The sequence below is a fragment of the Euprymna scolopes genome, chromosome 12, assembly GCF_053919585.1.
Source record: "Euprymna scolopes isolate OS-2025 chromosome 12, ASM5391958v1, whole genome shotgun sequence".
NCBI classification, from domain to species: Eukaryota; Metazoa; Mollusca; class Cephalopoda; order Sepiida; family Sepiolidae; genus Euprymna; species Euprymna scolopes.
Genome location: NC_136493.1, coordinates 26,137,681 through 26,377,680, shown reverse-complemented (window position 1 = coordinate 26,377,680; position 240,000 = coordinate 26,137,681). Strand labels below are relative to the sequence as shown.

Sequence of the window (240,000 nt, the reverse complement as noted above, 5' to 3'; positions counted from 1 at the left end):
TCTCTCTCTCTCTCTCTCTTTCTCTCTCTCTCTCTCTCTCTCTCTCTAACTCTTTCTTTCTCTTATCCGCTATTGAGTCGTTCCCTATGGACTCCAAAATGAAAATGATCGATTTTTTTAAATTTCACACAAATGTACTTCATGTATCTGGAAGTGTTCTTAGATATGTTCTGTATCGGAATGCCTCCGATAAGTATCAAAAATCAATAATCGAAAAAATCTGATTAAGGAAGAAATAGCAAAATTAATACTCTTATATTGCCGAACATCACAAGTACATTTGAGAAGCGTTATCACTGCACAAGCAGAAATGCCTAGCATATAAAATCAACAGTAGGTTTTTTTATAAGACAGGGGTGCGTTTGAAATGAATGTTTCTGTTTAGGGCACAACTGAACTATGATACTTGACATTTACATTTTAAACTTTAATTCAAACCATTATATAAATATAATTTTATAAAATCAATAGTAGGTTCTCTACAGTGCAATGTAGATTGCAATGTATTGTGGGTTAATTCAATGTGGGGAGGCATGTGAAGCTTCCTCCTCGTGCACCGCGATGGGTTCCCAACTAGAGCAAGCAATCAATCGATTTGATTTTTAAAAATAAGCGATTTCACTGATTGCAATGGCAAAAAAAAATTTATGGTAGTGTGAAACATTCGTTGACCGTCATTCAATCCCGGATTTCCTTGTTAGTCACATTTAAAATATAAATAAGTTTGTATCGCTATTACCAAAAGGTTAAGATTTATCTAAAAAGTTTGTTTCATATTTACAAGAAAGTTATTAATGAAATATTTATTATTTTGAATTAATGTTTCAAGTTGCGAACTTTGCATAGCAATAACGAACTGACAGGGCCATTTAGTTACTGTCATAAGAGCGAGTTTAAAACGTATTCGCCTAAATTGTGGGGAACATCTAAAGGGGCGGACAACTCTAGCTCTAGGGAGATAATCAGATAAACTATCGAAAGAATATCATTAAAAATGTCGTTGATCTGGCACTTATTTATTTTTCTTTTTTATTTCAGAATGTGTTCGACAGTGTCAATAAAAGCGCTGGTGATTCTTACATAACCCTTGATGAATGGCTTGACGCTCTGGACAAGAAATCCCTCAAGTACGGTTTCGCATTATTTCTACATCAGTTACTTAACTTTGAACAGAAAAGTGTTTCTATTTAATTTGTTCAAAATTAACTAATTCTGAGTACGTGCAAAATTAATGACCGGTGGCTCAAAATGTTTATACATTTTAAGCTCTTCCTTTTCTTAATAATTCACCAAAAATCAGAAAATTAACCAATTTTAATGAAATTTTCAGTATTTATCAAAGAATGATCACGAAATATAATGAATTCATTAGTTTTATTTGAATCTTAGTGAAAATGAATTATTTTGTTTAAATAAAAAACACCTTTACTAAAGTTAAAGTTTTCAGTAATAAAAAAATTTAATGAATTTATTTTTAGCTTTTTTTTATGAAAATAAAGCGTCGTAAACTGTAATAACTGTAAAAAAAAATAATGTTTTTCAGAAAAATTACGAAAAAGACGCTAAAGTCCGTATTAACAAAATCGATATAACTCGAAATAAAATTAATTTTTCGAACTAACGATATTACCATTGAATTAAGCATTGTTTAGTTGATATTTTTACACAAAAAAGTTTTGCAAAAATCTTTCTTCTATTTCTAGGTTTACATTTTTGGTGTAATTTTTATATGTAAGATTCTAATATTTTCATGGACGATCTTGTAATTATTAACGCAACATAATTTTTACTTAATCTTGAAAAACAAAATAAAATTGAAAAAAAATTAAAAACACGAACACACAAATATAATTGAATTAAAAAATGGTAAAAAGTATACAAACATTTACTATAGGTATGCATGGATACACTGCTCCGAAAAAAAAAAGAAAGAAAACCAGTCGTTTTTGTCCCTCCCCTTTTCTCCCTTCAATCGCTTCACGTCATTTTCAGATACGCCTGTGGAAGTTTTTATGTGCTTCCATATTGTTTTTGTGTGTGTTTTTTTTTTTTAAATTTTGCCACCATGTTTTATTTGTCATAAATAAACAAACCTCGTTGTTACAACCGGCACATTTTTGGATAATTATTACCTTTTTTTTTTTAGCAAAAGTTAAGTACATTTATTAACCGACACCTTGCTGCCCAAATCCCTACATAGTACCCCAGTAGTTGTTGCCCCTGATAGTAGCCCCCTACACCAAAGTGGCAATTTGCCTTGTTTGGGGTGAAAATGTAATAAAAAAAAAAAAAAAAAAAAAAAAAAGATTAACTTTAGGCTATAATCCTTCAAACACAATCAAAAAGTAATCGAAAATTTTAAAAATATTATAATCATCCAGCGTTCAAAACCATGTCTCCTACCGAGTCAGCTATTAAACTGCGCATACCTAATTAATTCTAATGAGCTAGAAAAACTTCCATCCCACAACAGGTGAAATTAATTCAGTTTTGCACCACTTTTATGCCACCTTATGACGATTAAAATCAATGTTTAATGTTAGTATACCTTATGTCTATAATCCTTGTTCCAATGTTGACCAAAATTCATTAGATGATTCGAATTCCTAAAAATATCTCAAATTTAAGGCTGAAGCTTAAGTGGTCTAAAGAAGAAATAGAAATTTAGGTAATCTTGCTTAATTAGTGTCTAATGACTACGGATCAAATTAAATGCAAATATGAGATGTTTGCATTTTCAAATGAGAGGTTTTGTCCATACTGTGCCCCATAAAACCCTTTAAAATAAGAAACCGGAATTTGAAGAAAATTCATTGATTGATGTCTGATACCTATAGCAGTCACAAACGAAATAAAGATCTATTTTCTCTTGCGAATGAATGGCCAATCAGTCAGTTTGCAGGGCGTAGTGAATCTAACAGTCCTCTACGGAACTTCTTTAACTACTTTGGGAATCACGGTCCGTCAGCAGAAAGAACAGGATAAACATAAAAAATGCACCCCCATTTTCTCTCTCTCTCTCTCTCTCTCTCTCTCTCTCTCTCTCTCTCTCTCTCTCTCTCTCTCTCTCTCTCTCTCACTCTCTCTCTCCTGTCTTTGACCACCGGACGGTCTAGTAGAGACGATCTTCGCTGAAGATAATTGACTGCCCCACGACACTCAAAGAACTTTCTACTCTTTCTTTTTATCACCTGAATACAGTCCAACTTTCTGCTGTAGAAATAAACATAACATCGTCAAAATGGATTGTGGTCTTGTAGTAAGACAGAGAGGCAATTCAAACAAACACTAAAAAGCAAATGGCTCAAATGAGTTGCGCTCTTTAATTCTCTGCTTTGTTTCGATTCACTCTCTCCGTCACTTCCTAAGGCAAGTAAGTTTTCACAGGGACTTGTTAAGTCAAAGTATTTTCAACCAACGGAAACCATTTCACACCCTCAAAATTAACGAGTTTATGTCAAAATAATGAGCCGATGCAAAGAAATAAGCAGCTAAAAAGTAAACTTCACCAGCTGGTCAAAGTAAAGCAATCCAAGAACATCTAATAACACGCACACACACACACACACACACACACACACACACACACACACACACACACCACGTTCCTTTGGCCAGGGGAGGCGAAAAAGACTCAATAACTTACATACAAGCCTTCTTCATCTCTGACATACATTCTCACACATTAACCAGAGTCAGGCGAACAGAAACGACTCGCTATTCACATCTCTACACACAGTAACAGTAATAAGGGCAAGGTAAACCAACACACATGCAGAGTGCCACACTACCAAATACTTACATACGTATATTACTTACATACAATTATCTCTCAAAGCACATCCTAAGATCATTCTTAGATATTTATGCTGACGACATTACCATCTATGGCAATACTTCAAAGGCTGTAAACGACCAAGTTCTCTTTCATTCTCTCTCCTCTGATCTTGAGCACATGGTGCAATGGAGAAAGAGGTGGCTGGTTAATTTTAATGCATCTAAAACCAAGCTCTTCTATCTTTACATCATCAACACTCTGATTCCCGTCTGGCATCAATTGAAATGAATGGCTCTCGTCTTCGGGAGGCTCCATGTTTTGAAAAGCTTCTGGGTCTGACCTTTTCTCCTGATCTGAAATGGAATACGTACATCAAATCCGTTGTCAAGACTTCTGGAAAAAATGGTGGGATCATTCTACCGCTCCAGTAAATATCTCACTGCTGATCCAATTCTCTACCTGTATAAGAGCCAAGTACATCCAAGGATGGAGTACGATTGTCACATCTGGCAGAATCTGCTACAAACATCTTATCCTGCCTTGACAGAGTTCAAAATAGATTTCGTAGCCTAGTGAGGGATGCTGTTTTCTCTTACCTGCAACTTCTTTCTCACAGAATAGACGTTGTGAGCCTGTCTCTGCTTTATCGCTATTTTCATAGCAAGTGCAAGTGCTCGTCTGAGCTCCAATATATACCCCCCCCTTGCCTGACTTTCATGAAAAACACCCATCTAGCTGAAACCACTATCAATAATTTCCCCCACTCTTTATATGACCAAACCTAAACGTAAATTCCATGAATAAAACTTATTTCTTAGAACTGCATGCCTGTGGAACTCTGTTCCGTTTTCCTGCTTTCCAACTGACTACAATATGGTCGTCACCAACACGTACAAGTTCTGGATGAGCCGTTCCCCTTAAGTAATCCAATTTACCAAATTTCCACTACTAACGATTACTATGATATTGTACCGTTGACTACGGTACACACATTAACCCTTATTCTCGAGTGGCCTCTGGGCCTTGATAAGTGGTCACTCCTTTGTAAAAAAAAAAAAATGTAAACATATTCAAACTATGAACACTTTGACTTGTGATTATTTACTCGACTCTCTTTACTCAAACCTAAGTTTGCATAACTTGGACGTTTCCAATATCGAAAGTAACTTTTATATTTTTATCTCTTGTGCAAAGACGTTTTGTGATAAAATTTCGTTTTTCTCAATTGCAATTGACAAAACTCTGTTTATGTTTTAGTTAGCACTTGCTGGGCACATAGGGCATAAGGACCCCAGCAGAACGGAGAAACAAAGCCACAGCTTTCGGTCAAAACATTAAGAATTGATCTTCTTATTTAAAAATTAAATACCTCCCCAAAAGTAATATAACTGTTAGATTGTTGGCTAATGGAAAACACCGGAAAGAATAATCGAAGATTGTTATGAAGTTATCAATTCATGATAATCGATGATTATTATTAATTCAGAATGTATTTCGTAAATGATATTCTGGGAATGTTGAATCTTGGTTGTTATTGTTATTGGAGTCGAAGTCAGGGATATTGTTCATAGCTAGAGTTGAGGTTAACAAAACAATTCTGTAAAGAATTCGGAAATCTATGGACCCAGTCAGCTGGTAACAGCGTGAATCGATATTCACACATTTGCGAGCGTGATGGGTGACGTCATAAGAATTAAGTTAATTTAATATAAAGTTAAGTTTTTGGGAAGTTGACATCGGAGGATCGAAGAGAGAGGCTGGAAGCGGAGTCAAGAGACATCTTCATAATGTGGTAACGTGGCATTTATGGTTCTGAAAAATACTCCGGTCGTGAATAATAAATGTATGTTTGTCTTTTAAACCTGGTCTTCATGTTTGTCTTTTAAACCTGGTCTTCGTGTTTGTCTTTTAAACCTGGTCTTCGTGTTTGTCTTTTAAACCTGGTCTTCGTGTTTGTCTTTTAAACCTGGTCTTCGTGTTTGTCTTTTAAACCTGGTCTTCGTGTTTGTCTTTTAAACCTGGTCTTCGTGTTTGTCTTTTAAACCTGGTCTTCGTGTTTGTCTTTTAAACCCAAGTATGTAACTTTGCCTTGTCATCATCAACACAAATGACACTGTCCTCCCCTCATATATGTGCTCCCCACAATAAACACCCATTCTTGAGGATATAATGTAATGGCACAAACAGCCTTTATCCAACATATACGCACATATTGGTCCTGTACGGTATCTTGATTTTTCCCTTCTCTACTCATCCTGCCACATAACATCTAGTCTCTTTTCTATAATCCACGTATACTATATATATATATATATATATATATATATATATATATATATATATATATATATATATATATTATACATTACATTACATATATAACCGTTTGGTGCCGTTTCAAAACCTCTATATATTATATATCCCCGTTTTGATACAACCAATAATCAACCCAGCTATGACAATGGAAAAAAATTATCCTTAGATTGTTTATTAAAAGGTTTTGTTTAAATAATTTTATTTAAAAGTGTTGTAAATTAAAAAAAAATATCTTGTTTCTTGTTGGGAAAACCAAATAACTCAGTCATATTGTGTTATTACATTTTATTACATTTTCACCCCAAACAAGGCAAATTGCCACTTTGGTGTAGGGGGCTACTATCAGGGGCAACAACTACTAGGGTACTATGTAGGGATTTGGGCAGCAAGATGTCAGTTCACGTTACACTTGAACTTCTGCATGTCAGTACAGTTGGGGAAGCAGGGACCTGGAATGGAATTCCAGAGTCTAGCGAAGTCTGGGGAAGAAACTACTGGAGTAGAAAGATCTTTTACGTCTAGGGATCTCTACTGTGTGGTGGTGGGATTTAACTGCCTGTCGGGTTTGTCGAGGGTGTCTACATCGTGGGGGCACAAGTGTCTGCAGTTCGCCAGAGCATTGTGTTTATATATAGAAGCTGTGTGCACAGGTAAAGATCAAGCAGTGTTGACCAAACGCTGTCTTTTTTCTTTCTCTGATCTATTGAAGTCTTTATACCTTATATACTTTGCACTTGTTAACTGGTGACCCTTCTATTCTCTCATGTTTTTTTCATATTATGCATACATGTATATATCCTTCATTTTCTTCCTTGAGTATAATATATCTTGGCACTTGTGCATTGCTGTTTCTTGGGTGTTTTTTGTTTGGTTTTGTTTTGTTTTTGCTTTTGTTTTTGTTATTTGTTTTGTTTTGATTTTTGCTTTCATTTTTTTTTTAAGAGCTCTGTTGAGGGGGAGACAATTCAAAAATACCCTATCTAAAAATGTCAAAGTTTTGTGTAACTTTTAGTCAAAAACAAAACTAAAGTCATACTATAACACAACCTAAAACATTAACTACCTAAACATTTATTGAATAAAAATAGAATTAAAGAAAATTCTAAAATGTACGAAAGTTGCTGTTGTATGTTTATGTATGACTTTTAAAATTTATAAATAGCTTTAAACAAACATAATTGCAATGCATGTCAATTTTTTGTTGAGAAAACAAATTTGTCCTAATTTCATTTTAAATTAATAAATGTTCAGATAATTAATGTTTCATTTTGTGTTATCAAAATTTTCTTATTTTAATTCAATGAATGTCCACATAACGATTTATCTTATGTTACTGTATTACTTTAGTGTATTTGTTTTATTTTTAACAAAAAGTTACGCTAAACTTTAACATTTCGGATATGGTCTTTTTGAATTGTTGTGAAGAATTAATTTCACAGAGGTAAAAGACTACTTGAAAACATGAAATTACCTTGTAGGATCTCTTGATTCAATCAGTGTTCCAGAAACGTTGCGTTTCAGTGTGTTTCCTGAGCTGATAGTGGTCTCCAAGGTAAATTTTCTTGACTGAAGGCCAAGGATCACAATCACCAAATAGATGCTATTCTCTATATGGTGGCTATTATTAACATATTGTTAAAACCATGATTTTAAGGGGTGTGCAGAGATTTTTTTTTTTTTTTTTTTGCGTAATTCAAGCATGAATAATGTAAAAGATTTTTATTATTATTATTATTATTATTGTTGTTGTTGTTGTTGTTGTTGTTGTTATTAATATTATTATTATTATTATTATTATTATTATTATTGTTATTATTATTATTAATATTATTAATATTATTATTATTATTATTATTGTTATTATTATTATTGTTGTTGTTATTGTTGTTATTATTATTATTATTATTATTATTATTATTATTATTATTATTATTATTATTATTATTATTATTATTATTACAGAGATGTCGGCAAGGACGATCTGAGGGATGTCTTTAAGAAAATAGACAAAAACCAGAATAACACCATCAACATAACGGAACTGAAGGCACTTCTGAAAAGCTTGAAATGCACGTACAGTGATGCCGAAGTCGCGCAGTTCTTTGACCGTGTTGACACCTCTGACGACAATGCTATAAATTTCGACGAATTTGCAAACGAGTTTTTTAAAAATGTTTAAAGCAAGAAAACAGAAATCCATAGCATCTCACAGCGTAAACTTTTGAAGCATAACTGAGATTGCAAGTGCGATACATTACGTGTCTTCTTTAAATTAAGAAAATTTTGAAGTATTTTTTACTGTTTATTTACCTCAAAACGATAATTTTATTCCCAACAATGGAATAGCTTTCATTTTGAAAACGATAAAAATTAAATATAAAACAATATGAACGAAAATAGTAGACAACAAGGGAGATAACTCTGAATTCATAATATTTTATACCATGGGAGATCACCCCTCATCATCTTAAAAAAATAAAATGTTTAAAGTTGGGTATTCTTATCCCTCTTGGTTATGTTATGCCTGTAGAGTTCTCTCCCTTGGTATTTTGTTTAATATTATTGTTGATTATATTGTTTCCTTTCTAAAATGATTGCATTTAATTTACCGGTTTGCATGTACGATTTAACTTTAGCTATAACTAACTTATTTAATTTTTTTACAATTAGAAAATTAGACAAAAAAATTTATTTTGCTGTTCCTTACATTTGTGACTTATTTGTGTTTAAAATTAATATTTTTAAAAAAGTTTAAAGCAACTTAATTAGTCATAAAAGAATGATGTAAGTAAGATAATCCGCGTTTAACCATTACTGGAAGTAAATAAATAATAAGGTCGTTTTACTTGCAGTTTCTATTTGCGGCAAATTTGCTTTCAACTTTTATAAAAAAAATAAATATCCCATTTTTTAACACAAATAGGTCACAAACAAGTTATTAAAACAATAATTTCTCAACTCTTTTTCCTTTAAAACAATAATTTTCCAACTCTTTTTTTCCTTTAAAATAACTCATGTCCGTAAGTAACGAATACCTTGTCTCTGTTTCTTTTTTGAGATAATCTATATCTGTATTAGTAATGGTTGACAAAATAAATTGTTTGGAAGTCATGTGGAAACACGTTTCACTGTAAATAATTTAAACTCTTTAAATTAGACGATTATCACAGTATGGAAACTATTGTGTATCGCGAGATATACAATTTTACTTACATGTTACGGTGTTCTTGTATCTATAAGTAATTCTTGCAAATCAGGCTCAGTATTATCATATTTTTATAGTAAGAAATTGAAAGGGAGTTCCTACAAAAAAAAAATTACTAATATTTGATGTATTAAATTTTTTTTAAGTTAATTGTGGAGTCTGAACTACGGGAGGTAACTCTATTTTACTTGAATGCTTTGTTTAAGAAAAAAAATGACACTATCGTCGTATTTTACATTTTTCTTGTTATTAATGTTATAAAACTCTGTTATAACAAATAAAGTAGTTGGACAAAAATCATTTAATTCTTAGTATAAGTGAGTTACCTCCCTTAATACAATGGATTAAGATTTAGCATTGCCTAGTTTGTTTTTTTGTTTGTTTGGGTTTTTGTTTGTTTGTTTGTTTTTAAGTCTTTGGATGAATATTTAGTTGTTCAGTTGCTTAAAATAAACTTTGTTTCACATTTTTTTCTTCTGATTACTATTCTCATCTTGTTTCTTATTTTCACAACGTTTCGACCCATGAAACCATCAACTTTCTTCACATAAATCTTATAAAAGTCAGGACTCTTTGTACATAATTTCAAACTGAAATGTTTATTCAATCCACAGAGATAGATTGTTTTTGTTTCATCAGCCATGCCAGGTGGTGTCGAGTAGTAATTAGTTCTAAGTAATAGTTTTCTTGGGGTTGAAAGTTCAATCCTCAGTACAAGCGATAATAACTAAGAATGCAATAAAAAATTACTTAACATAACCCGATAATGGCTGACAGAACGAGAACAACCTGCCCCCATGGATTGAATAAGGGTTTAGTTCAATATTTCGCATAAATCTCTCGTTTTTAACATAAAGAACCCAAGCTCAATGAGATGCATCTGAAGAAAGTCGGAGATTACATCGGTTGAAACGTCATGAAAAATAACACCCATAATGAGAGTAGTGTTCAGAATCATCCTAATTGAAATGAAATTGTAAGAGGTAAAAAAAATTGTTGGGATTTTTTTTTCTTGCCTTTGGTATACGTTTCAATGTTTATTTGATGTAAACATTAAGACAGTTTCTTCTTTTGAATAAACATTTGAAAAAAAAAAGAAATATTTTCTGTTTTACTTCATTCAAATAAAAATATAAAAATGCAGGTCAAAAACTTGAAACGAACTTTAAATTTCAGGATGTTTTCTGTTTTTTTTTTTGTTGTTTTTTTTTGTTTTGTTTTTTTTTTGTTTTTTGTTTTTGTTGTTTTTTGAATTTTGTTTTGTTGGGGTTTTTTGTGTGTGAAAAGCCAATCAAGAATGAGTTTTAATGGAATCGAATGATTGCTGGTGGGAATTAATTACAGGGTGGAATGATAAAAGTGTCGCCCTAAAGAAAACGACACTACAGATTGATTTTAAAACTTTTATTGAAAAAAAATCAATTCAGGTAATTTGATTATGTAGTAGAGCTCAATACGGGTCCGGAACTGGGAGCCTGCCTTTTCCACAAGTGCTGGCGAGAGCTCTGTGAATACTCAGCAGATGGCAGCAATCAGGCTGGCTTTGGTGTCGTGGGAGGTCATGTTGGTGATGTTCTCAATATATGACCAAACGAAGTAATCCAGCAGGTTCAGGTTGGGGAAGGACGGGGGGGGGCAATGAGAGAAGGGTAAAAAGTTATGGTACTCCTGAAACCAAGCCTGGGTCTCTTTGGACTTGTGGGCTGGTGCTGAGTCCTGCTGCCACACTCATAGTCTGCCAGCGGCCACCTGACTATACCAGGGGATCACCACATTTTTCAGCATATCCAGATACATATTAGTGTCGATTTTCAACTGACTTCAAAGATGTGAGGTGGCATGATGTGACCCTCACTTGAAACCACACCAAAGACCATAACCGTGGCTAGAAATTTTGTTTTCATCAGTCTGGTAAGCCTTCAAGTGTGAAACTGTTCGGATTTGCATTTTGAGGGTGCTGGCAATGGTCCTGTTATTATAATTTGGATCAGTAGAGAGCATGTGTTGTACAGTGGCGCATCTCTGATCTCGCTTGTTGAACATTGTGTCACTTTCAGACATGATAGAAGGCTCCTATCACTCTTGGGATTTGTACCCAACTTGTTAACTTGTAGATGGTCTGCAAAAAAAAAAAAAAAAAGAAAACTGGTTTTTCATCAAACGGAAATGGAATCATGTCGTCTTTTCTGGGGTGACAATTTTATCGTTCCACCCTGTAGTTTCTGAATCTTTTAGATGAGGATTGAAAATTCATATTATTTTGGATTATTCGGACCACCATTTTCATCTTGAGTTTTATTTTCACGACATTTCACTCATTGACCATCTACTGGTATATCTTGTTGGACCCAGGAATCTGCACAGAATTTTGAATGAAACTCTTTACTTAATCCATAGAGGTAGCATGCTCTAGTTCCACCAGCCGTGAATGAGTAGAAATTAATCAATGCAATAAACCAAGCTCAATTACTTGTAAGACGGTTTCCTAACAAGTGCTTGTTATTGCATTTGAAGACGACTACGCTGTAGTCTGCATGTTAAATGAAGTCTTTTGCGTCCTTCTATTTATTTATTATTTGTTCACTTTACTATTTTGTTTACTTCTAATTTGTTTACTTTTTACTCTTACTGTTCTGTTCAATTCTTTTTACTTTTAAGAGTCTGTGTTCTTACATATCTTACGTGCAGTTCACAGTTATGTGTGTGTGTGTGTGTGTGTGTGTGTGTGTGTGTGTGTGTGGGTGTGTGTGTGTGTGTGTGTGTGTGTGTGTGTGTGTGTGTGTGTGTGTGTGTGTGTGTGTTTTCTTATCCTTACACAGTTTCTTACCGTGGGCGGTTCCACGGCATGTATGTGCAAGTGTATAATCGTACATACCTGCTTGCCTTGGCCAGCCGATGATATCTTCTGGTCGCTGGTCTGCCATCTCGTGGAGAGTGGTACTTACTGCTGCAGTCAGATGCATTAAAGAACACAAGATGGGATTCGAAGCTTCAATTGTTTATTCAAGACAAGCCTATATCTGAAACGTGGGAGAGACCCTAATCTCCTGTCTGCTTCATCTGCAGCCCAAAACCAACTCTCAGCCCATGTGGTCATCAACCGGAAGCCTACGACCATAATTCCCATGTCACCCCTAATTTCCGGTGCATTCTATCTAGGTTGATACCTGTCAAACCTAACCTTTTGTGACCCTGCCAACTCCCTGATGGGAAATGAAATATGCTTATATAACTTTCTATTTCTAAAACTACCTATATAGCAATTAAGCTGGGATTCCCAATACTACATGCGGGGAAGTGGTCCTATGGTAATGTGTCCCACAGACAGTTGGCCATTACAAATAATCTCTGTCCATGGAAATTCCTCTTGATGCTAGGCACACGGAGGAAGAAAGGAATGTCTTTTTCTGTTGTGATAGCTAGACGAGTTCTTGCTGTGAATATCTTACAGGGAGGAAATAGAGTTTGGGGCATTAAAATAATGATAAAGTATAGAGAGACTAGCAACATCTCTTCTACAAGAAAGACGCCGTAGAGAAGGGAAAAGTTAATCCTCACTAGATTTCAAAGTCGCTTATTAAGTGTGTATGCAACTGAGAGTTCTCTGAGCAGCACCTCCTGGGATGAGGCAGCAGTCAGTCCTTCATCTTAGGACGCATAAAACCTATTGTTACATGATAAGTATTGCTTGCTGAGTGAAGGGAAAACATTTTTTTTTTATATTTCTTTCTGGACTCTTCTGTAACAAAGCCGCTGACGCTGGGTTAACAGCAGCAGCAGCCATGTGCAAATGACCAAGCCGACTGTGCGATGTGACGTCACAACAGAGATAAAAAGGACACACATGTTTAGAGAAGCACATATTTGAGATGTATTTAAGATACAAGAGGACAGAGATAGATGTGTTACATATGTCTCTTGTTCAAAAATCTTCTCGTATTCCACTGTGCTTAACAAAACTCTGCCATGTTGAACACATGGTATGCTGTCTTTGTCCGGCCATGTTTAGGACGCATCTTTTCCTGTCACTCTCAGACGACATATGTAACACATCTATCTCTGTCCTCTTGTATCTTGAATATGTCTCAAATCGTCTATGTTTCGAACACATCTCAAATGTGTGCTTCTCTAAACATGTGTGTCTTTTTTATTCTGGAAGTACCTGTAAATAAATGTCTGTTGTTTCAATTGAAAAAAAATAGGAGTCGAGTTCTTTTCTTGTCTTTGTTTCCTTGCAACTGTCTGCGTACAACGAGTGTTGACATGTAACGACTACATTACACTTCTGCTGTTATTGTTCTTGAGCAGCATTCATTCATATCATATGAATCAGATGGTCGTTATTGGCATTGTTTTCCCCGATATCTTTAGAGTTAGAATTCGTTCTAGAAAGACATCGAGTATTTACAGACATGACCATGGGAAAATTGCCAACATCCCTAAGTAAAATGTTTCTATGGAATGAACTGAAATCGAACTTGGCACACACAGGTTGTCAGTTAGTGTTGCTATCTACTTAACAAACATCTCTTTGTTGCTGTTGCTGTTATTGTTGTTATTGCATGAAATGCACTTCTGCCTAGAGCTCCTAACGATATTGCATCAGAATTGTATGGTCTGCATCTATTTTTGGCCGAGAACACACAAAGAAATAATGCTGAAGCAATGCTGTCACTTCATTGACTTGTGATTTCACAACTGACACGCCTTTGCTTGCCACACGCAGACGCCGAAACAATCAAAGGACAAAAAAAAATGAAAACGTCCAACACATGCCATCAAGTAAAACAGACGTTATAATGACGATGATGATTAATAATTGCTGCTGTTTTTATGATGATGATGATGATGATGATGATGATGATGATGATGACGATTATGATGATGACGATGATCTAATCTGCATAAAGTCCTTTTTATTGGTCGCAGCTATTCGTTAATCTGCATGATTGTAGGTTTTCCCCCTCACACTGAGAGCAGCAAAGTTCAGTATTTGCATACAAAGTTAGTGAAGGTCAGTCCGAAGAACATACAAAGAAATGACACAGAAGTAATATTGCCATCCTCACTCAATTGATTGCTATTGCTATTGTTGTTCTTGTGTTTTTGTTTCTTTTTACAAGGGAGTCACCGATTATCAAGGCCTAAAGGCCACTCGAGAATAAGGGATTAATGAATATAAGATGGTAGTGCAGCAATCATTAATGATGTAAGTTGGGTAGAATTTGATTATTTAAGAGTACGGTTTATTGTAGTCGGCCAGGAAGCAGACCAGGGGAACGTTGCTGCTGCTGCTGCTGCTGCTGCTGTTGCATAAAATGGACTTCTGCAGAAAGCTCACAAAGATTGAAGGCATTGCCAGGGCCGCTGCAAGAAAGGTGGGCTCTCTCTACCGTGCTAGAAAACTACTAACACCCGAAAGTATCCTGTACCTCTATAAGGCCACCATTCGCCCATGTAATGAGTATTGCTGCCACATCTGGGCTGGTGCATCTGCTACTAGTCTCTCGCTCCTTGACAAGGTTCAAAAGAGAGTCGCAAACCTGATAGGCCCTGAACTGGCATCTAAGCTTCAGCCTCTGTCCCATCGACGAAATGTTGCATCCCTCTGCCTTTTCTACAAGTATTTTAGTGGTGAATGCTCTGACGAACTGCAATCACTTGTGCCCCCACGACGTGTGCACCCTCGACAAACCCGACAGGCTGCTAAATCCCACCCCCACACTGTAGAGATCCCTAGATGTAAAAGATCTTTTTACTCCAATAGTTTCTTCCCCAGAACCGCTAGACTCTGGAATTCCATTCCAGGTCCCTGCTTCCCCAACAGTATTGACGTGCAGAAGTTCAAGTGTAACGTGAACCGACACCTTGCTGCCCAAATCCCTACATAGTACCCCAGTAGCTGTTGCCCCTGATAGTAGCCCCCTACACCAAAGTAACAATTTGCCTTGTTTGGGGTGAAAATGTAATAAAAAAAAATTAAAAAAAAAAGATTGTACCTCAAGGTTGTCTGGTCTGCATAAAATCTTTCTCATCATCAAAACTAGAAAATTACACATTTTTTTGTCCAACATCTAGTTCATGAATCCTCATGTGTCAAAATTGATTAATGAATGCATAGTTGTTGATTAATTTAGTAGTGCATATACAGCTCTACTCATTTTAAACTGGTCTGACTTCTTCCATAGTGTTATCAGTAATGACATTTTTGTACCGAATGGATGCTTGAGATGGTTTGTTTGTGACATCGTTGATTGAAAGTGTTTGTAGTCTTCCAAAGGTGATGTTGATGATTTGCTGAGACTGAGTTTTGTTTCTTTTTAATAAACAGTATTAAGTCAATAACTTGTTACTTTTGCCACTCATTATTGCCCGAGATGGAAGTTTTCGTGTTTTCAGTTTGGAAGACTTTCAGCGTTCGTTCAGCTTTTGATTCTTGCAACTCATTGTAATTCGCCAAGGCTTCAAAGACATCGAAAATAGCAGTAGTAGCCATAGTTCGAGAGGGAAATAAAAAGAGAAGTTGTTTTTTATATTATTTACTTTTCTTTTATTATGCGCACGTAATAGTCCATAGGATTTAAATGTTGGCGACTTTCTATGAATAATTCGGAATAGAAAAATATCAGGGAAACCAATGCCAACAATATAATCTTCGGCTAATGAACCCCCCCCACACACACACATACACTTGTTTTTACAAGAACTTTAAAAATATTCATGAACATTATATCTTTTCCTATTGCTGTAAACCTTACATTTTAAACATACACAAAATATCTCTTTTGTGAATATCTGTCTTCTTAACTCATTATTTTGTTTTGTTCACCGTATGACAATGTTTCCTTTTTCTCACAATTGATTATAAACTCTACAAACCTTTTCATTGAAAATATTTCTCTGAATTCCGTTCATCCCAAAAATATCTCCCTGCCTTACAAAACATATGATACTGATGACTCGGATATTCTGTGTATCTCATATAGGAATCAAGTGTTAGCCCCCGGGGTTGAGGCTAATTGATTTCTGAGAACTTGCTAAAGTAAAATGGGGGAAAAAAGTGAACATTTCTTTCTTAGGGAACACAATGAACATCCTGTGGTTGGTATAACATTTTCAGATGACATCTTTAATATGGCTCTGGTTCATGTTGAAGATACGACTTGTAAAATGAATGATAATGTAGCAGCCGATGTTAACGCATTGACGTACAAAATCAAAATGCGTTTGTATGCATATTGTCTATGCATACCCTATTCTGAATAAAAACAAATAATTATATTTTGAATCAATCAGAAAACTTTCTTAATTTTTTTGAAATGATCTTTGTGGGAACTACTTAAACCCTTAAAAATCCAGATTTTTCATCAATAAACCAGTGGAACCCTGTTGATCTGTATCAGTGTCGCTGGCACCCCACTATAGCCGCTCATCTCTGCAACATTTCATTCACTCATGTGCACAAACAAACATTAATGAAAACAGACACACCACAACTCATCGACATTATTGTCTGCCAATCTGTTAAACTTTATTTATTAAAATATTTACAAACTTTATCACTGAACTATTTTCTAATATGATAAACAAATTAACATTAATTCTTATAAACAACTTTCAATGAATTAGAATTTATTTGATTGAGCAGAGAAATTTGGATAACTATTTTCTTGACCCCTGAAACTCATGGCTCTTATTAATCGATCCAGACTTGCTCTATTGAATTTTTTGTTTTTTACAAGAAAAAAATATTCATGAACATTCTATGTTTTCCTATCGTTATAAACTTCCATTTTAAATATATATAAATTAACTCTTTTGTGAATATCTGCCTTATTAACTCCTTATTTTGTTTTGTTCGCCGTATGACAATGCTTCTCATGTTTCTCACAATTGATTATAAACTCTACAAACCTTTTCACTGAAAATATTTCTCTGAATCCGGCTCAACCCAAAAATATCTCCCGCCTTACAAAACACTCTAAAACAAAAACTTCCAAAACTGGCGTGAACAACATATCCCTAAAAACTAATGAACATCTCCCTAAAACTGGTGAATGAAATCCCATAACTGGTAATCTCCAACCAATAGTAGAATACTGACAAAGTCATGTCTTATCTATCTGATCGATCTAATACACTTCTGGTTATTATTATATGAACATGTAAATTGTGATTGTCTGGGGTGGTATTGCACAATTAAATAATGAGCAAATTCTTTTGGTGGAACAAGATGAAAAGGTTAACAACCGCTACCTTTTGGTTACAATTATTATTATTTATTTGTGTTGATAGCGAAAACAGTGCAAATATGGCATCTATACATTTTTTTACTTATGAATGAAGTTCACAGTTTGCAAATGTTCGAAATTCAGACTTTATTTAATTGTTAATTCCCTCGGCTCATACATTTATGACCTGTTGATCTTAAGCAAGGTGTCTGATGACAGCAGTGGCGAGATACCTAAAGTGTCGATCTGACAAGCCTGAGATTAAAAAAATTTGCAAGGAAATGAGTTTGGTGCCTCGCTTTCTGAATCAAATCTGTCAGGCAGGAGAAAGTTACACACACACACACACACACACACAAGCATTTGCAGCAGTTATTAGAAGACCTATGTGTAGAAGTGTAAGCCATTTTTAATCCTCTCATGGTTTGCTGTTACACACAAGTCCCGGTAGGTGACCTGTTTGTAGTAGACAGTTCCTCAGAACAAAATATTCTTACCGTGTCGAAACCCAGGAAAGAACATGTGAAATTGCACCAGAAAAGGTTTAATATTTATGAAGCAATTCTGGTTTCTGATTGGTTGGTAGCAGCACGTGAATTTATTTGATTCGTCAGTTCTTAGCAGCATCGTTTATAAATAGAATCGTCCGACTGTGTGGGATCATACCCCATCACTCTCCCAAAATATTCCAACATCCTCCCTATTTTTTACAATGGGGAAGTCCCTTGTGTTTGTTCTGCTCAAAAATAAATATATATTTTTATATTTACTTAGACATACCAAAAATTAGAAATCATTTGGATCTTAGAATTTTAGCATTTAAAAAGACGCCATTTTTAATTGTGTTCAAGCGTCAAAAAGGAAAATTACAAAGTTTTTTTTTTTTTTTTTTTAAGCAAAAGTATTAGTAGGTTAAAGTGTTAATACAAAATAAAATGGATACACTTTAACGTCTTGTCCAGGACTACTTTTTTTTTTTTTTTTTGATATATAGAAATCTATATACTCTGAGCATTACCCCTAGGGGTATCCACTGATATTCATGCAAAAAAGTAAGAGCCTTCTCATAACTGGAACTTCGCTGGTCTGTATTTTTAATATATAGAAATCTATATACATACAGGGCAGTGAAAGGAAAAAAAATTATTCAGTCGAATTCACCAACAAGTTTTGAGAGAAAACGTTGTAGCTTTATCCGTGTCGTCGGTTTCGTAAATACATCAGCGATATTTTGTTCTGATGATATGTAATTCAAAATAATGGATTCCTTTTTTATCTCGTTTTTTATGAAATGGTATTTTATATCTATATGCTTAGATCTTTGGTTGATTATCGCGTTCTGTGCTAAGACTATACTGGCTTGATTATCACAATTAATTACTACGGGGCTTGTAATCAATTCTGGCTCTAAAATAGTCTTCAGGATATTTTTAAGGTAGAGTGCTTCCTGGGTCGTGTGTGTGAGCGCGATAAATTCTGCTTCACACGTAGAGAGAGATACAATCTGTTGCTTTTTAGATTTCCATGAAATGATAGGCCCATTTTCTGAGAGTCTGAAACAATATCCAGATACACTCTTGCGATCCTCGTCGTTTGCCCAGTCTGAATCCGAAAAACCTTCTAATTTTAGGGGATTTCTTGATTTTCTAAATACTAACTTCTGTTCTTTGGTTCCTTTTAAATAACGTAGGACTTGTTTAGCTCTGTTTCTGTTTTCAGGTTGTGTTTCTAGTACTTTGTGTAGCTTCTGGATTCGTAGATATCCCAGAAATTTAACTTGCCACAATTCGAATTTTGATTCGGATCCATCGAAATAAAGATGCACGCTGGGCGCATAACCTCTAGAAGTGTAAGCCATTTTTAATCCTCTCATGGTTTGCTGTTACACACAAGTCCAGGTAGGTGACCTATTTGTAGTAGACAGTTCCTCAGAACAAAATATTCTTACCGTGTCGAAACCCGGGAAAGAATATGTGAAATTGCACCAGAAAAGGTTTAATATTTATGAAGCAATTCTGGTTTCTGATTGGTTGGTAGCAGCACGTGAATTTATTTGATTTGTCAGTTCTTAGCAGCATCGTTTATAAATAGAATCGTCCGACTGTGTGGGATCATACCCCATTACTCTCCCAAAATATTCCAACTAACTAAGGCTGACAACTCATCATATGGGCATTATTAACTGGATGTTACTAGCGGGTTGTGTCTAAGTGTGCAAGTTTCCGTTGATACCAGAACTTCACAAATCCTACACTTTTGGCAAACATTTCCTATTGTTCCACATGGAAGTCCAACTGATGAGCTCAATGCTCCAAATAAAATGATCATATTAGGTTGTCCGGAAAATAATGGCCAATTTTAGAGAAAAAGGATTTATTAATCAAATAGGTGACACTAGACATTGAAATTAGTCAAAGTATGATCCTTGAACAGCCATGCATTTTTGCCATCTATCAACTAGATCATTTATGAGATGCTAAGAAATCTTTGAAAAAAGATTCAACCTCTGCATTAGATCTGAAAGTTTTGTTGCTTAAAAAAGCGGCTAAATGCTTGAAAAAAATGGTAGTCCATGGGTGAAAGATCTGGAGAATAAGGAGGATGTGGTAAAGTTTCATATCCCAAGTCTGTGAGTTTCTGCAGTGTCATTCTCGCAACATGAGGCCACGCATTATCGTGGAACAGGATTGGACCACGCCTATTCACTAATGCAGGTCTCAGTTTTTGTAAATGATGATGCATTTCTTCGAGTTGATTGCAGTAAACCTCTGCCGTGATGCTCTGATTAGCATCCAGAAAGCTGTAATGAATAACACCAATTGCACACCACCAAACAGTCAGCATAATCTTCCGTTGGTGAAACTTTGGCTTTGGAAAATGTTTGGGTGGTTCATCACAATCAAGCCATTGACCTGATCGTTTCCGATTATCATAAAGGATCCACTTTTCGTCACAGGTGATTATTCGGTCAAGAAATGGATCATTAATGTTTCGCAAAAAGAGCATCGAACACACTTCAAAACGTCGAGCTTGTTGATTTTCATTGAGCTCATGTGGGACCCATTTGTCGAGCTTTTTCACCTTGCCAATTTGCTTCAGATGGTCCGACACTGTTGAACTGCTGACACCAAGTTCCCGAGACATTTCCCTGACACTTTGCCGTGGGTTTTGCTCAACAATGGCTCTCAAATTTTCATTGTCAAGATTAGATGGCCGTCCTCTACCTTCTTCATCTTTAAGGCTCTCATCACCATTACGAAATTTCTGAAACCACCTTCGTACTGTTCTATCACTTGTGATGCCTTCTCCCCATGCCCTATTGATATTTGCAGTTGTTTGAGAAGCATTGTTACCAAGCTTAAACTCATGCAGGAAAAGTAATCATAAGTCTTCTTTTCTCATATTCCAAATTATGGGCTCATTCGCCCATAAAACGTTTTCTGAAAGAAAAAAGTAAAAAATTATTAAAGAGCACATATAAATCAATAATCATGTTAATGTTTAACTGAAATATAATAAAAATCCTATGATAAAATCCAATTTCAAAACAGACTTCCTGAAATGGCCATTATTTTCCGGACAACCTAATATTTTTGGAGGTACATTGTAATATTGTAATATCATCTACAGACATGCATGTGCATCTCAACAGCGATTCCAATGGTCAGTGAGTTTGCCTTGCAACTTGTAAAAAGAGAGGCAAGATTGTTGTTGCTCTAAGTATTGCATCCATTATTTTCATCATTCACAGATTTAATAGTAAGTAGAACAATTCTAGTTCCTAAAAAACGATGTGGTACATGCCATTAATCAACAAATGCTTAATAAAATCAAAGCTGATAGGTTTGTTTGTTTTTTTTACATGGTAGTCACCACTTATCAAGGCCCAGAAGCCACTCGGGGATAAGGGTTATTGCGTGTACAGTAATCAAAGGGATAATATCGTAGTAATCATTAGTAATGGAGATTTGATAAAGTGTCTTACTTAAGGGGGCTGTTTATCAGGAATTTGTTTATGTTGGACTTGAAGACATCCAAGTTGTAGTCAGGTGGGAAACAGGCAAACGGTTCTGTTCAGGATCCTGTTTGCTATTTGCCAAAACTGGTGGGAACCAAGCCACTGCCCAGTGGAAACCCAATTATGTTATCTTTTAATCTTGATGCTCCAATCCTATACTTTTATAGATGCTGTTTTACGTTAACATTGTGGAGTCTGTCATTGAACTGGACAATCTTAAGCAGCAAATAAATCAATAGTTTAAGATTGAGCATGAAACTTTTTAATTAATCAACGTTCCCAAGTAACACACAAGGGCATTGGATGTGTGTGTGTGTGTGTGTGTGTGTGTGTGTGTGTGTGTGTGTGTGTGTGTGTGTGTGTGTGTGTGAATTAAAATGAAAATGTGGAAGACCTAAAACTCAACGTTTTGCCCTGTTTTTGAGTGGGCTTTATCAAGAGAGAAAAGGCTAAAACTGGCACAGAACAAGAAGATCACCTGTTAGCCCTCTCTCTGAGGTATTCTGGATAGTTACCATACAGGGGATAGATGGCGTTTCTCAGCTGTAATGAAGGCAGTCCATCTAAGAAAGGAAGCAACCTTAGTAGTAGATAGTGTCCCCAATGATGCAAAAGATAACGAAATACCAAGGTCTTATGTATGACATGAAAAGAAACTGGAATCTTAGGAAGATCACTATCATTTCAGTTATTATAGGAGCAACTGGACTCATGAAAACGAATTTCAAAAACTACCTGGCAAATATAACCATGTGCAAAAAAGATTAAGACAAATGCACTTAAAGAGACGGTCAGAATTTTAAAAAGATCTCTCGGTTGGAATATATAAGACAGTGGGTGAATGTTTGGTATCCAGTAGGACGCTCCATCCCTAGCTTGAACAAAATGATAAAAAACTAAAAAAAAAAAAAAGACTTTAACTAAAAATAGTAAAACATAATAAAAAGTTTATGTTTGCTGACATTTTTATTTTAACTAGAAAGCCACCACTTATCAATGCTGAAAAACCATTAGAGGATAAGAGTAAATGAGCGGCAAGTGGTTTATGAGACAATACTGTGATAATTGCTCATAGTGGATATCGGGCAGAATTTGATTATTTTACAGGTTTGTTTGTCAAGAACTTGTTTGCATTGGACTTGAAAATGATCATGTTATAGTTAGCTGGGAAAACTTATTCTTTGAGGAGAGTTCCTTGTGGAGAGATAAGCAATATCAATTCATGGAAAGTTGCCTTTGTACCTGTCCAATTCCTTGATTCTATATGATTCTCGATTGTTTTTTTTTTCTTTTTTTGTCTTTTTTTTTTTTTTTTTTTTACAAAGGATTCACCACTTATCAAGGCCTAGATGCCACTCGAGGATAAGGATTAAAGATCGTACAGTAGCCAATGGGTCAATATCATAGGAATCGTTAGAAACGCAAATTTGGTAAATTGGATTACTTAAGGGGAACGGCTCATCAAGAACTTGTTTACGTTGGACTTGAAGACGACCACATTGTAGTCAGCTGGAAAGAAGACAATCGGAAGACAGTTCCACAGGTGGGCAGTTCTAAGAGAGAAGCTTCGTTCATGAAATCTAAATTTAGGTTTAGGCATGGATAAAGAGTGGGGGAAATTATTGATAGTGGTTTCAGATAGATGAGTGTTTCTCGTGAAAGTTTGGTGAGGAAGGACCATAGATTGGAGCTCAGACAAGCACTTTCCATGAAAATAATGATAAAGCAGAGACAGGCTTGCAACGTCTCTTCAGTGAGAAAGAGGTTACAGGGAAGAAAAAAGGGCATCCCCCACTAGGCTATGAAGTTAATTTTGAACTCTGTCAAAGTAGGATAAGATCTTTCTAGCAGCTCCTACCCAGATGTGGCAACAGTACTCCATTCTTGGACGTACCTACCTGGCTTTCTGATGGATACCATCAACTGAAGATACTATAATAAATTTTGAAGCAATTTGTTCTTCCTGTGTCGGCCATGGTTAGGCTTAATGTTAGGATTAGGGTTTGTCGCGCAAGAGAAGATTTTCTGAATGAATACAACTTAAGTTTTGATCTTCTTGAAAATAAAAAAAATATTTCAGCTTTTTATGCTCTTTTTTAGTGTCAAAAAGTTATCATAGTATTATAATCATCGATATTATATTTCTTGCAGTCTGTTTGTTTGTCTGTTCGTTCCACTTTTCTCAGAAACTACTGATGTTGTATGGTGGGGTGAATATATATAACTACATATATAATGAGTCTGTTCGTTTTGTGATATGTGATTCGTCTAGTGTATATTTATAACACTACATATATCATTTATGATCATCTTAACCGTGTTGTGATCTGTGATTGTCTAGTGTTCTCTATTTTGTATCGATGTGTGTATACATGTATTAACAGTTTATCAACAGGGTTCAAACAAGAGACGAACATCATTGTCGGTGGGAACACCAGCAGATTACCTCAAATCTTCCTTTCATCCATCTTGAAATCCAAAGTGCTTTTCTCCAAGAAGTGAAAACATCAAGGCCGGAATTATATATGGATATTTCATTTATTCCTGCTGCGTTCTTTCCAGAGTTGGCACGCTTTGTATATGACTACATCTTGCTGTTGCCCCATTCTGATTTCTGCCAGCATCACTGTCCAAAACCTTAGAGCTCAAGATCCTTAGTCCATTCGCTAACAAGTTCCGTCTCAAACTCTCTTTCATAAATAAAATTCTGTGTCTCAAAATCTATCTTTTCCATGGCGTCATCATCTACATAATCAAAGATCCTTGTCTGTTTTTTGTCACATATTTTTGTTTATTATTATCGTTAGCTTAAATTCCATCTATCATCTTACCGTGTTCATCAGAGAATCGGGCGCCATTTTTAATTTTCCAATACATCGGTAACACTGTATGCTTTTCGAGCTGAATAAACATGTTAAATTAAATAAAAGCACTAAAAAATATTTAGTTAGGTAGAAAAGTAACTTATCTTGCCTCTGATAACATTTATTTGTTATATATTTGTTTTTTGACAACTTTTTCGAATCTATATGTATAGCAATCCAAATCCGAATCTTTCACTTAGTGATACAAGCAACAAGTGAAAGATTGTTTCAGCAATACATTGCGATAACAACTTTCACATGATGTTGTCGATCTGAGGGAGATAACTCTTCTCGATTCTGTTTTCTAAAAAAGAAAATAACAGATATACTAAGGGAGATAACAAAACATGACGAAAAACAAAAAATTTTATTTATTCATTAAAAAAAATATTTTATTTCATTAAAAAACATGATTGAACCTGGGAATAAAATAATAATCTATATATATAAAAGCGAAAATGTATGTATGTATGTATGTATGTATGTATGTATGTATGTATGTGTGTTCGCTTTTTCTGTGTCTACAAAAGGCTTTTTTCAGAGAAGCGGTCGCTCGCTTCACAACTTTTTAAAACTTTTTATATCACATATAAATCGTAATATCTCACAGTTAACAACGAAGCTCGCCTGTCTATTTAATTTGCTCTATTTCAGGAAGATAAATATTCAACATTTGTCGCTCGCTGCATGTGGGTTAGTCTTTTTCCAATAACATCTTAGGGGAAAAAAAAAAAAAGCGTTCAGCAGTAAATGAAATCCCGCAGTCAAACTTGAACTCATTAAAACGGGCTCCTGCTAAATCCAAGTAATTAAATAAATTCAAACGTGTTTCCGTTAGCATGTCGCGGTGGAGCGATGGTTAACTTCGCACTTTTTTTTTTCACACTTTAATTTACAAGTTTGCCTCAAGAGTTCGGGTTCGATCCTCATATTTACTTTTTTTTTACCCCCACCCCCACCCCCGGAGTTTCCACACACACCTCCAAACACCCGGGCAACGCCGGGTACCCCTCGCTAGTCTATGAATAAAGCAATATTTAAAAAAAATGTAAAAAAAACATTTGAACAAACCTATTGATCTTTAATGCAGATTGCGATGCACGAAAATATTTATTCCTTTCCTCTTTGCAGCAACCAAAATTCCATTAAATGTAGATGAAACATCTCCTCGTGAGTGCCTAATAATTTTCGTACCTTTCTTTTGGCATGCGACCATAAATCTTCATTTAAAAATCCAAAAGTTGCTTTTTTTTCATTGGAAATTCGTTTTCCTTTGCTTATATAAAAAAAAAAAAATTTAAAAAAAAACGTTTCCTTTAAAAAATTGTTTTCTTCTTTCAAATTTTAAAATAAAAAATTTCATTAAACAAATGTTTTCTCTCTTATTTAGTAACACTTTACTTCTATTTAAGGGTTTTAAAATTATTCCAACCAGTATTGCCAACAACCTGCTAACGTGGAACAAAAAATATATCTACAAAAAACACAATATTTCAAGTTTTCATACTTCATATAAAAATAGTGCAAATATATATATAACTACACATTGTGTCCATTAAAAATAAGTCAAATTTATAACCTGTTGACTTACAATGAGTGCTTTATGCCAAATTGATGGTTTTAATATTACTAAATTTGTGCTCATTTTTGCATACCTATAAATCTCTAACGAATGGATATCATAATACTTAGTTTGCTGCACCTTATCATAGCAAAGCCAGATCATCTCAGTGGAATTAACAGATAGACAGACAGACAAAAAGAACCATTATACATATTTGGAGAATTTGCAAAATATGTTCTTACTATGCGAAGACAGCGCCATTTTCTTTCTTTATGTTTTTTACAAAACCTTACCAGAAAAGGAATTTCAATTTTAAAAAACTTTATTTTAATTAAAAATTAAATTAGAAAATAAGAACGATTTCTTTTTTTGGCTGCATTGATGTGGTAAGGGTGTCGAGAGGTATAGCAATAAGCGGCCATAATTGATATGTTCCTGCTGCAGGGAAGCAGTGGCATGCAAACCTGGAACCCTTCAGATACAAGAAGAATAATGCAGTTATGCAAATTTAGGTGCTGTTGGGCGTCTGAGGTAGCAGAATAAAAACACAGTTTGGAGTCTTTTTGGTTTCTGGATGCTACATCGTTTATGTTATATTTTATTATTGGTTAGAGAGAAAAGAAAAGAAAAAATGGCTGCTGTTTAGATGAAATAATCGAACGCCTTCGTCATGGGAAAAGAAAGAACAAAATAATCCAATTCAAGTGTATGTTTTGTTTTCAACTCAAACAAATTTATGTGACTGAAATAGGAATTAATTTCCTAAGTACATTGTTTGGTTACAAATTATAAATAATTTTTAAGTAAAAAAAGGTTTTTCTGTTATATTAATTGGAATTATGGAAACAAGTTTGCATTGGCTGTTAGAATATATATATATGTGTGTGTGTGTGTGTGTGTGTGTGTGTGTGTGAATTTATTAGTCATTTTGGGGAAAGTCAAATTTGAAAACACCACATATTTTTTTTTACTTAGTAATAGTCACCACTTATCAAGGTCTGAAGGCCACTCGAGGAGAAGAGTTAATGAATGTAAGATGGTAGTGTAATAATTCTTAATGGTGTAATTTGGGTAGAATTTGAATATTTATGGAGACGGCTCAAGAAGAACTTGTTTACATTGGATTTGAAGGCTACCATGTTGTATTCAACTGGGAAGTAGGCCAGTGGAACAGTGTTCTACAGGTGAGCAGTTCTGAGAAAGAGCTTTAATCTATTATCCTCCCTAGCCAAACTTTCACAAGAAACACTCGTCTAGTTGAAAACACTATCAATAATTCCTCCCACTCTTTATCTATACCTAAACCTAAACGTAGATTCCATGAACACAGCTTCTTTCTTAGAAGTACACGCCTGTGGAATTGTCTTCCGTTTTCCTGCTTTCCAGTTGACTACAATATGGTTGTCTTCAAGTCCAACGTAAACAAGTTCTTGATGAGCCGTTCCACTTAAGTTAACAAATTTACCGAATTTCCATTACTGACGATTAATATATTGTTCAATTGACTACTGTACACTCTTAACCCTTATCCTCGAGTGATCTCTAGCCTTGATAAGTGGTTATGTTTATGTAAAACCAAAAAATCGTATATAGTGGTTGTCGCTAGTCGGGTGTTATTTGTGAAAGTTTGGCAAAGTGAGAACCATAGAATGGAGTTCAGATGAGCACTTGCCATGAAAATAACGCTGAAGCAGAGGCAGACTCGCAACGTCTCTTCTGTGGGAAAGATGTTGCAGGGAGAAGAAAAGAGCATCACCTACTAGATTGTAAAGTCGGTTTTGAACTCTATCAAGGCAAGATAGAGTGTGCTGAGCAGCTCCTGCTCAGATGTAGCAACAGTACTCCATTTTAGGGCGTACCTGACTCTTATACAAATAGAGGATTGCATCGGCAGTGAGATATCTACTGGAGTAGTAGAATGATTCAACCATTTTTCCAGCGATTTTGGCAACAGATGATCATTTTAGATCAGGAGTGAAGGTCAATTTGAAATCAAATTAAAAAAACATTTTTATTAAATTAGAAAAACAACAACTTTTTTTATATGTCCTGTGGTGGGTGGGCGTAAATAAAGTATATTCAAGAAAGGTATTCCACAAGGAAAATAAATGGATAAAGAGGTTCTGAAGTTAATAAAGAAATAGAGAAGTTTATTGAGAATATTTACAAAGACAGCATGTTACGATTTTTAAGTGTTCCCGCCTAGGGAAGCTCTCACAACCGGTGACCGGTGATAACATTCTTTCGATAAAAAATTCCGGCGGTGAATTGCTCATCTCGCCATAACACCTAAGACAATTTCTCCCAAGAGAATTTGGCTTAATATCGTTTGCTTTTTGGCTTGGGGCTCAGCCGGTTAACTTTTCTTTTCACCCTTGTACTTTTTCTCCTCAATATCGTTTGAGTGGGTGGAGTTGGTAGAGAAGCTGGAACACTTAAATCTGGAGTAAGTTCTGTTAAGGGTTGGGGAATATTGAAAGAATCATAAAAAACCTCTAGGGGCAGGTCATTTTCTTCTGCCTGTTTGTAGTCATCAGTGTGTCGATGTCTTAGCTGATTTATATGCCTGCGACAGTCGAATTTATTACTTCTTACAGAATATAGCATGTGTCCGATTCTTTTCATGATAATCCCCTCCTCCCAAAAATTTTTTCCACTCCTGTAATTCAGGAAGAATATTCTGTCACCAGGTTTGTAAAACCTTGTTGGAAAATTTTCTTTTGTTGTTGTTACTCTGGTTGCACTTGGTAAAATTCTGTCAAATACAGATCTGATTTTCCGTGCAAACATCAGTTCGGCTGGTGACGAACCGGTATCAGTGTTTGGGTTTGGAGTTATCCTGTACATCGATAAAAATTGTTCAAGACTCAGTGTCCATGCCTTGGTTTTTCTTCAAGGCTCTTTTGAATGTATCGACGAACCTCTCTGCTAGGCCATTTGACCTTGGGTGGTAGATTGCCGTTGTAAAATGTTCAATGGCTAGAGCCTTGCAGAATTCTTCAAATTCTTTGCTGGTAAATTGGGTGCCGTTGTCGCTGACAATAGTTTTAGGCACTCCAAAACAACTGAAGAGAACTCTTAGTGCATCTATTGTACTCATCGAAGTAGGGTGTTTGTATTTAAACACTTCTGGCCATTTTGTGAAACTGTCGACGACCACTAAGAAATAATGTCCATTTAAAGGACCTGCATAATCGATATGTAACCGAGTCCACGGTGTATCAGTCTTTGGCCACGGTTGTATCTGCACAGGTGGTGCCTTTGCTGCTAGCTGACACCCTTGACACTCTCTTACGAGTTTTTCAATGTCCTGGTCCATCCTAGGCCAATACGTATATCCACGCATTAAAGCTTTCATTCTCGACATGCCTGGATGGCTGCTATGAAATTCTTTTAAAATTCTTCTCTGAAGCGTAGTCGGTATGACGACTCTGTCTGCGTACATCAAGGTTTGAGCACAAATGGAAAATGGTAAAATTTTAGGGTCTTTCTTTGATTTTCCATTTAGTTGCACCAACTTTTTCATTTTCACAATATAATCATCCTTTTCTGCTGCCTTATTTATTTCGTCTAGAGTCACTGGTAACTCTCTGATTGTGTTGCACAGTAATCCGGAGAGTTCTTTTTCCTCTATCAATTATTACTGTGTCTTCCAAAGGTTCAGCACCCTTTTGGATGAGCCTGGACAGTCCATCTGCATGTCTGATATTTTTGGATGAAATGTACTTCATTTTAAAGTTATAATTTAGTAGAATTATGCTCCATCGTTGGAGTCTGTTCGCAGTGTGCATAGGTATGCCTTTTTTAGAGCCAAAAATAGTCAATAAGGGTTTGTGGTCGGTTTGCAAAGTAAACATCCTTCCATGAATAAATCTATGGAATTTTTTAATGGCATAAATAATCGCCAAGCTTTCTTTTTCAATTTGAGAATAGTTTCTTTCAGTCGGCAAAAGTGATCTGGATGCATGGGCTATTGGCTTTGTTGATCCATCTTCAAGTTTATGGAGAAGAACTGCTCCTACTCCGTAGTCACTTGCATCTGATGCAACAATCAATTCTTTCTGTGGATCAAAATGCGCTAGAGCTAAATCTGATAGCAGGCATTTCTTAATATCTTCAAACGCATTTTGGCATTCTTTTGACCAAATCCACTTTTGTCCTTTTTTTAACAAATCATTCAATGTTTATGCATGTTTAGAATATAAATAGCGTAATATTGAGCCAAACCCCCAAAAGATTGTAACTGGGCAACATTATTGGGTGCTGGCATCCTCTCGATTGCTTCTGTTCTCTGAGGGTCCGGTCTTCTGCCTTGGCTGTCGATAATTTAACCAAGATATTTTATCTGTTTTAAAAGAATTCACATTTTTCGGCACTTAACTTGAAACCAAATTCCTCAATTCTTTGGAAAACTGCTCTGATGTGTTCCTTATGTTCCTGTACATTTTTACTTTTGACAAGGATATCATCCAAATATGCGATTGCAACATCTAAATCAGCAAGCATCGTATCCATTATTTACTGAAATAGTGCTGGGGCCACTTTTAATCCAAAAGGAAGTCTTTTTAGTCGGAAAAGTCCTAGATGGGTATTGATACACAAATACTTAGAACATTCTTCACTGACTTTTACCTGAAGGTAAGCTTCCGATAAGTCGATTTTGGAGAAAATTCTACCTCCATTCAGCTTTGTAAAAATGTCTTCAGGAGATGGAAGTGGATAACTATGATCCATCAGACAGTCATTAAAGCCTGTAGAAAAATCGGCACATACCCGAATCTTCTTATTTTTCTTTTTAACATACATAGTGGGGCTCGCCCACTCAGAATAGTCAACTTTTTCGACTACACCATTCTTCTGTAGTCCTTTTAATTCAATTTCAATATCTTCTTTTGAAGAAAAAGGCACATTTCTTTTTGGTCTAAAAACAGGTTTCACATTCTGTTTTAATTCAAAATTTACTTCAATTTTGGTGCACACTCCTAATCCCTCTGAAAAAAACTTTGGGGAATTCACTTTTTAACACTGCCAGAAAATGTCTTCTTATAACAACCTATACTTTCTATTGTGTTTGCATTGAGCTTTTTTATTTGGTTGGAATTAATATATTAATATATAAATATTAATATTTATATTAGATTGAAGTTTACACTTGCTTGTATCAGGTAAACATTTCATTCCCATTGGCTTGTTATATATATATATATATATATATATATATATATATGAGGAAAATAAAAAGATAGACAAACAATAGTCCCAATATTCTTAAAGGGATCATCAGTTGTTTATAAAACACTATTTCGAGAATTAAATATATACTAGTCTGGGTGCCCAGCGTTGCTCGGGTGTTTGGAGGTGTGTGTTGAGCAAAAAAAAAAAAGAAGAAGAAAAAAGTGGTAATAGGCAGGCAGGCTCGAATCCGTATCGTGAAGGAGGAAAAGAATGTAAAAAAAAAAAATTGACGTGTTTGCCATTGTGTCCATCACCAAACCGGAAGTAACATAGGTTTAAATTAAGGCTAGACAATCGAAAAGAGGGGATGACTTCCAAAAATAGTGGCGAAAAAAGCGACCCCTCTCTGTAGAAAAGTGCCCAGTTGAGGGTAAAGGAATTAATGTTTTTGACCAATTTTTCAATATTTGTCATTCAAAGGGTCGAGCTTCAAAACGATACTGATCTTGTGAAAATCCGTTGCCTTAGTCGAAAGTTTTAGACAGACATACATGATGATTGCAACGTCTTGTCAGACGAGTGCCACTCCCTCAGACACTGAAAGTCCATGTGCCCGCAGATGACTTTTTAGTTCTGCCGTCAACTTGCACACCCTCAAACAGACATGACACTGAAAACGGTCATTGGTATACATACATATATGATGATTGCAACGTCTTGTCAGACGAGTGCCACTCCCTCAGACATTTAAAATTCATGAGCCCAAATGTCTGAGGGAGTATCTATACAAATATGATATTACAGAGTCTTAGCTTTGTATGACAGTTAAGTCTCTCTCTCGGTTCAAAATGTTGAGATCCAGCAACAAGCAAGAGCAAGATAGCCAGCAACAAATTAAACTGCAGACCAGCTTAATGCGGGTACTGGTCTTCCACTTTATGATTTTTTAAATCAGAGATTTGCTTCTCCTAGAAAGGTTGCCTTCACCAAGGCTTACGGAAGCCCTCTCTTCCCCAATACACACACACACACACACACACAAATATACACGGTGCTAGTTGGCCGTTGACCCAGAAAAAGAGTTCATTCGCCCTTTGAAAGGTCTTGTTTTTAATCCTTCAGGGAGACTAGCCACCCTCCTCACCAAACAAGTCTGGTGGGGGAACCAGTTTAGTCACCGGTGACCCGACCATGAGGCAGGTAGTACTGGGTTACATGGTACCAGTAGCATATGACATAACCTGACACATACATACATACATACATACATACATATAATAATGGCAAATCAGTTATTACATGCTTCCAGCCTTTCAGGCCTACACGTGTCACAACTTTTCCATCGCCACAGGACTCTTTTTTTCTTTTTTTCTTTTTAGACAAATGTCTGAGGGAGTATCTATACAAAGATGTTATTACAGAGTTTTAGCTTTGTATGACAGCTACTATCAGGGGCAGCAACTAATGGGGCACTATGTAGGAATTTGGGCAGCAAGATATCGGTTCACGTTACACTTGAACTTCTGCATGTCAGTACAGTTGGGGAAGCAGGGACCTGGAATGGAATTCCAGAGTCTAGCAGTTCTGGGGAAGAAACTACTGGAGTAAAAGGCTCTCTTGCATCTCGGGATCTCTACTGTGAAGGGATGGGATTTAGCTGCTTGTCGGGTTTGTCGGGGATATTTATGTCGTGGGGGCACAAGTGTCTGCAGTTCGTCAGAGCATTCACCATTAAAATACTTGTAGAACAACGATTGAATACCCCCCCTCAAAAAAACGAAAAATAAAAATGCTTTTGTAAATCGCTCGTAAAAACTTAATTTTTTAGATCAATTAAAAAAGCATTAAAAACTACGCAACACAGAAAAATGAACCACATTTTTTGGTTTCTGGAAACTTATTTCAAATGTCTGCTAAAAAATTATTCCGCGATGTGACAAGTCACCTTACTACGCGCGTCCATGTGCGAACGCATCATGTAAGAATAGCATAAACGATGGCGGTGAATTGGCACAAAATAGTTCGAGTGTTCAGGGGTTAATACCATGGAAACGGTAAATTTGCGACGGGTTTAAATAACAGATTCGTTGTCAGCGACCCCGAAAACCTATAAAAAAAAACAAATTTTATTGGTCGGTGTTCTGTTGTAGTTAAAGTAAACATTTACCTTTTTATTTATTTTTTTTTTTCTTGGAAAGAGCCGAAAGTTTCACATTGACCCTGAAAATATCGTAAAAATTTAACCAATAGGAAAATTTTGATAGATTTTTAAAGTTTAAAAATTGAAAAGAAATTGACTCGTAAAATTCAATTGATTTCATTAGGTAAAAAAATAAAACAATGGCTGCATGAAGGCGCGCCAGCACTTTGTAAACACTGTTTTTTAAAAAAAATAAATAATAATATTTCTATTATTTTTAACAACTTTAATAGTTTATTTTGGAAGTATATTCCACAAAGAAAATAAACAACCCACTTTGAAAAGGGAAATTACGAATTTTTTTATATTTTATTCGCAGTTTCGTGTTAGGGGTGTCAAAAATTTCCGCAAAAGTCTGATACAGCTAAAAAGCTACATACCCAGATAGAACCCCCCCCCCCAAAAAAAAATAAATAAAACAAAAAATATCTTTCGGAATAAACACCTCAACCTCCCATATTAAGGACGACTTTGCAAATTGGACAACCAGTGCACATTGACATCAACGCATTTTCACCGAAAAAAATAAATAAATTGAACAATTGTAAAGAAGTAACTTATTTTAAAACAAGAAATTACTCGAGATACCATCTGTACGTTCATTTATTGCAAAGTTTTGTTAAAAAAAAAAAAGAAAGAAAGAAAGCCTCCCCTCCATCCAGAAAAAAAACTCACCCTACATAAAAAAAAAAAAAAAAAAAATATGTATTCCCTCTACTTTTCTTTAAATCTTTCCTTAATATTTAAAATCAACGAATAAAACAAACAACTCGGGTTGTGTAATGCGTATGTTTGTTTACAAATGACACGTGCGTTGGCAGTTAACCGGTGTCAATTGAAAAGTGTCCCCTTTGAGGCACTCGGCTTTCAGGATCCTTATTCCATACTTCGTCCAATTTAGTTTGAGTTAAAACATTTGGGCGCTTCTACACTATTGGAACGAGATTTTGTAGTCGATAAATATTGCTTTAAGATAAAAAAACAAAAAAAAACAAAAAAAAACAATAGTTTCTACTGATTTTTTTTGTCAATTCTAATAATCTTCCAAAGTATGCAATCGAAATTACTTTATTAGGTACGGGCAAAAATGAGCGGGCAAAAATAGAGGGACTTAGTTTTGAAAGCCGATTTATCATAATTTTTGTGCAGGTTTCCGACTACTTTTTAATTGTATTTGAAAGATTAGAGACTAAAGTTAATTTCCTAAAGGAAAATAATATTTGTACACGTGAAAAAAAAAACAAAAGTTATGAAAATGTTTTCACGGCGAGTTAAATTTTGAAGTTCAAGAAATTCATTGTAAAAATCCTTTAAAAGATAAATATTAGTTTTCTGGGTCTATTTCAAAGATAATTAGTAAAGTAAAGTCCTAAGATATTGAATTAAAAATAAACCACCTTGTTTATATAAAATACAGCTTAATTAGCCCTCAAAAAGCAAGTAATTATGCCGTTCGACAAAATTTTTGTATCAATTTTTGGTAAATATTCAGATACGTTACAACAGAACACCGACCACTCAAGGCTAATATGCTTGCCAGCCGATTTGCCTCCAACTCCACACTGGACCCTTCCAACCACCCCCTGCCTGATTTTCCTTTGTGGACAGACGCCACGCTAAACGATCTAAAAATCACCCCTGCTCAGGTGCATGCTATCATAAAAAACTTTGACACCTCAAAAGCATGTGGACCTGATCTCATCCCAGCTGTGCTATTAAAAAAGTGCTCAGCCGAAGTAGCTTCAGTTCTCTCCAAACTCTACAACAAATGCCTTAATGAATCTTGCTTTCTAGGCTGTTGGAAAACTGCTTCTGTGGTACCAGTATTCAAGAATTCTGGTGAAAGAATTGACCCATCAAATTATCGTCCCTTTAGCCTCCTCCCACTTTTCGCCAAAATATTTGAGACCATAATTAACCATGTTCTAGTCCGTCACCTTATAGATGCTAAACTTCTGACTGACAAACAATATGGATTTAGACAAGCCCGTTCCACCAGACATCCTCACTGTAATCTCTGAACGTATATACAATTCACTGGACAAAGCGAAGGAGAACAGAGCGGTAGCTCTAGATATATCTAAGGCTTTTGACAGGGTATGGCATGAGGGTCTCTTCAGGAAAATTAGATCATACGGTATCACTAGTAGAATACTTAACATAATTAAATTCTTCTTAGATAAGAGAAAAATCCAGGTTGTCCTCGACTGTCGTACATCTAAACAATATGATATAAATGTGGGAGTGCCTCAGGGGTCTATCCTTGGGCCTCTATTGTTCCTAATATTTATTAATGACCTCCCTGACAAAACTGCCTCTGAGATGGGTATATATGCTGATGACACCACACTCTATAACAGGCATGACAGGAAAACAAATGAACACATAACTAAAGAAATGGCAAAAACACTAGAGGATGACCTCCGATCTGTAGTGAAATGGGGACAAAAATGGATGGTCACATTCAATGCTGCCAAGACTAAACTGGTTTCCTTCAATAATTACAAGAAACCTTCTCTGCCACCAATAGCAAGGGCCAGTGACTCCCTATCTGAGAGTACATTTTTCAAACTGCTTGGCCTAACATTCACAGGAAACATGAGTTGGGATAATTACATTGAAAACATTGCCAAGGCTGCTGCGAAGAAGGTAGGCTCTCTCTACCATGCTAGAAAACTACTGACATCTGAAAGTATCCTGTACCTCTATAAGGCCACCATTCGCCCATGTATGGAGTATTGCTGTCACATTTAAAAGCATTAAAAACTACGCAACACAGAAAAATGAACCACATTTTTTGGTTTCTGGAAACTTATTTCAAATGTCTGCTAAAAAATTATTCCGCGATGTGACAAGTCACCTTACTACGCGCGTCCATGTGCGAACGTATCATGTAAGAATAGCATAAATGATGGCGGTGAGTTGGCACAAAATAGTGCGAGGGTTCAGAGGTTAATACCATGGAAACAGTAAATTTGTGACGAGTTTGAATAACAGATCCGTTGTCAGCGACCCCGAAAACCTATAAAAAAAACAAATTTTATTGGTCGGTGTTCTGTTGTAGTTAAAGTAAACATTTACCAAAAAACCTTGGAAAATTAAGACATTTATAAGTTTTTGAGGATGTTGAAAACGAAAATAACGTTTAAAATTCCAGCAAACGAGTAGTTTCCAAGATATGAAGAAATGTTAGTTTAAAGAAAATGGGGTATAACTTTTCTATAATAATTTAATGTAAAATGATCACCCACTTTATCGACACCACTAGTGTAAAACTTGAATTTACGCCGCTGAAATACACATTTGCCGAATTTTTGTTGGAGGAGCGTCAACGTGTGTGTGCTCAATTTACGTAAAATTCTTCATATCTTGGAAACTACTCGTTTGCTGGAATTTTAAACGTTATTTTTGTTTTCAACATCCTCAAAAACTTATAAATGTCTTAATTTTCCAAGTTTTTTTTCTTTAGTGTGGAAACTAATTTGTCGATTATCTGCCCCCTTGCCGATCTTATATTCCCAACATTCCCAATAGATATCGCTAGCAGTGTATCATTCAAAAACAAGATGGTGGGAAGTTTTTCTTCGATAAAATGTCTCATTATATTTGATTTTCTTAAATAAAATAAAAAAACTACTCGATCGATTTACGTGATTTTTGGAATATGACATTTTCATGCAGTGACAAGTACGTACATTATAAAGATTTTTTTCAGATTTTTATAGTAAAAAAGATTATTAGTGGCCCATTTATAGACTTGCACGCCTTTTTTTTTTAAACCACGTTGACTTTTTTTTTTTTTTAATTGGAAGCCTATGTTCTGCTTCTATTGTCCAGTAAGTATTGGACGCTGAAGACAATTTTTTTCTATTTCATTCAATGTTTTCTTCTTTTTTTTTTTTTTTAGATATTTAAAAAAATAATTCACTCAATAAAGAATTATTTAAATATAATAAATCAAAATTTATGCATTTCTTTGAGAAAAGAAGAAAAAAAAATTCCATAGCTGTGTTTTTTTTTTAAAGGCAAAAACTTATAAGTAAAATTTGGCTATTTTTAACCTATAGGAACACATATTTCTTCACGCACAAGACTAGATGCCTAACACGAACGTGTGGTTTTTACTGCCTTCTGTCCATCCGTAGTTCTAAACAAAGACAAATCGATACATCCGGTTTTTCGATAAGAATGTAAAAATGTTTGCATCATGGTGCTTTTTTAAAATAATCATTTAAAAAATTCTTTTATTTAAAAATAAATGGAATTTAAAATATAAATATGGATAAATTCTGAACAATAAAGAATGAAACTACACATTCAGTAGTATTTTTATAGGTAAGTGATTTTTTTGGAATTTATATCGATTTTTTATAATCAAAGAAAGTAAAATTTCGTTGATTTTCTTCAAATCATTTTTTTAAAGAAGACCAGTTTAAAAAAACAAATATTGCATAATTTGCTATAAAACCTGTTATTTTTTTAAAATTTGGTCTTTGCTCCTTTCATTGAAAAAAATTAGGGTTTGAATTACATTTTTCAAGTAGTTATAAACTTGTAAAGATAGGGGGTCGAATTATTCAATTTTTTTTCACGCATTCTTAAGGTCGGTGGTGTGTGTTTCTTTTTTAACAAAACATTTGGTAAATGTTACCTTACACTACAACTGAACACGACCACTCTAATTTGGTTTTTTAGGGGTATTCAAGGTCGCTGAGAACGAATCTGATAATCAAACCCGCCGCAAATTTACTGTTTGCATGGTATGAACCCCTAAACTTTGGGACTATTTTGTGCCATTTCACCGCCTTCAGTAGCGTTTTTCTTAGATGATACGTTCGCGTGTGAACAGGCGTAGTGGGGTGTCTTATCAGATTGCAAAGGAATCTTGGCATACCAGAATCTTTAAGCGGTCATTCCAAATAAAGTTTTTTTAAAAAAAGCGATTTATTTATTTATTTTTTTTTTTCTTAGTTTTAATGCTTTTTAATTGATCTAAAAAAAAGTTTTCACGAGTGGTTTACAAAAAATAACCACGAAACATATTTTTATGTTTTTCGTTTGTTTTGTAGGTGGGGGTATTCAATTATAGAACTTGTGTCGTCTAACAGGTGCTTCTGCAGTTTAATTAACTGTTTTTCCGTAAGTAACGCGCCGACATCGCGTTACTTATGGAAAAACAGTTAATTAAACTGTAGAAGCACCTGTTAATGGAATACCCCCCCCCCCCTAAAAAAAAAACAACAAGCATAAAACTGTTTGGTACTTATGTTTTTGTTTTTGCGGTGCTTGTCTATAAATGGGCCGAAAAAAAACTTTTTACAAGAAAAATCAGAAAAAAATCTTTATATAGTGTACGTACTTGTCACTGCATGAAGATGACATATTCCAAAAATCACGTAAATCGATCAAATAGTTTTTTTTTATTTAAGAAAATCAAATATTAGCAAAGATTTGCTACACACCATCTTTTTTGAGAGCTTACGAGTATGACACTGGCGTAAATATGGGATCAATAAGGGAAGACAATCGATTTTTTTAATGTTTTCGACATTCTCTTTATTAAAAGAAGTCAATTTATTTATTTATTAAATAAGTTAATTTTTTATTTTGTATTTGTATTCTAAAAAAAAGTGTTTTCGACATTTAATAAAAAAAAAGTCGATTTGATTTTGCAAAGCACTCGTGAAAACTTCATTTTTTGATCAATTAAAAAAGCATTAAAAACTACGTTAGACGAAAAAAAAAACTGAACAACATTTTTTTTTTTAAACTTATTTAAAAGATTCCTACATGATGTGATAAGACACTTCACTACGCCCGTTCGCACATGAACGTATCATGTAAGAAAAACACTACTGAAGGTGGTGAAATGGCACAAAATAGTCCCAAGGTCTACGGGTTCATACCATGCAAACGGTAAATTTGCAGCGGGTTTGATTATCAGATTCGTTGTCAGCAACCTGAAATACCCCTAAAAAAACAAATTAGAGTGATCGGTGTTCAGTTGTAGTGTAAGGTAACATTTAGCAAATGTTTTAATAAACGAATGTAATGATGGGGATTTTTTTTTAATGAGAATATTGGATACTCCCATTTATTGTCTTCCGGTGCGTAAAGGAAAAACCCTTTAAGACATAAGCAATTTTTATATGCATCAAATATTAAATCGTTATTTTAATGTACTGTTGTGGGGGCCACTCGTCTGGGGACAATCGACCCAACAACTAACAAGGTAAACACAGGCAAAAAGTAAACAGCAAAAAGACAAAGAAGAATGACAGACACAGGTTATTTGGTTAAAGACGAGGGTTCGCCTTTTATTTGCAAAGGAAGCAAAAAATCGTATGATCTGGATGCTGGTTGTCCGTAAGGTCGCACGTCACTGGAGGCTAAGGTCTGGAGGTCTGGAACAGGTACTCTAGACGTAGCATGGTTCAGGGTTACTCGCTGGATCTGGAATGATAAGAATATGCAAGAATATCATAACTACCTGAATTTCAAATAATTCCATCTTTTATCTCAATATATAGATGAAGCTGGCCAGTACCAGACAGGTGACCATTTTGGGAATGCTAGGCACCGTATATGTTTGAGACAACATCTGCATCTAGTTGTCTCGCCTTCACCCTGTCTTACCATCAGGACCAAGTGTTTCTGGACTATAGAGTGTGGTAGATGCAAGTGCCCAAACTTTTAACTAAGTCAAGCACAAGTCATAGCATCAGCAGATAGTTGACAAACCAGTGATGTTCCTATTTACTTGCCTGGTCAGGAGGGCAGTGTTACACACTAGATCGGTTTTTGATGTGGGGAAAATCAAAAATGGAGCGATCTGGATGAGAACAAATATAAAAATTGCCTCAGTTTAGAAAGATTTCTCCTTTATTGAACGAGGGAAGGATAGGTTAAGTGTAGCATCAAAACAGATAGTACACTCTGATCATGGCCTCAAAATCAGTAATGTTTGTGGACTTCATCGACAACGATGGATGATATAACCCCCCCTTTTTCATTTGTGGTCACTATGGGTGTCGATGTTAGTGCCACGAACTCAAAATCTATAATATAAAGCTGAATGTGTGTGTGTGTGTGTGGTCACGAATAGGCTCCTATATGGTTGACTATTTTAAAAAACTGATTACATATAATGATAGAAGATTATCGAGACACAAAAATGGATATGTTTGATCTGGCAGAATGGTGGTTCATTAAAATTGTAGGGTCTGCGTTCGCGCCTGGTCCACAAAGTATGGAAATAACAAATTTAAAAATAAAAAAAAAATGTTTACAAGTGTTTTTGATATAGATGTACATAAGAATACTTTGATAAGTATGTTTTAACTTAAATAGGGATGGTATAATAAAATTATGGGGTCTGCGTTCGCGCCTGGCCTTCATAGAATGGAAATAGGCACAAACTTTAATAAAGACCTTTCATATCTATCTGCGTAAGTATACTTTGATAATTATGTTTCAGTTTGAATAAATATGGTATAAAATTATGGGGTGTTCGTTCACATCTGATCTCCATAGAATGGAAATATGTCACAAAGTTTAACAAGGTTTTTTAATATAGATCCACAGAATATTGTGATAAGTGTTTCAGTGTGAACAGGTATGGTATAATAAATTATGGGGTTTATCTATTTTATTTTTACTTTCATCATATTTTGCTTTGGTTTTGATACCCCAAATTCGAAGCTATCTCTTTACAACCCTTCCTTTTCATAACCTATCATACTTTCATAAATCAGAGTCCATTTTCTGAAGGCTGTTTTTGAACCGAGTCAACGACGGGTACTTTTACTAGTAATAAAAATAAAGTGTAAAATGGTGATGGCAATCAAACAAAGATGACTGAGGCGGAATGAATAAATTCAAGACAAATTTTTTTTTTTTTTTAAATTGTAAATGAAAGAAAAGGGAAGATAAGAAAGTTTCTTCTTAATTGAAAGTGTCTTCCTGCGACTGACGTAATTAAATGTTTTTGTTATGTAATGAAGAAAACAGTTCTTTTTCAGGAAAAATTAAACCACATAAAAGTCCCTCACTTACTTTAGCGGAGAGATAGAAAAGGGTAAAAAGTCCATTTGGGTAAAAAGTCCATTTGGGTAAAAAGTCCATTTGGGTAAAAAGTCCATCTCCATGTGGAGGATTAATTATTGAGCGTGCACACGTTAATGTTCACGTGGACGGAGATCGACGTTGATGTTATTTACAGCATACTGACTTGAAGTTGACTCATTCATTTGGGTGCAAAAATGCCCTTTTTATAGATCCAAACCAGCTCCATGAAGACCGTCAAAAAAAGATTTTTTTAAAATTTGTTTTCCTCATAATCCGATTGGATGAACAGAATAACATCTGTGTGACATAAGCTGCTTTCAACTACATCCGCGTGAACAGTTTGGTTTATATGCCTATAGAATCTGCGTGGCCGTAGAAAGACAATATGTGCGCAGCTAAGGTAATCGTTATACAGTTGTGCGTGCGCAACTGGGTTTTACAGTTGGAGCTACACGCCAGTATTCTGTTTGAGTAGTCTTGACATGATGGTGTCGAGCCTACGATATTACCCATAAAATATATTTTTAGTGTAATGATTTTTTAAAAATAATTTCGCAACTGTAATTTTTTTATAAAATAATTTTGTGCTTATGCACCTTGATTTACTCCAACGGTATTTTTTCCAAAAATAGTAATAAAAAAGTTATATTTTTTTAATATTCAAAAAACTACTTAATGCGGACAATTAAAATGCGGTATTCTTTTTTTAAACGCAAATAGGTCACTAATAATATAGATAAACGATTTTTTTAAAAAAAGTAATTGCACAACTGTAGTTTCTATGAAATAATTTTGTGTTTAAAATGCAAATAGGTCACAAATAACGTAGATAAACTAAAATTATTTTTTTTTAAAATAAATTTGCAACTGTATCTTCTATAAAATAACTTTCTGCTTATGCACTTAGATTACCCCCACAGTAATTTCTGTAAAAAATAGTCATATAAAAAATTATATTGCTTAATAATCGAAAAGCTACTTATTTGCAGACAATTGAAATGCGGTATTTGTTTTCAGCATATTTCCCGTTTGAAATCGTAAAATGTTCAGTATATAAAATTAAAAATACAAAAAAAGTTCTGTCCATATTGTTTGTAAGTGAAGGAAAGATTTATAATGTTTATAAATATAAAAAAAACTTCTATGTGCATTGTTTAAAAGTAAAGAAAATCTGTTTAAAATAAATAAAAAGTGTGTAGCATTTTTCAAAAAAGTTGTTTCCCTCTCTCCCCCCCCTCTCTCTCTCTCTCTCTCTCTCTCTCTCTCTCTCTCTCTCTCTCTCTCTCTCTCTCTGTATCAGTTTATTTGCCTCTTTCCCTATCTGTCTTTTTTACTCTGTGTGTGTATCTATCTGTCTCCGTGTGTATTTGTTTACAAAATCTGTTGCTTACTCGCTGTTATGGTAAACCTCGAATATTGTGTTTACATTTTTTTGTTTTCTTTTCAGAAAACAATAATGTCAATTAACAGTAGAAGAATTGAAGTAATATAGTTGGGAAAAGGAAAATAAAACAAAAAAGAAACAATTGGTTTGTTTTAGGTTATATCTATTGTAGCATGTATACAGAGCGGCCATGTTTTTAAACATCTAGTGTGTTTGTTTATTCAATAAGGTGTCTATTCTCAAATAAGTAAGTTGGGAGCTAGCAACCAATGAGAAGTGCTGGATCTGCGTAAGGGAGAAATTATTATTTTGTGTAACGGGAAATGGAAAGTTAATGGTTTGTATAGGAGTTTATGATCCACTAAAGAAAGGTGCCTGGAAAACATAGTTATAACATGTTTATATCTTCCAGGTGTAGACTTGAGGTGAGAAGAGTACTGTAGATAGAGAGGGAAAAATAAAAACTACTTCGTTTGTAGATGATGGTGATTGTGATGATGCCTCTCCTAGGATGAAATATAGGGTTTTATTATAATGGCATTCTAAAGTTATATAAGATGGTGGATAATAGCTTAGACATAATAAATTTGTATGTGGCATCTGTTCTTGCAAACCTAAGGTATTTTTCTTTTCAAGTAGACTATCCTAGGGACACACAAATACATAGTTTTCAACCAGATCACAGTATGGTGTATCCACTTCATGATTTCACATTTAGGTGTGAAATCACGAATATAATATAAACAACAGCTGATCAAATATAACAGAGTTCAGTTTTGACTCACTGAAGTTGCCACTACTTAAAGTCAACAACAACAAAGTACAATAGTTGTCAACATCAACCCCAAAGGAAACAAATTACTACTACTACTACTACTACTACTACTACTACTACTACTACTACTACTACCAACAACAAAGGTTAGTGCCAAACACACACACACACACACACACACACACACACACACACACACACACTCATCACTCATTACGTCTAGCCTTTGAATTAGACAAATATTAATTTTTTTCTTGGTTATCCCTTCAAAATGGCCAAGTGGAAAAATAGTTATGAAACTGGGCGTAAACGTAATAAAGCCTTGGAAAAGTCATATCCATGGCTCAAAAGTGCCGATGATTGTCAGCAAGCGTACTGTGTGTTGTGCAAAATTATGGTTTTACTTAAGCAAAGCAATATTGCAGCATATGAAAAAAACAAAAAAGGATTAAGATAAAACACCAAAAAGGAATATTTCTCAAAGTTCTCTTGATAATTTTATATTTAAAAAATCAAATAACCAAGAAAAGGAAGCAGAAATAAAACTTAGTTTAAGTATAACTTGTTATTCTTCAATCCGTTCAATTAACCATATTGGTGAGATTGTGAAAAAGTATGGTGAAAAAAGTGTTCTGAAGAATATAAGCGTGCATAGAACTAGGTACACTGCAATAATTAAAAATGTGATTTCGTCCAGATATTATTATCGAGTCGTGATTTCAAAAGTAAAAAAAAAAGTATTTGGGTGCCTTCAGCTGGAATCAAAACTATAGCATTCAACGTTGGTGACGTTACCACTGTACCAATGTAACACGCATATAAACCAATTAAAACTTAAAAATTAAAAATAAACTAAGATGAATCTATAAAATGTGTAACAATTTTTTCAATTTTGATCCCTTAAAGACCCATAAAAGAACGGTCCGTAAAAATTCAATCATTTGAGGCCTCTAGTGCAGCTCTGTGACTTTTAGTTTCTGAAGAGATAGAGTTTGAAAATATGGAGACAGACAGATAGATAGACCAACAGACAGACATATAGCCGTTTATATATTAGATTTAAACTTTTCCATCCTTGACGTAAATACTCCCATCAAAACCGAAAAAGCAGCAAAACCCCACCCCTACACAGTAGAGATCCCGAGATGCCAGAAATCCTTTTACTTTCATAGTTTCTTCCCAAGGATTGCTAGACTTTGGAATTCCCTTCCGGGTTCCGGCTTCCCAGACTGTACTGACATGCAGAAGTTCAAGTGTAACCTAAACAGACATCTTGCTGCTCGACTCCCTACATAGCATTGCTGAAAATTATGTTCTAGATAGTAGTCCCCTACATCAAAATGGCACTGTGTCTTGTTTTGGGGAGAAAATGCAATAATAAAATAAAAGAAACTTTTGCAGGTTAGTACAAGAGGTGGGATTTTGCTGCTTGTTAGGTTAATGAGAAGTATATATGTCGAAGGGGGCACAAGTGCTATGAATTCATCGGAGTAGATTAAATCAATTTGTAAGACATGCACAGGGATGTGATATTGTAGTGAAGGGACAGAGGCTGGAGCTTGGTCGATAGTGCGGGACCTATTAGATTTGAAACTCTTTTTGCGCCCTGTTTAAGAGTGAGAGACTAGTGGTAGATGCACCAGCCTAGATGTGGCAACAATATGTATGGACGAATTGTGAATTTTGCAGATTTTTCAAAGGTTCAGTCGAAATCAGTAATTCTTTTTTGGTATGCCAACTTGCGTAGAGTTCCTATCTGTCGCAGTTACCACCTGATGAAGGCCAGAGGAATAGTTGGCCGAAAAGTCATGAAACCACTAAGAAAAAGATGAGGATATAGTCCACAATAAATAAAAATTAATGAAAAAACATGTTTATTATTTTTAAAAAATCCAAATTATGCACTGGGGATGAAGTTGGCTTTTTTTTTCTTAATCGAAACTAACTTTGGTTTGATAAAATTGTGTTTGGCATACCGCTGAATTATTTTTACAAGAATGTTTAGACATTTACCTAGCGAATAAGCATGAAAATATATATGAAAAAACATGTTTACTATTTAAAAAAAATCAAAACACAATTTTATCAAACTAAAGTCAGTTTCGTTTAAGAAAAAAAAAAAGCCAACTTCATCCCCAGTGCATAATTTTGATTTTTTTAAAATAATTTTTTTCATATATAATCTTATGTTTATTCGCTAGATAAAAATGTAAAAATAAGTTGTTTTTTTTTTGTAGAAAGTTGTTTTTATGACAGAATGAAATTTGGCAAGTGGTGTACTTTTTGGCGTGCCAAAAAAGAATTACCCGTCGAAATTAATACACCATGGAGTTTGATTGGTGTGATCAAACCATCTCGTAGAAGCTGCTCTCTATAAGAAGAAAAAAATGTCAATCTGTGTGATTGTTACATTGTTTGTTCATTAAATTATTAACTAAATCAAATTATTATATAAAACAATTTTGTTTTAATCTTTAATAATAAAATTATTGGATTTAAATAATTTTCAAAACTTTCAATCTTTTAATACATGAGGATTTGCTGAAAATTTTAAAAGATTAGAAATTCATTTCTAATCTTCAAAATTTCTTTCAAATTATGAAGCTTTGCCCCCAACAACTGACAAAAAAAAATACTCCCATCTCAAAGAAAGAGGTAATTACTGCAAAGATGGCCTCCTAGAAGATAGACCTTATTTCCCCAAAATGGCGGTCAAATTTTATCAACCAGTTATGTCTGTTTTTCACAGTGGTGACAAAGCAAATGAATCCATCAGGCAAATATATAATATTAATTTGTTGTCTGAATTTTTGTGGATTTTTTTTTTTTTTTGTACTATGCAAATATTAATTTATTTCTTTATTTTTTGAAAATATTAATTTTATTTATCTATTTATTTATTTTTCTTTTTTTAAATATAAATTTATTTTTCCATTAAGTATGCAAAATATTACCAGACGAACATTTAGTGCTACGGTTAAGGGAGAGTATGTTTTGTTTTGTAATAAGCAATAAAATCAAATAATGTTTATTAAAAAAATAAAATCAAAATATATCAAAAATTAAACATGATAATAATGACACATCCAACATAGAATATTACTAAAGAAATTGCTTCTTGATACGTGTTTAGTTTCATCAAGACATTAAAAAATGAAAAACCTTTAAAAAAAAAAATTATATTGTACAAATCCGTTATGGAATTAAGTTCTAATAATAAAAAAAATCACTTAATTTGATCAAGTAGTTTTTTTTTTTAATAAAGGAAAATCAAATTGTAATAAAATCGATCGTATCCTGCCATCTTGCTTTTTTCGTGGACGAGGAATGGTGTGTTTTTTTTACAAGGTAGTCACCAATTATCAAGGCCTGGAAGCCACTTAGGGATAAAGGTTATTGCGTGTACAGTAATCAATATGAATAGTATCATAGTAATCGTTACTATTGGAGATTTGAAAAAGAGTCTTACTTAAGAGGCTAGTTCATCAGGAATTTGTTTATGTTGGACTTGAAGACATCCAGGTTGTAGTTAGGTGGGACACAGGCAAACAGAAGAGAGTTCCACAGGCGTGCACTTCTAAGAAAGAAGCCTTCGTTCATGGAATCTATGTTTTGGTTTTGGCACAGATAAAGAGTGGAGAAAATTTTTGACACTGGTTTCAGCTAGACGGATGTTTATCATGAAAGATTGGCGAGGGGGGGACCAGAGATTGGAGTTCAGACGAGCACTTGCCATGGAAGTAACGATAAAATAAAGACAGGCTCACAATGTCTCTCCTGTGGGAGAGAGGTTGCAGGGAAGAGAAAAGGGCATCCCCCACTAAGCCACAAAGCCTATTTTGTACTCTGTCAAGGCAGGAGAGGCTGTTTTTAGCAGCTTCTGCCCAGACGTGGCAGTAGTACTCCATCCTTGGACATACTTGGTTTTTATATAGATAGAGAATTGCATCAGCAGTGAGATATCTTCTGGAGCGGTAGAAGGATCCTACCATTTTTCCAGCAACCTTAGCAAATGACTTGATGTACGTGTTCCATTTCAGGTCAGAAGCTTATCAAAACATGGAGCCTCCCCTAGACGAGAGCCATCCATTTCAATTGATGCCAGATGGGGATCAGAGCGTTGATGATGTAAAGATAGGAGCTTGGTTTTAGATGCATTAAAAGTAACCAGCCACATCTTCCCCCACTGTACCACATGCTCTAGATCAGAGGAGGGAGAATCAGAGAGAACTTTGTTATTTACGGCCTTAGATGTGTTGCCATAGATGGTCGTGTCATCAGCATGGATGTCAACGAATGATTTAAGTATGTGTTTTGGGAGATCATTGATGTAGATCAAGAAAAGAGTTGGGCCCAGGATGGACCCCTGAGGGACTCCAGCATTAATACTGTGGGCCTCTGATTTCTGCCCATCAACCACTACTCTTATGAGTCTATCAGAGAGAAATGATTTAATGATCGAGAAAACATTTCTAGTTATACTGTAGCTAGAAATCTTGTGAAGTAGGCCCCTATGCCATACTTTATTGAACGTCTTTGATATGTCAAGAGCAATTGCCCTAGAAAGGAAGCTTTTGTCGAGAGATTCACTAATCCTATGAGATATAACCGTTAGCACATCTGCTGTAGATCTTGCAGAATGGAAACCATATTGCATGTCACTAAGAAGGTTATTTCTGCTGAGGCGGTTGACTACTACTCTATTTAATATGGATTCCAGTATCTTACTCATGACACATAGGAGACTGATTGGTCTGTACTGAGAGGGAGACAACTTATCACCTGAATTCTTAAATACAGGGCATACTAATGAGGTTTTCCAGAGTGTTGGAAAGCTCTTCTCCTTAAGGCAACGCTTAAATAGTTTCGTAAGTATGGGGGCTAATTCTGATTGAAGCTTTTTTAGCACTATAATTGGGCCAGTTGCTTTACTGGAATCCAAGTTCTTGATTAGCTTGGCGACCTCACGCACAGATATTTGTATGTTGCATAGTGTGTTGTCTGTTATAAGAGGAAATACGGGGAGTTGATGACCTTCGTCGCATAGGGTAGAATTAACTGCAAAGTTCTTGGCAAATAGTTTGGCCTTGTTTGATGCAGACGAGATGACCTCAGGTCCATTGATAATGGTTGGGATAGAACACACGCTTCTGTTCAGGATCCTGTTTGCTATTTGCCAAAACTGGTGGGAACCAAGCCGCTGCTCAGCTACTTTGGATTTAACAGACTGAGTATATAGCTCTCTTGCATTTTTTATTACTCTTTTACAGTGGTTGCTGGCAGTCCTGAAAGCAGCTTTAGTCTCAGTGCATCTATTACGTTGGTAGCTATGGAAAAAGTGATTTCTGTGCGCAATGGCAGCAGCACATTTTGGGGAGAACCATGGCTGGCTGTTAGGTTTTTGTTGGAAGTTTTTGGATGGTATGAATCTGTCTATGTCTACAATTAACTATTCGGTCAGGTCTGATACTATAGAGGACACATCCTTTTTAAACATGGAATGCAGGGGTAGATCAGATATAAATGTGCAGAAGCTATCCTAGTCAGCCATAGAGTATTAATATACAGTATGGTGGAGAGGTACGTCTGAAGACTTATTGCATTTCGTTTTTATCTTAACTGATACAACCGAGTGGTCGGAAGATCCCAGAGGAGACAGAACGGAACATGAACATAGCTCAGGGGAAGAAGGCTAGTGTACTGACCGGGAGTATCTGGTGGGTTCGTGAACAATCTGGATGAGGTCATAGGCAATGGCGAAATCATGACAGAACCTCCCCTCATCATCTGTCTTGTTCGAGTGGGTCAGCCATTCCACATTGTGGACATTGATGTCACCGCAAATGTGGATGTTAGCCGAAGGATGAGCAGATAGGATGTTGTCAATTTTCTCAGATATACTCTTAAAGATAGTAACCCCACTGTTTTGGGGGTGATAGAGGGCAAATATAAATGCAGTGGTGTATGCAAGTGCAACCCAGAAGCATATATAAGGTAAATTAGGGTCTTCACTGGAGATATCCCTACCACACGGAAAGTCATCTTTAATGTAGGCACATATACCATGCCCATGGCAATCTTTAAATGAAAAAGGAATTAACCAAGAACAAAAAAAAAAAGGAATTAACCAAGAACAAAATGAAAATGAGATTAAAAAGAAAGAAACTCGGTAAAATAAGTGAAAAAAAAAAAAAATATTTATCTAGGTAGTTTTTTTGGCCACGTTTCAAAATAGACTTAAAGCGGTGATTAGAGTTATCTCCCTTGGCGCCCCCTCCTCCGCAAAATAGGCAAGATGGCGGGATATGATCGACCTCATTAAAATTTGATTTTCCTCTGTTAAAAAAAGAAAAAGAAACTAGTTGATCAATAGGTATCTCCACGGTGATATGTAAAACGTCAGCATTGTACACATTAATAGTGACGTCATCATTTCGTGTGTGTATCAATTTCTATGGATGGGCATTCGCATTATAATTGTTAATGAAAGTAACTTTTTTTTTTTTTGCTATGGATAAAAACAATATAAGACTTACCTTTTGTAAAACAAATAGATTTTTTTAACGTACTACACAAACAAGAGTTAATAAAATAAAATTAATTTTAATGTCTTCTGTTGACACTTATGTATCTAAAGATAATGTTGCTTACAGGCATCTGTACTTTTTGAAAAAAGGTGCAAACCATAGGGATCAACCTCTATCAATTTAAATAACAAAATCAAAACGAATTTTTTTAGGACGATTTTGGATTTACAATTTTTATTATCTCAATAGTCTTATATTCTCTTATATGAATGTATTTTTTTTTTTATTATTGGAAACCCGTTATTAAAAAAATATGTTTAAACTTCATATTGTGAGAAATTAATCTGACAGATTCAATACTCCCTGGCAGATGCAGAATAAATCCACAAATTACAAAAGCCATACTTTTAAACTCAAAATGTATTCAGTTATAACAGCAAAGAAAAGTTATTGGTCCTGGTATAGTCCATTGCAAAACGGTGGGCCAGTTTTGCCTTCCAAATAGGGAGCCGGTAGTTTAATTCCTTTTGGTGGAGTGGTAGTTTGTATTCCTTTGAAAGGATCTATGGTAATTCATGGTGTTCTTGGTAAGAATTCTGGTGCCTTTAATTAGGCATAAATCGAGCCCCTTGGGACTCTAACTGAATTGAGGAAAGTTCAAATATTTACTTGATATAAATATAAAGAAAAACATGTTTGTAGAGATTCAAGTCCTTTATTTCACCAAACATTCAAGTGATATAACGTGAAGAAATTTTGGCGGCTCCATCTTCTATATATATAAAATCGAAAATGTATGTTCGCTTTTTGTGTATGTCCAAGAAAGGCTTTTTTCAGAGAAGCGGTCGGTCGCCTAACAACTTCTTAAAACTTTTTATATCACATATAAATCGTAATATCTCAGTTAACAACGAAACTCGCCTGTCTATTTAATTTGCTTGATTTCGGGAAGATAAATATTCAACATTTGTCACTCGCCGCATGCGGGTTAGTCTTTTTCCTATAATATCTTGGGAAAATAAAAAAAAAGTGTTCTGCAGTAAATGAAATACTATCCTGCAGTCAAACTTGACTTCATTAACTCATTAAAACGTGCACCTGCCAAATCCAAGTAATTAAATAAATTCAAACGTGTTTCCGTTAGCATCTCGCGGTGGGGCAATGGTTAACGTTGCACTTTTTTTTTTCACACTTTAATTTACAACTTTGCCTCAAGGGTTCGGGTTCGATCCTCATACTTACCTACCAAAACATTTTTTTAAACCCCCCCCACCTCTGGAGTTTCCACACACACCTCCAAACACCCAGGCAACGCCAGGTACCCCTCGCTAGTTCTTAATAAGGCATTCTTCTCGGAGCCATCCGTTTGGAATTTGTTTTGTACCAATAATGGTGCATCCCCTCTGTTTACATTTATTATTTTTTATTTGGTTCTTGTATTTGATTTTTTTGTATTTTGTATCTTTTTTGATTCTTAGTTTCATACATTTTGGGTTTGTGCGAAACTCCCTTTAATTGGGAGAAAAGGGAAATGCTAGCTCCGTGATGAGGTCACGAGCCCAGCACGAGATTCGCTCTCTTTTTTGGTTCCCGCGACATGGAGATTGGACATGTTCATTGCCCGCCAATGACAAGGAATTTTGGAGCCTCCTTCAAGGAAGAAAACCTGGCAAGAATACCCCGGGCATGCGATGAGGCATGCTTCTGAAAAATATCTACGTTGATACGTTTTGCACATAATTTGAAGGAGTGTAATTATTTAAAAAAAAAAGACCTTATTTTACGTGACAAGGAATTTTGAAACCTCCTACAAAGAAGAAAACCCAGCAAGAATACCCCAGACATGCGACGCGGCATGCTTCTGAAATCCATCTGTTTGTCTACGGTTTGCACACAAATATGGGAGGAGAGAAATTTCTAAAAGGACTTTAAATGAGAAAAAAAAAAGATAAAGGCACGTGCCTGACTAGCTTTCAATTTGTGAGTACGCTCTAAAATTTACTACATATCAGAGTGTGATTAGAAACTACTATTTTGAATCTTATTATTGTATTTGTTCATGGATACAACATCTTCATTATGAGAACCAGTGTTATTTTTTTCATTATATGTTACTTTGACGTTTTTTAAATTTAATGCCTGCAAAGGGAAAAATTTACAACTAATTTTATTGTGAATAAAATCTCTTCTTCGTTTCAAAGCAAGACCTTTATATTTTATTCTTTATACCCCCCTTTTTTATTCCATGCCGTTATTTTTTTTTTTTTTTCAGGTTAGTTACTTTAGCGTCGGATTTATCTGGAAGCAAGATAAATTTCCGACAGTCCTTGGTTAGTCCTTTCCTGCGGAGCATTTACCATGGACTGAAACAGAAAAGAAAGATAATAAAAAGGTGCCAAATAATTAACTTGGCTCATACAAACTAATGAATCACAGACTGCCTACTAGAATTGTGTAGGCGGCTTAAAACAAAGAACATGGTGGTGTAAAGGGAATTTCTCACAATATCGAATTTGAATTTAATATCATTTAAAGCTTTTTAGAAATAATTATTTTTTTAGAATTCTGTTTTGTTTTTGTTTTAATTCAAATAATTATATTACCGAGAAAAAAATTATCAAGAAAAAGTTGGGTTTTTTTTTTACATAATAATGTTGATTTTATGTCCAATTTTATTCATAACTTTAAGGTAAGTGAAATAAATAACAGGATTTCATATATATATAAAAGTAACTATTTTTTAATTATTTGATCTTTTCAGCTTTAAAAAACGTTGACATTTTTATTGACCTACATTTATTTTGTTTAGTTTTCAGATCATGAAATATACAGGCGGGGCGGGGGTGGGGGGTGAATAGAACACCTAAAAAATATTTCCTCTATTATATTTAACGAAACCTACTTTCCTTGTGTAAGTTTATTTAATAATGAATAAATATCGAAAATTTCAGGAAGATATGACTTATTTTACTTTTGCTAGATTTTTAAAACATGGGTGTGTCTACGGCTTCAAAAAATGCTACTATATACGAACGTTGTTTTAAAGTGTCGATAATGTAAACACGATTTTTGTCTCGCATTTTCATTATTTTTATATCCTGTAAAAATTAAAAATATATATATATTAGCAGTTTATTTGAAGCTTCTTCTTTTAAATGGTAAAAAAAAATAGGATGGTCATCTTGAATTAAATTACAATTACATCGTGTTACATATAGTGCGGGGGGGGGGTTAAAACTATGGTGCGCGTTGGAGGTACCTATTGATCAAATTGAGTGATTTTTTTTTTTAATGAGAACTTAATTCCATAACGAGTGCGTACAATATAATTTTTTTTTTTTTTTCAATATTTTCATTTTTTTTTAATGTTTTGCTTAAACTAAACAAGTACCGTTTTTTTTTTTTTTTTTTTTTTTTTTTAAATATACAACAAATTAATAACTGGGTTAATCATCGCTATCACCGTTTCTAAAAACAGGCAAAACTAATTGATACAATTTGGCAGTCATCTTGGCAGCAAAACGCTTCAATATACGCAAGAAAACTATACCATGGCTGTGGCTATACCGACGACGTCGAGATTTGAAGCCCTGGGCAATATTCTCGTTCTGATAATATTAGCGAGTACTTATGACAGTTTAATTTGTAAGGGATTTTTAACATCGGACTAAATTGCAGAGGGAACTTTTTGCATTGAACACCGGTATTTTGATAACCGCTGCTCATCATTTCATATCATGTTGTTTTTTTTCTGATGGAAAATTCCAAAATCAAAGCAAATCCCTGTAAGTTGTAAGTTTTTAATGTATCACGTTTTTAAATGAAAGTCTTGGAAACTTTTGATGGAACGGTTGTATTATCAAACTTTTTTTTTTTCGCTGAAAGTGCAAATATTTAATGTGTGTCATTTTCATAAAACCTAGTAATATTTATTTTGAACTTGGCACGAGACTGACGCTTGCGGCTTTTCTGGATATAATAACAGTATATAAAATTTTAAGCTTTTAAATATAGGATAATATAACTGACATCACTATTTGTTACGTAAATTTTTTTCTGCAGACATTTTTAATTCGCGAATAATGACGAATATAAAAACAGGAAAAGTTTTGCAAGAGTTCAATTATGCTATTTACGTTGTTCCATAGACAAAAATGTTAACGTTTTACTTTTTTTTTTTTTTCTAAGCAATTCCATTAAAAATTGTTTCCTAATTAACAGTTTTTATTTTTATTTTATAGCTTTCGCTTGATAAAATCAATTGTTTTCTGTGTGATTGAATTCTGAATTTCACTATCAGTTTGAACTTCCTCAGATTTCAAACCTGTTTGAAACCTCACGTGTCAAATTATTAAAAACAATGGCGCGAAATGTGGGTTCGAGTTCTGTCGACGATATATAATTTTATTATAGGCAACAAAATGAAAAAGTGGTAAAAACAAAAGCAGCAAATATATAAAAATATGGCATTTTTTTTTTCATTAGGTCCACGCCCACAATTTTCTTTAAAATGACGACTTTTATAGGTTTTCACTGCTAAAAAATCGGGTAAATATAGCGATACAGAACACCAACCACTTTAATTCAGTTTTTTAGGCGTAATCGAGGTCGCTGACAACGAATCTGATAATCAAACCCGTCGCAAATTTACCGTTTGCATGGTATTAACCACTGGACCCAGGGACTATTTTCCGCCACGCGCGAGCGCCGCGGCGGTAAAATAAACGACGGCAGTTGAGTGTGCCTTCACGTAGCAAACTGCCTTTCCACATGGCGTACGAATCTTTTGTGGAACATTTAAAGTTATATGAAAAAGAAGAAAAGCACTCCAAGTGAAGGGGGGGGGGATAATGTCGGACAGTTCAATTTTTTTTTTTTTTTTTCATTCATTGGCGGACAATTTAAAATTCGAAGAAAAAGTTGTCTAAAACAAAATTTAAAAAATAATACATTATAGTACTTTCTGTTTTTTTTTTTTTTGTCTTACGTAGTTTTTAATGCATTTTAAACAAAGTTTTCACGAGCGGTTTACAAAAACATAAGCACCAAAAATGTTTGTTTTTCGGTTTTTTTTTTGCGGGGGGGGGGTTCAATTATAGAACTTGTGTGGCTTAACAAGTTCTTCTCCTAAAAATGTTGAATGGTATTCTAATCGGTAAATGTTGGCGCGTTACTTACGTAAAAACGGTTAATTAAACTGCAAAAGCACCTGTAGTGTAAAGCGGTTCGACAGAAACACTCAGTGGTAGATCTTGTTTCTTGTCTAGGGCAATGAACGCCGTTTTCCCCACTCCCAATACATCCCACTCCTCAAAACTGGGCACTTGGGAGTGCTTAAGTACCACATATGCCTGTGCAATTACATTGGGTTCACTTTCCTTTGATTGGTTGAGGGTACCGGATTGACAGTTCCTGGCTGCTGTTTCCTACTGGTAGTACAGGGGCCCTAACTCTTTGGTAGCGCTTAAAGCGGCTGCTCCATCAACAGTTGTATAATATCGGGATGTTTGTAGTGCCATGTCGCGCATGGAAAGGGACCCTGCACTCATCCCCGGTGGGCTTTCCTGAGGCCACAATCCTAGTTGAAGAAAGGTCAGCTGATGGTCTACTTGTGTTGCATGTCTGATACTCTGCATAACCTCTTGTTCAGCTCCCCCTTACCTAAACTGAAACTCTTTAAAAAAAATATGATGGCAGTACAATCTAAAAATAAGCTTAAGCAAGGCTTGGGTCAAACAAATCCAACTTGCCTCCTCCCTTGAGGCTTGCATTCACAAACATCCGTGGGCTTAGAACCAATTTAGCTGATGTTGAAGCATTTCTCCTAACAAATACCCCAGATATCTTAGCACTAAGTGAGACTGACCTACACTCCTTCATCCCCTCTAACTACTTTAACATGCCTGGATATCTCCCACTCTGCTGTAAGGACTCTGACAGACATATGCATGGACTTGGAGTTTACATTCATAATACCTTTCCCTTGACTAGAGAAACAAACCTAGAATCGGACGATCAAGCCTTTATGTGCTTTAGACTAAACATGCAACATAACATTAGATACTGTTATTTTCTCTACCGCTCTCCCTCAACCCAGGACTGCACCATAATAAACAAAATCTCTGACAGCATAGACACAGCACTCTCCCTCAACACTAACGCACAAGTACATGTATTTGGTGACTTTAATGTCCACCACAAAAACTGGCTTGGATTCTCTACTTACACAGACGCAGCGAGCAGAACAACACATAGCTTCTCTATATCTCACTCCCTATCACAAATGGTTACGTTTCCAACTCGTTTCCCTGACCAGCAAGAACAACACGCATCACTTCTAGATCTGTTTTTGACCACAGTTCCTGATTGTATAACGAATGCCAACAGCCCACTTGGGAACGCTGATCATGTAGTTGTTGTGTTATCTCTAATAAGGGATTAGAAGAGATGACATATATTATATATTTGTTGTATCATAAAGCGGATCGTGTGTGATCGTCTAGCTGTTCTTTCTATTAAATATGTTCATATGCTTTTAAGTGTGAATGTGTGATACATGTATTTTTTTCACACATACCTTCTGCTTCTTGGATGTTGGTCCATCTGGAAATCATCTCTCGTCTTGGAGGAGAGACCTGGTACCTGCTATGGACGAACATTCAATCACTTTTGAATTGGTTTTATAGTTTATTTCACTTTCCAGATGTCTCGCAAAAGGATTGGAAAGTGAATCTCCCGCTTGTGTAGTTTGTCTTCTATGTCTTATTTCTACACACGTCAGCGTCCCCCCCCCATGAAGGGGAAGAGACAACGGTGAAACCATCTGTCCTCTTCTAAGCCCAAACCAAATCTCTATGATTCAGCTAACCTGATCACGTGACTCACACGCAATCCGATCAGCTGATCTTGACTTCCGGTCAACGTGTCTACGATATACTTTACACACCTCCCCCTTTCTCTCTCTCTTGATCCATTCTCTAACATAGTGATAATGGTTGAAATCGCCCGAAAAAACTAGAACCAAAACTGAAGAGCCAGTGCTCAAAATAACGAGATATTATAAAAAGGCTGACTGGGAAGCCATCAGAGATGCCCCATGGGGAAATATTTTTTCTCTTCCTGCTGAACAGTGCGCAAATGAGACCACTGAATGGTTCAAAACTGCCATTGAAGCACATGTTCCCATGCAGAAATTTTATAGCAAACCCCACTCTCCCCAATGGTTTACTTCTACTTGCACAACTGCCATTGCTCAAAGATTTAACCAACATAAGTCCAGTTCAAACAGACAGAAGTATATAGAAGTTAGAAGTAATGTTAAAGAAATAGCAACAGCTAAGAGGAAATTTACTGGAACCACTAAAAAAACGCATCGAGGCACAAAAATTAGGAACTCGTAACTTCTGGAAAATCTACAACAGTGTAGTAAATAATGGGCAATCAACAATTCCCCCACAAATTAACAATCACAAGGTTGTTTGCTCAGCAACCGAGAAGGCTAACATGCTTACCAGTCGGTTTGCCTCAAACTCCACATTGGACCCTTTCAACCACCTCCTACCTGACTTTCCTATGCAGACAGACGCCATGCTAGACGATCTGAAAATCACCCCTGCTCAGGTGCATGCTATCATAAAAACCCTTGACACTTCAAAAGCATGTGGACTCAATCTCATCCCAGCTGTGCTATTAAAAAAGTGCTCAGCCGAAGTAGCTCCAGTTCTCTACTTTACAACAAATGCCTTAATGAATCTTGTTTTCCAAGCTGTTGGAAAACTGCTTCTGTAGTACCAGTATTCAAGAATTCTGGCGAAAGAACTGACCCATTAAATTATCGCCCCATTAGCCTCCTCCCACTTTTTGCCAAAATATTTGAGATTTTAATTAACTATGCTCTAGTCCATCACCTTACAGATGCTAAACTTCTGATTGACCAAAAGTATGGATTTAGACAAGCCCGTTCCACAGCTGACATCCTAACTGTAATCTCTGAACGTATATACCATTTACTGGACAAAGCAGGGGAGGATAGAGCGGTAGCTCTAGATATATCTAAGGCTTTTGACAGGGTATGGCATGAGGGTCTCTTCAGGAAAATTAAATCATACGGTATCACTGGAAAAATACTTAACATAATTAAATCCTTCTTAGATAAGAGAAAAATCCAGGTTGTCCTCGGCGGTCGTACATCTAAACAGTATGATATAAATGCGGGAGTGCCCCAAAGGTCTATGCTTGGACCTCCATTATCCCTAATATTCATAAATGACTTCCCAGACAAAATTGCCTCTGAGATGGTATATATGCTGATGACATCACACTATACCAGGCACGACAGGAAAACAAATGAACACATATCTAAAGAAATGGCAGAAATACTAGAGGATGACCTCCAATCTGTAGTGGAATGGGGACAAAAATGGATGGTCACGTTCAATGCTGCCAAGACTAAACTAGTTTCCTTCAATAATTACAAGAAACCTTTTCTACCACCAATAGCAATGGACAACGACTCTTTATCTGAGAGTACATGTTTCAAACTCCTTGCCCTAATGTTTACAGGAGTTGGAGCAATTACATTGAAAGCATTGCCAGGGCCGCTGCGAAGAAGGTAGGCGCTCTCTACCGTACTAAAAACTACTAACACCGAAAGTATCCTGTGCTTCTATAAGGCCACCATTCGCCCATGTATGGAGTATTGTTGTCATATTTGGGCTGGTGCATCTGCTACTAGTCTCTCACTCCTTGACAAGGTTCAAAAGAGAGTCGCCAATCTGATAGGCCCTGACCTGGCATCTAAGCTTCAGCCTCTCTCATCGACGAAATGTTGCATCCCTCTGCCTGTTCAAGTATTTTAATGGTGAATGCTCTGATGAACTGCAAGCACTTGTGCCCCCCACGACGTAAACACCCTCGACAAACCCGACAGGCAGCTAAATCCCACCCCCACACAGTAGAGATCCTTAGATGTAAAAGATCTTTCTACTCCAGTAGTTTCTTCCCCAGAACCGCTAGACGTTGGAATCTCATTCCAGATCCCTGTTTCCCCAACTGTACTGACATGCAGAAGTTCAAGTGTAACGTGAACCGACATCTTGCTGCCCAAATCCCTACATAGTACCCCAGTAGTTGTTGCCCTGATAGTAGCCCTTTACGCCAAAAAGTGACAATGTGCCTTGTTTGTGGTGAAAATGTAATTTAAAAAAAACAAAAAACGAAAAACAATGTTTGGTGCTTATCTTTTTGTAAACCGCATTGACAACTACGTAAGACAAAAAAAAAAAAAATCCCCCAAAAAGTACTATAATGTATTTTTGTTTAAATTTTGTTTTAGACAATTTTTTTCTTCCAATTTTAAATTATCCGCCAATGAAAAAAAAAAAAATTGAAAATTCTATGTTCTGTACCCCCCCCACACACACACACTTGGAGTGCTTTTCTTCTTTTTCATATAATTTTAAATGTTCCACAAAAGATTCGTACACCATGTGAAAAGGCAGTTTCCTACATGAAGGTACATTCAACAGCCGTTGTGTATGTTACCACGCACTCGTGCGTGGCGGAAAATAGCCCTTGGATTCAGGGGTTAATACCATGCAAATGGTAAATTTGCGACGGGGTTGATTATCAGATTCGTTGTCAGCGGCCTCAATTACCCCTAAAAAATTTGAATTAGAGTGGTTGGTGTTCTGTTGTAGATTTATATTTACCAAAGCTCGGGTACTTCTACAGTTTATCAGCGAGAATTGAGACGCCATTTGCGGGAGGGGGGCACTTGTCATTAGAATGAGAGGGAGAAATCAGTATTTTAAACTATGGCCGAAGTAGGAAATAAATAACAAAAAAATTAAACTAGATATTAATTACTTCCGGAAAGAACTATAAAAAAATGTAAATAAAGAAAGGGAAAGAGAACATATATCCGTTAGGGACTGCCAAAATTCACCACAGAACTACCCCACCCTATATGTGACACAATGTAATTATAAATTAATATTATCAGTATAACTTTTGTACCATTTTAAAAGAAGGGCAAAATAAATCAGTAATAATTTAAAATTTTTTTTCATTGAACGAAAATAATGAAATTGCTAGTCGAAAATCGTGTTAACATAATTGGCGCTTTAAAATAACGTTCCCATGTAGTAGACATTCCGAACGTGAAAACATACCCGTATCTCATAAATCTAACAAAAATCAATTAATGGTCAGATTTTCGTGAAATTTTCGATACTTATCCATTTTAAAATGAAATCGGCAATCGTGAAGAAAGAGAGAGCCTGTTTCCTCGGTTTGACTATAGGTGGCGTTACTGTCTGTCCACCCCGTTACGGAAGCACAAAATGTATATAATGCTACCCTTGAAATAAAAATGAATGTTTTTGTTATATTTTAATTTTAAACATGTTTTTTTTTTTTTTTTTTTTTTTTTTTTTTGCAAATATATTTAAGTTTTATTTTTTTTTCAAACATTTACGTTTTGTTTTTGTTTTTGCAAACATATTTAAGTTTTATTTTTCCAAACATTTACGTTTTGATGCTTGTTTATTTTTAAACATTTACGTTTTTTTGTTTTTACTTTTTTTTTTTTTTTGCAAGCATAAACTAAATGTTTTTGCTATATTTTTCTTTTAAACATATTTATGGGTACAACCGTTTTTCCGCGAGTATTTTTTACGCTCTTATGATAAAAAAAAAAAAATCAACGTTTTTTTTTTTTAAATCTTTTATGGCCCCCCCCCCTTTTTTTTTTTTTTTTAATTTTTCTGCACTTATTTTACCTTTTCCGCGAGTATTTATATATATTTGAAAAAGGATATTGCAAAACCTGAATCTTACTTGAAACTACTATTAAAAAATAGCGCGGTACAATAAGTGCATAAGCAAACTTTTCAAAAAGAAAAATATTTAAAAAATATTTAGTTTATGCTTGCTTAAAAAAAAAACGTAAATGTTTGAAAATAAAGAAGCAACAAAACGTAAATGTTTGGAAAAATAAAACTTAAATATGTTTGCAAAAACAAACAAAAAAAAAACATGTTTAAAATTAAAATATAACAAAAACATTTATTTTTATTTCAAGAGTGGCATTATAAACATTTTGTGCTTCCGTAACTGGGTGGACAGACAGTAACGCCACCTATAGTCAAACGGAGGAAACAGGCTCTCTCTTTCTTCACGATTACCATGAAATCTATATATATAAAAGCGAAAATGTATGTATGTATGTATGTTCACTTTTCCTCGATGTCCACGAAAGGCTTCTTTCAGAGAAAGGCTTGCTCGGTTCACAACTTTTTAAAACTTTTTATATCATCTATAAATTGTAATATCTACGAATTACCCACGGAGCTCGCCTCTCTATTTAATTTTATTGACTTTCAAACGTTATTATTCCACATTTCCCGCATCGGCACGCGTTACATTCGGTTTTCGGTATTAAAAAAAAGCGAAACTCGACTCTAATCACAGGCCCAGAGCCAGTTTGTTCAATGTCGACTTCGTCATCAGGGAGCGGGTTTTTAAAAACAAACAAACCCATTTATTCAACTGTCCCGCACAAAATAACTGCTAAATACCTATCGCCGTCACGTCAATCAAAAACGCGCACCTGTTTTTTTTAAAACACTTTACTATTTTCCAACTGCGCGTCCTCAACGCTTTGGGTTTTTTTCACATACCCCGAAAAACACCCGGGCAATGCCGGGTACCCCTCGCTAGTTATATATAAAATGCAGTTTTCATAAAATATATGAGAGGAAATATTTTTTTAGTGCGTGTTCCCTCCCCCCTATTTATTTTTTCGAAATTTGAATAAAATATATTTAAATCTATCGAAATTTCTATTTATTATGAAACATAAGAGTTCAAATAAGTAAAAAATATTTATTTTTTTAAATTTAAATACACATATTGAACAAAAATTACCTTGAAGTTGCAATTAAAAAATTGATATAAACTTAATATTATGTTGTTTTTTTTTAAATAGTGGTTTTTTGAATTAATATTTACTTCAGTTGAATCAGTTGAATTGCCAAGAAAAAGAAACTTCGTAAACATTAATTAATTTTTAAAAGATTAAAACGATTAAAATTCCATTATTTCAAAATGTTCCATTACAACATAGATTTTTAATTGTGTTTAATTTTTTTTAAATATTAAGTTTTAATATAAACATGACTCTTGTCAGCTATTTTATCGCCAGATTAAAACAAATTTGAAAATATTATTGCACAAATATTAAGCATTTTGTAGGCCCCCCCCTCATATTTTGTTTCTCTTTTTTCTGAACAAAATATGGAACCCCATAGGTAACCAAATGAACATTCAGTAAAACCGTATTTCATATTTAATATACAAATGTTTATAATATTATTAATCATTAAACTGTGTAAATCTTAAAACCTAACAAAATTATAACAAAGATTAATTATTAATTGCAGTTTGAAGAAGATAAACAAAGGTTTTAAAAAATCATTAAGTCGCTTCTGCTTTTCCATAGTTCGTATAGTTAACACAAGCCTGACGTCACGGAAACATGCAGCTCATTTTTCACAATTGTTTGCCAGACCCTAATATCCGTAATTGTTTAATTGGAAATGTTTTGATTTAAGTAATGAAAACGGAAAAATATTTCATGAAATGTATATATATTTTTATTATTAAAAAAAGAAAATGAAAATGACATATTCATAATTATTTAAACTGGGTGAGTGCCATTTGATAACCAAAACATTTATTGTATAAAAATGTATCAAAATATAATTGTAAAGGCATTTATTGAAAAGTCTGCATAAAAAAATACAATTTTAATAAAGCAATTTTTTAATTTTTTGTTATTTATTTCCTACTTCGGTCATAGTTTATAATACTGATTTTAACAATAAGTGCCCGAAAAAATGTCTCCATTTTCGGCAATAAACTGTAGAAGTACCAAAAATCGTCCGCGTCCATCAAACTTAAACATTGAATCGGAAACTCAAAAACAAAATGAAACAAACTTTATTTTTATTATTACCAGAAAAGATGTACCCCCCCCCGTTAGTAATTCGTTATTACTAAAATAATATTTCGTTATCTTTCTTACTAAAATGAAATAAAATTATTAATCTTTTTTTTTTCATGTGTATTTGAATAAAATTCATTGAAAATGAAATAAATAAATGCTGAAATAAAAACAAAAACATAATAAATAATAAACAACTTTCAATCTTTTAATTAAATAAGAATTTTGGTATACCAGAATTTTAAAGCCATGACTTTTTATTCGACACTTTAAAGTTTTTATCTGTTTCGTTTATATTTTGTAAACAAAGCAATTTTGGTAAATGTGTAGTTTAGCGGCGTAAATTATTTGGCAGACAAAAAATTAAAAAAAAAAACTATTTCTTTTTATATAAAACACATTATTAGACCCAAAGGCTGAAATAAAACCCGAACAAATTTCATTTTTATAATTTTTCATCATTTTTTATTAGACTAAATGTACAACATTTGAGGCCGCCATATTGCTTTTAAATTTGGACTTTCTAAGATTGACAGATTGCCCTTTTTAAGCTCTTTTATGGAATCGTTTTTTTGTTTTGATGTCTTTTGTAAAACATACCTCAATTTTCTATACAAAAGCGACAGTTTCAGAACCAATTTTCAAAGTATACAAGTATGGCGACCGAGATATAGAAGGCCTGTTAACTGAAAAATGCCTGAAGGCAATGTAGGTAAGATTTGTCGAACTGTTACTGTCGATACTATGTGATAGCATATTTAAAAAGAGCATTAAAACATGTTAAAAAAGAAAAGAAAGGAACCCAATTCGATTAATAATGAAACTGGACTTATTCAATATAAAATATAAATATTATCTATGTAAAATTACGTAATTTAAAGCAATATACAATCTAATACTGATAAAACTGAATTATGAATTTAGGAAATAAAGAAACATAAAACACAAACAATTCTTGGCCTTCGGGACAAGATCACAGTGTAGTAGTATCTGTTCTGATGCTACAATTCACCTTTTCTGTCCTCGGTCGGCCGGTGGAGAAATCCTTCATGACTGAGACAATGTTTATTTTTGTTCCTATCCAGAGTGCCTCTTATTGGGGAGCTGGATTCCCCCCCCCCCCACAAGATTACATGTTGAAATATTTAAATAACTATTACTTTAAATATAGAAGTCATATTTAAAGTTTTGGTTTTCTGTTCTTCTATGTTTATTTTTCCCCCATGTTTTTCATCAAAACATGTAGCATATTTTCATCAGTTACATGGTTAGGAATCCTATACTCCACGATAGTCTTCATCTTCATATCAGTGCAGAATAGATGAATACGGAAATGAAGTTCACATAACTACTAAAAGACAACCATACTGTAATGTGAACATGGGTTAAAAACTAAGAAAATATAGTAAACATTTCTTTTTTTTTATTTTCTTAATTCAATTCATACTTTTATTTTGTACTTGTTTTTATTTTATTTTCATTTCATTTTAATTTATTTTTATTATTATATTTCCCACACTAAATATTTTTATTTTTTGGTACATTTATTTTTTCATACATATTCAAATAATGCTTTTGGCCATTTTTTTTATTTATTTTTTTTTTTATTTGCCTCAAATAGTACATTCAAAAAAGAGTTTGTGATTAAATCAACCAATGAAAACCTTTTGCGTATGCGCTTTTTAGGGAGCAACCATTAAATCAAAACCCGTTTATGCAGGGTCCATGTTCTTCATGAATTACCTTTATTTTTATTATTGTTGTTATTATAATAATAATAATAATAATAATAATAATAATAATAATAATAATGGTGCTTGTGCAGTGTATGCACCATGCTATATTTTAGATAGGATTTTCAAGTTAAATTTTATGGTATCATTTTTTTTTTTTTATCAAATTGTTAGGTGAAAGAGCAGAATAGTTAGAAAGCCTCTCCCTATTAAGAATGGCTTTCTAAATAACATTATTTCAGCATGGTAAGTCCACAGCACAAATACCAAACAATATTTATTTATAAGATAAACACAAGAAAATATGTTAACTAAAATTTAATGTACTCTTTATTTTTAGTTCATATCAAAACTTTAATTAAAACTGATTAGTTAATGAATTGTTAAGGTGAATTTGTTCGTATGATTAAAGCGTTCGAGAGAATAAAGAACTTAAGGAATAAAGTGAATGTGTTCGAGAGAATAGAAAATTTGCTATTTTATTTCCGCTCTCATCATGTAAATTATTTACAGATAAAATGTTATAAAACAAACAAAAAAAACTTTTAAGCTTTAAATATATTTAAAAGAAATGAATTAGGCAAAGAAAAACTTAAGTTTTGAATATATTTCAAAGAAATAAATTATGCCCGGTTCTAAAATATTGAAATCATCAATTATTTTAGTTTAAAAAAAAAACTGTTGTGAAAAATGCTTCTAACTTTAAAATATTTGGAAATACTTAATGAAAAGTTTTATTTATTATTAAAAGAATAGACTGAAAAACATTCTTATACTAGTGGGGCTACCCGGCATTGCTTGGGATCGTATAAACAATGAGGAAATTTAATTTGATTTTGAATATATTTGTTATTCTTAGAAGAGAGGAATTTTTAATGTTTATGATTCTCATTTTCAAGTACTCTTGCCTTGCCGGCCTCTTCTTTTTCTTCTTCTTCTTATTCCTATTTCCCATGCCTCCCCACGGGACAGAGTTAGACACCAGGGTCGTTTTTTAATGTGGAGAAAAGGAACAAAAAATAAATATCTCAGTTGTGAAGGATTTCTCCTATTCCATAATTGTATAATACTACCCTCCTCATGTTAAGAATTATTAAATTGCCTTATAATAAGAATTATTAAATTGTTAGTTGTAAGTACAGAAGATTTAAAAAAGATCCCCTCCCAATATTAAGAATGGCTTTCTAAATAGTAGCGTTTTTATTTCCACACTGTCCGTATTCCATAATAGTATAATGGTACTCATGTCAGAATAAGAATTATTAAATTGCCTTACAGTAAGAATTATTGAATTGCTAGTTGTAAGTCCAGAAGAATTAAGAAAGACCCCCCCCCCTCCCAATATTAATAATTGCTTTCAAAATAATTACGTTCATATTTTGGCACGGTACATATTCCATAATAGTTAAATACTATCCCCCCTCCCCATAATAAGAATTAAGATAACGATGTCATCATCTGAGTTGAACATGTCAGACGATCATCAGCCCCTACTCGAAAATAAGGAGTAGTTTATGTTTGGGATCTAATTAAAAACTCACCAAATCCATTCACATTTCGTATAATATTCAAATCTGTAAGTCTATATAGAAACAAATGTTGATTAACTCATATGATGCCTCTCCCATTTCCTCTGTAATGTATGTGTTTACGAATGGGACGTTAAGAGTTTCATATAGAAATGCATTGTTTACATTTGAAAATAGAGTAATTTCAATCTTCATCGGTAAATATTTTAAATTAGTTATAATTTGAATTGTTCCTAATCGATTTTCGTGTAAATGAGATATTTTACATTTCGAAATGCAATAATAATGATGGTATAATTATTTTGACCGGAAAATTAATAATTAACTGTTGGGCAAAAAAAAAAAAAAAAAAACAGTAACGATGTTAAACTTGGAAAAGAAATCTGTAAAATGGAAACGGGGAAAAATAACATCGAATGAAACGAAACGGAATGGAACGGAAATGATGTATTATATCTTTATGTATAAAAAAAAAAGAAAAAAATGGAAGAAGTCCTTTTTTTTATTATTGTAAAGAGAAACAGACGTTGATTAACTAATATGATGCATCCCCCCCCCTTTCCTCCGTAATGTTTGGGTTTACAAATTGTACATTTAGAGTGTCATATAGAAATGCATTGTTTACATTTTTAAATCGAGTAATTTCGATCTTCATCGGTAAATATTTTTAATCACTCATTAAATGATTTGTTCGCAATCGATGTACATGTAAATGAGATATTTTACGTTTTGAAATGCGATAATCACGATGGCATAATTATTTTGAGCAGAAAAATAACTGTGGCTATATAAAAAAAAAAAAAAAAAAAATAACAATGTCGAAATTCCCCCAAAAATCGGAAAAATGTAAACAGAAAAAAGAAACAGGAAATGAAACGAAATAAACCGGAAATTATGTATTATATGTTTATGGAAAAAAAGAAAAAATGGAAAGAATCAGTTTTTTATTTATTTTTCGTAGTGTAAAAATGTTTGGAAGTAAATGGTAATTAAACAACGTAAAAGTAGCGTGGTGCGTTTCTCCCAATAGGAAGCATTACAGTTTTGGTAAGCAACTACTAAACTCGAAATCAGTGTGTGTTCGTAACAGTCCCTCATGAACGATCAAGCAGTGGTGTAAATGGGGAGCGGGGAAAGGAGGAATTTAATAGAGAGAAAAGATTTTACAACTTCCATTGATTCTAACCGATTTTGGCAGTGAACTCTCACCAGAAAAAATATAGGAATGTATGATTATCAAGCAAGTGTAGAGGTAATTGATCTATAGCACACCTCAGATAATGTGCTGCAGTTTGTGCATATTACATTTGCATGAAATGTCTTGATTTTTAGCCTATTACGGTCAAAAGCAGAGGGAGAAAATGAGTTCATTTTATATATAGATAGAAAAAATTGTGTTTTGCAGTTTAAAAAAATAAATAAAATTAAATATTCGACTTCCTTCGATAGATATAAAAATTCAAGAACAACCCACTTACTGTTATATTTTGTTTGATTAAAATTATCCCAATGTGCAACTATTATAATAATTGAAATTATATAATTATCCAAATGGAGAATTGTTTTTTTTTTCTCTTTAGGAAAATAAAACATGCACAATCTAAGGCAACGAAAAATATTTTTTATGGCCACGTGGTTTAACACGAGGAAACTTTCTATACCTACATGTTGATCAGGAAATGACATCACGCTGTCATGTTTACTGGCCTACTCTCTCAGTAGCCGTGATACAAGTCGCTAGAAAATAATGCATTTGGTAGAAGTTATTTGTGGTAAAGTCAAACGAGTGTGTTTGTTATTGTAGCTAACAGAACAAGAAAAATAGTGAAAAAAATGCAACAAATAAATGTTACCAAAGGCAAGATGTTACTCTTCCACGTACATGGATAAGTTTATTGGCAATCCAGCATACATATCTTGAGACTTTTTATTCTTGTATTACTTTCCATGTTTTTTAGACGGTGATAACTGATTTGGCGTCCGTGACCAAATATCTTCCAACAGATATTTTAACTGAAGAAATTTACCACATTCTTAGACAAATTATTGGCCCCCTGATTTATCGGAGAGGGATCTATGTTTTCAATGGTGTCTGTACGTCTGTTATCCTGGACGATTGCTAGGTAACCGTCCATTAGTTTTTCCTGAAATGTTGCCACAAATTGTATTCCATTAAATAGATGTGCACAGTAAAAAAAATTTTTGCAAAAATTCCCGTTGCGTTCCCACGGGCTCTAAAGAGGTCAAAAATTCTCCAAAATGGCCAAAAATGACACGTTTTGCCCCATACCAAAATGTCGACCCCATTGTTCTTAATATAAATCCAGTATGGGTGACCCTGGCAAAATTCTGGTTCATGTCCTCGAGGACTTTTAATGCTAAAAATGTCCCTTTTTGTGGCTCTTTTTTCATATTTCTTAACAAAAACTTGATATTTCTGACTATATAGTGTTTTTTCACGGTGGTCAACTCAAATATACATGTGTTAAGGCCTGCACCGTTATCCATTTACACTTGGATTCGGTGTCCCCCCCAGGGACTCAAAAGAGGTAAAAAAATGTCCCAAAATGGCCAAAAACGGCACTTTTTGACCCATAGCGTTTGATCAATCCATTAGATTTTCCTAAAACTTGGTCAAAATGTGGACGCTATTGTTCTTAATATAAACAGGAATAAAAAAGCATTGGAAATGCAAAATGATATAGGGATGGTATGCCAAAAAGTATACAAACAAGATAGCTATGAATGGCTAGGCACATGGAAATAGAATTGCATCCAAAGTATAGCCCTATAGCTTTTCTCCAATCTTCATTCCGTGCCATCATTACGGTTGTAAAAAGCTATAGGGCTATACTTTGGATGCAATTCTATTTCCATGTGCCTAGCCATTCATAGCTATCTTGTTTGTATACTTTTTGGCATACCATCCCTATATCCTTTTGCATTTCCAATGCTTTTTTATTCTTGTTAATTAGTATTTTTACTTAGTCTTATTTTTAAACTTACATTCATGATAGTATCGTCTTTTTTAGGAGGCTGCTCATTGCCGCCTCCATTAGTAGCAGGTCGCTTCCTGCTGGGTTTTAGGTCTTTGGGTTTTGGGCCTTAGGAGTTGCCTCTTGGTCCTCCATTGGTTCTATATTACATAGAGAGTGCTACCGCCTCTCTGATAAAACAGTTAGAGTATTATAAAGTTCTAAAATGTTAATACCTTCACTATTAAATTTTTCTTGGTTCATTCTTTGGCATTTTGGCAAAGATTTGGCAGTTTTTGATATTTATATTTATAATAGTTTGTGCATGAGGCAGCTTTTTTCCCCTCGGGGTCCCTGTTATACTGTGCTTTTGAGTCAGCACGTGAGGCAGCCTTCTTTGCCTCAGGATTTGCATGATACTTAATTTTTATTATTTCAGCATTTTTCTGATAGTATTCTTTTTGCTCAGATAATACCTTGACTTTGTTTTTTTCATAGTCTATATTTCTCTGAGCTTTTTTACTACGTGCTGACTTTGGCATTTTTTATTAAATGTAAACATATAACACTTATGTGTATCTTACTATAATATCACTTATCTTATAGCAAGACCATTCTCGTAGAATTGAGATACTGCCCCGTCACCAATAGTTAAAGTGTGGAACGATATATACACCAATAGTGTAGTTGTTATCTTTATATGAAGTCCTAATCAGTGACAGTGTGAGGTTACTTGGTTAATTTATTGTAGTTTATTTTAGAAAACTTACTTGTTTTTATTAGTAGATTGTGTATAGTAGCCACAATATCTAGTTATTTTTGTGGCTAGGGCTTGGATTTTGATTCTTTTTGGTCAGCTTCCAGTGAGTTCTTAGAAGATGACTTTCTTGCAGTTTCTTTTGCGGTTAATTTAACTTATTTCCTTTGGTGTTTGGTGAGTTCTTAGAAGAACTGGTCTGATCTACTTTTCTTAGCGAGCGAAGAGATTCAGCTGCATTTAACAATGGCTGCTATAGTGTATTTTTGCGCATGCGTGAGAATTTCAAGTTTCCTCCTTATTTTTCAATAGTTTGACAGTAGTCATGTGTCTTTCTGCCAAGAGCGACAGACGTCAGTGTTAGCCGTGATCGTTTAGAGGTTAGGACCCCACATTGTGACCGTGCTAACCTAGGTTCGAATCCTGATCACAGCATTGACGTTTTGTACATATTTTACAGTCCAAAATCTGAAGAATTATTTGTTTTTATAACATTGTTTTTTGACGTCGTACTTGCTGATAGGTTACTCTTATAACAATTTTGATCAACTGAGATAAAGATTTCGTGGTTTCATTAACGCTGGTGGGTTACTGTTTAAAGAAAAACCTTAACGTTCACCTCAAATATTCAGCGTCCAAGAAATATAGGCCACTGGCAAACTGGAACGTCTGTGAGCATCCGGTGTATTATTTGGAGCTGTCCCTTTTGAGAGAAGTTCCGTGTTCGAAGTGGTCTGTCTACATTGGGTATATAGTGTTTAAAACTTGTTATTACACGTAATCTTATTTAATTATGGAGTTAGCTAAAAAGCGATGGGTCACTGCACTTCTCTGTGTAAAGAGCAGTCGATTGATCCTTGAACTGTTAGAGACCGTTCGTACACCGAGATACATCGTCTCAAAAGAAAGAAGAAAGAAGAACAATTGGCCATTTTTGTACCCTTTTTTTTTTTTGCTCTCTTTTGACATTTTAACCGACTTCTGACACTCGCTGGATTCGTAAGACGCTTCTCTGTAAGAATATGTGCTTTTTGAAACTTATAAGTTGATTTTAGTTGAGATTTGGATAGTTTTATTTTGTAGGCGTATATAGGCGTGTACGGGCCATCCCTATATAGAGAGTGCTACCGCCTCTCTGATTCAGTATGGGTGACCCTGGCAAAATTCTAGTTCGCATCCCTCTGAGACTTTCAGGGCTAAAAAAACATGCCTTTTTTGAGCTCTTTTTTCATATTACTCAAAAACTTGATATGTATGTCTATATAGTGGTTTTCCATAGTGCTGAATTTAAATGTACATGTTTTAAGGCGTGAAACTGCACCGTTTGTTCATTTTCATTGAGATTCAGTGTTTCCAGGAGCTCAAAAGGAGTCGCAAATCCCCCAAAATTGCATAATATGACACTTTTTGCCCTGTCCATTAGATTTTTCTGAAACATGGCGAAAATGTGAAGGCAACGTTGGCCCTTCACACTTCTCGCATTCATCATTTCTTCACTATTTTTTGTGGCGTCATTTCAGCACCAGAGGGAGACCACACACGCACAGCTTGTTATTAGTATTTGTAGTATTAGTCGTCATCATCATCATCATCATCATCATCATCATCAACTGGTTTACTGCCTGGTACAGGCATTGACAGCTATGGCTCTCCATCTCTCTCTCTCTTCCTCAGCATTCATGAATTCATTGTTGCTCATCATTTTTGATGTTGCTCAGGTGTTCAGACTCTCAACGTATGTTTCTCATTGTCGCCTTCTGTTTCTTCTACTCACCATCTTTAATATTTGTATTATTATAAGAAGTTTGGCATAGGAATGATACTTGGTGCTTATTCAATTTGTTTTACCGCGGCACCAGTTACAGACTAACTTTTCCTCAAACTCAGAACTAGGCTGGATTTACGGACCCCATCTTTTAGGACATGACCCAGAAAATTATCGTCCTTATACCAAATTTTTATAATAATACAAATACTAGTGAAAGTGCTCCGTTATGCCAAGTGAAGACACCTTAAAATTTTTCAATAAAATGACAACTTGTATAGGTTTTTGGGTATGCTGAAAACGAATATTCATAGGGAAAATGAGCTCAGATAAAGAGTTTCTGAGATCTAAATACCTGTATTATGCAATGCAATTTCAAGTAGTTTGAATTGGCCGCCATCTTTGTTGCTTCAATGAAATGGTTCAGTGAGCATGCGCACACAAACTGCGAAGTTAATTCTACAAAATACAAACGTTTTTCAACATCATTTCTGGCTAATTCCACCCAAAAAATTACTTTCAAGATTTCAAATTCAAGAAAATTCAGGCAATGTGCACTAATTGTCCAATCTGTTTATTCTGGAAGCCATTCTTAACATGCGGAGGTTAAAAATAAAATGCCTTTGTGAATAGACCTCCACAACCTCCCCATGTTTATAACGGCTTTCAGAATAAACACCCCCAACCTCCGCATGTTAAGAATGGTTTTCGGAATTGCGCTGAAAAAAAACTGAGGGTTTGCTGCTTTCGTATGGCTGCCAAAGATTTATATTGCAAAATACAGTTACTTATATCTCGAAAACTATTTGTTTGCACTAATTTTCCCTATGATATTCGTTTTCAGCATACCCAAAAACCTTCAAAAGTTGTCATTTTATTGAAAAATTGTAAGGCATCTTCAGCTGGCATAATGGAGCATTTTGACCCAAATACTAATACTACTAATAATTCATCTAATAATGTGATGAATTCCTTCAGTTAAAATATCTGTTGGAAGATGTTTCGCCGGGGACGCCAAATCAGCTATCACCGTCTAGAAAACAGAGGAGGTAATGCAAGAAGGAAATATCTCAAGATATATGTCAGAATGCCAGTTTATTTGTGTTTTAACTTATTTTAAAATGTTGTTTATTGTTAAAAAAAAAAACGATATCCAATATTCTGTTCAGAAAAACATGGCTTTTCATAAAACATGTACGAGGACCTGTGATAATCTATCGAAAATTAAACAAAATGCTGGTAGAATATTACATTTTCGTATGATTAATGACATTTATTGGGTGTGTTTCTATCAGTATTTTCTTTAATTTTCGATTTTTGAGTAATTATTAAGAGAACTTGTGCATAATTTATGAGCAGCTATGTTTTGTCCTAGTGCTTATGTACCACGCTATATATATATATATATATATATAAATAAATATAAAGTAGGTATGATATTATGACATGATGGAAAAAGGAAGAAAAATCTGTAGCTTTTTTAAGAAAATTTCATAAAAAGGCTACGGGTTTTTTTTTTTCCCATATCTATTTTATTATCAGCTTGCATTTTCCCTTGAATTTTAGTGGCATTAATAGTTTTATTAATAGTTTTATTAATAGTTTTATTAATAGTTTTATTAATTGTTTTATTAATTGTTTTATTTGTTTTATTAATAGTTTTAATTGTTTTATTAATAGTTTTAATTGTTTTATTAATTGTTTTATTAATTGTTTTGTTTTATTAATTGTTTTATTAATAGTTTTATTGTTTTATTAATTGTTTTATTAATAGTTTTATTGTTTTATTAATTGTTTTATTAATAGTTTTATTGTTTTATTTGTTTTATTAATAGTTTTAATTATTTTATTAATAATTTTAATTGTTTTATTAATTGTTTTATTAATAGTTTTATTAATAGTTTTGTTTTATTGTTTTATTGTTTTATTAATAGTGCAAATAAAGGCATATTTTTATTTGTATAATTTTGTTATTTTTATTGTATACTATTCAATAATGTCCTTTTTTATGTCTTATTTTGATAAAGCGCTTCAAAATGCAAACAATAGCAAAAAACAAAAAAAAAAAAACACACGAAGATACTGTTTTACTTCGTCACCAGTTCCGGTAGCGCCACGCAGAAAATTAGGGAAGGCGCTAGCTGACTATAACCTTTTTTTTTTTTAAATAATATTTTCAAGTTTTACTATATCTTTTATTATTATGGTTAGGTGAAAGTACAGAAGTTACAAAAACCTGAAAGTACTTCGTTCAAACTCCTCGGCTTAATGATCACAGGAAACATGAATTGGAATGGATACATTGAGGGCATTGCTAAGGCTGCTGCAAAGAAGGTGGGCTCTTCCTATGGTGCTATAAACTTTGTGAGATTTTATCTCACCTGTTTTTGCTCTCAGACAGTGGCAAAAAAATTAACGACAATTACAACAAATATTATTCTCTCTTCATTGCAAAAAAGGAAATGCCTAATTTGCCGCTGAAATAGAGCTGCTAACAACCTCGAAAAGTAATAGTTCATTATCTTCAGCAGGAACTAGTATTCGGGTACAACACTGTTCAAAGAGTGGATTAATTACAACAATTTGAAGGGGGTTGGTATGATGCCTTCTGATGAAAAGATTCAATTCTCGACTTGAGTCGACATTACAAAAGTTCATTTGAAGGAAAAGTCCTTAATGAAAGGTTGACAATTCAGGCCTTAAAAAAAGTCTCTGGGAGACACTTATAATAATAATTTAGTCTAATCATTTAAGCTTAAAATTAAAGTTTCAAGAAGACAAAGGATAGAGGTGGCCAAATGCCATAGAGAGTTAATTTCCGTGTCCTTCATCGGCTGCATGCCTGGAACTGAAGAAAAAGTATTCAACTTCCTGGCAAGCGCATCACTTGGAGGTTAAAACAAATAATTTGATTAAAGTAATGGTGGAGAAACAAGACGGGACGCCATTATGCATATATGGCAACGGGATCTCTATGGCCTCCGAAAGGTATTTCTACCTTGGAATTTAGTTTGAGAAAATTGTGGCCAAGTAAGATGTCTGCGCAAAGAGAATAAAGATCTGAAAGTTTGAAATGCAAGTACGTAAACCCTTTATATGCTAATACCACATGTGCTGCTTGACAAGTCTGTGGACGCCATTGATATCTTTCTGCAGTAAGTTTGCCTCGGCCAGCCATACTTATGGATAATGTTTGATAATATATAGCTTTCTGAGCTACTAGTATCCATGAGGGCCTCTAAGATTATTCCATTCATGGAAAGTTTGATTATAGCTTTTAATATGTAATCAGGTAATGCAGTGGTTACAATGAATGCGATTGATGGTTTGCAGCAGAGGTTACTTTCTTAGGGACACGACTTGATCAACAGACTAGCTGAAAATGTTGTAGCCGTTACAAACTGCATTACAGGCAGAACACTTAATACGTGGATGTCATTGATTACCACAGAAGAAGCACTTTTCCCCAGTTGTAGCAGAAACATTTTCCGAAGTAACAAAAACTTTGCGAAACATTGATGGCTAGGTGGTGACGCCACATAGTGTGAGGTTGATATAGGAATTTGGCTTGTTTCTAGGTCGGAGGCGGTTTTCAACGTGAATATTTTTTCTAAGAGTCTTTGCCGAATTGCATGAGAACGAATGCCTGTTATGGGGGCATCGTAAACTGCTTGGTCATGGTATTCTTCAGCCATTACTGCCTCAAAGTGACAATCGGCAGTTAGTGAGTCTAGTTTCTGTAAAAAGTCAATAGTTTTGCCGGGCTCCTGCTTAGAGGTTGTCAGAAGGCCTTATGAGGAGAGATTGAAGTTTAGCAATGGCTGCTTCGTATGAGTCCCAATTTACTATTAATTTGTGCACGCGATTAGAGATGTAGTTGATAAAGACATCCAGTTTGTCAGTTGGCTGACTTTAAAAAGTTGTTGAATGTGTGCAGCCAATGTGTCCAGTGATCTGCAGAATCAGGCACCGAAGGGCTACCATTGAAACGCTGCGGCTTCAAAAACTAGTCCATTTTGAGTTAGATTTTTTGATGAATAAATTGTAGAGATTCAAAACACAGAAGACGAATGCTAACCTGCGAATAAGGCTTTATTCATCAAGGAACACGGGTATATAGGCTGTAAAAGAAGGAAAGAGAATTGTAGAGTGTGCAAACAATAAACAATGTTAATAATATGACAACCCCCCCCCCCTCTCCCAACGTTTTAACAAACAGTTAAATACGGGGCGGATCTTCGTTGCTACCCCCAGACCTTCCTTAATAACAGGTCTGTGGTGGATCCAAATGTAATTCTTGTATGTTCCGGGTGGAACAGAGATGTATTCAATTATTCCGCAATCTTCATATTCTCTGAAAACTTGCAAACAGTCATCATACAGACCGTCATTATTTAAGGACTCTGCCACCCTCTGCATTATTTGCAGAGAGGGCACATAATTAGACTCTACTTTAGAAAGTTTCTCAAAGTTCCACGGCAGTTCAATATAATATTTTCCTTCCCTGAAGACGATAGATTCTTTAAATTTATTTATCTTCTCTTCATCACAAAAAGACAACTTCTTGTTCTCTTCAATTCCAATGGAATCTAGAGAGAAAAGCCTTGATTCCATGCTCTACTGAAGATTCATTAAAGAACGGTTGAATTGCATCCTCCTAAGTAACAGTAGTATTCAGCACAATAGCAATCAAGGTTCTGGATATGACCTTAAATTATATCCGATGGTGAGGCCCCGGCTTGCGGGCTTTGGGGAGTGTGGAGCTACCCCTTGATTGCCATTGCTCCCAGGTCCACTCTGACCCGGAGTGGTAGTACCTGCTAGGGTCCCTGTTAGTATCTGTTAGGGTCCCAACTATGGGTTAAATAGAAACCGACTTGAAAAAACATATTCTACTAAAATCTTTTCTTCAAAATCACTGGATTCGGCATTAAATAACCTGAAAAGGGTTGATATTCCGTAAAACAAAAACAACCAACCACTATCAATCAAATAAGAATTGCATGTAGGGAAAGCATTTAGCACTTTATCAAAGGCCAGTAATTCTTCCTTAACAGTTGAATGAAAATTCCAAAATTTGGATCCTTCACCAAAGTGAATTATGTATGTACTTGGAAATCTTCCACACAGTACTTCCCATACATTTGATTAAACGGAGGTTATTTATCCGTTGAATTAGATCCATACCTATTATTGCATAAATAACAGAGCCGAAGAAAACCTTCATTAGTCAATTTTGACGGGATTTTGTCAAACCTGGCCACGTTAAAATTCAGCTTCAGGTCGTTAGAAAATAGAGCAGAAAATAGAAAGGGTATTTGAAAACCCAATTTAAGGGAGACTTCAAGTTCTTAAAGTTTCAAAGACCTAGTGTTTACAAGCATATCAACCGTCTTGGAATTTAATTTTTCTCCAGGACTTAATTGGTTTAAAACTGCCTGTGAAAAGAATGACCTCTGACTTTCCATATCTAACAGGCAGTAAAAGTAAACAGAGTGGCCCTTTACCCTCATAAATATTTTAATTACAGGAAAAATACAGTTTTCCTGTCCCGTTTAAGAGATACATCCGACAAAGGATTTGGGACTTTTAGAGCACATAATAGAATAGTGGTTCTTTAGTCCAAAAACAACGCAAAGAATTGGAAATCCTTTAATGCCCTTGCAATTAATTTCAGGGTACCCACCAAGACACCTGGTATATAACTTAATTTCCTTAGGCCTTTGAAATTTAGCTTCAGAGTTCTTATATTTGGGACAGTTCTTAACAGAGTATTTTATTTTATTAGTTTATTAGTTTTGCCATTATTAGCGAGTGTTCTGAAGGTATTCATACTCTTTACATTAATGAGTTTTGAGTAAGAACCAGCCGCCATATTGGACCTTGATTCCAAACAAGAAGCCAACATTTTAGGTGGGCTATTTTCCCGCCTTGGCACATCCAATGGTGTTGCCATAAATTCTAAAATGTTGAAAGTATGTGACATTATAGAAGAAGGGAAACGTTCATTTGTCCTGTTCATAATTTCTCTACATACACTGTTAAGTGAATTTCGCAAACAAGATATGGGCCATCATAGCCCCAGATATTGAATCATTCAAAAGGAAGTATATACCAAATGACTTATCCATTTTGCCTAAGTCAAGTTTGACATGTTTGAGGTCCTTTAATAGTGTAATACGTTCAGGTTGAGGAATAATTTCCTCAAAAATTGGATTTTTAATTAAAGAAGGATTAAGGAATCTCTCCTTTGAACACACCAATGCTTGATTGTAATTATCAGGAGTTATGTCTAAGTTGGAAATAAGGTCGATCGCCTTGCCCATTAATTTTTATTTTAATAAACGCAGGTTATCCGCTTACCCCATGTTGATTGAACAGAACTCAAACTTCCTGAGGAAGCTACAAAATTTGAATTTATCCGATGAGGGGGACCCACTAAATTTAGGGCAGTCCAATTCCATTCTCATCGGGTAAATAACTGTTTTATTTATAAACAATGCAAGCAGAGCAGCAGAAGTGTAAAGAACATTTTTGAATAATGTTAATAAAATAAATTTAAAAAAATAAGTATTATTTTTACATTTCCTAATTATAAAATTCATGAATTTTACAATTAGGATTTTTTTTTTTTTTAATATCAAAGTATTCCTATATTTTTAAGATTAAAAAAATAATTTATTGATCAAAAATATATTTTTTAGTATGTCATAAATAAAATATAGATTTTACAAAACCGTTTTCGCAGAATTAAAGAAAAAGAATATTCCATTCTGAAGAATCTAGTCTGTAACCTTTTTCCTTTCTTTAATTTTTTTTAATCTACATTATTTAAAAATGTTCTTTAATAAAGTTCACAGTTCTGCTGCTCTGCTTGCATTGTTTATGAATAAAACAATTTTTTAAAAAGTTTATTTTATAAAGTTCTGTATTGTTTAAAAATAAAATATTTGTTAACTTCAGTAATCGTTTGTTAAAACGATTACTGAAGTTAATAAATATTTATATTTTTAAACAATACAGAACCTAAAAAAATTTTTTTTTTAAATAACTGTTAACATTAAGTGGTGGGGGGGGGGAAAGGAAATGAAATTCTTTAATCAATCTTATTAACGTCTTCATCTTGGTACCGGTTTGATGCTTTAAATGTCCCCTGCAGTTATGTAAGAGTTACAGCCTTTTGTCTCTGACTTTTTTTGCTTAACGTAAACATCTGTCGATTATCATATATTACAGATTTAAGTATCATATTACCAGAAAAAATTAAAAAAAAATAAATAAATTAATGACTTTCTGGTTATAACGTTCTAATCATGTAACAAGTTGGTAAAGAAATGGACAGAGAGTCAGGTAGCAATGAAATAGAACGTTATAACAAAAAAGTGAACCTTCTACTTAAGTCATTAATTTATTTATTTAAAAAAAATTTTTTTGCTAATATGATACTTAAGTCTGTAACCTATGGAAATTATCGAGGGGGGGGGGGTAAATACGCATTTTTAGTGGGTGGGCACTCTTATACATGTCCGCCTTTATTTTAAAAACATTTTTTATTTTGGGTGGTCACTAATTTCTGTCATAAAAGAATTTAAAAACAAAACAGATAGACTTACAGTACCACGAATCCTAAGTCCGTTGTAGTATCTAGTCTAATTATGATCTTTGTGTGTTTAAACATCATGAACTCTAGTTATTGCTAAGCGGGTTTGTCGGTGATATGTATGTTGAGGGGGTACAAGTGTAAAGAGTTCATCAGAGCACATTCCATTAAAATATTTGTAAAACAGAATCAGAGATGCAACATTGTGATGATAGAACAAGGGTTGGAGTTTAGTTGACAAAGTGGGACCAATTAGATTGGAAACTCTTTTTTGGACCCTATCCAAGAGTGAGAGACTAGTGGTAGATGCACCAGCCCAGATGTTGCATCAATACTTCATGCATGGGTGAATGGTGGCCTTGTAGAAGTACAGGATGCTCTCAGATGTGAATAGCTTTCTAGCTCAAAAAAGAGAACCCACCTTCTTTGCAGCAGCCTTTGCAATGTCCTCAATGTATTTGTTCCAGTTCATATTGCCTGTGAATGCTAGGCCAAGCAGTTTGGAGGAATTGTATGCGTTCAGAGATGACTTAAAATATCTGCAATAGAATATTGCCTAAATCCATACTGTTTGTCAGAGAGAAGATTTTCTTTTGCAAGGTGGACTAGTGCTTGATTAATTAAGCTCTCAAAGATTTTAGCAAAGATGGGGAGGAGACTGATAGTTAATGACTCTTTAGTCAATTTCAATTTTGTTCTCGGAATTGTTGTTTGGCGTTCCCAGAAATATAGAAAAACCCGGTGATGCAGAAGAATAGGCGACTCAAAGTTGGCAGCAAGCAGTGTCACTTAAAAAATTTGCATTATACTTAATTATATTTTGCATAAAATGAATAAAATGTTATCATTTTGAATTTGTTTTTAGTATTTAAAAAATATATTTTTGAAATATTTATTGTTTCTTATATATATTTAGAAAATAAGATAATTTTTTATCTGGCACTGTTTGCTGCGCATTTTGTGTCACCTATTCTTTTGCATCCCAAATAAACCAAAACAAACTGTAAGTTTGTTTGTTTTGGTTTATTTGTAATGTGTGAGTAGGGCAGGTCGATTTTGGAACCCCAGTGAGGCAATGGTGATGATAGTTGGGGTTTGACATAGAAAAGACCTACACAAAATATTTTTCTCAAAATCGTTATCTTTGCTTGAGGAAATGACCTTAAAAGTTGAAAAATTGAAGTGATTAAAAGTTTTTCGGTGAATTGTCAAGAACATCTCGTCATCAAAACAATCCGTACTGTTAAGAAAATAGAATCATTATTTAGAATAATTTTTAAACTACATTTTTAAATAAAATAAGTGAGGATAATGAATTAATAAAATAAATATTAAGTGTAAAGGCAAAATTATGTTTTTTAAATAATAACGACCAAAGTTCGCTTTTTCATTGCAGGAACATTTTTGGGGTGAAAACATTTTAGATTTCACTGTCGCAAAACATGCTCGTTATAGATATTAAAAAGTAACATTTGTTTATTATTTAATTTGAAAACATTACGATTTAAGCTTAATTATTTCGAAAGGAAAAACGAAAAAGACTTGTTTAAAATATGTTATATTTCAAGTGTCTGCAGTGAATTTAAACATATTTGTTTTATCTTTTTTTATTTGTTTTTCGATTAGGTTGATATAAAAACACTGTCATTTGTTGACATTCAAATGAACGTCAAAAGCATTATTTTTGCACCAACCTAATATTTCACATCAAATTCTATTTGAAATTTTTATTAAAATATGGTAATACTCCAGTTTTGTATTAAGAAAAAAAAAAAAAAAAAAAAAAATAGTCCATACAATTTTATTCTACACATTCTTTATGAAACGTAGCCACATAAATTTTCAAATTTTTCTACTTAATAAAAAATACTTTGCAGAAAATTAGTGTCAAATTTTAATTTCTTTTATTTTTAGGGAGTAATTATTTTTAAGCCTTGTTTTTCTTCTAAAATTATAGTTTTAAAATCAGGTAACCCACAAAGATTAATACAAGTAAATAAGGAAACTCCTTTAAAGGTTTTTCGTTATGTGTGCATTCTTGTGGTAAAATAACTTTGTTATTTAGAAAGCCATTCTTAATATGGGAAGGAGGTTGTATTGTAACTATTCTGTACTTTCACCTAACAATTTAATAAACAAAAATTTCATAAAAATTAAATTTAACTTGAAAATACTATTAAAAATAGCATAGTAACATAGATGCACAAGCACTGGTTTTCAAACTCTAAACACTGGCACAGCTACAGCAAGAATGAATCTCTTTATGGATAAATTCATGTTATCAAAGGTGGAGCTAAAATCTGCTAAAAATGTCTAAACTAAACACTACTATGCCTCTAATTTGGTTTGACCCTCTTTCTTCAATACATCTAATTCAACTCTACAAAGTTTTTCATTATTTCTAATAACTAGCACTTATTTCTTTAAGTATGAAACTGGAAGATAGCCTAATACAGTTTCCTTCAGTTATAATCCATTTATTTATTTTACTTTTCAGATTAGAATGTCAGTAAAAGCACGACGTTCAGTTTTAACCCGTGGTTCACAAAATTTGCTGGTCCACCTTGTCATTTGGATGAAACAGCACCCCCAACTTCACGACAAGTCATCCAGTTTAGTTATTTCCTCAAAAATAGTTATCCCCACTTAAAAAATAGTGAGATTTCTAAGTTGATTGCCAAGGAAATAATTAGTATTCGGCAAGCAGTCAATCCACAATTGCCCTTGTTAAGTTAACATTACATAGGACAGAAGGTCAATATATTTTGCTATAAGAGGACCAAACAGATTGACAGAAAATCTTTTGCAGCAATCAAAGTGAAAAGAATGAAGGAACAGCTAGACAGACTGTTTGATATATCTTGTTGTAGCTGTAAACGTTCTGTGATGATTTTGCAGTAAAGTGCAAGACAGAAAATTGTCAAAAGGGCACATAATCTGCACTTGTCCTCCTAACAAGGAGGTAAAATTAATTCTATAGATTCACCTGCAATTATGTTCCTTTTTTGTGGAAAATAAAATAATATATTGGTATTATTGGTATTATGTAATCTGGCTCTATTATTAAACATGCAAATTTTCCAATTTTCAGGTTCCACTAGAAGAACTGCCATTTACAGCAATTTTTAAATTAATTGATGGAACAACAAAAAGCCTAACAACATTTACTGGTCTTTTGGGGAAACTTTGTATCAATAATTATCAAGATTTGCCTCAAGTAGAATTCTAAAAAAATTAGTGTCCCTCCCGATCATCATTATCTGATAGCAGAAGAAACAAATAATTTAAATGTGAAGACTAGAGGCTACTTTTTGAGTATGCTGTTGGCATTTCTTGTGGAGAAGTTAACTTAGAAAATTGGGCCCTTGAATCAAGAAAGATGGCTAACATAAGCCACAAGATTAATGTCTTTATGGATTAGAGTTGTCTATCCTCAAACACTATGATGAATTAAACATTTTGGTCAAATTTATCATCCAAGTGTATGCAGTTAGTTGGTTTGAGATAAAAACTGACATTTTTTTTTTTAACCAACAACAGTATATTTTAATATGATTCAGAGAACAAAACAGTTAACTGAAATCCAAATTACTGTTTTAACAGTTCAAGATATAGTGCTTTTGCACTACTTCTGGAAAATATAATATCGATGATAAACTCAGATGAATTGGATGTGAGAGAAGAGGTCATTCAAACGATTTTGTCCATTAGGTAAATAAATATTTATCCATTAAATTTTATTAGTTTTCTTAATTTACCCAAACAATAGTTAGTTTTATTCATATTACATCGCAAAAATATTAAAAAATAAGTGTTTTCAAATAATTTTTTTTTTTTTTGGTGTTGTTTTTTCCAAAAATATTGAACAAAAATGAAAAATTACTGCTATCAATGTTGCAGCCACACACAGGTCAAATTTGATTGATTTTTCTCCAAAAGTTGTATATGGGCAGGAAGCAAGATATAGACACATTATTACAAAGTCATTGTGCGAGCAAATTAGACCTTCATTTTCCTCAAAAGGAAATTATGAAGAACAAATTAGTTCTTCTATAAGTTTATATTATTGCCTCTAATAAAAAATTAAAATATATGGTTCTGTAACTTGTATCAAGTTGTTATATTGTGTAATACATCTACACATATCTTTTTGAATTGTAAAATTTAAAAGACTTAGTTGCTAATTAGCATTTTTTACAATTTTTGTTTGCTAGTTGTTATTCATAATTAAAATTATAATTCATGTATTTATTTTTCTTTCAATCTATTTCATATAAATATATCAATTTTAATTGAATATTTTATAAAAAAAATAGTGAAATTTCAAAGTCAGTGTTTTGAAAAATGCTATGAAAATGAAGGATTTTTCAGCATTTTTCTACACGATTTTTAAAATTAAATGCTCAATTTTCTGTTCAAGATAGGAATCTAATTTTTGGTATATGTTATCATATCAAATCCCAACTATCATCACCAGTGCCATGTTGATTTTCTGAAAAAAGTTGCAAATCGACCTGCCCTAATGTGTGAGAGCTGTGTGACCAAACCAATTCTGTATGGCAAATTGACTTACCTCCCTTGATTTTAACAAGTGTCAGCAATGTTGAAACACATGTCAGAATTTTATTGTGGACGCTTTTTTGTTAAAAAATAAATTCTAGCACATCTACTGGGGCACTTTTTTTTTTTTTTAATTTTTTTTTTAATACTAACTTTCGACATGACACATAAGTCCATAATATTTCCATCTAAATTGCGTTGGTTTAAAGCATTACTAACCTGCACAAGCATCTTCACATTTTCAAAAATGTTTGAATAAAAAAAAATGTTAATTCAGCTTCTAAGTCTGTGCATCCGGAGCCCTCAGTCAAGTAGTAAACAGAGTAGGTCATTTCCTGATGTAAAATAAATCTCTGTATTTAATTATCAGAAGATTGTGTGCGCGCATGCATGTTTCTTGTAACTTTGATGAATATACATTATTGGGTCCTTCCTCCCCCTCCTCCTTCAACAAAGGAGAGATTGGACTTAGTAATTCACTCTCTTCGTCCGTTTCCACTTTTCTCAATAAGCATGCCTTGCATAAAATATTAGTCATGGTGGAAGTAAATTTTTGCCAGAATGGATTTTCCAGAATAACTCTGGGGCCATTATAGGAGTCAAATTACCCCCAAATTGTTTGTCCATTTGTTTTTTCACACTTTTCTCAATAACCCCTTCTTGAATTTTTAAAACAATTTTGTACAAACATTAGTCATGGTGAATTTTTCACTCGTAGAGGGGGACTTTGCATGCTCGGCTTGATCTTTATTTATTTACTATTGAACCTGGCATGGGCCAGGTAGTATCTGTTCTGAAGCTACACTCAAGTTGATTTGTCTTTAGTCCATGGAAAAGCAAATCCTTTTATATTAAGGCAATTCTAATTTTGCCTACTTCCAGAGTGCCCTTTTTTGGGGAGCTGGTTTTCCCTCGCATCAAAAACGACCTTGTGTCACATTTTGCTTTCGTGGGGAAGCAAATAAATACCTACTATTGATTAAGCACTTTGTTATTTACATCCACTTTTTTGGCATTTTCATTTATTTGGGGAGTTTCTTGTCCACAACATATTAGAAACAAAAATAAAGACAAATTTTTATTATTTACGTACGTACCCGTGACAGAAGGTAAATATTGTGTCTTCAAATTCATGTAATTCGATCAAGTTTTATTTTTTACAAAAATCTTGTAAACTTAATTATTTGTAGTTATCTCCCTTGTTCATTCAACCTTGTCAGATTGTCACTATCTTTTAGCCATAAAATTTGATTTATAACTACATCATGAATTTATGTATATATTTTTTTATTTTTTTTTTTTTTTGGTGTACACTATTCTCTTTCGATCACGCGTACATACATAATACAGATTTTGTTTTGTTTTTGGTCCCCCCCCCCCGACAAAGGAGGGATTGGACCTAATAATTCACTCCCGTTCATGAGTTTGTTGGCAATTTTCTCAATAATCAGGCCATAGATTTATTTTTGTTATTTTGCACAAACATTAGTCATGGTGAAAGTAAATTTTTGGAGAATGGATTTTCCATTTTCTGGTTGCACCCCTAGGGATCATTAGGAGTAAAATTGCCTCCAAATTGTTCATCTGTTCATTTGTTTGCACTCTTCTCAATAACCACGCCTTGATTTTTTTTGGAATTTCGCACAAACATTAGTCATGGTGAAAGTAAATTTTTTTACTCATAAAGGGGAATATAGAGGGAATACTGAACAAGCTCCGAATCTTGTTACTTTTTTTTTTTTTTTTACATATGTACATCTAACTATTCTGTTAAAGAATTCCATTTTATTTTATACTAGTGAGGGAGGGGTGGGGGTGTCTAGCTTTTCCTGGGCATAAAATATGCTTAAATATCATATTTTAATTTGTCCAGATTTTGTATATATTATTATATGATTGTGATTTAAAAAAAAAAAAGTATTTTGTTGCCATCAGCTAGAATCGAAACCAAAACTGTAGCATTGAAAGCTGGTGATGTTACCACTGTACCAACGTGACACACATATAAACTGATTAAAAGTAAATAAGATGAATGTATAAAATGTATAACAATTTTTTTTTTATTTTGACCAATTTTTGACCGCTTAAAAACTATTTTAACCGGCTAAAGACCCATGAAAGAACGGTCCATAAAAAATCCAATTTGCGACCCCTTAGCATCACTCTACGGCTTTTAGTTTTAGAGGAGATAAAATTTGAAAATATGGAGACAGATAGACAGACAGACCCACAGAAAGACCGACAGTCAGACAGACATATAGCCATTTATATATTAGATTTTGTGTTATTTATAATTTTATTATCCTATTTTCCTATACATATGCAATAATAGTTTTTTAATATTAGCCGTAATTAATAAAAGTGATTACAAAAAAATTAAAATCTTAATTTTCAAGGGACGTAATTGAAATGAAAACATTTTGTTATAATTTAAAAAAATATTATAACAGATTTATATTAAGTATGTAATGTGAATTATACATATAAAAAGAATACTTCAAGAATTAAATTAATAACTGGCAGATGGGGGTTTTTTTTTTGTTTTTTTTTTTGTTTTGATCACAAATAAAAAAAAATATAAATTGTCTTCTTAAGTCATAACCAGGGCTCTGGCAACAGCATATTCTTTTCATTGTTTTTATTCTCGAGTATATATTCGACACAGTTAATCAACCGAGAACCACATCACTCTATATAAAAGCATATAAGATATCAACAGATACACACTCGAGAGTCAAAACAATGAAAAGAATATGCTGTTATCCTACCTCTAGTCATGACGTGAGAAAAACATGTAAAGCTATCTTATAATCTCATAAAAATTTGAAATATAAACAATATAAGGTGCTTATTTAGAATGAAACCTTTTATTTTTTTTTTCAAAACAGAAGTACAGAAAAATCTTTAAAAACAACTTTGATGTATTTACCTAGCATTGAACAAAGATGTCTTATTCCAAAAATCATGTAAATTGATTAAGTAGATTTATTTGCTTTTTTTTAATTAAGAAAATCATTTTATGATAAAGTGAGACATTTTAATTCGCCATACTTTATAAATAGGGGGAGGCAACTCAATTCAAACTATCGAAAACAAAATTAGCCTTGTAATGGCTACAATTTCCTATTATAATCGCTAAAAGTCATTAAAAAAAAACTGATTTTCTACATATAAAGAACTACTTAATTAATTTACGTGATTTTTGGAATATGAGATCTTTGTTTTGTGATGGGTACACAAAGATTTTTCTGCATTTTTTTTTTTTTTAATAAGGTTGAATCTTAAATAAATACCAAATATAATATTTTCAATTCAATTTTAATTGCGGTGCTATTTTGTCTTAAAATGTATTTTCTGTTTTATCAACTACAAAATGACAATGTTTTAATTTTGATTTTCTATCATTTATTTTCATTCCCAATAAACGACATGAAGATTTTTTTTTTTTTACCATATCAATGATTTGTCTGTTATTTTATGGCTGTATCGAATCATTTTAATGAAAGTATTGCTGTTTCTGAATTTTTGAAATGAGGATTATTCGTATTATTCGAACTGCTGTTCTCATCTTGAGTGTTATTCTTACAATGTTTTTACAATTTTTTAAAAAATCAATTCGACTAGCCCCAGGAAAGTTGTATAGTAGTATACCTAATACTCATACAAAAAATTAGATCTCTTACTTGCACCGTTATTTGAAGAAATAACATTAAAGATCATCTACATAAACAAATTAAAAAATCTTTGTTTTTTTTATATATTTTCCCTATAAATTTGTTAGAAAAATTATTATTTTCAATATTTAAACCCAAAAATGTTATTTTGTTGCATTAAAATAAAATGAATAAGGTAAAACAGATAAAAGATAACTAGAATTAAAAAATCTACCCCCCCCCCCTCCGTTAGCTCTGACAGCTCCAACATTTGTTTTTTTAACTTCCTTAATGAAATTTGAAGTGATAATATTTTAAAAGATTGAAAGAACAGATAATTGTTTTTGTTATTAAAAAAAAAGAAAATAACGTGTATCGTCTTGATTAACATATTGCATTAAATTGCTGTATGTAAGATCCCTTAGAAGCGAATGCAGGCCTCATTTACCGACACAACACCTTTGCAATTATATGTCTGTGCCTTGCTTCAAACCCATACACTGATTCAGAAGCTTCGGTTGTTAATTTAACTGCCCTTTCAACACTTTGTGAATGTGAGGGCAAATCTGGCAACTTCAACTTAATTCCATTCATCAGTGAATTTAAAAGTTCATCTTCAGAAAATGTTTCTGTAAATGCCGGTTCACAAACTCCACTCTGTGAAAGGTCAATTAATTCAGACCAATGATTGGCATTAAAGTTGATTTGCGTTGTTTTTAAAAATCTTGTTTTGGCCGGCTCCTCTTTCCTGAAAAAATAGAAAAATTACTTTATTGAGCTAACTTAAAAGTCTAAGCTTATCTATTTTAATGTTTATAATGAAATGCAAACATAAATTTAAAATGACTTTATAAATCGACAAGACCAATTTAATCAATATTATATGCATGAATTGTTACTTACCGAATTGACATAAATTTTTTTTTGCTTCTTCTGTCACTTCGAGGTCATCTGATTTTACCATAGCATACAATATATTTTCAGGTAGCAAAGCAAAAGCATTATGCTGTAAATTTTTTAATGTAATGTGCTGAATTTCAGGTGGCTGTTTCTTGATCCTATTGATCATATACAGTTGCTGGTTATGGAACTTATCTCTTTCTATTTCAAACCAGCTAACTGCATATACTTCAACTATAAATTTAATAAGGCTGTGGAGTTTGCCAGACATTTCTTCAGGATAGGCCCCTCGTGTCCATAAACACATTAGTCTGATGGCCAAAATTAACCATCTTGCCTGATGTATAGGCCCAATTTTCCAGGCAGCAAATTTAGGGTCAACTTTTCCTCTAGAAATGCCAAGTGCATATTCGAATAAAAGTCTCTGGTCAGAGGTTAGTTCATTTATTTCCTCAGATATAAAACAAATATCCAGAGAACAACCAACCGGTGTAAATATTACTTGGGGTAAATGATTATAATCATTACTACATAATTTACCTAGAGGATCGCCTTAATTGTAGATTCACTGTTGTATTCTTTCAGAACAGCAACAACTTCCTCTGCAAGAACATTACTGTTTGCACCAATATTAGGAATAACTCTATTCACTTTTGTGTTCCATCTCTGCTGTGAAGGTCAAATGGCGTTCTGGTCCATTTGCTTTTTTAAATATTTTCTCTCCATTTGGACCCAAAATCTCTTTATACAACAATGTATTTTTATCATTTCTCCCATCAACCCCAATACAAACAAGGTTATTAACGATTTCACTGTGTCTTTGATGGCCATTTTCTTTCATTCTTTCCTTTTGTCTATCTATTTTGCATTTATCAACGATAATATCTTTTATATCGACATTAGATTTGAGAAGGCCCATGGCCTCTTAATCTAAAATCAACGCATTAGCAAGGCTGGCTCCAAGGTTGGATGAAATATCACCCCTGATTAATTCCATAGTATATCGAGGGATTTTGATAAGACTGTAAGGGCCTGTGTGATGTCTCTCTTGCTCAAAGTATTCAACTTCTGTTGAATCACTATTAGGACTGGAGTTGGAAAGGACAGCATCCTCATCATCAGATGTTGACACATCATTAGATGATGAACAGAATCTCTTTTGTTGTTCTAATCTTTCTGTTTTCCTTTTACATTTTTTTTATGTCAGCTTTGTCTATTGGACCCAGCTGGGAAGTACCCTTGGGTCCATTTTTAGCACTTTGCTGTTTTAAATATTCCCTCTCTTCCACTGGAACCTGAAATATAAAATGTTATATTTTGTACAAACACATTAATATCAAAATATTATTTCATATGAAAATGGTAATAATTGCTTTTTACAAATGTTTAAACATTAAATGCAAGCATGGAAATCCATTTAATTTAAATTTTACATGACTTTGTTAATCAAACATACTTTTAAAAAATAAAACAGAAAATAATCTTACCTTCTTTTCCAAAGGACAGGTACAAAGTATGTGCTTAGTCTGCCAATGTTCCTTGTTGCACTTAACATTTTTGTCATTACAGCTTAAAATGGGTAGTTTGCATGTACAAAAAGCAATGTCAAACAGTGTATCTAGCTTTCCTTGGAATGCAGATAAAGATTTTCTATTTATCTGTTTTGCTTTCTGGAAACATAAGATCTTCACTTTATTCACAATAGCCTTTTCATTTATTAGAGGTAAACGAGGGTTAACTGCATTCCAAATGCCAATTATATCCTTTGCTATTATTTTAGAAATATCTACCTCTGTTAAGTCTGGATATGTATTTGAAAGAAAATAGCTGTATTGGATGACTTGCCGGAAAATGGGTGGTTCCGTTTTATCTAATGGGGCAGGTGGACCTGAAAATTTCCTTGCATCTTTACTGCGAGTACAAATTGTTGTGCGTCTTTTTCCAACCATTTTTATTGAAAAGAAAATATATTGTAGTAGGTTATCAGATGTTATACACATTTACTCAATATTACTTAATTAAAATTGAAAACAATGAAGTAGCATAAAATCCAACCATCTTATTTATTTTTGAGCGATTCATGGCTTTGGTAAATGGTGACAAAATAGTAAAATAAATAAATAATTTATTAAAAATAATTAAGTATTTTTAGTAATGAAAACCACATTTTCTTTATACAGAATAAATCTAAAATTTTTACAATAGAGAAACAATAAATTTTGAATAAATATTTACAGCATCTAATTTTACTTACCCCCCTCCCTCACGGGGTTAAACTTAGACAAGGTCAGTTTTTCATATGGGGGAAAAAGCTGAAACACCATTGGAGAAAAAAAAATTTAAATTGCCTTACTCTAGAAGGATTTCTTTTTCATTGACCAACGTCAGAACTTTGAATTTTAAACAATGAAAACCAACTTTTAAATAAAAAATTACAACCTCTTTTTTTAAGTAATTAAGTCAGTAATATTAACTTATAATAAAATTACATTGTGTTGCATATAGGGGGATAATTTCGTGGTGGACTTTGGAGGTACCTACTTTAGGCTTGCCTTCCCACAAGGTTAAACAATTTTGTAAAACAATAACATGGAAAATATATGAAAAAAAAATTAAAGCAGAAATATTTTTTAATTTTCTTTAAAATAATTAAGTCTATTTAAATTTTAAAAAATACATGTAATTAGAATGTCATGCAACAGAAAACTGAATGAATCCACGTGGAAATCACTGTGAATGTAAACAACAATTAAAAAAGTGTCTTTATTTACTTACGTTTTCAGTAAAATGCCTTGAAAACCAAACGAAAACTCTCGATATTTTTTACTTGAAAACAACTGACAAATTTTTTATTAAATATGCATATAAAAATATTAATTTAAAAATGAAATGTATTGAAATGTTTTTACACGTGTTTGAACGACAATATTTAGACACTAATATAAACAATATCAAAGGGAGAGAATTTCACCGTTTTTTTTTATTGGAATTTGTATTTTAAACTATATATTTTATAGTATATCATTTTTTATGAACTATTTATTTTTAGAAGACGAGCATGAATATTTCTCATAAAAAATGTAGTTTTACATCTAAATATTGCATTTGTTTTAATGCCTAGTCTAAATTTTACCGGCGTACATCGTTTGATAACACCGTTATCGTAGTAGAATCATAAATTATTTCCTCATTTAAAGTCATTTCCTCAAATATAAACACAAATTAAGGGTAAAAGATATAATGTGGTCATGTTTTTCTGGTAAATTGCAACTTTCCCAACCCTAGGCCTGTTACCATTCTAAAATCGACCTACCCTAATACACATATAAAGTTATGAACAGTACATAGGGCCCGAGCAAAGCTGGGCTGAACTGCTTGTGTATATATATCTGGGTAGTTATTTTTGTGTGTATCCGTTAGAAGCGTTGAGTGAAATTTGAAGAATGAAACATGTATAAGTACTTTTGAAGCCAAAACTGCAACGCAAATTTTTTTAATAAAATAAACGTCATGTCGAGGAAGAAGAGAAAAAAAAAAAATTGATAAAGGAGTCTTACTCCGAAATATATTTCTTTAAAAATAAACACCCGTTTATTTTATTAAAAAAATTTGCGTTGCAGTTTTGGCTTCAAAGGTATTTATACATGTTTTATTCTTCAAATTTCACTCAACGTTTCGAACGGATATACACAAAAATAACTACCCAGATTTTCAAAATGCGCGACCATGCGTAGCCTATTCGGCTTCATAAAAACCCTGCAGTTAACATCACGTGGACTCTTCATCAAATTATCTTCCACTACATCATGTCGAGGAAGAAGAGGAAAAAAAAAAGATTGATAAAGGAGTCTTACTCCGAAATATATTTCTTTAAAAATAAACACCTGTTTATTTTATAAAAAAAATTTGTGTTGCAGTTTTGGCTTCAAATGTATTCATACATATTTTATTCTTCATATATATATATATATATATATATATAGAGAGAGAGAGAGAGAGAGAGACATCCACACACACAATTTATAGAAGGCTATCAAGAATGTGGAAATATGCTGGGGAGATAAAAGTGAAAACAAGTTTTTGTTTTTATCTTATTTTTTTTTAATAAATCTTCTTTGCTTTCCGTGTTAATTTGTTCACTTGAGATATATGTATAAAACCATACCTCATAATATCTGGGAGGAGGGACTCTTTTGCTCCAGTGTTACTGTTTCATTCAACTTAAATTTTATAACATACAACAATAGCAGCTATGATGGTAGAGTCTTTATTTCACTTTATCTTCATCTTGTTTTTAGTAATCTTAGCAGCCTGGCATATCTCTGCATTGTGGAATTTGTTTTTTGTAATTCACAAAAAGTGGAATTCCACTTTTTGTTTCTTTTTAATAAGAAAAGGTTAAATAAATAGAGCTTTATGTCCTTATTTTATTTATTTTTTTGTTTTGCCATTTGGATTGATTTTTATTTCTCTAGATCTCACTTTATCCTTCTTTCTCTTAGCCTGTTTTTTAATTTTCTTTATTCCTTTCTTCGTATCAGCTTGTCTTGTCTGGTTTCGCCTCTCTTTTGTCTCTCTCTGAAAATGTTAATTTTGTCATATGTAAAGCGATTCATGAGTAGAGTACTTTAGTTTCTGCAATAAAGCTGATTTTTGTGAGTGGTAAGACACAAATATGAAGAAATAAATTGGATGAAAACGATTCTGTGTAACTCAACAATAATTATGGAATTGTTTATTATATAAATATGACAAAAGAATCATTTTTTATAGGGATCCTTTCAGATGAGTTATTTGTATATTTATTTATTTATTTATTTGTGGTCTGTTATCCTCATCTTTATATTTGTTGTTTCACCACATTTCGACCAACTCATCCTCTGGCCTTCTTCACCTGAATTCTTTGGACAATTTTTTTTTTACAATTTTGCTGGCGCAAGCTTGACATTTGTTGACTGGTCATCACTTCTTCTGAAATAATGTTTTATTGTCTTTTTTTTCATTTTGGACGCAAGTGAAAAATATTGATGAAAATCTCATAATTTTAGCAAAATCTTGGATAAAAATACAAATGAAAAACATTTGAAGTTTGTTAGAAACAACAAAAATTATATCTACATTTAAAAATACTCTGTTCCCGAGAAATAGAAATTGTAACAGAGCATGGATGAGTGTATGCATATGCTTATGAAATGTGAAATGATGTCATTGTAAGGAAAGAGACTATAAAAAAAGGAGAGATCACGTTAGAGATATGGATGACGTTAAAGGGCATGTTCAAGAAGATTATCACATGAGAGATGTCACAGCCATAATGAGAAGTCACGCACACGGATGGCAGGAGATTAAAAAAATAAATGTTGTACAACAAAAAAAGCGAGTTGAAGTTCTTTTCTATTCTTTGGCTACTTTGTGACTGAGGCTACAACATGTTGGTTCTCAAACACCATTACAAAATGAGATTGAAGTATTTCTTATGGCAACTAACAGAAAAAAGTGAAGTTAGAATAAAAAAAATGCCTGTCTTAATAATCACTCAAAATCGAAATTTAAACAAAATTCTTGTAGAAACACTTCAAATAAATGTCAACAATCATGTGAAAATGTGATCGTCTATTAGTATTTAATTTTCGATTTTTGAGCGATTGTAATCGATTAATGGTAAAAAATAATTTTGAATGTCCATAAAAAGTTAGAATCAGCTGGAACTGATGGTCATTTTACGTTAAATTTATATACAAAACTAATTTTTTTACTTGAAATTCTAAAATATTTTTTCTTTCAGCAAGTAATCATTTAAAAATATATGTGGATATGACATAGGGGCTTACCGTAATTTGAACATTTTTTAAAAAGCATTAAATCTCCAATTAAACATCTAGAATTTTTAAAAAGAATTCGAATCAGTAATTGTATCGAAATCAGGAATTAAGAAAAGAATCGAAAAATTTTGGAATTGTCTCATCGCTAATGTATATCTATATAATTATAAAACTCAAATGACCTTGTAACAGGTGTTTTAATCCAACTTCAGTTTACGACTTTCGGTTGCGCATGCGTACATAAACAAATAATCAACATGACAATAAAACATATTGTTTTACTGTGTATGTTTTCAGCATCCCAATTGTTTCTTTTTTGTGTTTAAATTATCCAAATAAACAATTGTTAATACTTTCTGCATTTTTTTTACATCATTCATTTCCGTATTACGTTTAAGTTATTTTAACGCAATTTTCTTACAAGTAAATCTACTTTAACCCGTTGACAGCCATAAAAGCATTTTACAACAGCGATTTACCCACCGCCTTCATTTTTTTAAAAATTTATTCTCCTTTTTTAATACACCCATTTTAAAAAACATTCATACATTTTCTTCTACATTATCAACATAAATAAATAACACCGAAAATATTTTTTTAATTTGTGTTACAAATAATCAACACGACAATAAAATGTATTGTTTTACTGTGTACGTTTTCAGCATCCAAATTGTTTTTCGTTTTTGTGTTTAAATTAAAAGATATACCAGAATTTGAATTTTACTTATTATTAAGTATTATGGTATCTGTTCAGTGCACATTTACCTATAAGTATGTCAAACCACTTATAATTCAATGGCTGCAAGTTTTTTTTTTTTTAAATAAACAATTATAAACAGAACGACTTATAGAAATCTATCTATCTATCTATCTATATTATATTATTTTTTTCATGTTCATATACTTTCATAGAAATGTTTCTGTTATGTCACAAAAAACTATTTTCTTCACAAGTGTCACGCTCATGCATAATTTCCATAGCTAATATAACATACTGATCTAACGGGTCACAGGTAGTCTAGTCTAGTATATATATATATATATATATATATATATATATATATATATATATATATATATATATATATATTCCTTTGTCTATCTGTCTGTTCCACCTTTCTTTAAAAATTACTGGGCCAATCTATCTGAATTTTGTATGGACCTTTGTTATGACAAGGTGCAGTAAACTAAGTATTATGGTATCCATTCGATGCATAGTTACAGAGTAGTAGGGATTAGTGTTTAATGCCAAACTGAACACAAATTTAATATTAATATTTAATATATATATATATATTATACTACCTATCATTTTATTTTATTTTTTCATTTTATTTTTAAATGTCATTAAGCCAGTTTTTTTCTATATTTACATTTTACATAATTCTGATCTTTCCTCTCTTCTGATGATTAGCATTTAGCTTCAAAATGCCATGACCTAAAGAGTTTTTTGTTTTTTCTTAAATTACCCCTTAACTTTTCCTTGTTGTTCTGATGACATAATAAAGTTATATAACTTTTATTCCTCATCTTTCATTTAATATTATCTAAGTATATTTATTACATATAATGTTTTGAACAAACTGCATTAACTTCTATAAAAAATGTTTATTTTATTTTCATTTATTTTTATTTTTTATTTTTTTTCAGGCCTGAGAATTGATAGCAGGTAATGGCATTCTGGAAGAAATGTTCCAAAACAGAATCCATTTCTGAAGATGGTTTTCCAAACTGACACGAAAAACGTTGTCAGCTCTGTTATTGAATAATGGAGAAAATCTATGCGCGCCATAGTAATTTGTCATCAGATATCGAGGACACCAAAGACGGCAATAGTTTCTATCTTTTGTCACACTCTGCCCCTTCCTTGCAAATCGAATATTTGAGTCAGCAGAAAAAAACAGATCGCCCACTTCTGAATCGATCCAGATCATTGGAAGACTTTAGATATCTAAGCAAATTTCCGATTGATATCAAACAAGAAAACTCTGTCGTGTTACCACAATGTCCGGAGAAAAAAATCTCTCACCACTCCACCGACAATCCACATTATACTCGTGGGACAAGTCTTGGAGAATCCGTTTCCAATGATTCCGATTCAGAAGATACGTTGCCGGATCTGAGTGATGATTCTCCTTCAGGAAAGGATAATACGGCATCACCAAAATTGGTTGGAAATATTCGCCGCAAATCCCGTTTAGATTATTTGGAATCTAGTAAAGAAATTCCAAATAATGAACCAATTGAAATTAAATCCGAGATCGTTTCTGATGAGGATGACTGTTCTCTGCCGTTGTTCAGCTACTCCCAAGAAGATGAATTTATTCTGATTTCCGATTCTGATGATGAAGAAAATGCTAAGACTCAATTTGAAGATGGTAAAGATATCGGACAGATTTGTGATTTTGGTAATGTTAAATTAGAGGATGCCGACACGCAGCCGTGTCTTGATTTTAATGATGAGATCAAACTGGAACAGTGTCCGAGTCTGGACACTGGTGAGGTCATTCAGATTGAGAAGACGTTTACGGTCTGCACACCAATTAAACAGCAAGAGGTGTCAGATCTTAGTACGAGCCCAAAGTTTATGAAGAATAAATTGGCCCATCTAAATTCTGAATCTTTCGAAAACAATCCAATGTTGGTGATGGAGACAAAAAAGGAGCCCAAAAGTGATTCGGATGATTCTGATGATCTGTTCCAGGACGAAATGGAAAATCAGGCAATTCAAACCTACGAAGAAAGAGAATGGAAGGATTTTGGTATAAAGAGGGAAAATCCTGTTAGCGAACAGGATTCATGCAAAGGCACATATCCTGATCGTGCAAGACAGAAAAATGCTGATTTGCTAAAAATGAAAAGTGAAAATGATATGTACCGAATGTCGTTTGAGGAGGATGCGGATTGTAACGAAAGCCTTGCAGATGATGGCGATAGAGACATCAAAAACAAATTGAAAACGCCAGATTTGGATGATGATTTTTTATGTGCTACGCAGATCGACACACCGTTAGATGATGACGTGATAAAAACGAACCTGAAGATGAAACCGGTGAGGGATGGTGATACCGAACAAAATTCCAGAAAGCGGTGGAAAAATACCACTTACTATGATAACATCGACAGTGACGATGATCTCTTCTGGTGTGCTACGCAAGTAGATTCCAATGCCGATGATGAGAATCCACCAGTTTTAAACAAAGAAACTTTTGTGTTGACCAATTCCGATGAAGATAATGATGACATGTATATGATGGCCACTCAGGTTGATAAGGGGTTGCTATCATCTTGCAGAGTACCACAGAATAGCGGAGCCTTTAAACTTCCTACTTTATCGCAAGCAAAGGCATCGGCAAATGCGAATGGGGCGAAAAGTTATTGGCATTCCGAAATCAGCGCGTGGCCCGAGGCAGATTCGGATAGTGATGAAAGCTTGTTCTCTGTGGCAACTCAACTCGATCCGCAGCCTATGGATGCATATGATGACCAAATCTATACGACGCAGACGCAGGTAGATTTTTCTGACAAGCCGACTGAGACTACTAGCAGTGCTTTACAAAAGGCAACTGGGAATGCCAAAAAGAAGAGAAAACTGAAACACCATGCGACTTCTAAAACGTCCGCGTTTCTGAATGCTTTACATAGAAGGAATGCGTCTGATTCTGATAGTGATGACAGTGTTTTCTCGTTAGCAACACAAGTTGATAATGATGATGATGATGATATCCTCTTTATCAGAGCTACACAGGTAGATTCGCAACCTTTTAAAAGTTACAAAAAACACAAAACGAAATCTAAAACTCAACATCGGACACAAACATCTTTATTAACAATGAATGACGATTACGATAGTGATGACAGCGTTTACTCTGTTTCAACTCAGATTGATTTTGAACCCCCCCGGTATCGGAAGAGTTCTAAGTTATGTTTGAAGAATTTAAAATCCCAGAATAAAACTTCAAGGACTGTTAAGAATTTAGACGAGGAATATGATAGTGATAGCAGCGTTTTTTCCGTTGCGACTCAAGTCGATGCATCAACTTCCAAGAGAAAATGTGAAAGAATCAAAGATGATGATGAGGAAGAAGAGGATGATGCTGCATATTGTATGGCCACTCAAGTTGATGTAGACAAAAAAAGGACAACCCCTGCTGCATCTCAAAAGTCCGATATCTTTAAAGTACCATTTTTTCCAAAGAAAAGATTAAAAGTTACGCCTCCTGTTGAAAAGGACACGGAAGCTGTTACTCCTGGGCGCAAAGAAACTATTTCAAATTCTGCATCTGAAATCGATAGTCCATTTGGTAGTTTCTTGTTAGGAATTGCCGAAGGAGAAATGGAACAGGTTGTTATGAAAAGTTCTGAAAACGATGTGGAAGAAGCCGAAAAAAACAAAGATGCCAACAACAGCGAAGAAACGGAAAAGGGTTTTAGTAAGTTTTTATTGGACCTGAGCGATGTTCCACAATCAAAACCTGTCTCTCAGACGTGCCCGGTTGAACCGCTTCGGTTGAAAACCAGAAAGGAAATCCGTCAGTCTTTTAAAAATCAGTACGTGAAAGATGTCCCTAAAAGCCCAGAAGAAAAATGCCATCCAAAAGCAGTTGTGAAAGCGTCTTCAACTAACGACACATGGCTCTCTAAATCTAAGAAGCCTGTCCAGAAGAAGAAACTTCTGGAAGAGGCAGCAATTAGTCGGAAGATAAATGAAGCTCGTAACCAGTTGGAAGAACGGTACTTCTTATCACACCTTGATCCGAGCAAAGTTGGATGGAACAAGTCCTCTCACATACAATATGGTATATATTTCCATTTATTTTTTCTTTCTTTTCCTGTACTAAAATTGTATGAAACATTGATGTTATTGTTTCTTTTTTCTTTTTCTTTTGCAAAGTTCAATCGCATTCTGAAAAGTCAAAAACAAAAACAGTAATTTTCTTTTACAAAACAACCAAACCAAACACCAGAAATAAATATATAAAGAAAAAAACAACTTAAAGAATAAAAACTTTTTCCAGAATTACTGGATTCAACATTAAATAATCTGTGGCGTAAAACAAAACGGCCAAACCAACTTTCGTATTTGCCTTTTATTATAATACTAGTTGGTTTTGCCTGTTCCCTATCACGTTGCAACATTCGTATTTGAAACAAAAATTTTATTCATAACTTTGGGTGCTTGTTCAGAATACACCCTATATTAAAAAAACTAAAACTAAAATAAAAATCTGTACTCTATACATACCTGTAATAGAAAGAAAATATTATACACCAAAAATTACATATGTAACATAGTATTGACAGAGCTAGCTATATACAAATGTATATGAAATGACATCACCAAAAATAAAGACTTTAAAGAGGACATCACGTTAGTGTCGTTACTAAAAAAATAGCAAGTTGAAGTTTTTTTCTATTCTTTGTCTCCTTCACGACTGAGGCTACAATGTGTTGGTTCCCGGACAATGTTGCACATAAATTGATCAAGTAATTTTATTTTTAAATAAAATCAAATTTGATGACAAAACTCCAAGAGATGATCGCACAATGTTATCTTGAAAACAGTCCGGAGAAAGAAAAGAGATAACTCAAAATAATTCAAATTTGTGAGATTTTTAAAGTCATCCTTATCAGGTTGAGGGGTGGCATTAGAAAATTAGAAATTTGCTTAAAAATTGTTTTCTTTATAAAAAATAAAACGATTCGATCAATTTACGTGATTTTTTTTATTACAAAGTTTTCTTTCTGTTGTGGGTGCATACATTATACAGATTTTTATTTATTATTATTTTTTTTTAATATAGAGGGAATTCTGGACAAGGACCTAACTTTTTTCTAAACACAAAAATATTTTTCATTTATTCTTAATTTATTAGAAAACATTTACAAAACCAATTTCAGTGCCAAAAATTTACTTTTTTCAATAAATGAAAAATAAATTAAATGTTCAGTCAATACTTGACTATACTCAGTGAATTAGACATTTTTTTTTCTAGTTTATTGTCAATTGGTAACATAGATGATCACGAGTTCTCTTGTTGCAAATAGACTGCATTTGTGTCTATTCAAAGTGTAGATTCACGCTGGCATGTGTTTTAGTTAATAGATCAATTTCTGTATTTTAGAGACACTACAGCCAAGTTCAGTATAATATATATATATATATATATATATACATATTTTTTTTTATTTTTTATTACATTTTCACCCCAAACAAGGCACATTGCCACTTTGGTGTAGGGGGCTACTATCAGGGGCAGCAACTACTGGGACACTATGTTGGGATTTGGGCAGCAAGATGTCGGTTCACGTTACACTTGGAAATTCTGCATGTCAGTACAGTTGGGGAAGCAGGGACCTGGAATGGAATTTTAACATCTAGCGGTTCTGGGGAAGAAACTACTGGAGTAGAAAGATCTTTTACATCTAGGGATCTCTACTACATGGGGGTGGGATTTAGCTGCCTGTCGGGTTTGTCGAGGGTGTCTACGTCGTGGGGGCACAAGTACTTGCAGTTCGTCAGAGCATTCACCATTAAAATATTTGTAGAACAGGCAGAGGGATGCAACGTTTCGTCGGTGGGACAGAGGCTGAAGCTTATATGCCAGTTCAGGGCCTATCAGATTTGCAACTCTCTTTTGAACCTTGTCTAGGAGCGAGAGACTTGCAGCAGATGCACCAGCCCAAATGTGACAGCAATACTGCATACATGGGCGAATGGTGGCCTTATAGAGGTACAGGATACTTTCAGGTGTTGGTAGTTTTCTAGCACGGTAGAGAGAGCCTACCTTCTTCGCAGCGACCCTGGCAATGTTTTCAATGTAATTGTTCCAACTCATGTTTCCTGTGGACGTTAGGCCTAGCAGTTTGAAAGATGTACTCTCAGATAGGGAGTCACTGGCCATTGCTATTGGTGGCAGAGAAGGTTTCTTGTAATTGTTGAAGGAAACAAGTTTAGTCTTGGCAGCACTGAATGTGACCATCCATTTTTGTCCCCATTCCACTACTGATTGGAGGTCATCCTCTAGTGTTTTTGCCATTTCTTTAGTTATGTGTTCATTTGTTTTCCTGTCATGCCTGTTATAGAGTGTGGTATCATCAGCATATATACCCATCTCAGAGGCAGTTTTGTCGGGGAGGTCATTAATAAATATTAGGAACAATAGAGGTCCAAGGATAGACCCCTGAGGCACTCCCGCATTTATATCATATTGTTTAAATGTACGACCGACGAGGACAACCTGGATTTTTCTCTTATCTAAGAAGGATTTAATTATGTTAAGTATTCTACCAGTGATACCGTATGATTTGATTTTCCTGAGGAGACCCTCATGCTATACCCTGTCAAAAGCCTTAGATATATCTAGAGCTACCACTCTGTCCTCCCTCGCTTTGTCCAGTGAATGGTATATACGTTCAGAGATTACAGTGAGGATGTCTGCTGTGGAACGGGCTTGTATAAATCCATATTGTTTGTCAGTCAGAAGTTTAACATCTGTAAGGTGACGGACTAGAGCATGATTAATTATGGTCTCAAATATTTTGGAAAAGTGGGAGGAGGCTAATGGGGCGATAATTTAATGGATCAGTTCTTTCACCAGAATTCTTGAATACTGGTACCACAGAAGCAGTCTTCCAACAGCCTGAAAAGCATGATTCATTAAGGCATTTGTTGTAGAGTTTGGAGAGAACTGGAGCTACTTCGGCTGAGCACTTTTTTAATAGCACTGCTGGGATGAGATCAGGTCCACATGCTTTTGAAGTGTCAAAGTTTTTTATGATAGCATGCAAACAACCTTGTGATTTTTGGTTAGTGGGGGAATTGTTGATTGCCCATTATTTATTACATTGTTGTAGATTTTCCAGAAGTCACGAGTTCCTAATTTTTGTGCTTTGATGCGTTTTTTAGTGGTTTCAGTAAATTCTCTCTTAGCTGTCGCAATTTTTTTCTTAACATTACTTCTAGCTTCTATATACTTATGCCTGCTTGAACTGGACTTATGTCGGTTAAATCTGTGATATGCATGCTGCCTTTGAGCAATGGCAGTTGCGCAAGTAGAAGTAAACCATTGGGGAGAGTGGGGCTTGCTATAAAATTTCTGCATGGGAACATGTGCTTCAATTGCTGTTTTGAACCATTCAGTGGTCTCATTTGCACACTGTTCAGCAGGAAGAAAAAAATATTTCCCCATGGGGCATCTCTGATAAGATCTCTGATGGCTTCCCAGTCAGCCTTTTTATAATATCTTGTTGTTTTGAGCACTAGCTCTTCAGTTTTGGGTCTAGAGTTTAGGGCGATTGCGACCATTATCATTGCATGATAAGCATTCCCGAGTGGGCTGTCAGCATTTGTTATACAATCCTCGGGAACTGTGGTCAGAATCAGATCTAGAAGTGATGCGTGTTGTTCTTGCTGGTCAGGGAAACAGGTTGGAAACGTAACCATTTGTGATAGGGAGTGAGATATAGCGAAGCTATGTGTTGTGCTGCCCGCTGCATCTGTGTGAGTAGAGAATCCAAGCCAGTTTTTGTGGTGAACATTAAAGTCACCAAATACATGCACTTGTGCGCTAGTGTTGAGGGAGAGTGCTGTGTCTATGCTGTCAGAGACTTTATTATGGTGCAGTCCTGGGTCAAGGGAGAACGGTAGAGAAAATGAAAGTAGCTAATGTTATGTTGTATGTTTAGTCTAAAGCACATAAAGGCTTGATCGTCTGTTTCTAGGTTTGTTTCTCTAGTCAGGGGAGGGTGTTACGAATGTAGACTCCAAGTCCGTGCATATGTCTGTCAGAGTCCTTACGGCAGAGTGGAAGATAGCCAGGCATGTTAAAGTAGTTAGAGGGGATAGAAGAGTGTAGATTAGTCTCACTTAGTGCTAAGATATCTGGAGTGTTTGCTAGGAGAAATGCTTCAACATCAGCTAAATTAGTTCTAAGCCCTCGGATGTTAGTGAATGCAAGCCTCAAGGGAGGAGGCAAGTTGGATTTGTTTGTCCCTAGGCCTGGTTTAAGTTTATTTTTTTTATTGTACTGTCATCATGTTTTTAAAGAGTTTCAGTTAGGTAAGGGGGAGCTGAACAAGAGGTTGTGCAGGGTATCATATATGCAACACAAGTAGACCATTAGCTGACCTTTCTTCAACTAGGACTGTGGCCTCAGGAAAGCCCATCGGGGAAGAGTGCAGGGACCCTTTCAATGCGCGACATGGCACTACAAACATCCTGATATTATACAACTGTTGATGGAGCAGCCGCTCTAAGCGCTACCAAAGAGTTAGGGCCCCTGTACTACTAGTCGGAAACAGCAGCCAGGAACTGTCAATTCGGTACCCTCAACCCATCAGAAGAAGGTCACTCCAATCTAATTACACAGGCATGTGTGGTACTCAAGCACTCCCAAGTGCCCGGTTTTGAGGTGTGGGATGTGTCGGGAGTGGGTAAACGGCATTTACAAGAAACAAGATCTACCACTAAGTGTTTTGTCGATTCACTGTGTTAGTGTCTCTGCGCCTGAGTAATAGGCAAAGAAGGAATATGGAAGCCAGGCGATAGACAGAGCCTATCTACTCCTTAAGCAATTTAGGTTTGCAGACCGGTAATTTGTTTGAGTCACCAGTTCTAGGAAAGTTGTCATCCAAGACTGGAGAGGCCTCCCTCCCCTTTGGTTTAGTTTCAGTGTTTTCCTTCTCCTAGACGGGTGATCTGGGAAGATCTACTGAGTCCACCAGCCCTGAGAGGGTTTGCTCCGCGCCTGGGTCCTAATGCAGGTATTTCTGCGACCCCACGTGGTTAGTTAATGTTACAGGGTTAGTTTGTAGAGGTTATATATATATATATATATATATATATATATATATATATATATATATCTTTTTTAATAAATTAATATTTATTTTTTCATTTACTGAAAAATAAAAAAAATTGACACTACAATTGGCTTTTATAAATGTTTTTTTTTTTTAACTCTTCAGTGTCTATAAAATAGTGATGGCCAATACAAAGAGAAATTACCCAGTTACTGTTTGCTTTTTTTTAACTTTTTTAACTAATTAAAATGTATTAGTTTTTAATAACATTTTTTTTTCCAGAAAGATAAAACCATGAATTTTACCATATTAAAAGCAGAATAATATAATACATTTTCTGTAATTTTTAATAGAATTTTCAATTTTTCAAAAAAAAACACACTTGACCTATTTTTTTTTTTTTAATTTTTGCTGAAGACGAAAATAAAATTTAAATACTTTTTTAAAGGTTTTCGAATTGATTAAATTAATTTTTTTTTATATCTAAATAATATATAAGATGATTTGTTATGAGAATATAAAAAAAATATAATTATCTGAATTTCAAATAATCCCATTTTTTGCTACTAGTAGAAAATATCATAAACAATTGGATGACAGCGCCATGCCGGACTGTGAGATATTTCAAAATATGGAAGCACAGACATGCCTAAATATTTAAGTATTTTCTATGAATTTTAAAATTTTAGTGTAACAAAACAGGCAAATAACTTATTTTTTTTGTTTTTTTTTTTTAAATAATTGAATTAAATTATAATTCTAAATGCCACTTACTGTAAAATACTTTCAATATTATTTTCAACTAAAGAAGGATTATGTTAACACTTTTTTTTTTTTTTTTTCAACCAAAGGTGTCATCTTTACCTTTCTGTAGTTGGACATTGTTATGCAAACTCTGTTTAAATGCACTGGTAATTGACGTAACCTCTCTGAAGCTCATTGGCAGCATTTCTAAGTTAAAATAATGATAACTTGTTTTGAGGATTTGACTTTTTAAGTCGCCTGATATAACTAATTAACCATAACATTGTCATGATCATTTAGTGACATTAAAAAAAATGTTTATTTAAACATAAATCTGTCTGTGTGTATGTGTATATATATTGTACAGCTGTTCTACGGCAAGCTAGCGGCTGGCAAGTGCTCACAGCACAAGCCAAGGAAAAGATTCAAGGATTGTGTGAAAAACAATCTTAAGGAGCTTGACATATATGTTGAGAAATGGAAAGAAATAGCTGAGAATAAAAGTGAGTGGCGAAGAATTCTCTCAGCGAGTCGCAAGGTATTAAGGGCAAAGAACTTGGAACAGGCAGAGCTTAAGAGAAATCTGCGTAAAGGGTTTGTGAAGGAATTAGACACTTGTAAAGCTGGTTGGCAGTGTGAAATATGTGCTTGCTTTCTACTGTCCAAAGCTGGATATTTGAACCACATGAAGTCACACGAAAGACACCCGTATGTACCCTTATCTCCATGACCTGATGAGACAATCTGTATGGTGTGTGGCAGGAAGTGCAAGTCTGCTGCTGGTCTAAAGAGGGATATAGTTATGCATAGAAACACCATCCAACATAGTGGTCCAGTTAACCCAGTGCAGACACTAGACTTCATGTGTCATCTTTACTTAAGGCTATGTAAGTCGGCTGTTGGTTCGAAGAGCCACCTACATGGCCATGGGAAATGAGGGTGGAGGGTCTGATGGTAGCGATTTTGTTGGGCAGGATGGCGATTTTTTTTTTTTTTTTTTTTTTTTTTTTTTTTTTCCTCCTATTTATTTAAAAGGAAAATACCACTTTGTTATATATGGGTTGTGGAATTGCATTCACTAGCAAACGATCTAGATAATTTTCATATTCTTTTAAAAATTCATTTTAATTAATTCCCTATTAATTTTTTTTTTTTTTTTTTTTTTCCTATTTATTTAAAAGGAAAATACCACTTTGTTATATATGGGTTGTGGAATTGCATTCACTAGCAAACGATCTAGATGATTTGCATATTCTTTTAAACATTCATTTTAATTAATTCCCTATTAATTTTTTCATTTTATTTATGGGATGATCATCTTTGGTTAACTATTACATGTAATTATACTAATGCAGATATTCTACATAATTTATACTTGAGTAATATTTTTGTAAAAAGTTTATAGTAAACAAAAAACTCTTTCCATATATATTTATGTATACATATATATTTTTGTTTAAAAAATTTTGCCTACCAAACTCAAAGTATTTGAGCCCATGCAAAACTTTATATTTGGGTTTAGCCTGAGAAAATCGGTACAAAAGTGTAAAAATTAAAAAAAACAAAATGGAATTTGCCAGGTGAAGGTTGAACGCCGGCATTACGAATTTGCATGCATAACGTAGTAGCTATTGGTTTATGATTTAATTTCTCAGTCATTAATGACAGACGCAAAAATAAATTGTAAGCTAAACATTTTGGTTTCAATTCTCGGTGGTGGCGCACAAGTCATTTTTTTTTTTTTTTTTTAACTTTTTAATCATTACTATATATTGGGTCCAATATAATGTAATAATAAATACGAAATCTGCATTAATCAAAATATCATATTTAAGCATATTTTACGACTGGGCAATGCCGGGCGCCCTGCTAGTATATTATATATATATATATATATATATATATATATAATATGACACTAAGAACGTTTTGGATTTAAAATCACTGTTATATTACACAGTAATAGGGGGGGGGGCGAAACATTTTAATACGTTTTTTTTGTCTTGAGGGATATAAAAAAGAAACAACATGATGGCTTCCTACTTTTTGAAAATCACGGTTCTTGTAGCATATTGACATATTTCAAATGTGTTTTTCTTTTGATTACATTTGTAATCTAATTTATAAAACTCACTATGTCTGTCTGTCTCCGTATTTTCAAACTCTATCTCCTCTGAAACTAAAAGTCGCAGAGCAGCGCTAGGGGCCTCAAATGATTGGATTTTTTATGGACTGTTCTTTTATGGGTCTTTAGTTAGTTAAAATAGTTTTTAAGGCGTCAAAATTGAAAAAAAAATCATTAAATATTTTGTACATTCATCTTAGTTTATTTTGATCAGTTCATATGCATGTCATGGTGGTACAGTGTTAACGTCATCAGCTTTCAATGCTACAGTTTTTGCTTTCGATTCTAACTGAGAGTCCCCAAATACTTATTTCTTTACTTTTGAAATCACAACTCTATAATAATATATACAAAATCTGGACAAATTAAAATATATTTGAACATATTTTACGACCGTGCAAAGCCGGGCACCCACCCCTGTGCTAGTAATATCTATTATAATAAGGTCATATTCTTGTCTGTCTGTTTGTTCACAATTTGATTAATATGTACATAAGGTACACTGTTTCAAAATTTAATTTTTATACTGAAAACGGGCATGTGCACACTTTCATTTCAACATGATTTCTATTTATACAATTTATTGGTCCCCTGACAAAAGGAAGGTGGGCCTGTAAATTCACCCTTGTCCGTTCGTCTGTCTGCATTTTTTCAATAACTACACCTTGGAATTTTTAAAAAATTTTGTCCAAACATTTCTCCACGTTAAAAAATGACCCTGGTGTCTAACTCTGTCCGTGGCATTGTAAATAGAAACATTAAATATGAGTAAAAAGGTAACAGAATGGATTTTCTAGGAAAACTCCGGTTGCCTCCCTTAGGGGTGCCTTTCAGGTTAAAATGGCTAAAATTGACACTTTTGTGTGTATATAAAAAAAAAAATGGTGGCTTGGATTTTTATAAAACTTTCTGAAAAATTGTAACTAACTGATTTCTATATAATTTTGTTTGTCTATACTTTGCGATAACTCTTAGGTGTGCCCTAGGAGTTCTTTTAGGGTTAATAAAAGCACTCCAATTTTGGGACCATTTTAACATATTTGTCGAAAATTTTCTGTATATGTCTATTCATCAGTTTTGCATGGTGCTGAACTCAAATTTAAATATTTTAAGGCCTTGGGGACTTTTGGGGCTAAATGGGGGGGGCAAATGATGGACTTAGTCATTTCTTTTTTGCATGGTGCAGAACTCAAATTTACATACAGTAGCATCCAAAACTAAGGGACAAAATTTTAAAACCTAATATTTGTTAGAAATAACGACTGAAAAGCTGAAATTTTGGCAACTGGTAGTCGTTATATCCATAATAACATACTAAAATTTGAATCATTTGCAAAGGATAGAAAAAGAATTATAACATTTATTTATTTTCAACATAGGAATGTGCATAAGTAAGGGACAAAATTGAGAAAAACAATGTAAACAGTATGCTGTATTCAAATATTTTGATTTCCTCTAAAGAATAAGTCTTACTTAGTCATTTGTAAACGTTGCATCAGCCAGCACCATGGCAAAACACCAAAAACTTGATTACTCTCTGAGATAACCTATTGTGAAGCTACACAAGGAACAGTGCACCATTAGAGAGATTTCAGAGAAAGTGAAACGTTCCAAGAGTGTTGTAGGCAGGGTTGTTAAATCCTACAATGATATTGGCAAAATAGTTAGTGCTTTAAAACCGGCAGACCCAGCAAGAGAAGATCGAATAATGCAGCGTATGTCATTAAAGGACCATTTTAAGTCTTGCACAGAAATTAAAAGGGTTATGAATTGTACCTCATGTGTTAATGCGTCAAAGACAGACTGTTTCTAGACGACTGCAAGAAATAGGGCTGTTTAATCGAACCCCGGGGAAGAAATCGCTTGTTAGTTCGAAGAATAAGAAGAGGTTAGAGTTTGCAAACAGATATGTAAATTGGACAAAAGTATTTTTCAGTGATGAAAGCAAGTTTAATTTATTTGGAAATGATGAAAAAAAAACAATGTAAAGAGACATTGGTGAAAGATTAAGTGCAAAGTGTACTAAGAAAACTGTCAAGTTTGGGGAGGTGGAAGTGTCATGGTATTTGGAATGTTTTTTAGCCAAGGTACAACGCCTCTTGTCCGGCTACAAACTCGTGTAAATGCGCATATCTATAAAACATTGTTCAAGATCATGTTGCGCCAATCATACAGAATGCAGGTTTCTATAGGGCTACCATATGCAAGATAATGCCCCATGTCACAAGGCAAAAGTGGTAATGAGTTACCTTAGCGAGCAAGATTTCGAAATTATGGATTGGCCACTGCAAAGTCCTGACTTAAATCCAATAAAAAATCTTTGGAAGACCTTAGGAGTGAAAGTTATGGAAAGAAATCCCACTAACACTGAGCATTACTGGGTGAAGCTTCAAGAAGAATGGTCTAAAATTAGTATCGAGGATTGTCAAGAACTGATTTGTTCTTGTAGTCGAAGATGTGCAGCTGTCATTGAGAGCAAGGGCTCATTTACTAAATATTGATTGTACATGTATTTTTATTGTTTTTTGGCTGTTTACATTGTTTTTCTTAATTTTGTCCCTTAATTTTGGACATTCCTATTTTGAAAATAAATAATTTTTATAATTCTTTTTCTATCCTTTGCAAATGATTAAAATTTTAGTATGTTATTATGGACGATAACGACTACCAGTTGTGAAAATTTCAGCTTTTCACAGTTGTTATTTCTAACAAATATTAGGTTTTAAAATGCTGTCTCTTAGTTTTGGACGCTACTGTATGTTAAGGCCTAAAACTGCACCGTTTGTTTATTTTCACCAGGATTTGACATCCCCTGGGGACTTTCGAGGCTAAATGGAGGGGGGGGGCAATGTAGTCACTTTTTTATGCCTCGTTCACTGTGCACTCACGAGGGACCATCCATGCTTCACTTGTTCAAAGGAAATCCACCTTCAAGAAGTAACCTCATTTGCATATTACATAAAAAAAAATCTATTTTAATAATTAGATCCATGCTATTGTTTATGATAACTTTGCTCTAATTGTCTTGTTTAAAGTTCATTTATTAAATTTATTTTTAATTTATTTACAATCCTTATTACCAACGCCTTTAAAAGCAAAATTATGTTTGTTTATTTTAGCTATGAGAGGTATTTCCTGTTTGATTTTCGTAGATGAAAATGGATGTTTTATGCTTCCATAAACCCTACACAAAAATCGTAAGAATTTAATATATTTGGCGTAACTTAAATAGTATGTGACTAACCCTCTGCCTGCCAATGTGACATGACTGGATTTATACAGATAGTATGTGTGTGTGTGTGTATATATATATATATATATATATATATATATAATGTGCGTATGTATATATCAGCAAATTTTTTTTTTTAATATTGTTAGATACTTATAAACCTATAGACACATATTTGTAACTTATGTTCTGTTCAGTGTAGATTATTATTACTGTCGGGCAGGGGATTTATTTGAACCCAGTCACCTTTTGACAGAAAGATTCCTGAGTTCGACAAGATACACCTGAAGGAGGTCCGAGGTTATATCTGCTAAAACATTGTGAAAATAACACTAAGATGAGAGCAGTAATTCAGAAAATGTAAATAATCAATTGGCATTCCAACAACAACCAAGATGAGAATAGTAGTCCAAATAATACTAATTGATATGGTTTTCTGAAATTTTATTATCTTAATTTCTACTTCTCTGTTCCTTACTTTGTCTACTTGTGAAGGTTCGTCTTCAACCATTACCGATGTCCAGTTACCTGATGAGGATGAAATCCGAAAGAAGGGGCTACCTATCACTGAAAGCCTTCAAAGACGCAGACCTCTCCCAGACATTCCAACGGAGCATTTCCCTGAAGAAAAACGGCCTGACGTTCATGATCCAGCGGTTAATACTCCACTTAATACGATAGAGCAAACATCTCCCGTAAAAATCGCTCAAGTTTGTACCAATACCAGTCCTAGAAAATCTGGCCTTGTTGCTAGTACACAGTTTTACAAAAACAGTCGTCTCGACACATTTAAGATTCCAAAACTGCCACCTTTAAAAGCCAAGCAACCCTGTGATTCAGTGACTGCGTGGAAATTAAATCCATTACAAACAAGCTCGACTGAAAAACGTCCCACCAGACTTCCAAGTAAGTCTCTTGCACAGCCATTTGAATTGCGACAAAATATGAATGAAATGTTTAAGGCTACGCATACAAAGGCCGGATACTATGTGAAACAGCCAACAAAAAAGATATTCTCCAGCTGTGATAGTTCAAACTACGTTCAAAGCAAACAAAACAACGTAAGTATATTTTTTGTGTGACATTGTATAGCCTTGTACAATTCTACTTTTTAATTGTCATTATTGCATTTAAGTTGGTCAGTTCTTCAATCTTCTTTTGTAGCCATACGATGAACCAATTCTTCATCTCTGGTACATTATTTGGCTACAGGGATGTATGAATTTGAGTGTTTTAACAGAATTTCATTTGTTTTGATTGTATTTTTTCCTAATTTGTTGATATATATATTTAAAGTTTTGTATGTTTAAAATATGTATGAAATCTATATATATAAAAGGCAAAATGTGTGTGACCATTTTATGTATGTCTCGCAAAGGCTTTTCTCGGACACGCTCCGGGGTTCGTTAATATCGCTTACAACTGTTTATATAGGTCCTAGATAATAATATCTAGGATTTGGGAAAGCGCATCGCGTCTAAATTTATTTACATCGACTTTTACAAAATTATTGCTATTTTGGCTTCTTGCGTGTTGATTGGGCTTTTTCGTATAAAAAGCGAAACTAATTCGAACTTAACATCTTTCTCGGCATCGCGCCGGGAAACATCCAGAAGCAATCAACTTTGATCAATCTTGTATATCAGACAATTGCTATTCAATCTGGACAATTGGGAGCTGGTTTCCCCCTCCTCAACATCTGTTGGGGAAAAAAACAGTCAAATTTGGGTAAACAAACACAACCGCTGCCTCACAGCAAAAGTGAACTGTGTAACTTCTATTTGACCTTCTTAATTAGGTCAAATGGAAACTTTTATTGCGGACACCTGTTTTTAAGAGTTAAATAAATAAATTCAAACGTGTCTCCGTTGTATGTCGCGGTGGCCCAATGGTTAACGTCGCATGTTTTTTTTTTTTTTCACACTTCAATTTCCAACTTTGCCTCAAGGGTTCGGGTTCGATCCTCATACTCACCTACCAAAACATTGTTTTTTATTATTTTAACCCCCCCCCCCTCCGGAGTTTTGATTTACCTCAAAACACCTGGGTACCTCCCGCTAGTATATATATAAGCCAAATTACAATGCAACATCATGAAAATAAACAAATATTTGTTTGTTAAAAATAAATATTTCAGCGATATATGCCATCTTCAGAATTTTATACATTTTTTACATAATATAAAAGCGAAAATGTGTGTGTGTGTGTGTGCATTTTTTGTGTATGTCCAGTAAAGGCTTTTTTGGGGGGTGCGCTTTGTGGGGTCACTCATTCTTAATCGTTAAATTAAAACACTTTCATTCCCCTCCCTTTGTGCCTGAGCGGATAAGATACCAGTTTTTTTTCCCCCCCTTTCTTTTCCACTTTCGCATCAAGACTTTGGGTATGAGCCTACCTTCCTACCAAACTTTTTTTTTTTTTACACCTCCAAAACACCCGGGAAATGCCGGGTACCCCCGCTAGTCTGTAATATAAAAGCGAAAATGTGTGTTAGTGTGTGTGTGTGTGTGTGCATTTTTTGTGTATGTCCAGCAAAGGCTTTTTTGGGAGGCGTGTTCTGTGGGGTCACTCATTCTTAAAACTTTTTATATGCTCTGTGGATTATAATATCTAAGATTTACAAAACGAGCTCATATGTATCTTTAATTTCGGCCTACCTTCCTACCAAAACTTGCATGTATGTATGTATGTATGTATGTATGCCTAAAACTTTCGACAGACGTGATGGATTTGCATGAGATCAGTATCATTTTGAAGTTCGACCCTTCAGACGACAAATATAAAAAAATTGGCCAAAAACATTAATTCCTTTACCCTCAACTGGGCAATTTTCTACAGAGAGGGTCAATTTTTTCGCTGACATTTTTTGCAAGTCATTCAACCCTTGCGTTCATGACGTCGCTTAAAGGCATTATTTCAACCACCCATGTCACAACCATGGTAGGCACATCGGTAAGAAAGTGTTTTTTTTTTTTTCACCTCTTTTTCCTCTGCCGTGTTACGGGTTTGAGCCTGCTTACTACTCCTACTTTTTTGTTTTGCTCAGCAAACACCCTTACACATATCTTCACTTTCTTTTCCGCCTTCATGTCACGGGATCGAGCCTGCCAGCCTATTACAACTTTTTTTTTTACTCAACATACTCAACACAAACCTCAAAACACCCGGGCAATGCTGGGCACCCAGGCTAGTATTATATAAAATAGACAAATATTTATTTGATTAAACAATGGGGTGATCATCTTTAATTAACTATTACATGTAATTATATTTATGCAGATATTCTACATGATTTATATTTTCATAATATTAGAGTAAAAAGGTTATTGTAAACACAAACTCTTTCTATATATATTCATGTATGCATATATATTTGTTAAAAAAATTTTGCCTACCAAACTCCTCTGTCAGGTTTTGGTCCACAGACATGAAACTTAATATATAGGGTATTTGAACCCATGCAAAACTTTATACTTAGATTTTAGCCGGGGAAAATCTGTGCAAAAGTGAAATAAAAAAAAAAAATGAAATTTGCCAGGTGAAGGTCGAACAACAGTATTACAAATATGCATGCGTAACATAATAGCTATTAGTTCATGTATTAATGTTTAGCTTTGCAGCAAATATGCTTCATAGCTCAGGTATTAATATCAAAGAAAAAAGTAAATCGTAAGCTAAACATTTTAGTTTCGATTCTTGGTAGTGGCGCACAAGTCATTTTTTTTTTTTTTAACTTTTAAAAGCATTACTATACATTGGTCCTAATCTATATATATAAAAATGTAAATTTGGTTCGTTAAAAGCGAATAAAACCATATTTCTACGTTACCAATTTATTTGAAATTTTCAGACAACCCATCTTTAGAGCCGAGGTATGTTTTTATGTTATTAAAATAAATTTACCTCGCGAATTATTAAAATGTTAAATAAAATAAATATATTTTTTTTAACCGTTACTGCGAATCTGTTCTGTTGATAAAACTGAATTTCCGGTTCGATTCATTTCACAGCCATGAATTGACGAAAGATTTCATTTTCTGTTAACTCGATAAGTAAAAAAAAACAAAAAAAAAACATTCATTTGTTTATCTTCCAAATTTTTTAATTTACACATTTTTTCTTTATTATATAAGGCCAAAAAAAAGTTTGTCGCTTGCTTTTTGAGTTTTTTTTTTTTGTTTTTCGATATAAGATTTGTTGGTAAAGTACAGTTTTTTTTTTTGTCCGCGCTATTTTTTTAAATTGTATTTCCAGGTTTAATTAGTTTTATTATATGTTTTTTTATTCAATTGCAAGGTTAAAATACACCCTCCCCTTCCCATGTTAAGAATGGCTTTTTAAATATTAACGTTATTATTACAACACGGATCACTCTCTGCATGAGTACTGTACTTTCACCTAACAATTTAATAAACAAAACATGGTACTTATGCAGAGAAACAAAAAAGAAACAGAAATAAAAAAGGTTTTCATATGTTACAATTATGAAACGTTCTATTCATATATGTTCCGTGTTTTTTTTTTAATTGTACAATAAATAAATTTAAATTTGAAACAGAAATAATAAATTGCAAGAGATTACGCGCGTTTAATATTAATTTGTATCGTTTATAACTACTCGTGTGAATTAATAATAATCACGTGATTCAATTTTGAACTAAAAAATAAAGAAAATATTGTTTAAAGAAGCCTGATAATTTATTATTTCTATTTATGTATTGTTCATCATTAAAAAGGTATTCATTGAGTAGAGTAAAAAAAAAACAACACGGAACATACAAATTTTTAAATATGAATAGAACGTTTCATAATTGTAACCTACGAAAAACTTTTTTTATTTTAATTAAAAGCAATATAAACAAGTTTTTTTTTTTTGTTTTTTTTAAAGTTGTTTTCAAAAACAACTTCTGAAATACCTATATTATTCTTTATATATTATTGGCATAGTAACGTACCGGTGATTAGGGAAATTAGTTCCTTTTATGTGATAAAGGGTTCGAGATTATTTTTCCACCTAAACTACAGTCTTGCCGAGAAAGGGCAGAGAAAGTACCATAATAATAGAATAATAACGTTATTTAGAAAGCCATTCTTAACATGGGGAGGACGTTTTGTTACTATTCTATACTTTCACCTAACAATTTAATAAACAAAAGATCGTACTTATGCAGAGAAGGTACCGTGCTGAAATAACGCTATTAAGAAACCATTTTTAACATGGGAAAGGGAGAGTGTTCTGTAACTATTTTATATTTTCACCTAACAATTTAATAAACAAAAGATAGTACTTATGCAGAGAAGGTACAGTGCTGAAATAATACCGTTATTTAGAAAGCTATTCTTAACATGGGGAGGGAGTTTTGCATCTATTCTAAAATATGAATGCTTTTTCTTTATTAAAGAAATTGGGTACTCGTGCACTTATTGATCCGTGCTGAAATAATAATGTTATTATTTAAAAAGCCATTCTTAACATGGTGAGGAGAGGGTGTTTTGTAACTATTCTGGACTTTCACCTAACAATTTAATAAACAAAAATTAAACTTAATCAGACAAGGAACAGTACAGAAGCATTAACATTATTTAGAATACAATTGAATAAAAAAAAAACTTTAATTAAACTTGGAAATACGATTTAAAAAATAGTATGGATCGGTAAGTGCATTAGCACCATAAATTTGTCTAATTCTTAATTTCTTATGTTATTGGAAAAAAAAAAAAATGTAAATATGAGGAATTACTCCACCCTCGAAAATTCCTTTAAAATTACCACTCCTATAGGTTTTCGGGGTCGCTGAAAACGAAAATAACCTTTATAATTAAGGCAAACGAGTAGTTTCCAAGATATGAAGAAATGTTAGTTTAAAAAAGTGAAGGATCACTTTTCCATAATAATTTAACGTAAAATGATCACCCACTTTGTGGCCACGATTTTTGGGGTGGGGGCTTTCTTTCTACCCTTGGAAAATTTAAAATTACCTGCTTAAATTGGTTGGAGGGGCGGGGGGTCGGCCCCCCCCCCCCACACACACAGAAAAATGCCCTTCTCTCAGGTGGCCAGAAAGTGGGTGCTCATTCTAAGTAAAATTTAGATTGAAAAGTGATCACCCACTTTTCGAAAAAGTAATTTCTTCATATCATGAAAACTTTCTTTTTGCGACGGAAACGGTTTGCAGATTCGTTTTTAGTACACTGAAATCTACAATAAAATATTTTGTTATATACGAACATGAGACGGGCCTTAAAGTAAAATAATACCGGATTTTTGGGGCAGATTTGCCATTTAGTTGTATAATATCCTCAAACCAGGTAATCACTAAAAGGGATTCTTAAATGTCGTTACCTGTATTGATCAAAATGTAAAACCACTGATTATATGTCAGCCTACATCACAGTAACATATATTGAGTGAGTTCCTAACAGTATTTTGTATAGTTTTTTAGTGTAAACTCATTTTCCCAAAATTTCCCCAAACTTAACGTGTTTGATACAGTCTACCGCCATTTGTATTTTTCAAATATACCGATAAACACTGCATGTTTTTGAACTGATTAAACATTATACATTACATAAAAACACTACAATCTTATTCAGTTAGGTAGAACATTTACTTTTCTTGCCTTTGATAACATTTATTTGTTATATATTCATTTTTTGACAAGTTCTTCGTATCTGTTAATACAAACCCTTTTCATTTAATGTAACGTTTAGTCAGCTCGGAAAACAGTGTTTATCGGTGTATTTGAAAGATACAAATGGTGGCGGACACTGTTGATTATGTTAAGTTTGAGAAAGTGAGTTAAAACTAAAAAACTATACAAAATACTGTCACAAACCCACCGATTATGTCAGCCTATGTCATGGTAACATAGTCGGTGGGTTTTTGACACTGTATTGTATAGTTTTTAGTTTTAAACTTAATTTCCCAAACTTAACGTATTCAACAGTCTGCAACCATTTCTGTTTTTCCAGCCGATTAAACATTTTACCTTACATAAAAACACTAAACAATTATCCAGTTAGGTAGAAATGTAACTTACCTTACCTTTGCTTTCATTTGTTTTTGGACAACTTTTTCGAATCTGTGTATAGTAACCCCCCCCCCATCACTCAAATATTAATTACTATCTCACATTTTTGTATACAGAAAAAAAGAAAAAAAAAAATACATTTAGCGTTTCAACGTTAGCTTTATCCACTGATTGTTGGCCGAGCCCAAGCCATGATTGACGGTAATCCTGAGGATCAGGATCCAATTCTGCAAGAGTACCATTTTTTTCATTTTTTTTTTTAGAGTGGATTGCTTTACTAAGAATATAAGAAACATGCATTTTCTCTTTTTATTAGAATTTTCCATTACACCAAATTGAGCCATAGCAACGCGTGGCAGGGTACAGCTAATATAATAATAAATACAAAATCTGCATTAATCAATGTATCACATTTAAGCATAATTTACGACCGGGCAATGCCAGGCGGCCTGCTAGTAGTTAAATAAATTCAAATTAACCTAAAAAAAAACAAAAAAACTAATCATCGTACAAGAAAAAATTAACATCTTTAGAAAGAGGAAGGATTAAATTTTACATACAAGAGCGATGACAAAAGGAAAAGAATTGCTGTTTTCTTATTTAGAATCTATTTATCCAACACTTTGCTAGTTTTTTGATCTTAAAGTAATGTTTTTTTTTGTTTGGTTTTTTAGCTCTTTACATAAAGTAGCTTCATGACTTGTCTGGAGTTATTTCCATAAAAAGTATGTGCACATCATGCAGAGGCAATATCAATTGATGTATATGACAAGCAGTTATTTGCAGTATTTCGGCCAATAAATCCAATTTCTATCTTTTCACCACCAACGCTCTAATCCCTGCTTGGCTCCAATTGAAATGAATGGCTTCTATCTTTAGGAAGCACCTTGCTTTGACAAACTTTAACATTAGAGTATTGCTGTCATATTTGGGCTGGTGCATCTACTACTAGTCTCTCGCTCCTTAACAAGGTTCAAAAGAGAGTTGCAAATCTGATAGGCCCTGAACTGGCATCTAAGCTTCAACCTCTGTCCCACCGACGAAACGTTACATCCCTCTGCCTGTTCTACAAATATTTTAATGGTGAATGCTTTGACGAACTGCAAGCACTTGTGCCCCCACGATGTGAACACCCTTGACAAACCTGAGAGGCTGCTAAATCCCACCCCCACACTGTAGAGATCCCTAGATGTAAAAGATCTTTCTACTCCAGTAGTTTCTTCCCCAGAACCGCTAGACTTTGGAATTCCATTCCAGGTCCCTGCTTCCCCAACTGTACTGACGTGCAGAAGTTCAAGTGCAACGTGAACAGACATCTTGCTGCCCAAATCCCAACATAGTACCCCAGTAGTTGTTGCCCCTGATAGTAGCCCCCTACACCAAAGTGGCAATTTGCCTTGTTTGGGGTGAAAATGTAATTAAAAAAAACAAAAAACATCTTACATTATTTTTTTACTTGGGGGGTCAGTGCTTGGAGGCCAATCTAGGATAAGATATCATAATGTAATAACAACTTTCAATTTATCTTTTGTTACTGTATTTAATATTCACAAAGAACGCTCCAAAAGTAATGCCTCTTATTTTATTCCGCCTGAAAGGATCAGCAAAAGTAAGCAACAATGAGCCTGGCCAGTACCAGATGGGTGACTATTTGGGAAGGCTAAGCCTGTTATGTATCGCGTCGAGTCATAGATATTTCCAGATTGGTATCTGGGGGTGCATTTAACTCACAGAGAAGATAAACCCCCGAATCAAGACGGGAAGCAACGGAAACTATTGTCTTTACTTATCTTCCTAAGATTACCATGGCTCTACAATTTGGAGAACCGTGGTTGCTGACAATGTTATAATAGCAGGGCCGCTGCATGCATGCATGTAAAGATCAAAGGGGATTGCAAATTGCATTGTTATGATGACTGAACTTATGCATTTATGACCTGAAAGTTTTATCTATCTGTTGCAGATATTGACAGTGTGAGACTTTAAGAAAGCAACCCTTTTCATGGATGTACATTAGAATCAGAAATGCATCATTGAATTCCTGACAGTGGGAATCCTGGTGACTATGTAAAAAAAATAAATTCTGAAGCAAAAAAAGGTTGTTCATTTTCATGATACAACTCCCATCTTAAAAAAGAATAGGTTTTATTTTTGGAACGACCCTAATATTTTTCTTAATGAATTTTATTTGTATATTTTTTTATAAATAATTTTTTTTCTTCAAGTTTTGTTTTCAATGTAATAATAGGATTTATTTCTTGGTTTTTATTGTTGTATTAAAACAAAATATTATTTCTGATTTTAGCATTCATCCAAGACGTTTTGCTCTGATAACAAAAATCAATCTCTTCAGGATAGAAGGATCAATTCAAATAATACAAGGGATGAAATCTTTAAACATATATTGAAATGGAATCCTAAGTGGTTAAGTGAACAGAGTAAGTATTCAGAATTTTTAAGTTTAGCTTTCTTCATAAATATTTTTTTCACTTTTGAGATTAACTTTTTATTAGTTTTCAACAGAGTTATCTCCCCTTTGCTATAAGTGCTTCTCAGGCATTGGATTGTGGGAGATTGCTCAAAATGGCAGCGATGAACACACACTGGTAGCAATATATATATATATATATATATATATAGTGAATAAATGACAAACTATATTCCAAAATTCATGATGTTGACCATCTTATAATTTATTCCTTGAATTCAGTTGAAATTTACAATTCATTGTCAACTGAACTAAAGGAATAAATTATAAGATGATCAACATCATGAATTTTGGAATATAGTTTTTTGTCATTTATTCACTATATTGCTCTGTAATTATATTGAGCTTCTTAAATAAGGATTGGTATATATCATAAGAAAATATATTTCTACAGAAAAATATACATATGTGTGTATATATATATATATATATATATATATATATATATATATATATATATATATATATATATAATATCTCATAAGAAATATGTATTTGCATAAAATATATAAATTTACGTTTTTCATTGAATTAGGGCTAAGTCATGAAAAGTGTAGAGAAAATGGCTGTCGTTGGTCATCCTTGGTCTAAAATGATAAAAATAGCTATCATACTCTTAATTAGAATTATCTCAGTCACCAAAATACCACATTTACACTAGGGGTCACTCTACTTAATTTGTTGGGATTTTTTGTTATGAATATATTTAAATACAAAGATTTCATTGGAACGAAACTAAAAACATTTGCTGATTAAGATCCGATTTATTTTAAACTGAAAACAAGCAGGTTATGCTCCAAATGAGAGTTGGATCAAAGTGGAAGAGAAAAGAAAAAGAACTGGAGTTGGAGAATGGGTGGTGACCTATCAAGATAAATAAAATTTGGAGGAGGCCGAAGACAAAAAAAATTGAAAGTTGGAAGTGGATATCTTGCAGGATTTCTGTCACGGGGAGGTTTAACAGGGCTCTACATTGCGAATGAAACAGTCCCATTTGTGAGTGATTTTTCAAAGTGGTGACTAGAAATAATGAAATGCTTATCTTTTGGCGATTATATTTCTTTCAGTGACAATCTTTCAAAGCTCACTACTGAGTGAAAAATATCTTTTCAGCTTTTTTTTTTTAATAAAACGAACAAAGTTAAATTATTTAAACCATAAAAGTTTAATAGAATAATGTACTTTTTTATTTTAACGAAGGCTGTTTTAAAAAATATCGGAAGAAATTAGAATGTTTGTAGAAGTGTAAGCCACTTTGAGCTTCAGATGGTTCACTGTTACACACAAGTCCTGGTAGGTGACTTGTTTGTAGTAGGACAGTTCCACAGAACAAAATATTCTTACCGTGTCGAAACCCGGGAAAGAACATGTGAAATTGCACCAGAAAACGTTTTAATATTTATGAAGCAATTCTGGTTTCTGATTGGTTTGTAGCAGAACGTGAATTAATTTGATTCGTCAGTTCTTAGCAGCATCGTTTATAAATAGAATTGTCCGACTGTGTGGGATCATACCCCATTATAGTAACAAAATATTGCAACATCCTCCCTATTTTTTATAATGGGGAAGTCCCTTGTGTTTGTTCTGCTCAAAAATAAATATATATTTTTATATTTACTTAGACATAACAAAAATTAGAAATCATTTGGGTCTTAGAATTTTAGCATTTAAAAAGACGCCATTTTTAATTGTGTTCAAATGTCAAAAAGGAAAATTACAAAGATTTTTTTTTTTTTTCTTCTAAGCAAAAGTATTAGTAGGTTAAAGTGTTAATACAAAATAAAATGGATACAGTTTAACGTCTTGTCCAGGATTATTTTTCTTTTCTTTTTTTTTTATATATATAGAAATCTATATACTGAGCATTATCCCTAGAGTTTTCCGCTGATATTCATGCAAAAAAAGTAATAGCCTTCTCATAAGTGGAACTTTGCTGGTCTGTATTTTTAATATATAGAAATCTATATACATACAGGGCAGTGAAAAAAAAAAATTATTCAGTCGAATTCACAAACAAGTTTTGAGAAAAATGTTGTAGCTTTATCTCGTTTTCTATGAAATGGCATTTTATATCCATATGCCTAGATCTCTCGTTTTCTACGAAATGGCATTTTATATCCATATGCCTAGATCTTTGATTGATCATCCGTGCTCTGTGCTAAGACTATACTGGCTTGATTATCACAATTAATTACCACGGGGCTTGTAATCAATTCTGGCTCTAAAATAGTCTTTAGGATATTTTTAAGGTAGAGTGCTTCCTGGGTCGTGTGTGTGATCGCGATAAATTCTGCTTCACACGTAGAGAGAGATACAATCTGTTGCTTTTTAGATTTCCATGAAATAATAGGCCCATTTTCTGAGAGTTCGAAACAATATCCAGATACACTCTTGCGATCCTTGTCGCTTGCCCAGTCTGAATCCGAAAAACCTTCTAATTTTAGGGGATTTCTTGATTTTCTAAATACTAACTCCTGCTCCTTAGTTCCTTTTAAATAACGTAGGACTTGTTTAGCTCTGTCCAAATCCTTCATTGTCGGTCGTGATAATCTCTATGGCAGTTTCGTTACTGTATAGCACACGTCGGGCCTGGTTGCAGTCATCAAATATATAAGACTACCCATAATTTCGCGATATTGTGTGTCATTCATTATTTTAGACTGTGTGTATACTTTTTATTAATATCATTTTCGACCGGTGCAGAGCGTTTCTTGCACTCTCCCATTCCAAATTTTAATAGTATTTTGTCGATGTACCTCGATTGAGTCATCGTAACAAGTCCTTTGCTTTGAGTAAATTCTATCCCCAGAAACCAGGATATTTTGCCAAGATCGGTCATTTTGAATCTTTTACTCAATTTGTTCTTAACATCAGTCAACATTATGTCACAATTTGATGCGATTAAAATATCCTCGACCCACAAAACCAAAATCAGTAGTTTATCGTCTTTGTGTTGGGTATATAAACAGGGGTCTACAGCGCATTGTCTAAATTGTTGTTTAATAATATAATCATGGAACACTGTGTTCCAACACTGAGCACTCTGCTTTAGACCATATAATGACTTGTTAAGTCGCCACACGCTATTTTTATTTTTCATTATTATTCCCTCTGGATGGGTAATATAAATTTCACAGTCTATTGGGGCATTTTCCACTGAATAGCAATAGTCGATTTGATAATCTTTTATATTGTCGACCCCCAAAAAATCGGGTCGTCTTCTATTTCTTTTTGGGATATATCTCGACTTTATCATCATCATCATCATCATCATGGACACTCTCGTCTCCGTCATTTTTATTCTTTTCGTTTGTTCTAATTATTTGAGGTAATATAATTCCATCCTCTTCATATGACGGGTTTTCGTCTTTACAATTAAACGTGTCTGTTTTTTTTACACACCGGATTCTTTTTATTTTATTTTTTTCAGGAAAAAATATTAAATTGGCTGGACTGTTTTTATCGTATCCAAGAAATATACCTCTGTCAGCTTTAATATTCAATTTAATCTTTTTCTCTATATATGCGAAGCAAGTTGAACTAAATATATGCATTCTGCTTAAATTTTTTTTTTTTTTTTTTTTTACCGCAGAAAGATTCATATGGAGTTTTAGGTAGTGTTTTGTTAAAACACCTGTTGCGTATACAGGCTGTCGCCATAAGTGCATACGTCCAGAGGTTTTTAGGGAGTTTTGATTCAATGATTAGGCATCTTGCCATTTCAAAAAGTGTTCGCCACGCACGTTCAGCAGTCCCGTTTTGGTGTGGCAATCTAGGAGCTGACGTTTCATGCCTGATACGATGGTTAATTAATAAAAGTTTATAGTCTTTATAGGTGAATTCCGTACCGTTGTCAGAGCGAATACACTTGATTTCACCGTAGGGGGCCATGTCGGCTAGATATTTCTTAGTTGCTAGCAGGGTATCAGATTTATTCTTTAAAAAGTAAACCATTATTAAACCTGAATGGTCATCTACGAAATTCAACACATATCTATAATGTTCTCTGGCCATCGGTTCTACGGGACCGTTCAAGTCACAATGCACCATTTGATAGGATTTTTTTTCTGGTATCTTGTATTCATAGTTTGTCATCTTCCCCTGCATACAGACGTCGCAGTTGAAGGTTTTTGATGTTTGTATTCGCATTCCATCAACTACAGTCGGCAACTTTTTTGATATCAGGAATATTGCAGTGTCCAAGAATTTTATGCCATGTCTGTAGATCATGGCAGGCGGTTTTTGATGGGACTACGCTATTTAAATAATATAGTCTTCCATCCTCCCCCCAATGTCGAATACAGTTCCATTCGGGCACACCAGCCCTGTTTATTGGGGCCAAAGTTTATATCTGCACATTGTCCCATGGCAGCCTGCATAGAAAATATATTTTGTTTAAATTTTGGGACCAGAAGAGCGCGCTCCTGAATACCGAAACAGTTCACCCTTATTGTTCTTTAGCAAGATTTTCGCATTGGCTCTTTTCAAAAACGATATCATTGACTCGACTCCCGTCAGCCAGTTCTACAAAATGATTTTGTTGCCTAAAGTTGGGATCAAAATTGATAAAATCAGATTCCTTTGTAATCACATGTGTCGTGGCCCCACAACCGACAAGAAAATTATTATTGCTTGTTGACGCATCAAATGTACACGAAAATAAAAAAATGTATGTTCGCTAACAGAGCTCTCTACATTTTTAATGTAGTCACCATTTTGAGTCCTGTATCTACATTGGAAACTCTTGTGATTAGTTCGTCAACAATTATAACATAATTTTTGTACTTTTTGGCAAAGTTGCGTTTTTTTATTCCTGGCATGGGTATTTCTTTCTGGGTTATCACGGTGGTAAATGGCTTGAAATCACTCGGTAATCCCTTAAGGACCATGGAAATTAACAGACTGTCACTTATAACTTTGCCAGACATTTTTAAAGAATTTGCAGTTGTCTCGGCTCTTATAATATAATCAGTAACAGTTTCGGCTTCCATTCGTTTTAGAGAGGTCAGTTCAGTGTATAAAGAAATAATTTTGGGTTTTCCTTTCCATAAATAATGCTCTCTCAATATGTTTAATTCTTTGCAGCCGTCGTCTAGGCTTCTCTCATTACCAGTGATAGACTTCAGTCATCTAAACACTATATTAATTCCGCAAAGACAGTTGCGTTCTTTTCAATGAAGTCGGGGTCGTTTCTGTTTTCAGGTTGTGTTTCTAGTACTTTGTGTAGCTTTTGGATTCGTAGATATCCCAGAAATTTAACTTGCCACAATTCGAACTTTGATTCGGATCCATCGAAATAAAGACGCACGCTGGGCGCATAACCTGTAGAAGTGTAAGCCACTTTGAGCTTCAGATGGTTCACTGTTACACACAAGTCCTGGTAGGTGACTTGTTTGTAGTAGACAGTTCCACAGAACAAAATATTCTTACCGTGTCGAAACCCGGGAAAGAACATGTGAAATTGCTCCAGAAAAGGTTTAATATTTATAAAGCAATTCTAGTTTCTGATTGGTTAGCAGAACGTGAATTAATTTGATTCGTCAGTTCTTAGCAGCATTGTTTATAAATAGAATCGTCCGACTGTGTGGGATCATACCCCATTATAGTAACAAAATATTGCAACAATGTTTATACCTTCAAATATCAACATAAAATGTGTTGTATATTTAGAATTACACTTTAAAAAATACAGAAAAATCTTTATGATGTACATATTCATCACAGAACGAAGATGTCATATTCTAAAAATCATGTGGGTTTGGCTAGTAGCTTTCCTATTTGGCTAGTAAACAAAAATATTTAGTTGTCAAGGGTCAACTAAAGATAAATTTGTCCATAGAGCCCTGTTTAACCAATTCACTCGATTAGTTAAAAGGCTAAACTTCCCCAAAGGGCTGGGGTCTGACAAGACAAGAGCATACAGCATGCTCAGACCGGAAATGCATATTCATACTTGACTCTTTTTTTTTTTTTTTGTTACACACAAGCTTGCTATTTGTATCTACTTTTTTCAATGTATTTTTAGTAATTTTTTTAAATTCTTAGTCCAAAAAAGAGCAATCCAAACATTTTGAGTGGTTCAATATTGGCTTATTTTAGTAAATGTGATGACTGGTGATTATCAATCTGATCAGTAGAAAATGTGCAAATATTAATAGAAAATTAAAAAGCAGATAGAGCCGCAAAAGAATCATTTTACATGATATCTTCCAATACTAGGATTTCACAATGATAAGTGGCCCTTAGGCTATGAAAAGGCAAGAAGAAAAAATGACATGCACATATTACAAAACTTGATCAATTTATGTGATTTTTGGAATATGACAATTTGTTCTGTGACAGGTATCTGCATAATAAAGATTCTTCTGTATTTTTGTTTTTTAATTAGGTTAAACTAATTGTTGATTTTTTTTTTTGTTACGGTTTTATTTTATTATTTATCCAAAAGTGTAAATATTTTCATGCAATAATTTAAATAAGCGCATAAATTTAGGTCAGTGAGCAAAACAAAAATAGATATAAAGACTCTCAGACTTTTTTATTGAATGGAATTATTCAAACTGTTTTTTTTAATTGAACTATTCAAACTGTTTTTTTTTTAATTGAACTATTCAAACTGTTTTTTTTTTAATTGAACTATTCAAACTGTTTTTTTTTTAATTGAACTATTCAAACTGTTTTTTTTTTAATTGAACTATTCAAACTGTTTTTTTTTAATTGAACTATTCAAACTGTTTTTTTTTAATTGAACTATTCAAACTGTTTTTTTTTAATTGAACTATTCAAACTGTTTTTTTTTAATTGAATTATTCAAACTATTTTTTTTTAATTGAACTATTCAAACTTTTTTTTTAATTGAAATATTTAAACTGTTTTTAATTTAAATATTCAGACTTTTAATTGAAATATTTAGACTTTTTTTAATTGAACTATTCAAAATGTTTTTTTTTATTGAAATATTCAAACTGTTTTTTTTTTATTGTAGAAAATATAAAACAAACTCCTCCTATTGTGAAGATGGATGAGTTGTTACCATTGCTAAATTGTTACACATCCTTGGAGGATTACCAGTCGATATTTAAACCGTTGTTACTGCTTGAAATATGGGAGAGTGTAAGTACACAAATCTTAATTGATTATTGGGCATTTTCTTATATTCATACATAACAATCATATTGATTCCTGATTAGAGTATCTATCCATTTCTGTTTATTAGATAACTTAATGTCTGCCTTATCTCTTTTTTGTCACACTAAACAAGGCCTCTTACCACTTTGGCATGACTACTACTCTGAGTTATATCTACAGATGTGTTGGGGAGCAGCAACATGTCTATTTGCATTACATTTAAACTTCTGCATGTTAGTACACTCAAGGAAGCCAGTAACAAGGAGGGAATTCCAAACACTAGCACTCCAAGGAAAGAAACTTTTAGAGTATTAAGTTTTCCAACATCTAGGGACTTCAACAGTGAAGGGGTGGGATTTTGTTGCTTTTGGGTTAGTTAGGAGCATGTGTGTTGAGGGGGGGGGGGCACGAGTAAATTTTGTTGCAATATTTTTGATTCATAATGGGGTATGATCCCACACAGTCGGGCGATTCTATTTATAAACGATGCTGCTAGGACACGTTCTGCTACCAACCAATCAGAAACCAGAATTGCTCCATAAATATTAAACCTTTTCTGTAGCAATTTCACATGTTTTTTTTTCTGTCTCGACACTGTAAGAATATTTTGCTCTGTGGAACTGTCTACTGCAAACAAGTCACCTCTCAGGACTTGTGTGTAACAACGAACCATCGGAAACTGTTCTGTCTACTGCAAACCAGTCACCTCTCAAGACTTGTTTAGAACAACGAACCATCGGAAACTGTTCTGAAACTAAACATGGCTTACACTTCTAGAAATTTTATTGCATATCGTTCTTCTAAAGTGTCCTCATGTCCAGATAGCATTTTTGAAATTCACCAGCTGTGACAATCAGGCTTTAGTAAGGTGTATTCCAATTTCTGTTTTAGCTGTTCATTTGGACTTGCAATCTTAAAAATTGGACAGTCATCTAAGATGTATAGCAGTAACATACTGAATTTACTGAGTCTGCGACAATTTTAAATGCTTGTACAAAGAAAGTCTGGAAACTTATTTAAGGCATCTCGTATGTTGTTGACATAAATTGTGTAATCAGGTTAAAAATAGCAAATCATTTTAAAAATAAACTCAATGGGTTCAGAAATAACAGTAAAAATGAATTGACAAGGATGAAATAACTAAAAGAATAAGAATAACTTGGACCTAATAGCATTTAAGCTGTCAAAACATTGGTTCTGACTAGCCAGTTCTCTTTCTTTTTTTTTTTTTTTAAATTGTCGCACTATGTTTTTTGCATTATAATAATCTACTTTGCTACAGTATTTAAAAAATTTTGTAATCCCACTCTGGAAAACTGGTAATATGAACACATTTTTTCAGTTATGACCGAAAAATCAAAACCAGCAAGGGGACTAACTCATATTTTTTTAATTAGAGAATATAAAAATAGTCAACTCCTTTGATGTTTTTGAATGTTTGAGATGGTGATTGATTATTCATTTTGTTTGGATTTTTTGGACTATTGTCTTCTGTCTTCATCTTGAGTGGTATTTTCACAAAGTTTAGGTTGATGTAACCTCGGACCTTCTTCAGAACTTCGAACTGTACAGAACTTCAAACTGCTCTTGTTCCATCAGCTATAACTGGGTAGAAGTTGTAGTTTGCGATTGTATCTTGAGTGACGACCACACTAAGGATTGAACCTTCAACTACCAGAAGAGTGTAACTTGCAACTCAATTTTACCAAATCCACGGACTTGTTAAAATTCAGTTGCAAAGTTACAACTTTGAAAGTTTTATTCCTTATATGGGCGACACTCAAAATACAATTGCATGTTACCCCCATAAATTAAATAAATGGTTCCGTTCAAAATTCTGTGCCGATTCCCAAGTTCGACAAGATACACCTGAAGAAGATCTGAAGTTACATCGATTAAACCTGGAGATAACATTCAAGATGGGAACAGTAACAGCAGTCCGAAGAATCCAAATTACACCAATAAAAATTATAACCTCAGATGATTCGTATTATTTGGATTCTTTGGATTACTGTTCTATATGGTACAATCACGTTGACACACCGGTTCTCACCAGATTACTTAACGAAGTTAAGTAAGTTGAGCCTGGTCAGTACCAGATGGGTGACTATTTGGGAAGACTAGGCACTGTATGTTCTTTCTGGGAAGGTTGGGCACGGGGCCAGCACTCTCATCACAAATAAAAGAACTCCTTGCTACTAAAGCATCTACTAAGTAGTGGATGACCTATGCCCCTCAAGGGTCTCAAGGCTATAGTGGTAGTGGTGGTGGATTAATTACTGTTCTCATCTTAAGTGTCAGCCATGACTTGATAGAGATTCTAAGTAATTCACAATTGTATTTTTCGGTTGCCCATAGTGAGAATTGAAACTTCAACCTTCAGGAGAATATCATCTTTACAATTGATTTTTTTCTAAGTACTCTTACCACTGCACCACAGAGCGTAGACGGAACAAGCGCATACTACCCATGGAATAAATAAGAGTTCCATTCGAAATTCCGTCCAGATTCTCGAGTTCAACAGAAACATTCCTGAGTTCGACAAGCTACACCTGGTATATTTAAATTTTCGAAGTAAACATCCTTTCCAGAAAGAAGAAAAAAAAAAAAAATAACCACTCAATTATAGTATTTTTATTTTTCAAATTAATTTATAACACTATTTTGTTTTTTTTCTTCACCCCAAACAAGGCACAATGTCTCTTAGTGTAATCTGGGACCATATCTACAGAGACACTATGTAGGAAGTTCAGCAGCAAGATGTCTATTTACATTACACTCAAACTTCTGCATGTCAGTACCGTCAGGGAAGTAGATCAGGAGTGAATTTTAAAATCTAGCAGTTTAAGAAAAGAAACTATTAGAGTAGGAAGCTTTTCAGCATCTATGGTGAAGGAGTGGGAGTTTGCTGCTTCTTGGGTTAGTCTACGAATTCCAATTAATCACTTAAAAATAATTTTCTTAATAACAATAAAAACTACTTGAAATGAGGAATTCTGACCAAGAAAGACCAATTATGAAATGTGTCCATTTACCTTTGGAATAAATAGCTTCTTTAAATGCATCAGATTAAAAATAAATTGAAAGTCTCTTGAATGTTGATTGATTGGTGATCACATTCAAAATGGAAAGCAATGTTTTTTAGCATCTTCGCTCGACAGAAACATCTTTCAAAAAAGCATGCACAACAGATTTTTGCATCCAACCTGCCTAAATTGTCTTTAGAGTGGTCAAGGAAAATTGTCTTGAGTAATTGACTCTTTGGGTATTCAAGAGAGGTAGTTTATCATACAAAACAGAGGAGATAATTATGGAGAAGAAAACGGGATGCAATACTTATAATATACTTTTGCTGATTGTCATTGATTTTTAGATTTATTTTTAAAGCTGATTTAAAAATATTCTATTACAAAAAATATTTTGTTGTGTATTCGTTCCAATTGCAGATTTATAAAGATTTTGTGGAAAATTGTCACAAGAACAGAAAATGGCAGGTTGCTTTTTGTAATGTGCAGATTTTGACATCCTTAATGGATTACATTGTTTATGGTGAATATTCTTTGACTTTTTTTTACAAGAGTGTTTTTTACAATACATCAGTGATCAGGAATGTGTTTTGCTTTTTAGTAAAATTATGCTTTCTTTCTTTTTTTTTTCTTTTAAATCCAGTAAAATAACTTGGGGTCTTACCTGCTTATTTTTTTGTGTCACTATTTCGCTGGATTTTTATTTCTCTTTCTTTCCCTCTTCCTCTCTCATTTTGGTACATTGTATATTAGTATATAAATATCTGTGGAGATAAATTGATAGAGTTTTTAAAGTATCGGGCATCTGTATGCAGCGTAATGATGCATTGAACTTGGACAGTGAAGGTTGCAATACATGGAGAGAAATGATATGAGAATGATACAATAGACGTGTAATGAGTCTTAAAGATGGTCTTAGATCTGATGACCTCAGAGGAAGGTTAAATCTGGACAATATAGAGAAATGTGTGCAGAACAGGAAACTTTGATGGTATGGTCATGTTGAAAGAATGGATGAGAGTTCTTGGCATTCCCTAATAAGGCCATCTTTAGCAATTAGCAATAAACCAACCCTCTTTGTAAAGAGATGGTAAAGCCTGGGAGGATAGTCCTTCTAGGACTGAGCTGAACCATACCATAAAGTTTCTGTCAGACAGATTGTTCAGAACATATCCTTAACTGGTATGATCAAATTTATCAACTTGGGACCATACCATGCATGTTAAAGTCATACGGAGGACTCAAAATCTAAAAAAAAAAAATAATAAAAGTTATATACTTTTTTTAATACGGTTAATGATTTTTTTTACAAAGGAATCACCACTTATCAAGGCCCAGAGGTCACTCAAGGATAAGGGTTGGCACAATATCATAGTAATCATTAGAAGTGTAAATTTGGTAAATTGGGTTACTTAAAGGGAACAGATCATCAAGAATTTGTTTACATTAGACTTTAAGACAACCATATTGTAGTCAGCTGGAAAGCAGGCAAACAGAAGAGAGTTTCACTGGTGTGCAGTTCTAAGAAAGAAGCTTTGTTCATGGTTTAGATACATATAAAGAGTGTGGGAAATTATTGATAGTGTTTTCAGCTAGATGAATGTTTCTTGTGAATGTTTGACGAAGGGAGGGACGATAGATTGTAGCTCAGATGAGCACTTGCCATGAAAATAACGATAAGCAGAGACAGGTTGAGGAGAATATGATTTAAAACAAAGTCCTGTTTATTTTCAGGTGTTATATCAATAAAGGATTACAGCAGTAGGAAGCAGATGATGGAAGGTGATATTGTTAAGGTAAATTTACAAGTACAGGATCCTCAAGCTACCAACACAGGAAACGCCCATTCAAAGGTGCTGTACCCAGTCATGGGAATCGTGGTTTCAGTCAGATTTTATGATTCCCAGTTTTGTAGTGAAAAACTTGAACAATTTCCTCAACTTGGTAATTATAAAATTTACCATTTCTTTTTTATTATCTTTTTAATTTATTATTTTTATAATTTTTATAAAGTTTTTATGTTATGTTTAATTTTTTTTTTTTTTTAATGTCTAACATTCTCCAGAGGTGATATCTATTTTCTCTGATTTAAAATGATTCCTTTCTTTAATACTAGGTTTACACAGTGTTACCTGGGGACAGGGATAACAAAATAGAAGAGTTTAATACAAAACATGTGTGTAACCTATTTTGAAACCCTATTTTGCTTGCTATGTTGCTTTTATGCTCTCTGTTTCACATGTTCTCTCTCTCTCTCTCTCTATCTCTCTCTCTCTATCTCTCTCTCTCTCTCATTCGTGCGCAAATTTTGGCAATTGGTTTAAGATAATAACAAGAAGATGGCTTAGCATTTAGTAATAAGAATAAAAGTAATTTGGAGATAGGCTGACAAAACCAGTTTATTAATATTTCTTTCTTTTTATTTATATATATATATATATATATATATTTTTATTTATATAGACAAATATTACATAGTTGTTACACTGATCATGCTAATGTTTTGGAATGATTGGTTTATTAAAAAACGAAAGGCTCTTTGTCAGGCAACAGAAATAAAGTTTATCCGTTATTCATCATAGCTGATCCTATCATCGTTATTCATCATAGCTGATTTAAGGATCAGCTACGATGAATAGCGACTACGTAATATTTGTCTATATAAATAAAAATATTATATTTTGCTCTTTTTTATTTTAAAATTTTTATTTCTCTTAAGAACCTTGTTTTAATTCATGGGTTTTATCTTCTGAATACCTTTAACTTTGTGTGTGTGTGTGTGTGTATATATACATATATATATATATATATATATGAACAAATGATAAATAAAACATGTTAAAAAACATCTTGAAAAAGAGTTAAAAACATATTTAATTTTAAAAAGGAAGCACAAGATAAGTGGATAGTCCTTAATCCACAGAGTTTCTAAGAAATACTCTCCTTCTCATCAAATATATATATATATATATGAATATATGTATATACTTATACGTAATATACTGAGTTTGTGTAATTCAGTAAGTTTTCATATACCAATGAGTTTTAAGCCAAAAAGAGTTTACTTAAGGAGTAAACTACAAAATTATCATATTTCATAATTGAGCATTTATATACTGTGGAAGTAAAATCAAGACTTCAAAAAGGGTATTGATGGCAACAAAAACTGTATTTCATTTTACGTTACAATTGTTTCCATGTCCAGTCGAACAATTTCAAACATTATATCATTTGAAATTTTCCAAAACCAGCATTTCTTCAGACTTTATGAAAAACACACTTTTCACAATAGAGCATTTTTGAAGAGAAAGAAAAAAGAAAAATTCTCTTAACGGGAAAAGCATGTGAGAAACATTTACCTTTGCTGTAGTTATGGAAAAGCCCATTAAAAATAGCCAGGAAAACCTTAATCAGATATAATGGTGAATTGTGGACTAGAAAAGATAGAGAGGGCCATTTTGACATAACAATGGGTGCCCCAGATTCCTCGTAGGTTACTGACTTGGTTGGTCTTTACTTACTAAAGGAGATAGACAAGAAAATTCCAGGTTGAAATGGGGACTTTCAGGGATGACGCACTTTTCATAGTTAATTCTAGCGATCATATTACGGAAAAATCAAGAAAAAAACATCAGAAATTTTTTTAAGGAATTTGGATTAGAGATAACAATGGACAGCAATTACAAGATAGTTAACTTTCTGGACGTTACCCTCAACTTAAACAATAACACATACAAACCTTATCACAAACCTAACCAGAAAATATTCTACATAGATTACCGATCGAACCATCCAAAATGCATGAAGAAAGCGCTGATTCCCAACATTTCTAAGAGTTTCAGAATTTTCTAAAAATGAGTCTTTTTGAAAAAAACAAGGAATACTACAATGATGCCCTTAGGAGATCGGGATACAACGGAAAAATTGAATATAATAGTACCAGTAACAATAACTACAAACCTAGCTGCGTAATCTCGTATAACATGGCAATGAGAGCTAGAAAAAAAAAAAAAACAAAGATCAATAAGGGAAACGTTGAAAATGATCAAAAGAATAAGAACGGAAGGGGAAATAATAACAGCAGAACAGGTAAGGATGAGGGTGGTACCATTAATAAGAGAAATAGACGCAAGAGACAGGTTTGGTTCAATCCACCATTCAGCGAGCATATCAAAAATAATATACCTAAGGAATTCTATAGAATAATAGACCAAAACTTTCCCCCCAGATAATAAATTAAGCAAAATAATAAATAGAAACTCTGTAAAATTATCTTTCTCAACGTCCAGAAACTTAACTAACACTATAATTAGCTCCAACAATAGAAAAATCAGCAAAATAAGGAACAATAACGAACTAGCATCAAACGAAAGTATCCTAAACAGAAAATGTAATTGCAGAATACCTAGAAATTGTCCGTTGGATGGGAAATGTCTAACCTCGGAAATAGTGTATAAATGCGAGATAAAAACCGACAACACTAAGAAGATATATCTGGGAGCCACGGGAACAGTGTTTAAGCACAGATATAGAAACCACGTAGTATCATTTAAAAATGAACCTGAGATAGAAACTAATAGGGATGGCGTAAAAGATAGCAGGGGGGGGTGTACAAAAATCAGCATTAAAAGTAAAAACAAAAAGAGGAATACAACTGCATTAGGTGATTGGGTTAGGGAACTTGACAGAAATAATGAAAATTTTGAATTAAAATAGTCAGTAGTAGACGGGGGGAGGAAGTATAACCCTGGGAAATCAAAAAGGTGCAATCTATGTTTATTGGAAGCCTTCTACATAGTGAATCCCAAAGAGGAAATTTTGAATAAAAGACTTGATGTCATACAGAGATGTCTTCACAGGAATAGATTTCTGCTATCACGCCTTAAATATAACTGAGATATAACTTTTTACAACAATAAGGCTCATCGGATGCTAGGATTAAATTTTAATGTAGAATTAAATAGTTAGAATTGTTATAATCTAAATGAAGGATCCAAATCGAACATGTGAATATAGTTTCTATTATTCTAAACCGGGTAAGAAATATAAATAAAGTATATATATATATATATATATATATATATATAATAAATACATAAGAATGTAAATATACAAAGTACTAATCATAGTAGTAAAATGGATTAATCCTAATCTTATAAATACAACACTGGTAAATTAAAAAAAAATACATTCATTTTGAATTTGGAAACGGACGAATCACACAGGTAAGAAAGACATTTTTTATAACATGAATAGGTTAGCCAAATTAAACATGAGTAGGTAACTAGATCCAATATCTGTAACATTTTTTATTCTTGTGATTAAGGGAGGTGGTGTTTGATCAACACTGCTGGGGAGCCATGATTAATTATACTGTTTTGTTTTTAAATCCCCAAAACAGTGTTTCATGGTAAACAACTGATGATCCCTTAAATTAACATTAGGACTATTGTGAATTCGATAGAGCAAGTTGATGCATTGATTGCAGGTGATTAAATGACTTACTGACTAAATAGTTTACTAACGAATGATGAAAAATACAAAAATTAAATTAGTTTTTATACAGTTTAAAAGGCTAAAAAAACTTCAACAACTATTTTTATAAAATATGCTTATTCAATTATATTTCACTCAATCCTTTAATTTATGAAATGAAACTTAATGTAACTACAGAGTATATACAAAAAATTACAAATAGTCTATATTCCAAATTCCATGATGTTGTCCATCTTACTGTTTATTTCTTTCAACATGTTACAATGTCTGATTCTTGACAGCATCTATTTTGTAGCGGAGAACCATTCATATATGTATACCAATTTTTTTTATCTTTTCCGCCCTAACTCATGAGAAGAATAAGAACTCATTAACTTTAAAAGAAAATAAAAAATATATGTATAAAGTGATAACGTTCGTGTGTGTGTGTGTGTGTTCCTCTATGTACAACTCTCCTACAGCACACACATCACTGGACCGATTATGACCAAACCTGGTATGATGATGGTCTCCCATCTAGAGATGGTGCACATTATTTTCCAAGATCAAGATCATAGCCTATGTATATATACTAGCAATACACATGAAGAAATTGAAATGGCTTAACATATTTCAATGATGGCATATATGGAAAGAGCTTGATAAGCTAAGAAAGAATATTTTTAAAATTTAAAATCAAATTAAGGAAGTTACAACTATTTTTGTGCCTTGCCCGTTTGGATTTTTCTCTCTTTAAGACCATATGCGTTTTGTCACATTTTTACACTACTTTTCAGTAAAAATGTTATATCTTTGTTAAAACACAAGATTAAGCAATGGAATTTGTTATTTAAGTGTATTTTTATGCAAGGAATCAGAATATGCTACTGAAAATTTCCAGAAATTAATGGTTTCCAAATAATCTGCAGTAAATGCACATAAATATGCTGCAATTCCTTAAAAATGCCTTGTATCCATTAAAAGAAAAACATAGAAAACTCAAAGCTGAATTGTAATGCATTTTATGTACAAAAAACTGAAATCTAAATCTAGAACTATTTAAAAATGAATATATTGCAATATTTCTTTTGTATTATTGTAAATTAATACCTTCCATTACCCCTACCTATCTGACCACCTCTCCAAAATATGTGATTCTACTTTTATCGACAATTATGTGTGAACACCTTGAAAAACTTTAATGAAAACAAAAATTATTTTAGAATTTAATGTAAAATGATTTCCCATTTTGAGCCATTCCAACATTTTAGGGCAGTTGACTGATTTTTTTTTTCTATGGTAGATAAATCATGGGTGTTTTTTTTTTCTAAAAGGCGATTAAGTGTGGTTTTAAGAGGGTGTTTGTGCAATTATGTGGGGAAGATGGGGAGGTTGCCACTCTGACTTTGGGTTAATGATGGGACTAAGGGAAATTATGTGTGAACATCCTGAAGACTTGATAGAAACAAAAAAACAATTTTAAAATTTAGAGTGTGGGTTGGTTTCACATGAATGTAAAATAATTCACCATTTCGAGACCATTCTACCATTTTAGTACAGTTGAACAATTTAATTTTTTATGTGCACTTTTCTTTAGGGGAAAATCTTTTTCTTTTGCATTTATATGTAGCTTACCAAGGAATTTTGTTTAGGGGGAAGCTCTGCCACTCGGACTTAGCGTTATTGTTAGGGCTAAAGGTTTAAGGAGGCTTGCCAGTCGTACCTAGGGTTAGACATAGGATTAAGGGGTTTTTTTTTGTTTTTGTTTTTTAAGAGAGCATTTCACACCCTTTACAAGAATTACGACAAACAGGCAATAAATGTTATTTAAAATAAGTGACATTACTAACAGAAAACGCAACAAGTGACGTTACTAACAGAAAGACATTTCATGTCTTTTTCTACGGTTTTTATTTCTGAACTGACCACCTCCTACAAATATTTAAATATCGATTTTGTATTTTTTCTTTTTTTTTTTTTTTTTTTTTTTTTTTTTTTTTAATATAATTGGGTACATTAGTTTCCATTCAATAATAATCTCTTGAAAACATTGTAAAAAAGACGAAAATTAAAAAAAATATAGAGAGGGATTGACATGTGAACCCAAAAAATCATTGTCACATTTTTGGTTGTTCAAAGCAAAAAGCACAATATTTAAAAAATTTGACCACTGGTCAAATTTTTTAAATATTTATATGGTAAGTAAGAAAATATAAACATGTAAGAAAATTTTTTTTATAATCAGATTTTCAATTAAAAAAAATAATTTGATCTGGAATAAAAATCAACAACAACCAAAAAAAGTCTGTTTACAACGGCTGTGCTATTGCTACTACTGCTGTTTATGATGATATTACTAATACTACAGTCTACACTTAAAATCAAAACGTTTTTTTTTTTTTACGGATATCATGTGTTTAAATTGCTATTTACCACAAGAGAAAACAACATACAATTATTCTTTTAACAGATTAAAACAGTAAAAAGATTGTTTTATTTAACAGTGGGTGTCCGAATAGAACTTTTTTCTTTTTTTTTTTTTTTTTTCCCTTACTCGTCATGTTGAAATGTTTTTTTAACACAACAGAAAAACAAGTGCCCAAATATATTTCCGACATCTGAAACTATTAAAAGTGACATCTCTTCTGGTTAGTTTCCAAATCTCATGAAAAAATTCTTAATACAAACGCATTTAGAAATCAGTCGGGGTGGGGGGTCATTACAAAATCATACCAAAAATGCCATTTTATGATAAAATTTTTATCATTTTATTTACTTAAAACTTAAAATATATAATATACGCTATTATTTCTTAATTCGTTTGAAAGTACTTTCATTTTTTAACAAAGCGGTAGTATTTTGAAGACTTAAAGTGCTTTGGTTTGTAAAATATGACTATTTTAGCAAAAGCCCTTGAAATCTGATTATCCAAAGCGCTTTATCGTTCATGTGTATTGCTATATATACTCTCCTACAGCCACACCACTGGAGCAATCATGACCAAACATGACATGATGATGGTCTCCGACCTAGAGATGGTGTACACCATTTTTCAAGGTCAAAAGTTGAGACTTTGCTGCATGCTTGGGTACCTGCAAAGTGGGTACGCGAGCATACAACAAAACCCCGTGTGAAGCATGGGTATTTTTGCTAGTATATATAATATAGTTAAATCCTTGAATAAACTCTTTTGACTCTTAAAGAAATTCCTATAAATATAACTTCAACTTTAAAATGCTGCAAATCAATAAAGAATTATCTGAAACAACTTCGTAAAATTCCCAGAAAAATAAGGTAAAAAAGTAAGGTATAGTTAGAACTGGACGTCTCTGTCGGTCACATGAAGAAAATGTGAATCAGGATTAATCTTAGTGGACCCTACTCGTCACTTACTGGAATGAATAATAGGCAAACATGTTTATTGTTTTTGTTTTATGATAAAAAACAAAAGAAATGTTAATTTTTGTTGCGATATGACTAAGCAAGTTTAGGAAAAAAATGTTTTCAATGTAAATGATTGAGAGAGATATAAATAAACAGCCAAAGTCTTATGCTGATATTCCTATGAAGATGCTTTCAAATAGTAAAAAAATTGTACAAGAAAAGGAAAATATAATTGATTTAATGAAATGTGATTGAACCACGTACGTTATATTTTAGTTGTCAACGTTACAGCCAGAGTTGAAATTGGCTATCGGTCAGTGAGAATACATTTTATTGTTTACTTACGGATGTTACAGAATGATTTAATTTAATCAATATGGAAAATTATGTATTTACTGGAACTTGACTGTTTTATATTGTATGTGTTGAAGAAACTAATAAAACTATATTGTTTGCGGTAAGTAGGTTGGAAATCTGTGTCGTATTATGGTATGTGTCATAAAGTTTTCTATGTTTTTATCGAAGCGAATAAAGATAGACTCCATGTTGAATATTTATAAGATCGAGCAGCCAGTTCATGGAAGCAAAAACAAACAAATTGAAAGGGTGTGGTAATTATGTAAATACTGAATGAATATTAGATGACAAAACAAAATGATAAAATGAAATAGTTATGGATGCGTGTAATAATTGAACCCTATGAAATATTTGTAACAGTATAAAATGATAGAGGACATAATAATGACTAAGTATTCTCCAACCACATGTGAATATGACTTGTTTGAGAGTGACTTTTCTCAGAAATATTATAGGCATTTATGATAATGAATAAAATTGACTGATAATATCTGGAAAACATGCATTAGGTATTGGCAGATAGTGTGACCATATTGAATATATGTGTGCCATCTGGTTTTGTATTCCTATAATTTTTTTTCTAGGGGAGGAAAAATCATTTCTATTTTATTAATATAGTAATAAAATAAAATAAAGCTCCATAATAAATATAAATCCAGTTGATGATATCGGCAAAGGAATTTTTGTCTTTTTAAATCTGTGGCACTAAAGAAATTCCTGAAAGTGGCTGTTGAATTTATGAATATTCTTATTTATTATATTTAAAGACAATATAAAAATGAAACAAGCAGGAAATCGTGCACCGTAATTGGGCAGGAACGCCAAATTAACTAACCCCATCTATTTTCTTTGAAATATCACGACGTTGACAAGAAGCAATGGCTTGAATGTTAATATGCATGTTCTAAAAAAAAAAAAAAATGAAATAGGTAGATGGAAAGAAATATTCTAATAAGTGCAAAAAAAAAAAAAAGGATTCAACCAACTTTCCAATTACATAGAATCCCTTATTTTGTTTTCCTTGGCAGCTTCTCTTCCTGAAGTAAAGTCCAGGTTCAAAATCTATCGTGCTATTATCAAGGTTCGTTACCGAAAATTGATTCATGCATTTACCGACTTGATGGCAGTTGAGGTAAGCTTGTCCTTTTTTGTATTTTACTGTTTTCTTTATCTTTATTATATTATAGCCATTAATTTTTTTCTTGTTATAAACAAATTCATTGTATTATTCGGACTACATGGTTTTGACTGATTTAACCTGACCTTTTTCAGATACATTGTGTCAAACTCTAATGCCACCAGTAAGCTGTCTGAAGATACTGGCTCGCTGACTTAAAATGCATCAAACATTGATGTTATTATTTTTTCATTTCCCTTAGCAAAAATCCATGTTCTGCAAAGTTAAAAACAAAACCAACAATTTTTTATCTACAAATCGACCAAACCAAACACCATGAATATATATAGATTATTTAATTGGAATTCATTATTGAGATGAGTATTATTAATCAATTTATTTATTGCGGACTATTATCCTCATCTTTCTTAGTTGTTGTTTCATGACATTTTGGCCAACTATTCCTTTGATCTTTGTCAAGTTACCACCTGACGAAGGCCAGAGGAATAGTTGGCCGAAACGTCATGAAACAACAACTAAGAAAGATGAGGATAATAGTCCGCAATAAATAAATTAACCATGAATATATATTTGAAGTCATAAAATATCCAAACATTTTCCAAAATTATTGAATTCAGTATTTAATCTCAGAAAGGGTTGATATGCTCTAAAACAAAACAACAGAACCAAACACGATGAATACATATTTGAATATATAAAGAACTTGGAGCATAAAATCTTTGGTTATAGTCAACTAACATACTTCCTAACTTCCGACGGTGACAAGGCGAATCGGTTCCTTTGCATTTTTTCTCTCTCTTGCTTATATCTCTCCTGTGCATGTACTCTTTTTTTTATTACATTTTTTCGATTGTTCTTTTTTTATTTAATAATCACTGAAAAGTTTTTTCGGACTTATTTTAAGAATTTTTTTTAGAATTATTGAAAACACTTTTTAAAATCATTTTTAACTATTTTGGGAATATTATGTTTTTTTGTTTTTTTTTTTTTAAATTTTCTTCCTTTGAAGATTGTAACATTGGGTATGGGGCAGACAAACCAGCTGCTAACATTGCCCTGCTTTTTATTAAAACCAGCTGAGAGCTCTTTTTAGTATTGAATACGTTTTTTTATGATGTTTGAAATTTTGTTTATTTTAATTGCAATAATTTTATTTGTTCTTTTGTTTCATTTGTATACTTTCATAAACATATTTATTATATAAATTCAAATAACAAACTTATTTTTAAATAAAAAATTTTTTTTTATAAATTCATAAACATATTTCTTATACTTTCATAAACATATTTATTATATAAATTCAAATAACAAACTTATTTTTAAATAAAAAAATTTTTTTTATAAATTCATAAACATATTTATATAAATTCAAGTAACAAACGTATTTATAAATAAAATTTTTTTTTTATAAATTCATAAAAATATTTATATAAATTCAAATAACAAACTTATTTTTAAATAAAATTTTTTTATAAATTCATAAACATATTTATTATACTTTCATAAATATATTTATTATATAAATTCAAATAACAAACTTATTTATAAATAAAATTTTTTTTTAAATAATTAAACAATTTTCTTATACTTTCATAAACATATTTATTATATAAATTCAAATAACAAATTTATTTATAAATAAAAAAATTATAAATTCATAAACATATTTCTTATACTTTCATAAACATATTTATTATATAAATTCCAATAACAAACTTATTTATAAATAAATTTTTTTTTATAAATTCATAAACATATTTATTATATAAATTCAAATAACTTATTTTTAAAATAAAAATTTTTATTATAAATTCATAAACGTATTTATTATTTAAATTCAAATAACAAACTTATTTTTAAAATAAAAATGTTTTTTTATAAATTCATAAACATGTTTCTTATACTTTCATAAACATATTTATTATATAAATTCAAATAACAAACTTATTTATAAATTTTTTTTATTAATTCGTAAACATATTCCTTATAAATTCAAATAAAACTTATATTTGAATAAACATTTTTTTATAAATTCATAAACATTTATTATAAATTCATAAACATATTTATTATATAAATTCAAATAACAAACTTATTTTTGAAATAAATTTTTTTTTTATAAATTCATAAACATATTTCTTATAAAATTCCAAATAAAATCAAATCTTATTTTTCAATTTTGTTATTAAAATAAAAACTAATTATGTTATTTTTATCTTTTTATAATTTTGTTATTTTTTATTGTATACTTTTCAATGTCTTTTTCTTATATTTTATTTCAATAAATCGCTTCACAGTAAAAATACTGAAGAACAATAAAAGTGAAAGAACTGATTTGCCTTGGCACCATTTCTGGTAGCCGCTACACCAGAAGTTAGGAAGTACGTTAGCTTCCTATAACCAAATATTCTTCCAAAATTACTAGGTTTGGCATTAAATAATCCAGAAAGGGTTGATATGCTACAAATCAAAAACAACCAAACCGATCATAAATAAATAAATATTTTAAAATATAAATAACTTGAAGCAAAATTTTTTTTCCAAATTTACTGGATTTGCTATTAAATTAGCAATACACATGAAAAAATTGAAATAGCTTAAAATATTTCAATATTGGTATCTATAGAAAAAGCTTGACGAGCTTAGAAAGAATTTTTTTTAAACTTTTTAAATCCAATTAAAATTAAGGAAGTTATGACTATTTTTGTGCCTCACACATTTGGATATTTTTCCCTATTTAAGACCATATGCTTTTTTTTTCACATTTTTTACACTACTTTTTCAGCAAAAATGCTGTATTTTTGTTAAAACAGAAGATTAAGCAATTAAATTTACCATATAAATGTATTTTTGTGCTAAGAATTAGAATATGCTACTGAAAATCTCCAAATAATTTGCAGTAAATGCACATAAATATGCTGCAATTCCTTAAAAATGCCATGTATTCATAAAAAGAAAAGAAGTTAAACAACTCAACGCTGAATTGTAATACATTATATGTACAAATAACTGAACTCGAAATCTAGGACTGATTAAAAATGAATATATTGCAATATTTCTTTTGTATTATTGTAGATTAATACCTTCCGTTAACCCCCACCCCCACCCTATCTGACCACCTCTCCAAAATATGTGATTTTACCTTTGTAGGCAATTACATGTGAATACCTTAAAAAATTTTAATGAAAGATAAGCAAGTATTATTTTAGAATTTAATATAAAATGATTCCTTATTTTGAGCCATTCTAGCGTTTTAGGGCAGTTAACCATTTTTTTCCTGTCAGAGATAAATCCTGTGCACCTTTTTTTTTTTTTTTTTTCTAAAGACAATTGTGTGGTTTTAAGAGGGTCTTTGTGCAATTATGAGAGGGTGGGAGGTTGCCACTCTGACTTTGGGTTAATGATAAAGCTAAGGAAAATTATGTGTGAACATCCTGAAGACTTGATAGAAACAAAACAAAAAAATTTTAGAATTTAGAGTCGGGGTTAGTTTCACATAAATTTAATGTAAAATAATTCACCATTTCGAGACCATTGTAACGTTTTAGGACAGTTGACTAATTTATTTTTATGGGTGATAAATCATACACTTTTCTTTAAGAAAGGATTTTTTTTTAGACACTTATATGTAGCTTACAAAGGAACTTCGTTTGGTGAGGAGCTTGCCACTTACTTAGCATTATTGTTAGGGCTAAAAAAGGTTTTAAGAGGAGAAGGCTTGCCACTCGTACCTAGGGTTAGAAGTAGGATTAAGGTTTTTTTTTTGTTTTTTTTTAAGGCGTTTGACCCCCATATTTATGGTTAGTGGGCCATAATTATTGGCCTTTTGAAAATTCTATGCCTTAGATTTTGGACATCAAATTACTTTTAAATATGAAATTTATTTTTGTTTGTTGGAATTCTTAAAGGGGTGTGCAACTTAAGAATTGCGACAAATAGACAAAAATAAATTTCATTACAAACAAGTGATGTCACTCACAGAAAACGTGACGTTTGGAAAACTTATTAAGTATTTTTGCCCACTTATTTAAATATCAAAAAAATCTATCGCTAAAGTTAATAAATCATTCACAAATTTTAGATAAATTTACTTTTTATTTTCAATTACATTTCTTGTCCGAGTGACACATTATTTCGTTAAACTTTCCAGTTTAAGACGGTTTTTTTTTTTTTAATTTCTCTACCTGGACTTTGGGCCAATGCTACACTTCACCTTTTCTGTCGTCTGTCAGTGAAGGAGAAATCCTTCATGACTGAGACAATTTTTATGTTTTTCTCTCCAGATTGACCCTTTTTGGGAAGCTGGATTTTCCTCGCATTAAAACCTGACCTTGTGTCTAACTGTCCTCGTGGGAAAGCAAGTAAATAGGAACTTAACTAGAAACTGAGCACTTCCTACAAATATTTTGTATTTTTTATATATATATATATATATATATAAATAATTGGGTAGATTAGTGTCCATTCGATTATAATCCGCTGAGAAAAAAACAAAAAGAAGAAAAAAATATATTGGGAGTGTGTGGTGGTGGTGGGGGGGGGGGTACTGCTCGCACACATGAAGCAAAATAATATATCACATTATTTTTTTATTTTAATTTTTTTTTAAACAAAACACAGTTTAATTCACTGATAAAAACTAAGGTAATGGATAAAAGTGCACACGTTACATATTTGTTTTTTAATTATATTTTTAAAATTTGACCAAAAATAACGCTGGATTGCTTCAAAATTATATATTCTGATAACCGAACTCTAGTTAAGCTAATTATGTTCTAATAATATGAGCTCCAATTAAATATGTAAGAACATTTTTTTTATATATTCATATTTTCGTTTTTTTTTTTAAATTTTTAATTCATTCTGGAATAAAAAACAAAACAAGTTTGTTTACAATAAAGTAATATCAGTGATATTAAAGCTGCTGCTACTTCCACAGATCGTTTTTAGATACTTTTTAAAAATAGAACGATTTTTTTCCAGGTATCATGATTTTAAATTGCTCCATACCACAAGATGAAGCCAGTTTACATTTTTATTTTTAACAGATAAATGTAATAAAAAGATTGATTTACTTAACAGTGGGTGTCCGAAGAAATTTTTTCAAAATTTTCAAAACTCATCATATTGAAGTTTTCTTTTTAACACAACAAAAAAATGAACAAAATCTTACCGAAAACGCTGTTTTATGATGTTTACATTTTTATCACTTTATTTGCTTAAAACTCTTAAAATATATAATGTACATTATTATTTATCAATTTATTTGAAAGTATATTCATTTTCGAACAAAACGGTGGTATTTTGAGGACTTGAGGTGCTTTGGTTTTTAAAATATGATGATTTTAGCAGAACCCCTTTGAAATCCGTAATTATCCAAAGCATTTTTATCGTCCGTGTGTATTGCTAATAAAATAACCCAAAAAGAATTGATATGCTGTAAAAAACAAAAAACGATCAAATCTTGTCGAATATTGGAATCTATGAAATTTTGAACAATGGTGTTAAACTGCACTTATTCTATTAGTTATGATGTTATTTAGTAATTCTGTGATGTAATTTAGTAATTCTTAATTTTATTCTTGGTATTACTCATACTGGAGATTAAACTTTCAACCTACACAAGACTGTCACTTTAAACTGGTTTATTATTTAAGCATGTTTATCCATTGTGGCATGGGTTAATTTCTAAATAACTTTATTCTTGAGGTTGAAGGTTCAGTCCTCAGTATGGGTGATGCTTTTTTTTTTTTTTTTTTTTTTTTACACAGTGATCACCACTTATCAAGGCCCGGAAGCCACTCAGGGATAAGGGTTATTGCAAGTACATTAAGTTAGTGAGGAGATTTGCTGAAGTGTTTACTTAAGGGGGCGGTTCATTAGGAATTTGTTAACATTGGACTTGAAGACATCCAAGTTGTAGTCCGGAGGGAAGCAGGCAGACGGAACAGAGTTCCACAGGCGTGCAGTTCTTAGAAAGAAGCTTTGCTAAATGTAAATTATTCTTATTCTGTAATATGGGTCTGGTGTATAAAATTAACAGTAGATTCTTTAATAAGACAGAGGCGCATTCAAAATAAATGTTTCTGTTTAGAACACAATTTAGAACTACAGAAAATTTTTTTTTTTTTTTTTTTTAATATAAGCAGATGTTATCTGGGTGCAATTCCACTATTTATTATTGAAGCTGTAACAGTAATGAAAACATTAAAAAAGTTATCGTTGCAAAATATTAATTTATAAATAATCTTTAAATTAAAATTGTCACTTTGAAAGTCTGCTGTGTTTAAAACAGTTTTTAAATTATTTACAAAATAAATCGCTTTGTTTTGTAAAAGCCAAAGAAATCACGCACTAATTATATGCATTTAATTACAACGCACTTTTCCAATGATTCTTTTGTTTTTTTGTTTGTTTTTGTTTAACGTTTGTATTTTTGGTTACTGATACTAATGACAAAGTGATAAATATTTAATGGTCTTTAACTATTAGTAAAACTAGAATCTATAAACTTTCCACGCAAGTGTATTTTTTACGCTATGCACATACTACATACATATACGGCACAATTACGTTGACACACTGGTTCCCGCCAGATCACCAAAGTGAAGCAACGATAAGCTTGGCCAGTACCAGATGGACGACCATTTGTGAAGGCTAGATGCTGTATGTACTGCGTCGAGTCAAGAAATTTCCAGGTTGGTATCTGGAGACGCATTAATTCACTGGGAGAGATGCACCACTAGTCTTAGTTAAGACAAGCATCTAGGAGAAGGTAACTCTGATGACGTTGACAGCAGGACGTTGGATAGCCATGGAGGAGGATGAATATTTAGCAGATGAACGGTTCTATGGTATTAAGATTTACGTTATTTGACTGCAGCTATGAAGATGATCTCGCCAATCTTTTACGAAAAACACCCGTCTAGCTGAATCCACTGTGAAAAATTTCCCCCACTCTATATCTGTGCCTAAATCAAAACGCGGATTCCATGAACAAAGCTTCTTTCTTAGAACTGCACGCCTGTGGAACTCTGTTCCGTCTGCCTGCTTCCCTCCGGACTACAACTTGGATGTCTTCAAGTCTAATGTTAACAAATTCCTAATGAACCGCCCCCTTAAGTAAACACTCCATCAAATCTCCACACTAACGTAATGTACTTGCAATAACCCTTATCCCTGAGTGGCTTCCGGGCCTTGATAAGTGGTGATCACTGTGTAAAAAAAAAAAAAAAAAAAAAAAAAAGGACAACGAATAGGAGCAAACAGGCAAGTCAGATGCCACTGGGGAAGATAATGGCAACCCACTCATGTATTCTGCCAAGTTCAAATCATGATGTCTTCAGAGGAATTGGACCAACAATGAACCGAGGCCTGTAGAGAACACTAACGATGATTTCATCTATGGCATGGAAAAATGCCACGACACAAAAAAAGAAGAGACATATCACATAGGGTTTTTAGGGCAAATCTGAAAATTTAAAAACAATAGCTCTATAGCTAAATATTTAGAGGTTTTAAAATAATCGAAATTGGTAATAGTATAGGAATCAAACTTAGAACAGAATCGGAAATATTGGAATCGTCCCATTCTCTAATTGAAATTAAAAAAAAACAAAAATAATAAAGGCATCTATCAAACACAAGCTCTTTAAAAGCATTTCTTTTTTTTTTTTTTTTTTATATATATTTGTAATTATCGAGGTTCATCATTCAAAGATAACTCTTATCCTTGAGTAGCCTCCGGACCTTAATAAGTGGTGACTCCTTTGTAAAAAAAAAAAAGCTGTAGCCCATTGACTTAGAATGAGTGCTTTATACGAATTGAATATGGATTAATTTGAGCTAATTTTTTTACAATAAACACTAATACCTATTAATCCCTAATTGTGCGTCGAACAGATACCATAATACTTGGTTCACTGCATTTTATAACAAAGATTCAGCCAAAATTTCGGCCAGATCGACCCAGTGGTTTATGAGAAAAAGTGGACCGAATAGACTGACTAAGAAATATAATATAGATGTGTTTATGGATCCAAATTTATAAATTTTAATTCTGTTTTAATTTCGTAATGTTTTAGCGATTTTTTTTTTTTTTTTTTTTTTTTTTTTTTTTTTTTTTTTTTTTTTTTACATAAGTATCACCACTTATCAAGGCCCAGGGATCACTTGATGGATTTTTAAAGTATTTCAAGAATAACTTCTTTAGTAACAGATTTAAAAAATGTCTTAAACACACACTAACGTAATGTACTTGCAATAACCCTTATCCCTGAGTGGCTTCCGGGCCTTGATAAGTGGTGATCACTGTGTAAAAAAAAAAAAATGCTAATAATGACAATTATTTTACTTTTTTAATTTTTTTAGCTTATTTCCTCTTCCATACCTCATCTAAGACAGTTTGAAGCTTTGATGTGTTTGTCTTCGAATCTGCTTTATTCTCAAATACTCAATCCAAGCAAAGGAGAATTGGCTGAAAGCGGAATAAACATTCCTTCAACCGTAAGTTTTTATGTACATTTATTAAAATTAATGTTAATACCGGATTCATTGTTATGATAACAGATGTAAAAACAACTTCACAATAACCCTGAGTCGTGCTTGAAAACTATTCACAATTGACAGTATCCTATATCTCTACAAAGCCACCATTCGCACATCCATGGAGTATTGTTGTCATGTCTGGGCTGGTGCATCTACCACTAGTCTCTCGCTCTTAGACAGGGTCCCTAAAAGAGTCTCTAACCTAATAGTTCCCACACTGTCAACCAAACTCTAACCTCTGTCCCATCGCTGCAATTTTGCATCCCTGCACTTATTTTACAAGTATGTGTTCTGAACTCCTTACACTTGTACTTCTTTGACATACGTATCCCAGACAAACCAGTTCAGTAACAAAATCTCACCCCTTCATTGTAGAGTTCCTTAGATGCTGTAAAGCCGCCGCCTTTAATAACTTCTTTCCTCAGGCTGCTAGACTTTAAAATTCCCTTCCTGCTGCCCTAACTGTACTGACAAGCAGAAGTTTAAATTTAATATAAACCAACATCTCACTTTTCTCCTTACATAGTTTCCTGTATACATGGTCCTAAATAGTAACCCCTTGTGTCAAATTGCAATATGAATGCTGTTTATTTCTTAGTTCATTTACAAATGAACAAATAGATCTTGGACTTGTGTCAATTTTATCAGACTGTCACTCGCTCATTTTCCATGAGTCTGTCTGTCAAACTTTTCTCTTCCCAACACCAACAGTGAGCCTGTTAAATAATCTTTGTTTATATCGTTCGATGTTAGCTCTGTTGTAAATGTATATGACTTTATTTCTAATCCTCAGCTTTCTTTTGATAATATCAATCATTTTTGTTGATTGTGCTTTCGACCTACTGACATCATGGACAAGAAATGTTTTTGTTTGTCTCAGATTTTTCCCAAATAATTCTATATTCTTTGCATTTTATTATTATTTTGACTTTAAATCCATCTGTAGGCAACCTGATTTCAAAACTCGCCCTTTTCTAATATTATTATTATTCTCGTATTTTTTCTTTACATTTCTTAATGAATGAATTGGATCAAATGGCACATAAAGTTAAGAAAAATTAATATAACAAATAATTATTATATCTTTTTGAGATATGTGGAAAATATTTCCTCTTCTAAATGACGTCAGTAGAATACGTTACTAAGATAATCATCTGATGTTTTACTCAGGGCCATTGCTGTCCACGGTCGGCTTTCTTGCTCTGACTCTGACCCGTCTTCTGTCTAACTCCCCAGTCTTGACTAACTGATACATGTCTTTTAAGCTGTCTCGTTATGTCATTAGTATACGTTACTAAAATGATCACCTGATGTTTATACATGTCCTTTTTTCTAAGTTGACAACTAAATTGTTCTGATAACATTTTTAAGTTACATTCTTAAATTAATGTAAATAAATATTTATTCTAAATATTTTGATTATTCTAAAACATATTTTAGTTAATAAAACTTTTTGGTTTGAATAATCATAATAATCGTCGACCAGCACACTTTTGACGTTGCCCTGGCATGTTATGTAATCTACATCATGGTATCTTTAAAATTAAACAATTTGCTTGGCCTAACGTTCACAGGAAACATGAGCTGGAACAGTTATATTGAAAACATTGCCAGGGCCGCTGCGAAGAAGGTAGGCTCTCTCTACCGTGCTAGAAAACTACCAACACCTGAAAGTATCCTGTACCTCTATAAGGCCACCATTCGCCCATGTATGCAGTATTGCTGTCACATTTGGGCTGGTGCATCTGCTGCTAGTCTCTCGCTCCTAGACAAGGTTCAAAAGAGAGTTGCAAATCTGATAGGCCCTGAACTGGCATCTAAGCTTCAGCCTCTGTCCCACCGACGAAACGTTGCATCCCTCTGCCTGTTCTACAAATATTTTAATGGTGAATGCTCTGACGAACTGCAAGTACTTGTGCCCCCACGACGTAGACACCCTCGACAAACCCGACAGGCAGCTAAATCCCACCCCCATGTAGTAGAGATCCCTAGATGTAAAAGATCTTTCTACTCCAGTAGTTTCTTCCCCAGAACTGCTAGACGTTAAAATTCCATTCCAGGTCCCTGCTTCCCCAACTGTACTGACATGCAGAATTTCCAAGTGTAACGTGAACCGACATCTTGCTGCCCAAATCCCTACATAGTGCCCCAGTAGTTGATGCCCCTGATAGTAGCCCCTACACCAAAGTGGCAATGTGCCTTGTTTGGGGTGAAAATGTAATAAAAAAAAAAAAAAAAAAAAAAAAAAATTTATAAACCTCTGTAGTAGTAGTAGTAGTATCATTTAAAATCTTAAAACTGTGTTTATTTATTTATATTTTTTTTTGTAACTGATATCTCTGGTTTTAATGACGACACCAATATATTGAAATTCTTTAACATATTCAACTATTTCTCTGTTCAGATTAATAACCTGTTCAGATGGAAGAATATCTGCTGGGAGAATGAACGCCTCAAAACAATTGAGGCCAAATGAAACACAATTGATTTTAACACAAAAAAAAAAACACTTTCAAACTGGATGATATTTACAGTGGCTCTGTAATACAAAAGTTCCTTTTTTTCTTTAGTTTGCACCCTTTTTTTTTGTTTGTTCTTTATATAAATAAACAAATACCAAACAAATTCCTGTTACAAAAAAAAGATTTACTCCGAAAAACATGTACTAGACAAGATTCTGAGTTTCCACTTTAATACTCATAAGGTTAATCTTTTTGATTTTTGATCAAGTTTATACATGAATTTCATCAATTCTTTGCAATTTAATCCCTATTCGTTACTTGAAATCATCAAAACGGAACTAACTGATAAGAAAAAGAAGGCATAACTTTCTTTCTCTCTCTCGGTAAGAAAAGACAAAAACTAATCAGTAATAAGGCAAAACTAATCAGTAAGAGAAAAAAAAAACCCATTAAACTCTTTCTCTGTACTAGAAAGAAAAAAATAAAATCATATCTCTGTTAAAGAGGTATAATGTATTTTTTTTTTTTTTTTTTTTTTCAGTATTTTATAGAATACTAGACTACCTGTGACTCATTGGGTCAGTATTGTATATTAACTTAGGAATTAATGTATGAGCGTGACACTTGTGATGTAAAGAAAAACAGATTTTTGTGACGTAACAGAAACATTTCTATGAAAGTATATAATCAGAAAAAAAGAATATAAATAGATTTCTATGAGTCGTTCTGTTTATAATTCTTTATTTTTGAAAAAAAAAAACATACAGCCATTGAATTATAACTGGTTTGTCATAATTATAAGTAAATGTGCACTGAGCAGATACCATAATACTAGTTAAATTAAAATTTTGATATATTTAAATGCGAAAACAAAAACCATTTGGACGCTGAAAACGTATACAGAAAAAACAATATGTTTTATTGTCGTGTTGATTCTTTGCTTATGTACGCATGCGCAACCGGAAGTAGTAAACCGGATGTTGGGTTACAACACTCGTTACAAGGTCATTTGAGTTTTATATAGATATAAGCATGTTAAGTTACCGTAAATATTGGTTGTTAGTAAAGTAGAAAAGGAATTGAGCATCTTGGTCGTATAGTAATTCCACAGGGGACTCATTCATATGTAATATATTGATGTTGGCATTCTGTAGATGTTCAGTGTAAATGGAGATACTCTGATATTATTGTAGCTCTTTTGTTAAAACTACAAGAGTATTTATCTAAGCTAGCAGGGACATCCGACATAGCCTAATCGTAAAGTACACTTAAATATGAAATTTAATTCTTGCAAATTTCACATATATTATCATAGAATTAATGTTCTATTAATTTTTATATATTAAAAAGTTGCGATTTCAAAATTAAAAAATATATTCATATGACTTGGCTGTATTAGCTTGAATCGAAACTGTAACTTCAGTTCCTTCAGCCATAATTGAAACCGAAACGAAAACATTATATGGTGTCAGTGACTTCAATTTTTCCTAATCTTTATTTTTTTCTTTATTTTCTTAAACTGTTTCTAACATTCCTACGATTACTAGTGTTACTAATGCAGAAACTTCGTTTCATATTCCTTTCTTTAGTTTTTCTATCTTTTTGACCTTCACCTTATGAGTTTTTGTTGACTATCATCATATCCAGTCTTCTTGCTTGGATGCGTTGTTCATTGATGTGTTATTTTTATTCTGTTCATGGGGTTTAATTGCTAATAAGACTCACAACATAACAACCACCTATAAACGTTTTTCTCAGCTAAAAGGAAATAGCTACAGTTGACAACTTCACCTGCTTAGGAAGCTCTGTAAACAAGGAAGGTAGTATGGATTATGAGTTGCAGTGCAGGTTAGGTAAGCTCTCAGCAGCATTTAATCAGCTTTGCAAAATCTAGACAAACGAAACATTCATCTTCAGATTTGAATTAAGATTTTATGTTAGAAATTATTCGGAAGATTATTTCTAACTTGTAACACTTTTAACAACAATCATCTTTTTTTTGATAAATGTAGTGATAAACCAAACAAAGGTAATTATTGCGTTCAATCAAATATATATTACAATTCCAAATACAAGAAAAGCTTCTACAGAATTGGGACGAGATTTTGTAGTCGATAACTGGAGTTTTCAGATAAAAAAAAAATAACAATGGTTTCAACTAATTTTTTTGTCAATTCTAATAAGTTACAATAGTTGCTTCCAAATTATGCAGTCAAAATTACATGAATATTACTGAATTATTAAACAAAACAACTTTAATCGTGTTAGCAGGTGAAAATTTTCTACCATCTTGTTTTAAACCAAAATGGAAAATTACTTACCTTTTAAATTTGCTTGTGTTTTATGATCGTTTTCATCAAATTCTATTTTTTATTTTCTGTAATAAATAAATATTGATTTTCATAATTTTTGGATATCATCATCATAAAAAATATGAGAAATATGTAGATACTATTGTTTTCATGTGAAATTCAGTTTTACGATTTCCTAAATTTTGTCCCAATAGATTAGAAGCACCCAACAAAAAGATTTTAAAAAGTCGATTTCTTGTGTGATTTCTAAAAAAATGGTTGTTCTAGAAGGTGTTTTCCTTCTTTAAGAAAGTTAGTTTAGCAGAGGTGAGGTGCTCTTCCCGGTTTTTGTTTTTTTTTTGTTAATCAAAATTAACTTCCAATATTTAAGAATTTCTTCTGTTAAGTTATTTTGTGAGAGCTTATATAAAACTTCTCCTCTTAAGTAAAGTGTGCAAAAAGCAACATAAATTATAATAAACTCATTTATGCAAATTGTCAAACATTTCCAAGATTTATAAGTGAAACTTGGCATTTCAAAATCAGCCAAGAGAGGAAATGACATGCGTTTGATTCCAAGTACCTTAGAAGGATTTCAGGGATAAAACAGAGCGATCAAACTATCAACCAAGAAATCAGAGCCTGCACTAACCAACAGGTAGTATCATCAGTAATTTGCAAACGTCTAGGCTGATTCGGATATACCCTAAGATTGACTCCAGAGAGAATTTCTAACTAAATGAATCTCTGATGGAAAAAGAAAAGAAAGACCAAAAGTGAACTGAAAGCAGATAATCGATAGATTTGATTGCAATGGGAAGCTTAGAGGTTAACTATGTATCTGGCTTCAGATCAAAAACAATGGTATACTTTGAATGTCACAGGATGTAGAAATTTCTAAGTCTAAGATTTCATTGCATGTAGCCTTAGTACTAGTAATACTACTTAAAAAAAAACAAAAAAAAACCTTTTGCTTGTATTGTTGTGTATTTACTGTAACTCACCTGTGTTATCTATATGTTTAACTTGGATTAATTTATCGTTTACTCATAGTGTTATTTGTTGTAATTCTTCAGAGGCGCTATAACTCTTCCCAGCTGAAAGCTATTTCAGCAGCTGCATGCATAGTACAGAAACCGCCTGACCAGCCATCATACTGCCTCGTTCAAGGTCCGCCAGGCACAGGCAAATCTCACACTATCATTGGAATCATTAATAAAATCAAGGTAAGCATCTGTCAGGATCTTTTTTTTTTCTTTTTTTTTTTTTTTTTTTATGAAATTGGAATCAATTTCAAGATTTTTCATCATTTTCCTGTTTTTCAAGATGATCAAAAATGAATATCAGAATTAAAGGTTCACAACCTAAACAGATTGATTTTTTTTTTTTTTTAAAGAAATCAAATGTTTACTATTTTAATATTTTTTATTTTATTTATTTAAATTTTGTTTATTTTGATTTTGCTTATTTGAAAAATTAAATTAAAAATTTTTTTTTTGTGTTTTCAGGAAATCAACACAAAATGTAAAATTCTATTATGTGCCCCATCAAATGGAGCAATCGATGAACTTACTCGACGTCTCATTAAAGAGAGGCACAGAGCTAGCGGTTTGTTATTTTGAAATTCATTTTGATATTTTATCAATAAAAAAAATGTTTTTGGTGTTTATCCCAATATTTTACCACAATATTAAGAAAATGATAACTACAGAAAACTTTATGTACATATCTGTTGGCTTAAAAAAAGAAAAGAAAAAAAAAAGGCTGTACTCCAAAAATTATGCAAATTCATCCAGTATTTTTGTTTGTATAATATAAAATTTGATCGGTAAACGATTTCTATCTGCTATTATGATGACTATATTATATTGAATTATGTCTCTTAGCCGTTGACCTTAATCCATGCATAAAATGGTAAACAAGACATTTTACTGTTAAAATGATTTTTTTTTTTTTTTAAATACTGGATAAATTAGCATAATATTTGGTAAACTCTTTTTCAAACCTAACACAAAAGAACATAACATTTTTGTGTCATTTTCTTTTTATGAGCAGTTTTTAATATTTGAGTAAATTGGATAAGTGCCTTTTTCTCTTTTCTTTTTATTTCTTTTATTTTTTCCTCTTTTTCCTTCTTTTTCTTTTTCCTTTCTCTTTTTCCTTTCTTTCCCCTTTTCCTTCTTTCACCTCCTTTCTCTTTTTCTTTTTCTTCATTTTTTCTTTTTATTTCCTTTTTTTCTCTTTTCTTTTCATCTTTCTCTTTTTTGTATTTCTTTTTTTGTCTTTTGTTTTTCCTTTCTCTTTTCTGATTGGCCAGTTCTTATCACCTATGTTTATAAATAGAAATAATTCTTTGTAAGTATATTCTCATCTCACTAGATCCAAAATATTACAACACTATCTTTCTTTTTATTTAGGATATTTAATTTTCTATTCATTTTTTACATAATCAGCTGAATCCAGACAGGCATTGAAAGTTGTCCGAATTGGCAACCTTGATAACATTCACGATGATGTATCCAGTTACTCCATCTCTGAACTCATCAAAACGAATAATGCAAAAATAGGTAAATCGCTTGCCTTTTCACTTTTTTTTTAATTAGATTTCCAACTTTATCTCTATATTAATAAAATAATTTGATCACTTCTCAGCTTCGTGTATGCATGTTTCAGTGCAACTGCACTATAATAGCAAAATTCAAAATTTTTTATATTGAATTTCAAGGCAAACCAATGTTCTCTACTTAATTGTCATGTTACAGTAATCAATATACCCAAAAATTACAAAATAGTTAGCGAAAATAAAATGTTTTGCTAAAAAACACCAGACTTGCAAAGGGAGGTAAATTGCATGTAACCGTTGCCAATTTTTTTAATAAATCTGGCGAGCGTTTCTTATGATAAATATCAAAAACTTATGTCTTTTTTTCAAATAATGCAGTAATATTTAAATACTTCTGACATGTCAATTATATAGATATCATTGCTTTTAGTTGAAATTGACACAAAAAGTCAGTAGATACCATTGTTTGTTTTTTTTAATTGATTTTTTTTTCATGTCCTAAATTTTGCTATTATAGCGTAGTTGCACCTATGTTTCTCACCTCTATGTGACTTAGGTATTTTTTTTTTTTTTTTTTTTTACTACTAGTCTTTTTCTACCCAGCATTGCCCGAAGGAGATTTAGTACCAGTTAAGTGGCTTAGCGAAAAATAAAAAAAAAACATAAAATGTCACATTGTATTTCACAGCGCTTCAATTTCTTACTCTGCATGTATGTATATTTATGTATCTATCTATATATCTATAAAAGTGAAAATGTCTATGTGTGTCTCTGTGTATATTTCCCTACCAAATAACTCTGTTAATTTTCGGTCTAGATACTCGAGATTTGGCATAAGGATCATTGAGATTTGGGAAAATCTTTTTAATCGGTTTTCCGACAGAAATTTGGCTGTAAGGGGGTCAAAGATCAACGATTTGACCTTTAAAAACCCTCCCAAACTCCTCCACCAATTTTGGATCTAAACACTTGAAATTTTAAATGACATGGATCAAACTTTTTAATTAGATTTGAGCCCAAAAAAATAAATGTTATGGGGTCAAAATTGGGGTCAAAGTTAAAAAAAATTTGACCTCTGTGATCTCTACCAAAGTACTCAGCCAATTTCTGGTCTAAACAGTTGAAATTTTACATAAAGTGTATACAGAAATAGGGCAAGCTTTTTAATTGGTTTGGGTCGAAAATTTTTAGCTGCAAAAGGGTCAAAGATCAGAAGAGTTGACCTTTTCGATGTCTAGCCAACTCAGCCAATTTTGGGTCTAAACATTTGAAATTTATACATAAAAGGCATTCAGGCATGCGGCAAGCATTTTAATCAGTTTTGGGTCGAAAATTTCATTGCCAAAAGGTCAAAGTTAAAAGAGTTAACATTTGCAGACTCTACCAAATTCCTCCGCCAATTTTAGGTCTAAAGACTTTAAATTTTAGATGTAGGTAACTTGAAGATGGGTAAAAAATTTTATTTTGATTTGAGACCAAAATGATAAATGTTAAGGGGTCAAAATTGGTGTCAAAGTTGAAAATAAATTGACCTCTTCAGTATCTATGAAATTATTCAGACAAATTTGGGTCTAAACATTTGAAATCTTATAAAAAGTGTATTCACACATAGGGCAAGTTATGAACAGTACATAATGCCCGAGCAAAGCCGGACAGAACTGCTATATATATATAAGAGAAAGAAAATTAAAACTGTAAGTTGAAATTTACAATCAAAATTTATTGTTCGACTGAATACTCCAAAAACAATTTACAAAGTCCTTATTCCATGGAGTTTCAAAGAATGCTATTCTTTTCATATATATATATATATATATATTTCTTTGGAAATATTCTTTATTCACTTATATATACTAATCCTTATTTAAGAAGCTCAATGTAATTACAGAGCATTAAATGACAAAAGTCTATATTCTAAATTTCGTGGTGTTGACCATCTTACAATTTATTCCTTTGATCCAATTGACATAATTTTTGACAGTATCTGTTTCATAGCACAAAATCATTCACTTAATTATTATATCAATCAGTGAATCTATTTTGCCCTCAACTCATCAGAAGAAATAGCAACTATCAATCCACCAAAAAGAAATAAAATGCGTTTGGGTATGATTAAAAAAAAATCAAAAAATTGGAAAAAAAACTACAAATACCTTATAGTTTGCTTTACATTATGCCATTTTGAACTTCATTTTGTGCTATGAAACAGATACTGTCAAGAATAGTAAAATGGTCAACATCATGAAATTTGGAATATAGACTTTTGTCATTTATTCATTATGTGTGTGTGTGTATATATATATATATATATATATATATATATATATATATATATGTGTGTGTGTGTGTGTGTATTTAATTTTGTACAGTAGCTTCCCTGTCGAGTAGCCAACATCCATTTTTTCTGGACATGCTTATAATTTTGTTTATTTTATAAATTAAAAAAATTGACAGTGATACTAAAATAGAATAATCTATATATTTTCTGTGTGATGCTTACATCCGGGTCATTTAATTGTTATGTACTTTCATTTCTTGTAATAAATGATTTTACCAAGAAATTCTTAAGTTTTGGTTTCGGTTTTGATTATAGCTGATGGCACTCAAGTCATCTATTTTTTTTTATAAATAATTTTATCAAGAATTCTTCATAAGTTTTTGTCTAGGTTTCGATTATAGTTGAAGGAGCTCAAGTTTTATATATATACTAGCATTTCAGCCCGGCGTTGCCTGGATGTTTGGATGTGTATCTTGAGCAAAAAAAAAAAGTCGTAGTAGGAAGACAGAACCTTGATTCCAGTAAAGCAACTGACCCTGACGGCATCCCAATTATAGTGTTAAAAAAACTTCAACCAGAACTTGCTCCCATACTTACGAAACTCTTTAAGTGTTGCCTTAAGAAGTGCTTTCCAACACTCTGGAAAACCTCATCAGTATGCCCTGTATTTAAGAATTCAGGTGATAAGTCATCCCCCTCTCAGTACTGACCAATAAGTCTCCTGTGTGTCATGAGTAAGTTGCTGGAATCCATATTAAATAGAGAAATAGTGAACCACCTCAGCAGAAATAACCTTCTTAGTGACACGCAATATGGTTTCCGTTCTGCAAGATCTACCGCAGATGTGCTAACGGTTATATCTCATATGATTAGTGAATCTCTTGAAAAAGGCTTAATTTCTAGGGCAATTGCTCTTGACATATCAAAGGCCTTCGACAAGGTATGACATAAGGGCCTACTTCACAAGATTTCCAGCTACGGTATAACTGGAAATTTTTTTTCTATCATTAAATCATTTCTCTCTGATAGGCGCATAAAAGTAGTGGTAAATGGACAAAAATCAGAGGCCTGCAGTATTGATGCTGGAGTCCCTCAAGGGTCCATCCTGGGCTCAACTTTCTTCCTGATCTACGTCAATCATCTCTCTAAACACATACTTAAATCATTCGTTGACATCTATCCTGATGACATGACCATCTCCGGCAACACATCAAAGGCTGTAAATGACAAAGTTCTCTCTGATTCTCTCTCCTCTGATCTCGAGCGCGTAGTTAAGTGGGGGAAGACGTGGCTGGTTACCTTTAATGCATCTAAAACCAAGCTTCTATCTTTACATCATCAACGCTCTGATCCCCATCTGGCATCAATTGAAATGGATGGCTCTCATCTAGGAAAAGCCCCATGTTTTGACAAGCTTCTGGGCTTGACCTTTACTCCTGATCTGAAATGAAACACGTACATCAAGTCTGTTGCTAAGGTCGCTGGAAAGATGGTGAGATCCTTTTACTGCTCCAGAAGATATCTCACTACTGATGCAATTCTATATCTATATAAAAGCCAAGTACGTCCAAGGATAGAATACTGCTGCCATATCTGGGCAGGAGCTGCTAAAATAGCCTATCCTGCCTTGACAGAGTACAAAATAGACTTCATGGCTTAGTGGTGGATGCTCTTTTCTCTTCCCTACAACCTCTCTCCCACAGAAGAGACGTCGCAAGCCTATCTTTGTTTTATCGTTATTTCCATGGCAGACGCTTGTCTGAACTCCAATCTCTGGTCCCCCCTCGTCAATCTTTTACAAAAGACACTCGTCTAGCTGAATCCACTGTCAAAAATTTTTCCCACTCTTTATCTGTGCCTAAATCAAAACGTAGATTCCATGAACAAAGCTTCTTTCTTAGAACTGCACGCCTGTGGAACTCTGTTCCGTCTGCCTGCTTCCCACCTAACTACAACCTGGATGTCTTCAAGTCCAATGTAAACAAATTCCTGATTAACCGCCCCCTAGACACCTCATTAAATCTCCACACTAACGTACTGTACTTGCAATAACCCTTATCCCTGAGTGGCTTCCGGGCCTTGATAAGTGGTGACCACCGTGTAAAAAAAAAAAAAAAAAAACCTACCGCAAAGGAGGAAAAGAAGGGGGGACCTGACATTTTGCGGTTAGGACCACCGCCAAACCTGAAGTGACTTATGGTTAAATTAAGGCTAGACAATCGAAAGGAGAGGATAGCTTTCAAAAATATTGGCGAAAAAGCCCCCCCCCCCCCCCCCCCGTAGAAAAGTGCCTAGTTGAAGGTGAAGATGTTAAAGGTTTTTAGCCAATTTTCCGATATTTGTCATATGAAAGGTCGAACTTTAAAACTATACTGATCTTGTAAAAATACGTCTCCTCTGTCGAAAGTTTTAGGCAGACATGCGAACATATTTACATAAATTTATATATTGGTAACTAAAAATTTTCGACCCAAACCGATGAAAAAGTTTGCCCTATCTCTGAATACCCTTTATGTAAAATTTCAAATGTTTAGACCAGAAATTGTCTGAGTAATTTGGTAGAGACCGCAGAGGTCAATTTTTTTAAAACTTTGACCCCTATTATAACCCCCTTAAAATTTATTGTTTTGGGCTCAAATCAAGTTATTAAGTTAGATCCATGTCCAAGGAACCTATATCTAAAATTTCAAGTGTTTAGACCCAAAATTGTCGGAGGAGTTTGGTAGAGTTCTCTAAAGTCAAATCGTTGAACTTTGACCCTATAACAGCCAAATTTCTGGCCGAAAAACGGATCACAAAGATTTTCTCAATTCTCAGTACCCTGTATATCAAATTTCGAGTCTGTAAACTTAAAATTGACAAAGTTATTGTGTAGGGAAATGTACAGACACACAGACGCGTTCACTTTTATAGATATGAAGTATATATATATATATATATATATTCTTCATAAGTTTTAGTTTCGATTCAAGCTGATACACTCAAATCATAGATATATATATATTTTTTATTTTTTAAATCAAAACTTTATAATATGTAAGAATCGATAGAAAATTGACTCTATATGTGAAATCTGCATACATTAAAATATCATATTTAAGAATATTTTACGTTACGACCGCGCTACGTCGAGTGTTTGTTAGCTTAGATAAATACTTTTGCAGTTTTAACAAAAAAGCTACAATAATATAAGGGTGTCTCCATTTATGCTGAACATCCATAGAATGCCAACATCAATATATTACATGTGAAAGAGTCTGGTGTGGAATTTCCACAGGTCGTGCTAATTATACTAATTGTAATTAATGTTAGGCAGATTATAATTAATTTTTTTTTGGTCAGATTTGAGAGATAAATAAAGGCCTGGCCAAGAGATAAGTGATTTTGGAAGTCATTTTCTACAAAATGTCCAACATAATATCAGCATGTAAAATTGATGTTAAACCAAATATGATGATGATGATGATGATGCATATAACATTTTCTTTTTCCCTTTCTAATTTTGTGAACTTCCATAAATTTAAATACAGTTTATGATTCTTAAATTTCTTAGATTGACTACGAGTAACTAAATTCAAAGGATTTCTTATTTTTCTTTTGTTTCCCCACCAGGAAATCAAAAGTGTGAAAAAATGTATCCGGAGCTAAACAGGATTTGTATAAATGAAAAAAAAATTATCCTCAAATTGAGCAATCCGGCATTAAGAGAGAAAGATGATATAACTGAGGAACAGGTAAAATGGAACTTTATTTCATCAGGTTTTTTTTTTTGCTTGAAAGAAGTTGTAAGGTCAGAGATTGCATCAGTCGAAATGTTGTAAAACAATCAAGATAGAAATAAGTCAATAATCCAAATAATTGATCCTCATCTCAGAAATTTCAAACATAAACGGAAATATCATCTAAGTATTTTTAATAAATTATAATTGTAATCGTTACAAAAATATTTTAAAAGACTAGTGATGGGACAATTAATCCGAATCAAGAAAATCAGAATTTTTAGGGTATCGGAATCAGAAAAATTTAAGCTTAAATTTCAATTCCAAAAACAATTCTTTCGAGTTTTTTTTTTTTTTTTTTTTTTTTTTAAATTTATTTTGTGTTTTTTTTTATTTTTTTATTTAAAACTTTTTTATTGCTGGTACTGATAAAATGATAAATATTCATTGATTTTAAACTACCAGTGAAACATATTTTATAGATCATAATTGCAAATTTAGGTAAAATCGATACCAGAGCAAAACCAAAAGAAAAAAAAATGGTAAACATTGCAAGTGAAGGCGACTAGAAATAATGAAACGCTGATCTTGCGGCGATTGTATTTCTTTCACTGACAATCTTCCAAAGCTCACTAATGAGTGAGAAATATCTTTTCAACTTTTTATTTTTAATAAAACGAACAAATTTTAATTATTTAAACAAAAGTTTAATAGAACAATATACTCTTATTTTTAAATGAAGGTTGTTTAAAAAAACATCTGAAGGAATTGTAATGTTTATACCTTCAAGTGTCAACATAAAATTTGAAAATTTGTTGTATATTTAGAATCACACTTATTAAAAAAACATAGAAAAATCTTTATGATGTACGTACTCGTCACAGAATGAAGATGTCATATTCTAAAAATCATGTGGATTTTGCTAGTAACTTTTCTATTTGGCTAGTAAACGAAAATATTTAGTTGTCAAAGGTCAACTAAAGATAAATGTGTCGATAAAGACCTGGTAAAAATTGCACATGTCAAAATGGCATGAAAAATATAGATGAAAATAAGTTTATACAAATCTTAGATACAATATATGAATGTAAAACATAAAGAAGTTTATCAAATTAAAAAGAAAATTAAATATACATAAAAAGTTGGTAAGAACTTGCAACTAAATATCCACCATCAAAAATTAAAATTCTACATTTTTAGGTGATTTTACTATCAAAATTGGGAATTTATAACAGAATCAATAAGTGTTTCAGAATCAGTAGAAAAATATTGCAATCTTCTCATCACTAATAGAAACTGATATAACTTTGGTTTTGAATATTGACTTTAATGCTTTCAAATAAGTTTGTTTCCGGGATGATTATTAGTTTTTTCAAAAAAAAAAAAAAACATAAGTCTCTGTTTGTAAATTTTTTTTTAATTTCAGAAGCGAAAATTAGAAAAAGATCTGAGAAATTTGAAAGAAAAGAAGAAATTTCTCATGAAACAATGTGAGCTGAAACAAACGGTAAGTTTGATTTTGTTTTTTGTTTTTTTTATCATAAACTCGTTTGCTATCACTTTGCTACTTGAAACAATTTAAGATAAACATCTATTACATTTTTCTTACTCTGTGTCTCTGTCTGTTCCACTTTTTTTTAGAAACTACTGTTCCGATCTGGCTGAAATTTTGTATAAACCTCTTAAGGTGCAGTGAACTAAGTATTATGGTATCTGTTGATGGACAGAGATTAACAGGGATTAGTAGTTAATGCCAAAATGAACACAAATTTAACTGTATTCAACCATCAATTTGGCATAAAGCACTCATTCTAAGTCAATAGACTATAACTTTTGCCTGTTTTTAACAGGCTAAAAGTCTAGTTTCGTTCATAAAGTTGTTATAAGCATGGAACATTTATATAATTATAAAACTCTGTGGACCTTCCTTGCTTTCATCTTGTCTTCGACGATCGGGTGATTCCATCTTTAAAAAAGGGATGACTGGTGAACTTTATATGCGTGTATGGGTGTGTTTCAGAGGCTAAGGAATGAGAGTAGAGAGTTGTATGTTTTAATTATGGTTCTAACTGATGGTGCCTAAGTCTTATATTTTTTTTCTATAATAATAAATATGTGATCTACATGAATTATTATGTTGGCAACTAAGTTCTTTGCTGTTTTTTAAATCTCCATTTTTTAAAAAGTAAAATAAGAACTAACAATTATTTAATCGATGATGTATTTTCCATTCGTGTTCACAATTTTTTCCCAACATTCAACAAAATTCTCAATACTTTTTCTGTAGAAATCATCTGATTTTGATATGAAAAACAAAATATAACTTAGTTGCCAACCCAATAAAATATCACATTTAAGCATATCTTTCGACCAGGCAATGCTGGGTGGCTTGCTGGTGATTTATGAAGTTGTTATAAGGATGGAACAACAAAATCTTGTTTATTGATGTAAATGAATAAACATTACATTTTGATAATTTTGATACAAATTTTTTTTTACTTACTAGCAATCGTTGCCGACCTTGCCCGGTCGTAAAGTACACTTAGTATATTTTAATGCATCCAGTTTTTATTATTACAAATTCAATTCTCTGTAGAATATTAGGTGCTTCTACAGAATTGGGATGAGCTTTTGTAGTCGATAAATGGAGTTTTCAGGTAAAAAAAACATTAGTTTCAACTGATTTTTTTTTTTTGTCAATTCTAATAAATTACAATGGCAGCTTCCAAATTATGCAGCCGAAATTACCTGAATATTACTGAATTATTAAACAAAACAATTTTAATGGTGTTAGCAGGTGAAAAATTTCCACCATCTTGTTTAAATCAAAACCGGAAATTACCTCCCTTTTGAACTCTCCTGTGTCCTACGATCGTTTTCATCAAATTCTATTTTTTATTTTTAATAAATAATTTTCTACCTTTTCGATTTTCGTAATTTTTTGATATAATCATCTTAAAAATATGAGGAATACTTAGATACCATTGTTTTCATGTGAAATTCAGTTTTACGATTTCTGAATTTCATCCCAATAGTGTTGAAGTGTCGAATAGTACTGATTTTAAAGGTAATAAAAAAAATAACTTTGGTGCCATCAACTAGAATCGAAACCAAAGCAATTAGCTCTCCAATCGCGTTCCCTCATTTAAACTTCTAGCCTCGTTCGCTATCATTTGGGCTAAACCAACAGGCAGATAAAAAGTAAACTTATAAAATTAAACGACTTTTAGCTATGATTAGTTTCCGCATGTGCAAACTAATAGAAATGTGTGGTAAGTTGAAATGAACGTTTTGCATTTCAACTTGCCGACTTCTGTACGTGTTATTCATCCATTGAAACAAAAATTTTACTCATTATAAACCATCCTTGGTGTATGATCAGTATTTCCTGTTACTTTGAATGTTAGATGATCTTTTAAGAGTTTAGCTGTTAAATATTTACACACACATACGTCTACTGTTTTATTTATATAGATTTATTTACGGACTGTTATCCTCATCTTCATTGTTGTTGTTTCACCACGGTTCGGCCAACTCATCCTCTGGCCTTCTTCAAGTGGTTAACTGTGATGGGATAGAGTCGTTGAATCTCTATGATTCCAGGTGAGCATTGTCTGAAGATAGCGGTTTCAATCCTACTCAAAGCAGGCCAGAGATTTAGTTGGCCAAAACGTGGTGAGGCAACAACAACTATGGAAGGCGGTAGTTACTGGGAATACAGTTACAGGGCTCAGAATTCCTGTCTATTCACGTTTAATCACCTGAAGAAGGCCTGAGGATAAGTTGGCAGAAACATGGTTAAACAACAACTACGAAGATGAGGATAATAGTCTGCAAATAAAAAAAAAATATATAAATTTAAATAAGAAAATTTGAAAACCTGAAAATGTGAGATAAGATTATTTTATTTACTTTTTTGTTAAAGTCCGAATTTTCGCCAATAACCTGGAGATGTCAGTCCGATTAATTTTTTTTTTTTTTTTTTTTTTTTTGACATAAGAGAAGACATATTTTCTCTTCAGGAGGCTTTGACCTCTTATAACAGCATTGTGAAGAAGAAAAAAACTTAATGTAACCTCTTTATATTAAAACTTCCATCTCTCTACCTTTCTTAATCTGTCTTTCTCAAAAAAGTAGTGGTGGTGGGGGGATCAAAACAACAGTAGGCAGAGGTGTTATAAAAAAAAAGTGATAGTGGGCAGGTAGGCTCGAACCCGTAATGCGAAGAAGAAAAAAAAGTTTAAAAAAAAAACTTGACGTCTTAGCTGATTTCTCCATCGCCCGACCAGAAGTTCCGAATGCTGAAATTAAGCGTAGTCAATTCAATCAATATGATGACTTGCGAAAATGGCGACACAAGAACGACCCCTCCTTGTAGAAAACTGCCTAGTCGAGGGTGAAAGAATTAATGCTTTTGGCCAATTTTTTTATATTTGTCACCCGAAGGATCGAGCTTGAAAATGATACCAGACTGGTCAGGTTCTGACACGTCTGTCGAAAGTTTTTGGTAAACATACAAACGCACAAACAATTTTACACTGTTATGATACCCAGGGGAGATAATCAGTGAGTCTTAAGTCATTAACTAGGATAAAAATCTCTGATAATGGCTAAAAAAAATTGAAAGAATCGTTACTGACATTGGAAAGTAGGCACAAATTTTTCTGATTTTGATATGAAAAGTTCCCATTTTTCAGATTCCAACTAATCAACACAATGCTAAAATAAATGAAATAAAAAGGGTTAAATGCTACTTGTGATTGATTTACTCTTTATTTCTATAGACCAGAGAGTTCTTATTCAGAGAAGATATTCTTCAACAAGGGTGGCGGGGGTAACTGATATAATTCTTTTGGTCCATTCTTTACCAAGCACTGTATAAATTCCATGATGGCTTACGAGTAGTACATTTCATAAATAAGAATACAAATACTCTATTTTCTGTAATTTTTGGTGTACACTAGTAGTTTTTAATAGTAATTTATAAAGTTTTTCTGTATTTTTATTTTCAAATATATTTCAAAACTGGATTTTCATACACAAGCATCACTTTTGCTAATATTTTGCTATATAGTAGACACTTGAAGATAAGGTTTTAAAAAGATGGATGGATTGTTCATTGAAATGATGAAGAATATGATAGGGGGAAAAAAACGAATGTTCACGTATCCAAAACAATGGCTGAAACCTAAGAAAACAACCTTCAATCTGTAGTGAAATGGAGCTGTAAATGTATAGTAACATTTAATGCTACTAAGACTAAGCTTCTTTCCTTTAACAATTACAAGAAACCTTCTCTTGACCTTATTAACCCATTAAAACGGGCACCTGCCAAATCCAAGTAATTAAATAAATTCAAACGTGTTTCTGTTAGCATCTCGCGGTGGGGCAATGGTTAACGTCGCACATTTTTTTTTTTTTTTTCACACTTTAATTTACAACTTTGCCTCAAGGGTTCGTGTTCAATCCTCATACTTACCTACCAAAACATTTTTTTTAACCCAACCCCCACCCCCGGTGTTTCCACACACACCTCCAAACACCTGAGGAACGCCGGGTATCCTTCGCTAGTAATATATAAAAGTCGATAGTACAACAAGTCTATAATAATATATACAAAATCTGCAAGAATTAAAATATCATATTTAAGCGTTAATATGACCTGGCTACGCCAGGTGTCCTTGCTAGCTTGGATGAATACTTTTGCAGTTTTAACAAAATAGCTACAATAATATCATAGTGTCTCCATTTACCCTGAATATCTACAGAATACCAACATCAATATATTACATATGAATCAGTTCCCTGTAGAATTTTCACAGGTTCTGCTAGTGAATAATTATTTCTAAATTTTAGAATACTAGCTAATACTAGATATTATTATCTAAGGAAACACTGATCATGATTACACTATGTGGATATTTGTTTTGTAGTTATTTTTATTTTTAGCTGGACATAGAAGCACACACACAGATAACTGGTCTTTATATAATAGATAATGGATTCCATGGGTGACATTTCCGGTGGTGGAGTCACCATATAGTTGTTTTTTCTTTTTTTAATTGACAGAATTTAAAAAAAATTTTTATGTCATTCGGGTTTATGGAAAATTTGTACTTTTCTTTATATACTTTCATTCAATAAACCATAAAAAAATAATTCCTTATAAGCACTCATCCAGCTACAACCACTATCAACAATTTCTTGCACTATCTGTGCTTAAATCTAAATGCAAATTTCACAAACAAAGCTTCTTTCCTTCAACCAGGTATTTGTTTTGTAGTTTTTGATTTTTAGCTAGACATACAAACATGCATAAACACAGACAACTGCTCTTTAGATAATAGATTCCATGGGTGACATCTGTTCCACTAGCCTGCTTTCCAGCTGACTACAACGTGGTTGTCTTTAAGTCCAATGTAAACAAGTTCTTGTTGAGCTACCCCTCAAATAATCAAATTCTACCCAATTTCTTTCACTAACAATCACTACGCAGGGCTCTACATTGCGAGTGAAACAGTCGCATTTGCGAGTGATTTTTCAAAATGGCGACTAGAAATAATGAAACACTTATCTTTTGGTGATTGTATTTCTTTCACTGACAATCTTCTAAAGCTAACTACTGAGTGAAAAATATCTTTTTAACTTTTATTATGAAATGAACAAAGTCAAATTATTTAAATAATAAAAGTTTAATAGAACAATATACTCGTTTTTAAATGAAGGCTGTTTAAAAAATATCTGAAGAAACTAGAATGTTTATATCTTGAAGTATCAACATAAAATTTGTTGTATATTTAGAATTAGACTTATTAAAAAAAACACAGAAAAATCTTTATGATGTACATACTCGTCACAGAACTAAGATTTCATATTCTAAAAATCATGCGGGTTTGGCTAGTAACTTTTCTATTTGGCTAGTAAACGAAAATATTTAGTTTTCAAAGGTCAATTAAAGATAAGTTGGTCTGTAGAGCCCTGCTACATTGTTGTCTCTCAAACCACCTTACATTCATGAATCTTTATCTACAAGTGGCCTTGGGGCCTTGATATGTGGTGACTCCATTGTAAAAAAAAAAAAGATATTTTTCATTATAATTGAGTAAATGACTAATCCTTTGTATTATTTTATTTTTTGCAGGTGAATGAAGCCCCAGCTCTTAATTATAGACAGGAAACAGAACTTCGTCAATCTATCTTGCAGAAAGCAGATGTCATCTGTAGCACATTAAATACTTGTGGCAGTCTTATGTACCTCAATGATCTTGGTGTTCAGCGGTTTGATTGCATCATCATCGATGAAGTAAGATTTGTTTAAATGAAAACTTTCATTGCCTTATTTATTTTTCTTTAGGATTAGGATCAAAGTGTAGTATCTGTCCTCTGTAGGAGTAGGAGAGACAGTTTTTACTTCATTTCCCAATCCAATGTGCCTTTTTTTGGGGAGTTTGGATATCTGTGTTTAAACCCTAGTCTTATGTCTAACTTTATCGTAGGAAAGAGCTAATAAATGGAGACAATGCAAATTTTTGGATTTTTTTTTTTTTTACCTGTAATGTGATGGTCCCCATACTTTTTTCTCTCTCTCTTTCTTTTCCCCTACTCCTCTCTCTCTTTTCTCCTACTCCTCTCTCTCTCTTTCTTTTCCACTACTCCTCTCTCTCTCTTTCTTTTCCCCTACTCCTCTCTGTCTTTCTTTTCCCCTACTCCTCTCTGTCTTTCTTTTCCCCTACTCCTCTCTGTCTTTCTTTTCCCCTACTCCTCTCTGTCTTTCTTTTCCCCTACTCCTCTCTCTTTCTTTTCCCCTACTCCTCTCTCTCTTTCTTTTCCTTCTCCTCTCTCTCTTTCTTTTCCCCTACTCCTCTCTCTCTTTCTTTTCCCCTACTCCTCTCTCTCTTTCTTTTCCCCTACTCCTCTCTCTTTCTTTTCCCCTACTCCTCTCTCTCTTTCTTTTCCTTCTCCTCTCTCTCTTTCTTTTCCCCTACTCCTCTCTCTCTTTCTTTTCCCCTACTCCTCTCTCTCTTTCTTTTCCCCTACTCCTCTCTCTCTTTCTTTTCCCCTACTCCTCTCTCTCTTTCTTTTCCCCTACTCCTCTCTCTCTTTCTTTTCCCCTACTCCTCTCTCTCTTTCTTTTCCCCTACTCCTCTCTCTCTTTCTTTTCCCCTACTCCTCTCTCTCTTTCTTTTCCCCTTCTCCTCTCTCTCTTTCTTTTCCCCTTCTCCTCTCTCTCTTTCTTTTCCCCTTCTCCTCTCTCTCTTTCTTTTCCCCTTCTTCTCTCTCTCTTTCTTTTCCCCTTCTTCTCTCTCTCTTTCTTTTCCCCTACTCCTCTCTCTCTTTCTTTTCCCCTTCTCCTCTCTCTCTTTCTTTTCCCCTTCTCCTCTCTCTCTTTCTTTTCCCCTTCTCCTCTCTCTCTTTCTTTTCCCCTTCTCCTCTCTCTCTTTCTTTTCCCCTTCTCCTCTCTCTCTTTCTTTTCCCCTTCTCCTCTCTCTCTTTCTTTTCCCCTTCTCCTCTCTCTCTTTCTTTTCCCCTTCTCCTCTCTCTCTTTCTTTTCCCCTACTCCTCTCTCTCTTTCCTTTCCCCTACTCCTCTCTCTCTTTCCTTTCCCCTACTCCTCTCTCTCTTTCCTTTCCCCTACTCCTCTCTCTCTTTCTTTTCCCCTACTCTCTCTCTTTCTTTTCCCCTTCTCCTCTCTCTCTCTTTCTTTTCCCCTTCTCCTCTCTCTCTTTCTTTTCCCCTACTCCTCTCTCTCTCTTTCTTTTCCCCTACTCCTCTCTCTCTCTTTCTTTTCCCCTACTCCTCTCTCTCTCTTTCTTTTCCCCTACTCCTTTCTTTCTCTCTTTTTTCCCCCTACTCCTTTCTTTCTCTCTTTTTTCCCCCTACTCCTTTCTTTCTCTCTTTTTTCCCCCTACTCCTTTCTTTCTCTCTTTTTTCCCCCTACTCCTTTCTTTCTCTCTTTTTTCCCCCTACTCCTTTCTTTCTCTCTTTTTCCTCCTACTCTTCTCTCTCTCCCCTACCTCTCTCTTCTTTATACCTCTCTCACTCGTTGATTGGACAGAGGCTGAAGCTTAGATGACAGTTTAGGACCTATCAAGTTGGCGACTCTCTTTTGAACCCAGTCAAAGAGTTAGAGACAAGTAGCAGATGCACCAGCCCAAATATGACAACAATACTCCATACATGGGCGAATGGTGGCCTTATAGAGGTACAGGATATTTTCAGGCGTAAGTAGCTTTCTAGCACAATAGAGAGAGCCTATTTTCTTCGCAATGCTCTCAATGTATCTATTCCAGTTCATGCTCCTTGTAAACGTTAGGCCGAGAAGTTTAAAGGAAGTACTTTCGGGTGATGTGTTCTTAGCCATTACTATTAGTGGTAGTGAAGATTTCTTATAATTATTGAAGGAAACAAGCTTAGTCTTGGCAGCATTAAATGTGACCCTCCATTTTTGTCCCCATTCTACTACAGATTGGAGGTCATCCTCTGTTTTTTCTGCCATTTCCTTAGATATGTATTCATTTGTTTTCCCCTCGTGCCTGTTTTAGAGAGTGGTGTCATCAGCAAATAAACCCATCTCAGAAACAATTTTATCAGGAGGTCATTTATGAATATCAAGAATAATACGGGTCCGAGAATAGACTCCTGGATTTATATCATATCGTTTAGATGTACGACTGTCGAGGATAATTTAAGAAGGATTTAATTACATTATGTATTCTTTCAGTAATACCATATCATCTAATTTTCCTTAGAAGACCATCGTTCCATACCCTGTCAAAAGCCTTAGATATATCGAGGGCTACCACTCTACCCTCCTCTGTTTTGTCCAGTGAACGGTATATACATTCAGAGATTACAGTTAGGATATCTGCTGTGGAACAGGCTTGCCTAAATCCATATTGATTGTCAGTCAGGAGTTTTGCAGCTGTAAAGTGGTGGACTAGAGCTTGATTAATCAAGGACTCAAATATTTTGGCGAAAAGCGGAAGAAAGCTAATGGGTCGATAATTTAATGGGTCAGTTCTTTCGTCAGAATTCTTGAAAACTGGTACCACAGAAGCAGTTTTCCAGCAGTCAGTAAAGCAAGATTCGTTAAGGGATTTGTTGTAAAGTTTGGAGAGAGCTGGAGCTACCTCGGCAGAGGATTTTCTTTTTAATAGCACAGCCGGGATGAGATCAGGTTCACATGCTTTTGAGGTGTCTAGATTTTTTATGATACCATGTACATGGGAAGGGGTAATTTTCAAGTCATTTAGTGTGGCGTCTGTCCACAAAGGAAAGTCAGGAAAGGAGTGATGTGCTGCGTCCAGTGTGGAGTTTGAGGCAAACTGACAGGCGAGCAGGTTAGCCTTCTTAGTTGCCGTGCAAACAACCTTGTGATCATTTGGTAGTGGGGGAATCGTTGACTGCCCATTATTTACTACACTGTTGTAGATTTTCCAAAAATCATGGGTTCCTAATTTCTGTGCTTTGATGCGTTTTCTGGTGGTTTCAGTGTATTCTGTCTTAGCTGTCAGTATTTCTCTCTTACAATTACTTCTAGCTTTTATATACTTATGTCTTATTGAACTAGACTTAAGTCGGTTGTATCTCCGGTATGCATGCTGCCTTTGAGCAATAGCAGCTGCACAAGTAGAAGTAAACCATTGGGGAGAGTGGAGCTTGCTACAGAATTTCCGTGTGGGAACATATCCTTCACTTGCAGTTTTGAACCATTCAGTGGTCTCATTTGCACACTGTTCATCTGGAAGAAAAAAGATATTTCCCAATGGGGCATCTCTGATAAGATCCCTGATGGCTTCTCAGTTAGCCTTTTTATAATAGCTCGATGTTTTGAGCAGTGAATCTTCAGTTTTGGGTTGAGAATTAAGGACGATTTCTACCATTATCACAACGTGATCAGCATTCAGTGGGCTGTGGGCATTTATTATACAATCATCAGGAACTATGGTCAGAAATAGATTTAAAAGTGAGGCATGTTGATCTTGCTGGTCTGGGAAACATGTCGTAAATGTATTTCCCCCTTTGTCTCTCTCCCTTATTTCCCCCTCCGTCTCTCTCTCTCTCTCCCTTATTTCCCCCTCCGTCTCTCTCTCTCTCCCTTATTTCCCCCTCCGTCTCTCTCTCTCTCTCCCTTATTTCCCCCTCCGTCTCTCTCTCTCTCTCTCTCTCTCCCTTATTTCCCCCTCCATCTCTCTCTCTCTCCCTTATTTCCCCCTCCGTCTCTCTCTCTCTCTCTCCCTTATTTCCCCAGTCTCCTGGTGCTACCAGATCAGGCTGTCTACTGACTTCCTGAGATGAAACGCACCTACATAGATGTCTTTGTTTTTTATTCCCTTTTGCAAAACTTAGTCATGTTCTGCGAAAACAAAAACAAAAACAACATTCTCCTCCCCCTCCCCTCCCTCGTTTTCTTTTTCCTTCACCTCCTCACCTTTTTTTTTTTTTTTTGCCTAGTTGGTAGGGCGATAGAACATACCAACTGCCCCCCTGCAGAGGGTAAAAATCCTTCAATGGGACCACCAGTTGACCGTTGGTGGCAACCCGTAATGCATTAAGAACGGGATCCTGGTGGTTGAGTGGAACATGCCTAGGAAATAATAACATGATACTACAACACACCACTTTGGCCCTTACTAGGCTAGACGGGAGGTTGGATAGGCCCGATCCAATCAATCGGTTGGTCATGACAAGCACTAATTCAGACAATCCAAACAAAAACACACTAACACTCAACATAAACAATAAACTGAGTTAATAAGCGATGGCTGAAGGGTCAATCAAGCTGGGAAAAAGGTAACCATCAGGAATAATAAAAATACAGGGAAATCCCATACTTGGGTGGGCATAACCATATATTGTGAATGTTTGGAAACCTCCCCATGTTTGAGTATACCAGCTATGTAGCCCTGGAGAACCGAGGCGAATGGGATTTACCCCCTCATAGTTCTTCCCCATAAGGGGCTCCGAGGAGGGTGGGGAGCATGGCTGATGAATTTTTCAAAAATTATTATGAATACCAAAAAATCCAAGAGACCACACACAGAAATTGACTCTGACAGCGACAATGAAGATACAAACTTTCCAAGATTCATCGTGCTAGAAGCAACGTCTAATATACCGTTAACTAAAATGTCACCCTTCACTATCCAAAAGGTAATATCAAGCAAAATAACACCCAAAAATGTCAAAAAATTAAGGAATGGTACCATATTGGTAGAAGTACAAAATAAAAAACAGGCCAAAACTCTACTTCAACTACAAAAATTGCATGAAACGAACATCAAAGCTTATCCACACCAAACACTAAACTACTCCAAAGGAGTCATAAAAAACCAGGAAATCTCCGTCTGCACAACAGAAGAAATCAAAACAGAACTAAAAAACCAAGGGGTCACAGATGTAAAAAGAATCACATTTAAAAAAAAAGGAGAGGTAATATGTACAAACACTTATATACTAACATTCAATTATCCTCAAATACCAGAGACCATCAATATAGGTTATGAAAGAATGAAAATAGAACAATACATTCCAAAACCTTTACAATGCTACAACTGCCAAAAGTTTGGACATAATAAAGACCAATGTCTAAGATTCTTCACATGTGGAAACTGCAGTGAAAAAAACCCAGACCACGATGAAGAAGACTGTCCAAATAAAACCAAATGCACAAACTGTCAAGAAGAGCACCACTCTCACTCAAAACAGTGCAAAATATATAAGCAAGAGAAGGAAATAATAACAATCAAATATCAAAAAAACATAACCTTCCAAGAAGCCCGCAAAGAAGTCACAAATCGCACCAAAAACTCATATGCCACAATAACCCAACAAGCAAACAAAATGTACAACTACAATGAACTAAACCTTGCTCCAGAAATTGCAAACCTAGCAAAAGAACTAAAGAACATACTTGAAGAATTAAAATCCTTTTTATCAGAACTGAAAATAAATTTTAACAGCCAAATAAAAGTCAGAAACGAACAACCCAGTATAAAAGAAAACGAAACAAAGGAAATCAGAAAAACTTCCATCAATATTGAGGAATCAATCTCTAAAGAAATGAAACCTCCTCAATTATCAAAACGTGAAAGATCCAAGTCACTAACAAGGACAAAAACAGATGTTAAAAATAAACACACAACAACAGGAAAAATGGAAATAGAACAGAACAACAAAAAAACTACCCCCCAAAAACAAAATGACAAACAAAAAACAGAATTAGTATTAATTGAAAATGAAAATAAATTTGAACTAGTTGAAACTGATAGCCAAGAAAGACAGTCAAGGCAAAGTAAATCTAAAAGTCCCAGACCAAAACCCAAAAAAAGCCTCTCACCAGAAACAAGAAACAGACCATCCACTTCCAAAGCGATGGAAATTGATGTAGGATAAAAACCACTACAGAAATCAGACAGATTTAAAAAGAAAAGCAAAATTGAAAACCTATCTATGGAAAACCTCACAAAACACAACAAAACAACATTTCTACAATGGAATTGTAGAGGACTAAGATCTAACCATGAAGAAATGCTAGAGATCATCAAGAAACAAAACCCCTCGGCAATCTGTCTACAAGAAACGCTGCTCAAAGAAAACCACGGCTATAAATACAAAGAATATAATATGTATGACAAAACAAGCACATCAACAACAAATAGACCAATTGGAGGAGTATCTATACTAATTAAAAAAACTATACCTCACACAATCCTCCAATTAAATACCGAACTTCAAGCAATAGCAGTAACAGCTAATCTATACCGGAAAATAACAATATGCTCAATATACATTCCACCAAATCAGCAAATAAACAAAAAAGAAATAGATATACTGATCAAACAACTGCCACCCCCTTACATAATAATGGGAGATTTTAATGCACACAGCAATCATTGGGGAAATAAGCGAAATAATAATAAAGGTAATATAATAAACGAAATATTATCATTAACAAACTTATGCATATTAAATAATGGCAAGAATACCTACATGCACCCAGCCAATGGATCCATGTCTGCAATAGACCTATCAATTTGTACCCCATCCATCTATATGGACTTTCAATGGGATGTATTGGAAGATCAACATGGAAGTGATCACTACCCCATTCTACTAGAAAGTAATCAAAAAATACCAGAAGAAAAAACTCAAAAATGGAAATTACACAAAGCTGACTGGGAAACATTTGCCAACCTATGCAAAACAGAAATAAATGAAAACATCTTAAAAAAAGAAAAACCACTAAAACATTTTACACAAACATTAAACAATATTGCCATCAAAACAATACCTAAAACTTCAACACACTCCACCAAAAAAACAAATCCCTGGTTTAATGAAACATGCAAAAAAGCTGTCAAAGAAAGGAAAAACACACTTAAAAAGTTCAAACAAAACCCTACAGCAACTAACTTACAAAAATACAGAGAGATGCGCGCCAAAGCAAGATATACCATAAAACAGAGTAAAAAAACTTCCTGGAGAAACTACATTTCACAACTAAATAACCAAACACCAACTAAAAAAACATGGAATATAATAAGAAGAATTGCAGGAAAAGAAACACAGAACACCATAAACTACTTGACTAAAACTGATGGAACAAAATGCATAAACCAAAAAGAAATAACTAATTTATTAGCTGAAGAATTCTACAAAAATTCATCAAATAAACAGTATTCAGCATCATTTCAAATTTACAAAGAAACGTCAGAAAAAGAAAAACTTAATTTTACAACTAATAACAACGAAATATATAACATACCATTCAGCATAAAAGAATTGAAAAGAGCAATAAACAAAAGCAGAAATACGACTCCAGGCCCAGATGACATACATTACCAATTCTTAAAGAAATTACCAAAAACATCTCTCAAAATACTACTTAACATATATAATAAAATATGGGAAACTGGAGACATACCAGAATCCTGGTTTGAATCCACCATTATACCAATTGTCAAACCGAATAAAAACCCAGCTAACCCTACTAGTTACAGGCCTATAGCCCTTACCAGCTGTCTTTCCAAAACTATGGAAAGAATGATCAACTACCGCTTAATGTGGTACCTGGAAAAAAATAACCTTTTATCGAAATACCAGAGTGGATATCGACAAAAACAAAGTACGAATGATCAAATAGTACGACTGGAATCCTTCATTCGAGACGGTTTTGTGCGTGGACACCATGTGGTGGCTGTCTTTTTTGACATCCAAAAGGCATACGACACAGCATGGAGATATGGAATTTCAAAAGATATCCATAATATGGGGATAAGAGGAAATATGGCAAAGTTCATACATAACTTCTTATCTCACAGATATTATAAAGTGCGACAAGGAAATACACTATCAGACCAATATGAACAAGAAACAGGAGTACCACAGGGAAGTGTATTATCCATCACATTATTCCTAATAAAAATGAATGAAATAATACAAGCGGTCGACACAGGATTTGAAAAGTCACTATTTGTAGATGACTTTTCAATTGCCTATTCTGCTCAAAATATGTCTACAATAGAAAAAAAAATACAACATAGTTTGAACAAAATAGAAAAATGGACTGACAAAAATGGATTCAAGCTAGCCAAAGATAAAACTGTTTGTGTCCATTTCTGTAGAAAGAAAAAATATCATCCAGACCCACAACTCCAAATACAGGGAAATCCAATCCCAGTAGTACAACACACAAAATTTTTAGGTGTCATACTAGACAAGAAACTAAACTTTAATGCACATATCAATGATCTAAAGCAAAGATGCCTAAAAGCATTAAAAATCTTAAAAATAATATCTAAAACAAACTGGGGAGCAGATCAAGACACAATGCTAAAAATATATCATGCACATATTCGATCAAAATTAGATTATGGATGCATCATATACAGCTCTACCTGTAAATCTTATCTCCAAAAATTAAAAACTATACAAAACCAAGGATTAAGACTTAGTCTGGGAGCATACCGAACATCACCCATGGAAAGCCTATACATAGAAGCCAAAGAACCTCCTCTACATTTAAGATGGCAGAAATTAACACTACAATATGCAATAAAACTACAAAGTAATCCAAACAATCCAACATATGAAAAAACTTTCAACCTGCAATATACAAACTTCTATACCAGCAAACCAAAAAACATACCCTCCTTTGGACATCGTATCAAAAACACAATAACTCAAATTAATAAAGAACCTAATATCATAATCGCACACACAGTAAGTAACAAACCACCATGGACCTTAAAAAATCCAAAAACTGATCTAACCCTCACTAAATACAAGAAAAATAATACAAACAACTTAATAAATAGAAGCCACTTTGGTGAGCTTAGAGAAAAATATTTAGAATACAAAGAAATATACACAGATGGATCCAAAACAACAAAAGGAACAAGTGCAGCATGTACCGATGGACAGATCCATCTCCAAACAAGACTTCCCATTGATGCATCAATATATACAGCGGAACTACAGGCAATCAAAATGGCACTTGAACTTATAAAAAACAATAATGGGAAAAAGTTTATTATATACATTGACTCTTTGTCATGCATCTTAGCTCTAAAAGGAGAAGAACTCGAACACCCTTACATAATCGACATAATGAATGAATACAATGAAATTAGCGAAAAAGGGAAAAAGATTATCCTAGCCTGGATACCAAGCCATGTTGGTATACCAGGCAATGAAAAAGTTGATAAACTAGCCAAAGAAGCTATATATCAAAATATAAGAAACATCAAAATACCATACACAGATTTCAAAAAAAAAATAATAGAATACAACAAAATTAAGTGGCAAGCAGAATGGGATACATGCACCCAAAATAAATTGCATGAACACCAACCTACAATCAAAAAACAAAATAAAATAGTAATGAGAGGACGAAAAGAAAACATCGTTCTAAACAGAATACGAATTGAACACACCAAACTAACACATTCACACTTAATTGAAGCAACAGAAAAACCGAAATGCACATTCTGTAACCAACAAATGACAATAAAACATATATTAACAGAATGCCGGAAATACAAATCTACTAGAGACAAATATTATACAGCAAATGAAATCAAAGAACTGTTTCATAAGATAACACCACACCAGATCATCAAATATTTAAAAAAAATACAACTTTTCAAATTATTATAAATAATGCTGATAAAACTCTGAAAGCAACCAAAAGTTTAAAAACACAAAACAATATAATAATTAAAAATTTGTATAAACCAAAATTTAAAAAAAAAAAAAACTGTCTAAAATCAATCAATGGTTTGGCATTAAATGACCCACAGTGGTTGATATGCCGTAAAACACCAATAAACCAACCAACCAATTTCCCCAGTCTCCCTCCTTCCCCCTCTGTCATCCCCCCTCCCTCCCTTATTTCCCCCTCCGTCTCTCTCTTTTTTCCCCTACCTCCTTTTCTCTCTATTCACATTAACTTTGTCTATTCGTTCAAATTCTAATTTAAAAAAAAATCTTTTGAAAAACAAATTGAACCATAAGTGTTACTCAGTAATCTTGGTTGGAAATTTAAAAGCTGTAAAGAGAGTTAATATTTGAGACGAAATAGGAATTTATATTATTTTAATTGAAATTCATTATTGAGATGAGTATTATTTATATTAATTTATTTATTGCGGACTATTATTCTCATCTTTATTAGTTGTTGTTTCACGACGTTTCAGCCAATTATTACTCTGGCCTTTTGTTAGGTGGTAACCGCGATGGATAGGAACTTCGAATCTCCTAACTGCATTCTCAGCAATCACTGCCATCACTGTGAGAAGACAACAACTATGGATGGCAGTGATGGCTGAGAATGCAGTTAGGAGATTCGAAGTCCCTATCCGTCGCGGTTACCACCTGACGAAGGCCAGAGGAATAATTGGCTGAAACATGAAACAACAAAAGATGAGAATAATAGTCCGCAATAAATGAATTAATAGAAATAAAAATCATTTAAAAAAAAACGCCAAAAAAATGATGCAGATAGTTTGCAAAGTAACTTTTATTGGCTATCGTAACATTTATTTGTTGTGTATTTGATTTTTAATCATTTTTTTTTTTGAATAGCTGTGGATTGTAAAACAAATATTTTGTCTGGAGAAGGCATTGAAAATCTCTAAAAAGCCTTAGAAAGTCCTTGAAAATGGATAGTGAAAATCTGTATGAACCCTGATTGCAAAAATAGACACAGACCTGCTGCAGAGAGTGGATGCAAACTTTCATAAACGCATTTATACCTGCATCACCAAAAATAGACATCACATGAAAAATATCTTCGATATTTTATAAAATGGCAAACCTTTTTGAATAAATTGACAAAATAAAATTGTCTTATTTTCAATAAAATCTTATATTTCATGATTAAAAAAAAAAATACCTGTTATTTCTGCCCCACCCTCTATATAAACAAAATTCATAAGAAAACCTCAAAACCAAATTTCAAAGTTTTATAAGGATTTGTATTATGTAACGTTTCTAGAAAATGTTTTCAAACGTTCCTATTTCCCTTTTCCAGGCATCCCAGTGTACAGAGTTAGACTGCTTGATTCCACTGCAGTACAATTGCTGCAAACTCATTCTGTTTGGAGATACGGAACAACTTGCACCAACTGTTTTGTCACAGGTCAGTCAGTTGTGGATACTGTTACTTTAAAAATAGCAAGAGTATATTTTACTAGTTACCCTAAAATGTTATTTTAGTCTTTTTTTTTTTTTTTTTTTTTTTTTAATACAAAATGATCTTCACCTACCTCCCTGTCTGAAGACATTGGCTTCCTGAGACGAAATGCACCTAACATTGATGCTTTTTGTTTTTCTGCTTCTTTTTGCAAAACTTGATTATGTTCTGCAAAACTCATTTTTCTTTCTATTTCCCTCACTTCCTGACAGTACAAAAAATTAATACTGTAACCCTTTTCCCTCTACCATTTGCAAAACTCATTGCATGTTCTGCAGGGCAAGAAACAAAAACGATAAAATCCACTATAAAACAACCAAACAAAACCAAACACTACAAACTAGCGATTGAAGATACAAAAAGCTTGAAGAATTAAAACATTATACAAAATAACTGGATGCAACATGAATACTGTTTCTAAAATAATTGGATTCTGCCTTACATAACCTGAAAAGGATTGATATGCTGTAAAAAAAACAAAAACAACCAAACCAATTACCCCCCCCCCATACACACACACATACACACACGAAAAAAAAAATCTCACCCATGGATTTTTTAATAAATTTTACCTTTCTGCAATCTGCCCATATTTGGTACAAATAAACTTCACTGTATGACTGACTTGTCTACTAAACTTCAGGCATGAATGTCAAAGTCTCTGTTCACTGATATGTGGGGACACTTTGGTGATTATCTTTTCAGTAAAAGGTGTAATCCTGAATGTCCTTCATGCTCTCTAGACTTTTATGTATGATATTATCTCAAGCATAAGGTCCATCAAAACAATCTCCAAACTATTTTTGAACTGAAGATGGCCATTACAGGTCAAATCAGTTGTACTTTGGTGTGCTTACAATGCAGAAGTCCCCTGATGACGCAGAGCCTGTTACTCTAATAGTCTCTTTGTTTGAACTGCTAAACTTCAAAATTCTCTTTGTTTTCTGCTGCCTTGACTGTATTAACATTCAGAAATTTAAGTGTAATGTAAGCAGACCTCTTGCTGCTCAACTCCCTACTTAGTGTCCATGTAGGCATGGTCCCTAATTTACAGTAACCCCTTATGTCTCAGTGGCAGTGTACACTATTTTGGGTGAATCGGTGTTGGACATTTCGAGCATATTATTGAATCACAATAAAGCAAAGACTGTTGGATATTTGTGACTAAAACTTGGTGGACAAGTCTGGCATAAACTGAAGTTTATTTGAACGAAATATGGTTGAATTGTGTATTTTTATAATCATCATCATAGCATTTAACTCCATTTCGATATCCATCGTCAGGCATCCCCCAAGTCCGCATGAGAGTATGCCTCGCTTAGGCAAGAGTCTGTTAGGATGTGTGTCGTAGTCTGCATGTCAGCATCACAGAAACACTGAGCATCCTGTATATAGCCACATTTGTGTAGGTTGTTTTAGTAACTTTCACTCGTCCCCAGTTTAGTGTTACCCGCTCTTTCCAGAGGAATTCAAAGCCTGCTGATAGAGATCTTCTTTCAATGCTGAAGAACCTCATTGTTGTCTTCTTTGACTGATTCGTTTCACCAACACAGGCGGAAGGATGCCGGTGTTGTTCCACTGACGCCTATGACATTGGCAGAGCTGTACGGGATGGTAGTCACTGCAGCAGCTCTTGATGTCCATATAGGGGATAGCATTTGTCATTGATCTGTTTGTCACACTCTGCCTTCGCTATTGCCTCTCAACAAATCTGCCGTGGAGCGATTCTGGACATCCTGTAGACAGATGGCAGGTTGGTTGATTTCAGGTTGCCAGGAACTATGCCTTGTTGAGCTCAATGTCAACCATTGCAGCATAAAAGAAGTGAGCCCATGCTTCTGTGCAGTTTTCTACAGTCAAGTATCACAGTGCTAAAACTGACAGGTGTAGTGTCTGTGCCTCGGCTCTCCAAGAGCTGTTAGCCAGAATCGTGAGCAAGCTGTTACATGTCAGCTTCTTGCAGAGCTTTTAGATGTGCATTCTGTATGACATTGTCCTGCCTCGGCATTCTGTATTGCATGGTTTGATGGTGGAGTCACCTTGTAAATACCAAGGCTAATTTATCCATCTCTATTTATAATCAGTTTTTCACTGTTATGAAGGAAGGGAATATAGTAAAAAGCACAAACACTTTATAATCTATATATCTATAAAAGTAAGAATGTGTTTGTGAGGATGATTCTCAACCTATATACTCAACAAAGTTTTGATCTACAGACTTGAAATTGGTATATAAGTTATTCAGACATGTGAAACATTTCTTAAGCAGTTTTCCTCCGGAAAGAAGGGCTGCCAAGGGGTCAAAATTGAAAAATTGCTACTTAAGGGTCAACGGATTTTTATCTTCAAGGGTGTGAATTCCATATAGAAACGTTGATTTAATTTGAATAAAATAAAATATGCGTCAAGTGCACTTGAAAGCCAAATCACAACGTATTATTAGGAAAATAAACAAATATTTTACTTGTTTGAAATTTATAACATAAATATATTTCAGAGCTAAACTCCATCTTCAGTATGTTGATTCACTGTCTTTAGGTTTTGACTTCAATTGCCAGAAGTGAACTGTTTAGAAAAAACATAATACTCAAATGCACAAGTCTCAGTTTTTCTTTTTCCTTTTTTTATTTTTTATTTTTTTTACTTCATTTTTTAAAAGGAATTTAACATTACATTTAATACCGGGCAACACTGGGTACATCTGCTAATAATTATATATATATATTTTCATCATCAATTGGTAAAACTTATTACAAATCACATTTAAGGCATGCATGGCCAACCTTTGTTCATATGTGAAGCAAATTAAGGTTTCTTAATCTGGACATGAAACAAGCTCTAATTATAAACTATTCATATTTGCTATAAATATATTCAACTATTGGTTTTTATCCATTTGTGAATCTGTAATTAAAATAAAATTATTTATAAAAAAGTTATTCAAGAATTGGTCGTAAGAACAAAAACAAATTATGGATTATTTTACATTAGAATTATATGTGAAACTAATTCCCCATTTTAGATTCTAAAATAATTTTTTTCTTGCCAATTTTTCTGGGTGTTCACATGTAATTGCTCTTAAGGCCACCATTAACTTGAAATCCAAGTGACACCCCTTCCTCCTCCAACAAAGACTCTCTTGTAACCACATATAATCATCTAAATCAAACAAAAGCAGACTGTGCCTTCCCGAATAAAAAGAAAAACATGCAGGATTTATCGCCAATAGAAAAATAATTGTTAACTGCCCTGAAGTGCTAGAATAGCTCTGAAATTAGGATTATTTTAATAATTATAATAATTATTATATATATATATATAGACTTATATGTAATATACTGAGTTTGTGTAATTCAGTAAATTTTCATATACCAATAGGTTTTAAGCCAAAAAAGGTTGACTTAAGCATTAATCTACAAAATTATCATATTTCATAATTGAGCATTAATATACTGTGTGTGCAAAATCAAGACTTCAAAACAAGGTGTTGATGGCAACAAAAAGTGTATTTCATTTTACGTTACAATTGTTTCCATGTCTAATTCGATAATTTCAAGCATTATATCATTTGAAAATTTTCAAAAACCAGCATTTCTTCAGACTTTATGAATAAATACACTTTAGGCAATGTAGCATTTTCTGAATAGAAAGAAAAAAAGGCGGAGGGGGAATCCCTAATGGGAAAAGCATGCGAGAAACATTTACCTTGGTTGTGGTTACGGAAAAGCCCATGTTTCTCGCATGCTTTTCCTGTTAGGGATTCCCCCTCGCCTTTTTTTCTTTCTATTCAAAAAATGCTACATTGTTTAAAGACTGAAGAAATGCTGGTTTTTGAAAATTTTCAAACAATATAATGCTTGAAATTGTCGAACTAGACGTTGAAACAATTGTAACGTAAAATGAAATACACTTTTTGTTGCCATCAACACCTTGTCTTGATTTTGCACACACAGTATATATATATATATATATATATATATATATATATATATATATATATATAATAATTATAAAACTCTGTCGACCATCCTTATGTTCTTGCTTACTTGCATCTTGTATTATATTAAAACTCTTGCACCCAAGTCACATTTTTTTTAACGTTTGAAATTTCTACTATATATTGGGTACAATATCTGTTACTTTATTATTATATTATATATTTGTTGTTATAATTTGTCTGTCAGCGTCTCAAATTTTAACATTATGACATTATTTCTAGCAAACTTTTCAAACTTAATGACTAAGGTCGGAACACTTTGTTTTGGTTTCAATTCTAACTTATTGCACCTGAGTCATTGTTTTTTTAAAACTTTTGAAATCTCTACTATATATTGGGCACAATATAATAATCAATAGAGATATGTCTATAATGATAAATACAAAATCTGCATGAATTAAAATATATTTAAGCATATTTTATGACTGGGCCATGCCAGAGGGGGACACTACCTTATACTGGATACAATATAATAATTTGCCTGCTTTCTGGCTGACTATAATATGGTCGTCAACGTAAACAAGTTCTTGATGAGTTGTTCGCCTTAAGTAATCCAATTTACCAAATTTTCACTAGCAATATTGACCCATTGACCGCTGTACGCTTATTAACCCTTATCCTCGAGTTGCCTCTGGTCTTGATAAGTGGTGACTCTTTTGTAAAAAATATATATACATACACATATATAATAATCAATACAGAATTGGCTCTATATAAAACCTTAATACATTAAAATATATCTTACGACCGGGCGACACTGGCATCCTTCTAGTCTTAAATTAAATTCTAAAATAATTGTTTTCGTTTTTAGTTTTCTTTCTGCCAAGTTTTTCAAGGTGTTCACATATTTGCTTAAAAATGTTGATTCTCATATTTTGGGATGGTACTGAAGGAATTTAGCAGAGGGTGTTAATCTACAATAATACCAAAGAAATCTTGGAATATATTCAGTTTTAAAGAGTCTTAGTATTACTTGTACATAAAACACATTACAGTTCAACTTTGAGTTCCCTAACATGGTATTTTTAAAGTATTATAGCATATTTATGTGTATTTACTGCATGTTATTTTGGAAACTTTTAGAGTTTCAGAAGCATATTCTGATTCCTTGCATAAAAATATACTTCTACGGCAAATTTCATTGCTATATTTTGTTTCAACAAAGATATAACATTTTTATTGAAAAAGTAGTATTAAAAAATAGATACTTATTTAGAATTCATAATTATTTAGTAAAAAAAAAACAAAAATACAGAAAAATCTTTATGATGTACATACTTGTCACGAAGATGGCGTATTCCAAAAATTATGTAAATTGATCAAATAGTTTTCTAATTAAGGAAATAAAATTTTATGAAGAAGCAGGAAGGAGGCTAGACATTGCCATTTTTTTTATTCAAGGGCGATAATTTAATTTCGCTTCTGCTATTTTATTTGTATTTAAAATAATGAAAACTTTTTAATCGCTAACAATCGTAAAATTTGATTTTATTAATTTAAAAAAAATTACTTGATCAATTTACATGGTTTTTGGAGTATGATATGTTCATTCTGTGATGAATGCATACATCATAAAGATTTTTCTGGATTTTAGTCTAATTTGAAATAAGCACTAAAACATATGACAAAATGCATAGAGTCTTTAAGAGGGAAAAACATTCAAACATGAGTGACACAAAAATAACTTATTTTTAGTTAGGTTTAAAAAATTGTTTTTAAAATTTTTCTTAGATTATCAAGCTCTTTCTATGTTTGTCACTATGAAGATATTTTCAGCCATTTCAATCTCTTTGTATGTATTGCTACTAATAAAACTCTTCATTCTGCTAACAATATTATTTTTAGTTGGATTTAAAAACTTAAAAAAGATTCCTTAGATCATCAAACTCTTTCTATGTATGCCATTATTGAAATATTTTAGGCACTTTCAATTTCTTCATTTGCCATGCTAATAGAGCTGTTAATTTTACTAACCAGACTATATTATTAACTCTATTCATAATACTACTGCTAATTAAGATATTGTCCTTAACAGAACTCTGATACGAGTATACATTTTGTTCATTAGGATTGAGCCAGCCTCAGCTACACAGTGATCCACGAGGCGCAACTTTGTGTCGCACACACTTCAAATGTAACAATTTGCTGTGGCAAACATGTGCTTGACATGCAGATTCAGAAAGGCATCTTGCAGCAAGTTGCCGATACACCATTACGTGGAGTACCGCCTTGTCGTCTACCTGCAAGGCGAGTTTATTCGGAGTGCATCTCCCCAAGTTAATTAAAGGTGCCCCTAGATACTAACCTGGGAGTTTCTACAATTTGGCGCCGAATTAAGATATACATAATAATATAACTAGTAAAGTTAATAATAAAACAAGGGGGATAATTAAGATATACATAATAATATAACTAGTAAAGTTACTAATAAAACAAGGGGGATAATTAAGATATACATAATATAACTAGTAAAGTTATTAATAAAACAAGGGGGATAATTAAGATATACATAATAATATAACTAGTAAAGTTACTAATAAAACAAGGGGGATAATTAAGATATACATAATATAACTAGTAAAGTTATTAATAAAACAAGGGGGATAATTAAGATATACATAATAATATAACTAGTAAAGTTACTAATAAAACAAGGGGGATAATTAAGATATACATAATATAACTAGTAAAGTTATTAATAAAACAAGGGGGATAATTAAGATATACATAATAATATAACTAGTAAAGTTACTAATAAAACAAGGGGGATAATTAAGATATACATAATATAACTAGTAAAGTTATTAATAAAACAAGGGGGATAATTAAGATATACATAATAATATAACTAGTAAAGTTACTAATAAAACAAGGGGGATAATTAAGATATACATAATATAACTAGTAAAGTTATTAATAAAACAAGGGGGATAATTAAGATATACATAATAATATAACTAGTAAAGTTACTAATAAAACAAGGGGGATAATTAAGATATACATAATATAACTAGTAAAGTTATTAATAAAACAAGGGGGATAATTAAGATATACATAATATAACTAGTAAAGTTACTAATAAAGCAAGGGGGATAATTAAGATATACATAATAATATAACTAGTAAAGTTACTAATAAAACAAGGGGGATAATTAAGATATACATAATATAACTAGTAAAGTTACTAATAAAGCAAGGGGGATAATTCTACATTGACTTTTTTTTTTTTCATTAATTTTGTTGTTTTTCTTTACATAGCAAGCTGCAGATTATAACTATGGACTGTCATTGTTTGAACGACTCTGCAATTACTTCAAAGATCGGGAAGAGGTGATTTCAAATCCTGTGATTATGTTGAATTGTCAGTATCGAATGCACCCAGAAATCTGCAAATTTGCTAGCCGCTATATCTATGAAAATAAACTGCTCACCGATATGTGAGTAGATCGTCTTTAGTGACGTTTTTTTCTTTCCATTCCTTGATATTATTTCGAATCTTCACAAGCTTTTATTCCCACACACTTAGATGTGACAGACCAAAAACGACACTTAATAACGTCGTTTAGTTATGTCACTCTCAGGGTGCGAGCTGATTTTGCTGATGTTCAGAATTTCTTGTGAAAAAAAAACAAAAATAAATAAAAAGCTGGTTGATGTACATACTCGTGAAGGAACGAAAATATCGTACACCAAACATCATGTAAATTGATCAAGTGGCTTAATTTTGAAATAAGAAAATCAAATTTTATGGGGAAACTTCAAGCAACGATCTAGCTACACCATCTTGAGAACAGTCTGAAGGGACAAGGAAGATAACTCTAAATAATTCAAACTATTGCAAGATTTTAAAAAGCCATTCTTAACAATGGGGGCATTAGAAAAAACTCAAATTTGATCAAAAAATGATTTTCTTTATAAAAATAAAATGATCAGTTTACATGATTTTTAGGGTATGATATTTTCCTTCCATCATGGATGCATACATCATACAAATTTTTTCTTATTTTTGTTTCTCCATAGAAGGGAGTTCATAAGAAGCTCCATGGTTTCCAATCAAAGTAAAGCTGGATCGGTAGTTGTTGTTAAAAACCTGAAATGAGCAGCAAAACCATCACATTAATGACGTTTTTTACAAAGCATCTTCAGAATATCTATTATAATATACAACTTAAATCGTCTTGCTTGGGCACTGAAACCATCTATCCAGTTCTGTGTTACAAGTTCCAGTTTATGACTTCCGGTTTCAATATAAACAAAACCATAAAAGTTTTCTTTTTTTTTTTTTAATCGACAATTTATGGCATTTTCTTTCTTATTTTATCTATTTTTAAATAGATTTATACATTTCTTATTTTATCTATTTTTAAATAGATTTATACATTTCTTATTTTATCTATTTTTAAATAGATTTATGCATTTCTTATTTTATCTATTTTTAAATAGATTTATACATTTCTTATTTTATCTATTTTTAAATAGATTTATACATTTCTTATTTTATCTATTTTTAAATAGATTTATACATTTCTTATTTTATCTATTTTTAAATAGATTTATACATTTCTTATTTTATCTATTTTTAAATAGATTTTTACATTTCTTATTTTATCTATTTTTAAATAGATTTTTACATTTCTTATTTTATCTATTTTTAAATAGATTTATACATTTCTTATTTTATCTATTTTTAAATAGATTTATACATTTCTTATTTTATCTATTTTTAAATAGATTTATACATTTCTTATTTTATCTATTTTTAAATAGATTTATACATTTCTTATTTTATCTATTTTTAAATAGATTTATACATTTCTTATTTTATCTATTTTTAAATAGATTTATGCATTTCTTATTTTATCTATTTTTAAATAGATTTATACATTTCTTATTTTATCTATTTTTAAATAGATTTATACATTTCTTATTTTATCTATTTTTAAATAGATTTTTACATTTCTTATTTTATCTATTTTTAAATAGATTTATACATTTCTTATTTTATCTATTTTTAAATAGATTTATACATTTCTTATTTTATCTATTTTTAAATAGATTTATACATTTCTTATTTTATCTATTTTTAAATAGATTTATGCATTTCTTATTTGATCTATTTTTAAATAGATTTATGCATTTCTTATTTTATCTATTTTTAAATAGATTTATACATTTCTTATTTTATCTATTTTTAAATAGATTTATACATTTCTTATTTTATCTATTTTTAAATAGATTTATACATTTCGTATTTTATCTATTTTTAAATAGATTTATACATTTCTTATTTTATCTATTTTTAAATAGATTTATACATTTCTTATTTTATCTATTTTTAAATAGATTTTTACATTTCTTATTTTATCTATTTTTAAATAGATTTTTACATTTCTTATTTTATCTATTTTTAAATAGATTTATACATTTCTTATTTTATCTATTTTTAAATAGATTTATGCATTTCTTATTTTATCTATTTTTAAATAGATTTATACATTTCTTATTTTATCTATTTTTAAATAGATTTATACATTTCTTATTTTATCTATTTTTAAATAGATTTATGCATTTCTTATTTTATCTATTTTTAAATAGATTTATACATTTCTTATTTTATCTATTTTTAAATAGATTTATACATTTCTTATTTTATCTATTTTTAAATAGATTTATACATTTCTTATTTTATCTATTTTTAAATAGATTTTTACATTTCTTATTTTATCTATTTTTAAATAGATTTATACATTTCTTATTTTATCTATTTTTAAATAGATTTATGCATTTCTTATTTTATCTATTTTTAAATAGATTTATGCATTTCTTATTTTATCTATTTTTAAATAGATGTATGCATTTAATTTCTTTATACTCCTAAAACCGAAACCAAATTTTTAAAAATAATGTTTTCATAATTTGCCAGTGAAATGCTAAGTAAATTTTATATACATGTATTACACAAAATTGTATAGATAAAAAAAAAATCATTTACTTGCATCCCCACGAGGGCAATGGTCGGATTCTGCAATTACAGCTGTATTAATTTTTTTTCACATTTAAAATATGCAAATAAAAACAAAACTGTAAATGACTTTTGCTTTTTTTTTTTTTTACATCAACATTTTACAAATTTTATTTATATTTTTCATTGCAAGTTAGAATCGTTTTCAAACAAAAATAAACAAATATTTTTACAATTTAAACTGTTTTAAAGTCTTTTGTATATCCTGTAATTGATGATTTAAAGACATTAAAATTACTTATAAACAAAAGGATTAAATTGGTTTGTATTACAAATATATATATATATATATATATATATATATATATAAAAACAGGTAGTCATTTTTATTTATTTTATTTATTATTATTAGTGAAAGTACAGAGGAGTTAACAAAGTTGTCCCCCTCTGAAGAGGACCTTTCAAATAATCTTCTGATAGTTTCACTAACTGGAAAGACGGTATTACGCTTAAGCCATTAATTTATTAATCGAAAAATAAATTATACAACTGTGTTTGTTTCAAAGTTTGTGGTAGGAACCAAATGTTTATTGCATTAAAATCTGAAAAATTTTCTTTTTCTTTTTTTTTTTTTTATTAGTGTTTGCGTTATAAAATACAATGAGTTAACCAAAAGTTGGTGACAGCCGGGAGTATAAACGTGTTAATTAACAACAAATAACGATAAGGGAATCGTTTTTTAAAAAAAAGTTTTTTTTTATGTTTAAAAAAAAATTTGGGGGGGGGGGCATAGCAACCAGCTCAGTAGGTGTTAGACATGAAATGTACATAGATGATAGACGTTCATTGCTGTTACATCAAGGGTCCAAGGGTGGATTTGATGTCGGCTACATTTGCTGGTGGGTCTCTTCTCCAGTCTTTATTGTCGACGTCATTATGGGCTTGATTTTATCAGCATTGTTGATAGCAGGGTTTGTTGTTGGGCTGGAATTGAACACATCTATAAAATAAGTGACAAGACATCTTTTTTTATAACATTTAAGAAACATTTTAAATTTGAGACCCATTCGTGATCACAGTCCAAACTTCTATATGCGTTTGCAGCGAAACTCAGCTCTTTGCAGGAGAAAGAAAGAGAGTGATAAGAAAAGAATAAGAGAGAGAGAGAGAGAGAGAGAGATATGCATGCATGCTAATAAACAAAGCCACAGAAATATTGTTATTGTTAATAATGTCTGATGACAGCAGCCAGGTTTTACTTTTGCCGCTATGCACCTGATTACATAAACAACTGTCAATCTTAAATAATATAAAATACACATCAAGTGCGCTTGAAACCAAATCACAACATAATATAAAGGAAAATAAACAAATATTTTACTTGTTTGAAATTTATCACAAATATATTTCTGGGGTAGACTCCATCTTCAGTGTGTTGTTTTTTTTTCCTTTTCTTCTTCCTTGCCATGTTGTAAATTTGGAGAAAGAAGTCTGTATAGAGCCACGCGTTGTATCTAGCGGTTGTATTTTGAAATGGTTGAACTGTGTGTAGGTAATGTGAGAATAACGTTAAGAATGAGAGTTCATATAGAAACATAGTTTTAATTTGAATAAAATAAAATATGCATCAAGTGCGCTTGAAAGCCAAATACAACGTAATATTAGGAAAAAAACAAATATTTTACTTGTTTGAAATTTATCACAAATATATTTCAGAGGTATACTCCATCTTCAGTGTGTTGTTTTGTTTCTTTTTTTCCTTTTCTTCTTCCTTGCCATGTTATAAATTTGGAGAACAAAGTCTGTTTGTATAGAGCCGCGCATTGTATCTGGCGGTTGTATTTTGAAATGTTTGAACTATATGTAGGTAACGCGAGAATAACGTCAAGCACGGCTCTATAAAAACTTCTTTCTCCAACTTTACAACTTTCGAAATAATTTTTCTTGTGTGTTAAATTTTTTTTTTGCTTTTTTTGGTTTCTTTTCTCTTTTTCTTTTTTCTTTATTCTTTTTCTTTTTTTTTCATTCTTTTTTAGTTTTTTCTGTTTTGCATATTTCTATTTTTCATTTTTTCCCCCATTTTTCTGTTTTTCAGGTCCCCCCCCCCCCCGTTTTTCATATTTTCCCGGTTTTTTTTTTTTTTTTTTTTTTTCATAATAATTATTTAATAAAGTTTTGAATGAGATTTCTTGCTTATTTTCATCTCTTGAAATCTTTGTAGGAATCTGGAATTAAGATCTTCTCCGCTCAGCATTGTTCCTTACCTGATATTTGACATACAAAATGGAGAACAAGTTCGTTCTGCACACTCAGGGTATGTAATGTTTTTCTTTTATTTTTTGATTCATACACTAGATTGCCCAGTCACCCACTTGCATCACATGAAAACAAACAAAAATTACATGATAAAATACAATGATTACTGATATGTTTTGTATTATACACAAACATTTAATATAATAAATACAATTGAATACAAGTTTAAGAAATAAATTGTACATTTTTATGGTGGAATCCATCTTGATAAGGTAGTGGGGTCTGCCAGCTATAGTTTGGAATGCACCCATTATTTTTGAAGATAATCAAAGTTGATATTGATAAAAAAGTAGATTGGCCATGAATTTCTGGAATTTACCTTTTGTCTACAGTTTATTTGGTCCTTAGCCAGAATTTCCTCATATTAAAAAACAAAAATAAAAAAAAATCTGTATGATGTATGTATCCATGACGAAAAGAAAATATATTCCAAAAATTATGTAAATTGATTAAGTAGTTTTATTTTTATAAAATCACTCTTAATGTCCGCATGTTAAGAGTGGCTTTCTAAAATCTTCTAAGTTTGAATTATTTGGAGTTATTTTCCTTGTTTTCAAAACCGCGTCAATAAATGGTCACTGTTCGTTTGACCATAAAATTTGATTTTGTTATTTAAAAATAAAACTACTTGATCAAGTTTGATGGTTTTTAGAGGACAATATTTTCTTTCCATCACAGCTATGTATGTACAGTATACAAATTATTGCTTTTTTTATACAGGGCGAATTCTGGACAAGCACCATTCTTTTTTTTTTTAATTTTTCATTATGAAAATACTTTTTTGTTTGCAGTTCTCTTAGCAATCCAATGGAAGCTGAATTTACAGTTGATTTATGCGAGTATCTCATCAGTTTGAATACAAGCAACTCTTCGTTTGCCATTGGTATTATTGCCCCGTACAAACTGCAGAAAAATCTCCTCCAAGATTTGCTAACTCAGAGGTATGTTTTATTTTTTTTTTTTTACTAATGTGCCATGGTTTATCAAGGCCTGAAGGCCACTCTAGGATAAGGGTTAATGAGATTCTTGGTGGACGATGAGTAACACCACGAGAGGATTGGAAGTGATATATGGAATGGTCAGAGTTTTATTTAGTGTCATTCTGAAAGAAAGACTAACAAAACTCTTCTTCATTAACACTTAAATTCACACCAACAAATTTTAGCTTCATATTTTTCACTCGGCTCTTAAACACTAAACTCTCTGTCCTTCACAATTCGTCCCTCTTCAAGCAGCTATTCCCCTCATGCAAATGAACGCTGCATATAAAATAAAAAATGCAGCTATCAAAGATTTTTTTACCTTTTTCTTTCCGAAATACCTGCAGATTCATTGCTATTTTCGTGAGTAGTTTCTAATTAAATTTAGGTAAATAGCTCAACAAGAATTTGTTAACATTAAACTTGAAAACGACCATCTTGTAATTTGCTGAGAAGCAACCCTGTGGTATTGTATTCTGCAGATGAAAAGTTCTTGAAAAGAAACTTTGTTTATGAAAGTTTCGTTTAGTTTTAGGTACACAGAGGAAGGTATGAGAAAATTTTAAAGTGGGTGTAGCTTGAGATTGGAGCTCAGTCGAGTACCTGCCATAAAAATAATGATAGAGCAAAGAAAGACTAGTAATGTCTCTTCTGTGAGAAAGAAGCCATATTATCCCCCTCCCCTTAAATTTTGAAATTGATTTTGTACCCTGTTAAGGTAGGAAAGAATGCTCTGAATGGCATATTCCCAGATGTAGAAACGGTACATCATCTTAGGACGTACCTGATTCTTATGCAGCTAAAGGATTGCATCAACAATGAGGTCTGGAATGGTTCCTTCTATTTTACTTTATCTGAAATACCTGGTATTGACCATATTTTACGAGAGATGTTCCAAAATTAATGCCTCCTATTTTTTTATTCTGGATTGGTCCTGGATATGACCTTTAACTATATTCGATGGTGAGTCCTGAGCTTGCGAACTTTGCGGAGTCATCTCTTTGATTGCCATTGCTTCCAGGTCCACTCTGACCCAGAGTGGTAGTACCTGTTAGGGTCCCAACTATGGGTTAAATAGAAACCGACTTGAAAAAAAAAAAAATTCCATTAAAAAGATTTTCTTCAAAATAACTGGATTTGGCATTAAATAACCTGAAAAGAGTTGATGTAAAACAAAAACCACCAACCAACCAATCAAATGGGTCCAAAGGAATTGCGTGGTTATAATGACTGAACTTATGCAAGTTTCATCTCTCTGCTGCAGATATTGACGGTGTGAGACTCTGAGAAAAGAACCCTTATCATGGTCATGCATCGGCAGCAGAGATGCGTTGTTAAATTCATCTATGCTGAAAAAATTGAATCGATCCACATTCGCCGGCGCTGGTTGAATGTTTTCAAAGCTGATGCAGTTGATGTCAGCACAGTAAGGAGATGGGTTAGTCGATTTAGAGTAACAACAGAGATGTGAGTGACAAAGTGTACTCTGGACTTTTACAACTGAGGTGTTAAAAAAGGCTGGCAAAAGTGTATTGAGAATTGTGGTGACTTTTTGGCGCACAAAAAGTTGCTTGTTTTAATGGTATTTTTGGAATGGCCCTTGTACATAACAAAATAACAATGTTTACTTCAGAATTTTTGAGATGAGGATTGATAATTTGGATTATTAGGACTACTATTCTCGTCTTGGTTATTTTCACAATGTTTTGGTTGATGTGATCTGCGACTTTCTTTTGATACATTATTTTGAACGCAGAAGCCTATCCGGAATTTCGAACTGAACCTATTATTTAATCCAGTGTTCACGTTTTCATCAGCCATGACTAGGTAGAATTGTTAAGTAGTTTTTAAGTTACTTACTAGAGGATCTGTGGAAATTCCACAGAATGCGAAATATATTCAATCAACAAATATATTTCGATAAAGCTGATATTTTTCTGAATAGCAAAAAATTATTTTGGGGACATAAAGATCAATAACACGCTACAAATATGAGTTTACTAGCAGTTCTACCCGGCTTTGCTCAGACTCTATGTACTGTCCATAACTTTATGTGCATATGTATATATTAAAATGTGTGTACAGTAATGCCTTTCTATATAATAGGCTTCCTTAACTACCATAGATAAAAGTTGGTAGAGACCGCAGTCGTCAAATTTTTAAAAACTTTTCCCACAATTTTGACCCCTTAACATTTATTGTTTTGGATTCAAATTAAAATGTTTGACCCATATCCAAATAACCTATATCTAAAATTTCAAGTGTTTAGACCCAAAATTGGCGGAGGAGTTTGGTAGAATCTGCAAAGGTCAATTCTTTCAACCTTGACCTCTTGTCAGTTAAACATTCACCCAAAAACTGATTAAAATGCTTGCGATATGTCTGAATATCCTTTATGTAAAATTTCAAATGTTTAGATCCAAAATTGGCTGAATAGTTTGCTAGAGACCGCAAAGGTAAAATCTTTTGAACTTTGACCCCTTGGAAGCCAAAGTTTTGGCCAAAAACCAATTAAAAAGCTTGCCCTATGTCTAAATACCTTTTATGTAAAATTTCAAATGTTTAGACCAAAAATTGTCTGACTTGTTTGTTAGACCAGAGATCAAATTTTTTTAAAACTTTGACCCCAATTCTGACCCTTTAACCTTTAATTTTGTGGGCTCAAATCAAATTATAAAGTTTGATCCATGTCCAAGTAACCTAAATCTAAAATTTCAAGTGTTTAGACTCCAAATTGGCAGAGAAGTTTGGTAGAGTTCTCAAAGGTCAAATCGTTGAACTTTGACCTCTTGACAGCAAAATTTCTGGCCGAAACCAGATTAAAAACATTTTCCCAAATCTCAATACCCCGTATGTCAAATTTTGTCTCTGTAGACCGAAAATTGAGTTATTTGGTAGGGAAATGTACACAGACAGACAGACACACACACACACACACATAGACATTTTCACTTTTATAGATATACTAGCAGGGCTACCCGGCGTTGCTCGGGACCGTATAAACAATGAAAAAAACAAAAGCAGATATTGAACATATGTTTTATTCTTAGGGGAGAGGAATCTTTCATCTCTATGTATTATTTGTTTTATCTACCCTAGGACTGGTATTGTTCATGTTTTATCCCTAGCATAGGTAATTTACAGCATGTATATGAAATTGTTTTACCTTAGGGAGAAGAGAACAGGTAATATACAACATAATGTGTCTATATTACATCCCTGGCAACGCCTAGAAACCAGCTAGAACATGTATTTCAGTCAATCTTTATTATATCCTGGGCTATGCCGGGAAACCAGCTAATCTCTTATTAGTGAGTTGACCACCAAAATACCTCCCTAAGTGTGTCCTTTCTTTTGAACTTATTAGATATAGGTATCTAGAAATGTGTGTGAAATTTTGTTGAATGCATTGTTCACTATGATTTTCTTATTGTTCTGCACAATATCAACTGTAGCGAAATAACACAGTAAACTTAGTGTAGTGTTAGAATAAAGAGCAAAGGAAAAAATTAGAATCATATTCTGTAATTGCAAATCTAAATTTGCTAGCGTGTACCAGTATTTGCCAGGTTGTGGAAATTTGGAACTTATAACATATGTAGTGGCCTTTTCCTAGATACCTATTGCTAAAAATTATACTTTCATTTTGTTAGAAAAATCTCTCTTCGGATGCCCTGCATCATTCAAAATAAAAACAAATATTTTTATAATTGTTTCAGTATATTGCTACACAATGTGAAAGTTTTTAACGTTTGTAAACAAAATCATGAATGTGCTTATATTGCAAAAAAGAAAATATCAGTGCACAGTATTGAAAGTGTTTGAGATTCAAAAGTCTGTAACATTTCTACTAACTTCATAAGATGTCATGTGAGAAACTGAATTGAATATCAAGACATTATCTGAAGCGTTTTTATTTTGGTGTAACATATGTGTTTACAGTGAACCTTAACTTTTAATAAACAGATTGGTATGCAATGACATAGGCTAAGAATCTTTAACAAAATATATATAAATTGGAAAAATGTGTGAACAAATGAAAAGAAAATGATCCGCTCCACTTGATGACATCAAGCACAGTAATATTTTAGTGAAGAAAATATGAAATTGATGTTCAGTGATTAGTTTGGATGAATGAGAAAATGTAATTGTTTGATGCATAAAAATAACTCAGTTGCTGTATTTGATATTAAGCAGCAAAATATAGTGATTTGAATATTTGGGAAAACATCAAACCAGATTATGTAAAAAGAAAAAAAAAGATGAAATTAGAAAATATATATTTTATGTTTATGAGTTCTGCCAATCAAAATTTTGTGGCAGAAATTGGGTGATTACCATGCAATTTTATTTTGGTAAAATTCTTAAATTATTTGAATGTTTATTATAATTTCTAATTAGTGACTTGTTATAATCAAAATCCGCCCTAAAGAGTGTCCTTTCTTTTATTAGGTATCAGAGTAGGTATCAAGATTTCTACTTCTATACAAATGGGATATTTCAGATCTGTACATAAAAAATTTGTTGAATATATAGGTTGAGAATTGTTCTGTGTCGCTCTCTCTCACACACACACGCATTCTCACTTTTATAGATATAATAGATAGATTACTCTAGATATATTTCCATATGTCTGAATACCCTATATACAAATTTTCAAATCTGTAGATAAAAAATTTGTTGAGTATATAGGTTGAAAATTGTTCTCTCTCTCTCTCACACACACATTCTCAATTTTAGAGATATAATAGATAGATTATGCTAGATATATTTCCATATGTCTGAATACCCTATATACAAATTTTCTAATCTGTAGATCAAATATTTGTTGAATATATAGGTTGAAAATTGTTCTTACTCTCTCTCTCTCTCTCTCGCTACCTCTCACACACACATTCTAACTTTTATAGATATAATAGATAGATTATGCTAGATATATTTCCATATGTGTGAATACCCTATATACAAATTTTCTAATTTGTAGATAAAAAATTTGTAGAGTGCATAGGTTGAGAATTGTTCTCTCTATCTCTCACACACACACATTCTAACTTTTAAAGATATAATAGATTATGCTAGATATATTTCGATATTTCTGAATACCCTATATTCAAATTTTCAAATCTGTAGATAAAAAATTTGTTGAATGTATAGGTTGAGAACTGTTCTCTCTCTCTCTCTCTCTCTCTCTCTCTCTCGCTCACACACACACACACATTCTCACTTTTATAGATATAATAGAAAGATTATGCTAGATATATTTCTATTTGTATGAATACTCTATATACAAATTTTAAAATCTGTAGATAAAGAATTTGTTGAGTATATGGGTTGAGAATTGTTCTCTCTCTCTCTCTCTCTCTCTCTCTCTCTCTCACACACACACACACAGACACACACACACATTCTCACTTTTATAGATATAATAGATTATGCTAGATATATTTCCATATGTCTGAATACCCTATATACAAATTTTCAAATCTGTAGATAAAAAATTTGTTGAGTATATAGGTTGAGAATTGTTCTCTCTCTCTATCCCACACATTCTCACTTTTATAGATATAATAGACAGATTATGCCAGATATATTGAAATATGTCTGAATGCCCAATATACAAATTTTGAAATCTGTAGATAAAAAATTTGTTGTATACATAGGTTGAGAATTGTCCTCTCTCTCACACACACACACATTCTCACTTTTATACATATAATAGATAGATTATGCTAGATATATTTCTATATGTCTGAACACCCTATATACAAATGTTCAAATCTGTGGATAAAAAATTTGTTGAATGTATAGGTTGAGAATTTTTCTCTCTCTCTCTCTCGCTATCTCACACACACACATTCTCACTTTTATAGATAAAATAGATAGATTATGCTAGATATATTTCCATATGTCTGAATACCCTATATACAAATTTTCAAATCTGTAGATAAAAAATTTGTTGAATATATAGGTTTAGAATTGTTCTCTCTCTCTCTCACACACACATTCTGACTTTTGTAGTTATAATAGATAGATTATGCTAGATATATTTCCACATGTCTGAATACCCTATATACAAATTTTCTAAGCTGTAGGTAAAAAATTTGTTGAGTATGTAGGTTAAGAACTGTTCTCTCTCTCTCTCTCTCACACACACACACACACAAGTTCTCACTTTTATAGATATAATAGATAGATTATGCTAGATATATTTCTATATGTCTGCCTACCCTATATACAAATTTTCAAATCTGTACCCAAAAATGTGTGGAATATATAGGTTGAGAATTGTTCTCTCTCTCTCTCTCTCACACACATATTCTCACTTTTATAGATATAATAGAAAGATTATGCTAGATATATTTCTATATGTCTGAATACCCTATATACAAAATTTCAAATCTGTAGATAAAAAATTTGTTGAGTATATAGGTTGAGAATTGTTCTCTCTACACACACCTACACACACACACACACACATTCTACCTTTTATAGATATAATAGATTATGCTAGATATATTTCCATATGTCTGAATACCCTACATACAAATTTTCAAATCTGTAGATAAACAATTTGTTGTAAATATAGGTTGAGAATTTTTTGCTCTTTCCATCACTCACATTCACACTTTTATAGATATAATACATAGATTATGCCAGATATATTTACATATGTCTGAATACCCAATATACACATTTTCAAATCTGTAGATAAAAAATTAGTTGAATATATAGGTTGAGAATTGTTCTCTCTCTCTCTCTCTTTCTCTCTCTCTCACACACACATTCTCACTTTTATAGATATAATAGATAGATTATGCTAGATATATTTCCATACGTCTGAATACCCTATATCCAAATTTTCTAATATGTAGATAAAAAATTTGTTGAATATATAGGGTGAGAATTTTCCTTCCTCTCTTTCTCTCTCTCTCTCTCTCTCTTTCTCACACACACACATACACATTCTCACATTTATTGATATAATAGATAGAATATGCTAGATATATTACTATATGTCTGAATACCCTATATACAAATTGTCAAATCTGTAGATAAAAAATGTGTTGAATATATAGGCTGAAAATTGTTCTCTCTCTCTCTCTGACTCTCTCTCTCTCTCACACACACACACACATGGTCATTTTATAGATATAATAGATAGGTTATGCTAGATATATTTCTATATGTCTGAATACCCTATATACAAATTTTTAAATCTGTAGATAAAAAATTTGTTGAGTATATAGGTTGAGAATTGTTCTTTCTCTCTCTCTCACACACACATTCTCACTTTTATAGATATAATAGATTATGCTAGATATATTTCCAAATGTCTGAATACCCTATATACAAATTTTCAAATCTGTAAAGATAGAATTTGTTGAATATATAGGTTGAGAATTGTTCTCTCTCTCTCTCTTTCACACACATTCTCACTTTTATAGATATAATAGATAGATTATGCTAGATATATTTCCTTATGTCTGAATACCCTATATACAAATTATCAAATCTGTAGATACAAAATTTGTTGAGTATATAGGTTTAGAATTGTTCTCTCTCTCTCTCTCACTCACTCACTCACTCACACACACACACACACACATTCTACCTTTTATAGATATAATAGATTATGCTAGATATATTTCCATATGTCTGAATACCCTGTATACAAATTTTCAGATCTGTACATAAAAATTAGTTGAATATATAGGTTGAGAATTGTTCTCTCTCTCTCTCTCTCTCTCTGCTCTCTCTCTTTCACACACATTCTCACTTTTATAGATATAATAGATAGATTATTCTAGATATATTTCCATATGTCTGAATACCCTATATACAAATTTTCTAATCGGTAGATAAAAAATTTGTTGAATATACAGGGTGAGAATTGTACTTACTCTCTCTCTCTCTCTCACGCACACATTCTCACTTTTATGGATATAATAGATAGATTATGCTGGATATATTTCCATATGTCTGAATACCCTATATACAAATGGTCAAATCTGTAGATAACAAATTTATTGAATAGATAGGTTGAGAATTGTTCTCTCTCTCTCTCGCAACCTTACACACACAACCACACGCAAACATTCTGACTTTTATAGATATAATAGATCGATTATGCTAGATATATTTCCATATGTCTGAATACCCAATATACAAATTTTCAAATCTGTAGATAAAAAATTTGTTGAATATATAGGTTGAGAATTGTTGTCTCTCTCTCACACACTCACATTCTCATTTTTATAGATATAATGTATAGATTATGCTAGATATATTTCTATATGTCTGAATACCCTATATACAAAGTTTAAAATCCGTAGATAAAAATACGTTGAGTATATAGGTTGAGAATTGTTCTCTCTCTCTCTCTTACGCACACACACACACACACACACACACACACATTTTCACTTTTATAGATATAATAGATAGATTATGCTAGATATATTTCCATATGTCTGAATACCCTATATACAAATTTTCAAATCTGTAGATAAAAAATGTATTGAATATATAGGTTGAGAATTGTTGTCTCTCTCTCTCTCTCTCTGGCTACCTCACACACACACACGCATTTTCACTTTTATAGATATAATAGATAGATTATGCTAGATATATTTCCATATGTCTGAATACCCTATATACAAACTTTCAAATCTGTAGATAAAAAATTTGTTGTGTATATAGGTTGAGAATTGCTCTCTCTCTCTCACACACACTCAAATATAAAGTGTGCATCTTTTTTTAATAGGAGGTAATGCTTGGGAAACTGTGCACTCGGCCTATTCCCCCCCCTCCCCCACAAAAGCGGTGTCATTCTCTTCCCCCCACCCCACTAAGTAAATATAAAGTGTGCATCTTTTTTTAGTAGGAGGTAATGCTTGGGAAACTGTGCACTCGGCTTCTTTCCCCCCTTCCCCCCACAAAAGCGGTTCTAGTCTCGTCCCCCCACCCCAAATGCTTGGGAAACTGTGCACTGTTTTTGTTGGTTTTCAAGCTGCCTCTTCCCCCCCCCCACACACACACAGTTTAACAGTAGTAGGAGGTCAAGAGAAAGAGGGTGAGAGAGAGAGAAGAGTAAGTTGGTGAGAGAGAGAGAAAAGAGAAAGAGGGTGTTGGTTTTGAAGCTGCCTCTTGCCCCCCCCCCAGTTTAACAGTGGGTGAGAGAGAGAAGAGTAAGTGGGTGAGTGAGAGAGAGAGAAAAGAGAAAGACGGTGTTGGTTTTGAAGCGGCCTCCTCTCCTCCCCCCTTCCAGTTTAAGAGGTATGAGGTCACGTGGTAATATACAAAATGGCTATTTATTTTCTACCATAAATATAACGATATTTTTATTATCGTCTAATATTTTGAAAGCTAAATTTCTAATAAAATGTGCATCTATAGGAGATAATGCCTGGGAATGTGTGCACTGTTTTTGTTGGTTTGAAGCTGCCTCTTCCCCCCCCCCCACAGTTTAACAGTGGTGTGACGTCAAGAGAAAGAGGGTGAGAGAGAGGGAAGAGTAAGTGGGTGAGAGAGAGAGAGAAAGAGAGAGAGAAAAAAGAAAGACGGTGTTGGTTTTGTGAAAAAAGTTGTTATTTACAATTGTTCGCCATTAGTGGATGTTGACGTCACGTCACGTGACATGACTAAGCGCTTTTTTTTTTTTAGTATGAATAACATTTTTTGTTTTAATTATAAAGTCTACACTTAATTTTATAGAAAATAATGTATATATAATAGAAAAAAAAATTACTGTTTTTGTTGGATTCAAGTGGATCCCCCCCTCCAGTTTAAGAGATAGCAGGTCACGTGGTAATATACAAAATGGCTAGCGTAAATATAAAGATCGGTTTTTTTATCGACGAATATTTTGAAAGCTGCATTTTTTTTTATTCCTGTACATTTTTTCCTGACATTTTTCGTTAAAACTCTTGTATAAATACTATTTTTAACCAGTTAATTACGTTGGAGACATTGTCATGGAGTTTAATAATCTATAGAACAAAGCAGAAGAGAAATTACAAAAGTATCGGTAAAACAAAGTTTTTATTTACATTTGTTCGCCATTACTGGATGTTGACGTCACGTCACGTGACATGACTAAGCGTTTTTGGATTACGTAATATTAACATTAAAATGACAGTTTTTTTGGGGGGCCCCCCTGGGAGAGAAATGATCAGTTCACCCCCTTTTAATGGTCCGTTTGGTGTGAAATTTCGATATTTGTCATGCGGGTGATCAAGGTTCAATATGATACCTAATTTGTCAACTTTGGTTGTGTCTGTCAAAAGTTTGAGCTGACGTCACGTCACGTGACACGTATTGAATAACGTTAAAATGAAAGTTTTTTTGGGGGCCCCCCCCTGGGAGAAAAATGATCAGTTCACCCCCTTCTAATTGTCCGTTTGATGTGAAATTTCGATATTTGTCATGCGGGTGATCAAGGTGACATATGATACCTTATTTGTCAACTTTGGTTGTGTCTGTCAAAAGTTTTAGCGTTACAAACAAACATACATACATACATACATACATACACACCGATTTTTGCCTTTTATATATTACTAGCAGGGCTACCCGGCGTTGCTCGGGACCGTATAAACAATGAAAAAACAAAAGCAGATATTGAACATATGTTTGATTCTTAGGGGAGAGGAATCTTTCATCTCTATGTATTATTTGTTTTATCTACCCTAGGACTGATATTGTTCATGTTTTATCCCTAGCATAGGTAATTTACAGCATGTATATGAAATTGTTTTACCTTAGGGAGAAGAGAACAGGTAATATACAACATAATGTGTCTATATTACATCCCTGGCAACGCCTAGAAACCAGCTAGAACATGTATTTCAGTCAATCTTTATTATATCCTGGGCTATGCCGGGAAACCAGCTAATCTCTTTTTAGTGACTTGACCACCAAAATACCTCCCTAAGTGTGTCCTTTCTTTTGAACTTATTAGATATAGGTATCTAGAAATGTGTGTGAAATTTTGTTGAATGCATTGTTCACTATGATTTTCTTATTGTTCTACACAATATCAACTGTAGCGAAATAACACAGTAAACTTAGTGTAGTGTTAGAATAAAGAGCAAAGGAAAAAATTAGAATCATATTTTGTAATTGCAAATCTAAATTTGCTAGCATGTACCAGTATTTGCCAGATTGTGGAAATTTGGAACTTATAACATATGTAGTGGCCTTTTCCTAGATACCTATAGCTAAAAATTATACTTTCATTTTGTTAGAAAAATCTCTCTTCAGATGCCCTGCATCATTCAAAATAAAAACAAATATTTTTATAATTGTTTCAGTATATTGCTACACAATGTGAAAGTTTTTAACGTTTGTAAAAAAAATCAAGAATGTGCTTATATTGCAAAAAAGAAAATATCAGTGCACAGTATTGAAAGTGTTTGAGATTCAAAAGTCTGTAACATTTCTACTAACTTCATAAGATGTCATGTGAGAAACTGAATTGAATATCAAGACATTATCTGAAGCGTTTTTATTTTGGTGTAACATATGTGTTTACAGTGAACCTTAACTTTTAATAAACAGATTGGTATGCAATGACATAGGCTAAGAATCTTTAAAATATATATAAATTGGAAAAATGTGTGAACAAATGAAAAAAAAATGATCCGCTCCACTTGATGACATCAAGCACAGTAATATTTTAGTGAAGAAAATATGAAATTGATGTTCAGTGATTAGTTTGGATGAATGAGAAAATGTAATTGTTTGATGCATAAAAATAACTCAGTTGCTGTATTTGATATTAAGCAGCAAAATATAGTGATTTGAATATTTGGGAAAACATCAAACCAGATTATGTAAAAAGAAAAAAAAAAGATGAAATTAGAAAATATATATTTTATGTTTATGAGTTCTGCCAATCAAAATTTTGTGGCAGAAATTGGGTGATTACCATGCAATTTTATTTTGGTAAAATTCTTAAATTATTAGAATGTTTATTATAATTTCTAATTAGTGACTTGTTATAATCAAAATCCGCCCTAAAGAGTGTCCTTTCTTTTATTAGGTATCAGAGTAGGTATCAAGATTTCTACTTCTATACAAATGTGATATTTCAGATCTGTACATAAAAAATTTGTTGAATATATAGGTTGAGAATTGTTCTGTGTCGCTCTCTCTCACACACACACGCATTCTCACTTTTATAGATATAATAGATAGATTACTCTAGATATATTTCCATATGTCTGAATACCCTATATACAAATTTTCAAATCTGTAGATAAAAAAATTTGTTGAGTATATAGGTTGAAAATTGTTCTCTCTCTCTCACACACACATTCTCAATTTTAGAGATATAATAGATAGATTATGCTAGATATATTTCCATATGTCTGAATACCCTATATACAAATTTTCTAATCTGTAGATCAAATATTTGTTGAATATATAGGTTGAAAATTGTTCGTACTCTCTCTCTCTCTCTCTCTGGCTACCTCACACACACATTCTAACTTTTATAGATATAATAGATAGATTATGCTAGATATATTTCCATATGTGTGAATACCCTATATACAAATTTTCTAATTTGTAGATAAAAAATTTGTAGAGTGCATAGGTTGAGAATTGTTCTCTCTATCTCTCACACACACACATTCTAACTTTTAAAGATATAATAGATTATGCTAGATATATTTCGATATTTCTGAATACCCTATATATAAAAATTTATTGAATGTATAGGTTGAGAACTGTTCTCTCTCTCTCTCTCTCGCTCACACACACACACATTCTCACTTTTATAGATATAATAGAAAGATTATCCTAGATATATTTCTATTTGTATGAATACTCTATATACAAATTTTAAAATCTGTAGATAAAGAATTTGTTGAGTATATGGGTTGAGAATTGTTCTCTCTCTCTCTCTCTCTCTCTCTCTCACACACACACACACATTCTCACTTTTATAGATATAATAGATTATGCTAGATATATTTCCATATGTCTGAATACCCTATATACAAATTTTCAAATCTGTAGATAAAAAATTTGTTGAGTATATAGGTTGAGAATTGTTCTCTCTCTCTCTATCACACACATTCTCACTTTTATAGATATAATAGACAGATTATGCCAGATATATTAAAATATGTCTGAATGCCCAATATACAAATTTTGAAATCTGTAGATAAAAAATTTGTTGTATACATAGGTTGACAATTGTCCTCTCTCTCACACACACACACATTCTCACTTTTATACATATAATAGATAGATTATGCTAGATATATTTCTATATGTCTGAACACCCTATATACAAATGTTCAAATCTGTGGATAAAAAATTTGTTGAATGTATAGGTTGAGAATTTTTATCTCTCTCTTTTTCTCTCTCTCTCTCTCGCTATCTCACACACACGCATTCTCACTTTTATAGATAAAATAGATAGATTATGCTAGATATATTTCCATATGTCTGAATACCCTATATACAAAGTTTCAAATCTGTAGATAAAAAATTTGTTGAATATATAGGTTTAGAATTGTTCTCTCTCTCTCTCACACACACATTCTAACTTTTGTAGTTATAATAGATAGATTATGCTAGATATATTTCCATATGTCTGAATACCCTATATACAAATTTTCTAAACTGTAGGTAAAAAATTTGTTGAGTATGTAGGTTAAGAATTGTTCTCTCTCTCTCTCACACACACACACACACAAGTTCTCACTTTTATAGATATAATAGATAGATTATGCTAGATATATTTCTATATGTCTGCCTACCCTATATACAAATTTCCAAATCTGTGCCCAAAAATGTGTGGAATATATAGGTTGAGAATTGTTCTCTCTCTCTCTCTCTCACACACATATTCTCACTTTTATAGGTTATATAGGTTGAGAATTTTTTGCTCTTTCCATCACTCACATTTACACTTTTATAGATATAATACATAGATTATGCCAGATATATTTACATATGTCTGAATACCCAATATACACATTTTCAAATCTGTAGATAAAAAATTAGTTGAATATATAGGTTGAGAATTGTTCTCTCTCTCTCTCTTTCTCTCTCTCTCACACACACATTCTCACTTTTATAGATATAATAGATAGATTATGCTAGATATATTTCCATACGTCTGAATACCCTATATCCAAATTTTCTAATATGTAGATAAAAAATTTGTTGAATATATAGGGTGAGAATTTTCCTTCCTCTCTTTCTCTCTCTCTCTTTCTCACACACACACAAGCTGAAAATTGTTCTCTCTCTCTCTCTGACTCTCTCTCTCTCTCTCACACACACACATGGTCATTTTATAGATATAATAGATAGGTTATGCTAGATATATTTCTATATGTCTGAATACCCTATATACAAATTTTTAAATCTGTAGATAAAAAATTTGTTGAGTATATAGGTTGAGAATTGTTCTTTCTCTCTCTCTCACACACACATTCTCACTTTTATAGATATAATAGATTATGCTAGATATATTTCCAAATGTCTGAATACCCTATATACAAATTTTCAAATCTGTAAAGATAGAATTTGTTGAATATATAGGTTGAGAATTGTTCTCTCTCTCTCTCTTTCACACACATTCTCACTTTTATAGATATAATAGATAGATTATGCTAGATATATTTCCTTATGTCTGAATACCCTATATACAAATTATCAAATCTGTAGATACAAAATTTGTTGAGTATATAGGTTGAGAATTGTTCTCTCTCTCTCTCTCTCTCTCTCACTCACTCACTCACACACACACACACACATTCTACCTTTTATAGATATAATAGATTATGCTAGATATATTTCCATATGTCTGAATACCCTGTATACAAATTTTCAGATCTGTACATAAAAATTAGTTGAATATATAGGTTGAGAATTGTTCTCTCTCTCTCTCTTCTCTCTCTCTCTTTCACACACATTCTCACTTTTCTAGATATAATAGATAGATTATGCTAGATATATTTCCATATGTCTGAATACCCTATATACAAATTTTCTAATCGGTAGATAAAAAATTTGTTGAATATATAGGGTGAGAATTGTACTTACTCTCTCTCTCTCTCTCTCTCTCTCTCACGCACACATTCTCACTTTTATGGATATAATAGATAGATTATGCTGGATATATTTCCATATGTCTGAATACCCTATATACAAATGGTCAAATCTGTAGATAACAAATTTATTGAATAGATAGGTTGAGAATTGTTCTCTCTCTCTCTCTCTCGCAACCTTACACACACAACCACACGCAAACATTCTGACTTTTATAGATATAATAGATCGATTATGCTAGATATATTTCCATATGTCTGAATACCCAATATACAAATTTTCAAATTTGTAGGTATAAAATTTGTTGAATATATAGGTTGAGAATTGTTCTCTCTCTCTCACACACTCACATTCTCACTTTTATAGATATAATGTATAGATTATGCTAGATATATTTCTATATGTCTGAATACCCTATATACAAAGTTTAAAATCCGTAGATAAAAATACGTTGAGTATATAGGTTGAGAATTGTTCTCTCTCTCTCTTACGCACACACACACACACACACACACACACACACCTTTTCACTTTTATAGATATAATAGATAGATTATGCTAGATATATTTCCATATGTCTGAATACCCTATATACAAATTTTCAAATCTGTAGATAAAAAATGTATTGAATATATAGGTTGAGAATTGTTGTCTCTCTCTCTCTCTCTCTCTCTCTCTCTCTCTCTGGCTACCTCACACACACACACATTTTCACTTTTATAGATATAATAGATAGATTATGCTAGATATATTTCCATGTCTGAATACCCTATATACAAACTTTCAAATCTGTAGATAAAAAATCTGTAGATAAAAAATCTTCCCACCCCAAATGCTTGGGAAACTGTGCACTGTTTTTGTTGGTTTTCAAGCTGCCTCTTCCCCCCCCACACACACACACAGTTTAACAGTAGTAGGAGGTCAAGAGAAAGAGGGTGAGAGAGAGAGAAGAGTAAGTTGGTGAGAGAGAGAGAAAAGAGAAAGAGGGTGTTGGTTTTATATTTTTATTATCGTCTAATATTTTGAAAGCTGAATTTCTAATAAAATGTGCATCTATAGGAGATAATGCCTGGGAATGTGTTCCCCCCCCCCACAGTTTAACAGTGGTGTGACGTCAAGAGAAAGAGGGTGAGAGAGAGGGAAGAGTAAGTGGGTGAGAGAGAGAAAGAGAGAGAAAGAGAGAGAAAAAAAAAGAAAGACGGTGTTGGTTTTGTGAAAAAAGTTGTTATTTACAATTGTTCGCATTCTTGGCCTTTTGGTCAAGATCAAAGTGTAGTATCTGTTCTTCAGATGCTGCACTTCTATTTCTTGTTCTCTTTCGGTGGAGGAGAAATCCTCCACGACTGAGACAATTTTTATTTTTGTACCTTTTCTCCACGTTAAAAAACGACCCTGGTGTCTAACTCTGTCCCGTGGGGAGGCATAGTAAATAGGTACAATTGTTCGCCATTAGTGGATGTTGACGTCACGTCACGTGACATGACTAAGCTTTTTTTTTTTTTAGTATGAATAACATTTTTTGTTTTAATTATAAAGTCTACACTTAATTTTATAGAAAATGATGTATATATAATAGAAAAAAAAAATTACTGGTTTTGTTGGATTCAAGTGGATCCCCCCCCTCCAGTTTAAGAGATAGCAGGTCACGTGGTAATATACAAAATGGCTAGCGTAAATATAAAGATCGGTTTTTTTATCGACGAATATTTTGAAAGCTGAATTTTTTTTTATTCCTGTACATTTTTTCCTGATATTTTTCGTTAAAACTCTTGTATAAATACTATTTTTAACCAGTTAAATACGTTGGAGACATTGTCATGGAGTTTAATAATCTCTAGAACAAAGCAGAAGAGAAATTACAAAAGTATCGGTAAAACAAAGTGTTTGTTTACATTTGTTCGCCATTACTGGATGTTGACGTCACGTCACGTGACATGACTAAGCGTTTTTAACATTAAAATGACAGGTTTTTTTGGGGGCCCCCCTAGGAGAGAAATGATCAGTTCACCCCCTTTTAATGGTCCGTTTGGTGTGGAATTTCGATGCGGGTGATCAAGGTTCAATATGATACATAATTTGTCAACTTTGGTTGTGTCTGTCAAAAGTTTGAGCTGACGTCACGTCACGTGACACGTATTGAATAACGTTAAAATGACAGGTTTTTTGGGGGGCCCCCCTAGGAGAAAAACGATCAGTTGACCCCTTTCTACTGGTCCGTTTGACGTGAAATTTCGATATTTGTCATCCGGGTGATCAAGGTGCAATATGATACCAAATTTGTCAACTCTGGTTCCGTCTTTCAAAAGTTTTAGCGTTACAACCAAACATACATACATACATACATACATACACACCGATTTTTGCCTTTTATATATATAGATGATGGATCAACATTTCTATAAAAATAGTCCATTGTACAGAACTGACTTAAATGAGACAAATTAATAAGTATTATTGTGCTACATAGTTCAATACAAATTATAAAATCACATTGTAAGAGACAATTTTTAATTCATTCCTTCAGTACAGCGCTTTTTGCAAGAAAATGTTCTTTTTTTTTTTTTTTTGCCTTGTTTTTTTTTTTTTTTAATGTACTCTTTTTAACATTACATTTTGTTGTCGCCTTTCTTTGGTGAAAACTGCTGCATGTTGAAATTACCGTGAGTTCCTTTTTTACACCATTACAACAATGATCATATATTATGACATTTGGAAACTAGACGAAATTAAAGGAAGGTCACTTTTATATTCTTGTCCAGGGTTGCCAGGTTTGCCTTTATAAAGCTAAATTTTGACAATTTGACCTGTTTTGAAGCAGTTTGATTTTGAAAAATTGTATATTGGCCTTTTTCAAAGTGTAACGCGCAGACTAACGAAGGAAGTAGTAAGAATATTATACACATTATCACTGCCACTCCAGAGTCGGAGATTCATTATACTCTAAATACAAACTAAAACCAGATTAAAAAGAATTTACAAATCTAGGATAAAAAGTAAACTATTTATCCGACTTTTTTCATTATGAAACGTCCATGTATCATGTGAAATTAGTAAAGATATTAATAAGATTTTCATTTTGTCCAGATCGTACCTTCATAAAGCATGTCATAGTCGGCATGATTTTGGAACTGAAAGATCAGACTCACTTTTATAAGACTAACCTGGGTGCCCAGTGTTGCCCAGGTGTTTAGAGGTGTTTGTTGAGCAAAAAAAAAAAAAAAAGTGGTGGTAGGCAGGCTCGAACCCATACCGCGAAGAAGGAAAAGAATGTGAAAAAAAAAAGTGACGTCTTTGCCGTTCCGTCCATCGCCAAACTGGAAGTGGCAAAGGTTTAAATTAAGGCTAGTCAATTGAAAACAGGGGATGACTTTTGAAAATATTGGCGAAAAAAGTGACCCCTCCCTGTAGAAAACTGCCCAGTTGAGGGTAAAGGAATTAATGTTTTTCACCAATTTTTCGATATTTGTCGTCCGAAGGATCGAGCTTCAAAACGATACCGATCTGGTGAAAATCTGTCGCCTCTGTCAAAAGTTTTAGGCATGCATACATACATACATACATTTAAACAGACAGGTGAGATTTATATTATAGATAATCAATTTTATGTTATATTCTATGTAAGCCTTATGTTAAAACTAATCCTTGTTGTTATTAACTAAATCCGGTTAATTCTTTTATTTTGCTGAAGTAAATTTCAACTGTTATTGTTATGAAATATTTATTTTATAAATATTTTATTGCAACTTTAAAATCTTCTATTGTTTCAAATATTTTCTATTTCTATAACATTGAACATATCGCAGTGTTATCTTTTGGTTTACTTGCTCTCTCGAGTAATCTGGTGCTACCCGGGAGTCATGATATCCAACAATATTTTAACAACTTTTCACATATACTTTCTTATTTTATCACATTTCTATATTTATATAAAGTTATGTATGCATGCATGTTCATGTAGTTTTATGTACAGGATTCATTCCTAAACTGATTAACCAATCATTATCAATTTTGGAACATATAATATGCATAAGAGATTGAAATGTGGCTATATTTAGTTTAATTTAGTCTACTAAAAGTGGGATGGAATCGCTTCATAACAATTCAGATATACCCAACTTTTGTGAAATTTTAACGATGGGTATTAAGCATCAATTTTCCAAATTCTAATTTTTGGGGGATTATTTTAAAAAGGTTTTATAAGGTATAATATGAATAAAACGTCTCATTTGAAAATTCAGGTGCTTCAGATTTGATCTATAGGCATTAGACATCGATTAAACAAGATTGTCTGTATTTCAATTTCTTAAGCTTCCTTAAGCTTTAAATTTTGGATGTTTTTTAGAATAAATGTTGGATTTTGAGCCAAATTGAAGTAAGGATTCCAGAAGTAAGATTTAGTTATATTTTATTTTACTTTTAATCATTAATGGTCATAAAAGTCGTGTAAAACATTTCTGGTTGGGGTATCCATTTTGTTTTTTTGTTTTTTATAAATTCAAATTCTCTTGGTATCTCCTCCCAAATAATTTGTGTCACAAAACTGAATCCTATTTACAAAAAATTGCTTTTTTTTTTTCATGCGTGTAGACATCCAATGCTGTGTCATTTTCCATATTAAAATCTTTTCCTGTTAATTTTTGTTTTGTCCATTTACTTTCTTGAATTAAAAACCATTTTGTAAATTTGCTTAGAATACATATTAAACATAAGTTTGTTTTTTTTAAAGGAAAATGAAAAAAGTTGAAGTTACAACTGTTGATGGTTTCCAAGGACGAGAGAAAGACATTATTATTATGTCATGTGTGCGAGCACATGGAAGTTGTGGAAAGATTGGGTAAGTAGAAGAAAATAATCACGAAGAGGATGTTTTAGTTTCCTTGAAGCATTGCGCGTAAACAGATATTTGAAGGCTATCACAATGCTGTTCAGTAGAAAAGCATCATTAGATACAAAACAAGTTAGATAGAATTAATAACAATGCTGAAAGATTTTGATTATTTCAGTTATTAATTATTTATTTACCAATGCACATGGATATAATAAATAAATTAGAATTATATCTAAGTGACGCACATAATAATAACTAGCAGAACCCATGGAAATTCCATGGTAGTTGAAAACATCAAATAAGCAAACAATAGAATGTCCTTCAACAGAATAATCAGTGAAATAATAGTTCCGATCAGATCATGAATTTAAAAGTAAATATTTTTGTAGACAAATATGAAGAATGGCTTGAGATATATTATTATAAGAAATGGAACTAAGACACTGGCTTGCGATAAATAACATTAGTGTTTTGATCTGCACCGACTAGACACTGGCTTGTGATAATTAACTTATTATTGTGACCTGCACCGACTGAACACTTGCTGGCTATAATTAATTTATTAGTATTGTGATCTGCACCCAGCATACACTTGCTGGTGATAAAAAACTTATAAGTATACTGACCAGCACCCAACATACACCGACTGGCGATAAATAACTTATTATTATTGGGACTTGCATCTACCAGACACTGACTGGCGATAAATAACTTATCAAGATTGCTAGACATAGGCTGGCGATGACCTATCCATATATAAATAATTGTTTATTTGTCATTTTAGAATATTCCATTTTCATGCTAAAAGGATTCAGTATAATAAGGTTTGGTGCGATTTCGAATATTTCATTTTCATTTAAAGGGATGTTCAAGATGATAACGGTCGAAGCAAATTAGCATATTAATATATAGATTATTACTGGTAAAATATTACGGCAATAATTTAATAATATAAATGCCAGTTCACACTTCAACAATAGCTTAATCATTCTCTGTGAGCCTAATGGAACTAACTTCCTATAACTTCCAACTCCTGGCAAAACACACCAAAACCAAATGGTTTTGCATGTATTTTTTTCTTTCTGAAGATGAGGTTTATCTTGAAAATTCAAAGAATATGACACTACCAATGCCATCTTAGTTTAATACATTATATTGATACATAAATAATTTATAATCAAAAATTATAATCTTTCCATATTCATTTATTGCATTTACCTTGTCTCGTATCCAACAATGTTTTTCTACAAAAGCTGCATTATCATAATTTTTCAAACACAATCCCTTAAATAATAATTATGCTTAAAGGTATGCACTTTTTTGTGAATGTGCTTGTCTTAAATTATAAAGGACAGGCTGATAGCTTCATTTCCAGCAGGAGTTGACACCTGAACCATTATTGTTCCTGATTTTCATAAACTCTGATGCAATTGTGTCTGAGATTGGGTATATTTGCTGAGCATATTATGCTTTATTCTTGACATGCATGCAAAACATATCCAAGAAAATAGTGAAATCCTTAGAAAATGACCTCCATTCTGTAATGAAATGGGGACATAAACGGATGATAACATTTAATGATATTTCGATAAAATTCCTTTCCTATAATAATTATAAAAAACCTTTTTAACCACCGATTGCTATGACTAATTGCAACCTACCTGTGAATCCATCAGCCAAACTCCTAACATTTACAGGTAACGTAAATGGGAACAAATACAAAGAAAACATTACTGAAGTTGCTGTAGGGAAGGTGGGCTCCCTCTACCGTGCTAGAGAACTTTTCACATCTGCCAGTATCCTATATCTTTACAAAGCAACTATTTGCTCATGCACAGAGTATTGTTGTCACATCGGGGCTGGTTTACCTGCCACTAGCCTCTCCCTCTTAGACACAGTCCAAAATAGTCTCTAATCTAATGGGCCACACACAGTCAACTAAGATCCAGCCCCTGTCCCATCATTGCAATATTACATCCTTGTGCTTGTTTTAGAAGAACTTTAACTTGCTGCAATAGTGTCTACTCAACATAAATACCTCCGACTGACCGAATAGTCAGCAAAATCCCACCCCTTCACTCTAGAGGTCTCCATTTGCTGGAACACTTTCTATTCTAATAGATTCTTTCGTCATGCTGCTCATCTTTAGAATTTCCTCCCTACTTAGTGTCTTGGACTATCCAAATAAATTTAAATGTAATTCGAGCAAAATACTGTCTTTGCTTCCTTGCTGACTATAACATGGCCATCTTCAAGTCTAATGTAAATAAATTCCTATTGAGTTTAAATAATCTAGCCCTACCCAAGTTCTGCTATGATTGATCTTGCTATCTCACCATCTGGCTAACAGTTAACCCTTATCCTAGAGTGGCCTCCAGGCCTTGATAAGTGATGACCCCCAAGTAAAAAACACAACTCTCTGCTCAACTTCCCATTTAAGATACTCCTATAAATCTGTCCCCTTGATTCACAGCAGCCCCTAATGTCTCCATGGCAATGTACTCTGGGTTGAATTAAAGATTAAGAAGATTAAAAACACAACATTTCAGATCAAATGAATTTTCCTTGAGTTACCATATTTGGGGAATATATCAATAATTGGGCAAGACATGATGTTTTTGGTCCACTGACGAAGGAGGGATTAAACCTAGTAATTCACTCCCGTTTGTTTGTTCGCACTTTTCTGAATAACCACGCCTTGGATTAAAAAAAAAAAATTTTTGCACAAACATTAGTCATGGTGAAAGTAAATTTTTACCAGAATATATTTTCTGGGATAACTCTGGTTGTCCCCCCCCACTCCCACCTCAGGACCATCATAGGGGAAAAATCGTTAGTCCGTTCTGTCCAAGGATTCCACTTGCACATGGCAAGTTTTCCTTTTGTCGATTCATCACAATCATAACATAAATGCTTCTTGCAGCCTTCAGCGTATCATGGCAATACGCACCAAGGAAAACAATCGCTTTGCATAACATGCATCGCACAAGGTATGTTTTACCTTCACAGCATTCACCTTGTCATAGCAGTCCTCTTTTCTATCTTGGTCACTCTCAAAATTCTCTTTCCAGACTTATTCACTCGTGGAGAAGGACCCCCATATGCTCATCTTGTTTTTTTTTAAGTGTTAAATTTATCCCAAAGTTGCTGTATATTTGATGATGCCTATAAACAATTTCAGGCAAAAATCCTTTTGGTGTGTATTTGAATTCAAGTGCATGATAATTGTTATTATTGTTTTTTTATTTTATTATTTTTTTTATTTTATTATTTTTTTTATTTTATTATTGTTTATTTTATTATTTTTTATTTTATTATTTTTTTTATTTTATTGTTTATTTTATTATTTTTTATTTTATTTTTTTATTTTACTATTGTGTTTTATTTTATTGATTTTTATTTTATTATTGGTGTTTGATTTAATTTTATACGTTTTTGTTTTTTTCTCAGATTTTTAACGAATCGCAAACGACTGAATGTGGCCTTAACTCGAGCCAAATATGCCTTGTATATTGTTGGTCATCTGCACTCTTTAAAGGTATAACTGGTTTTGAAAAGCACCATTTATTATTAAACCTGATTATATTTTTCACATTTCGTATGATGCAACTGATTTGCCTTGAATTCTTTTGATATAGTTTTATACTAAGTTAACATTTTAGTAGATTTATTTGTTTTCTTTTTGCTTTGTTTTTTGTTTTTTCCTTCCTATAGTTGTATTTTCCTTGGTGTTACCCTCTTGCTTTTCTTGTTATTAAACTGTGTTATGTTCTCACCTACGAGCGACCAGGAAGCCAATTAAATAAGGTCTTTATGCATACATGCGTGTGTTAATATGTGCTGGTCTTTTTATTCTCTAACAGATAAAGTGCTAGGTAAACTTCAGTTGTAAGTGACACTCTTCTGAAAATTGACGGTTCAATACTCAATGCGAGCGATACTAAGAATACGATTGGGAATCTGTAGCAACAGGAGCAGCATATACGCGCGACTTACGACTTTGAATATGTTTGTTTTATAACAGCATTGCTGATTAGTTGTAATGGTCAACTTCCTTTTTGCTGGCGCTACCAGATCAGACTGTCTGAAGATATTAGCTTCCTGAGATGAGGTCCTGGATATGACCTTAAACTATATCCGATGGTGAGGCCCCACCTTGCGGGCTTTGGGGAGTGTGGAGCCACCCTTTAATTGCCATTGCTCCCAAGTCCAATCTGACTTGGAGTGGTAGTACCTGTTAGGGTCCCAACTATGGGTTAAATAGAATCTGACGTTAAAAAAAAAATATACTCCCATTAAAAATCGTTCCTCAAAATAACTAGATTCGGCATTAACTAACCTGAAAAAGGTTGATATGCCGTAAAACAAAAACAACCAACCAATCCTGAGATGAAATGCACCTAACATTGATGCTTTTTGTTTTTCTACTTCGTTTTGCAAAACTTAATTATGTTCTGCAAAACCAAAAACAACAACCCACCTTTTCCCCCTTTTCCTTCTTCCCGTTTATCCTTTCTCTTTCTATCTCCTCAACTTCCTGACTGGTTTTCTAACTTTAAATATACCAAACATTAATACTGTAACATATTTCCCTCTCTCATTGCAAAACTCATGTTCTGCAGAGCAGGAAACAAAAACGATAAAATCCACTATAAAACAACGAAACCAAACACTACAAACTAGTGATTGAAAATACAAAGAGTTTGAAGATAAAAACCTTCTACAAAATAACTGAATGCGACATGAATACTATTTCAAAATAACTGGATTTGGCATTAAATAACCTGAAAAGGGTTGATATGCCGTGAAACAACCAATCCAAGTTCCTTTTTGACTTGCCCAGTTAGACGCCATCTCTCTGGTGAGCTGAACACGTGAAACAAAGTGTATAAGGTTTAGATCACAGCAACTTTCTTTCTTCTCGGGCCATGAACTGACAACAACTCCACGTGGCAAGAGCCAACTCCCCTATTATTCTCTTGGGACGGCACACAACCCACTTTGCCCAGTCGTAAAATACACTTAAATATGATATTTTAATTTATCCAGATTTTGTATATATATTATAGTTGTGATTTTGTATATATTATTATAGTTGTGATTTTGTATATATTATTAGAGTTGTGATTTTGTATATATTATTATAGTTGTGATTTTGTATATATTATTAGAGTTGTGATTTTGTATATATTATTATAGTTGTGATTTTGTATATATTATTATAGTTGTGATTTTGTATATATTATTATAGTTGTGATTTTGTATATATTATTATAGTTGTGATTTTGTATATATTATTATAGTTGTGATTTTGTATATATTATTATAGTTGTGATTTTGTATATATTATTATAGTTGTGATTTTGTATATATTATTATAGTTGTGATTTTGTATATATTATTAGAGTTGTGATTTTGTATATATTATTAGAGTTGTGATTTTGTATATATTATTAGAGTTGTGATTTTGTATATATTATTATAGTTGTGATTTTGTATATATTATTATAGTTGTGATTTTGTATATATTATTAGAGTTGTGATTTTGTATATATTATTAGAGTTGTGATTTTGTATATATTATTAGAGTTGTGATTTTGTATATATTATTAGAGTTGTGATTTTGTATATATTATTAGAGTTGTGATTTCAAAAGTAAAAAAAAAAAAAGTATTTTGCCATCAGCTAGAATCGAAACCGAAACTCTAGCGTTCAAAGCTGGTAATGTTACCACTGTACCGTGACATGCATATGAACTGATTAAAAATAAACTAAGATGAATGTACAAAATGTATAAAGATTTTTTCAATTTTGACCCATTTTTGACCTCTTACAAACTATTTTAACCCATAAAAGAATGGCCTGTAAAAAGTCCAATCATTTGATGCTCCTCATGCTGCTCTGCGATTTTTAGTATCGGAAGAGATAGTTTGAAAATATGGAGACAGACAAAGACATCTAGCCTTTTTATATATTAGATGTCTGATGCATGGGATTAAAATTTCACCAAAATCAGTGATTTTCTGAGTTTTCATGAAATGGTTCTATCCCCCTTTTTATACCCTTTGCATAAATTGAACTAAATATAGCTGACATTATGAGCCCTTAAACCTAGAAACTATTTTTCAAAATTCATGGCTTAGTGCTACCAGATCAGGCTGCCTGAAGATATTGGCTTTCTGACTTAAATGCGCCAAACATTGATGTTGTTTTTTTTTTTTCTCCTTTCCCTTTGCAAAACTCAATCATGTTCTGCAACGCCAAAAACAAACAAATTTTCCTCTACAAAACAACCAAACCAAATGCCATAAATAAATATTTGAAGATAGAAATAACTTTAAGCAAAAAATTTGTACCAAAATGATTTTAAACTATCAGTAAAATTAAATTAATCATAACAAGGGAGGCAATTATTTTCTGAAATTTTAGGCCGATTTAGTAAAACTCAATTTTCATTAATGGTCTTTGAAAACTGTTTTCATTAATTAATTTTCTACCTTATTTTTCATAATTTTTGGATATGCTCATTACTGTGACATGACAATTAAGTAGACACCATTGGTTTTACTCAAAATTCAATGTTTTGAATTCCACTCTAACAAGCACCAGCATTTTTTTTTCTCTTTTTTTAAGCATTTTCATTATCATGTCTACATTTGAAAGTGAAAATTACTAAAACTATTTGGTTCTTATCCAGAATTCAACCTAACTTATAAAAAGAAAAAAAAAAATACAGAAAAATATTTTTATGATGTACGTACCCATTACGGAATTAAAGTCATATTCCAAAAATCGCATAAATTACTCATTTTGACAATTTTTAGTGATTTTAATAGTAAATTGTAACCATTGCAATACTGATTTTAATCTCGGGTAGTTTTAATAGAGGTGTCTCTCCCTTATTTATTAAGCATGGATCAAAACACAGTGTCTAGCTTGGTCAAAAAAATTTATTTGTTTTAATTAAAGGAAATCTATATGATCAATTTACATGATTTTTGGAGTATGACATTTGCTGGGTACAAACAATAAAATTTTTTGATATTTGTGTTTTTTATTAAGTTAAACTCTGAACATATAACAACTATTTAAGTGAATGACCACAGAATTTTTCTCTTCTTTTCTGATCATGTCATCGTGTCTCATGCATTGATGGCTGCCAAGGGGTCATACATGGGTTCACAAGTATAAAATTAAAATGAAATAACTCAAAACACAAATTCCGACACATTCTGTAAATATTTATTGTGTGTGTGTGTGTGTGATACAATCGACTCTGAACACTTGGTCCCACATCTACTGTCTATGCTGTGTCCGTCAGTCGAGTGGTCAGTTCATTTCTCTGTGACATAATCACTTAGCTATTGCAGAATAGACTAAGAATTCACAGACTGAAGAGAGAATTAACAGCAAATCAACCCTGTTTGGCCGGAGATTGAACCTAGGGGCTATAATTAAATTCAACAAGGTAAAACTTGAAATCATTTTTATTTACTTTCTATATACGTACATTGGTCAGTTGACGTTCTCGCGTATGTTCAAATCTTAAGTCCAGATGCAGATGGCATCGTTAAAACCAATCATACTGACAGGTTGATGTCAAGGGGTTATCAAGAATGGCCGTAAACTGAACCATTTTCTGTTTCCGTAAGAATCAGAAGAATCTCACAGTGAAGGTGAATGCTGTTTATTTGGATTGACCAATGTTTGAGGGCTGGAGATGAGGTGAAATTCTCTTATTGGTTTCCAATGAGGGGATTTCGTCGAAACCACCACACTTACCTTAGTATAAAGGGCGTGACTCGGCCAAAAGTCATCAGAATAAAAGAGGAATGGGAGAACGAGCTGGAGGCTCGAAGCATCTGATTGGGACCCCCGTCCCTGAGAGATACCAAGCATGTTAGAATGTTCCGGCCAAGTAACTAAACCCCATCAAAACTGAATCGCAATTTGTGTGCCAGAGAGAAAGTTTTCTCCTGCTAAGATTCTTTTTTTTAAACAAGAAAAGCTTACGGGAGTGAAGCCGACAGCCCAACCCATAACTTAGATATGAGGACGCGAACATTACCGCATGCAAACATTACAGTTTTATCCTATCGTTTTTTCCCCCCTATCCATCCTAATAGCAACAGCGGTGACTGCTACTAAAAAGACAGCTATCATGCGGACACCCTTTCTCCCCAAAAAATAAAAAAGAGAAAAATAATGTACAGATCCTTACACATGACTTTGATTATTATACCTAAATATTTTTTTTAGAAAATTGTATTTATGTAAATTTCTTTAAAGTCCCAAAAGTCATTTACTTTGCGTACATTGATTAATCATTTGTCATGTTGTAATATATATATATATATATATATATATATATTTTTAACGTTTAAAAGGAAAATCTATTTCATAGCAACAGTCTTGAACTGATCAACCCAGAAGTTAAACACTCTTTTATACCTCAGAGGCACCACGAGACAACGTGGACCTTGATTAACTTTTTTTTATAAACAGCGGAGACATACTACCAAACCAAGGGAAGGTTAATCCACTCTTTTGTACAGTAAAGATGTGTCATGGGGTACTAGACGCTGACAAGATTTCACTCGGAATTGTCTGAGTTGTGAACTTTGTCTTATTACGACTCTGCAACTCGTGAGGGTTGCCAAAAACTTAATAACTATCATGTTAGAGTATGTATGTTAGAGTTGGACATCTGACATAACCTAACGAGAGAGGTCGTATCTTGAATAGGTTTATACCCTATCTCCTGAAAACCACAATTTACCTTTGACTGATTCAAACTTGCAACCATCCTCAACTGTCGCAAACCCAATACTGTCTCTAAGACTATCCCCAACCGTTTCTGTCACAAAATTCATGACCAAACCTAAAACTGCCCACACACTAACTCTAAGTATGTCTACCTTTTATGTCCAATCTGTTGTTAGCTTCACCCTGACTAATAATCCTATTCAGCTTGTTTTGTCTACCCCGGTGAACAATTTCCTCTCAATTGTTTTACTGATAAACTCATTTCCCCTTTCTTTTGTCACACTTTTTCTCTTTCTCCCCCACATTCCAACACTTGACTCATTTGTGATTTTTGTTTTTCTTTTTAGATTGCAGATGAAGACTGGAAGTCTCTAATTGAAGATGCTCACCAAAGAAATCTTGTGGTGCCTGTTAAATGTGGAAATTCTGCAAAACTGGCTTTTCAGAATTGTGTGAAATCTTAAGGACGTTTCTAAAATGCAAAGTTGACTTCTCCAAATCTCCATCAGTTGAAAATATTTTAACTACGCGGATGAAACAGAATTTGGTCATGCTGCTTTAACGGAACCGTGTTAGCTTTCAGCATTTACAAGCGACAAATGAAAACGTCAAATACAAAAAAGCGTTGAATTTTTTTATTCAAGATAACTTTTATAATAAGAAAGATCCCACTGTAAGATATCTATATATATTTTTTTTTTTGTAAATAAATATGTTTTACAGTTTGTATGTCTTTGTGTTTCCATTGTAATAAAAATAGACTTGATAAGAAAAAAAACATGTCCAATAGTGTTGTGATACCATGGCTACCCCGCTTGACAGCATCGCTGACCCCAACATTGTTTCTGTAATTTTCTTCTCCTTCATCATCTCTTCTAGTCACGTTATCATCTCTCACATTGGCGGCTGTCGAAGGGGGTGTGCATGGTTTCACAAGCATAAAAAATAAAATAAAACAAAACACAAAAAAACACAAACTCAGATACATTCTGCAAATATCAGTTGCACTCTGGGTGTGTGTGTGACACCATCAATCCTCTGAACGCATCTACATTCTGTCGAGGTTGTGTTCGTCAGTTGATGTCAGCTTATCTTGATCTCCTAAAGCTCTCTTGATCAGGTCCAAGCCATGACTTGCCTTCAACTATGTCCAACTGACATTGACATTCTGAAAATTGCAAACTAACACTAGGCATGTTGATCTCCATTGTTCGGCCCTTTGTCCCAAATTATTGCCACACCTTGATTAGCAATCCTATTCAGCTTCCTTTGTATATATTGGTGAACAATTTCCTATACCTTTTTTCTGCTGATAAATTTATTTCCTTTTTTTTATATATATTTTTCTCTTTCTCCCCTACCTCCTTAAACTTGGGAGGGTGGAGGCATCAATAACATCAGATGCTAACTGAATATATTGATCCATACCCGGTCTTTTGTCTGTCACACCTGGATTAACAATTCTATTTTATCTATCTTTGTGTATCTTGGTGAGCAACTTCCTCTCCATTGTTTTGCTGATAAACTTATTCCGTTTTGTTTTTATTTGATTCCTAACACTAAGGGGAAGGATGTTAATAGTATCACAGTGATATCCATCTCACCATTGAATCTATTAGTCTGTTACAAAAATAATGGCCGATTTCCTAGTCTTTGCTTTGCGACTGAGGCTACAATGTATTGGTTCCCGAACGTTACAAAGGGACATGCCTGCGATTGAAGGACAATAGCTGAGTCTTAACATGATTTAACAAAACAACCCATTTCTTACCCCAATTCATAATAGAACCAACTATTACTAATGGAGTCTGAAGTCTAAACTAAACTATTGTACTATCAGGTTGTTGCAAAAATATCAGGTTGTTGCAAAAATATCAGGTTGTTGCAAAAATATCAGGTTGTTACAAAAATATCAGGATGTTACAAAAATATCAGGTTGTTGCAAAAATATTAGGTTGTTGCAAAAATAATGGCCGATTTCAAAAACAAACATTTATTCTTGAAAAATGAACAATAGAAATGGTAAAATTAATCAAAATATGAGCGTTGCACAGCTATGAATCTCTGCCATCGATCTACAAGATTATTTATTTCTCGTTGATAAAAAGTTATTGGCTGTGATACAACAAAATTTTTGAAAGCTGAATCCACCTCTTTGAACCGAAACGTTTTATCATTTAAAAATGAGCTTTAATGTTTAAAAAAAAAAAATGATAATCAGTAGGCGAAAGATCTGGAGAATATGACAGATGTGGTAAAGTCTCATATCCCAAGTCTGTGAGTTTCTGCAGAGTCAATCTTGCAACATATGACCGCGCGTTATCATGGAGCAGAATTGGATCACATTGATTCACCAATGCAAACCTCTTTTTTGCAAGCAAGCATGCATTTCGGCAAGTTGATTGCAGTAGGTCTCTGCTGTAATACTCTGGTTCCCAAAAAGCTGTAGTGAATGACACTGTTTGCAGAACACCAAACTATCACCATAATCTTTTGCTGATACAACTTTGGCTTGGGGGAAGTGTTTGGGAGGCTCATCACGATCAAGCCATTGACCAGATTGTATACAATTATGATAAAGGATCCACTTTTCGTCACAAGTGACAATTTGGTCAAGAAAGGAGTCATTGCTGCTATGCACACAAAATATTGAGCAGACTTCAAATCTAAGTTTTTGATTCTCATTGAACTCGGGAGGGATCCATTTATTGAGTTTTTTCACCTTTCTAATGCTCTGTAAATGGTGTGAAACTGTTGCAGTACTGACGCCAAGTGTCTGAGACATATTTCTGACACTTTGACGAGGATTTTGCTCAACAACTGCTTGCAATTGTTCGTTGTCAAGACTGCATGCTCGCCCTCTACCTTCATCTTCAAGGCTCTCGTCTCCACTATGGAATTTTTGGAATCCCATTCGTACTCTCTGATCACTTGTGAATCCCTTTCCCCATACTCTGATTAGAAGTTTGGAGGTAATGTGCCCAAGTTTGAACTCATGCAATATAAGGAAGCAAAGATCACATTTTGGATTATTTATCATTGAGGGTCGGTCCTGTATGCTTCCAAAAAATATTTTGCCTGAAAATAAATAAATTTAAAAATATTAATTAGTATATAACCCTAAAATGAACTACAAATTTTTGTGTTAAAATGACTTTTTCAAAATACCTCATTTTAGGCGGCCATTATTTTTGTAACAACCTAATACAATGAAAAAGGAGAAATTAAGCCGAAAAATGACATCGAATCTATTCAGCAACATCTAGTTGATGGAAAAATTGATAAAAAAGGCTTTAGATATCCTTGATGGATTGCTCGCCGTCTGGAAATCCTACATTTCCTTTTTTTTAACAATCTTGAGAGGCAGGTTTTTAGTGCCAGGGTGAAAGCTGTCTTGATATACAATTTGGACACTGCTGAGATGGCAAAGAAACATCACTTGATGAAATATACACAAGTATGTTACAAGTTGTATTAGACATCCACTGAAGGAAACATTCAGCCAAGAAACAGCAATAGGGAAATTTTCCACCTATTTCAATCGTGTTAACAGAGAGAATGCTTCCGAAGAAGTAATTTTTTTGACAGATTTGCCGTTTAGTTGTACAAATATCCTCAAACCATGTAATCATTAAAAGGGACTCACTTAGTATCTCGTTTAATGTAAATAGATGTTTGTTTACATTTATGAAATGGACAATATGGGTATATTATTAGGTTGGTGCAAAAATAATGTTTTTTTGACATTCAACTTCATGTCAAAAAACATTATTTTTGCACCAACCAAATAGAAATGTTTCACAAATTTTAAATGAGTAAAATTTAATTTTTTAAATTATGATTATTGAAAATGTAATTGATTAAAATTTAATTTAAATTAACCACTTTTAAGAAATGAAAAAGAAATAATGCAAGATGAAGTTCTAAAATGATTAAATGTGTTTTATTTTGGGATCTAAAATTGAAAACATTGGACAATAAAAATAGAATTTTGGTACTTATATATTTTTGGTACTCTGCTGAAATAATAATGTTATTATTTTGGAAACCATTCTTAACATGGGGAGAGGAGGGTGTTTCATAACTATTCTATGCTTCCACCTTACAATTTAATAAAAAGAAAAAAAGATATCATGAAACTTGAATTTAACCTGAAAAATCTATTTAAAAATAGCACAGTACCAAGAATGCATAAGCACCAAATTTTGGTTTAATTTTACAGTAGATATTGTTCTCAGATGCATTGTGATGGCAGATGGTAACGAGCTATTTTTAAATAGTTTTTCAGTTTAAATTCAAGTTTCACAATACCTTTTTATTAAATTACGTTTTAATTACATGATTACATTTTCAATAATCACATGATTATATTTTACCTATTTAAAATTTGTGAAACATTTCTAATATACCTATATTGTTCATTTCATTAAAGTAAAAATACTTCTGCTTACATTAAGCGAGATATCGGTGTTGACCAAAAGAGTCCCTTTTAGTGATTACATGGTTTGAGGATATTTGTATAACTAAACGGCAAATCTGCCATTTCGTTTATGGAAATTGCTCCAGACAAGGTATGATGCCATATATAGTAAGGAGTTAAAAAAAACAAAAGTCAACAATAAGTATTAGATAGATAGATTTTGACACAGGAAACAGCAATTCTTCCCCTTTTGTCAGAAACATTGATCATGGGATGTCAGAATTAAATGACAAAATAAGCGAAGCGAGTGTTGCACGGTTGCCGAAAGTAGACTCAAAATTCATTCTTTACTCAGGGTGGAATGATAAATTTGTTTCCGTAAACAAAACAACACTACAGCTTTATTTTGAAACTTTTATTGAAAAAAATTCATTCGGGTAACTTGATGATGTAGCTGAGCTGACATTTATTCAATGTAGCCATCTTCGATCAAAATCACTGTTTCTGTACCAGTCCAGAACTGGGAGCATGCCTTTTCTACAAGTGTCAGCGAGAGCTTGGCGGATGGCATCGATCAGGCTGGCTTTGGTGTTGTGGAAGGTCATGTTGGTGATGTTCTTAATGTATGACCAAATAAATAGTCCAACAAGTTCAGGTCGGGGAAGGAGGGAGGGGCTAGTGAGAGAAGAGTATAAAGTAGCACTCCTTCTGAAGCCAAGCCTGGGTCTCTTTGGACTTGTGGACCGGTGCTGAGTCTTGCTCCCACAATCAGAATCTGCCAACGGCCACTTGATTGCACCAAGGGATCTCTGGTGCAATCAGCACATTCAGGTACACTTTGGTGTTGGCATTCAAGCTGATTTTGAAGATGTGAGGTGGCATGATGAAACCACACCAAAGACCATAACTATAGCTGGAAATTTGGTTTTCATCACGCTCATGCATTTTGAGGCAATGGTCCTGTTGTCATAATTTGGATTGGTACAGAACATGAGTTGTACAGCAGTGAATCTCCGATCTTGCTTGTTAAACACTGTGTCCTTTTTGACATGGTAGACGTTGAATCTCTATGGCTCCAGTTGAGAATTGTCTGAAGATAGCAGTTTCAATCCTACCCAAAGCCGGCCAGAGGCTTACTTGGCCAAAGCGTGGTGAGGCAACAACAATTATGGATAGCAGTGATTGCAGTTAGGAGATTCGGAGTTCCTATCCTGTCGCGGTTACCACCTGACGAAAGCCAGAGGAATAGTTGGCTGAAACGTCGTGAAACAACAACTAAAAATGATGAAAATAATAGTCCGCAATAAATAAATTAATAAATAATACTCATCTCAATAATGAATTCCAGTTAAATAATATATATTGTTTTGATTTATTTATTCATTATTTTTTAAAAATTTTATTATACGGATCTTGTGTTTTTATATATATTGGTACATAATGTTTTCTTATTTCATTAATTCGTTTTAATTTATTTTTATTTATTTATTTATTATTTTAAAAATTTTATTATAGGGATCTTGTATTTTTATATATATTGGTACAAAATGTTATTTTCATTTATTTTTATTTATTTAATTATTATTTAAGGAATTTTGTTATAGCTATCTTGTTTGTGTATCTATCTCTCTCTCTCTCTCTTTCTCTCTCTCTCTCTCTCTATATATATATATATATATATATATATAATATTTTCTTATTTTATTAATTTAATTTATTTTTTATTTATTTATCCATTAAATTTCTTTCATTTCATTATAGGGATCTTGTATTTTTATATATATTGATACATAATGTCTTCTTATGTAATTCATTTATGTTTATCTACTTATTTATTCATTATTTTTTAATCTTATTATTGGGATCTTGTATTTTTATATATAGTGATACACTATTTTTTGGGTTATTTCATTAATTTAATTTATTTTTATCTATTTATTCATTATTTTTTAAATTTTAGTATGCGGACCTTTCTGGTAACTGTACGAAGAAAGATCTAATCAGCAGAGGCATCGCTATTGAATACAATTGCAGATTTTTGTTCATTTATGCATTTTATTTTATGTGCTTATTTATATAATTTGTTTATATAAAATTATTTGTTATTTTTTGTTTTATATAGTGTTTATTTTATTAATTATTTCTCATTTTTCTTTCCATTTTTATCTATATTTTATATTCATTTATTTTGTTTTATTTATTTATTATGTATTAACATATATTAACGCTGTTAGTATATTTAGAATAAATCATCTTTAATATCATTGTATGTTATTGGTCTTAGTCCATATATTGTTGTGTATTTTGTTTATTTATTATGCATTCTTATTTATTTATTTTTTAACTATATCTATTTATTTTGTAAAGTTTATTAATATGCTTATCTTTGTAATTTTAATTTCATTATTTAAATTAATTAATTTATTTATTTTTATACTGAAAGGTAATAGAAGTAGCTATACAAAGTTCAAGTCTATTGTTGATGGAAGTTTTGTGTTTTGAGATGAGAAGTGCTTCCGAAATCCTTAGGTTACCAAGATTTCTAACTGAAGCAAGGATGCTGACCTGGATGTGTTTGTAGAAGGTGGAGATACGTGTGTTCGAATGTTCCTTGATGTGTATGTGTAAATGTCTAGCGGTTCTATCTATATAAGAGTTATTACATTTAGCACATTGCATGTTATAGACAACCTTGGTGTGTAGGCATAACCTTGTGTTAGAAATTAGACAATTTGCTATGGAGCAGGTTTCAGGTATATTAGTAGTGTGTTTTGGAGAGGTGTTGTCAAACAAACCACCTTTCCCTTTTATTTACTTTATTTTATTCATTTTTTTTTATAAAACAAAAGTACAGTTAGTTATACCAACTTGAATTGTCCAGGCGAAATGCTGAAACAGAAAAAAAAGTTGAATTTTTAATATCCAATATATAAACAAATCAACAATATTAACGATTATATAATGATCTCATTTTGGCCTTCAGTTTCTTCAATGACGATTTAGATCTCTCTCAGGACCTTTTATTCACTCCTGTACCAGAAAGATGTCTATGTGGGCACTACCAGAAACTGTTTCATCACAGATTTCGATTGAACTGGAGGAGGACCACCTTCTCAATCAGAATCCATGTATTTTTGGAATCGACTTCCAAATAGATGTAGTAAATGTGCTAATGACAAAGCAGTTCAAGGTGACTTTCGACAGGTTCTAGGCTACTGTATCTTCTTTTATCGAAATTTCTATCACCCATTCCCTACACATTAACATAAGCACGATAGTTTTATTTTTTGCCAGATTTATTGAGAAAAACGAATATTTACTGCGAACTAAATCTAACCCTTAACGATTTAGATCTTTTGTACAAAATGAAAAAAATGTATTTATTTTATTTTATTGTTTTTACTAATGAGTTATCACTTATCAAGGCCAACAACAACTCGAGGATAAGGGTTAATGAGATGGGTGGATTAACAGTAAAATGATGACGAATATTATAAGAGAATTGACAATCCCCACAAAGCACCCACTCAAAATAACAGCCAACAAAGGAAACATTATTTTTCCTTCTTTGTCAGATTAGAACCAACATTCCTGAAATCGGGTGAAAGTGAGAAAGTTACAGAGTTATTGAAAGTAAACCTATTGTTTACATTCTACTCTCTTGCTCTGTGATTATTTCCCTTGTCGTAAAATACGCACAGATTTATTTCCCTTTGCACCTTGCTCAATCTGTTTGTATATCGTTCATTTAAAAACTTATCTTGACAATGTTTTTTGTTGTTTTTAGCAGTACCCATGCACTATTCGACTTTTTATAACTTATTATGTTTCTTTTAATATTAAATGTACGGTTCTTGTTTAGAATTCAACCTAATTAAAACAAAAAACTAACAAAAAATCTTTATGATGTAAGTACTCGTGACTAAACGAAAATTTCATAATACAAAAATCACGTAAATATATCAAGTAATTTTATTTTTATAAAGAAGCTCATTTGAAAGCGATTAATGGAAATTCGTTGACATTATAACATAAATATAGTAAAAATCCAGTATTGTTGAGTTATCTCCCTGTGATTTTTGATATTTGTTTTTTGTTTTTTTGCATGATGGTGGGCGAGACAATTACTTCTTGATTTTTTAATTAAAATCAAAACTATTTTATCAGTTTATGTAATTTTTTGGAATATGACGTCATCGTTTTGTGATGACACGGACATCATGAATATTTTTTGCATTTTCTGCATTTTTAAAAAGTTATGTTGAATTCTAAATAGAACTAAATATACAGTGTTTTATCCAGCAATAAGATATTTCAAAATAGTGGCGACTGAAATTTTTTGAGATCCTTAAACTTTATTTTGGATTCTTTTCACTTGACTATAACTTATTTTCTTTTGAAAAAAAAAAAAAAAAAAAAAAACTTTGACTCCATTATTTTTTTCCTTGTTTTTCCAAACATTTTTTTTTGCTTCTTCTTTTTTTTTTTTTTGCATTATGCTGGCAAAGGAGGAGATATTACTTTTCTTAACAACTACTCATCTCAACACCTAAACTAAATGACCTCCCTGACAAAATTGTCTGTAAGATGAGTATGTATGCTGATGACACCACGTTCTATAACAGACACGACAGGAAAACAAATGAACACATATCTAAAGAAATGGTAGAAACACTAGAGGAAGACCTCCAATCCGTAGTGGAATGGGGACAAAAATGGATGGTCACATTCAATACTGCCAAGACTAAACTTGTTTCCTTCAATAATTACAAGAAACCTTCCCTACCGCCAATAGCAATGGCCAATGACTCTTTATCTGAAAGTACATCTTTTAAACTCCTTGGCCTAACGTTCACAGGAAACATGAGTTGGAACAATTACATTGAGAATATTGCCAGAACTGCTGCAAAGAAGGTGGGTTCTCTCTACCGTGCTAGAAAGCTATTAATGCCTGAAAGTATCTAATACCTCTATAAGGCCACCATTCGCCCATGTATGGAGTATTGTTGTCATATTTGGGCTGGTGCATCTGCTACTAGTCTCTCGCTCCTAGACAAGGTTCAAAAGAGAGTCACAAATCTGATAGGTCCTGAACTGTCAGCTAAACTTCAGCCTCTGTTCCATCGACAAAATGTTGCATCCCTTTGCCTGATCTACAAGTACTTTAACGGTGAATGCTCTGACGAACTGCAAGCACTTGTGCCCCCTCAACATAAATACCCCCGACAAACTGCCAAGCAGCTAAATCCCACCCCTTCAAAGTAGAGATCCCTAGATGCAAGAGAGCCTTTTACTCCAGTAGTTTCTTCCCCAGAACAGCTAGACTTTGGAATTGCCTTCCGGGTCCCTGCTTCCCTGACTGTAATGACATGCAGAAGTTCAAGTGCAACGTGAACCGATATCTTGCTGCCCAACTTCCTACCCCTGATGCTTATGTCCCTGATAGTAGCCCCCTACACCAAAGTGGCAATGTGCCTTGTTTGGGGTGAAAATGTAATACAAAAAAAAAAATTTTTTTAAAACTTATCTAAACAACTTAGCTTTTCTCAACAACTTAGCTTTTCTCAACAACTAAACTTTTCTCAACAACTAAACTTTTCTCAACAACTAAACTTTTCTCAACAAATAGACTTTTCTCAGCAAATAAACTTCTCTCAACAACTAAACTTTTCTCAACAAATAAACTTTTCTCAACAAATAAACTTTCTCAACAAATATACTTATCTCAACAAATATACTTATCTCAACAAATAAACTTTTCTCAACAAATAAACTTTTCTCAACAAATAAACTTTTCTCAACAAATAAACTTTCTCAACAAATAAACGTTTCTCAACAAATATACTTATCTCAACAAATAAACTTTTCTTAGCAAATAAACTTCTCTCAACAACTAAACTTTTCTCAACAAATATACTTATCTCAACAAATAAACTTTTCTCAACAAATAAACTTTTCTCAACAAATAAACTTTTCTCAACAAATAAACTTTTCTCAACAAATAAACTTTTCTCAACAAATAAACTTTTCTCAACAAATAAACTTCTCTCAACAAATAAACTTCTCTCAACAAATAAACTTCTCTCAACAACTAAACTTCTCTCAACAAATAAACTTCTCTCAACAAATAAACTTCTCTCAACAACTAAACTTCTCTCAACAACTAAACTTCTCTCAACAACTAAACTACTCTCAACAAATAAGCTCATCTCAACAACTAATCACAACAAAGAAAAAACATATTAATAAATGAATAGAGATCAACTGTCTTGCCCACCATTTTGAAAAAAATCTAAAAAAAACAAAACAAAGGAGATTATTCGAAATAATTTAAACTTTTGCAAAATTTTTGTTTTAATGCCTATGAATTCCCATTAATCGCTTAAAAATCATGTATATTTTTAAACTACGTGATCAATTTACGTGATTTTTTGAAATACAATATTTAATTTTCATCACATGGACGTCGTATATCATACAGATTTTTCGGTGCAACTACATTATAATAGCGAAATTCGGAAAATGAAGAAAATCGATTTAAAATAAATTATATTTTTGTGCCAATTTCAACCAAAAGCAATGAAATCTACTTAAACATTTTCGCATTTGTTAAAATAATTTAAAAAAACACAAATTTTCGATCTTTATCATAAAGAACCTTTGCCATATTTCTTTGGTAACATGTGACATAATAACAATGGGAGATAACTAAGTTATGCTAAAAACTCACAATTTATTTTAAAAGATTGGCAATAGTTACACGCTATTTATCTCCCTTTGGAACTCTCCGGTGTTTATTTAGCCAAACAGTATTTTCGCTAATTTTTGTAAAAAAAATATTTTTTCAAGAATAATTTTTGTTCTACCTTATCGTCTTTCGTAATTTTTGGATATATTCATTTTTGTAACAGGCCAATTAAGTAGAGTTTGCCTCGAAATTCAGTATTAAAAATTTCGAAATTCGCTATTGTAGTGTAATTGCACCATATTTTTTTAATTTTTGTTTTTAATATAGGAAGAATTCTGGACAAGCAGTCAGCAACTTATTTTCAGTCCAAAAATATGTTCTTTATTGGAACAAGTTTGATTTTTTTTTTATTTATGATTTCCTCAGATAATTACATTTCAATAGACGTGTTTTTGTTCAGATGGAAAAGTTGTTTCTCTGGCCATTTTTTAAAATAAGAGATGATAAAAAAAAATAAATATATGAAATATAAATGTTACCAAAGGTAAGATAAGTAACTTTTCTACCTACCTGCATATAGTTTTTGAAAGAATTTATTTTGAAACAAAAGTAGTGCCATATGTGGTGAGTTAGAACGAATAAAAATGACGGGTTTGTAATCGCCATGTTGACCCTCGATAATCGCTCCAAAATCGAAAATCCAACAAAATATTAATAGAACATTACATTTTCGCATTAATGACATCTATTAGATAGGTTTCTATTTGTATTATGTAAAATTTAAATTTTTGAGTGATTATCGAAGGTTCAGTGGCTGTAACGAATGCGCCATTTTGTTTTCGTTTTTTCTCAACAGACATGCCATTATTTTTGTATCAAAATAAATAAACGCTTTAAAATAAATTAAAACACAAAAATTAGGTACGTGCAAAAGTAATGCCGATTCTCAAAATGTATAAACATTTTGACCCCTCTCTTTACTTAAAAATTCACCAAAATTCAGGAAATTAACCAATTTTAATGAAATTTTCAGTATTTATCAAATAATGATCACAGAATATAATGAATTCATTATTTTTATTTAAATCTTGACTGTAATTTTGGGCTTCCGTATCATACATTTACAAAACTTCATTTGTTACGTTTTGGAGAACAGCAAAATTGCTTGCTTTTTTTTAATAATTAAGCTATTTTTTGTATGTAATCATTATACACTGATCTGCACATATGAACTAGATTGACCGACTCTATTTCAAGGTGTTTTTTTATTATTTAATTCAATATCTTAGGACTTTACTAATTATCTTTCAAATAGACCCAGAAAACTAATATTTATCTTTTAAGGGATTTTTATAATGAATTTATTAACTTTCTTTTCTTCACATGTACAAATATTTTTTTTCTTTTTTTCTAAAAAATTATGATAAATCGGCTTTCAAAACTAGATCCCCCCCCCATCCTTATTCGTCCATTTTTTGCCTGTACCTAACAAAAATATATCATGTAGGTAGAAAAGTAACTTATCTTGCCTTTGGTAACATTTAGTTGTTATATATATATTTATTTTTTCGACACGTTTTTGTTTTGTTGAATATTGTGAAAAATACTCGCTTTCCTTTAGACAATAAATTATTTTCTGTATTTCCATTTCAAAACAAAAATTAATAAATAAAAACTGTTTTTGTAAATAAAAATCAATTATAAAAAACCGCTTGTTAAAAAAATAAATTTTGATAAAAAATCTAAAAATACGAGTAAGATGTGATAAAATAAACGGAAATTATTTTTGTTAAAAGCAATTGTTCCAAAAATCTAATAAGCTGACATAAATTATCTCCCTTACTTTTTGCCACCTTAAAGCACAAAAACAAAAAATGTCCAATCCTTATTTAAAAAATGTAGACTTATTCATTAACTCTTTTTTCTTTTTTTCTAATTTTGACGCTATATATATATATATATATATATATATATATATATATATATATATGTATATATATAAACATATATATATATATATATGTATATATATAAACATATATATATATATATATGTATATATATAAACATATATATATATATATGTATATATATAAACATATATATATATATATGTATATATATAAACATATATATATATATATGTATATATATAAACATATATATATATATATATGTATATATATAAACATATATATATATATATATATATATATATATATATAAACATATATATATATGTATATATGAACATATATATATATATGTATATATATAAACATATATATATATATATATGTATATATGAACATATATATATATGTATATATATAAACATATATATATATATATGTATATATGAACATATATATATATATGTATATATATAAACATATATATATATATGTATATATATAAACATATATATATATATGTATATATATAAACATATATATATATATATGTATATATATAAACATATATATATATATATGTATATATATAAACATATATATATATATGTATATATATAAACATATATATATATATGTATATATATAAACATATATATATATATGTATATATATAAACATATATATATATATGTATATATATAAACATATATATATATATATGTATAGATATAAACATATATATATATATGTATAGATATAAACATATATATATATATATATATGTATATATATAAACATATATATATATATATATATATATAAAAAACAGAAAACAAACAAAAAAAAAGTCTAGTGTTACGGGAGAACGAGAAATAATGTCCGGTATATCACATCTTAGGGGGTCTTGTAATCGCTAAAAAATAGAAAATTAAAGAAATTACTGAGGGAGATTTGGTTTTAAAAAGAAAATAATAAATTTTAATATTTTTTAAAATATAATTTAGAAAGAGAGGGGGGGATAAAACCTATATCTCCCTTCGAAAAAGCAACCAACAAAAAATGAAATTAAAAAGATTCTTGATAAACGATAGCGGAGTTTTCAATAAAATTGATTAATAAATTTATTTAGTGATTACTTTTTCTCTTAATGATTGATTTTAGAAATTTGAAGTAAAAATTTTGCAAAATTTGACAGGACGACAATAAATGTTGATAATTGATAAAATTATAATTTTAAATAATGCATGAGTGCATTTGGTATGAGAGAAAAAAAAACATAACAAAAAAAAAACTATCAGAATTAAAAAATTAAAACAAAATGTAACGAAATCCCTGTTTTTTTTAATTTTTTGTTTTGTTTTTATTATTGTTTTTATTATTGTTTTTATTACTCCAAAAAACATCGTTAAAATAAGAACAAAAAAAAATGTAATTAACTAATAAATTAAAAACGGAATATTTTTTTTTGGCGCGAGAGATGCCATGTTCTAACAATCTCTCGTTAACTCATTTTTAATTTTTTAAATTTTTTACTTCAAAATTCTAAAATCAATCATTAAGAGAAAAAGTAATCACTAAATAAATTTATTAATCAATTTTATTGAAAACTCCGCTATCGTTTATCAAGAATCTTTTTAATTTCATTTTTTGTTGGTTGCTTTTTCGAAGGGAGATATAGGTTTTATCCCCCCCTCTCTCTAAATTATATTTAAAAAAATATTAAAATTTATTATTTTCTTTTTAAAACCAAATCTCCCTCAGTAATTTCTTTAATTTTCTATTTTTTAGCGATTACAAGACCCCCTAAGATGTGATATACCGGACATTATTTCTCGTTCTCCCGTAACACTCGACATGTTTTTTGTTTGTTTTCTGTTATTTTTTTTCTTTACCAAATAAACGATTCCAAATAAATTAAATAAACAACATAGTCGGCGAGGTAGAAAAATCGATTTTATCCTTTTATAAACAACAGTATATAAGTAAATTCTTTTTATATTAATAAAAAAAAATGCGGTCTCGTTTATGAACATAATGGGTTTGTATTAAGTTGTCAAAAAACAAATATAGAACAAATAAATGTTATCAAAGGCAAGATAAGTTACTTTTCTACCTAACTGGATATATTTTTTGTGTTTTTATTCAATGTAACATGTTTATTCAGCTCGAAAAACATGCAGCGTTTACTGATGTATTGGAAAATTCAAAATGGCGCCAGACTGTCTCTTTAACACGGTAAGTTTGGGAAAAGATGTTATAAATAATAAACTAGACAAAATACTATTAAAAAATCAACCGAATATATGTCAACTTATGTCATGGTAACATATATTGAGCGAATTTCTAACAGTATTTAATCTAGTTTATTATTTATAATACCTTTTCCCAAACTTACCCTCTCCGAGAGAGAGTCGGCCGCCATTTTGAATTTTCCAATACATTGGTAAACACTGCATGTTTTTCGAGCTGAATAAACATGTTACACTGAATAAAAACACAAAAAATATATCCATTTAGGTAGAAAAGTAACTTATCTTACCTTTGATAACATTTATTTGTTCTATATTTGTTTTTTTGACAACTTTTTCGAATCTATGTGTACAGTAATACAAACCCAACATAATAAACGCTTTTATTAAAAAAAACATTAAGCAAGTAAAAATATTTTTTTAAAAATATTATGGAGGGGGGGGGGGCTATAGTTTATTTTAAAAAACAATATCTCCTTCAAGAACGATCATAAAATGTGTTTTCAATCGATATTTATTCAATAAGGGACCAGTTTTCCTACCTAGCGAAAGGGGACGAGTTTTCCGGAGACGAGTTTTCCCGGGACGAATTTTCCTAAATTCCTCTCGAACAATAATAATAATAATAAATAATTTAAAATCAGGAACATAAAAAATAATTAAATTAAAGAATGATAAAAATGGATGTAAACGTTCAGAATAGGAATGTATGGATGCACGTCTGGAGGAAAAAGAAAGAAATCAGACACCCCTACCTCCATTTACTATTATGACTTCATTTTAAAACAGCGTTTCGATTGGCTGAAATTTTGGACCTCCTTATAATTGTGTTACAAATCTTTATTTGTTACATTTTTAGCGAACTGGCTTTTTGAGGGCTAATTAAGTTATTTTTGCACAAACAAGATGTTTTTTTTTATTTAATTCAATATCTTAGGACTTTACTAATTATCTTTGAAATAGACACAGAAAACTAATATTTGTCTTTTAAAGGATTTTTACAATGAATTTATTAAACTTAAAAAAAAATTAGTTGAATTGGTTAGCTCACCGTGAAAACATTTTTCATAACTTTTTACGTTTTTCGTGTCTTCCGTTATGTTTCGTTATATAATCAACCGTATCCACTTCCGCTAGCTTGACTTTTTCCGAGCAGTGAACTTTTATCCATACCTAAAAAATATACAAATTTATTTTCTTTTGGAGGAGAAGGGGCTACTTTTAAAACTATATCTACCTCAGTATGTTTTTTAAAAAAATTTATTTTTGAGCGATTATCGAGACTCCTAAAACGTCATCTCCTCATGTCGGACATTTGTTGTTCAAAAGTAATACTCGACATTACTTGTTTTTTTTTGTTTTTGTTTTTAACTAAATAAACTCTTTAAAATAAGTTGAACCACTAAAAACATTCAAAGCTAGGTAGAAAACGAACACTTAGAAAAATCAGTTTTATTTTTTTAAAACAACAATAAAAAAGTAAAAAAAATTAAAAAAAAATATTATGGGATGTGTATTCTCTTTTAAAGACAATATCTCCTTTAATAACGGTAAAAAATGTGTTTTCAATTTATTCAATAATGGGCCAGTTTTCCTACCTAGCAAAAATGAACGCGTTTTCCGGGTACGAGTTTTCTGAGTACAAGTTTTCCGGGGACGAGTTTTCCAGAGACGAGATTTCCTATATTCGTTATCCTACATAGCAAAAATGGACGAGTTTTCCATGGACAAGTTTTCCGTGGACGAGTCTCTTTATGTATGATTCAAGATTTTGATAAACTCATCGGAGCTTTCCATCTATATTTTTCACTTGCGTCCAAAGATGAGCGCCATAAAACTTTATTTCAGAAGAAGCCAATGACAGACACTGTCAATATACAGCTGGCGCCAACGAAATTTAAAAAACCCCGTCC

General features: G+C 32.7%; 2 protein-coding genes and 2 pseudogenes across 2 annotated transcripts in view; 3 read left to right on the top strand and 1 right to left on the bottom strand.

The window, feature by feature from the left end:
- Positions 1-10,399, top strand: part of LOC145291212 (uncharacterized) — an 18,117-nt gene extending 7,718 nt beyond the window's left edge. Inside the window, exons 2-3 of the mRNA XM_080136797.1 lie at positions 1,039-1,127; positions 8,057-10,399. Of these exons, the coding sequence (XP_079992923.1) occupies positions 1,039-1,127; positions 8,057-8,273 (306 nt within the window). The 3' untranslated portion in view covers positions 8,274-10,399. The remainder of the gene's footprint in view (positions 1-1,038; positions 1,128-8,056) is intronic.
- Positions 10,400-53,559: 43,160 nt separating this feature from the next.
- Positions 53,560-223,539, top strand: LOC145291211 (uncharacterized). The gene is made up of 22 exons (XM_080136796.1): positions 53,560-53,889; positions 96,055-99,203; positions 110,805-111,370; positions 119,646-119,778; positions 126,814-126,941; positions 130,403-130,505; positions 131,717-131,926; positions 140,227-140,330; positions 148,707-148,841; positions 154,713-154,862; positions 155,145-155,244; positions 156,090-156,203; positions 162,090-162,211; positions 163,623-163,703; positions 169,338-169,499; positions 180,732-180,839; positions 188,149-188,327; positions 193,074-193,166; positions 193,960-194,109; positions 213,947-214,054; positions 217,499-217,586; positions 223,162-223,539. Exons 2-22 carry the CDS (start codon positions 96,173-96,175, stop codon positions 223,276-223,278), a joined length of 5,982 nt encoding a protein of 1,993 aa, XP_079992922.1. The 5' UTR covers positions 53,560-53,889; positions 96,055-96,172; the 3' UTR covers positions 223,279-223,539.
- LOC145291771 (U2 spliceosomal RNA) lies at positions 210,459-210,592 on the top strand (annotated as a pseudogene).
- A 1,625-nt stretch (positions 223,540-225,164) lies between the features above and the next one.
- Positions 225,165-225,728, bottom strand: LOC145291026 (histone-lysine N-methyltransferase SETMAR pseudogene; annotated as a pseudogene).
- Positions 225,729-240,000: the final 14,272 nt, after the last annotated feature.

Bases quoted from the DNA above. Each gene is read 5' to 3' on its own strand.
- LOC145291211 (XM_080136796.1), top strand. From the start codon at position 96,173: ATGGAGAAAATCTATGCGCGCCATAGTAATTTGTCATCAGATATCGAG. The intron at 99,204-110,804 runs GTATATATTTCC...CTACTTGTGAAG, and splicing joins GTCCTCTCACATACAATATG to GTTCGTCTTCAACCATTACC. The intron at 193,167-193,959 runs GTATGTAATGTT...TTTTGTTTGCAG, and splicing joins GTTCGTTCTGCACACTCAGG to TTCTCTTAGCAATCCAATGG.